At 42.4% G+C, this 279,850-nt stretch overlaps 4 protein-coding genes and 1 pseudogene across 5 annotated transcripts; 1 reads left to right on the plus strand and 4 right to left on the minus strand.

Moving 5' to 3' along the window:
- Positions 1–67,261: 67,261 nt before the first annotated feature.
- On the minus strand, positions 67,262–68,905 carry Cpn2 (carboxypeptidase N subunit 2). Its single transcript, XM_076868839.2, has one exon. It carries the CDS (start codon positions 68,903–68,905, stop codon positions 67,262–67,264), a length of 1,644 nt encoding a protein of 547 aa, XP_076724954.2.
- A 13,746-nt stretch (positions 68,906–82,651) lies between these two features.
- Positions 82,652–84,463, minus strand: Lrrc15 (leucine rich repeat containing 15). Of its 2 annotated transcripts, none has more exons than XM_076868733.1 (2): positions 83,014–84,463; positions 82,652–82,941 (listed from the first exon to the last, which is right to left on the minus strand). In XM_076868733.1, the coding sequence occupies exons 1-2, from the start codon at positions 84,461–84,463 to the stop codon at positions 82,652–82,654; spliced, it is 1,740 nt and encodes a 579-aa protein (XP_076724848.1). The 2 variants fall into 2 exon arrangements, with proteins under 2 accessions (XP_076724848.1, XP_076724847.1); XM_076868732.1 differs by having other exon boundaries at positions 83,005–84,463.
- Positions 84,464–121,764: 37,301 nt separating this feature from the next.
- Positions 121,765–123,465, minus strand: Gp5 (glycoprotein V platelet). The gene has a single exon (XM_076866998.1). The coding sequence runs from the start codon at positions 123,463–123,465 to the stop codon at positions 121,765–121,767; it is 1,701 nt and encodes a 566-aa protein (XP_076723113.1).
- A 3,184-nt stretch (positions 123,466–126,649) lies between these two features.
- On the minus strand, positions 126,650–201,883 carry Atp13a3 (ATPase 13A3). Its single transcript, XM_076867091.1, has 34 exons — positions 201,813–201,883; positions 201,009–201,052; positions 179,854–179,950; positions 178,118–178,291; positions 176,918–177,100; positions 176,606–176,676; positions 174,834–174,914; positions 173,613–173,682; positions 172,001–172,135; positions 171,317–171,389; positions 169,035–169,166; positions 167,621–167,800; positions 167,302–167,459; positions 166,216–166,404; positions 162,867–162,928; positions 160,316–160,466; positions 158,131–158,247; positions 157,545–157,562; positions 157,299–157,452; positions 157,084–157,204; positions 154,240–154,364; positions 152,385–152,560; positions 151,957–152,079; positions 151,799–151,878; positions 150,930–150,972; positions 150,730–150,839; positions 150,349–150,445; positions 149,330–149,402; positions 147,127–147,304; positions 145,203–145,390; positions 140,834–140,922; positions 138,180–138,260; positions 136,662–136,751; positions 126,650–130,068 (listed from the first exon to the last, which is right to left on the minus strand). Exons 3-34 carry the CDS (start codon positions 179,902–179,904, stop codon positions 129,871–129,873), a joined length of 3,771 nt encoding a protein of 1,256 aa, XP_076723206.1. The 5' UTR covers positions 179,905–179,950; positions 201,009–201,052; positions 201,813–201,883; the 3' UTR covers positions 126,650–129,870.
- Positions 201,884–202,410: 527 nt separating this feature from the next.
- LOC143407814 (keratin, type I cytoskeletal 18 pseudogene) lies at positions 202,411–231,647 on the plus strand (annotated as a pseudogene).
- The last annotated feature ends 48,203 nt before the right edge of the window (positions 231,648–279,850 follow it).

Consider the following 279,850-nt stretch of genomic DNA (forward strand, 5'->3'; position numbering starts at 1 on the left):
CCTGAGCTCAGTTTTCTCATCTATGAAATGGACATAATAATTATCTCATCTCATTGAGTTGTTGGAGAATTCATGTAGGTAACCAGCATGGCACAGTGCCCAGCATTTCAATATGTGTTGACTTTTCAAAAAAAGTAATAAATCTAGGATTCACACATGCTTTATGGCGGCTACCAGGGGTGGGAAGACATTTTTGAAGGCTGCTTCTGTTAACACCGTGAGTACATCACAAGTCTTGTGACCCCAGAATAGGATAAAATGCGCTCTTTCTTTCCCGTTTTGGAAGTCTCCTGCAACCTGACCTCTGAGGCATCCCACACGCCCTCAGTCCCCGTGACAGCCCCTGTGGCCACCCCTCAGAGTCGCCGGATGTGCCTCTGAGGTCCAAGGTTTGGAGAGTTTCCGGGACTGGCCGGGTCACCCTGCCACTCAGCAGTGTCTGGCAGCCCCACCCTTCCTGGCAGCCAAGCCGCCTCCTCGGCCCTCTGAAAGGCTGCCAGCGCCGAGGAGGGAGTGCTGGGCAGAGGGAGCAACGAGGTCCTGCTCGGGTGGGGGAGGGCAGGCCGAAGGATGGGGGCAGGAAAGGCCCTTTGCCCCTCCCGCTCCCCAGTGCCACGCGGGCTCTGTCTCTGAAAGTACCGACTGCTCCCCCTAGCGGGGAAAGCATGATGTGCGATGCCCTTAGGTTGTCCTCTCTCTGGGACCTGGACAGATGTGGCGCCTTCCCCAGACCTACAGCACATCGCCTTTTTTCAACTGTTTTTCAGGCCCTTTCGATTCCAATTCCCACAACAATTTGGCGATTTTTAAATGGGACACGTTTTGGTTCCCATTTCACAGATGAGAACATTGAGTCAGCCTCAGGCAATTTGACTACTGCAGAGCTGGGACTGGAAACCAGATCTTTTCCTTCTGTTTCACATAGGCATTATTGAGTGCATCATATTCAAAACTGGTAGAAAAAAAAAAGTGACCACCTTCTCACTCACTGCCCACGCTTTTTCACCCCTGCCCTGCACGCTAACATGTCACCATCTTGGGAGTAAGACTGGTTCTCCTCTCTGCCCTCCACCACCAGAACCTAAATGCCCTGCAGGATAGCCTGATGAAAAGAGTTTGACTGACTGACAGACAGATCAGCCTCCTTTTTCTGACTCCACACCTCTCAGTTCAGCCTTCCCTTCCAACAGCCGGCCTGACCCCACAGTCTCCAGGAGAAGGCTGCCTTCGGCTCACTGTGGTGGGGCCAGGGTTCAGAAGGCCTCCCCCTGGAGCCACCTTCGCCCCACATAGGCCGGAGTGCACACCCACACACACACGCACAGCTGTGTGAGCTGTGTAGGGGCCCAGGGCAGTTCTAACGCTGGGGTGGGGGGCAGAGGGAGGGGCTCCAGTCCTGTCAATGAAAGCCGCAGCAGCCTGCAGGCTGTTCCCTGGAGAGTGGGCCCAGGCCCCTCCTGTCACCCCTGCCCTGGCAGAGACAGATTGGAGAGAGGCCATTTTGAGCTACTCACTCATCAAGGGGGGGAGGTGACCCTTGCCCTGTCTTCTTCCCTGAAAACAAAGTCCTTCCTTTGAGCTCTCCAGAGATAGGCCTCCAGTGCTGAATGCAACCACATGCGCCCCTGGGGGATCCTGGGTGGGGGACATCCCCTGGAGGCCTGGCCTGGGGACCCTGGCTTGGAGGCTTTCCCAGACCTTTGGAGGCCAGAGGAGGAAGCAGGCCTGCCGCCTGCCACCCACAGCCCGGATCCTGTCATGGGACAGAGCTGGGCCTGAGCTCAAGGACAGAACAGGCAGACAGAGAGCTGTGTTTCCTGGGAAGGCAGCCAGTCCTTGTGCCCTCAGGCTTCCGGGCACTGAGGAGAGCGGCAGGACAGGCACCCGCTGTCATCGGCCCCCTCCAGGCCCTGGCTGGGTGGGCACACCCTGTCTCTGCTCTCCGTGACCGAGAACTACAGCAGGAGGGGACCAAAAACACTCAGCTTCTTCCTCTGCCCACTCCCTCCCTGAACCAGACAGTGCTACGTGAGGGGGCACAGGGCATGACCCCAGACCTCAGGGCCATCCACCATGTGCCCAAGAGTACACAGAGTACAAGTCTCAGGCTTTGTATTTGAAGTGTGTCCCATCTCCCCTGCTCGGTGGAGCTGTCTGAGGGCTTGGGACAGGCATATGATTTGGCCTCAAAAACACTGGACTCTAGTTCCTGGGCAGTGTTGCCACCTACCTGTGGGCTCATGGTATGCCATCCCTCCCCCTTAGTCTCAGTGTCTCCAGCAATCCCGTGGACCATAACCCACACTGTGTCCACCTTCCTGGTAGCCCCAGTTCTCAAAGTCTAAGAGGTACACAAGCAGGATACTGCTGTGAGGACTGCTTCTTCTTACTAGAGTCTTAGAGAGTCTTATCGACCTGGTTTAACACTTCTCTTTTCCATTTTAGGGGGAAACAAAGGTGGAAATGAAGATTGGGGATGGGGGGAGCCGCTGGTTGGCAGTGGGCACTCAAAGCACTCACGCAAAGTCTCCCCAGGAGGGCTCATTCCAGCCTCCTGTGGTTGCCAGAGCAGGTATTGCCCACTCTGGGCAGAGGGGTGGTGCCCAAGTATCAGGAAGTAAAGGAGACTTGGGAAAAATGGAGGAAGGGTAGAAACCAGGTCCCAGGAAAAGCAATCAGGGAACACAGGCCGCTCAAACCAGCAGTCACTGAGAGGGGCCTGAGTTGTGTCTGACCCCAGAGGGCATGACAAAGGCCCTAGAGTGACCATCTGTAGATGACAGGTTCAGATTGCTTCAAAAAAGAACTCTCAGCCAGCACCAATGGCACATGACTATAATCCCAGCCCTCAGGAGGCTGAGGCTGGAGGATCGCAAGTTCAAAATCAGCCTCAGCAACTTAGAGAGGCCCTAAGCAAATTAGCAAGCCCCTGTCTCAAAACTGAAAGTATAAAAAGGGCTGGGGATGTGGCTCAGTGGTTAAGCACCCCGGGTTCAATCCCTGGTACCAAAAACAAACAAACAAAAAAAAACCTTTCTAGAAGCTGAGCTTTCCAGCAGAGACTAGACTGCTTTCATGGCTATACAGTCCTGGTCACCAGTCCTGGTCCTGTTTGTCTGGACCCAACTTGCATGGTGGTGGGGAGGTGATTTTATAAAGGGGATAGTGAGTCAAGGGTATTAGAGGATCCTCCCCGTGTCCTGGGACTGCAGGCTTCTCCATTCGCCCCAGGACGTGAGGCCATTCCTGGTATTAATTAGCAAGCGCTGCCTAGACGGTTATTCAGAACATAAGCGCTTGGCCCAGCACACTGCTGCACCGCCCGAAGGCTACACATCTTGTACATATTACCCCTGTGGAGGAGGGGCCGGTTGTCTATCAGGACAGGCAATTTAATGGGTTATAAATGGTTCTGTTCCGACGTAACCTTCTGTTCCGCACAAAAAGTATCTCTCTCCCCTCACTGTGGAAATGGAGGCCACTTAGGTGCCTCACACTTATTGCCACAAAGCATGTGGCCTCCCCAGTGCCAGGAAAAACAAGTCTGCGCATGCAAAGAACCCTCCCTGAAATGTGGCGGGCCAACTCTTCAGGGCTGGGTGGTCCCCTAGTTGCCACACACGAGTTTGGTGCATGGCATTCACCTGCCAAAATCCACACTCGGGTCACCCTGAGTCAGGAGCGGGGGAAGGTGCTGGGTCTTGGCCCATTTCTAAGGAGGCGGCTGGTGAGTCCTGCGGCTGGGACCCCGTGGTTGCTCTTGTGGAGTTTCCTATCAGTTCAACCACCCTATCAGCCTGGAACCAGGCCAGCAGACAGCCAGCTGCAGACCAGCTGTTGGTGTGAGGAAAACCAGCAACCTACAGTCATGACGGCTGAAAAGCAGTTTTCACTTTAAGAGGAGACCCAGTGCAGGCCCTGCATGGAAGCACACTGAGTTCCTTTTGGCAAATGAATATTGAATATTGAGGCACCAGATTCTGTTTTATCTTGTTTTCAGGCGGGCTGCAAGGGTTGGGCATGAAAATGGCAAAACTTTCCAGGTCCGAGGGTGGTCAGGCATCACCCCGCAGGGAAGCAGAAAATCAGAGAGGAACTAGAGTCCCAGAGGGGGACAGCATCTTACAGAGGCCAGTCTCACAGCAAGGCAGTGGTAGACCCAGGTCCACAGCGGCCTCTCCCCTAAGCTGCAGGTCTCTTCCTACTAAACCCTGCTCCAAGGAATTGCAGGTTTAAGGAGGCAGACACAAATAATCTGGCACCTGTTGCCTCTGGGACCCACCTCATGTGGCCTTCGCCCTCCCTTGCTCTCCCAATGACATGGGACTCAGCAAATTTGCTCCTTGGGGCAGGAAAAGGCAAGATTGCACACCTGGTCCTGCCACGTGGCTCTTCCCATCTTTTCAACCAGCTCCAGGGAATCACCCCGGCCCAAGCTCTGAGGCACCTCCTCCAGGAGGCCCTTGCTGCTGGTGAACTCATGACTCAGGTACTGCTTTGGGTCACTTCTCTGCAGAGCATTACGGGATGCGCTACTGTTGGTTTCATATGTGTGTTTCATCTGTCTCCTTCCACTAAGACGTAGGTGGCAGAAAAGCAGACTCTGGTGAGGACTAAAAAATATGACAGAATGACCAAAAATGCCACTTGCATTTTTAATTGCAAACAGCCCAGAGTTGGTGGGCATGATGAATATTTGTGGAGATATCGTTAAACCTGACATTTACATGGGGTTGTCCTTTTCAGATAACTCCTTCTGCTCCTGCTGGCAGAGCTGACGGGGAAAGGAGGACAAAGTACTCTCCAGGTCCCTGGAAGGGTAAATAGGATTTCCTGAGCTTTGTTTTCCTTCTCACTTGCAGAAGGGAAGCTAGGGAGATGGGTGACAGCCTGGATCTCCCCCACCCGCCCCTCCCATAATTGCTTCCTGCCCCTCTTCCTCTCTCACCCTGAGTGTCTGTCATTCTCTGCTTGTGACAAACTGCTTTTCACCTCTGAAAGCTGAGAACGATGGCATCTCAAGACAGCTAGGAAGTTCTTTTTTGCAAACAGGGGGATGTTTAGGGGCAGAAAACTATTGATCACTCTCCACAGAACTAGCTAGCAGCACTGAAATTCAGTGTATTGAGCATTTATGGACAATTTGTGGGCCAGGTCCTGTGCCAGATGTCCTGGCAATGTTGGAGTGGGTCCTATCTTTCAGGGGCTCTTAGGCCAGTAAAGAAAGAGCTCATTTTGACTCAAAAGATATTTGATGAAGCACTTACTAAGTGCTAAGTACTGGGAGACTTATGATGAATGAAGACTAGACCTGACCATAAGCAGTGGTCATGTGGAGAAGGATAAATTACCAACAGTCTCAATCTTCTGTCCTGTGTCCCATGAAAGGAGAAGAGCAGGTGAGAGGGAAGGGTAGCAGGGATGCTAGTGTGCAGATGTGGAGGCTCAGCTTTAAGGGAGAGGGAGGGAGTGGCCCCGGCCACGTGCCTGGTGAGTAGGGGCATAGTCTGATGGAAGGTTCTCCTGGCAGAGGGACAGTGGGTGCACAGGTGGGCATGAGCTGGCTGATCGACAGTCTGCAGGGAGGCTGGCGAGGCAGGAGAGGAAAGGGAAGTCAGGAGAGACGGGGTATAGAAGCAGGCTGGGAAAGCAAGGTGGACAGAAACGAGGCAGAACGTTGGCAGAATGGAGATCAGCCAGTTGCAAGCAAGGACCAGGGAATGTGTAAGGGACAATGACAGATGAGGACAGATAGCCAAAGAGTTCTGACCTGATCCTGCGAGCACTGGAGAATCCAGGGAAACTGGGACTGAAGCTGGGAACGTGGCAGAGATAGATGATCGGCTCTGACAGGACGGCGAGGGAGGCGCAGTTGGAGAAACCAAAATAATAACAACAAGCTCTTTCCACTCCTCCCTCCCTGCCACAGCAAATCCCCTCTCCAGGCCAGGTGTGATGGCGCAAGCCTGCAATCCCAGCGGCTTGGGAGACTGAGATAGGAGGATGACAAGTTCAAAGCCAGCCTCAGCAACCTAGCAAGATCCTGTCTCAAAATAAAAAAATTTAAAAAGGGGTTAGAGATGTGGCTCCGTGGTTAAGTGCCTCTGGATTCAATCCCTGGCACCCCCAACCCTCAAAAAAAAATTCCCTCCCCAACCCATGCCCAGATCCTGTCCTTCAGCCCCTAGCTTCACAGCTCCCCTTGAGATAGATGCTGCCAGAAGAAAAGGCTTCCAGAGAATACCGTGCTCAGCTGAGAGAGGGGAGGGAGGGTGAGGTGCCTCCACCATTGCCTCTGCCTGAGGATGAACCCTCATCCTTTACTCCAAATCCCAGCATCTGATTAACTAGAGTAAAGAGATCTTCCCTGAGAAATGTCCACCTTGACTCACTTCAAAAAGCCAAAGGAGGGAGGGGACCCAAGGACACTGGGAGGCAAGCTGATCATGAAATAATTTTTCCCTTTAAGATAAACGCACCCCTGCCTCCACTTCAGTCAGCTGACTGACACACCTTTCGTCCATGGGTACACTAGAGGGGCCTGGCCTGGCTTGGCAGGGTGACCAGCCTGAGAGAAGGAGCACAGGGTAAAGGAGCCAGGCCAGACTCTGCCTCTGGGTGAATCCTCTCCCTCTCTGGGCCTCAGTTTTCCGTTCTGTAAAATAAGAGGGTCAGTGGCTCACTCTAAGGCACCTATTGTCACTGACCTTTCCCAGCCACCTGCCTTCCACCGCTGCCCTGCAGCCTGACCTCTCCACCAACCCATCTGCCTCTGTCTTCACACCATGGTGAAAGAGAACAGGGTCAGTGCACCCACCAGCCACATGCTCATCGCGCCCCTTCCCTCAGCCTCCCCATCCCAGTGCCTCCCGCTGGCCCAGGTAAGGTTTCGGTGACTGCCAGTAGCTGTCAACGTTGGCTGCCTAGCAAGAGTTTTCGCCAACTCCACCCCCTCCTCCCTTTCTCTCTGGGCCCTGGGCCGCTTTCAGGACTTCCTGACTTGGCTGCATGCCAGCTGCCAAGGTCCCCATACACCCTCTGCAACCTGAAGAAGGCACCAAAGGCCTGTACCAGCAGCTCAGCGCCCCCCGCACCATCCACAGGCAGCCAGGAGCACAGCCTGGGCCTCAGTGGGTCCCTGGAGAGCAGACAGAGGGGCAAGAGGCTGCCTCAAAGGGCTTTGCTTTTGTTTCTGGAGACATCCGGGGACAACCTGGGCTGGGAAACAGGTGAGAAAGGCAGGAAAGGAGGGATGGGAAAGAAGATAGCTGGGCAGAGAAAGATGGAGGACTAAAGCCAGCAAAACACCCACCGCCTCTGCAGTAGGCCGGGAAAGCAAGAGGCGGGTGGCCCCGCCCACCAACCCCCAGGTCCTCCCCAACAGAGCCCCAGCCTCCTCCTGCCCCCCCCCAGCTCTGATGTGGGGGTCACCATGGTCTCTAGCTGAGTCTCAGAATGGAACGCCCAGCTGGGCTTGCTTTCCCTCCTCCTCCTCTCCCCAGAGGGAAGAGCAGGAGAAGCAGCCCCAGCCCCCCGGAAGCCAGGACCTGGGGCTTCCTCGCCCCCTGACCCCACACGGATGGAAGGAGCCTGTCTAACACACAGTGGGGTCTGGAGGGCGCAGGGCGGTTGGCCCCTGGAGGAGGCCTTGGCTCCAGGCCCAGCAGTGCTGGCAGCCACTCTTCTTGGCTCCGACAGACTCCCTTGGAAACAAACCTCTGCTACTCACTTCTTTCCTCCAGTTGGCTGACAAGGAGTCAGAGTGTTGGCTCGAATTCTTTCCCCCCACCCCTTCGTTTTAACCTCTCCCTCTTCATTTTATTTTTTCTGGAAAAAAAAAAAAAGTTTCGGTGAATTATGGTGCAAGGCTCCTTTATTCCTTACAGAGTTTTTAGTCCATGGTGATGGTTGGTGTTGGCACGCACTCAGCTCTAGGTGAAAGGCTGACACACACCCTCACACAGACTCACATTGCGCACAAGGCAGGTGTGATCCCCCCAAAATCCCAGGAGCACTCTGGCTCAGAGAAGGAAAGAACCTGACCTGGGCCACACAGCAAGTCAGATAAGGACCCAAGTACTAGGTTCTTCCAAAGAAGCCAGAAGGCCTCTGGGAGGCCCCAGCAGCACACAGGGCAGGAGGCCCACCTCCTGCAGCCGGGTTTCCCTCTGACCTTTGCAATCTCACAGGCTCACTGTGCAGCTGACGTCATAATCAGAGCTGAGGAAACTGCCATGCCTCCCTCAGTCCCCAGAGGGACCAGAACTTACCCCTGTCCCACAAGAGGGAAAGGTAGTGCCTGGACTCAGGCACTCCACAAGCTGTTTAAAAATGGCAGCAACCTTCCTGGTAGAAGTTACCCCTATCATACAACAGAGCCAGGAAGACTAAGTCATTGCCAAGGCAACACGGAAAGAAACAGAGTCAGGATTCAAACTCAGGTCTCTTTGACTCCAAAGCCCATGCTGCCTCTCCTGCCCTGGCTGTCACCTGCCGAGACAACATCCCCCACCCCGCCCCTGTGCAGACCCTCCCTTGTGGAGGGAGAAGTCACAGTCCCTAGATGCACAGGGCAAACTTCTTCTTCAACTCTCCTCCTCTTTGACAGTCAAGGAGCCCATTCCCTCAATGAGTGGACGCATTAGCTGAGCTCCAGGGTCTTTCAGAGGCTCAGCCACGCTTGGCATCTAATGTTTTTGGAATAAATAGGAATAGCCAATTCTATGCAATCCTAAACATCCCTCCTGAGTCTCTTCTCCATGCTTCACATGGGGCTAGGTGCCAAGGCAAACTTAAACTGTCCATGGTCCTGGCCTCATGGGGCTTCTCACAGGAAGTAGTGGGCATCAGAATGATCTATTCTGGCCTCCTGTAGCTTGAGGTAACCATGGGTCGTGGAAAGATGGAGAGGTTACAGTCACATCAGCGCTCCATAGGCAAGCACAGGGGACCCTGATCTAGAGTCCCTCAGGGGAATCCTCTTTAAAGCACAGTTGACATAGTGGATTTCCTCTAAGCCCCCGTCTGCACTGGGCCATGAGCTTCAACACTGAGGACCATTATGGGGCTGGAATAGGGAACACATAACCTCTTCTTTGAGACCCAGGAGGAGGTGACAGGCTTGAGGAACCCTCGTGCCGAGGCAGAAGGATCCTCTGAGTAACTTCAATTTCTCACTCATTCAGTAAGTGCCTAATATGTGTCATTCACCATGGAAGAGCTGGGACAGGCTGAGTAAGTCAAAGTCCCAGGCTCTGGGGGGCTTCTAGGCCACTGGGGCAGGCAGACTGTCTCTAGTGTAAAATGAAGTTAAGAGGCAAGAAAAAGATAGACTTGTGCTATAGGGGCTGGCGGAGCAGCCACTTCCCCTTAGGGACCCCAGGGAAAGTCACATGGAGGTAACACTGAGAAGTGGCTTGGAGGATGGGAAATTTTTGACCAAGCGAGGCAGCAGGAGAAGGGCAGAGAAGATGTGGTCCAAACCTGCGCCCTGCCACGCTCCAATTGGCAAACTTGCTGAGCTCCTCTGGAGTTATTTCCTCCTCTTTGGAATGGGGAAAATAATTCTCTGGTTCTGAGAAATTCCTTTTTGAACAGTCCTCTCACACCCACCTCCAAGACACGCTTCCTGTCTCCTCAGCCACTCCTCCCCCAGACGCATCCTTTTGAAAACTAAAGAATCACAAAAGGGAAATGAAACAGAACGTAAGTGCTGGGACTGTCAATCAGGGTATCTGACATTTTACCAATAGGGAAACTGAGGCCCAAAGATGCAACTTGACTTGTCCAGAGTCACCCAGCCCATGAATGGCAGAGCCAGGACTAGAAGTTTATTTCCAATCACAGCCTTGCCCTCACATCTGCCATAATCACATCTTAATGTCCTCTTTGGGGGGAGGCGACCTTTGCCCTCCTGCCCCCATCCTGAAACTCCGAGACCAATCAGGCCCTGGATCTCCTCTCTCCTTCATAGCAGCTTCCGGCATCCTCCCTGCTCTGCCGCCGTGTGTCTGAGTCAGGATCTGTGGACCCAGCCCCCCACTGAGGATGTCAGCACCGAGCTGATAGAACAGTGCCAGTCCCTGGACCAAAGGCTCAGAACCTTGTCTTGACCTTGTCTCATTCATGGTCATGATGCTGAGATGAAGCAGAGGAACAAAACTCAGCACCTGTCCCCAAGGTAGCATCCCTCCTTCAGTGCCTGCATGGAGCCTCAGACAGATGAGGCCTGCCAAGAGCAACTGGACTCAGGGCAACTGACCAGCAGGCAAGGACACTGTGCCCATGATGGGAAACACCAGGGGTAGGTCAATGTGAGCTGCAAACAATAATCAATCTCTTCTTGACAGACATCTCAAAAGACCCAAAATGTCAGCTTGGAAGTCGTCACACCTGTGACTGCAGGCAACATCCATGCTGCTCAGGGTGGTATTTCCAGGCTCAGGCTGAGGCTGAGGCTGAGGCTGAGGCTGGCTGTCACATAGGGACAGCTGTGGGGGCTGGGGCTCACGTCTGTGCCTGTGTGTCAAACTTATCACCCACTCTGCAGGCCTTGTTTAGATTCCGATTACATCTCCCACTGTGCATCCGCCCTGGAATCTCTACTGTTGGGCTGTTTCTCCAGGGGGCAAGCAGTTTGGGAAGTGCCTTGGGGAGAATCCAGGCATCCTGGACCTAAAGCAAAGCTACAAAACCAGGAGCTGGCTGCTGCTCAACTACCAGCCCCAGCCGCACTGGGAGGGAGGGCACTCACTAGGGTGTGAAAGTAAACAGGCTCTGCAGACGTTACAGCCCACAGCACTTCCTAAGACCTCTCCAGCCCACCCACCCCCCACCTCTTAAATTGACTGATGTTTCTGTGTGGTTGGATTTCATAGGACTTGGGTCTGGAGCCTTTCTTTGTTCTTTCCTTGCAGAGGAATGGACCAAGCCAGAAACCGTAGGGGTTCAAGCCACTAATGGGAGAGAGGAGGTCAAGTTCAGGGTGGGATCTAGTTGGTACTGAGAGACCCTCCCACACACACATACACTGCAGCAAATATCACAGAACCTTAAAGCTGGAAAGTCCTCCCCAGACCATCCTCTCAGAACCTTCATCCTATAGCTGGGACCACAAAGGCTGGGTTGGGAACATGTCCAGGATCCCAAAAAGGGAGGGACATTGTCAGGCAGGTCAGAAATGATTTCTTCTACTTTGGGAGAAGCAGTGAATCAGAAGCCCTGGGGATTGGCCCCCACAAGTAGAGTGGGAGGATGCAGGAAGAGGAGCTATGGGAAGCCGGACCTCAAAGTCCTCGCGTGGTCAGGATGTAGAACCCCCCACCCCCCGCGTGATCCCTCCCTCTGATACAGCACACAGGAGAACAACTCTTAGAGGTCAATAGTAAATTTCGAGCCCTCATTTTAACCCGTAATTGTTAGTTCCTCCCTCTGTTTCGGACAGGAAGCTGAAAGGACCCACGAAAAAGAGATGCTGGCATTCTCCAACCTCCCTCCCATGGCTACAAGTAACAAGTGACAATGGGAAGAGGAAAAGGCCTAGAGAAGACTGAGGTAGCATAAAGGCCTGGTCCAGCTGAGGGCTTCACTCAGAGAACCCAGGGCTGCTTTTGTCAGTCTCAAAAGCTACTAAAAACCAGGCCAACCAAGAAGTTGCTAGGAGCTCTAAATTATAAATAATGGGAGACAGCAGAGGCATTGTTTCCAAATTTTAGTGAGTACTAGCATTCTCTGGAAAGCTTGTTGAAAATGCAGATTCCCAAGCCCTTCTCAGATTCAGGGCTGGGTGAGAGGGCCTGGTCACTGCATTCTGAGGAGCCCAGCCCACACTGTGGACACGGTGGAAGAGTACTCAATATGACATCCCAGGACAGGCACTGAGGACATAAAGTTGTCATGAACAATGACATAGGAGGGCCCTCACCAGCAGCAAGGCTGTGCAGCCTCCAGGTCTGGGGGCAGCAGAGGCACCGCTTACTGCCTCTGCAGGACGAGGAGCGAGAAGAGGCTGGGGGAACAGCAAGACTCCAGCCCCAGCATGCAGCTGTATTCCAACCAGTGAACCAGGGCTGGGTGGGAGAGGGGCTGGGCAGAGCCAAGGGTCACAGAACTGGGGCAGCTGGGCAAAGGGGTGACTGAGAGAACTGGAGGGAGTCTGGGAGACTGCCAGACACCGTGGGCCCTGAGTTCCCAACTGCACACAGAGGGCCCAGGGCACGGCAGATGCTGGATGAGGGAGGAAGGAACAGGAGGTGGGCTGCACCATCACAGCTGTGCAGAGAACACTAAGGAAGAGAACTGGGAGAGGTGTCAGTAGCTGCGCTTCACCGTCATCAGGTTCCTTTCTTTCCATAAACTTTGCCTAAGTTCATAAAAAAAAAAAAAACCTGCAAACACAGGCAAATTACGCTTACTTCACATAGTCATTTCTGGGTGGTAAGTTCAGTATGAAATTTGAAATTCTTACACATGAGTTGAACTCCTCATGTGAGCCAAAACACAAACCCTGGGAAGCGGGGTGGGTGGGGTGTCCTACTCTCCAGCAGCCCCTATGTGACCACTGTCTCTAGCTGCCCTGGGTCATCGCTGATGTCCCCCCCGCCATGTCCATTCTGCTCTGGACGTAAAGACCTGAGCTTGCAGGCAGGCAGAGGCTGGCCAAATTCAAATGGAAGTGATTGAAAATGTGATGTAGCAGAAAGAACATAGAAAAGCAGTCAAGGTCTCCGAGTAAATTTCAAGAACTGACTTGTTCTTTGTGAAGTGGGGGAAGTGACTTCCCCCAACAGGGCCTCAGTTCTCCCAACTGCACCCTAAGGGGGTGCATTAGTTATCTAATGCTATATAACAAATCACCCCCAAATGCAGCAGCTTAAAACAAAACAAAACAAAACTTTTGCTATCTCATTGTGGTTTTATGGAGTTAGGAATCTGGGAGCAGCTGGGCCCAGTGACTGGGGTCTCTCGTGAGGTTGCTGTCAAGAGTACTGTCAGGATCACTCAGTGGCTGTCGCAATGCAGGCTGGAGGCTGTCAGCAGGCTGGGAAGATCCATTTCCAACCTCACTTGTGTGGTGCCTGGCAGGCCTGTGCTCTCCACGTGGGCCTCTCCACACGGCCTCACAGCAAGGCAGCTGGCTTTCCCCCGATGCAAGAAGGTCAGAGACAGAGAGAGATGGAGAACCCATGGCTGAAACTACTGTCTTTCAATAACCCCATCTTGGAAAAGAGATCCCACCCCTTCGGACATGTTCTATTCTCTGGTAGACAGTCGCTAAGCCCAGTCCACACTCAAAAAGAGGAGTAACTAAGTTCTGCTTCCAGAATCAAAGGCTGTGAGAACACGGCTTCAGAGGCACCACAAGGGAGTCAGAGCCAATCATCAGTAAAGATTCCTCTCTGGGACTGTGGCTCCCCACGCTTTGGAACAATGGGCCTGGTAGATAGGAAATGTCTGCAGAACTTTCTCCGGGTTAGCTGGGTTCCCTCCTTGGCCATGAGGACCTAGAGAATGAGAGATGGAGTTGGGAAGGTGTGTTTTCAGAGGGATGCGCCAATCAGGAGGCTGCCATTCTCTACAAGGAGGCAGGGCCTGAGGTAGCAGGGGAAATAAGTCCCTGGATGTGCACCCTCCTGCTGAAGCAAAGAGCCATGTTCAAACACCTCAATGGTTGTGGGGCCCAGCAGGTGAGTGTCCCTCTCCAGCAGGGACATGATGCCTGCAATGTTCCCAGCTCCCCTCATTCCTCCAAAGGAACAGAGAGGACCATGCAAGGGTGTCAAAGATGAACCCAGAAGGACAGAGACATTCCTCACCTGCTGACCAAGAAAGAAAGGGAACAGAGGACCATTTAGAATAAGCTCCCTGAAGAGGTCTGGTAGTGTGAGGTTAATATCTGAGGCTTGGTGTTCAGTGGCTCTGGGTGTGGATGCTGTGGTCACAGCCAACTATGTCCCTAACTCCTCCGTGCTTGTTCCTTATCAGCAAATTGGGCATAATAAAGGAGTTTATACTGTAGAACTATGAAAATCAAATGACATAATCCACTTGAGGCTCCTAGAACAGCGGCTAGTACAAACCATATTCATAAATAATAATATTATTATTAGGATCACTAAAGATATCTGAGTGCCTCCAGTTTAACAACGAGCCCAGCATGAGAATCCCGCCCCCCAATTTAACATGATAGATGATAGAGAGCTCTGGGACCACCACTCGAGTACTGGGAGGGCTTACGAGTTCACAGCCTGCCCTGGCAGCCTAGGACCTCAGAACCAACCCGCAGATGGACAGCTCACACCAGCGCTGAAGCCCATCACCAGCTTCTCTGTGGCTGCCTCTGTCATCTCTGTTCCTTTGTGTCCCAACAGCAAACAACAATTTTGAATTTCAAATAGCCCCTTACCACAGGAAAAAGGAAATCAAAGTGTACGCTCTTGCTTTAGCTTAGGTAAAGCCTCCGTAGCCATCCCTAAAATATTTCATTTATCCTCATTTGCATCTTGTTTCATTTTAGAGCCAAATCATAACCGAAACATTTGGCCCCAAAAATCTGTGTGCTGTGGAAGTGGTTGAGGACGATGCTGGCCCGAGGGCTGACTAAGAGACTGGGAGGGAGTGGATGGGTGTGCAGAGGGCATGTACTGGGGGGCAAGGAAGGTGGTGTGTGTGTTTATACCTGGAAGGGTGCAGGTGTGTGCGTGTGCACACGTGGTCATTGGGATGGGTTTGTGTGTGTGTGTGTCTGCCTCTATTTTAGGGGATTGTGTGTAAGTATGTGGGTGTGTGGGGATGGTAAGGACCATCTTTCTGGCCAAGCCACAATGGTCCCCAACTATAAAGAAGTCACAAATGTGGAAGCTCACTTCTTCCCATTTCAATGTCCACCCCCTTCCCAGGCAGCTGCATTTGTTGGCCAGGATTTGCAGTTTCTCTTACTCAGCCTCCGGGAGACTCATTCCAATGGTGAACATGAAGCACAAAACTTGAGAAATCACAGCACACATAGCACCTCCGAGGCACGAGGCAGGGGGGTGGTGAAATCTCCCAGGGAAGCCTGGCTGTGCCGGCCACACCTCACAGGAAGAGTGGGTCGGCTCCTCTCCCACCCCCAACTCCCAGCCTGAATTTTTAAATCAGCCCTTATAAGCAAACATCTGCCACTTTCTATCTTCTGAATGAAAGGTGACGCTCGGAATGGGGAATCTTTGTGTTTTCATTAGGTGTTTTAGCAAATGCTCCGTGAGGACATTCGGATTCCATTGGCCTGTTTTGTACACACACGTAAGTCGGTGCTAAGAGGATTACTTTTCCTGGTGCCCCGTCCTTCCTAAAGGCCCTGGTCAAAAGAACCTCTTGTTAAACAGTGTTTTCTCTAATTCCTTTGGCTTTTCTTCCTTGCTCCATGTGCAGACTCTAGCAGGCTCCTAAACCCACCCACCTCACAGGCCTGGGGATAGAGATGGCCCTGGCCCTCCATTCTCCCCCTGCCCCGGGCTTCCTTAATAAAACTGAAGATGAACATTAGCGCTTGGTTCAGCAGCATCCGAAAGGGAGAGGGCGGCCTCTTCGAACCCATAGAAAAAATGTAGCCTTTTTGCCTCTGCGCCAGTGAATGGCTTTTCGAGGGTTTTCTTTAGGGCCCGGGGTCTGCTGGTGCAGAAAGCCTCACAGATGTTGACATTTTTTTTCATCCCTGGGTTAAGATGTCTTCCATAAGCTTTTATTCCTCATTTGTTACTTCTTTATTATCCGGGAGCTTTGGCCGCCTCCCTCTTCTCGCTCCTCTGAAGAGAGCAGCGGTAGCCCAGGCTGTCATTATCTGGGGCCTTTTCTCTGGCCTCCAGAGGCAGCCCAGGCCTCGGGCCCCATTGTGGCGAACAGCAGGTAGCTGAGGCAGGCCGGGTCACTCTGCAGACCCCTTTGTGTAGCAGTCCCCTCCTCCCCACAGCTTGGCTCTTGGCATGTAAAAGGTCAGGGGCAGCCAAGCTTCCATACCTGAGCTTTTGTTTGGGGCTGGAGGCCACCGATTCCAGAAGTAATCTCTGGGAAAGCAGGCTGAGCGACACCCCTCTCCCTTCTGACGGTGCCCCGATGTACTCCTCCCCCACCCCTGGGAGCCAGGGGTGAGGGGCTGGGAAATTAGTTCAGATCATCTGTACCCTAAAATGCCCCGAGGAAAACTTTCCACCCAAAGGATGGCTGAGAGGAATTCAAATGGAAGTCTGGATGAGGGGTTGAGAAAAGTGTTTTGTAGAGAGTATACAGTTTCTCCTTGGTTTTGACCATTCTTTGTCCCCTGACCGCAGCCTCTGTTTCCTCGTCTGTCAAACAGTGATGATACATCCTCTCCTGCCCACTTCACATGGTTTTTCTGGTTATTCTGTAGATCCAATGAGGTGATATAGAAATTCTTTGGTAAACCATAAGATCTAAATTGTGTTTATAAATTTTTCTCACCAATGGCTGTGAACAAAATCCCTTGTACACTGAAAATTAGTTTTTGTGTAAGTTATAGAGCAGAAATACAGATTTAAGGGCTTTGAGACATGTAATTCCAAGCCTTGTCCCTAAGCATGATAAAGATCTCAGAGCAAGACAGACTGATGGTAGCAAATTTTCCAAAACTTGATGGTAGATTCCTTAGAAGGCAGCGCTGGGAGGACAGTCAGGGAAAATTGATGTGTGCACTGAAGTAAGGAAAGATGAAAAGGGCCCAAGTGTGCTCACTGGCCGCTAGCTTAGCGTGGGCCAACTGTAACACGGCTGCCAGAAGAGCCAATGGAAACCTGATGCACCATGGAAAGAACAGGCTTCAGGGCACCTTCCTGAACCTCACATCTTAAGAGAACTGTATAGTTAGAAGATCCTGCTCAGGGAGGAGACCAGCATCATGAGAATACGAGAAATTTCATTACAAAGATTGCCAGGAGGAGTGCAGGCTGCTCCCCTTCAGAGAGTTTAGGGAATTGGGCTCATGATGTGTGTCCCTGGGGCTGAACTGGGAATGAAGAGTCATAGTCACTGATCATAGTCAGTGGAACTTTTTCAAAAGCTCAGAACTATCTACCATGGAATGGGCGGCTTTATGAAGTAGTGAGCTCCCTTCATTGAGGGTAGTCCAGCAAAGGGGGGTGCTGAGGAGAAGATTCGGACCCTGAGCATTAATTTAGGGCTTACTCTGTGTCTGATTCAACAAATCCTAAAATCACTCCATTCTTTGATTTATGAAAAAATGTAAGTTTCATTTTCTAGTGATTAAACTACAGCCAACTTCCCTTTCTAGTAATGGCTGAATCATCTCACATTCGTGAGCAGAAAGAGCAAGAAAATGATAACCATCCATGTTCTGAAGAGTGATTCAGCTTTGAGCTGCAAATATGGAAAATATCACTTTTAGTTGATACAGTTCAGTACAATGAGTGGGGTGGAGGGAGACTAGTGGAGAAAAGAAAAAAAAAATTGAGGGGTCTGGGAACCAAGGAAACCATGTGAGTGGAGAGAAGCTAAATCATCCAAGGAAAGAGCCAGAGATAAGGTCCAAAAATTCTGTTTGTCCACATCTCTGTGCAAACCCTAAGCCACATGTGCACAGAGAAGTCTCAAAGCAGCTAAGATACCAGAGAAAGATCTGAGTTGATAACTGGCCTTTGCCACCTAAGAAATGGAATTTGCAATTTGAATATAACCCAAGATAATGACCTAAAAAAAAAAAGAAAGAAAGAAAGAAAAGAAAAAGGAAAGAAATAAATAGTATTCACTAGAGAAAAATAGCAAAATCTAGAATAATTTAACATGTATAATATCAAGAATACAATTTAAAAAACATTAATATGCATAGAACAAGGAAAATAGAACAATCTTAAAAGAACATCAGCTGAGACAACATAAGATGATCCAAATGTTGTAATTAGGACACAAAGAATTTCTATCATGCATTATAACTATATGCAGTGAAATTTTAAAAAAATGTTCATAATGAATGAATAGGTAGAAAACCTCAGCAAAGAAACCAAAATTATAAAAATGGAAATTCTGGAATTGAAAAACACAATATCAAAAAAAACTTTAAAAGATTACTACACTACATGGGTTTAACTAAAGAACGGAGATGGCAGAGAAAAGAGAAAGTGAATTTAAATATGAAACAAAATTATTAGTGTAAAGAACAAAGGGAAAAGGAGTGAAAATATAAATATAAATTAACAGGGTATTGAAAAACACAAACAATGTGGGGAAAAAGAACAGAGAGAATGAAACAAAAACCTTAGAGAAATAACAGACAAGTTTTTCTCAAATATGATGAAAGATATAAATTTATAGAGTCAGGATGTTTAATAAATAGCAAATAAGAAATTTTCATTTTTAAAAAGTGAACTGAGCAAACTGGCCTCTAATAGACTTGCATTATAGAATATGCTATGGAAATTTTCCAAACTGAAGGGAAAATTTACCAAATTGGAACGTCAATCCTCAGAAAGAAAAGAAATAAAAAAATCTACATATATGTTTTTCCTCTTAACTTATTTATAATATATGGCTGTCTAAAACAAAAACTATGTCACTGTCTTGTGTGGTTTACAACACACATAGATGTAACATGTATTAATCTATATTAATATCAGATGAGCTATATTATTGTCAGAGGTAAGTAGATATGAAGACAAAAATTAAAGAAATAAAAAGGGACATTTTTTAATAATAAAAAGAATCAATTCAACAGGAAGACATAATAGTCATTAAGATATATATATATATATATATATATATATATATATATATACCTATATCTAAAAAGAACAAATAAAAAAATAATAAAAATTCTAAAATTCTGTAAAAAAAAACATATATATATATATATATATATATATATATATATAGCCAATAACATAGCTGAAAGATATGTGTGTTTAAAAAAATTGAGGTAGAAACAAATAATTCCATGCTCACAATTGGAGATTTTAGCATCCCACTCTCATCAGGATGAAACAATTATATAAATATAATCAGAAAAGACAAAAGTTTGGGACGATTCTAACCACTTTGATCTAATTGATATTTGTAAGATAATACTTTTGACTGCAATAATACATGTTTTTTTCCAAGTGTACATCATCTGCTCATCAGGAATCATGACATGAACTAAGTGTGGTGGCACACACCTATAATCCCAGAAACTTGGGAGACTCATGTAGGAGATTTGCTGGTTTGAGGCCGGCCAGGACAATTTAATAAGGCCCTAATTTAAATAATATTAAAAGGGCTGGTAATTAAAACCTCAATGGTAGCTTACCCAGCATGCATGAGACTCTGGGTTCAATTTCTAGAATGACAAAATAAACAAAAAGTAATCCTGACATATTGAGAAATATATAAGTCTTATAAATTAGAAAATGAACAGCAATTAAATCCAAATAAAACATAAGGAGGAAATAATAAAGAGCAGAAATCAATAAAATAAAGATGGACAAAAAAAATAGAGAAAAATCAATGAAACAAAAGCTGTCTGTCTGCCAGGTTCAATGGCACACACCAGTAATCCCAGTAGCTTGGGAGGCTGAGGAACGAGGATCTAGAATTCAAAACCAGCCTCAGCAAAAGCAAGGTGCTAAACAACTCAGTGAGACCCCGTCTCTAAATAAAATACAAAATTGGGCTGGGGATGTGACTTAGTGGCCAAGTGCCCCTGAGTTCAATCCCTGGTACCACCCCTCCAAAAAAGATGATGTCTTTTAAAAGAGATCAGTGAGATTAATAAAATCCAGCCAAGCTGATTAAAAAACTAAGAGATAAGACACAATTATCAATACCAGAAACAAAAGAGAAACATTAGTACAGAGCCTACAGACATGAAAATGTTTATGTTTTATTATTAATAATTATTATCAATGTAATTTACAACTTAGATTAAATGAGTAAATCCATTGTAAAACACAAATTGCCAAAACCAACTCAAGAAGAAATGCAAAAGATTTCTTTTTATTTGTTCTAATTACTTATACATGACAGCAGAATGCATTTCAAGATCTTGTACACAAATGGATCACAAACTCACATTTCTCTGGCTAAACATGATGCAGAGTCACACCATTCATGCAATCACACATATACATAGGGTAATATGTATATTACCTCTCTTCCCCTCACTCCCCTCTGCCCAATCCAAAGTTCCTCCATTCTTTCCTAGCCTGCCCCCCATTATGGACCAGCATCCGCATATCAGAGAAAACATTTGGTTTTTGGTTTTTTGAGGATTGGCTTATTTCACGTAACATGATATCTCCAGCTCCATTCATTTGCCTGCAAATGCCATAATTTCATTCTTCTTTAAAGTTGAGTAATAGTCCATTGTGTGTGTGTGTGTGTGTGTGTGTGTGTGTGTGTATGTATGTGTGTGTGTATATATATATATAAATATATATGTGGGTGTGTATATATATATAATCACATTTTCTTTATCCATTCATCTGTTGAAGGGCACCTATGTTGGTTCCATAATTTAGCTATTGTGAATTGAGCTGCTATAAACATTGATGTGGCTGCTTCCCTGTAGTATGCTGATTTTAAGTCCTTTGGGTATAAACTGAGGAGTGGAATAGCTGGATCAAATGGTGGTTCTATTCCAAGTTTTCTAAGGAATCTCCATACTGCTTTTCAGAGTGGTTGCACCAATTTGCAGTCCCACCAGCAGTGTTTGAGTGTATCTTTTCTTCCACATCCTTAACAACTCTTATTGCTGCTTGCATTCTTGATAATTGCCCTTCTGACTAGAGTGAGATGACATCTTAGAGTAGTTTTGATTTGCATTTCTCTAGTTGCTAGAGATGTTGAACATTTTTTCATATATTTGTTGATCGATTGCATATCTTCTTCTGTGAAGTATCCAGTTCCTTAGCCCATTTATTGATTGGGTTATTTGGTTTTTTGGTGTGAAGATATTTGAGTTTTTTATATATCCTGGAGATTAGTGCTCTATCTGATGTGCATGTAGTAAAGATTTTCTCTCATTCTGTAGGCTCTTTCTTCACATTATTGATTGTTTCCTTTGCTTCAAAGAAGCTTTTATTGATTCTTAATTTTATTTCTTGTGTTTTAGGAGTCGTGTTAAGGAAGAAAGGTCCTAAGACGACATGATGAAGATTTGAGCCTACTTTTTCTTCTAATAGGGGCAGGGACTCTGGTCTAATTCCTAGGTCCTTGATCCACTCTGAGTTGAGTTTTATGCAGGGTGAGAAATAGGGGTTTAATTTCATTTGCTACATTTGAATTTCCAGTTTTCCCAGAACATTTGTTGAAGAGGCTATCTTTTCTACAATGTATTTTTTTGGCAACTTTGTCTAGTATGAGATAATTGTATTTATGTGGGTTTGTCTCTATGTTTTTTATTCTGTACCATTGGTCTACATGTCTGTTTTGGTGCCAATACATGCCTTTTTTGTTACTATAGCTCTGAAGTATAGTTTAAGGTTGGATATTGTGATGCCTCCTGCTTCACTCTTCTTGCTAAGGATTGTTTTGACTATTCTGGGTCTCTTATTTTTCAAAATGAATTTTATGATTGCTTTTTCTATTTCTATGAGGAATAACATTGGGATTTTAATTAAATCTGCATAATGCTTTGAAATGCAAAGGATTTTAATAGCTTCAAATAAGTTAAAGAAAATAAGCTGATAAATAAAAACCTTTCCATTAGAAAATTTTAGACCAGAGTGGCCTTGCTGGTATATTCTACCATGTATTTAAAGAAGACATTATAACCCCACCTAATCTTTTTCAAAAAAATAGAGGGAAAACTTATCAACTCATTTTAGAAAGTCAGTTCTACCCCAACATCAAAACCTGACAGAAATCAAAAGAAACCTGAAGATTAATCTCACTCACACACATCAGAATTTTAGAATAAGATCTAAATAATACATAAAAATGGTAATATATCATGAGTCTGTGGATTTAATCCAAGAATTCAAGATTGTAACCCACTCTATTAATAGAATAAAAAGGAAAAACATGATTATAGCAATAGATGTAGAAAAAGAGTTTGAAAAAATTCGGTATCCATGAATGATTTTATTTTATTTATTTTTATTAATTTATTTATTTTGGTACCATGGATTGAACCCAGGGGTACTTTACCACTGAGCTACATCCCCAGCCCTTTTAAATATTTTACTTAGAGACAGGGCCTCATAGAGTTGCTTAGAGCCTCTCAGTTGCTGAGGCTAGCTTCGAACTTGTAATCCTCCTGCCTCAGTCTCTCAAACTTCTGGGATTACCGGCATGCACTACCACGCCCAGCCCATGCATGACTTTTTTTTTAGTTTTATTGATTTTATATTTTTAAATACATGACAGTGGAATGCATTACAATTCTTATTATACATATATACCCCAATTTTTCATGCATGACTTTAAAAAAGCAAAAATATCCTCTCCAAAAACTAGGATTACAGGTAAACTTCCTTAATTTGATAAATAACATGTGTCTACATATTTTTTAAGCCCTATAGCTAACATTGTACTCAGTTGTGAAAGATTGAATCCCACCCACCAGGACCAAGAGAACTTTAAAGACATCCACTCTTACCACTACTATGCAACATAGCACTGGAAGGTCTAGCCGGAACAAAAAAGGCCAGAAAAGGAAATAAAAGTCACAAGAATTGAACAAGAAGAAAGAAGAAAGAAAACTCTATTAGAAAATTCCAAGTAATCTAACAAATAAAAATCTCTAAAACTTCTAGAAGTAATAAATGAGTCAGCAAGATTGTAAGATATAAAATAAACATAGGTCATATTTCTATATACTAGCAACAAATACATGGAACGCAAAAAATTTAATTAGTACCATCTATAATCATACAAAAACTAAAATACGTAGGTGGAAATCTAACAAAATTTGTCCAAGACATACCTGTTGAAACCTTCAAAATGCTAGTGAAATAAATCAATGAAAATTCTGAGCAAATGGTTTACATACCATACCCTTGGATAAAAAGACTCAACAATAACAATGATGTCAATTTTCCCAAAACTGATATACAGATGTAATATAATTCCTACCAAAATCCTAGCATGGTTTTTCTTTTTTTTATATAAAATATTTTTTTTAAAGAGAAAGAGAGAAAGAATTTTTTAATATTTATTTTTTTAGTTTTCCGCCGACACAACATCTTTGTTTCTTTGTGGTGCTGAGAATCGAACCCCGGGCTGCACGCATGGCAGGCGAGCACGCTACCGTTTGAGCCACATCCCCAGCCCCCTTAGCATGGTTTTTCATAGATGTAGATGAGCTTATTCTAAAATGTATACGGAAAAGTAAAGGAAGTAGGATAACTAAAACAATTTGGGGGAAGTGAGAGAAATCCATCTATCTGACTTAAAGACTTATTATATAGTTGCCGTAGTCAAGTAAGCAAGAGGAATAAATAAATAGAGCAATGGAATAAAGCAGAAAACCCCAGATATATCCCCCACACAAAGTCACTAACTGATTTCTGACAAAGTTGCAAATTCAAGTCTACAGAGAAACTTGAATTTAACCAATGATGCTGAAGCAAATGGATATTCATGGACAAAAGAAGAAAGAAAAGATCTTGGCTTGGTGGTACATGCCTATAACCCCAGCTACTTGAGAGCCTAAGGCAAGAAGATCCCAGTTCAAGGCTAGCCTGGTCAATTTGGCAAAACCCTGTCTCAGAGTAAAATTTTAAAACTAGCTAGGGATGTAGCACAGTGGTACTGTGCTTGCCTAGCACACATGAAGCCCTGGGTTCAAACCCCAACATCAATAAAAATAAAGAAAGGAAAAAGAAAACCCTCAACCTAAAACATATCTTTTACAAAGAATAATTCAAAATGGATCACAGATTTAAATGTAAAATATAAACCGATTAGAAGATAATATAAACCGATTAGAAGATAATATAAAGAAAAATCTTCAGGATTTAGAGCTTGGTGAAGAGTTTTAAGGCCAAAGGAAAAGAAACAGTAAAAGAAAAAGTTAATAAATTGAATTTTGTCAAAATTAAACTTTTTCTCTGAAAAGAATTCTCTTTAGGGGATAAAAAGAAAAATTATAGACTGGGAGAAAATATTCACAAACAACATACCTGACAAAGAATTCATGTCCAGAATATATAAAGAATTCTTAAAACTCAACAGTAAAAAAACTATTCGATTTGGAAAGGGGAAAAACACATAAAGAGATTTTTACTGAAGAGGATACACAATTGGCAAATAAGCATACTAACAGATTTTGAACATCACTAGCCATTAGAAAAATCTAACATAAGATCACAATGAGATATCATTACACATCTATTAAAACAGCTAAAATAAAAAATGGTCACAGTGCCAAATAATGACCAGGATACAGAGAAACTGAATCTCAGAAACTGCTTCCAACCATTTTTTAAGAATATGTTGCTGACAGTTTCTTTAAAAACTAAATAGACACTGTACCTCATAATTATTACGTTCCTTGGTCTTTATACCTTAGAAATGAAAACGTATGCCAACCCAAAAGTCTATACATGATTGTTCTTAGCCACTTTATTTATAATATCCAATGTCTTTCAATAGTTGAGTGGTTAAACAAATGGTTTCATACCACAGGTTTCTGGAGTACTGAGCTCAGCAATACAAAGGCATAGATTATAGATACACACCGCAGTTTGAATTGATCTCAAAGGCATTAAGTTGAGACCGGGGAGGGAAGCCCAAGGGAGCACACTGTATGGTAACTAAAAACAGGACAGTGATTGACAGAGGTTAGGGATAGCTGGAGAGAGAATGAGGAGTGTGACTGTAAGTAAATGGCACAATGACCTTTGTAGTGACAGAATAATTTGGATCTTGAATCGTGGTGATAGCTACAAGAATATACACATATGATAAAATTACAGAACCACATACATACACAGTTTATCAATGTCAAATGCCCAGTTAATATTATACTATGACCATATCAAATATAACCATTGGAGCCAGAAACAGTGGTGCATGCCTGTAATCCCAGTGGCTCAGGAGGCTGAAACAGGAAGATCATGAGTTCAAAGCCAGTCTCAGCAAAAGTAAGGCACTAAGCAATTCAGTGAGACCCTGTCTCTAAATAAAACAAAAAATAAGTCTGGGGATGTGGCTCAGTGGTAGAGTGCCCCTGGGTTCTATCTATCTCTCTCTCTCTCTCTCTATCTATCTATCTATCTATCTATCTATCTATAGTCACTGGGAGAAACCAAGTGAAGGTTTCATGGGTCTTAATAACTACATTTATAACTTCCTGCAAATCTTTAATTGTTTAAAAATAAAAAGCTTAATTAAAATCAGTTGTATTTCTATGTACAATCAAGGACCAAATGGGAAATAAAGGTCTTTAAAACTCACAAATAATATTAAAAATACTGATGAATGAATTTAAAGAAAAATGTGCCAAACTTATATGATGAAAATTATAATTTTAAGATAAATGAAAGAAAACCTAAATAATAATGGAGACATATATTATGTTTGGGGACTTGAAGTGTCAATATTGTTAAAATGTTTATTTCTCCAAGTTGATCTTTAGATTTAATACAATCCTGATCAAAAATATAGAAGGACGGGGCTGGGGTGGCCGCTCAGTGGTAGAGTGCTCGTCTAGGATGCTTGAGGCACTGAGTTCAATCCTTAGCACTACATATATGTAAAATAAAGATATTGTGTCCACTTAAAACTAAAAAAGTAAATATTAAAAAAAATATATATATATATAGAAGGTTATTTTAGAGAAATTTGTAAGTTGATTCTAAAATTATATGGAAAAGCAAAGAATCTAAAATAGCCAAAATTAATATTTAAATATAAACAGATTTGAATGACTTGCATTCAATTGCAGGACTTACTATAAAAATCACAGTAATCAAGGCTCCATGGCTCTGGCAAAATTATAGACATATAGATTAATAGGACAGAATAGAAAGTCCAAGAATAACTTGCGCAAATTTAATCACTTGACTTTTTTTTTTTTTTTAACAAAAGCATGAAGGTAATTCAGTGGGGAATGGCTGGTCTTTTCAATAAATGCAATGGGTATCTATGGGGTAGAAATACTGAATTGTACTAAGCGCTGTGGCACATACCTGTAATCCCAGCAGCTCAGGAGGCTGAGGCAGGATGATGGTGAGCTCAAAGCCAGCTTCAGCAACTAAGCAAGGCCCTAAGCAACTAGATGAGATCCTGTCTCTAAATAAAATATAAAAAGGTCTGGGGATGTGGCTCAGTGGTTAAGCATCACTGAGTTCAATCTCCAGTACCAAAAGAAAAGAAATACTGAATTGCTTTTGTTGTTGGTTGTTTTGTTTTTTGCTGTGCTAGGTATAGAACTCAGGCATTAAGGCATATGCTGTACCCTGAGTTACATCCTCAGTCTTGTTTATATCTATTTTAAGGCTAGGTCTAAGTTGCCCAGGTTGCCCTTGAACTTATGATCCTTCTGCCTTACCGGGCTGCTGGGATAGCAGGTGTGTACCACTGTGCCCAGCTCAAAATATTGAATCTTTTTTTAAAAATATTTTTCTTAGTTACAGATAAATGCACAATACCTTTATTTTATTAATTTTTATGCGGTGCTGTGGATTGAACCCAGTGCCTCACACGTGCTAGGCAAATGCTCTACCACTGAGCCACAGCCACAGCCACAGCCCAAACTATTGAATCTTAAACCTTACATCATGTACAAAAGAATCAATAAATAGGATGGACTCAAACTAAAAAGCTTCTTCTCAGCAAAAGAAACAATCTGTGAGGTATATAGAGAGCCTACATCTTGGGAGCAAAATTTTACCCCTCACACATCAGATAGGGTATATAAAGAACTCAAAAAGCTAAGCACCAAAAAAAAAAAACAAAAACAAAAACAAATAACCCAATCAATAAATGGACCAAGGACCTGAACAGACACTTATCAGACATTTATCAATCAACAAATATATGAGAAAAATTCATCATCACAAGCAATTAGAGAAATGCAAATCAAAACCACTTTAAGATTTCATCTCACTCCAGTCAGAATGGCAGCTAGTATGAAGATAAACAACAATAAGTGTTGGCGAGGATGTGGGGAAAAAGGCACATTCATATATTGCTGGTGGGACTGCAAATTGGTGCAGCCAATATGGAAAGCAGTATGGAAATTTCTTGGATAATTGAGAAAGGAACCACCATTTGACCCAGCTATTCCTCTCCTTGGTCTATATTCAAAGGACTTAAAAACAACACACTATAGGGACACAGCCACATCAATGTTTAGAGCAGCACAATTCATAACAGCTAAACTGTGGAACCAACCTAGATGCCCCTCAATAGATGAATGGATTAAAAAATGCAGCATATATACACAATGAAATATTACACAGCAATGAAAGAGAATAAAATCATGGCATTTGCAGGTAAATGGATGGAGTTAGAAAAGATAATGCTAAGTCAAGTTAGCCGATCCCCAAAAAACAAATGTTGAATGTTTTCTTTGATATAAGGAAGCTGATTCATAGTGGGATAGAGAAAGGGAGAATGGAAGAAAAAGACAAATTCTAGATAATGCAGAGGGGTTGGAGGAAAAGGGAGGGGCCTGGGGTTATAAATGATGGCAGAATGTGATAATCATTATTATCCAAAGTACAGGTATGAAGCACGAATTGGTGTGAATATACTATACATACAACCAGAGATATGAAAAATTGTGCTCTGTATGTGTAATAAGAATTGTAATGCATTCCGCTGTCATATATAAAAAATAAATAAATAAATATTTTTCTTAGTAGTAAATAAACACACAATACCTTTATTTTGATCAAACCCAGTGCCTCACACATGCTAGGCAAATGCTCTATCATTGAGCCACTGCCACAGCCCAAAATATTAAATCTTAAACCTTATATCACGTATAAAATGAACTAAATGAATCATGGATCTCAATGTGAGAGCTAAAACGATAAAATTTCTAAGAAAATAATCTCTAGCCGAAAATCTCTATGAGGTTATTTTGTCAAAATCACCTGAACACCAACAACAGGAATTATGGGCTTGGGCAAGGTAGCACATGCCTGTAATCCCAGCAGTTTGGGAGGCTGAGGCAGGAGGATCACAAGTTCAAAGCCAGCCTCAGCAAAAAGTGAGTACTAAGCAACTCAGTGAGACCCTGCCTCTAAATAAAATACAAAATAGGGCTGGGATGTGGATCAGAGGTCGAGTGCCCCTCAGTTCAAACCTCAGTACCGGAAAAAAAAAAAAAAAGGAATTATGTATGTATGTGTGTGTAATGGACTTCCTCAAAGTTGAAAAGACAAGCCACAAATTAGGAGAAAATATTTGAAAATATATGTCTTAGGAAAGGCTTGACTTCTTTCAATAAGACAAATAAGAAGAAAAACAATGCAATAAAAAAATGGGTAAACAGACACTTGCCAAAGATATAGAAATAGCCAATGTGGACATGACTAGTCATCAGGGAAATATAAATTTAAACCATAATTAGATACCACTATATACCCACTAGGATAATTTAAAAAAGCATTCAACACCAAGTGTTAGCAAGTATGAAGAACAAATGTCTTCTCACACTGCTGGTAGGCGTGTAAAAATGGTGCAGCCATTTTGGAAAAGCATTTGACAGTGTTTAATAAAATTAATCATGAATCCATCATACAGCCCAGCAGTTCCACTCCAAGATACTTTTACCCAAGAGAACAAAAACATATGTCCACCTAAAGACTTTTATGTGAAAGTTTGTCGTGACATTTTTCATACTCACATATTTGTAAGAACCAAAATCTGGAAACAACTCAAATGTCCATCAGCTGGTGAGTGGGCAAATTGTGGTTATCCTATGAAATCCTACTCAAAACGCTGATAAATGCAACAACATGGCCGAGTCTCACAAACAGTATAGGAAGTGAAAGCAGTCAGATACAAAAGTCAGCTTTCAGTTAAACTCTAGAAAAGACAAAACCACCATGACAGCATTAGCAGGTGCCTGAAGCCAGGGGTCTGGGGATCACGTTGACAACAATGAGGCATGAGAACACTTGGGAATGATGGAAATGCTCTATATCATGATTGTGGTGGTGGTCACATAATCGTATATGCTTGCAAAAACATTAAATTGCATCTTTAAAATGTATAAATTTTATTGTGTAAATGTACCTCAATTAAAGAAACTTTGATCTAAAACCTTAAATACAGATATGTCTTGAGTTTATTATTATTATTATTATTATTATTATCCTGAATTATTCAGTACTACCATAGTGAATTGAACCAAAAAGAAAAAGAGAAAAGGAAATGCCTAGAAATTTCACATGTTCGAGGATCCAGTGTCCTTATCTCAGGCTTTCTGAAACATTTAATAAGTTCAAAAAGCTTTATTTATCTATATTTATATTTAGTTCTCTTTTTTTGTTGTTGTTTGTTTGATTGGTTTGGTTATTTGGTTTGGTGAGTTTGAATCCAGGCCTCATGCACATTAGGCAAGATTTCTGCCATTGAGCTAGATCCACAGACGTATTTATTTTTAATTTTGAGACAGGATCTTCCTAAGTTGCTGAGGCTGGCCTCAACCTCCCAAGAAGTTGTGCAGCACCACATTTGGTTTGTTTACCACTTTCTTGAGTGCCTGGGAGTTCAGGGATCTAGACTAAGAATCACAGAAGGAAATGATCTCCCTGACCAATGAGTTCCCTGATCAAATATGAAAAATATGGAATTGGGAAACAGAAACTTTGACACTGGGTCCTTGCCATAAGGTGAAATTTGTACCTTCCTATGGAAGTGAACCAGTGGAGACTGGTGCACGAGTGATATTTGTGAGACTGGGTCCCTGACCAGGGCTGCCTTCCTGTCTGCTTGGCCAGGAACTAATTCTGCAAGGATTTCCTGAAATTTCTTAAAAGACAGCAAAAGAAGACTTTATTGAGGCATGACTAAAATTTGGAAAGGAGTCATAATTACAGTGATGATTAGTTTTGTATGTCAACTTTATTGGGCTGAGGCATGCCCAGACAGCTAGTAAAATATTTCTTGGTGCTCTCTGAGGGTGTTTTGGAAGTGATTAGCATTTGAATCAACAGAATGCGAAAAGGATGTCCTCATCCAATCTTTTGAAGCCCAAAGAGAGTGGGGGAAAAAATAGAAGGGATAAATCTTCTCTTTTCTTGAGCTGAGATGTTCATTATTTTCTCCTGTCCTCATCAGTACTCCTACTTTGGGGTCCTCGAATCAGAACTGATACCATCAACCATCAGACCCCCCACCCCACCTCCAGCTCTCAGGTCTTTGGGCTTGGACTAAATTACATCACTTATTTTCCTGGGTCTCCAGCTTGCACATGGCAGATTGTGGGATTTCTTAGCTTTATAATTGCCTGAACTAATTCCTATAATAAACAAGTAAACATGATTCCATACACACACATGTTCATGCATGCACGCACACCTATTGGTGCTGTTTCTCTACAGACAACTCATACAATCACACTTACATTGAAATTCCCATTTACATGAAAGCGGTTATGCAAATTTTCTTATCAGCTAGGATATGAAAGGCAAAACCAAAAGTGGGTTTGGTTTAAATAAATAAACACGAAAAGATAAGATTTTATCTTCTCTTCCCATCCCACAATCCCTTCACATCACAGGCACATTGAGAGTGGCAAAATTAAATCCAACATCAAACACATAAACTGTAGTCCTCTCTCCAGCAGCTACCCTCAGGCTGGGACGCCAGAAGCACTCACTTTCTGCCCTTAAGAAGTTCCCAGTGTGAGCAGGAGAGAAAGGACCCACAGCAGAAGCTGACACCAACCCCACTGTGATGGGCAAAGGACAGAACAGAGGTTCACAGGGGCCAATAATGAGTGCCTTAGGACTTGAAGACAGCTACCTCGCACAGGAGGGAACACTGCATAGGACCCTGACAACTAGGAAAATTTAATAAGCAGAGAAGACAAGAGGCATGGCCCAGGCAAAATCGCTGGGCAGCGCTTCATGCCATATTCAGGAAAGTAGCGGCTGTTGGTTGGGACAGGGGCTTGGGGCAAACCAATGCAAAATAAAGGAGAGCAATCATTCACTCCATATTTTAGCTGTTTTCTTGTGTGATTATTTCTGTGTTTGGGCATCAATGTCCCTGTCCTGTCCATGCCCTCAGGGCCACCCCCTCAGAAAAGCCTCATACCTCCCATGTCTGTCTATCCAAACCAGTGACCAGGGCATAACTTGGCAAGAAGAATTCTCCTTTGAGCCAGATCACCCGCGACATTGGGCTCATGGTGCCAGGCCTGCAAGACCCACGGTGTTCACTCTTACCCCAGTGAGATGGGTGATATGCTCCTTAGTGAGTATATGTTACCTACCCAGTGCTTACACTTCACAAAGCACTTTCCCCACCATTGACCAGTCCACTCTACCTTGCTCCCATGAGGTAAGGAAGCAGAGAAAGGGAACCCCATTTTACAGCTGGAGAAAGGGCTGGAGCTTACAAGTAGATGAAAGCCCATGGGTACTGCCACGATGTAGTTGAAGAACAGAAACAACTGTCTGAAGGGCAGGAGGGAGTCGGGGGTGGGAGAGGGAGAGATTTCTTAACCAGGTCTCCACCTGGATTTTTATGTAGGCTCTGAGCCTTTCATGGAAATGCCCAAAAGTCCAACTTCCTGGGAACTTCAGAAAAGCTGATTTTGACCGATCGACAAGTCCCACAGAGTGTTAAAAAAGCCTCTGGCTTTTCCTGCTAATGACTATGAAATTCACATTCAGTGATTAACTTATTCTCAGGATGGAATGCTCAAATATTAATGCTAATTAATAACTCTCCTTTCTCTTACCCTTCTTTGTGACGTTGAATCAAAAAGTGTGTGCCTGCTGGAAGGATTTTAGAGGCATCAGGAATGTGGTTTTAAGGCTTTTCAGTTACTGATCAGTCTGCAATTCCCCCGATTCATAACCTGAGAAGAAAGGAACAGCCTGGGTCATTATCCATTTACAAATTAATTAGCGAAGACTCAAAATAGCTAAGCCACTTCCCCAAGTCACAGAGCTAGGTCTACAAGATGTGTCTCATGCCCCTGAACCAATGCTCAATATGACATCAAAATCATCAAATTCCCTCTCTACAGATTAGATAAAAATCACAAGGCACCTGAACTTCATAAAGGAGGAAGCAGCAGCTGAAAGAGGAACAGAGATCTGGTTTTGATGGGAGGCTGGAGACCTCCTTGCCTCTCACCCTCCCTATCGATAGAGACATGCCACCAAGAAGATTGTTTCATGCCAGCCCCAATTTAACTTAAATAACTCCAGGCCAATATCAAAAGGAAGGGGACAATGTCCACCTACCCTAACATGGGTAGCTGGCCGCATTGTGCTGTTCTGGCCACAGCTGAGCCCGTTCCGGGCCATTCTCTTGAAACACATAATAGCATCCCTCAGCCCAGCTTCCCCTGACAAACCAGCTCTGAAGCCAGCAGGCTGCTGCCTGAAGCGGCTCCCAGCAGGAGCTGGATGGGGGCCGACAAGGTTACAGGTGCTTTTCATCCAGCCTCACAGGAGAGCACCAACTTCCTGCTGCTAGAAATTTGTCTGCAAATTTTTCTCTTCATTCAAATCCATGGATAGAGGCCGGGAGACACTGGGGTGATATGATAACTTGATTAAGCCCCAGGACAGATGACACGGTAGCTCAAAGGCTGCATGCTCTCCTCCTTAACCTCTCCAAGGGAGACCGCAGGCTCTGCTGGTAATTGACCCATTGTCCCTTCCACCGTGCTTCCTGCAGAAGTGCCCCCCAATCACCATCTCCCTGGACACCTCTCCAGGGCAGACTTTAAATACTCTCACACCCATCAAGCCCAGTGAACTGTGATAAATACCTGCACAATGTGATTTTTACCAGAGTCGTGTTTTAAGAGACTGACAATGACCCTTGCTAGAGGCAATTACTTAGAGAGATAGTCTTGCGCCCTCCAGCCCAGCGGTAAATTACAACACATTTAGGGATAGAAGGGTGGGACCCCCTTATTTATAGATGGTACAAACTTCAAATGATCCGTTCTCTAGGGGAAATATCCTCTGATGGTTCCTTCTTGAGCTGTTTGGTGTCTCCCATTGGATAGTACATTATGGGGTGTGTTTGGTTAACTACTTCCACGTTCTCTGGGGTACGTTGCCTTGTGAGCCAACAGATGGATGTATATATGTGATTGCTTCTGGAACAGATGTAGGTGGCTTGCCAAAGGAGAGAAAAGCATGAAATAAGAGAAGATAGGATAGGATAGATATTTGCCATGGTGATCATTATTTTTTTCCAATCTATTTAAAAATCTTCTGTCAGCCTTTGTTCAGTAATAGATAAGGAATTTTAGAGCAGAGAGCGAGTTCAGAACGAATCCCCTCAACCTATTTTCTTTGGGGATATATTAAAGGAAAAAAACTCGCGGTTGTTAGTGAGATGGGTCCTTGCTGGGAAACAGGAAGAAATAGCTGTTAATGGCACTTTGAAAGTAAGCAAGGTAGGCCATTAAAAGTTAAAGAAATGCTATTTAAATTTTGCACTTATTATGATTTATTGCCTGAATCTCCCTGTAAGAAAAGAGTCTTCCGTGTGTGCCAACGTCTCGGCCTGGCTTCTGTCATGGGAATGGAATGTCTTTTGAACTGCTAAAGTAGATAATTCCATGCCTCGAAGAAAAACGGAGGGAGGAGGGGAGGGTAGCATGGAAAGAAAAAAGGTCCTCTCATTTCCCAATAATTGCAAACGCCAGGAATGTGCCACCGTGGCTTTCAGGAAAGTGTAGGCAGGTTGTCTGCGACGCTCCTTTCTCTTGTGCCAGGTGGGGGACTGAGAAGTCGCTTCTGCCATCCTTGGTTCAACCAAGGACCCCCGAGGTCCTAGAGCCTTGCCCCTTCACCTCAATGGAGACATTGTTGCTGTTGACGTTGTTCTACTCTTGGTCCTTTGGATCCTAAGGACACTGTGCACTGGCCTGCTGTGCCCCAGCCCTCGGCCCTCATAGTGCCCAGACCCTGCAAGGCTGGGCCGCGGAAAGTCCACTCTGAACAAGGCATTCTTCTCTGCCACTGCCACTCCACCCATTGTCCCCTCCCCTGCACACCTAGCACAGGGGCTGAGGAAAGAGTTTTTTAAATGGTTTCTTGGGAACAAAGGGGGCCCAGGCAGCAGGGCTTCATTATGTGCTCAAGAGGCACGCTAGCAGGCCACCTCTCTAGTGGCCACAGTGTGACCCCAAAGATGTCCTGCCAGCCCCCTAAGGTTGCCGCTTGTCCATACCTCCCCTCACAGCCCCTGCACCCTGAGCCTCAGCCCTGGCCCATGTGCCACCAGGCTCTAAGAAACCACCCAGGCCCCTCAGGACCTGCCTGGGACCTACCTCCAACCCCAGACTCATTCCCTTCCTGGTGGGGAAGCTCTGGCTCATTAGGAGGGTGAGGTAAGGATTGGGACCCAATCCACCATGGAGAGGGGCCATATTTATTAGCTCAGGGGTGCACACCAACTCCTGTCTGATGGTTATCTGACTCTCTTCGTCCCCCATTGGCTGAACAGACCTGGTTGACCATAACCAGGAGTGGGCCACGCAAGGGTCAGGATTAGTTTTAACATAAAATATACACATGTGACCTCAGACGGTCTCTAGGCCTCTTGTTGGACAAAATGGAGCTAGGCAGTTGAAGGGTGAACAGTAATGTATGCACCTTTCCTCTTTCCGGTAGGTGTTGCTTAAATCATAATTACAATGTCATTATAGCATTAGAGTGGGCTTCCAAGGGCAGTAGCTCTGGAAAGGGCCTCTGAGTAGAGTAATGAGGTCTGTGGGGGCAAACCGCAGGCCAGGCAAGTCCTAGTGCATGCCCTTCCAGGAGAGGAAGCCTGATCCTCCAGTACCTGCTGCCCTGCCTCACGAGGTTCTCAGAGCCTGTGCCAAGCCCTGGGGCTGGTGCTCCCCTTGGCAAATCCTGATGCGTAAGACCCACAGACAAGCCAAATGGGCCATGTTGTGGGAAGCCAGAGCAAATCAGAAGAGGCAGATTTTCCTGGGAGGGCAATTCCTGATGGAACCATGTCATGCTGCATTTCTCCTATAGGATCTAGCCAGTGCCCACAGGACAGGAGTGAAAGGACATTCACCAGTGGAATAAGAGCACACCTTCCCGGGGAGCTCCCCAGAGGGTCATAGAACTGGCATTCCAGCTCCTCAATGATACCCTGGGACTAAGGATGGGTGCTCTCCGGGTGCCTCCACAGGTGACTCATGACAGCATCCGGTGCAGCTTGGGTGGAACAGGAGGAGGCAGAGACCCACAGGCAGCTGGAGGCAGCTGTAATCTCCCTCCACCCCAGCAGAGAACAGTTTGTTTGCTCCTTCTTACTTGGGACAGGCAATAAGGAAGGCCACGGATTGCAGAGTGGAGCAGATAGCAGTTCAAGCTGGAGATGGGAAAACTTTTCCCCAGGTCCCAGCCCATAGCCTCATCAAGACTACCCCCTGGGATCACAGAGGGGGCTGGGGGTACAGAGTCAACAGTAGCCCTTCAGAAGGGGTAGTGTGCTCTGGTTGTCTCCAGACAATAGTGACACCTTTTTGGCCACAGTACACCAGCCCCCAAAGGAGAAAAGGAAAGAAGCAGATTTGGCATTTTCAAAGCTCAACCTCTTTTCCTTGCTGATGGAGTCCAGCAAACCTGATTAGTAACTTCTTTGATGTATACATATTTTAAACTTTGGTTTATATATTCTCCAGGGTTTTTTTTTTTTTCCCCTACAGTGACCATGTTAATTGTGAAATTTTTTTTAATATTAAAAAATAAAAGAGACCCATTGGATAATCTGTGAACTCAGATATTCCAGAGAATGAAACTCTGAGCTGAGATTAAAATAGATTTATCAACTGCCAAGAGGTATTAGAGTGTTTGGGTGTTTGTTTGCAAGCATGAGCTGGTCAGGTGAGGAAGCCCTGGGTCCCCAGGTTTACAAAGTGCCTCCACTTTCTGTCCTTGCAGATAAGATTATTTTGTTCCTAAGAGTGACATTTCCTTCTCCCCAAAACTCCTAGACTTGATGGCTGGCATGGATCGCATGAAGAAACACTGTCCTAAAAGCACAAGAAAAATTTCTGCCACACAAGTTTTCCCCATCTGGAACAGTGGTGCGAATGACAGTTGGGCTGTTGGAAGTCTCTGGAAACACTTTAGGTGAGTGAGCCTCAGGCAAGGTGGGCTGGGGTCCAGCACAGATGACGCAATCCTGGCCTCTTCTGGAAGGTTGGCTTGGAAGGGGGAGGGGCAAGGCTTCCATAACAAGAGTCCCAAGGCATCCATAATGAGATTCCCAGCCCTGGTCCCTCAACCAGAGGCAGTGAAATTATCCACAGGCCACAAACCCTGCTCTGGCTGGGGCAGAATCCTATGAGCTGCTCTTGGAAGGAGAGTCTGTTTAATCTGGAGCAACAGGGTCTCCAAATGCGTGGTATTCATGTGTACCTGGGGAAATGCTTTGGGGAGGGGAGAGAATATGTAAATATTTATTGGCAGCGGCTTTAAAAGTCTGGGGAGGAATCTGCTAAATGAAAAATTTAACATATTTAATTCTTAAATGCATCTCACATAAGGAAACAGTCGATTTTAAGTCTAAAGTTTTGTTTTTTTCAACCTATCCTAACTTGACAATCAAATATTAACTGAACTGTTTTTGAACTCGGATTTTGCCCTAGTTAAAAATCTTATTTCAGTATAGTTATTTCTGAAGCCTATAAGATTTCTGTCTAGGGGGGTTTGGCCCACTTGCCCATCAGCACACTGGTATATAATCTGGTCTCCATAGCTCAGGTTTGGCATACATATAAAAACAGTGTTTAGATTCATACCAATAAAAATAAAAAATAATCTTGAGTCTAATTCACAATTTTTTTGGTGGAGATAACATGCTTGATGCTTTAATAAGCACTCTGCATTGATAATATTTGAATAATTATGGATGATATTTGGTCTCTGGAATTTAAAGAGAAAAGGTAAGTGATATATTATCTTCACTGAAAAAAATATATATGGTACATATGTGTATATGTGTGTGTGTATATATATTTACTATATATTTATATTTGCACACATATATGTTTATATGTAATCCTCCAGGGCTAGTCACATCCCTGTCATGATTAGTTCTCCAAAAGCCTAATCACAATAACTATTGTATTTATTTGATATTGGTATAGCTCTACACACAAGATCTCCTTGATTGTGGTGTGGATTCAATAAACCTTTATGGATCTCCTGCAAGGTGCCAGTTCTGCACTAAGGAGCAAGAATTGAAGTGAATCTGTTCTTGGAGTCACATTTAATAGAAGACACAAACACAGAAGTTAATAGAGATGATAATATAAGTTCTAAAGTAAATAAATGAACATGAAGACAAAAGGAAGAATATACAAACTCTGCCCAGGGCAGGGAAGAGAAGGTAGGGAAGGTGACATCGGAATGGCTCCCAGCCCTCGTGGTCCCTCCCGGGGATTGTACCCACAGTGTGCTGAGCTGTCTAGCCCCTACACTAAGAGCAAAGGGTAGGGAAAAGTTCTGACACTGTGCTGGGAGAGGTGCTGACCAGCGGGGCCTGGAGTGCCTCAGCAGGAGTGGGGAATGACCATTTTGATTCAAAGTGACAACCAGCCTTCTGCAAGATGTCAACAGGACCCTCAACCAGCTGGCAATAAAGGACAGCATTCATTTACTAAACAGTAACATTATGAAGGAAAAGCCTATAAGGAATACCACTCAGGACTCCCTGACCCTTGACAAATGGCCTTGACAGTGAAGCTGCCCCAGGCTCTTGTGCCTACTCTTCCCTCTGCCCAGAGTAGCTTTCTCCTTGTTATGAGCAATGCAGACACCAAATCATCCAAGAAACCCTCCTGATACCCTAACAACAGGCTTCCCTGACATCCTCTACTGCATTCAATCATTCATTCATAAAGACTTAACGAGCACCTACCATGTGTCAGATATTGTCACAGTGGTGAATAAAGAGACAAAACACCCCACTCTCTGGTAGCTACATCTTAGTGCAGGGACTTAGCAGAATAAACATGGAAATACAGTGTGGGGACATAGTAGGGGGTTAGAGGCAGCCCACCCTGGCTGGAGGGAACGCTGTACAGCATTGCTAAGGGCGTGGCGCTGTGAGGAGCAGCCTGACCCTGAGTACACGCCCCATCCCCTCAATTCTCTCAGATATTGCATCTCATTATCTGAACCCAGGACAGGTTCCCCCACCCCCACCACCACTGAATTGGTGTGCCTCTAAATTAAAGAGTGGTAAGAACACAGAGGAAATAGAGCAGGGGGAAGGGATGGGGAATGTGGGTGGAAGAGGTTGTGATTTTAAATAGGAAGTCTTTACTAAGGTGATATTTGAGCAAAAATCTTGGAGGAAAAAAGGTCCAAGCTCAGGAGCAGCAGGAAGTGTAAAAGTCCTGAGGTGAAAGAGAGTAGTGGGAAATAATGAGAAAGGCACTGTGGAAGCTGGGTGGAGAAGAAACTGAAGGCAGGGGTGGTGGTGCGGCTACTGCAAGGAACCAGATAAGAAGAGTTCAAGAACACCCACTGGGTGTAGCAAAATGAGGACATTGGCAGCCCTGGCAAGAGCAAAGGGTGACAGTTTGATTGGGGTGAGTTCATGGGTGAACGGGAGGAGAGGCTTTGGAGATGGCAAGTGCAGATAACGGTTTTAAGAGTTTAGCTGTAAAGAGGAAAGAGCTGGAGCCATTTTCCTGGAAGAGAAAATGGGACAAGAGAAGGTACCTCTGGACGGCAGAGGTGATAGCGTGATAGAATGCTGCTAGAAGAGACCCAGCAGAGAGGGGAGGACAGATGGTCCCAGGAGGGAGGAGAGACACTGGGCATGTCCTGGAGCTGCCAGGAGGACATGGGATAGACAATGCAGGTGGAGAGATGGTCTTAGCCAGGGCATAGGATATTTATCCACATGACAGGAGAGGCAGAGACAAACCACAGGCATGCGGTGGGGTAGGCGATGATGTGGGAACAGAAGCTCATGAATAAGCTGGTGTGGTAGTACACGCCTGTAATCCCAGCAGCTCAGGAGGCTGAGGCAGGAAGCTTGCGAGTTCAAAGCCAGCCTCAGCAAAAAGCAAGGCGCTAAGCAACTCAGTGAAAGAAACCCTGTCTTTAAATAAAGTACAAAATAGGGCTGGGGATGTGGCTCAGTGGTTTAGTGCCCCTGAGTTCAAACCCTGGTATCCCCCTGCAAAAAAATAAAAAGAAGAAGAAGAAGGTCATGACAGTCTCCTCTGATGGCTTCTATTTTTCATTGAAGTAGGAAGCCAAGTCATCCCTGGAGAAGAAGGGTAGGCGAGTCAGTGCAAGGCCAGTTGGATTGTAAACTCCGTGAGGGCGTCTCTGACTCATCATTGTCCTAGGTGCTCGTACCATGTGGGCCACGCTGCTGTTCAGGAAACATTTTTTGAATGATGAATGGTGGAACAATTGAATGAGTCCTAAATGGTCTCTCGCCAGGTGCCCCGTGCTATTCTGACTCAGTTATATTCACAACCATCAATGCCCAGGGCCACCCTGGGCCTCCAGCAAGTCTCTTTCCTGCGTTTCCTTTCTAGCTGAGCTTGGAAGAGCGAGGCCAAGGCTTCCTTGAAGAACAATGACCAGTGCTATCTAATTTGAGATCTATGTGGCATGTCACCCCTGGATCCACTCATTGCTCTTTTTCCCAGTCACTCTCATCTTGTCATATTTGTTGCCAACCCCACCAAGGAGGGCACCACAGGATCACTGTCACCACCTTTAGACAGAAAGGAAGGTTTAAAAACCACAACAGAGACACACGTACCTTTATACGTTACCATCTACTGCTCAGTCAAGGCCCAGGGGTTGTCTTTCTGTTAATATCACTAATATTTTATGATTATCACCAATAATCCTCTGACTTCTGTCTGAGCTAGAGTGGTGGGTGGAGGTCAGGATTCAGTGGGGTCCTTCAAGCTGGAGGGTCTGGGTCGGAGAGCCCTCTGTCACATTGCACTCAGCAGGAATTCACCATAGAAGCCCCAGGCTCCACCACACTGGCCACAGGCCCCTCCAATGGTGAACCCCTATGCAGCTCTGTCAGGTAGTCCTCTAACTTCTGGGTGAACTACTGGTTTAAAAGTCAGCTGTCAGCTGGGCATGGTGGTGCATACCATTAATCCAGCACCTTGGAAAACTTGAGGCAGAGGAAACACAAGTTTGAGGCCTGCTTTGGCAACTTAGTGAGACTCTCAGCAACTTAACAAGAACTTGCCTCAAAAAAAAAAAAAAAAAAAAAAAGATTAAAAAGAGCTAAGGATGTACCTCAGTGATCCCTGGGATTCCATTCCCAGTATATATATATAATCAGCTTCCAGAGAATCAGTTGCCTTCAATATCTGCAAAGCCCTGTGCATCTAAGTCACCTCCTCTGTCTTTACCTGGAATGCTGGATTCTAGCCTCAGAGTTGGGGAGGGGTGAGATGGCAGGGGTTGGCCCAGCAATTTTATAAACAGGTAACACACTAGTATGAGGAACTCATTTCATCTGTCATTCTGAGCTGCCCCTTGGTCATATCTAAAGAAGGGTGACAATCATCTCTCAGTTCCCTTCTTGGTCCCTAGGGCATCAGAAGAGCAGCCGACCACCTAGGGACAAGTCCTTTAATTTCTTCCCTGTCAGGTTAAGAGGATGCTGGGTCCCATTGGGGAAAAGGTACAAGAGAAATTTATTTAGTCAACAAATATTTATTGAGAACCTACTATATGCCAGACACTATTCTAGATGCTTGGAATGTCTGAGTAGACAAACCAACAAACTGCCCTATCTGTGGATCTCTGGTAAGGGGCAAGGTCAGAGCTCAGGGGAGACCGTCCCTTACGAAACTGGCTTCCCTTCCTCCAGTGAGGTGCCTGCTGGGCCATCTGCTCAAATTGAGTGGCAGCCCTGGGTCCTTTCAGAACTTCGGTTGATACCAGGGAGGCCCAGAGACTCCCACTCTGATCTGCCACACCGGATCTGCTGAGCACCATCAGCACACCCCATCTCTTAGGGAGCCAAGAGCCACTCAGCAATCAGCAAGATCAGCACAGGCCACAGTTGGTGGTAAACCTGGCTGGCTCTGGGGAGGCCATGAGGTTAGCTCCTTGACACCTGCTTCCTGCCTCAGCAGCCACAAGGGAAACACCACCTTCAGAGGAGGTGGAGCCTGTCACCCAGATAAGCCCTGAGATCAATGCTACCCACTTCAACAGGAAAACACACTTTCTAAGAAGCAGGTCTTCCTCTGGGGTTTGCCTGGCAAGTAGAAGCAGTCGCTGCAGATAGCAGCTAGATCGTGGGTTACAGGATATCTACCAGCAGATAGCAGCTGGATGGTGGGTTACAGGATATCTAGCAGCAGATAGCAGCTGGATGGTGGGTTAAGGAAAACACTCCTTATTTTTACCACCCAACTCCTCAAGTCCAAAGAGCTTCCCAGATAGAACACTGTTGAGAAAAACATACCGGCATCTACCACTGTTTACAAACACTTTAAACAACTTAGGCTATATCTTTTCCCTGTCAAGGGCAATAAAAAGGGACTCCTGACATGCTTCCATTAAGGAACATGTTGGGGAGAAAAAAGAGGAAAAAGAAAGAAAGAAATATATAGATACACATGCTTGTTTGATGACAGCAAAAAAAAAAAAAAACACCACACGTGGGTCTACAAACTCAAGTTCTTGCAGGGGCCACAACGCCCTCCTTCCATAGAGGAATTCTTTGTAAAACAAGATAAGGGAGGTGTCCAGGCCAAACACAAGTCACTCCAATGTTATAAAATCTCCAGAGCTTACCAAAAAACGTTCAAAAAAAATAGACCATTGCATGAGATGTTTCCTCCTATGCAAAATTCAGTTCTGGATTCCTGACTCTCATAGAGAGTAGGGTGGCTTTTTCAAACCATGTGTGTCATCCCACCCCAATTCCAGAGATTCTGGCACACACCCCAGAAGATCCTCCTGTGGCCAAGAATCACTACCATCCTGACTCATTCTTCCTGAGCAGCTCCACACCCAGCAGGCATCAGAAGTCCTTGGCGGGCTTGGTCAAACACAAATCACTGGGCCCCAGCCCAAGCTTCCAAGCCAATACTCTGAGACGCAGTTCTAACAAGTTCCCTGGTGCTGCTGGTCCAGGGACCTCGTTGAGAATCCTCCAGGTTTTTGGGGTAGACAATGGTTAAGAACAACTGGTTTGGGAAAGAAACCGCTTGCTGTTTCATGTGAAGTCACAAGATCAAGCTTCTCTATATAGACCCTCTTCAGGGTGACAGTGTGGCTATGTTCTGTGAAATGCTAAGGAAAGGGCTTTGAGACTAAGGCTCTACCTGCATCCAGGCTCCCTGGTCCCATTTGCCATCTCATGCTGCCCCTGTTTGTCCCAGGTGAAAACAAGACAGGGAAACATCAGCCGCTCTTTTAGCTGGAGGAGGATGAATAGGACAGGGGTTCCCTCCCCACATGAGTCAAGAAGCCCTGTCCCATGGCCACAGTCTGTAGTCTCTCAGGGATTGACACTCAGGCCACCTGGCAAGAAGAGAATGCAGGGGCAGGCACCCCTCACTGCTGTAGCCTCCTGTCCTGGCTCAGCCCACATTTATGGCAGAGGGGAAGGCCCTGTTCTCAGAATTCAGGAGAGTCTTTGCAGTAACTCAGCTTACAGCATTTACACCAAAGCCAGGCCAACTTTGGTCAAAGGGCCCAATGGTCAGCAATGGTGTCAATCATGATATAGAAAGAAAATGGGCCCTAGCTCCCGAGAAGGAAAGCCAGCTGAGAAAGGCAGAATCTGAGAATTTACTTTTATTTCCCAGCATATTCTCATTGCATGTGGGATAACGTCGTCTCATAGTTATATACACATGGGAGAGGGGATGTCACATTCTCCACTTCTTCCAGGGTAGGGGACCTGTTTGTCACCCCTTGCAAGCCAAGTGCCTGGAACACACTAGGTCCTCAGTTAAGGACACAGAAGAAACACTGTTCAGTTTGGCTCCTAAAATCAACATCTCCCAAAGTGAGAAACACCATCAAGGGCAGGACAGGTGGCCCGGGGAATCCAGTTCAGCTCCAGAGAGGGCAGCGCAGTCTAACAGGGAATCTGCAGCAGAGGAGCAAAGACTCCTTCATTCTGTTCCTGAATATTTAGTTGAAGTAATTAAGCCTATTGCCCCCAGGCTGTCAGTACTGAGAATTCAGAGACTATCCTGTTGTTCTTCCAAAGAGTTAACGATCTTCAGACCCTGGAAAGATCCTGTATTTTTGGCTGGTTATCAAAATCAACCACTGGCAGAGGAGCTGATTACAGGCTGCTGAGAGCCCCTTTCTGTGATGGGGTGTGTGTAGGGGGTGGGGGAGGTAGGACAGAGGAGAGGGCTTCTGTTCACAGCCATTCACACATGTGCACACACGTATGGCACAGGACGGGCACTAACACCAAAACTCAGGTATTAGCTGGTTCACTGAGTCTTTGGCTGGGGCTGTGGTACTGGAAACCATGCCTCTGACATGCATTCTGACCTAGACATTTATTCATTCTGTTGCTTGCCTGTCTTAGATCCAATTCAAAGTGCCCTTAAGTATCAAGTGCACTATGGACAGGTCAGAGGACTTGATCAGTCCTCCTGGATTTTCTTCTATTATAATCTAAACTCCTCACCTCCCCCACCAGTCCCTCTACTAGTCCCTATGATGACACTAAATGCTGGTTCACAGTCGTCACAGACAAATCCACTTCTGCATTTTGTATGAAACTATTGTCAACACACTGGTCCGTTGGATACTCTACAGAAATCCTTCGAAATTTCTTCTTTTCCACCCCTGTACTGGGTCCAGGATCTTGAGCATGCTAGGCAAGCGCTCTACCACTGAGCTATAACCCCAACCCCAGAAATTTCTCTTGGAACTCAAAAACAAGATAAATGTTCTCTCTCCTAAGGAGCCTATATATTTCCTTTTCCCCCCTCTTCTTTTTTCTTGGGCACGAACAGTCTCAGAATTAAACTTAAGAATAGTTTTAAGTTTTATACATTTACTTCCCTCCTCCTTTCTATGACTCGGAAAATAGGAAGGTTATTTTAATAATTTTATTCAGTAAATTTCTTGGTTATAAAGAACACAATCTTTTTCTTCCTTCTCTTCCTTCCTTTCTTCTTCCTTCCTTTTCCAAACACAAGGTATCAATAAGCTTAGTGCAAGGGCTGGGATTGTGGCTCAGTGGTAGCTTGCCTGGCACTGGGTTGGATCCTCAGCACCACATAAAAAATAAATAAAAGTAAAACAAAGGTATTGTGTACATCTACAACCAAAAAAAAAAAAAAATTAAATAAGCTTAGTGCAAATCAGGGTTAAATATAGGATCCTACACCCAGAGGGGGAACCAACTACAGAAATAATGATGATTTCCTATAAACAAAAATTCCTAATAAAGATGAAGGGATCATAGTGGGACGCAAGGTGATTATGCAACAATAATCCTTTGCAAGGGTTGCTAACAAACTTCCCTGCAACACTTACTATTTTCAGAATCCGGCCAGGAGGGGAGGAGGCAAAGGAGAAGGACACAGGCCTTTCCCTCAACTAGTTTCATGGTTCACAGTCACCAGTGTCAGTCTGGCCAGAGGGTTGGGAAGAGTGCCCCTCCCATAGAACAGGCTGGTCAGCCAGGGGAGCCGAGCTGTGCATGCAGACTGTAGCCTCCCTGTCTTCTGGGCTTTTAGAAAATTCTCACCTGGCTGGACTGGAGCGAGGGAGGTCAGAGTCAAAGCCTCAGAACCTCTGCTCTGCAGAGCCCAGATGGCAGCAGGACCCAGCCTCAAAGGCACCTCGCAGGTCAGGCTGCATGGCCGAGCTCCCGGAAACCTGGCGTGCAGCACTGGCCCATGGTATGGTTCTAATTCCCCCCTAATCCTCTGCAGCCTCGTTTCTGGAGCTGCTGTGTTGGGTGTTTTGGCACCAGTGGCCGTGTGAGCCGTGTTGGCCCCTTTCCCTGACTTTCTTTAAATATAAAATTTTAAATGTGACTTTGAGATGAAAGCAAGAATGCCAAAAGTAGGCGATGCTTTCTTGTGTTCAATTACAGCCCTGGGGAGCACCCCACACAAGGAACTGCTCAGAGCTACAGCCAAGACCAAATCTGCTTTTCCAATAAGCACTTCAAACAGCAGAGGATGTTTTTGGCTGGGTCCAGCCACTGGGAAGCCAACAGTTAATAGGGCTGGGCACGGAGGCAGCTCCCTGCCACTGGGGGAAGTCTGAAGCTGCTGTTCGTGGCAGCTTTTACTGCAACTAAAGCTACAAGACACTTGTCTGGCTCCCCCAGAAGAAGAGTGAGTGACACGAATCCCACCTTTGAACCTCAGTGAACAGAGCTTCCAAAATTAAAGACTTCAATATCCCAGTAAATGACTCCCCACACAGTTTTTATCCATTATTATTTCAGGTCAAACTGCCTTCCCATAAGTCCTAGGCAAGGTTCCAAATTATTTAATCGGGCTGGAATTGTGTTGATCTCAGTATAGGCCACACCAGAAATACTGATGATAATGAAATGAAGACATTGAAGGTAGGGGTGATGATGGAGGGTGGACAGACCCAAGGATTGGCTGGCGGTAGAGGTGATGGCAGCATCGTGGGGTGCCAAGGGGAAGGTTTAACATCTCCAGTTCCCAACCTTGGAAACTACAACTCCCCAAAGCAAACGACTGGCCCAAGCTCGCAGGAGGTGAGTCTGACTTACAACCCAACTCTTCCAGGCCACGCCCTTCTCATGACACCAACCTGCTGCTTTGGTAACCTGGTTGCACCTTGACCAGACACCATCATCCTGTCCCATGCCAACTAGGAACTTTCCCAACTCAGTCACAGTCATGGGAGGGTTTTGCCTGTTGGAGTTACTGTGTACGAGCTGATTACCATGTCACGAAGGGATTCATCAGCAGGACTCTGGATTCTTCTTGCTAGGATCTCTGAAGCTGCACGTAGGTCTGAGCAAATACTTCCTGACCTGTTAGGCAAAAGTCCTTTGCATAGGCAAGGCACACAGGGTGAGGAGCAGGGATTACCAAACTTTGGTGGGCAATAAATGACTTAGTAAAATCCCTTTCCGGCGCCCAGGAACAAGCAGTAGAAAGAAGCTCAGAAAAATGCAGTGTCAGTAGCAAAGCACTCATTCTTCCAAGTCCTGGTTCAAGTGTCACCTTCACAGTCAGCTCCATTCTGACCACTATATTTAAAATCACAACCCACTCACCTCCTCCTCATGCCCCATCTCTTTATCCCACAAAAACTCGGGTTTTTTTCCCCTCCAAGTACTATCATAGAAGTGATATGATAGAAATTATACCATGCAATCAACTTATGTTTTATACTTCTTAGTCCTCCCAAGGAACGGAAAGTCCACGAGGACAGGACTTGTCTTGTTCACTGCTGAATCCCCTGAGTCTGGAACAGTGCCTGGGTCAACAATTACGTGTTTGAAACAACTATCTGAATGAGGAAGCGGTTGCAAGGCCTGTGGCCTGAGACTCACACTTTCAGAAACCCTGGTCCACGGAGAGCATGAACTTTGGCACTAACAGAATGAGAGTTGGGATCCCAGCTCCACTTCCTTGCTCTGTGACTTCAGACAATTGAGGCTCTGTCAGCATGGTTTATCTCATCTGTGAAATGGAAACAACGCCTCATCTGAGGATTGCCACACAGGATCCAGGAAGATCACCCGGTGCAGAGTGGGACTCTATGGTCTGACTTCTTTCCTCCTGGCTTATCAAGTGGGTGGAATTTTTGCAAGTAATGGCCTTCAGACAGAAAATGAACCTGAAGCCTCCCTGGTGGGAGGGAGGGCAGTCCCTGTTTCTCATCAGGTAGAGAACAGCAGGGAGAAAGAGTTAATGGAGGTCACCAGTCAGGGGAGTGTATAAGTCATCCCTGCCAGCTACCTCTGCAGCTCCCCTCCTTCCCTCCATCCCTCCCACCAGCAGAAATGAACAGGCAGTTTCTCTGAGTAAACAGATGATAAATCACTGGCTAGAAGCAGCACCCCGCACAGCAGCATCATTCAAGATCTCAGGCAGAGACAGCAGGCAAACTCAGGACTGCAATTTGGACTCAAGGCAGCCCTGTCAGGCACGCACACCCTGGGGCAAGCATTCTTCCTTAGGCATCCTGTTGGTTTAGGGTTAAGGGGGCCCTTGGAGTAAGTCCCTCTGAGTCCACCCAGCCCCACCTGGAGCGACTTAAGTTAGAACATGGGGGATTTGTGTGAAGTGGACACAAAAGAATTCCTGACAGTGCTCCTGGAATAGGTGACTAAGGTTATAGAATCATTTTTGCTGGGTTCTAGAAAGCCGTTAGGATTTTAGGTAGAGACAGACCTGGAAATATCTGCACACACAAAGGCATACACACAGTATATACCCCAAAGAGAGGAGAGAGGGAGACCCCTGCAGAACGGGATCAGGACATCTATCCACAGGGGAAGGACAGTGTGGTGGGGACACATGGCTCAGTGTCCAAAGCCTGAATCCAAGCTCCAGCTGTGCTGCTAATTGTCCAGTGACCCTGAGCCAGTCCCTCTCCAGGTCTACTCTTGAGTTCCCTGGAAAACACAAGCACAGATCTCTGGTCTTCCTTGAGCTGTTCTTTCACAAGTCTCTGATTTCCAGTGGGTTTTAGCCAGACACATACTCAAGGCAGTAGGGAAACTGGTGTGGCTGCCTAAATCTCCTTGGCCACTCCCATTTGAGACCCAAATCAAGACCTGGACCTTCATTTCCAGAGTCCATGTTGGAAGAAGCAAGATCTGTTCTGATGTGCCACATCTCCTTCCCAGCCTCTGTCCCCTGTCGGACCCTCTATCCTGACAGGCTAATTCCCCTCTAAACCCTTAGGAGGCAGTTTCCACCCCTAGCCCCTGCCCAGGCTGTGACTTACTGGCACCCAGGGTCAGCCTGAGCTCTGGAATGACATTTGCACCCCAGGAACAGCACATCATTTAGATTCAAGGGGAGACTTGTGCTTTTCTAATTTAACCAGCTCCCTCTGGGCCTGGTGACCACACTCCCAATACTGCAGAAACGTGTCACACCTGGGCCCAGCCGGAGTTTCTGAGGAATTAGCTGGAAAGGGAATCTTCCAGAAAGCAGGTATATGACCTTGAGCAAGTCCCTTCCCCTCTCTCGCCTCAGTTTCCCCTGGGCTAGCCTGGCTTCCTACCAACTGCCCAGTATTAACAGCCTGGCCCACCTGGGCTTCAGGGAATGCCCGCCTGACTATGCTGGCTGGGGATCAGTTTGGGGTTCACATGAGGAAACCAGGAACAGGCCCTGGAGTCAGGGCCAGAGGGAGGGACAGGAAGGAAGGTTGCCTCTGCTCCCGAGAATTGCTGCCTCCTCTCTTCTCAGAATTATGAGCTGTGGAACCGGCAGGGCATCAGGCATCATCCACATCAGGGGAATCGAGCTTCTTTCACTCACATGGCTATTCTCCAAAAGCAGCCTCACACCAGTGACACCGAATATCAAACAGATGAGAGGGGCCGGTTATAAGCAGGAATGAAGTATGAAGTGGAGCTCTATGATAAAGGCAAGGCTGGCGTGCTGCCGGCAGAATCCTGGGGGAGGGGGAGGAGGATGTCTCCAGCCAGCTAGGGAAGTTAGACAGGAGACATTGCTGTACTTGACCGGTTCTTGCTCCAGAAAAAAACTCCCACCCCCACTTAAAGGGAGAATTTTTTTTTTTTTTAATTGAAGTTCTATCAACAACCAGATACCTGCCAACCTGCAAATCATATATACAATGTTCCTTCCAAATGGCACTGTCTTACCTGGCATAGAGAACTAAGGCAAGCCTGGCCTCATCTCTTCCACCCTTATGTATGAAAACATTTTAGCTGGAAATACCTGACCCACACAGCTCAGATCAGAGAGGAAAGGGAAGAGCAAGCAGCGAGAAAAGAAAAGAACCTAGGGAAGGCAGCTGGGGAAAGAGAGGAAACCTGCAAAGCAAGTTGGTTCCTGCAGCTGACTTGGGGTTTCCTGGGATCTCAGGAGTCCTGCTAAAGAAGGGGAGGAGCAAGGGACCCCAAGGAACAGGGAGAAAACTGGTGCCCAGTCATGTGGAAGTGAGGAAAGGATCCTGGCCCATGTGAGCAGCATGAGCCATGGCTCAGAGCCAGAGATGAACGCGGAGTCCCTTCTGGAAGGGAGAGCAGCAGGGCTGGCCGCGGTGGAGCGCCCTGTGCCGAGTGGCTGCAGCGCACGTTTCCCCAGCACCCGGCTCATCGCTGACGTCAAGCGCCGCGAGGCCGCGGCCAGCAGCAACGTTAATTAGGTACAGATGCACCGGCAGGGCAGGCCTCGGCCAGGAGCCGCTCCCGGAGGCGCCGGCCCTGGGCGCAGCGCGCCGCCTCCCAGGCTGGAGTTCCGCCAGTCGCCGGCCACCCGCCGGCCTCCCAGACGGCACGACAGCGCGCCCTAGTGGCCATTGCCCGGCGAGTGCTTTCAGGGGAATCTCCGGCCTACACCCTCATCTTCAGTGTTCTCAAAGCTCATGATCTCGTATTAGAATCCCCTGAGTGTTTTTTTTTCCCCTTTTGCAATACTGGAGTTGAACCCAGGAGCTCTTTACCGCTGAACTACATCCCCAGCCCTTTTTATTTTATTATCTTTTTTTTTTTTTTTTTGGAGAGTCTCAACAAATCGCCAAGCAGCTCTTAGCTTGTAAACCTACTGCCCAGACTCCCAGATCGCAGCGATTACAGGCTACAGGTGTGCGCCAACAGCCTGGTAACTTTGGGATCTTGTAAAAATCCCAATGCCCAGAAGGCACCCCATCCCAGTTAAATTAGAACACCTGGGTACCAGACTCAGCTACCAATATTTCAGAAACTCTAAAAGTTTCCAATCTGCCCCCAAGTTCAGAAGCAGCTCTCATAAATTAGTAGTTCTCCGACTTAAGCTGCACCAGAACCACCTTTGAGCAACTTAAAACACATGTTGCCAGGCAGCACCCCAGAGTTTCTGATCCAAGCCTGTTCCAGTTGGGTGATGCTGATGCTGCAGTCCTAGGACCACACCTTAAACTTCACTCCTCAAATACACCAGAGTGGGCACAGATTTGGCATCACCTGGAGCTTGTTTAAAAAAATGCAGGTTAAGATTCCTCTTCAGACTCACTGATACATGGTATCTAGGTACAAGTGATTCATATGTTATTATAGTTTAGAAACACTACTCTAAATGCTATTTCGTCAAGTTGTGTTCAGGCTAGCAAGATCTCTTCACAGCTTCCCCCAAATCTCTGAATCAGAGAGCTGGATAGAACTTTCCAGGTTATATGATCCAATTTTCTTGAATAACCGATGGGGAAAACTGAGGTCCACAGAAGGAAAGAAACTTACCTAAGGTCCTGGGTTCCAGGGTGACCTATCAGTTTGTGCACCTCGGATCTCTTAAACTGGCAAACATCACTCCAGAAGGTAGCACCTGTGCTCCTGGTCTTCCCCCACCAGCCAGGAAGCAGGCTCTGAAGGCGACATGCAGCCCAGGCTCTGTCCTGGCTGCTTGGGAGGGGCCGAGGCAGCAAGCAGAGACACAGGAAAACCAACAGAGAGAAACTGGTGCCAGACCACCCTGCAGGGTGGCTCAGGAGAGGCGGGTTTGAAAGGAGAAAAAGAGTGTTAGCCATTGACCTAAGTGTTAACTCACACCCATTTCTTGTTCATGATTATTCTGACTTCTCAGAGAAAAAGAAATCCGAGACCTATTTTGTAAGTAGAAATAAACCTACAGACACTGAGCATCCTGTCCCGAAAGTGGCTAGCTCTGGCCATAGCTTACTGTGGATTTCCATCTGTTTTAATCAGTTATTTGGCTCAAGTTCAATGACCCATGAAGTTTTTCACATGCCCTTTGCCAAATGAAGGGCTATGCTGCCTTCATTTGGCAAAGCCAACGGTGAGTGCTTTTGATGGCTCTTATTTGTGAAGGCAGTCTCAGGGACTAGAGACCCATGATAGACCTGTTTTGGTCACAGAGTTTTATAGTCCAAGTGGACAGTCTAGACCAACACATGAATAAATGGGAAATGAAATAGATACAACAAGACTGTGGAGACGGCAATGTCCACAAGGGGCAATGAGATGGCATTTGAGCAGGTAGACCCCTGGGAGAAATGCATGCTAGAGGTTGGGGAAATCAGAGCAGACTTCCTGGAGGTGATGGGTGGCTGTCACAGCCAGGGCATGGTGGAACCCAGGGAGTCCATATTTGGACCTCACACTCCTAACCATATTCTACCCTGCCTTCACAGAGGCAGGAGTGAGCCCTACCTTGTGGCATGCCTGAGATCTATAAACAGGATGTGTCTGGCTGGAAAAGAGGACTCCAACCCAGACAGTCAAGGCTGAAAAAGAAGGGAGAGGCCAAAAAATAGAGGCCTTGAATTTACAGTTGATAAGTGCTGGCTTCATCCAGGATCCCCAAGGAAGCTATCTAGGTTGTGATGTAGGAAAGTGACCCTGACGGAAGTTTCAGGAAAACCAGACCTTTCTAGAGCCGAACCTATAGCTGCTGTGCCAAGTTCTGGCTATAGAGGGCTGGATGAAAGCATCACTGATAATAATCACTTTATCTGATTTATTTCCTTTGGGAGAACTACAGTTAGCATTCCAAATTCATTTCCATCCATCCCAGAAAAGCTCTGGAAAATGATTAATTTTTAATTGTTAAGTAAAAACACGGTGGGTGTTTGTTTTCTTCTTGTGGGTCTTGCTCTTGCATTCCCAGGTAGACTACCCTGTTATCAGCTTTACAGAAAACAAAGACGCTGAAATTAAACATTAACCAGGGTCACTGAGAATGTCACTGAAATGCACAGCCCCCGTGTTAAAGAGGGGGAGGCCTGTAACTCTCCAGTGGATTGTTCAAACAGGAATGGGACCCAGAACCAGGCCCCATCTCCCAGAGTGTGGGGCAGGGGCAGACAGCAGATTCCAAAAGAGCATTTTTCATTCCAGTCCACAAACATTTACCGAATTCCTGGATTGGGCTGGCCATGGTGCTCTGCCATGGGACGCCCAGTACCTGAGACAAGGAGGGCTCAGACAGGGAAATCCCCCTCGCCTGCAAGGACTGCTAAAAACGCAGGAAAGAGGGGCCACGGAAGGCAGAATGGGGAGTGGCATGTTTTACCCCAGAAGAGGCAGCATTTGCTGCAGGACTTAAAGAATCGACAGATTTTTCTCTAGTGAAAAAGAGAAAGCAGCCCTGGAGAGGGAGCCAGGTAGAGCAAGAGATAGAGGGCATTGCATGGAGTGTTTGGAAAATGACTAGTCTGGTGATGGGGTGTAGCTTGGGACCAAATTGGCAAGGCTGACTCCAAAGTGCAGGCTTGATCTGTAAAGCTGTGTGTGTGTAGGGGGCTGATCCAAAGCATGATCTGATTGACATTTTAGAATGGCCCCCAGAACAGTGGTGGGGCGGGTGGCCACTGGGCTGGCTGTGAGCCCCGGAGGGAGTGGAGATGAGAACTTGTCCAAGGCCGAGGCAGGGAGAAGAGACTGGAAGGGTTCCAGAGGCTCAGTCTCCTGACTCACTGGGCAAGGGAGGTAACACTGGCCACTCTTTACACTGTCCTCCAAGTAGGAACAGCATCAACCAGAGGACCAGCAGGCAGCAGGGGCCACACTAGTATTTCTTTTGTTGTTGTTCTTCTTTTTAGGTGTACTTGACAGTAGAGTGTATTTTGACATATCACACATACACGGAGTATAACTTCCCGTTCTTGTGGTTGTACATGGTGTGGAGTTCCAGTGGTCGAGTATTCATATATGAACATAGGAAAGTTATGTCTGATTCATTCTACTGTCGTTTCCACTCCCATTTATCCTCCCCCCACCTCATTCTCCCATGTCCAATCTGGTGAACCTCCACTACCCGCCCCCTCACCTATTGTGAGTCAGCATCCACATATCAGAAAGAACATTTGGCCTTTGGTTTGGGGGGATTGGCTTATTTCACTTAGCATAATAGCCTCCATCCATTTACTAGCAAATGCTATAATTTCATTCTTCTTTATGACTGAGTAATATTCCATTGTGTATATATACCACATTTTCTTTATCCATTCATCTGTTGAAGGGCACCTAGGTAGGTTCCATAGTTTAGCTATTGTGAATTGAGCTGCTATGAAAGTTGATGTGGCTGCATCACTGTAGTATGCTGATTTTAAGTCCTTTGGGTATATGCCAAGGAGTAGGATAATTGGGTCAAATGGTGGTTCCATTACAAGTTTTCTGAGGAATCTCCACACTGCTTTCCAGAGTCGTTTCACCAATTTTGCAGTCCCACCAGCAGTGTATGAGCCACACTAATATTTCAAAAAGAAGAATTGACTTAGGTGCTATAAAGCCCAAGAAGCCAAGCCAGACATTGGGGCACCAGAGATGGGCAATGGAGGAAGCCCCAGACGTCATCTAGAGCTGGAGGGACAGAGAAGGGTGGCCCTGACTGGAAGCCAGGAGCTGCCGGCTGAACTGACCCAGGGCAGGCCTGTGCAGTGGGCACTGGAGCTGGGAGGGGTGGAGAGTAGGAGGAGCAATGCCCTGGCTCCTCCCCTCTGCACACCCTCTGGTCCGCCACCTGCTATCAGCCAAACCTACTTGGAAGCCCAGAGAGCAGGTGACCTGGGGAATGTGTCCCAAGAGAGAAAGCAGCCAGAAGAGAGGGAGTGGACAGAGGGACCGTGGTCAATGCCTAGCCCTGGAACACCAGGAGGCAGCCGAGGTGAGAGGACAGGAGAGGTTAGATTTGATCACAGAACATGGGAGGACCCTCCCAGGAGGGGACATCCAGTTTGCAGCTGACAACTGAGTTGGGGATGGACTGACATGGCAGGCATGAGGCTGCCTCTCTGCCTCAGGTTTTCCAGCCAGGGCAAAGGCTGGCTCATGCCTGAGTCACATGTCCTGGAGCTGAGCCTCCTGAGGGAGCAGGGCAAAGTGGTATCTGGTGCCTTAGTGACATGCCAGACCTCAGGACTAGGAGAGAAAATGGTGCAGTGCAAACAAGACTGGCCCGGAGAAGCTGTCAGACCTGCAGCATCATCCCAGTTCTAGGAGCAAAGCTGTGCGACTTCGAGTAAGTGAACAATACTCTCTGGGCCTTGGTACCTATTCATAACATTTCAAAAAGAAGAATTGACTTAGATGCTAGCTATAAAGCCCAAGTTTCAAAAATCAAAATTGCACTTTGGTTTTATTTATTTATTTTTGATTTTGTGTGTGTGTATGCTTTTTTGTTTGGTTTGGGGTGTGTATATGTGTGTGTGCACGTGCATGTGTGTGGTGTGTTACTGAGGATTAAACCCCATGGCAGGAGCACTCTACCACTGAGCCACAACACCCCCCTGGCCCTTTTTTGTTTTTTATTTTTTATTTTGAGACAGGGTCTTGCTAAATTTCCCAGACTGGTCTCCACCTTGTGATCCTCCTGCCTCAGCCTCCTGGGTAGCTCAGATTACAGGCTTGTGCCACTGCACCCAGCCCAAACCACACTATGTAAATAGTGACACTCTGTCTATACCCAGAGGACAAGGATGACGAATGAATGCCTAGTCTAGCCAGAGTGTGCTCGGCAAGGCATTTGGGACAAGAGCTGGCTTCAGTCCGGCAAATCCCCTGGGGTTCCATAACCTGGAGAGTAGACAGCCTCTGAAGATGGTCATGATCTTCGACAGCCTCTGAGGACTGATGTACTAAAAGGCTAATTTCTGGCGGGTTTCAGCCGCTGGTCCCATCTTCTCTGGTTCCCCTGTGACCAGCCACTCACAGAGCAACAGGTGGAACCCCAGGTAGAGCCACACTGATTTGCCTTTTTGAAGCTTGGACCTATGACCTCATCATAGACAGCAGGGAGACCACTGAGCTGAGGGTAAATCCCTGTGGGGCCACACAAGCCCCTGGGTCTGCGTGCATGCGGAATTGCAAGAGAACTTGAGCAGACACCACCTGGACGGCGCTGTGCACAATCTCCAGGGCTTGATCTTTGGAAAGGAGGTGCTTTATTCTAAGATGATGTCTTTCCTTCCTTTCAGAGTCTCGAAACATCCTTTCTTTCATGAGATAGATAACAAGTGTCCTTGGTAGTCGATTGTCTTTTTTTAAATTTTTTAGTTATCGGCAGACACAACATCTTTGTTTGTATGTGGTGCTGAGGATCGAACCCAGGCCGCGTGCACGCCAGGCGAGCGTGCTACCGCTTGAGCCACATCCCCAGCCCTGTAGTCGATTGTCTTAACAGGCAAAATAAACTCATGCTTTGTATCCTTGCTTTGCTAGTCCATGAATCTAAGCACTGAAACACTGACCTCAAATGTCCACCTGCCATCCTGATGGGGACTGAGCCACACATCCTGCCTCCCATGGCACTTCCTGGAATCCTGCCCAGGAGCTTTGGGTCCCTAGCAGTTTATCCAGGGCAGCATCAAGCACCGTCTCTCCAAGCCATGCCACACACAGCCAGGATGCCTGGAGCTTGGGTGGAGAGAGAGCTCTCAAATGGGCCTTTCTTCACCAGGCCTTGGCCATGGTCACTGCCCCCTCCTGAGCTTCAAACTTCCTTTCCTGATGCAGTGCCGGGGGAGATCCTCCACGCCTCCCTGTGATCTTTGAGATCACCTTGGTGGGGACTTGACCCCAGTCTCGGCAATGGAATACAAAATCTGGGGGTGTCTTTCCTCCAGTTCTCTGAATGGGTTGGCAACTCCGCGGTGATCAGCAACCCCGGGAGGGGGCTGATGAACATCTTCAGGTTAAGCTCCTCCCCCTGCAGCCTGTCCCGGCCACCCCTGCTGTATACGTGCTCTCCAGCATTAGGCGGCTGCCTGTGGCTCTGACTTCCCTAGTGATTTCAACCCTCTGGCCTGTGTGGTGCCGCCCCCACCATGGATGATCTCTCCTTCCCCACCCCCACATCTTCTTTTCTCCAGTCTTGAGGACTTAGGTCAAGCATCGCCTCCTCCAGAAGCTTCCCCTGATTCCCTCCCCTCCTCCCTAGACAGACGTGCCAGGTTGTAGTTTCCAAAGCTCCCTCCAGTATGCTTTCCCATCCTGCATGATGTTCCTGCTTTACGACACTCACCCTGCCCCAGAGGTAGAGTCTGTATCTCCTGGCATCTAGATGGGACTTGTGATTCCCTGGCCCAAGGAGCACAGGGGAGGTGATACTTGTGACTTCCAAGGCTTGGTCACAAAAGGGACAGCACTTCTCTCTCCTTAGCCTGCCCTGGGACCCAGCCTCCTTGCTGTGAGGAGGCCCAGTGCACAGGGAGAGGCTACACCGGACAGCACAGAGGCAGGCTGTCCCCACAATGCCCTCTCTGCATCGTGACCCACAGGAACCCCAAGAGAGCCTCCGTGAGCCCTGTTGTTTTAAGCTTCTATACTTCAGGGCAATTGTAATGCAATGACTGGCAGCAATGCTCCTCTGGAGTCCCATGTCCTGTATAGTGCGCTGTCACAGCAGTTTCTCTGCAGGGGTAACACTGGCTGACAACTCTGCCTCTCCTACTGGACTGTGGGCATGCAGGGGCAGGGGCCATCATGCCATCTGCAGTGCCCTGGGCCTGGCACTCAGGTACCCCAGGAAAAGAGAGAATCTGGTGTGTCAAAGTGAACTCCCAGGTACAGAAACATGAGCTAGAGCCCTGGCCATGCCAGACGACATATTTTAAATGAATGAAGTATTGGTGAATAGGATCCATGTAAACCTTTAAGGTTTGATGAATGGGTCCTGTGAAGCCTGGTCCAGTGGGGCTTCTGGAGGTTTATCTGTGGAGCAAACAGAAGAAGGGAAGTAAAGGGACTTTTTTGGTCACTATGACAAACACTTGAGAAAATTGAGTTGAAGGAGGAAACATTTCTTGGGCTCACGGTTCCAGTCCATGGCTGGCTCCATTGCAGAGACGTCACGGTAGAAGGACATGATGGAGCAAAGCGTCTTACTCATGGCAGACAGGAAGCAGAAAGGGGATAGGGAAGGGGGCTGGGACAGGAAATGCCCTTCCAAGACTGGGGCTAGAGGTCAGTTGGCAGAGTGCTTGCCTGGCATGCACAAGACCCTGAGTCCAATCCCCAGCACCACAAAAGAACAGAAAGTGCTTCCAGAGCACATCCCTGTGGACCTAGAACCTCCAGCTAGGTCCCATCTCCTACTGTTCCCACCACCTCCCAGTATTGCTGTCAGCTGTGAATCCCTCAGTGGACTAATCCACTGGTGATCATGATCCAATCAGCTCCCCGAGTCCCCTCCTCTGAACCCTGCTGCCTTGGGAGCCAAGCCTTCAACATACCAGTCTTCAGGGAACACTTCCTATCCAAACCATAACAGGGCCCAGTGGCAAGCGGACCCTTTGGCCCAGCTGAATTCATGAGACCACCAAGTTACTTAGTCACGTCTCAAACTGGGACTCCCGAGCTTCCTCAAGAGCAGGCATCCTTCATCTGAAGAACATCACTTCCCTGGTCCCCATCTTCCTGGGACTCTGCCAGCTCCCTTTCCTCCCCCCACCCCGGGACTCATCCACCCAAGCACTCCAGATGCACCCTGGCCCCCTCCTGGTCCTACACTGCTGGCCCAAGGGCCCCCAGGCAGGGGCTTCACAGGACCCACCAGCAACACTTTGCTGTTTCCAGAGCACTTTCTCCTCTATCATTTCACTTGATCTCCATGCCCTCCACTGAGGCAGATCACACAGGATAACCAGACCCTTGTCATTGGTAAGGGAATTGGTGACACTGGGACCCCACCCTGGACTTCTGACTCCATATCCCTGGCTCTCACCTAGTCTGGTCAGTGTCAGTGGGGTGGCTACCAACCACCGGGGAGAGTCCTGCAGTGGCAGGGTAGGGGGGTGGGGTGAATCACCCAGCCATTCCATTAACTCTTAGCACCCAGAACATTTCTGGACCCCTTGACCCACAAGCATTAGGCAAGCACAGGAATAAGCTCGGACATTTGACATAGGATTCCGCTGGTACTTCCATTGCTGAGACACACATGTGCACACGTGCACACCCAGAGAAAGACGAACAAAAATCCTGACTCGAGTCCATTTCAAAGAACAGTGTTTGGGCGACCTATTACTGCACCAAAATAAGAATCAAGTTACCTGTGCCATGTCTACTTCACAAATGTCTGCTTTATAAATACTCACGGGCACAAGCATGTGTCCCACAGTCACGCACGCCTCTCTCTGGATGAAGAGGCCTCGGGGTTAGAATGCGTTCTGGAATCTCTCTGTCCACACTTCCCAGGTCTGGTCATTATCTCTGAGGCTGACAGCCCTGAAGCGTTGGGATGGGCAGGCAGGAGGCCACAGGCTGTGGGGCAGCCGGGTCAGCTTACAGTGAGCTGTCCTCCTGCTGACTGATGCCCCAGCTCAGCCATAAATAACAGCAATAAAACTGCAGCAGGCTGCAGGCCTCCCCCAGAGCACACCCGCTGTCCATCCATCTCCTGGGATGACTGCTCACATCCAGCCTTCAGCCTGCCCCAACCCTGGCCCCAGGCACAGAGGGGTCAACCAGGAACACCGTGCGTGGCAAGGCCCCCATGTCCTGCCAACATACTTTATGGATGGCAGACACAGGCAGGAGAGAGCAGGATTGGAGGTGGTGGGAAACACCACCCCTTCAGAGTTGGGCTCCAGAAAGCACCCTGATGCTCTGGTCAGGGTGGGTTCTGCCCTATATGTGGCCCGATGGCCCGGGCCATATTAGAGTTCCCCACTCTGTGGAAAAGCTGTCCTTTGTGTTCCTGGCAATGTGGGTGGGCAAAAGCCAAAGAATGCGACAGCTCAGCTGTTTACACTTCTTTTGTCTCAGCTTCAAGTGGCAGTTACTTTTTATTTCTCCCCTTTGTCTTTAAGCTTCTTTGCTTCAACTATCTCACGCCCTAAAAACTTCCACCTAAAACCACAAACCCCTTACACACTTGCTCTCTTCCTCTCTCTCCCTCTCTCTCACCCTCTCCTGAGCTCTTGGCATTGAATTGACATAGAAGTCACGTGACTCTGCCATCTTAACAAGACAATTTGGCTGTCTCACCAACAGCCCTATAAAAGAATTTCAATCATATATCTCTAGATTTAAAAAAAAAAAGAAAAGAATGACAAAATGACTACTAGCCATAGCACTCAGTACCCCATGGTGACGAGCTTCTGGGCCTTACAGAGGCCAACCTGCACTTACACCTGGAAACAGAGGCCCCCAAAAGTGACTTCCTTAAGTTCAAGGGTCAGGTGGAGACCGGTTCATCTAGGTTGCAGTGCACTTGGGACAGGAACATCCAAAGATGAGTCCTCCCCCAAGGGAGTCGAGGGCACACACGGCGAAGCCTCTGGGTGCTTTTATGTCTAAACTAGGCTCTCACGACTCTCTTTGGGGACCTGTCTCTCGGCTAATGTGGTGGGTGACGGGGTCATTCTTCAGCCAGTGACGACTATCAGGAGCCAGCTCCCTTAACTGAGTTGAAACAGACCCTGAGAAATCATTTGCACTCAGAGCTTTCCCTGTGGCTGCGGGTCCCCTAGTCACCTCCTGTGCACCACTGCCCCCGTCCTCACCCTTTTACCAGTCTCCCCGGGATCACCTCCTTTGAATACATCACCTTGCCTCCGGAGCCTCATCTCAAGGTGGAGGGAGGTGCAGATGAAGAGGTCACAGTCGACCCGGGCAGGGTGGGCAGTAGAAGCTGCACTTCCACGTCCTGCGGGCTGAAGCTGGGAGTCGCGGGGTGTTCGGGTGCCATCTCTTTAAAAGCTCCCGTGAGCTATTGCAGCCGCAGCATGCCAGCACTCAGAGTCATGTGCATGGCTGCCTCGTGGCAGCCTCACAGCTGCCCGGGACCCTTTGCTAACCACAAGCCCTCGAGACAAGCAGTTTGGATGGGCTCATCCCTGGATAACTGAGCGCTGGCCTCTTATCTGACGAAATCCCCCGTGCTCCCTCTTTGGAGTGGGGATCACCCTCAGCTGTGGTTGCTTCAAGCAGGGCACTTGTAGCCTGTGCTGACCGCCCACCCTTTGCCCAGCATCTGCTGAGGTAGCAGGTTCTGCAGAAACCCAGCTTATGCAATGAGCCCAAAATGAGAGCTGGAGAGGGGAGCTGGTGGGTGAATGCTCTACCTCTTGTCCTTTAGGAAGGCAAGACATTCTGGATATTTCTCAGGAAGCCACTGCCACAGCCTCCACAGAGCATCTTCTGAAGTTCCTCCTTCCCTGTCTCATGGAATGCTTCCTAGAATCACCACCCCACTGATCTGTGTCTAAGTCCTTGTCCTAAACTCTGCTTTTAGGGAAATGCAAACTACGCCAGCATTCTTTTTTTTTTTTTTCAATTTTTTAAAGTTGTTGATGAACCTTTATTTTATTTATATGTGGTGCTGAGAATTGAACCCAGTGCCTCACACATGCTAGGCAAGTGCTCTACCACTGAGCCACAGGCCCAGCCCTAACCGGCATTCTTAACCCTAACAGCGCATTGATTTCAGGAACTGCTAGTTTCCTCCACTCAGTGGCCCAGGCTGTTCCTCTTTAGGAGTTTGTGTATGATTTAGCCAATTTTCTATCACTTTCTTGGTTGCTAATAAGTCTTCCTCCAGTAGGACCACCACAACTTGTCATTTCTGTCTTTAATCTGTAGTCTGGATACCCTAAAACCAAACCGGATGGCTTATGTCTATCAAAAGGTGAACAGATTCTGAGGGGAGGGGGGTTTGGAGTAAAAGCATGAGCTTTTATTTAAGGCACTGGAAGCTTATTTTGGCTGTTCAGGAGATATTTTTATTTTTCCCTGGTTTAGAACTCTGTTTTAGAGCGTATAGAAATTAGAAAATGAAATTTTGTATGAATGAGTTCTAACATTTCAAATTAAATATGGGATATGTCTGTGGGTGAATTCACTGGATTTAATAATACTTATCACAAATGCCCTGGGGCTCTTGGCTTGCCGTGTATCAGGATACGCCAATTTCATAGATCTAGTTTTAAAGACTCCAGGCGTCTGCTGGTTTCACAGATGTCAAAACAATATCACACACCACAAACCAGTGGCTTACACACAGACTTCAGAGCAAAAAATAAATAAAATCAGTCCAGGAATTGAATACAGATCCTTCCATTTAGCCTCCAAGTCTAACCCAGAGGTCCCCTCTCATCTCTTGAAAAGTCACATCTCATGGGTAGGAGGAGGTATGTACCACTTGGCCTGGGAGGACCGCAGGTGACTCTCATGTGAGTGGAATTCTGTCCTGGGACTTACCCTGCCTTGCAACCTTCTTAACCTCAGGGGCACATGGGGCAGGCCTCTGCTAGGCACAGTGATCGACTGCACAAAACTGCCCAACTCTGGGTCCAAGAGCAAAAATATAAGCCAGCAGGTGTGGATCATCATTTATACCAAAGTCCCAGGAGTATGGGGGAAAAGAATAGCGGGGTCAGTTTAACTGTCTCCCAAGTGTTTTCTGTGCTGCTTACAGCAGGAGTGGGCAAAAAGCATGTAGCCACTTATCTTCTGGAAAGGTTTATAGGAGAGATGGAGAAGTCTCTCTCACTGTGGAAAGCCGTTCTTCCACTGGGACACTAGGGGGCGTTACATTTGCAGGTTGGGGACTGGAAAAACTTGCAGATGACCTTGTGGAAAAAGAGAGTGGAGAACAGTGAAAGAAGTCATGGTTGGACTTATGCTAGATGCTCTCATTTTTTTTTTAATACCGGGGATTGAACTCAGGGGCACTCGACCAATGAACCACATCCCCAGCCCTATTTTGTATTTTATTTGGAGACAGGATCTCCCTGAGTTGCTTAGCTCCTCACCATTGCTGAGGATGGCTTTGAACTCATGATTCTCCAGTCTCAGCCTCCCGAGCGGCTGGGATTACAGGCATGTGCCACCGCACCCAGCTGCTCTCATCGTTGACAGCACCATCCGTTTTTTCCAATACCGGCTATTAGCAGTGAAATATTTAGTAAATTGCATTTCCAGTCCTCCCAAAGAATATAATTTTGATATGTAAACAGTATTTTTTCACATTCTTACAGAAACAAACCAAGAGGAGCAGGAAAAACGATGGTCACGCAATCGGCCAGTGTGTGCCTAATATCCACCCACACCCACAGTTCTCTATAAATACAGTCTTGCATCACTTCACCTCGGGTACACATTCTGAGAAATGCATGAGTGGACAATTTTATCATGTTTGTCCATGTCATCCTGAGAACATCAAGAGCTGTTCTTATGCAAACCTAAGTGGTACAGGTCAATCACTCCTCCTGGCCTCCTGATGTAACCAAGAGAGTGATATACAGGAGATGTGGGGGCTGCTGTGGGCCTAACAGTAAAGTGGGTTTTTGTTTTTGTCTTTTTATAAGAGCAAGCTTTAAAATAATGATAAAAATGTAGTATAATACATACATAAGCCAGAAACATAGTCATTATCATAATCCAATATGATGTACTGTCCATAATTGTATATGCTATTTCTTTATGTGACTACCAGAGCAGTCGGTTCATTTAACCCTGAATCACCACGAACAGGTAAGTGACGTCCTCTGACGCTAGGACAGCTGCAGTGTCATTAGCAACAGGAATTGTTCAGCTGTTATAATCCCAGGGGACCACCATTGAATATATGTTCTACTGTTGACCAAAATGTCATGCAGCATAGGACTCAAAGAGTAACACTAACACTGCAAGAGATCTTTGGTTGGGAATTTAGCATATGCTGTCATTCCTGGGTACCTCACATGAAGACAGGAGTTTGATCTGAGCCAGGTGCAAACTGTTAGGTGATGAATAATTTGGTGAGGAAACTGAGGCACAGAGAGCTTAGGGGCCTGCCCAGGGTTCCAAGGCTGGCAAGTACCAGGAAAACCCTGGACTACAAACAGTGAAGTGTCCTGGAAGGGATTCCCATGATGCTTCCAGATGACTTAATCTCCCTTACACAGCAAGAAAAGAGGGCAGGGGGCACCCAGCAGTAGTGTCTCCAAAAATGCAAACCACCGAAAACACCGAAGATGATAAGATTAAAAACATCAACAAAAAAGAAAAAGAACACCTATGGACATTTTTATGCATGGCATTTATGGTTTGTTTCATCACACATTCAGGTAGTGTCATACCGGTGGGTGTGACAAGGTCAGCATCCCCTGAGGGACCTGAGGAAGGTGCAAATTGCCACTGTGAGACCCTGACCTGACCAGTGCCTGAGGCAAAACCAAGCCCTGGGTTCTCAGCCCTGGCCATGTTAGAATCACTGGGAGAGTTTGGTTTGGGACTTGAGTGGTTTGGTTTGCTTTGATTTGTTTGTTTTAAGCTGATATCTAGGTTCCCCTCCATATCCCAAGGAAATTAATCAGAATATCAGAAGATGGGGCCCAAGCACCTCGGTTGGGTTTTGCTGGACTTTGTTTTGTTTTGCTTTTTTGAAATAGCGGTCTCCACATATGGCCCAGGCTGGCCTCCAGCTCCTGGGTTCAAGCCTCAGCCTCCCGGGGAGCTTGGTGTGTACCACCACGCTCAGCTAAAGCTTAACTTTTAATTTTTTCTAGCGTTAGGGACTGAAAGTAGGACCTTGTGCTCATTAGACAGGCTCTCCCCCACTGAGCTGCCCTCCAGCTCCTACTGTTACTCTCCCAGATAATTCCAGGGTTCAACCAACCTTGTTATACACATGAAAAAAAGGCCCAGAGAAGAGGCACGATTCACCAAATGCCAAGCATTGAGGCAGTGGGGGGCTGCACTGATTCCAGACCAAAACCCATCAAAAACTCGACTCTTGGACCAGACTGGGGCACCCGGTAAGGAGACAGGACATGAAGACCCTGGGGTACATGGCACACTCAGAACCTCCCACTCATCTAGCTCACCTTGATGGGAGCAGGCTGTTTTCTCAGCATCACATGACAGAGAGAGAAATTATTTTAATTTAATCCAGAGTTACATTTTTTGGGAAAAGTGTAATTGAAAGAAACATCTGCTAGGCATTTATTTGCCCCTCTCACCCTGCCCGGGGACTCTGAACTACTTGGGCCACGTCTATAGCTCAGACAGGCATTCCTCAGACGGAGATTCACGAAGCTCCTCTGTGGTGCAGGGTGATGTCACTTCCCCAGATGGTGGTCAGCACCTGGATGGGAGCCAGCAGCCTAACACAGCCCTGCCTCCTCTGTCTCTCTGAGGCCGAGTTCTCCACCCTTGGAAGATGTGACCAAGAGCACCCTTAAGCCAAATGATTTTGGAAATAGAACCAAGTGTCTATGGGAATCTATGCTTTGGTGAATCTGCTGACCACTGTCCATCACCTTAACGTTAATTGATTTGAGTCTCCAGAAACCTGTTTGTGAGCCAAGGATGTAGCTCAGTGACAGCGCTTGCCTAGCATACACGAGGCCAGGGGTCCATCCCCAGCACTGCAAGGGTAAAAAAGACAAAGAAACTTGTCTGCAAAATGCCATACAGAAGCTGGGAGAGTTGTGTGTCCTTGTCTGATCATCTTGCCCCTCCATTCTCCTGAAACTGCCTGACCCTTGGTTCAGGCCCTGTCCTTGCTATCTTTAGGCACTCAGAAGAAAAATTGGAGACTGCCCACAGGCTTCTTTTCCACATTGCCCAGCCCACCCACTCAGCTCCCTCCCAAGCCCTCTTTAACTCAGAACTGCTGGACTTCCCAGAGGCGGCCTCCACCAGCGGGCCCTGGAGAGCTCACCCCCCCACACCTGGCATGATCCAACTTTCTAGTCTTTGTGGGTCTAATAGATGTCATTTGATATCTTGTTGCTATAATTTGCATCCCTGTGCCTTGCAGTCAGCTGTTTGAATCTTTTTTAGCTTTTGGTTCCATTTCCTTAGCATCCTGGCCCTCGTGGCTTCCATCTCAAGCCAGGCAACAGCCTTCACTCTGTGGCCGCCTCCTGCTCCCCTCAAACTTTGCCGGGCCACCTACCTGAAGCACAGGCAGAAGCATGTCCCTCGTCTGCATAAACTGCCTGCAGCATCCTTACTAAATATGAGGCTCTTCTGTTCTCCCCAGTCTTGCTCCTCCTCCTCCACTTTCCCCCACTGAGTGCCCTGCTCTACAGTCCCACAGCCCTGACCTCTCCACTTGCAGGTCTATAGCCCTCGGCTCCCACTCTCTCTGCACCCCGTCTTGCTCCCCTCAAGGCCCACAATTGGCCAGCCTTCCCTGAAGCTCTTGTCGCCTGAGGTGTGTGCTCTTCTGAACGCCCTAGCGTTTGCCAAGGCTCTCGTCTTTCCTCTTTGTGCTTTGTGTTCTGTTCTCATCACACCTTCTTCTTCTTCTTTTTTTTTTAATCCAGGGCCTCACACCTGCTAGGCAAGCTCTCTAACACTGAGATACATCCCAGCTCTTTTTATTTTGTGACAGGGTCTTGTTAACTCGCCCAGGCTGGTCTTAAACTTGCAAGCCTCCTCCTCAGCCTCCTGAGAAGCTGGGTTACAGGTACACGCCTCCATGCCCTGCTGTCCTCTGCCTTCTTGGCTGATCTCTGCCCCAGTGTAGGCTGCTGGGGGGGACCAGTACCCCCAAGGCTTTGCTCATTGCTCCCCGTACCCCCAAGGCTTTCCATGCTACAGCTGGGAAACTAGGAAGGAAGACAAGGAGACAGAGTCTGGGGATGGGGAAAGAGAAATGGAAGCCAAAGCTGGATCATTCGTTAACTAACTGGCCACAAGGATAAGGAGGGGAAAAGATTGGAGGATGCCTCCAGTTCCTTAGGTTTGCCAGACGGAAACCCAGGAGGAGCTGGGGATAGAGCTGGTTTAGACCAACATGTGGCTGCTAAGCAGGAAGAGGCCAGTGTGCCGCTGAGGTGAGCTGAGCCCAAAGAGGAGTTTTGGGGGTCATCCGTGTGGAGGGGGCCCTCAATTGGGATTATTGGGGAGGTAGAAATATAAGACCCCTAAAGAGGCTGTTGTGTAGGTGGTGGGTGAGAAACAGGAAAGTACGGTGGGGTGGGTCAGCAGCAGTGTCTCCAAACCCCAGGGAGAGCTAGGTGTGGTGGCACATGCCCGTAACCCCAGTGACTCGGGGAGCTGAGGCAGAGAACTTCGAATTCAAGGTCAGCTTTAGAAATTTTGTGAGATCCTGCGTCAGAATGACAGATGAAAAGACCTAGAAATATAGGTCAGTGGTAAAGCACTCCTTGGTTAAATCCCTAGTACAGGAAGGAAGGAAGGAAGGGAGGGAGGGAGGGAGGGAGGGAGGGAGGGAGGGAGGAAGGAAAGGAAAGAAAAAAAAGTAGAAAGAGGGAAAGAACCAAGGGAGAACAATTCCAGGGAATGAGCAGCCCAGACAGTCAGATGCTGTGACAAAACCAGGTGGCCAAAGCGGCCCCGCAGCCCACCCGGCTCACCTGTCCCTGCCCTGTCCTTCCCTCCACTCCGTCCTGCATCTTCACAGAGTGGCCCTCTGTGTGTTCATCCAGCAAAGACACCTTTGCCCTCTGGGACTTCCTGCCGTGAGCGCCACCGGCTGGCCTTGACCTTCCCGGGGCACTCTTTCATCTGAACTTCCCCTTGCCACAGGAGGGCGCTGATGACACATGCCCCAGCACGAAGCCAGGCCCTGCCTCGCTGGCCACCTCCACTTCGGTCATTTCCTTTGTCATCTCTGTATCCATTTAAAACAAAATTCAAGGTGAGACATTGAAACAGACATGTGGGTTTTGAGCTGGATGGGTCCCTGGAGCAATGGTGGCCGCTCCTTGGGGCTGGAGAGAGGGGTGGGGAGAGGGGGTGGGACTGAGTCATAGCAAACCACTGGAGCCGGGGAGGTTTGTTCTCCAGACCCTGGCACAGCTTTCAAGGGTGCTTTGAAAGGAATAAGGATGTCCTTGTCGGGCCACAGGCTCCGAGAAGGGATGATGGGGGAAGGAGAGGAGGAGGACAAACTGGGGGGAACAGGCCTGACTCCACCTCTGCCACCTTGGAGATGCGACCATGTCCCTTACAGCAGAAAAGCCAAAGCTTTGGAGACCCAGCTCCTGTCTACCCTGCCCCTTGCCCGGTCAGGCCCCAGAAGCTACTGTCCAGATGCTTAGATCCATCTGCCCTATAGCTAGGGCCCCACTGCCCGGGCCTCAATAGTCACAGTGACTCTCACAGAGCCGCAGCTGGACCTCAAGTCCCACTCCTGACTGGCATTGTATTTCATCGCCAGGAAGCCTGAGCCCTGCCTAGGAGACAGCTGGATGTTCAACCAGCGACACTGGGCCTTGTCACAGGCCAGCACAACAGTGCCCTCAGGGTTGCTATAGGTGCACCTCCTCCAGACTGCCCTTTCCTCCACTGCCAGATCCCATATGTCCCCTAGCTCCCTGTCATCTATCCCCTGGACCTGGAAACCCAAACGGTCCCGGGTGACAGGACACACCAGCTGTTCTTCCTTCAAAGAGAGTACTGACTGCCCCTTGAGGTAGGCGGGCCCCCCACAGTAGGTGTTGATGTGGAAGAGATGGTCGCTGTACTGGAGCAGCCAGGTAAAGAGGTAGGTCAGGTGGCAGTCACATTGCCAGGGGTTGCTGTGCAGGGCCAGGTTGAACAGGTTGTAGTTGGTGTCAAAGATGCCCCCCGGGAGTGTGGTCAGCTGGTTCCTGGAGAGGCTGAGCAGCTCCAGCCTGGACAGGTTCTGGAAGAGGGCTGGGTGCACGACCGTCAGGTTGTTGCTGCCCAGGTAGAGCTTACCCAACTCCTTGAGGTCCCAGAAGACACCCGCGGGGAGGTGGGTGATAGCATTGTGAGAGAGCGTCAGGGACACAAGGCTAGACAGGTTGGCCAAGGTGCCTTCAGTGATAGTCTCCAGCCGGTTGTGGGACAGGGACAGGCCCACCAGGCCTGGGTTGTGGGCAAAGAGACCCACAGGCAGCATCCGCAGCTCATTGCCCTGCAGGTTCAGAAAGGTCAGATTGCCCAGAGAGGAGAAGACAGAGGGTGGCAGGTGACGGATGGCGTTGTGCTGCAGCCACAGCTTCTGCAGGCAGAAGAGCCCTGAGAAGACGTTTGGGGACAGTTCCCTGATGGCATTGCCATCCAAGAAGAGCTCCTGCAGTCTGCACAGATTGCCAAACACACCCTCAGGGAGCCTCGAGAGCATGTTGTTGCTCAGCTTCAGGGTCTGCAGGTTGCTGAGCCTGCAGAACAGCTCCCCGGGGAGGTGGGCCAGGCGGTTCTGAGCCAGGTCCAGGGTGTTCAGACGTGTCAGAGGCTGGAAGAGCCTCCAAGGCAGAGTCTGAAATCGGTTCCCCTGAAGCTGGAGGGACTCCAGGGCATCCATGTGGTGAAAGAGGCCCTCGGGCAGAGCCTCCAGCATGTTGAAGTTCAGGGTGAACTTGCCCAGCGAAGTCAAGCTGGAGAAGATGTCGGCACTGAGGTTGGAGAAGGCGCTGCCCGTGATCTCCAGGTCCTCCAGCCTGGGCAGCCCCCCAAAAGCATCCGGCCCAAAGTGATGGAGCTGAGTGTTGAGGAAGACCACTTTGGTCAGATTGGGGCTCCTGCTGAAGGCCCTGGTTCCCACTGTAGTGAATGAGGTCTCCACAAAGACGATGTCCGTGGCGTGTGGTGGGATGTCCAGTGGGATGGCGGCCAGCCCTTGATCTGAGCAGAACACCTCCCGGATGAAGCAGTCGCAGCCCACTGGGCAGGGCTGGGTGCGCCCGGCCAGGAGCAGGAGGGAAGCCCAGCACAGCCAGGTTCCAGGGAGCATCTTCCAGATCCGAGGAGGGAGAGAAAACAGAAGGGACACCTTTAGCAAGGGCAGCATGGCACAGTGCCCAGAGCACTGGACAGTGACCCTAGAAACAGGAATGGATTGTGAGGGAGGATTAGCCTCATTGGGAAAGCCTCAGTTGTAGTAACAGGGTTTTCTTATGTGGGTTTGTTTTGTTTCTTGCAGTGCTAAGAATCCAACCCAGGGCATCATGCATGCTGGGCGGTACCCCACCCTAAGCCACACCCAAGCCCCTATTCATAGTTTTAGCACCCAGAGCAGCCTTGCAAGATAGGTGGGGTGGGGTCTCATCTCCTGAAGATGAAGGTCTCAGATGGCCTGACAGGTCACACCAGCAGGTTAGTGCCCACAGCAGAACCAACATCCAAGTTTTGCGAACATTCCATGTTCTCTCCAGATTGGAGAAAGGAAGGAGGAAAGGAGAGAAAAAGACAGAGGAAAGATGCGTAAAAGGAGACCATGGGTAGTGCAGAATCTTTCAAGATACTATGTAAACTATGGGAAGATTCAGCCATAAATAAGAATGAAATTATGGCACTTGCTGGTAAATGGATAGGACTGGAGACTATCATGCTAACACTCGAAGTGAAATAAGCCAATCCCAAAAAACCAAAGGCTGAATGTTCTCTCTGATCAATGGAGGTGGGGACATGACAGGGGAAAATGGGGGGATGGGAATGGGAAAGACAGTGGGATGAACCAGAACTTTACTATGTTCAAATATGAATATACGACGAGTGTAACTCCACATCATGTATAACCACAAGAATGGGAAGTTATACTCCATGTATGTATGATATGTCAAAATACATTCTGCTGTCATGTACAACTAAAAAGAACAAATAAAACAATATATGGGAAGATTGTCGCTGTGTTGGGAATTTCCAAATGTAACTCTTCCAGGCCTGATGGTGAGGATACCCTTCTACCTGCTCTCTGCACCATCCGCAGAGGGTGTGTACAGTGCCACACAGCAGCTCCTCAGCACTGCCATCAACTGCTCTCCTCAACCTCACCATGTCCCTCCCCACCCCACCATGTTGGAGCCCAGGAACTTTCCAGTGTTGTGTGGACAGGAGGGTTCCAGACTTGGGAATTCCACAAACCAGTAGACCAAGGGGTCCAAGCTTCCAGTGTGCTAACTATTAATCAAAAGCAAAACAAAGAAAAACCTGCCAGCACCTACTGACGCATCACAAATAGGTGACGAAGCTTACAAGTGCGTTGTGTTTATTCCTCTGCGGTCATTTTTATTTATTAATCAGTAGCTCACACATGAAAGACTAGGAAATGTCAGATCAAAAGTCCACATTTTAGGATGATCTGGGGGCTCACATTTCTACCTGGAAAGAATAACCGGGGCTCAGTGCCCCAGCCCCATTAGGGACTATGTGTTCTCCAGACCATGACCCTTTTCACGTCACTCATGTAGAGGTTTGTAGTGAGTTCGAATCCCTAGTCATGTGACCTTGGGCATGTTACTTCGCCATCTGTGCTTCAACTTCCTTATATCTAAGAAGTAGGTAATAGTAGTGTGTTAGGATAATTGGGAGGATTAAATGAGTAAGTATAAATAAAGGTTTTAGATGAGGGTCTGACAGAGCAAGAGATTAGTAACTATGTAACTATGTTAACTATTATTAAAGTAAACTAATATTAACTATTATTATTAGAACTATTATTAGTAACTATGTTAACTATTGTTAAAGCTTGCAAGCCACAATCATTACAGAAAAGGCAATGTGAACAAAAAAGTAGAAAAACACAAAATATTCTAGATAGAATACATTTGGCCTTATCAAAATAAATTGTTTTAAAGAAAGAAAAGCCTCTTGCAGCATGACCCTAATTTTTCTCTTTACCTCTCCTCAACTGGAATTTACCCTGGTCCCCTGGAGGCCATCCCCTGGCAAGAGCAGCTGGCTGTCTCTCTGCTGCCCTCTGCTGGCTGCCTCCGCCATCTCAAGCTTCAGCTGTGAAAGGCTGTTCCCAAGGTCTTCCTGCACACAGAGCACTTAGAAAGGCCAGTGTGCTTAGCCTCATCCATTCAGACACCCAGTGACTCTCGGTTTTCCCAGAAATGTTCTTTCTAGCCTGTAGAGAAGGGACAGTGTCTCCCTGAGAAAACGCATTCCTCTCTCAGGCGCCTTTGCTTAAACTCCAGGCGGTGGCATTAGAAGGGACTCCTGCAATGGCAGTTGGAGACACATGAGGGAAAGGAAGGACCTCAGGCCAGTGTGTGTCCCCTGGGCCAGCAGTTACAGAGCTCAGCTTTTGAAGGAGACTGCTCTCAGGAGACCATGTGCATAGAGACCTTAATGCAGCGGACTTTGGCTTCGGCAGAACGGCGTCCTGTGCATGTCACACACCTGGGCCGCCCCTGTGGACAAAATACCCAGGGACTCTGAAAGACCAATCATGGCTGTCCTTTCTGGGTGAAGATGAGTGTGCTCATCATCTCTGTATGCCTGGCACCCAGGGCACAAGTGACTGCCTGTTGGCTCAGTCAGTGTCTGCTGAATGGAACTCTCTAGACAGGGATGAGCAGCTTGGGAGGCACAGGGTCCTTCCCTGGAGTGCTGCCGCACAGACCCATGAAGCACCAGCCAGGACAGGATCACAGCCTGGAATCTGCCCAACAATAAGAAACCAGCAATTCTTACTGTTAATGTGCCATGATGGTATCCAGGGATCAGTCACTCTTCCTGGCTAACCCCTTGGATTTTTGGTTCTCTAAGGCAGTTTCTGGAATAAAATTCCCCAGTATGAAGGGCCATCCAACACTAGGATTCGAGAGCCCTGCAGACTGTCAGGCCAGCCTCCTCTCAGGACAGGGAGGCAGGCCCGGGGTGTCTGCAGCAGGGCCAGGTGGCACAATCCATTTCTCCTGTGTTCCCACTTGCTCCTGCCAGGAACGCTGTAGCCGAAGTGGGAGGACCACCATGAGGAGAACAGAGCCTGCTGCAGCATGTCCCTCCCGACTGAGCCCACCCCAGACTGTGTCCTCTCTCCCTTTGCCTGAGCCTCTTGAATCCTGTCACCTGGAAATAACATGTTTTAGAAGTTCTCAGAAAAGGCAGTTGCTTCAGTTCAGGCCTTGAAGCAAGACCATGACACTGGTGGCACAAAAAGCATCTCCAGCAATGGCGGGAGGTGTCTGCTGACAGGGTAGCCAAGCCAAGGGCTTCTTTCCACCTGCCAGTTCCCAAATCTGCTACATGCATCTCAGAGCAAATCTAGAAGTATCTGGGACAGGGAAATGGAGACTCTCATGCACACACTCAGAAGCAATATAAGGGAAGATTGTCACTGTGTTGGGACAGAAGCAAGGGGCAGAATCAGTTCTGAGGTCTGTGCTCAAAGTAGGGTGTTGCTGTGACCCCACCAGCTTCTGCGCCAAGACAGAGGAATAGCTGGGATGGGCAGGCCTGCTCCTCACATTTGCAGGCCCCAGGGTGAGTGCATATCAGGGAACCCCACCAATGGTCTATGCCCTTCTCTTCCCACCTGAGTCTATGGTACTGAGACCCCACCCACAGCTACTCCAAAGGACCATAGGCCAAGGTGTGCTCTTCTGTGGCAAGTTCACCCTGGAGAACATGGACCTGTTCTGGGTAGTTGAAACATGGTTCAAGATGATGACACAGCCTCCAGTCGGCATGTGCCCCTTGGTCTTGACATCTTCTAAACCCTTGGGGATCTTATAGAAACAGGAAGGCCAGAACAGGGTCTTTTAAGGTTCAAGGCAAACTCCTCTTGCCCTAGCCAACAGGGATAGAGTGGGGATCAGGGAAGGAAACTAGCAATAAGTGTGCAGAACATGAATAATTTCCAAATGATCCACTCCCGGCCCAAGACTCATTCTCAAATTGCTCTGGATTTGCTGAGTTTGTACTCTGAAGTCAGACAATCTGGACTCGAATCCTATATCCATCCTTAATAAACTGTGTGATCTTAGCTGAATTACTTAACCTCTCTGTGTTTCTGTTTCCTCACCTCCGAAACCACCAACACAATACTACCTTCCCTGTGGGGTTGTTGTGAGGATTAAGTGAGAGAATACATAGAAAACTCCATTCCCAGAGCCTGGCTGACTGGGAGCATTTAGCCATGCTAGTGACTCTGATTCTCCTGAGTTCAGCCAGCCTTAGCTCTGTTCTGAAGTAACCATGGAGGTTAGCTCTGGAAAAACCGATGAGATCATCCAACCGCCCCACTCTGGAATGGAGAGATGCTTCTCAACAGCACTTTTTCTAGCCTTGTCCATCCTCTCTGGCCAAGTGAAAGTGCATTTTTGTCCTTGTTTTAGAGGAACAGACCTGAGGGCTCTGGCCATGCTGCCCTGGACTCAGGCCCTTCCCAGCCCACCCTCAAGAGAGCAGGTCACCTCCAGAGAAGGGAAGCACCCCACCAAAGGATGGTGGAGATGGACACAGAGGGCCACCATGGGGAGGCAGCCAGAAGGTTGCTGGTTTTCATCTGGGAATAAGACCAGCACATGTCCTCAAAAATGCTCCACACTCAACAAGCCAAGGAAGTCTGGCCTATTCCATGATTTTACATTTTTAATTTTAATTTTTATTTTTTTGGTTGACTGGGTGCAAATGAACTCCTTCCTCTTCTCAAATTGCCCTTGGGTTGGTACATTTCTGTGTGCGTTGCAAGCCAATCTGTCATCCACCACAGAGCTAAGCCTCACTCCTTCCAGAGGGTGACGAGAGCCCAGAACCCTGGCCCAGGTCCCCTGACTGCGTCAGTACATGCTGGATTCGACACTCAGCCTGCCACACATCTGGAAGCAGGAAGAGGGGCTTCTGAAGCACATGGAAACCTTACCCGTTTCCCCAAGGAAAATCTGCTGCTCCCAGACCTGGTCTCCTTCCCTCTCAACCCAACGAAGTCAGTCAAGGGGCTGAGGCGGCAGACTGGGGCTGGTTCCAGCCTGGGCTCCTGTCCTGCTGGCCACACACACCGGCCCAGGTGTGACCCTTTAAGCCCCTGCTTTCACATTTGTAAATCAAGAGTGACCTTGACAATGCCAATCAGGACACTTAGAGTCCAGCATTATTAGGGCTAGTGAGGCACTGAAATGAGACAGCAGGGACCAGGCTATCAAAAACATAGAAAGAGTTGGGCTTGATGGGGCACACCTGTAATCCCAGTAACTCCGGAAGCTGAGAGAGAAGGATCCAGAGTTCAAGGACAGCCTCAGCAACTTAGTGAGGCCCTAAGCAACTTATAGAGATCCTGTCTCAAAATGAAAACAATAAAAATAAATAAATGAAAGAGTCTGAGAAGCCAGGCACGGTGGTGCAAACCTGTAATCCTAGCCGCTCTGTACCCTGAGGCAGGATGATCGCAAGTTCAAAGCCAGCCTCAGCAACTTAGCAAGGCCCTAAGCAACTCAGTGAGACCCTGTCTCTAATAAAATATAAAAAAGGGCTGGGGATGTGGCTCTGGGGTTAAGCACCCCTGGTTTCAATCCCAAGAACCAAAAATAAATAAATAAAGACACAGCCTAAATGTGCAACCTGAGGGCTTGGTTAGGTAAATTCTGCTACACAGATGTAGTAAGAATCTTCTCTGCTATCTTTAAAATTATAGATATGTATTTAGTAATGTTTGCACATTACTAAATTAGTAATGTAGAATCCCAAAATGCTGCATTACCATTTTAAGGTATATCCATGCACTGAAAACAGATTATACACAAAATATTTGTAGTGGTTATTTCTGGAAAATACAATTGTGGGTGACTTTTTTTCTTTTGGTTAAAAATGTATGCTCTACATTTTGAAATGATAAACATGTATAACTTTGGTGATAACGGGGAAGTTATTCTGTTGTAAAAATGGAGATAGTCGGGTTAAAAAGGAGACAGAACTCCCAGTCCCCTCCAGAAGGCTGAACTGGGTCACACTGGCTCACTGTGCACACACAAATGTGCCACCCCAAGTGCCCGACAGGGGCTTCCTGGAGCTCTGCACCTGTTGGTGTGGCATTGCGAGGCTCAGGGAGTTTGTCTATGTGCCGCGTAGGTGTTCTAGGAGAGGAGGCAGCCAGAATTTTGAAACAAGAGGAGGTCACGAATTGGGTGCCATCACTCTCCCACCCCAGTCCCCAACTCCAGGTCCCACTGACATTGTGGAGCACCTGTGCTTGCCTTTTCTTATTGCCACTTTTTTTTTTTTTTTTTTTTTGGTACTGGGTTGAACCCAGGGGCACTACACAAGTGAGTCACATCCTCAACTCTTTTTTGTATTTTTTATCTAGAGACAGGGCCTTGATGAATTGCTGGGTCTGGCTTTGAACTCTGATCCTCCTGACTCAGTCTCCCAAACCGCTGGGATTACTGGCGTGCACCACCACGCCCAGCTCCTACTGCTGCCTTGCTCCGCCCTACCCACCCTCCTAGGGCAGCCCAAGTCCCACTTCCCCACTTCCTTGACTGCCCCTCCTTTGGATCCCTGGGTCTCTTGTCCTCTGTTGAAGGTTTGGGTCTTTCTGCTCTGCATTCTAGTCAGTTACACCCACTTCATTGAACTCAAGGGCGGGGAGGGGGGCCAGGCTTCAATGCTCTGCACTCATTACCTGGCCTGGGGCTGGCAGAGAGATGGCACTGCTCTCTGGGACCCCCTAACTTCAGGCCATGCTCTGCGTCCTGCTTAGTGGAGTAGGAAAGCACTCTGGCTCTGCCAGGGCAGAGACAGACCTGGGTTCAAAGTCTGTCTCTGCACTAGCTACTAGCTGCGTGGGCTTTGTCTGCTCACTCCATCCCTCCAAGCCTCAATTCCTCATCCATGATTGTAGCCCTGGGGGTCACAGCTGGTACTCAATTAGATGATAAACATGCTCAATTAGACAGTAAGAATAAAGCCCTGGACACTAGAAGACATTCAATAAAAAGTAGCTGTGTGCAGGTTTCAGTCCTAGGTGACAATAAACTTTATCATCTAAACCTGGACACTTATGGGAATGAAGAGGGACCTAGCAATAATTATGCCAGGTGACAGGTCTAGACAAGGGCAGACCCCAGCCATGGATCACCCTGATGATTGCCACTTAGTCAGGGACCAGGTGGTCATCTCCGAACCCCCTGCCCAGGCCTCCTCCTGCCTCCTTCCAGCCCAGGAGAGCCAAGCCCCTCACTGCTGCTCCTCCCACAGGAGGGGAACCCGGGTACTGCAGCCTGCTGGAGCTAGGAAATTCTCCCAAACCGGGAAGAGAGGCAAGCCTCTCTCCTGCCCCCCAGCCAGGACTCCAGGCCAGATGCCCCCACCACCCACAGACCCAGGCATGGCCCCGGGAGCCCTACCATGAAGACTGAGCAGGTGGGACAGGCAGCCCTGGATCTTCCTCAGAGCAGAGGGGGTCTGGCACAGCCTGTGTTTGGCTGAATCCAGCCCCAGCCTTGATCAAAGTTCTAGACAGTGGTTCCTCCCCTCACGTGACCTGTTCTGGGAATGTCATCAGGGTCACAGGGCAGAGAGAGAACCTGGGCAAGGCCTCTGAAGATTACAAAATGACCCTAAGCTGCTCCCACCCACAGGTGCCTGGTGGAGCCAAAATCCTTCTAAAGTGGCAGGCTGGGCACCTTTGGGAGCTAAGGCATCCACCAGCCCTGGAAGGCACCCAGCAGCTGCACTGAGGTGAGGGCTCCACCCAGGGTCCACTTCCCCTGGCCAGGTCCCTCCTCCACTCTGTACATGGCCACTGGAGAACTAAGAGGGCTGTGTGCGTGTTGGTCTGTTTGCTGATTTGTTTGTTTAATGAACTAACTTTCTGAACCCTATCTGAGTTAAAATGGGAGAAAACTATAGGAAGTGAATTTCTGGCCCCGTATAAAGTGGAACACTCCCCCCACTCAGACTCTTGAAGGATGTTAGCCTCAGCTTTGGGAGGGAATGATTTTCCCGTCTCTGGAGGTGTCCAACCAGGGGCCGTGGAGCCGGCTGAAGACAATGTGGAGAGCATGCAAGTGTGAGTCAGAGTGTGTAAGGGAAGGAATGTGTGTGTCTATGCATGCATGATGAAAATGTGCAAGAGTAACTGTTCCTGAGAGTGGTTGGAGGATGTGTTGAGAGTGTATGTGTGCCCAAGAGTGTTCGTATGATTTCAGGGGTGCAACCCGAAGCAAGCAATCGGAGATCATTTGCAACACCAGGAGTCTTCCATTCAAAGTAGTCTGATGGCTTTTTTTAAAACTTGTTGCATGGTATTAATATTCTGCTCATTCTTTTTACCAGGACAAAATAATATTTCTTTTGCACGTGAGCACACTGCCTCAGCCGCGCTACAAAGATCCGACAGATTATACCAAGGAAGCATTTTTTCAATAGAGACAGGTTACAAATCCACACTTGGCAGAGGAACGCAGGTGTTTCTGAGAGGGACAGAGGCAGTGGACAGAGTGGACCCAGCCCCACTCTGGATGGCACCTCGGCTGGCAAGAGCAGGGTGTCAGCTTCCAGGAGGGGATGGGGAGGAACAGGCACCTCTGGGGAGCCTCCCTCTCAGGTGAGGGAATGGACCTTTGTCTGAGCAGGCTCTCAGGGCATCCACACCCCCAGAAACACAGCTAGTCCATTTGTCAACATGTTGTGGTGAACAAGAGAAATTAGGCATTAGAGAGATCAGGGTTTGAATTCTGACTCTTCAACTAACTAGCCATTTGTAAGGGTTTTTTTGTTTTGTTTTTTTTGTATTGGGGATTAAAGCCAGGGGCACTCAACCACTGAGCCACACCCCCAGCCCATTTGTTTTTTTTATTTTGAGACACAATCTCACTAAGTTACTTAGGATTTCACTAAATTGCTGAGTCTGGCTTTGAACTTGTGATTCTCCTACCTCAGCCTCCCAAGCTGCTGGGATTACAGGCATGTGCCACCGCGCCCAGCATAACTAGCCAGTTCCTAGACCATGATTTACTCAAGATTCACCACAAGTCTCTGCATTCTCTTCTGTGGGATGGGTATGGCTGAGGGCTCAGGGAGCTCTGTGTGTGTGTGTGCCTCTGTGTGCGCATCCACGTGTGTGCACATGTAATCAAACTTCAGGTAATGGGTGTGTGGGTCATGCGTGAAGGGAGATTTGCATCAAGAACTCCAGAGATCTTCCATGAGATTAGGGATGAAGACTCTATTAATCTCATATTTCAGAAACTGAGTAGACAGAGGTTCAGTGGTCAGGGGAGCACAGCAAGGCCCTGCCCTTCATCCCTGAAGGGGTCCAGCCACATAATCTGGTGAGCATTATTGACCTCTGTCCTGCCCCAAAGTCCTGGGACAAGCTGACACCTGACAGGAATGTAAGCGAACACATGACAATCCCATGTGAAGGCCCTTCCCTGAGATGACGTGTTAAGGAACAGTGGGCTCATCCCTGTTAGCATTGCTGTTCCTGCACAGCAGCTGTGGCACCCCTGGGACTAGAGGTCTGAGGGAGGCCTGAGGGAGGCCTGGGGACATTTAGATACTCGAAGCGATTGCCTTCATTCCGAGGGCGTATTCTGAGAGCCTGTGACTTGCTGAGCCTGGTGCTGAGTCCTGTCAGGAGCTCAGTCCTGCCCTCCTGCCCGGCACGTGTGAATGTGTTGAGCAACATGCCCTCCGGGTGGCACAGAAGAAACTAGAAGCCCAGGTCCCTTGCTTGCTCTACCCCTAGTTCACCAGGTGACTCTGGGAAATTATTTCCTGTCTTGAGTTCGCGAAGCCTACGGAGATGATTTGTTATTTCCTTTTTGGTCCCCACTCACTTTCCAAAGTCCTGTTCTTGGCCCGGAATCTATTTTCTGTGAGGTGTTACACAGGCCAGGCTTGATCTCTGTGGCAAGAGCAGAATTCACAGGTGTGAGACCCCCCCACCACCACCACCACCAAGAAGTTCAGAGAGGGCACACGTGTCCTGGGTATACCATTTATTGTTGATTCTGTACACCAGATTTGTTACAAGCAGCATCTAGCAAAAGACAGACCCCTAACCCTGCCCACCAGGGTTCACACTCCATAAAACCCTGGGGGCCCAGAAATCGCTACATGCACTGCCAAGCACCTGGGACTATTTGCAGTGATTCTCTTAGCAAGGCAAAGGTGATCTATTTTTGCAGGCAGCATGAAAGCAATGGGTGGTGAGAACGATCTCTCCATAGAAGAAGGAACCCAGGATCGGGAGGAGTTCCACCTGGAAGCAGCCTGCCGCCCACCCTCTCTCAGCCACAGTGGTGGCTTCCTTCTCAAGACCGCCACAGCCTCCCCCAACAAACTGGATTAGGTTCTGGCCACAGGATCAGCCATGGGCCAAATTTGAGTAGCTTATAGCTAAAGGGTGGGATATACCCCACACTGCCCCCACCTCCAGTCATCTAGTGACTTGCTGTCTGCTCTCCATACATTTCCTGAGCTTGGAAGTAGATTCCTGAATCAGCTCTACCCTGACATCTGAAGTATGGGAATCGTGTGGTTGCCCATGAGAAGATCTAGAACCTCTACATTCTCAAGAGAAGGAACACTATCCACACAGACCCACAATTCCCAGGACAGGGGCCAGTTTTTCTTTCATGGCTGGACAAGTTTCCTGTATTTACGAAGTTGGGATAAATACAGTACCAGGTGAGGTCCCAGTGACTTAGAGTATGGGGAGCACCAGGACGGGGACTCCCATTTGCTTTGTTCTCATGGTGAAAACCCTAGACAGAGCATGAGGTCTGGTGTAAAGGCTGAAGAGAGAAATAAACCCCCAGCCTATTGAGAACCTATTTTGGCGGTCTTCTGCCCTATCCCAAGGGGGCACTGGGAGGGTTAAAGGGGAATGTGTCCAGAGCTTTGGAAGACACTTGTGCACAGTAAGCACTTTTTAAAATGGTCCTTTCCTCCAATATTGATTCCTTCTTTCCTTCCATGTCACATGAAGGCTGCTGGTGAAGGGCAAGGTGGCCTAGAAACCAGTGCACAGAGGGGAAGTGAAGGGAATTCTGTACCCTACTCAACATTTCAGGGACCACTCAGCTCACTCCAGTTCCAAGAATTGAGCAAATACATCATTCAATAGTGCTGTATTGAAAAGGGCACTCCATTCAGCTTTTGGGGCCACTCCTTGACCAAACAGCACAGTTCAGAGAGGCCAAAAGTCCTGACAAGGAACAACAGGGCTAATGGCTCCAAAACATTCTGATGGGAGAAAGGAACAGGCAAGCTGGGAAGGGTCATCTAACAGGCCCATCCCCTTCACCTGGGATCCACCTGGGTGGGGCGTCTGAAGACACCTGTTCTCAGACCAGTATTTGGGCCAGAAAGGAAGGTATTCCAATGTCATGGCCAATGTCAGAAACACCCAGGGGTTCTGGGTTAAGGCTGGTAGGGAGCATGGAATGCTGAGGGTTCCTACCTCTCTCTATCCCTAGCCACTTGTTCCTAAGCACATGAAACACTGGAGCTCACGCACAAGAAGCACCTGAGTGTTCTGGGTCTGAGGACTGTGATGCCAAACCAGGCTTCCTGTCTGGAGGAAAGCAGACCCACATTCCCTTTCCAGCCCCTGGGCCCACGCGGCAGGCCACTGTCGATAGGACGAAGGTCATGCCCCAAGCTTGGGGCTCCCTTCCTTTTGGGTCCTGGTGAGCCTTACTTAATACACATGCATTCATTCTGTGACTATTTTGAAAACATTTGTAGACCCAGACTTGCCTCGGGGAAATAATATCTTTTGCCTGGACATCAGATTCTCTGGGACAGTTAAAAGCTACGACATGCACTAGACATTCCTTCTGGGACATTTTGTGAGGCCCCATCCTGTCATCATGATGCTGCTGAGGCTTCTTACTCATCTTGTAAGGTAGAGGGACCTAATAAAAGCCAATCAGGATTGGTGGTAGATCCCTGAGACCTAAATCCCTGAGATCAGCTGAAGTTCTTTCTTGGGCAGATATGGAAACCTGAAAATCTTCAATTTTACTGATTTTATTTCTGAACTGGTGGATCAGATGTGCAGAGAAAGACATGTGTTGCCTTAAACATAATTTCTTTAACATCTGTGAATATGTGTGTAGCAGGAAAGGCATGAAAGCAGGAATTCAACTATAACTCAAGGAAGAGAAAACCCTGGATCAAATGACTTAACTCATAACCAGATGATAAGTAGGAGGAGCTTCAGAGAGCCACTCCACCCACTGGGACCTGTCAGTGTGTCTTGATATCTGCTGTCTGTGAAAATCCTGAAGTCTTGCTGCTAGCTGACTAATGTTGACGAAGAATTTTTCCACAACATTAGAGGGATCCCTGGTTCCCATTACACTTGAATGTTCAATTAAAAGATCTCATCTCTGAGCTATTTCATTTCCCCCAAATGGAAAGTGAATTAAAAACAGATATAGGCATATCATGCCCATAAAAGGGCCCAGACAAGGAACCTCCAATGAGCTGCAGCTTATCAGCAGGGAAGACACTGTGGTTGCATGGGCCACTATAGTTACCTGGCCAGCCTGGGTCCCTCCAGATCTCAGGGTTTATTAAGATTCCTCTCCAGGCCAGTCTCCTGTGCTGTCCATATCACATCTTCGTCATCCTGGCAGCTGGGCCTTTGCAACAGCTGGCCATGGAGGGGGTGGGCAGTGAGGCCCCTGGTAAGAATCCAGGTATGTCCATGTCATCTTCAGATGTCCCAGTCCTTCAGTAAAAGCTTGGGTTTGGGGATACTGGTGATGCTCTGTTCTTGATTTGACACTGATCACATGGATGTGATCAGTTTGTGACAATTCATCAAGCTGTACCTTATCACGCTCCCACTTTTCTGTATGTATATTATATTTCAATTTAAAAAACTCGAAAAGAAAACCCATAGGGGTGACTGAAAGGACCCCCAGACACCAGGTTTCTTACTCCATTCAGTACCAATAAGCTGATTTCAGAAATTAAATGGTTTTAGAAGTCAAAAATTCTTCATGATTTTATTCCACAAAGGACTAAAAATTGCTAAGCAAACTTTGTAGTTTGGAATTATCATCCTCTACAAGGCTGAGTTTGTTGCACGTGTGTCTTTCTTTTCTAGACAAAAATCACGAGAGATCCGATGGTAAATGTATGTCCAGGAGTTGAGCAGTATGGGATTCGCTCTTTCTTTCACAACATCCTCCAAGCCGGGGGGCCCAGCAGGTCTTAAGAAACCAGCTAAATGATTTGAAGCCTTCTTTGAGGAGAGAACTCACCCTGCCTTCAGGAGCAGAAAATTAAGGGGAGAACTTCCATTTGAGGGGACAGGGTTAAGCCATGGCACAAACAAGAGAAGCAAAAGAAGGGAAATCAACTTACACAATACTCTGAGGAGAGGGGCTGTCCTGGTGGAGAACTGTCCCCACAAAGTGAGCAGGTCTTCTCACCACTGAGTCTACAGAGGCCAGGAGGGGGCCTGGGTGCAGGGAAAGTTGTTCTTGAAGGAAAGGTGGTGAGGGTTTGGGGGAAGGCCCCTCTGAGCGAAGCCCAGGCATGTGAATAGGAAATTTGCCAGGGGCTTTTCTACAGCCATGTGATCTCCCTGGTGGTAAGAATGTCCTGTGAGACCTGCTTCTCCACAGAAGAATCAGGCAGGTCAGGACAAGGTGGGGCAACTCTCTCTAGGGCCTGGAAAGAGCCCTGAGAGCCTGGCTCTGTGGACCCAAGGGTGGAGGCAGAATGCTCACATTCCCAGAACTTCCGGTCTCTCCTTTCCCGAGCCCTGCTCCAGCCTGCCTTCCTAACACTCATTGGGTGCCTTCATCTGCATCAGGACTGCTTGGCTTCTCTTCTTGCAGCAGCAGCAGCAGATGCAGGCAGCCAGGGAACAGGCCAGGGCAATAATGCCAATGACAATGGCGGCAATGGCCAACCCACTTTGGGGCTGGGTCATGCCCCACGTGTTGCGGTCATCTGTGGCCCCAATGGTGGTCAGATCCGTGTAGTCATCCACAGAGCTAGTGATCTCAGTCGTAGAGGAGATGGATGTGGTGTCAGGATAGCTGGGTGTGTCAGGATAGCTGGGTGCATCTGGGTACCGCGGCGCATCTGGGTACCGTGGTGTGTCTGGGTAGCGTGGTGTTTCTGGGTAGCTGGGGTAACTGGGAACCTCAGGGATGGCTGGGGCCGGAACACTGGGGCTAGGGACATTGATGATGATGATGGATTGTCCTCGAACATTGGCTGGGCTGGAACACACTGGGAGAGTGTCTGTCCCTAACCTACCCTTGTTGATCAGGAGCCAATTGCGGAGAGGAAGGATGCTTGAGTCGCACCTCCAGGGGTTGTCATACAGCCGAAGCTCACACAGGTTCCCCAAGTGATCAAAGATGCCCATGGGCAGGTTCTCCAGCTGGTTGTTCTGCAACTGAATGGTCATGAGACCATTGACATTGGCGAAGATATTCCCTGGGAGCTGTCGGAGGCGGTTGTTCTGCAGAGAGATGTTCTGCAGGTTGGCCAACATGCGGAAGACATTCCCATCCAGGTCCTGCAGCGCATTGGTGTGGAGGGACAGCTCTCGCAGGTCTGTCAGTCCATTGAAGGCACCCGGGGAGATGAAGCTAATCTGGTTGCGACTAAGGATCAAGACCTGCAACTGGTGGAGGTTGCTGAAGATGTTGTCGGGTAGAGAAGTGATGTGGTTGTCATAGAGCCAGAGCTCCTTCAGGTTGTGCATGGGCCCAAAAATCCCTGGGGAGAGCTCCTTCAGGGAGTTCCCAAAGAGTGTAAGTCGGTTGAGCTGGGGCAGGTGCATGAAGATGCCGGGAGGCAGCTGGGAGATATGGTTATTGGACAGATAGAGCCTCTGCAGGTTCCGGTTGTTGTGGAAGAGGCCAGGCGAGAGCATGCCGATCTGGTTCTGCTGGAGGGCCAGCTCCTGGAGGTTGCTAAGCCCATCAAAAGTGCCCATGGGGATGTCCGAGAGCCTATTCTCATATAGCCGGAGCACCTGGAGGTTGCCCAGGTGCTGGAAGACCCTGGGTGAGAGGTGGGTGAGGCTGTTCTTGCCCAGATTGAGCTTGGTGAGTCCCACCAGGTGGTCGAAGACGCCATCGGGGACGTATTCCAGGTGATTGCCATGCAGCTGCAATTCCTTGAGGTTGCTGCACTGGGAGAAATGGGCGGGCTGGATCTGCACCAGCTGGTTACTAGACAGAAGGAGAGACTCCAGGTTGTCCAGTCCCTGGAAGAGGCCGACGGGCAGAACCTGAAGCTTGTTGTTGGCGAGGCTGAGGTAGCGCAGCGAGCCCAGGTTGCGGAAGGCACCGGGCATGATGTGTGACAGCTCATTCTTCTCGATCCTCAGGGCGATGAGGGCCGAGATGTTGAGGAATGGGGACTCACTGAGTTCGGTGATGTGCGTGTTGAGAATCTGCAGGCTCATGGCGTTCCAGGGCAGAGGCGTGGGCACTGACACGATGCGTGCCCCCGTGCACTCCACCTGAGAGGCCCTGGAGCAGGTGCACTCACTTGGGCAGCCATAGTAGGCCAACCCTACAGTCCAGGCTTGGCAGCCCACCAGCAAGAGGAGGTAATGTTTCAGCAGCATGGCCTCTGCAAGGAGACAGCACGTGTGAGTCAGGGTCACCTCACTGACACTGTGGCTAGTTCTTTTCTTTGGGGGGGGGGTGTAGTGGGGATTGAACCCATGGGCACTTGACCACTGAGCCACATCTCCAGCCCTATTTTGTACTTTATTTGGAGACCGGGTCTCACTGGGTTGCTTCGTGCCTGGCCATTGATGAGGCTGGCTTTGAGATCCTCCTGCCTCAGCCTCCCAAGCTGCTGGGATTACAGTTGTGCACCACCCACCAGGCTTACTATGGCTTGTTTTAAGCCAACACCAACCTTGAGTTCAGTAGTGGCTTGGCCTCAAGTGCTATCTATCATCATGGACCCAGTTCAGTGCTCCCCTCTGCTCTGGTCAGCAAGCCTCTGGGCCTTCCCTCTGCCTTCCCACTTCCAAGCCTTTGCCCAGGCAGTGCCCCCCACTCAGAGTGCTCTTCATCCTCATCAGATCTCCCCCATGCTTCTAGGTCTAGCTCAAATGCCATCACTTCGAGGAAGCTTTCCCAGTACCATAAATCAGTATTCATTTCCCGCCCATGCAGCTGGTCTTGCCAACCTCCCCATGGACATTCCACAGCCGGACATTCACCGTGTTTCCAACTATCTCCTTCCCTCGTTAACATGCTTTTCAAGGAAAAGGGCCACATCTTTCATCCCTACACATTCCTTAAGGTGGGAACTATATCTTATCCAGCTCTGCAGCCCTCATAGCAGCTAAAAGGATGTTGGAACATGGCCTTGTCAGGAGGAACAGAGAAGAAATGGGAACAAATAAATAGGTCCTGAGCCTGGGAAGATGCTCAGCCTACAAACGTGGTGGCCTGCCCGGAGGAGCCGCAGCAGCCAGCAGTGGGAGGACCACACTGTAGGTGTGCAGAAAGGTGGAGGGAGAGCCCAGCTCTTCCCCGCTCTGCCTTGCCCCGCCCAGCCCATCGCCACCCCAGCAACCTGTCCACATGTGTTTCATGGAGGTTTAATTCAAACCACCTTCCAGTGCAGAGCAACTGTCTGCAGCTGGGGAGGCTGCTGGGCCCCAGCCGATGCCTGGGACCTGCCTCCTGGAACTTGAGTCCCAGTTCCCAGGTGGCCTGAAGTGGGTTCCAGAAAACTTAGACACACTCAGAGAGGCCATCAGTGACCTCCGCCCAAGGTTTAAAGGTCCCCGTAACTCCTGAAGGGTCGGGAGTGACTGCTGCTCTTCATTTTATGGGGAAGCAGGGAAACGGAGGCTCGAGTATTAAATCCTAGGTGTGCCCCAACTCCTAGGTGAGTCCTTTGTTTATGCAGTCTCTCTCTCTCTCTCTCTCTCTCTCTCTCTCTCTCTCTCAATGAGCAAAACATCAGCGTCAGAGGAAGGAATTGGAAATGATGGCTTATAAGGCATACACGGGCTGCGTGGAGAAGGCCCTTGTCCGGCTTCTCCCTGTGCCCCTGAACTCATGGGGGCCTGAGCCTGCAGCATAACTCAAAATAATGCAGGCTTCCTGCCCTGGCCTCTGCCCCACACGCTGCTTCCCAACCCTCAACAAGGCGTCTGAGGAAAACCCCAAGCTCATCCCCACCTACACAGGCCTGAACTCTTCACTTATTCCCAGCGTGTCCAAGCCCTGACCTGTTATGACTTCATTAAGGATTTAGCTAAGTATGCATCACAACGGTACAAATAAAGGAAAAAGAATAACTTGGCTGATGGAATCTAGATGTGAAAGAATGGGACCAGATGAAGCTGTGGACAGATCTAAAATCATGAACTTGTATAGAAAAAGCCCAAATCCCGAAATTGAAAGCAGAAAACTAACTGCTTAAGCAGGGACCACAGAAAAAGCAGCTCAACCTCCACCCCGAGAGAAGCACTTTATATATAAACATGCACATAGAAAGAGGCTGCCCACAACAACTACCATGACGAGAGACTGCATCAATAGAAGTATCAAGCGTGGAACAAAGGAGATGATAGATAGTCTCAACTCTACAGTCCCTGATCAGGCCACACCTGTACTGTCATGCTCAGTTCCACTCTGAACTTCAAAAAGGCCAATGACAAACTGGCTTCTTGAAGAACTTCTCTAGTTGATAGTGAGAAGACCCAGAAACCAGAACATCTGTGCATCCATTGAAGGAGGGGCGGAGAAATGGCCAGAAAGAGAGAAGGAGTGGGGAGCCCAGGAGCACTCTCCCCAGTAAATGTAAAGGGCCGCCCTGGGATAAAGAAAGCCCTGGGGGTTGGGGATGTGGCTCAAGCGGTAGCACGCTTGCCTGGCATGTGTGCGGCCCGGGTTCATCCTCAGCACCACATACAAAGATGTTGTGTCAGCCGAAAACTAAAAAATAAATATTAAAAAAAAAAGAAAAAGAAAGCCCTGGGATAAACAGTTAGTGCACAAAAGTTTCAAAGTGCTGGGTTTCGGCTCACCACCAAAGAGAGTTCTGTAAAGCCCATGGCTGCAGCATAGAGGCGGTCAGCTCCCTGCTCCTGGAAGTGCTGAAGCAGAGCTGAGCCACCTCCCGAGGAGGAAGCTGCAGAGAAGCCTCCACACCTAGTGAGGTATTGGGCAGCCAATGTCCTGTCCATCCCTAAGATTTCAGGATTCTAGGGCCGAGTCCCAGAGGGTGATATGAGATCCATTTACAGGATGACTGTGCCTGTGTCAGGGCTCTGTGCAGAGGTGTGGGTGTCTGTCCTTTCCCTGGGTATGTGTGTGTGACAGCCGACCCCCAGATGGACTTACACAAAGTGAGGCTCTGATGGTGCCTGGTGCGGGGCTCCCCAGTGCTCATGAATTGTCACCACACACTCCTATGCCCAGCATGCTCCGAAAACAGTGTCACAGCCTAAATACCCAGGTGAATTAAGAGCCCATCACCTAAAAATAACTGTGTTGCTTCCTCACATGTAAATGAGCACGTAGGTGGAGGCTCCTCTGAGGACCCACCTCTCGATGGCCTTCTCTGAGTCTGCACCCCTTAGCTGGGAGGGGGTGTCAAGTCAGGCCTGTGGAGGGTCCCTCAAGGGCCAGGAGAGGAATGGAGAGATAATTCCCTGTGGGAAGAGGGCCATTCCCTGTTGTCTAAAATGGACCACACTCAGCGTGACAAAGATCACAAGAATTTGCAGACGGTCTTTTTATAAACCCTCCCGTCTACAGAGCCCACCCGGCACCACACGCAGCCAGACGTTTCCTGTTTTCCAGCACTTGTGATTGTCACCGCTCCAACCACCCCCAAAGGGCCCACCTCAGCCCTCAGGGAAAGGAGGGGCGCAGGAGCAGGCCAGGGCTGGGCCCCTGGATCCTCAGCCAGTGTGCAGACGTGTGTGGCCCTTGGCCCTCAGGAGCCCAGCACACAGCAGACTAATAGCCCACGCTGTCCAGTGCCGCTTGGCAGCCGAGGGATGGCAGTTAAAGGCCCACGAAGCGCCCTAATTACACCTTCTTCCCTCAGGCGCCGTGCGCGTCCTCAATCACTGCAGAGACTCGGTCCAGCCTCCGTCCAGCCCCTGGAGAGGGGGTCCACCTGGCGTCTGCCGCTGACCCATGAAGTCAGCGAGCCAGGCAGAGAGACAGAAGGACACCCAGACAGCTCACCTGGACACTGACGCGGCCCCTCCCCAGGAGGAGCAGCGATGGAACCAGGCACGCTGGCGGTGGATCTCCAACAGAAACACCCTGTGACTCATGAGTGAACACATAATTAGCCTTGAAGCCTTGGGCTTGGTTGGTTGGTGAGTTGGGACTTTGGGGGTTTAATACCATCGTTCACATTCCCTAAACACAAAGCTCCCTGGGAGGACACACCTTCTTATTTCAATGCCACAAAGTAAAACATTCGGAAGGAGCTCGGAAGACCCACGTTCTGCTCTGTTCTGAACACTAAGGTACAGTGTGAGCGGAGGTCCATGCTCCAGGTCTGTTTCCCCTTCCTTCTGTGAGGACTCTTAAGACCCGAGCAGCTCTAATACCTTCTGACTGGAGGCAGGAAGGAGATGTGACTGGGACTCACCTTTCTCCTCTCCTTTCTTTCCACAGGTCACACTGAATCACCAGTAGTGCCACCTGGCCTGGCCTCATCTGCATGCTGAGGCTGAAGGATCCTGTACTCATCTTGTCAGACCCTCCTCGTGACAGAAGTTTCCAAGCAAGCCAACCCACTAGCCAATCTCTTCCCATAAACATGATCATTTCATTTCAGGGCCTGAGAGGGATCCTGCACTCTCCCAGGCCACCTGGGGAAACTGAGGCCCGGGAAGAGGCTTCCCTGGGTCTGGGCCCTCTCATTTCAGAGGGCTTCTTAATTGTGGCCTTTTCTACAATGAGATGGTCTCCAAGAAGCCTGAGGTCTCCCAAGGGAGATGCCAGACTTGGAGCTGTGCCCTGCTCCCAGCAGCCACACTTGTCCTCAGGACGACACTCTTGCTCTTGCTCTTTGGTGCTCAGTGCATTGGGTCCAAAGTCACTGAAAGACTCAGCCTGGAGTTCAGGCCTCAGTGTGTGCAGACCTCCCTGTCTCACTGACCTCACCCCAGAGCACCACGCTCAAATGGCCAAGAAAGCTTATTTAAGAACTGAACTCACAGGTTTTCCACTGGAGTCTTAAATGAGTTAATACATGGAAAACACCTAGACTCATTCTTGGCATAAAGTGAGTACACAACAAATGTGAGTGATGACTGTTGGAGAGTAAAATCAGATCTCTGGAAGCTCCACCCACAGAGATCCCGATTTCTGGATCTCTGGATCTCTACCCACAGAGATCCACAATTAACAAACCCCCAAGCAGCTCCAACGCAGGGGTCCACAGACCACACTCAGATACACCTAGTGTGGCCTAGTCCAGCTGGGAACCCACACCCACCGCCTGTACCTCTTACTACCAAGAGCACAGTCAGAGAACCAGGATGGGGAGCCGGAAGGTCATGCCACAGGCTGGTCCAGCTCCCTCTGTCAGCATTTCCTTCAGCGGCCCATTCTGCACCACGTCAGGAATCCATAGTTTGCCTTAAGTTGAGCCCAAACATAGAAATTGTTTCCAGATACAGCATTTAGAGCACAGGGGGTCAGAGATACAAAGGCCTTTTGAGATGATCTGGTCAAACCCTCTGGCTGCTCTGTCGATGAGAAACCTGAGGGGTCCACAGGGTAGGGGACTTGCCTAAGGTCATGCAGTCTGTTGAAGAGTCCTGACACCCTGTCAGGGTCCCCAACCACAGAGCTGGGCAAACCCCTAAACCTTATTACCAGGCATCAGGACCTTGCTTACTACCTGTCTGGTAGGGGAAAAGAGGTGGCTTTACTTCTCCATTTTAAAATCATCTACAGCTGGCGCTGGAGTAGTAGCTCAGTGGTAGAGCACTTGCTTGGCATGTGTGAGGCCCTGGATTTGATTCTTAGCACCACATATAAATAAATAAAATAAAGGTCCATTGACAATTTAAAAATATTTTAAAAAATCATCTAGAGCTCATACACAATTCACTGTCCACCTGTCTGGCATTACCAGCCAAGTTCAAGTGCCTCTTCCTGTTGGGCATGGTGGTGCAGGCCTATAATCCCAGTGGTTTTGGAGGCTGAGGCAGGAGGATCACAAATTCAAAGCTAGCCTTAGCAAAAGCCAGGTGCCAAGTGACTCAGTGAGACCCTTTTTCAAAATAAAATAAAAAGGGCTGGGGATGTAGAGCAGTGAACTCAAGTGCCCCTGAGTTCAATCCCCAGTACCAAGAAAAAAGCACCTCTCCCAACTCCTGGGCTGCGTGGTTCCGGGGCTTTCTTCTTTAAGGCTACTCTGATGTTTCTGTTTGTTCAGTTTCACCTAAGTATACTGGAGCAGGGGAGGGAAGGAACAGAGAGGATCACCGGAAGAAGCTGACCCCAGTAATCTAACACCCATAGCCCCATTCACAGGTCCCTGACTTAGGAATTCTCTGCCCTAAGCATTCTTGAAACTCTAAGGCAAGGCTGACTCATCCTCCAACTGTTCCATTGTTGACCCCCATCTCTCATAGCCCCTCAAAACAAAATAATGTTCATTGTTTTAAAAAAGAAAACTAATAAAACATTTTTTAACAACCCCTTTACAACCCCTCTGTGGGGATCCTCCCAGGGCTGGGGGAGGTTGGCTTCCTATGGAGGCCAGGGCAGGGCTGTAATTAGCTTGGCAAGAGTGGCAGGAACTACTGACAACAGGGAGAACTTCCCAAACAGGACTCTTCCCCAAGAAGCCAGGGTCTATGAGCACGCCCTTTCCCAGGGCAGCACCTAGGGAGCCCAAGCAGCTAGAAATGGATCAGTCCCTGATCCAAACACCTTGGAAGTTGTTTCCAACTGCTGTGTCCCAAAGCCGAGAGAGACAATGAGACAAAGCCCTGAAGCTGCAGTTGCTCTTTCGCGGTCAGGATTTAGGGAAGCAAATTACCATCTCTAATCACAGCCTGCGAGTGTTTCCTGGCAGTACCAAGTCGGGGCAGCTTCTCTCCCATCTCTTATTTCTCCACATCTGGATCTAATTGTACCGGTGCCTCACCACTCCCTCCATTTACTGAACAAAACAAGGTAATATCCCCCAACCCTGGGAGAACCTTCCTGCTCTTTCTAGGGTTCTATTCAGAGTTCTCCTCTGGCCCTGAACCCTCTCACAGGCCTGCCTCACTGTTGACACTGCTGAGCCTGCCCGGCTGACTCAAGACCACAGGCAAATTGGACTGTCTGGCCCTGAATTTACCCCAGATGTTCACTGGATGCAGAACAAAGGTGGCAGCCATCAGGAAATTTCTAAGTTAGGGAGCAAGTGGCTTCAACTCATCTGAGTGCTGCCTGTGATTAGGTGATAATCCCAGATAGCCCTGGAGTAGAAGGTGGAGCCTGACACGTGGGCACCCAGCTCCTTCCACAGCATCCTGTGTGTCATCGCAGCGAGGTGCAGCCTGCCCTGAGGTAACACATTTGATCCTGGAGGTAGAAGGGCTCTCCCAAATTTTGGCACAGGTGGGAAGGTTCCAAAAAAGATCTGGTTTTCTACAGTTGGTTCCTCTACATTGGAGCAGATATGCAGGTAGAGGTCCAGCAGGCCAGTTTTATGTTCACAGTACCCTTCCTGCAGGTCCACCTCCAGCCCCGCCTCCCTGCTCAAAGCCTTGGCTCCCAGGCACTTCTTGACTAGTAACAAGAGGGGGAAGCTGCCAGAATAGGGTCACCTAAACCACACACACACAGTTAGGATCCAAACTATGTGTCTGAGTCCACAGCTGTCTTCCAAATGGGAACTCCCAACCAGGCACCGGCACATCTGTTGAAGTCACATTCGTAGCAATTATCAGTCTGAAAATCAGAGGACACATATCCCCCCTGGGAAACAAGGGGAAGGAAGCCAAACGTCCTGGAGAGACACAAATTCAGGGAAGGCAACAAGTAGCATATGGAAGAAGGACAACGATTCAAATAACCCTGACTTTAAAATAAATAAATAAATAAGCAAGCAAGCAAGGCTTACCCCAATGGATCTAGTATCCAGAAAGTGGTAGACCAGGTGGGAAAGTGACGCCATGCGATAAAGGAGTCAACTCTCAACCCATCGCCAGTCTAAAGCGCCTCTCAGCACCTTCAACAACTCCCGCCCCCCGCCCACATCAAAGGTGCTAAGGACAAGAGGAACAAGAGGCTGGCCAGAATCCCCAGGCGCTGGGGCGGTGGGGGCACAGATTGGCACCCCACCCCGGACCCCGAGCCCCGGCTCCACTTGGCATTGTCTTGAGCGCATTCCCAGGCACCACGCCAGTCCTGCCCTTTCTGAGGTCGCTCCAGGGGGAGGCCAAGCGGGGTCCGCAGAAAAGGGAAGAGGATGGCTGCGGAGGGGTGGGAGGGCGGCTGGCCCACTTACCAGCAGCTCTCGCCCGCCCGCCGCCGAAGTCGACCAGAGGGAGCTCGAGAGGGGGACGCGGGACGGCTCAAGGCTGCAGCATGAGTGCCGCTGGCCGTGCCCTCCCGACTTTTAAACGATCCGGGGCGTGAGTCACTGCAGGGGGCAGTGTCTGCGCCGGGCGGGGGCGGGGCGGGGGTACCGAGGGCCGCGGCACTGCCCCGACGTCCTGGAATGGCACCGGCGGACGCACGACCTGCGTTCAAGTTTAAGGGGTGTCATTGGAGCGCATTTTAAAACCACAGTTTCTTCTTTTCTGCCCCAGGGTTCCTCTTGGGTTCTTTGGCTGCATTGGCGTTGGTTGCTCCGGAGAAGGTAGTTTCCCCCGGCCCCAGCCCCCTGGCCAAGTGACCGCGGACCCTGCTGCCACTCACCGGTCCAAGGAGCCAGCCCTGCTTTGCTCCTAAGAGCTGTCCCCAGTGCCGCTCGCTGTGGCCCTAGAAAATGTGTTCATATTTTTTTTTCTTTTTAAAACTTTTTATATAAAAATAGCTTCAAACTTACAGAAAAATTGCAAGATAATACAAGAACACTGGTATGCTTAACCCAATTCGCCTGGTGAGAGGATTTGGAGAACATTTATTTTAAATTACAAGGAAAGGCAAAAGTACCTAAGTCTCTCCTTAAAACAGCGGTTCGGTTTTCTTCCGATGCCACCCTCTGTGCCCGTTCTGCCTGCTCCCAGAGCTGGGTTAGGAACAGCAATCAACGGGGCATGTCTGAGAATGAAACGTGCATTCTCCTTTGCCGTTTACCTGTGCATTACAGCCCATGACCTGTCTACCCTCTGTCCCTTCCTGGTAGGGGACCAAGACATCACTTCTTTTGGGGGGCGCCAAGGAAATCACAGTTGGAGAGGCAGGAGGCTGGCAGTCCCCAGGTTCTCCTCCAGGACTAATCCTCAACACGCTATTAGCTGCTTTGGGCTGAAGCCACCCTGCCCTTCCTGGCTCAGTTTACCCTCTCTACCAAGCAGGGAGAGTGATATTACACTCAGTGCCTCACAGAATGCCAAGAGCCTTAATTAATGTTTGCACTGTGCTTTGAGACCTGCGATGAAAGGCTGACATAAAAGTGCATAGTGTTATTACTGAAATAGTCATTTGGGTAGCTTGCCATGGTCATGCTCTGCAGCCTGAATCATACTACATTCCTCCTCACCTGGACACCGTGATTCAGAGCCAGAATCAAAAAGTACTCTGACCATTCAATGACAGGAGCACAAGCAGGGTAGACACTGTTAGGAATGAGTCCTACTACCACCTCCATCTACCCCCAGTCTAATCTCTTCAATCCTTAACCTCCCTTGGAAATCACATTCCACATGAAGAACCCATTCTTTCACTGCTGAGGCCGCCACATCCCAAACCAGGGGTAATAACTTCCTGTCCACTGAACCTGCGAGAATAAGAATGACTCCCATTTCCCTTCTTTTCTGAATCCTAAACTGCAGCCATTCTGTGCTAGGCCCGTGCTGGGAGAGTTATGGACCACACAGGCATGAATTGGATACACTCCAGGATGGACATTCAGCAAGCACTGCTGTGAGACAGAAACCGTGAGGGAATTTTTAACATCTATATGTCACTTCATATTTTATGACATTAGGGGCCAGGTGATTGTTGTGAGGAAACTTCCCTGTCATAAGAGCTTAGCAACCCACTAGATACCAGTAACATCCCCTATCCCAAGCTGTGAGAGTCAGAAATGTACTGGACATTTTGCATACACGTGTGCATGCCCACATATACATGCACACACACACACACACTGACTGGAGAATTACTGATCTATTTGAAATTTCTGTGAGCGGAATAACCACTTCCATTTTACAGGTAAGGAAACTGAGACTTGGGCCAGTTAACAAATTTCCCTGGGATCATATGCTGAGAGTCGGAACCAGGATTTAAGACCCAGCTTGCAGATTGTGTGCTAAATTTGCACCACCATTGGATTGAATACCGGGATGCACAACCTACTAGAGATAGAACCATGGTCTGGCTTAAACTGTGCAGAGCTGGGACTGTGAAAGGATGAGGGGAGTGGGGTCATGGCAGAACCTTCCTCATGGTAAGGCTGGGAATGTGCATGCATCTGTGGGGATGGCGCTGGAGTTTCATGTAGAAGGCCACCCTAAAAAATGAACAGGACCCAGACCCTTGGGGAAGTGGAAAAAGCATCATGTCAGAGAAGGAGAGAGAGCACTTGACCAAATATCACATTTGGCTGGAGCCCAGGTTTGTGGGGGTCCTCACGGAGGGTGGGACGCCTCCCTGAAGGGCATGATGACCCTCTGCAGGCAGAAAGGGGCCACCATGGATGTTGCAGGGAAGGACAAGCACACTCAGAGGCATGTGCAGGAAGTGTAGTATGTCTGGGCTTCAAGGTCTCATGGCAGACCCTCAAAGCACTCAGGGCCAACCTCTCTGGCCCTTATGACAAGACATGGGCTTCAGTACAGAAACCAGACCATGCAGAGGGACCATTTCTCCAGAATGGCAATGCCACAGAGGTCCAGCTGCCAGAGCTCTCAGTTTCAGTCCACCGAGACCCCTTCTTCCAAGGGGAGGCCACCCACTTCTCAGAGAAAAACAAAATGGCACCTAGTTGGCCCCCACAGTTGAGATGGATTAGTCTTATTGACATCACCACAGGAGGTATGACCTCAGGGCACACTTTGTGGGAGGGGGCTGAGAGCCAAGGTTGCCTCAGGGCTCCAGAAAACTCTGATCTTTCCCACCCACCCACCTTTGTGTCTCTACTCTGGGGAAGAAAGCCTAGAATCCAGGGGATTACAGGTCACAGACCTGAGCTCCCCTCTGTGGAGGAAATCCTGCACAGGGACTGGACAGGGGCAGTTACCATCCTACTTAGTCCACCTCAGGGTGAGGGGCATTGCCTCACCATGAAGCCCCTGGTAGACTGGCAAAATAAGAAAGGTGGAAAACGTGCAAGGATGTGGGTGGTCTCGCACGGCTGATGCTGATGGGAATATAGATGGGTGGAGCAATAGCTATGAAAATTCAAGGTATGCAAATGCACTCACCAGTGTCAGGTGCACTTAGGAAGACATGGTGGTGCGTGTTCACAAAGCTGTACTTTCCAGGATGTGCAGTGCAGCACTAAATATAAAATGGATCATTTTAAACAACATGTCCGTCCATGAGACTGGCCACATATGTCAAGAAAATCAACAAGAAATAGACAATTTAAAAAGATAAGATACAGCCAGGCGTAATGGTATATGCCTGTAATCCCAGCAGCTTGGGAGGCTGAGACAGGAGGATTGTGAATTCAAAGCCAGCCTCAGCAAAAGCAAGGTGCTAAGCAACTCAGTGAGACCCTGTCTCTAAATAAAATACAAAATAGGGCTGGGGATGTGGCTCAATGGTCGAGTGTCCCTGAGTTCAATCCCCAGTACCAAAAAAAAAAAAGTGAGATACATCTTTATTTGCTGAGAAGAAAAATTTATCAGCAAAAGAAGCAAGTCATACATTATATAACACGGTTGCATATATTGACTTTAGAAAAAAGACATAAATGTACTATTATACCTCCACATACAGGAAACAGTAAGGAAAGCAATCGAACTATCTGTTGATCGTAATCACACAAAAGGTTAAAAGTTGGGGCAGAACCTGTGTCCTCACTGAGTGGCCCCCAGTGCCCACAGAAGCTGCATCAGAGGGCCCTTCAGGGCTCCCATCTCTGCTGGGTCCCTTCCACCTATTTCCTCTCCACAGCCCCTCCATCTACTCCGTTCTGCTGTCCCTGCAGTGGCCCTCTGTGTTGGAGGCAGAGAAGGCCATGGACCCTCAAGGTCCCAGGGAGTGGCCTGTGGCTCCAGGCTAGCTCCTAGGGTCCTGGCTGTTCTCTGAATATTCGATTGTTCCTCAGAGCAGTGAATCCCAGAGACAAACAGGCATCCCCTTTCTCAGTGGATGCCTTTGTAAAAGAACTTTAATGGAGTGTTCTGCCACTTCAGTCTTTGTTGATTTACTCAGTCTAATAAGAACTTTTCAAAACAAATGAGGAGGAACAAGAAAGAACAGTGCAGTGAAGGCAAATGTTATCTACCTATATGGTGTGTATGTGTACACTTATATACACACGTGTGTATAAGTGTGTCTTTATCCACTTCTGTACAACTGGGCCTCTGTGTCCGTGGGTTCTATAGATACAACCAACCAAGGATTAGAAATATAAGTAGGCCCAGGATGGTCGTGTCTGTACAAAACATGTACAGATTTTTCTTCTCATTATTCCCTTAAAAATGCAGTGTATATATGTGGATAAATGCATTCTACTGTCATGTATAACTAATTGAAACAAATTAAAAAAAATTTAAATACAGTGTAACAACTATTTACATAGTATTTATATTGTATTAGGTACTGCAAGTAACCTAGAGATTATTTAAAGTATATAAGAGGCAAGGCACAGTGGCACACCCCTAGAATCCCAGTGACTCAGGAAGCTGAGGCAGGAGGATTGCAAATTTGAGGCTAGCCTGGAAAACTTATAGAGTCCCTGTCTCAAAATAAAAGGAACTGTGGATGTACCTCCATGATAGAGCACCTCTGGGTTCAACCCCCAGGACAACACAGAGGAAGAAATTATGAAATAAAGAAGGAATGAAGGAAGAGAGAGAGAGAGAGAGAGAGAGAGAGAGAGAGAGAGAGAGAGAGAGAGAGAGAGAGAGAGAATAAGGAGAAAATAAGATAAAGGATGGAAGGAAGGGAGAGAGAAAGAGAAAGGAAGAAAGAAAGAGGAAGGAAGGAAGGAAGAGGAGAGGGAAGGAGGGGGAGAGGGAAGGAGGGAGAGAGGGAAAGGAAAGAAAGGAGGAAGGAAAAAGAAAGAGGCTGTGTGTACGGTAATACTACAGCATTTTATCTAAGGACTGGAGCATCCAAGGATTTGGATACCCGTAGGGGATCCTGGAAGCAGTACCCCATGGATACAGAGAGACAACTGTATACAAATGCACAGGAAAAGATGTACAGGGCTAGGTGCAGCACTACTGCCGCAGTGTGGGCAGGGAGCAGTGGTGAATGACATTTTTAACTCTACATAGTTTTTCATTTCATTGAAATAAATGTGCATTATTGAATGGCATCTAGTAGGTAATTTTTATTTATTTATTTTTTTAATTTTTAAACTTTCTTTGCAGACTGACACAATACCCTATTTATTTATTTATTTATGTGGTGCTGAGGACTGAACCCAGTGCCTCTCACATGCCGGGCAAGCGCTCTGCCACTGAGCCACAACCCCAGCCTCTAGGACAACTATTTTTAAATACAAAAATAAAGTCCTATTTCTAAGAATTCTTGCTTTCCTGGAAGCTCCACCAATGGGTTCTGTTCCACTTTGGGGCCCCCTAGTGCCTGCTCTTGCCCATACGCCAGCCCGTGGGACCCATGAGCAGTCTCACCATCCTAAAGCCTTCCCCTCTTCTGTGGGCACACGACACTCAGGCCCCCTCCCTCAACCACCCGACTGGCCCTTGTGGCATTCGCTAAGTGGCCCTGGGTTAGGTGCTGGGGTGCATGAGGGAATTCCTTCTGCTCATCAGCAGTCAAGCCTGTGTGAGGAGGGGCCACGCAGGGAGCTGCTGAGCCTGCCTCAGGAAGGCTTTGCCAGGGAGGTGACAGCTGGGCTTTGGCTGGCAGGAGGAGGAGGAGGCATCTGTGCATTTACACAGAGGATGAAAAGAGCTTTTGCAAAAGCACAAAGGCATGAGGGACCATTGCTTATCAGTGTGTGGGAAACCGCACAGATTCCACAGAGCAGGGTCACGTGCAGAACAAACAGAAACATCATCTTGGAAGAGGACGAGAGCCAACAAATGAAGAGTCCACCCACAGGGATTCATTCTGAAGTTCACAGAAGGCCACAGAAGCATTTCTCAGGGGAGACAGATGATCGCTCAGCGTAAGGCAGTGGTTTTCAACCAAGCTGCTGTTGCCCTCTTCCCAGGGATATGCAGCGGGGTCTGGAGACATTTTTGCTGTCACCACGTGGAGAATGTAACTGGCCTCTAGTAGGAAGAGGTCAGAGATACTACAGTCCCACAGTGCACAGGACAATCCTCACAACAAAGACTCCTCTGGTCCAAGGTAACCCAAGATGCCAAGGTCAAGAAATGCTGAGCTAGAGGATGTGTAGCTTGGGCAGCAGTATGGGGCATGGCTTGCTAGGAAAGGTGGGAGCAGGAATATCTGATGGAAAATGAGAGCATAAGCTCAGATGGGAGATGATGAAGGCTCAAACTAAGACAGGCCCAGGAGGATGGGAAGAGAAGTCGCAATCAGCAAGTTAAACAAGGAGTAAAGCATGGTAAAGCTTGGGGATGGATCCATTATAGTGGCAGGGCAGGGGTGATACAGTGGAGATGGTAGGATATGGGTTAGGACACCAAAACCAGACAAGCCCAAAGCAACAAGAACATGGAACAGTTAAGCTGGAATGGTGGCTTAACTGTACTGGGAACAGAGACACCATCTAATTGCTTTGTCATCCTCAATCCATGGTTACCATCTTATCCAAAATGGCTGCTCCAGATCCTACCTTCTCATTTCATATTCCAGTCAAAGGGGAAAGAGAGGAAGAGGAAGCAAAAAGTTTAGTCCTTCTCTCTAAGGGTATGATATAGAAGCCATACTCATCATTCCTGCCCACCTTCCATTGCCCTGATCTTAGTCACATGGTTGCTCCTATCTGCAAGAGAAATGTTGTCTTGAGCTAAACATCAGAAAAAAATTTAAACTCTTATAACTGTAGAAGTTAGGGTAAGCAGCTTTTGGGAGGCATCAGCGGTCCAAGTCAGAAGTGATAAAAGAGAAAAAATCATGAAGTCCAATTGCCGGTGACTGCGTGGATGGTTGGTACCATATGAGGGCTGGGGAACACCGGAGGAGAGACAGGTGTGGAGCCACGCTGGGTCTGAGGCTCTGAGGGACCCCAACGTGGCCCATCCAGCAAAATCTGAAATTCAGGCCTGAGCTCAGGGGAAGGCCTGGAACAGAGCTCAGAAGCTGCGGAAAGGTAGGAGGTTGCCTCCATAGTCTGGACCCCACCAGCCCCACCCCTTGACACACTCTCAGCTGCAGGACAGAAGGCTGCAGCCTAGGAGTTCCTGGACATGTGCGTGCACTTTTCTGAGGAGGCAGCCCATCTCTCTCAGCAGTTTCTTAAGGGGTCTGGGTGCAGAGTGAGGTAAGAAAAGGGTTAAGAAAGGCAACCGCAGACAGAGGGAGAGGAGCCAACCAAAGGAACCAAGAAGCAGCGTTGAGGGAGGGGTCAGGAGCAGCAGGCAGAGCGGGGATCCTGTGCTCCCAGGTAGCCCCCAAGATCAGGGTACCAGGAACCCTCAGCCAGACATGTCAGTGTGAGGGAAGCAGAGGGACAGGTGCAGGAGACAGGATCTAGCAGGAGGAACTGGACAGAAAGCCAGTCTTGGAGGGGACATGGGGCTATGGGGCTTTTTGTCTTTTTTTTCTCTCTCTCTCTCTTTTTTTTTTTTTTTAATACTGGGATTGAACCCAGTGGCATTTTACCACTGAACTACATCCCAAGCCTTTTTTATTTATTTATTTATTTTTTTTAAATTTTGAGACAGGGCTCATTAAGTTGTTGAGGCTGGCCTCAAACTTGCAATCTCCCTACCTCAGCCTCCCAAGTCTCTGGGTGTTGCAGACATATACCACAGAGCCCAGATTGTCTTTTTTCTTTTTTAAAAGACTTTATTTTATTTTTTGGTACTGGGATTAAACTCAGGAATGCTTAACCACTGAACCCCATCCCCAAGTCATTCATATATATGTTTTTTTTTGTTGTTGTTGTTTTGTTTTATTTTGCTTTGTTTTGTTTTGAGACAGGGTCTTGCTAAGTTGCTTAGGGCCTTGCTAGATCTCTGAGGCTGGCCTCCAACTTGCAATCCTCCTGCTTAGCCTCCTGAGTTGCTGGCATGACAGGCATGCACCACTGCACCTGGCTAGACTTAATTTTTTTAGTTGCATTTTTAGGTTCCCACAAGATTAAGTGAAAGATTCAGAGATTTCCCATATCCCTCTGCCCCCTCACCCTTTGCCACACACAGCCCCTGTTATCAACACCCCCCACTAGAGTGGAAGTCTTGTTAGGACCAATGACTCTGCACTGACACATCGCCTTCACCCAGCGTCCATTGTTTCCACCAGGGTTCACCTGGTGTTGGACATTCTGTGGGTTTGGACAAACATGTAAGGACATGTGTCCACCATTATAGTCTCCCACAGAGCACAGCACACAGGGATTGTTTTTAAATGACAGAGAATTAAGCACATCTGCAGACTGAGTGGAAATGTCTGGTGGAGAGGGAGGGATTGAAAAGAGATGGAGTGAAGGATATTTTCTTCTTGAAACAGGCTGCAAATGCCATTCTAGTGTTCCCTATCACAGAAAGGGCCCAGGCTCCCAGTGGCTTCCAATTGCAACCCTGCCCAGTTCTGACCTGCCTCTTTGGGCCTTCTTGTCCCCACGCGTGAACTCCATTGACAACCTGCCTCATTGACTGATGCAGAGATTAGAAGAAAAGTCACATGTGAAATGGCAAGCTTGTGGCCCCCTCTCAGCAGAGGCTGTGTGGGTGGGAGCGGCCCCTGCCTTCTGCAGCCCTGTCCCATAGGGTCAATGTTACGAGCAACCAGGAACAAAGGAAATGTTCCTTCATCATGGAAAAGGAAATGGCTTTATCATCTCCATTCTCATCCCAAAGGGGCAGAAACAGGTCTCTACAAGGAACAGTCATGCATCTCTTACGACAGGGGTGCCTTCCGAGAGAGGTGGCATCAGGCGATTTCATCATTGTGTGAGCATCACAGAGGCACCTTACACATCCCGGAAGACACTGGGAGATATAATCTTATGGAACCACTGTCACATATGCGGCCAGTTGTGGATCGCAGCATCATTAGTTGGCACATGACTATATTAGGCACCATCCTCATGTGGGAAGAATGAAGCCAGAAACTCTGAAAATATAAAGAATAATAACAACGGACAAACAAGCAGACAGTCACCTTTTTAAAATCCCTAGTGACAACTCCCAGACTCATCTCCATCCCTACCCAGTTATTAGTGGTGTTTCTCCAAAGACGAGTTTCATAAGATTGCCCTGGGTCCCCAGCATCTGTTCCTGGTGATGATGATGACTTTTAGAGTCACGAGTGTTTGGCTGGAGTGTCGCGCCTGGAGCAGTGGGTGGAGGAGAGAGTATCCACATGTGAGAAAGCAATACTCAAACACCTAGAAGAAACAAATGGGCAAAGGATCTAGATAGACCTCTCTCCAAAGAAGATACACCAATGGCCAACAAGCCTATGGAAAGATGCTCAATGTCACTGTCATTAGGGAAGTGCAAGCCAAAGCCACAGAGGGATACCACCTCCTACCCTTAGGATAGCTGCTATCAAAACAAAATGAAACAAAAACAAAACAGAAAATAATGCGTCAGCATGGATGTGGAGAAATGGGAACCCTTGTGCACTGCCAGTAGGGATGTATGACACAGTCACTGTGGAACAGCACAACAATTCCTCAGAAGATTAAAAATAAACCAGGCGTGGTGATGCACACCTGTAATCCCAGCAGCTCAGGAGGCTGAGGCAGGAGGATTGCGAGTTCAAAGCCAGCTTCAGCAAAAGCAAGGCACTAAGCCATTCAGTGAGACCCTGTCTCTAAATAAAATATAAAATAGGACTGGGGATATGGCTCAGTAGTCAGGTACCCCTGAATTCAATACTGGTAGCCCTCCAAAAAATTAAACAAAATCACCATGTGATGCAGGATTCTACCTCTACGCAGAGAAACTGAAAGCAGAACCTGTACACCGTGCTCAAGCAGCAGCAGCCACAGCAGCCAAACCAAGGAAGCAGCCCCAGTCCAGGGTCAGATGATTGAATGAGCAAAATGTGGCGCATGCGGGCAAGGAAATACTGTTCAACTTCAGGAAAGGGATTCCGAAGACATTATGCTAAGTGATATAAGCCAATCTCTAAAGGGCAAATATCAATTTCACTGATATAAAGTACAGAAAGTAGTTGAGTTTATAGAGACAGAAAGTGGAATGGAGGTTGCCAAGGGGCTGGGAAGTGTGGAATGGAGGTCAATGCTTAATGCATACAGAGCTTTCATTTGGGAAGATAAAAGAGTTCTGGAGATGGATGGTGGCCATGTTTCCATGGGCTTGTTGGCCATTGGTGTATCTTCTTTGGAGAGAGGTCTATCTAGATCCTTTGCCCATTTGTTTCATCGAGGTGTTTCATCATCTAGTTGATGCCACCGAACTGTACACTTAAAAATGGTTAAGATATGGGGCTGGGGTTGTAGCTCAGTGGTAGAGCACTTACCTAGCGTGTGTGGGGTACTGGGTTGGATCCTTAGAACCGCATATAAATAAATAAAATAAATAAAAAATAAAGGTCCATTAACTACTAAAAAAAACCTTTTTAAAAAATGGTTAAGGGGCTGGGTTGTGGCTCAGCAGTAGAGTGCTCACCTAGCACATGCAAGGCCCTGGGTTTGATACTCAGCACCTCATAAAAATGAATAACTAAAATAAAGGTATTGTATCCAACTACAACTAAAATATATATATATATATATTTTAAATGGTTAAGATAGGCCGGGGCCTGGTAGCACATACCTGTAATCCCATCAGCATGAGAGGCTGAGTCAGGAGAATTGAAAGTTCCAAGCCAGCCTCAGAAATTTAGGGAGGCCCTAAAAAACTTAGCAAGACCCTGTCTCAAAAAAAAAAAAAAAAAAAAAGGAAAAAATAATGGGGATGTGACTCAATGGTTAAGTGTCCCTGGATTTAATCCCCCATAATGAAAAACAAAACAAAACAAAAAAGGTTAGGATGGTAAATTTGTATGTCTTTTACCACACTAAAATTGGGGAAAATTATGAATGTTATATTATATATATTTTAATACTCACACACAAAGCAAACTTCAGGTGAAATTGTGCTGGATTGAGGATCATTGTTTTACTGGTGAAATGTCATTCTATGAAATTAAAGATTGGTCCCTTCTGAAAATATTATTTAAAAAATAAAGGCCATGGAAACCCACTCTGGACAAGCTGGTGCCCAGTTCCACAGGGACAGCAACTGGTCGCGAACCCACCCCTCTGCCCTGGCCTGAACCTGCTGCCCTCAGCCTACAGGTGTGGCATAGGCCTTTGGGGAAGGCTGGCCTGGCTAGAGGTGACGGGATATGAGCCATCTTTCCTGGCCCTATAATTTTGCCTTTTATATTTTTTTCACATTTTTCTGCCATTGACTGATGGTTTTTTATAATGGAGGAAACATTCCTTGAATTCTCTCTATTTTAAAAACCCCATCCTCCGCGCGTCCCGGGCAATGTTTCTCAAGCGGGCCTGGAAATAGCTCCCGAGTGACTGGTGACATGCTACTTCCGTGGGTGAGTCATGCGGGTAGGCTCGTAAGAACGGGCTAGACTCTGTCTAGATGAACAAAAGTCCTGCACAACTTTGTGGCCATCTGCTGGACCCCAGGCAGGCACAATGCGAGGGGTCGGAAGGGTCCAGCTGAAATGAGCTTGGGGACTGAGATACACACACAAGGAATATGAAGCACCCCAAACTCAAGCCAGTCCTGACCTCGGGTAAGCAAGTTTCCCTGATCTGACGGAGGAGGGAGAGATGTGTCCAGCTTGGAGGAATCCAGGAAGGCACAGAGAAGAGGGAAGGTGGCTGCAGGACTGTGGGGAGGGACGGGACTCTGAAAGGAGAGGCCATGTAGACAAGAAGCAAAGACCCTGTGGTAGGGGGAGTGAGCTTTTAGAGCCACTGCATCGGGAGGCCCTGTGTGCCTGGAGGGAGAAGCAACTTGGACTTTTTCCACAGGTACCTGGGCATCAGCCCCTGACACTCATGACTGTGGTTTTCATTTTTTATGGAGACCTCAGTCCACCTGGACCCACAGACCCGAGGCTGCCTCCTGTCAGCCTCAAGGACCATCTGAGCCCAGCCAGAAAGCTTGCCAGATAGATGGCTTGAAAAACTTTGATTTCCAAAGAACCTTCCCATTCCTTTCCCTCAAAAGGATTCAGACAGTTAGCAGGTGGGGGCGGGAAGGGGGCAGAAAGGGGAAGGGAAGGGACGGGGCTGGTCCCAGGGAGAAGAAGGGAAAAGTTCTCTCTGGCCTAAAGCAATTCAAGTTGCATTTAATGGTCCATTTTAATGTGAGATGTCCAAATTTTATGCCACAATAAAACAGAGCAGCCTTTGAAATGATTAAGTGAACAACTCACAGCCCTCACGGCGGAGCAGTCTCCAGCGTCACCACACCTAATTAAAGGTCAGGGACGGAGCTACAAGGGTGTTTTCCTTCATCGCTGCGTGAATGAACAGGTTCTGCTGAGGGCCCCGCCAGCCCCGCGCCCGCACAGGAGCGGAGCCCCACTCTTCCACTGCGGCTCCCATGGGTGCCTTGCTCTTCTCCTGCCCCTACCACAAATTCCTCCTGGACAGCGGCCCTCAAAGGAACAGAGGGAAATGCCTTTAGCCAGATAAATAGGCTAATGAATGTGTTCAAGAAGACAGGGGGCGGTTAGGAACCCAGACACGGACATCAGCCAGTCACTTCCCTCTTTGGGTCTCAGTCTTCTCATCCGTAAAGTGGGGACACTACACCAGATAACCATATATGTCAGCCTATTTGGCTATGAATAGAATCATCTTTTCACCTTGTCTCATTTGGTAAAGAAGGAGAAGGGGGGCAGGAACAAGGAAGGGAAAGAGGAGGGGAATTTGTTCACAGTCCACATTTGCATCTTTCTTGACTTGCGGTTCCAGACTATTTGGATGCTTGGTGCTGACCACCACATGTGTGTCAACATGGTCTTCAGCATGCCCAGCCCAAGTGCTAGTTAATACATGCAAAGGGACAGGACTGAGCCTAGGTTCCACTGTGACAGCCATCACCTGGGATTTTTTTGTTTGTTTGTTTGTTTTTTGTACCAGGGATGGAAGCCAGGGGCCCTTCACCACTGAGCCACATCCCCTTCTTATTTTTTTATTTTGAGACAGGGTCTTTGCTAAGTTGCTTAAGGCCTCTACGTTCTGAGGCTGGCTTTGAACATGCAATCCTCCTGACTCAGCCTCCCGAACTGCTGGAATTACAGGCATGTGCTACCATACCAAGCCACAGACTTGGGCTACTTCCTTCCTAGAAAACTAAGGGAAAGGACTTCACCTTGCTTCCTGTAGCACAGAGCTCTGAAGACAGGAAAGTCCCGATTGCTTCAGGAACACAGTAACCACGTGGTGGACAGCGAGATGGAGACCCGGTTAAGAAGTGATGCGTGGAGACATTTGGTGTTGGGGCTGACTGTGGATGACCCCTGGGATCTGCCCGGCTCCCCATCACTTCTAGGAGGCCTCAAGGGCAGAGCTGTGGTTCAGGGCTGGGTTGTGGCTGGAGCAGCTTCTGGGTCGTGTCAGAGAACTAGAGACCTCCCCATCTGCAGGTTCACTGCTGTGTCTTCATGGAAGCCCTGGCTCCAGAGAGGATTTAGCAGTTCAAGTAAAATGTACCAGGACAGGACAAGTTAAAGGTAGGGAAACAGAGGTGAAGGGCCGACAGGGAGGGAGGAAAGGGGCTAAATGAACACCTCAAAATTCAACTTGGGATTGTCCATCCAGCCACATGCATGCGATGTACGTGCTTTTCTGTCTGGATGTCAGGCAACTTTTTTAAAATTTATTTTTCAGTGGATAGACTTGGCTGACATTCAGTGTTGTCCTTATCCTTATCCTTTCTCCTGCCTGGGATACAGACACAGGCTGGAGGTGCTGCGGCCATAGACCACAGGTGATGGGCAGGTCCGCGTGGCCCCGGATGTCTCATCAGCAGGCCCAGGAGGACCGCCCTCCCCCACTCGGCAAGGCCAGTGTCTTCCGTGGGTCTGACACATGCAGCCCCAGTGCCATTCGGAAGAGCGCGAATGAAGCCAAGGATGTCACAGAGCAGGGGCTGGGGCGAGAGGAGGGCGTGGCAAATGTCTCCAGGGCTCTCAGCAGGAGAGAGCAGTGAGAAGAGGCTGCACCTGAGGGAACCAAGGGACACCACCAGAGCAGCAGGACGAAGGAGGGAACTTGCCAGAGCCGACATACACTCCCCCCTCAACAATAAGGAAAAGGAAAGCAAACCCATCCATATGTCCTGACAAGAGGAGTGGCCAAAGAGGAGAGTGACTCTGTGACATCAGCCAAAGGAGCATTTCTCCCAAGGGTCTTTACAGTGGACACTTTGTCACTTGATCTGAATGTTCTGGAAAACCTTTCTAACAACTGAGAGCCATGAGCCCCACGGGGTCTTTTCTTATAATGTCCCTCCACAAAAGCAGATGGCATTGCCTCAAAATAGGAGGGCACTCTACTGAGGGCCAGGACCCCTGCTCTCTGCACCTGGGGCTTGTCTAAGGGATGTATTTGTAACCTATCAGGAGGAGCAGCTGAGCCCGCGTCTCTTCCCAGCAGCTCTTGTAAATTTACATCACTGCTCTCATCTGAGCTTTTAAACCTCAGATGACCATGAGGCTGATCCTGCCCTTCTGGCCAAGTGTCAAACAAAGTATAAGGCTTCCCGTGTCCAGACCTGCCGTACTGGAGTTGACCTCTTTTTTGTGGTGGTGGTGTGGGGGGGTTCTAGGGATTGATCTCAGGGGCACTCAACCACTGAGCCACACCCCCAGCCCTATTCTGTGTTTTAGAGACAGGGTCTCCCTGAGTTGCTTAATGCCTTGCTTTGCTGAGGCTGGCTTTGAACTCTCAATCCTCCTGCCTCAGTCTCCTGAGCTGCTGGGATTACAGGCATGCACCACCGCACCCAGCTGGAGTTGACCTCTTTTGATGAAGTCAGTTGTATAAAAAGAAAGGGTCCTTAAGTGCCTGACAAAGGAACCACTAGGTCAATCCAAGCACAGGCAGGAATTCCTCAAGAGGGAAAAGAAATATAGGGGCTGGATCCAGCAGGCACTGAAGTGACACCCATGACCATCTATTAGCCAAGTCCAAAGGCCTGGGCCTTATTTGAGAGGGTGACACTGCATTCCATCAGGAGAATGGAATTGTGTCAGGAAATGTGTCAGACCCACACTCGGGAGGCCATGTGGCCCCTGGTGGGGATGGGTCCCTGGCCACCACCCCATCTGGCAGCAGCCGAGCAGGGCCTCACCGCAGGTGGGTTCCCACAGGCAGTCTCAGCCTCTCAGCCTGCTCTGCTTTCCCTGATTCCTCAGCCTCAGGGGAGACCAAGAGCTGAGTGACCCAGGGTTCTCAGGGAAGCAGAAAAGGCCCTCGGGTCCACAGGGGCACTCCACTGTGGGACCATGTTGATGACTATGGCGGGGAGATGGACCTTCCTACTCTCCAGGCCAGGGATGGAATCCAGAGAAGAAGGCCCTCACTCAGCTCGTGCATTGAGGGGACAGCCCAGTCGGGAGGCCACAGTGCCCTCCACTCCCCTCTCTAGCAAGCACCCGAGCTTCAGGCCTCTGCCCCAGTGCAGTGGCACCTGCTGACCTAAAGTGCCCCCCAAATGCCACTGGGGGTGTCCTTGGACCTTCTGAGTGTGGCCATTCTTCACGCAGAGCTCTCAGGTCACAAAGTTCCTTCCCAGTCATGTCCTCACTAGGACTGTCCCAAGAATGCCTGTCCCAGACATGGCGGAGTCACAGCGGGGCCATGGTACCCCGGGGAACTTTGTGTTGTTGTGGTGTGAGGTTCCTGAGAATGCGCTCTCTTCCCGACAGAGGTGGGACAGGGAACCACCTGGGAGCCACAGACAGAGCTCCAGGTGGCAGCCATCCTTGAGCTTGGCCACAGCACAGCAGGACCAGGGACTCACAGCCAAGAGCCGCCAGGACTACCCTCCCAGCACAATTCTGCTGGGTGTGGGAAGGACCGTGGGGATGCACAGGGGACAGAGACACCAAGGTGGACACTTGTACTGATTTTCCAACTGTTCTGAGAATGTGAGGGGATGTGAGCAGGGCCACCATTCAAGTGCAACATGGGGGTGGGGGAGGGGCAGGTGACAAGGATGCATCAAGGAAGGGAGGGAGGTAGATTTGCAAGGGAAGGGAGGTGAGAAGTGAGGACACTTAGATTCAGGAGCCGGACTCTGGGTTCCAGAGCGTAGAGTGGGAAGACCTGCTGACCCAGAGTCCCACTTTACAGAATGGGGACATTAAAGCCCAGAGAGAAGAAGGGATTCACTCAAAGTCACACAGCCAGTCAGAGTGACCATTTGAATCTCGCTAACATATCTGACAGGACTCGTATCTAGAAACCCCTCACATTTTTCTGTCTTCTCTAATTTCATTATCTGAAGTGTGAAGATTGGTATGATCTGCTGGGTCCCCTCCTCCACTGATGAAGGACCACTGACCCCTCACTGTAGAGAGTCACCACACAGACTCCTCCAGTAGGACACTTAGCAGGGAAGGAAGAAGATACAGGAAAGCCGAGTTGGGATAAAGGGAAGGAGGAAGGACCGATGCTTGGCTGGGATGCACCAGGGCCTGCCGCAGTCTGGCTGGGCACAAGATCACGAGCCACTCAAACAGGAACAAACTTTATTTGAAAAAACCGCCAATACCACGTTTGTGCCCGGGAAGATTCCCGATCCACCCACGCGGCGTTCCGCCGGTCCCTTCCCGGAACCCCAGCGCAAGCGCCTCCCCCGGAATTCCCTCCTACTGCACTTTCCCAACCAATGGGAACTCTCCAGGAGTCCCGCAGCAGGAGTCCGGTATCCATATGAATGTAATTTTTAACATAATCATATCATCTCAATGGCTAGCTGGCATCACCTTTCAATCAAAAATGCCATGCATCATATTAATTGGCTGTGGCTCCCAGCAAGGGTGAAGACACGGGAAGGGGGTAGAAAGCCAGACCCACACCTTGGTGCCTGGCAAGGACTCTGTGGGACGCTACAATTGAGCTTTTTCAAAAGCAGCTGGGAAGATAAAACCAAGCCCCCTCCCCTGGAAAGAGCAAGCTACAAGAAGCCTAGCCTCGGAGCAGCTGACTTTATGTGCTTGTCTGAGGTTGGACTGTCCCCAGGGCATTAAGCGCCCAAGTCAAAACAACCCCTGAAAATTGTTCTTCCACTCAGCACAGGTCAGCTTAATGAGGTCAAGGCCAGTGTCTCAAGTGACCGGTGTCTGGACAGCAGGTTACACCCACATCCACCCTGTTCAGCCCAGGGCAGGGGTGGCTAATCATGCACTGGGTGAGGTAGAAGGGACCTTAAGGAGCAGTTTGCAGCCCCACACCTGTCTCCATCCAATGCCCGCATTCCTTCAGGCCTGTGGTTGCTGGGTCTCAGAGGCCGGCGTCTGGGTGTGCATGTTGGGCCCCTGCAACCTGAGAGGATGCTCAAGTCTCTCCTCAGTTCAGAGAAAACTTTGCCCTTTTTTTTCCCACCCATCCATCTCCAATCTGTTCTTGAAACCACAGGGAACAAGTCCCCTCCCTCTGCCTTGTATCCACCCTTTACTGGTGTAACCAGTGCCCTCAGAATCCTCACTTGCAGGCTGAGTGTCCCGGCTCTGCAGTTCCAGCCCGTCGGCGCCCCTCTCCCTCCCTGACACCCCTCCGATTTTCTTCTAAATTCTCTCCACTTGGCTGTGACCTCTGCATGGACCAGAACAGTTAAGTTACAGGCCAGGATTACGGGTCATGCTCCTTTTAGAGTCCTAAGGAGGTGGCTAACACACAAGCCCCTTGTCCTCCCTGCCATCTCGTGTCCCCACACTCTGATCCAAGACAGGAAAGCCACACTTGCTCAGAGACAAAAACTATGGGCCTCTGGGGCTCATAATCATCCACTGGAAAATCAGTGGCAAAAACTGATTTTCCAAAATCTTAGTAAGAACGATTGACCTCTCTGCAGGTTGTGGGTCCCATGAGGCCTGCCCCTAAGAGCACAGCATGTGTCATCACCGGCCTCTGTCAGGCCCAGGCTGGCTTGTTGCCCATGTGCATCCATTCAGAAGAGCACCCACCGTAAATGCCTACTATGTGCCAAACCCTGCCCCAGCCCCATGGGAAGAAAATTAGTAAGCAGTTTTTTTTTTAATACACTTATTTGTTTATTTATTGATTGATTTTTATGTGGTGCTGAGGATCGAACCCAGGGCCTTGCACGTGCTAGGTGAGGGCTCCACCACTGAGCCACAACCCCAACCTTAGTTAGCAGTTTTTATCACCAGGATCCCAGGGAAGAAAATCGGTCTGCATAGAGTTGTAGTAAGATGTGCCAGTGGCCATGCTTGAGAAAATGGAAAAAGTGGGTCACCTCTGCGATGAACTATCACAAACCCCAAATGGACCTCATGGGGCTAAACTCGGGGTGTCAGCAGGCCTGCGTTCCTGCCAGAGGCCTAGGGGAGAATGTTTTCCTTCCTCTTTCCAGCTTCTAGAGGCTGCCGGCGTTCCTGGATTGGTGGCCTCTTTGTCCTTCAAAGCCAGCAGTGTCACATCTTCAGTTCTCTACTCCAGCCCCAGCCTCCTTCTATCATTGAGGAGGACTCTAGTGATGGCCTTGGGCTCCGGGAAGAATCTCCCATCTGTTTCTGCACCTAATCATGCGTAAGAAGCTTATTTATTTGCCATTTAAAGTAATATCCACAAAATTCCAGGATTAGGAAGAGGACATTTGGGGGACCATCATTCTGCCTCTCATATTTGAGAAATGGCAAACTCTGACGGTGGGAATGATTTCATCTGGGGGGATTCTTTAAGGCTGTGCAGGAGATGTATGCAGCAGTCACTGGCATAAATAGGAAAAGAGATTTACAAGGAAGAAGAATGGCCTTTCATAAAGCATGAAGTCACAAGCCACCATGGCTAGCTTTTGTCCTTTTTCGGATTGGTTGCTTTACTGTTTCAGAAAGGGCCAGCATCTTCCTGATGACCCTCTGGTGTTGAGAGCCTCACTGCCTCACTACCTCCAGAGCCCTCTTCTGTCCAGTCCCATGGACAACTCTGAACAGAGAAGAACCTTCCTTAATTAAGCCCTGATACTTTCATCATCTCTGGAAATAGAAAGGCCTCTTGGTACCTAGGAGTAACTGTAGTGGGACCACAAAGGGGTGCTGTGCAGTGGGAGGGTCATGGTGCAATGAAGCGGGGACCTGGCATATCCAAGAGGTTCTCTGGGTCTCGTCCTTGGATAGGCTATGTGCTCCCTAAATACCTCTGGCCAGGTTTCTAGGCCAGTGATTCAGTAGAGCAATGCCCTTCTCAAAGCTGGGTGCTCAGCAGAGTTTCACTGACACCATCTTCTCTGCTCCTCTACAATCACCTGAAAGGAATTTGAACTAAGGATGAATTTGTACTTGTGCTTGAAGGGACAGAAACAGAAACACTGGTATTTTCCTCCTCTCTTCAGATGCCACTGGGAGCATAAATTGCTAGGGATTTGAGTGAAGAAGGAGACCCAACTCTTTACCTTCTACTGAGAGGAGGCTGGGGTTGTAGAGGCCTCCAGTGGTGGCGGTCTCTGTAGTGGAGGTCAGCAGGAGAGGGTGGCAGGGTTGGACTGGGAGTCTGTGGAGGGAGGACAGGCCATGGGAGAGACTTGTCTAGAAGCTCCCTCCCCCACACCTGTCCCCCCTCTGTAGCTCTGTTGACACCTTGTGCCAGGTCTCCTTTGTGCCAGTGGCACTGTTTAGGGTCACACTAGGGGTGTGGAAGGATGAGCGGATACCACATTCTCCCACCCGCCAGCCACCCCCCTCGTGAGCCAGCAGGGAACCCTCAAGCCCAACAGACCCCCACTTATTGTGCACCTACCTTCCATTACCTTCTTTGACTCAGAACACCCTGGTGAGGGGAAACTCAATCAATGGCAGAGCTGAGACCAACTCTCTGAATTCCTGCCATACAGGATGCCTCCGGTGGACCCTGGGTGGCTCCTGCCTGGGAAGGGCCGAGCTGTCACCACTGTCAGCAGTGTCTGTACCCAGGATCCCGCCTCCTTTCTCTCATTTCTTCTCCTCCCATCCACTCTCCCCACACAGCTTTCCTTCTCGATTCCTCTCCTTCCCTCCTCTTTCTCCTTCTCATCAGTGAAGGTCCCCACAAACAATGCTCAGCTCCCAGGGGGTCCCTGATGGACTTGAAGGACTAGAGCTGCTCGGTCAAGAGGTCTATGACCATGAACACAAGTGTCCCCTGGCACGTACCCGTGGCTTGACAGCTGACCCAGTCCATACCAGGAGATGGGGCTGGGGTGGGGGCCTTAGAATCCCTCTAGGAGCCAAGAGGCTTGAGCTCCTGTAACAGCTCTCTCCGTCATAACCTTTGGTATTTCCCACCTCACGCTGGACCTCAGTTTTTCCATCTGTAAAGTGGGACAGTAACACCCACTTCTCAGGGCAGTTAGAAGGGTTAGGTACCAGATACATATTAGATGTTTTAAAAAGGTTATACTGAATGTGGGCCCTGAAACACAGAACCCTCCCAGAGGCTGGATTTGGAATTATCAGTGTCTGTGCTGGGGTTATAAAATCCAGGAAGCGGCTCCTGGAAGAGAGGTGGAAGGGGTGGGGTTGTTTTCCCCCCTGGGCATCTCATCCTCCCCTTACTCTGGGCTCAGCCCGGGAACTCAATGAGTGTTTGTGTTTTTATGATGTTGATAGGATCATCTTGTAACATTCCAGGTGTCTAATGAGGGGGTGCACAGCTCCTGGCAGTGAGTCCTGGCATCTCCCTGACTTTGGCACACCCTGGGAGTAATGGTGAGTTTTAAAAGCTGGGAAGCCCGGAGTGATTTCTCCCAAAACAGCCTCGGTCAGTTCCAATGTCCGCAGAGGTCCAGAGCCCAACCTGCAGAGGCTCTAGGAAGATAAAAGTCCAGTACAACACATGGGAGGAGGAACCCTGCACTCTGAGAAGTCAAGAAAACTTCCAGAGCTAGAAACTTAGAGAATAGAAAAGCTCAATTTAGTTCAAATATCAATGTGTTGCCTCTCCTTGGGGGGACCCCACTTGGATGGCAGAACAGGAACTGAAAAAGTTATCAATTCACAATGTCACGGGGCGGGGGGGCAGGAGAGAATCATCAATGGATGGAGGTTCAAGCAAGTTTATGAAACAGAACAGTTGAAAGAGTGGAAGGCAAGAAGGAGCATGGCTGGGTGGTGGTGGATCCCTTCCAAGCAGAACTCAAGAGAAATTCATGGCACCAGGTACAACACAGGCCAGGTATGTAGAGGGGGAATAAAGCCAGGAGTTCACATAGGTACAGTGTGTCAAAACACACTCTAGTGTCATGTGTATCTAAAAAGAACAAATTTAAAAAAAAGAAAGAAAGAAGAGAAAGAAAAAACTAAAAAATATGTAAACTATCAAAATAAAAAAATATTTTTTAAAAATGGGGAGTTATTTGAAAGCTAGTACATAACAGTTGCATCTGCTCCCATCCCTAGGAAAACAAACCAACAAAAGCTACAAGAGATTACCAGGTCCTGGAGAAGCAACCCTCCACAAGCACTGTAGTTTGTGGAAATTGCCAAGACAGCCCTCAGCTTGACACACCAGTACCCTAAAGTGAAGCTGGCAGTCACCTGTGCGTACAAAGTCACTTACAGTCACCTGTGTGTACAAAGCTCCCAATGTCAGTCATTTTTGTTGCTTCTTTTCTAACATATGAGACCACAAGCAGGAGGTTGAGAGGAACAAGCAACAAACAACAAGAAATCCTGGAGAAAAAAAGATGTAGTTCAGAAAGAAAAGGAAATGTTGAAACTCAACAATGTACCGGGTGCAGTAGGGCACACCCGTAATCCCAGCGCAGCGACTCGGGAGGCTGAGGCAGGAGGATCACAAGTTCAAAGCCAGCCTCAGCAAGGCGCTAAGCAACCCAATGAGACCCTGTCTCTAAATAAAATACAAAATAGGGCTGAGGATGTGGCTTTTTAGTGGTCGAGTGCCCCTATGTTCAATCCCTGGGACCCCCCCACACACAAAAAAAGCCTCAAAAACACTAACTTCTGTATCCTAAGAAAAATTTAAAAAGAATCTGTGTTTATAAAACAAGAGTGAGAGTCTATTTAAAACAAACAAACACTGTTCTCAATTAAAAAGGTAATTTCAGAAATTAAAATTTCAATTGGGAGACAGAGCTGAGGACTCTTCCAGAAGAGAGAGATTTTAAAAATGAGAGAAAAGTAAGAAGGAAGGAGATTAAAAGAGGAAAAAAAAAAAATCAGAGAATTTCACAAAATGCAAGGACAAAAGTCTCCAGAGGACCCTTGGAAGTTCCCATTGTCATCAGTGAAATGAAAGAGCTGTGCCTCGTGAGATCAGAACACAAAGGACCCGGAGAAGATCACAAACACTTCCACCAAAGAACTGCAAAGAGCCCGGTGCACGCCTGTAATCCCAGTGGCTCTGGAGGCTGAGGCATGCAGATCACAAGTTCAAAGCCAGCCTCAGCAACATAGTGAGGCCCTCAAGCAACTTAGCAAGATCCTGTCTCAAAATAAAAAAGAGATGTGGCTTAGTGGTTAAGCACCCCTGGGCTCAATGGTACAAAAAAAAAAAAAAAAAAAAAAAGTGAAGAAAAAGAGAAAGAATAAAGGATCACCTATCCATAATGACAACAAATTCTTACCAGCAATCTTGGTGCAAGATGATTTGAATGTAGAATTCCCAGTTAAAGTAGCAGTCAAGAATAGAGATGCCCTCTGTCTCCCGCTTCCCAGGAGTAGACAAGGAGGAAGAGGACATGGAATTCAGGAAACTGTGGAAGCAACTAAGGAAGGCTGTAGAGAGAAGCTCCAGGAATCAGCTGGCACAAGGCCCAGAATTTCTAGAAACAGGAAGGAAGTGATAGAACAGACACGGAATGATATTATACTCCTGACACCGCAGTAAACGAGGGTTACACAGAAATAATGGCATTTGCTCCTTTTTATTCATTTTCAAGTTTCTCAAAAATTATCAAAATTGATATAAAAGGGACCCAAATTGCCAGAAGGGGGTGGGGATAGAAATAAAATCCATGCCACGTTTGAGAAGAGAAAAGAGAAATTTAATACTTTCAAGTTTATTGGAAATTTTTATCATTAAGTATGTTTTTTAAAAACATAACCATTAAAAAGAACCTTTAAAAATATGAGAAAAATAAGAATCAAACTTTATGAACCTACCAGAGGACATGAAAGGGGGTGGGGGAAGAACAAAGAAAAAAATGGAAAATAGGAAACACACAGTGACTTTCTAATAATAATACATCAGCAAACAGGTAACTAAATGTAAACAGATCAATTTCAATTGTTGGCAGAAAGATATTATCTAAATAAAGTTTAGAAAAACACAAACGGTGGTGCTTACAAAAGATACCTAAAGTAAAACCAAAGAGGAAAGATGAAAATAAGGAATGAAAAACAAAAGTACTATAAAGATGCCGGCCAAAAGAAAACAGGTGACCTACAAAAAAGGGAAAAATCAGACAAAACAGATTTTAAAAAATATGGGGATAAACACTGATACCATATAACTATAAAAGGTTAAGTTCATTAGAAATTAAGCTTTTATGTGATTTAAATTAAAATCAAACCTCTTATGACATCTCAGAATTAAGACTTTTGGGGACTTACAATAAAATATATACTAAATTTATAGAATTACTACGGAAAATCAATGAATTCACAATCAACTTTTTCTCAAAAATTAGTTAACAAGAAAACCAAAACTTAGTGACTTTACAGAAGTCTTAAGCACAAAATTAACAAGATTTATCTAATGGATATATAATATCTTGAACCCAATGGGGAAGAGATTATGTATTCTTTTCTCAAGCACATAGAGAACAATTTCAAAAACTGACTATGTACTAAGCCTTAAAACAAGTCCTAAGAATTGGAATCATAGAGACCACAACTGATTTTAAAATCAATAAGAGAAAGATTTTTTTAAAAAATGCATTTTATGCTGGGTGTGGTCAATCACACCTGTAATCCTAGCAACTCTGGGGTCTAGGCAGGAGGATCCCAAGTTCAAGGTTAGCCTCAGCAATTTAGCGAGGCCCTAAGCAACTTAGTGAGGTCCTAAGCAACTTAGTGAGACCCTGTCTCAAAATAAAAAATAAAAAGGACTGGAGATGTGGCTCAGTGGCAAAGTGCCCCTGGGTTCATTTCCCAGTTTAAAAAAAAAAAAAAAATAGGAAAGAAAAAAACAAAAATTGACAATGAATGATATAGAAAACAAAACAATGATACAATACAGTGGGTCACCAAAGCTCAAAGTCTTACCTTACTAAAAATCTAATAAAATGAGGGGAAAATGTTGTAAAAGTGAACAAGATAAAAATGGATATAAATAATAATAGGGATTTTAAAAAGGAACAACTGAAGATCTGGTGGAGATTTTTAAAGCTAAATAAAAATGCTAGGACAAAATGGACACTTTCAAAATAATGATTGTAATAAAAGTGAGGGTGTAGAGAATGAATAAATCTGTAACCACTGGGAAAAAAACTCAATCAGTATTTAAGATAAATTGCACACACACGAGTCATGTATACTGTGGCAATCCGACTCCAAAGTGACCGCAGTGATTCTGGCCTCCTGGCGTTCACCTGGTGAGTAAGGCCCTCCACACTGCACAGTCCTGCTTGTGCAAACCAGGAGGCTACTGTGGAAACGACTGTGATCGTCAAAGCTATGCCATAAAACAGCACTGTGGGCTTCTGCCTTGATATCTTGCTCTTAAATCACTTGCTCTGGGGAAGTCAGCTGCCCTCTCATGAAGACATTCAAGCAGCCCCAAAAGAAGTTGCTACAGTTTGGACATGGTTTGTCCCCAAAAGGCTCATGTGCTTGGAAGTGCATCTCTAGTGTGGCTGTGGGATCTTGAAGAGGTGGGTCCTGCTGGGGGACGATCATACCACCCAGGCCCCACCTTTGGAAGGAATGGATGCCTCTCTCCTTCTCTCACAGCAACATTCCTTCTCTGTAGGTCATTTTTTACAATGAATATCTTCTTGATCCTATTTGCTTTCCTTGAATTTACTTTGTAAATTTGATATATATTCACATATAATAAAATTTGTTAAAGTATACAGTTCAATGTTTTTTTTTCAAATTTTATTTTATTTTTTAAATTTTGTTGCCTTTTTAAAAATTTGTTCCTTTTGGTTATACGTGACATCAGATTTTATTTTAAGTTGACCTGATAATAGAATTATGGTTACTGTGGGGGCAAGGGGATGGCAGGAGGGTTGTTGGATACGATCCATGCATATTGTATAGAGCATGGAAATATCTCATCCAATCCCATTAACATGTACTATAAGTATGTGTTAGTTTAAAAAGAACAAAAAGATTTATTGCTTTTCTCATGGGGGTCAATTCTTGCTTTCTTGGGAAGTCCTGTGAGAACAGGTCATCAGATCATGAGGATGCTTCACGGGCTTGGTTTCTTCTGCATGTTGCATTTCCAGCTTCTCTACCATGTTGTGATTCTGACAAAGGAGCTCTCACCAGGACACCAGCACCATGCTCTTGGAACTCCAGTACTGTGAGCTAAATACACTTTTTTTTTTTTTCCAGTACTGGGGACTAAACCCAGGATCTCTCTACCACTGAGCTACATCCCCATATCACCAACCCTTTTTATTTTTTGAGACAGGGTCTTGTTAAGTTGCCCAGGCTGGCCTTGAACATGGGATCCTCCTGCCTTAGCCTCCAGGGTCACTGAGATTACAGGCATGTGCCACCACATCTGGATACATTCATTTTCTTTATAAAGTACCCCAGTCTCCATACCCAGCCTTAGGTATTTTGTCAGAGTAACACAAAACAAACACAAAACAAACTACTACGGGCGTACATGTGGCAAGGGTCTGAGGCCTCCTGCCATGAACCAGCAAGGAACTACCAACTGTGTGAGAGACTCTGGGAGCAGACTGTCCACCCCTGTTCAGATGATAGCCTCAGCACAGATTTCGATGAAAACTCCTTGAGAGACCCTGAGCCAGAACCACCCAATGAAGTTACTGCCAAATTACTGACCTTCAGAAACTGTGAGATAATAAATCGTATTGTTTGAAGTCACTAAGATTTGGAGCATTTGTTCTGTAGCAATAGATATGTCACACATATACACACACAACCAGGCCAAGAAGGGTTTTCCGAGGAGCATTACAACATGATCAAGGAAAAGATGACCCCAGTTTTACAAAGTAGAGTGAGAGAAAAAATCCCAGTTTATAATCTGGACATCAAAACTACTCAAAGATATTATTTTAAAAAATTCATAAGCAAATCTAACAAATAGATATTGAAGTTCAAAACAAAACATTAGCCAACTGAGTCTATTAATTTATTTTTAAGAACGCATGGCCAGGCTGGGTTTATCTCAGGAAGGCGGACATGAATTTGCTTTTCAAAATCTATAAATTTATTTACCATTTCAACACCTTGAAGGAGGAAAAAAACAAAACAAAACAAAACTGAGCATCTTAATACACGAGGTAAAAATAGCTAGGCGCAGTGGGGCGTGCCAGTATCTCAGCAGCTTGGGAGGCTGACACAGGAGGATCCCAAGTTCACAGCCAGCCTCAGCAATTTAGTGAGGCCCTAAGCAACTTAACACACCCTGTCTCAAAATAAATAAATAAAAATAAGGGCTGGGGATGTGGCTAAGGATGCACCAAACCAAAACAAACCACAATTACAACAACAAAATATTCTACCAAAACAAAAGTAGAAATCTAAAAGCATGCACAAGGATGGATGCAAAACACCAAATTTGTTAAGTACGTGATCTCTCAGGAGAGAAGGAAAGGAATGAAATCAGGGAAGAGATATCTACAGGAGCCTTCAACTTTATCTGTTGTATTTTATTCTGTTAAAAAAAAAAATTGTGAAGGGCTGGGGTTGTGGCTCAGTGGTAGAGGGCTTGCCTAGCACGTTCGAGGCCATGGGTTCAATCCTCAGCACCACATATAAATAAATAAATAAAATAAAGGTATTGTGTCCAATTACAACTAAAATTTTTTTTTAATTGTGAAGCAAGCATAGCCAAGTATATACATTTTATAGTAGCCAATGTGCTCAAACTTTTCTGAATATTGGAAGATAATGGCCAAGAGTTCTGGCCATTACAGTGGGAGGGGACAGTAGAATGCAAACCCCATGGAAGTGTGCACATTGTTTTATCCATAGCTCTGTCCTTCCATTTAGAAGGGGTACAAAGTAGGTGCTCAATAAATATCTGCCAAATGAATGAACATTTGCCAAGGCCTTGAGAAATGCCTAGAATACAAGAGTTCCAGAAACAGCTAATCAGAATTGCTAACTTCTTTTGAGCCCCAGGGCACCAGCCACAGACTTTATCTCACTTGGATTTTCTCATTTTGTCCTTACATCAATAATAGGGATTGTTATCATCTTCATTTGCAGGTGAAGAGACAAAGGCTTGAGAGCTAGGGAGCTTGCCTGAGAGTATAGTGGTTAGAAAGCAGTCTGTATTCCATCAAAATAAATAAATAAATAAATAAATGGGTTTTTAGCTGTAAGTAATTTCAAAATTTGAAAATAAGACTACATCCAGCTAAGAAATTTACAGTGCAAGAGTCGCATTAAACAGATACCCTAAATTGAAACCCTGAAGTAAAGGGTGTCCAGGACCTAGTGGGAGGGGTGCCCAGTGCCAGATAGAAAGCACCATGGGAACACATGAGTCTACCATGCAAGCAGACATTTGTACTTGTCCTTGAAAGAGAAGTACATTTACAAATGCCAGAACCCAGGTCTTCCTGCTCCACATCCAGTTGGGAGGATCCACAGCTCTGCTGTGAGCACAGAGCATCACCAACACAGCCCTGAGACCACCCACAGGTGAGGAGGACGGGTTTGAACAGAACTTCCAGTTTGAGAAAGTTTGCTCTTTCTTTTATATCCAAAGAAAAACACAACTCAAAACTCTTCTTTAGAAATCATGATGCAGCAATCATTGCTCACCCTTGAGTTATAATAACTGCCACTCATTGAGCATTTACTGTATGCAGGGCACTGGGTTAAGTCTTTATATGCTTTATCACCTTTAATCCTCACAGCCGATCTGTGAGGCAGGTATTATTTTATCCCCTTTCAGGGATGAGGAAACCAAGGCTTAGACAATGTGTGTAGGTGTCTTGCCCAAGGTGCTATGCAGTAAGTTGAGGAGCCAGGAGGGAACCCACAGCTGTCAATTTAGCAGCCCTGTGTCAACCAATGCCTCTCACAAGCACAGCCATTCAATTAAAGCAACAAGGGCTTAACTGCTTTCAATTGGAAGAATAAATGAGAATGTGATACAAGCATAATAAACCAGGAACCAAACTTATCATTACATTCATGAACACCTGTCATATGTTTGCTGCTCCATAAATGCTTATGAAATGATGTGGTGTTTAGTTCCAGGAAATGAAAACCAAATGACATATTTCACTGATGCAAAGCAAGTGGAAACTCCGGGGAGGTGACTAAGCATGCTGAGCAGTTTCCCAGCCTTCACAGTCACTTGCTGGCTCTCTGAATTCACTTAAGGGACCCTCCTCAGTCCACTGTGACCCAGTAAGCTCCTATATTCTCGGTCATGGCAGGCTCAATGGCTGCTCTCACTGGGCGCTGCACCCCTGAAGGGAAGGTTCAATGTTTTCCTTCTTTCTCAACCTGTCACAGAGGAGGCCTACCCTGAAACTATTTGCTGAATGAATGGAGTCCAGTGCTTTCAGAGATATATGAAGGGAGAAGGAAAAGGCAAGGGAAAGAACTGGAAGCTGGGGGTATAGTTCAGTCTCAGCACCCACCAAAAACACAAAAACAAAAACAAAGAACTGGAAGAGTTCTGCTTTTCAAATACAAGCAGATAAGGAGAACTACCCATCCTTTCTCTCAGGAAAAGCCATCATCACTCAGATCCCAGGTTTTATTTTATTCGTTCGTTTCACAAACATTTACAGGAGGCTTGTCATGTGCGGGAGTCAGGCCCTGGCTGGAAGTGTAGTCTCAAACATTTCAAAACCCTCCCTCTCCCCCAGACACCAAGCAGGGCTAGTGGGACAGTGTGGGCCAATCACAGTCCATGGAGTGTATGAAAGAGGGGAGACAGAGGCCTGCACAGTGATAGTAACTCACAAATGGAAAGGTTAGTTCTGAGGAGAGGGAAAGAGAAGGGCTGAGGAGGAGAGGGGAGAAAAGGGAGAGGGAAAGGTGGCAGAGAGGAGGAAAGGGAGAAAAGCAGCCCCGTCTGGATTCTCCCCAGAGCCACATCTGACAATACCCTGGTCAGGTTTTAATGACGAGGCTTTCCAGTTGACTCACGAGCCCTCTCTCTGATTAATTTTCGAAAGAGCCCGCCTATTTTAATCATAGCAAACACAATGATGCCGGTTATGACGGCCTGAGCAGCTAGCAGCAAAAAATACAGACTCCAGAAGAGGCTGTGATCTTGAAGTTCGCTGGTAGCCACCAGCTGGGTTGGGGCCCCAGGTTCTGCGCTGTTAGGGAGCAAGGAGGGGATGGGGGCTTCCAGGGCGATCCCTGCTAGAGGGCGGGGAGGCGCGCCCCGAGGGCTCGGGCACCAGGGGTCACCCTCCAGGAGGGCCCAGAGCAACATGCCAGCGCGCTCCACAGGGCCGTGGCAGCTCGGGGGCTCTTCTCGACCCACTAGACTCGGGTGCTGCCGCAGCCACTCAAGGAATGGCCACAGGCCACAGTCGCAGAGCCAGGGATTATGCCCCAGCAGGATTTCCGTCAGCTGAGGCAGAGCCCCAAATACATCGCCTGGCAGAGTCTCCAACTCGTTGTGGTCGAGTTGGACCTTCTCCAGGCTGCTGAGGTTGCGGAAGAGCGCACGGGGGAGGGCCTGCAACCGGTTGTGATGCAGCGACACCTGGCGCAGCCTGCCGAGGCCGCGCAGCAAGGCGTCGGGGAGCGAGGCGAGGCCATTGGAGTGCAGGGCCAGCACGCGGAGCTCAGCCAGACCCTGGAAAGTGCCCTGCGGGAGCGCGCTCAGGCGCGGGCTCACTGTCACCCCTAGGGTGTGCAGGCCGCTCAGGTTGCGGAAGGCGGAGGCGGGCAGCGTGCGTAGCTGGGTGGCGTTCAGCCACAGCTCCTGCAGGCCCGCCATCTCCCCGAAGAGCACGTCGGGGAGCTCTTCCAGCGGGTTCTCGAACAGGGTCAACAGAGTCAAGTTGTGAGAATGAAGAAAGAGTGCGGGGGGGAGAAACCCGAGGTGGTTTCTCGAAAGAGTCAAGGTCCTCAGGTTCCGGAGACTGTCGAAGGCACCAGCCGCGATGGCACGGAGGTGATTTTTGTCGAGCTGCAGCTCGATCAGGGCGTCCAGGTTGTCCAGCAGCCCCGAATCCAGAGAGACGAGCTGGTTGGAGTGGAGCAGAAGTGTCTCAAGCTTAGCCTGTGTTCCAAACAGTCCCTTGGGCAGATGGGTCAAATTGTTTCCCGATAAATCCAGCAGTTTCAGGTTCCCCAGATTTGTGAAAAGGTTAGCAGAAAGCAAAGTGAGTTCATTCTGATTCAAAAGGAGCTCCTTCAGGTTAGCCAATTGGTGAAACATGTTTTGGTCAATGTCCCTTAATGCATTGTGGTCCAAGAACAACTGTTCCAGGAGCACCATCTTATCCAGGAGAGCTTCTGGAAGATGGGTGATTTTGTTGCGTGACAGTCTGAGGGTTTTTAGTTTTATCAAGTCATTGAAGGTACCGGGGGCAATATCAGAGATGTGGCTGTCCCATAGAATCAAGCGCTGCAGGACCCTCATGCCACTGAAGCTGTGATTTTGCAAGGCTCCGCGGCCCATTCGGAAGAGCAGAACGTGTGTGAGGTTGGTGGGCAGACCCAGGTCCGTGAGGCGCGCCACGTTGATGTCGGAGCACTGCGCGGCGTCGCGGAAGACACATTTGCAGGCTTGAGGGCAGGGGAAAGGCTGGGCTGGCAGGAGCCAGAGCAATGCGCACAGCAGGATGCTCCTTAGCATATCTGAAAACGCAACAAACATAGCCGGCGTTTTTTGCTCCTGGAGCCTTTTGTAATCCTACGCAGTTTGCATGGGCACAACCCTTTCACCAAGATTCCCATTGCCTTTCAATTTTTGCTTAGATTTAACTAAGTCGGTTCCTTTTCTTAGGAGTGCAGGTGTGCTTGAGTGGTGAAAGACATTCATTCTACACTACCTGGTCTCGCTTTTATTGATTTTCACTGTTTTAAAACATTGAAATGAAAGCGTTTTCAAGCTATAGAATAGCCAATGTTTTAAAATCTTCATATGAAGACAACTAATTAATCATTCTCATATTCAGGTTCACGGATCTAACAAAGCCAAGTCCATTATGAAAATGGCTGTGTCCTTGACTTCATTATTTAACCAAGGCTGGCTGAAATTTCCCCAGGACAGGACTGGCAATGACTACAAGGACAGGAAGTAGGACAGTCTGTGCCCACCCCCATCCAACTTGTTTTCTGTCATTTATTTTCAAAGTACAATTTACTCCACTAAAAAAAAAAAAAAAAGGAACAGGGAATACCGTGTTTACAGCCAACCTAAGAACACAGACTAATACCCATCACTTTATGCCATGCACTTTATGTTCATTTAATCCTTACAATATTTATCATAGGTACTATAATTATCCTCTAGGATTATTAAGACACTGAGGCACCGAAAGGTCAAGTAACTTAACTAGGATAGCACAGTTAAATTTTGTCTACAGTATTTCTGACATAGTCATAAATAAGGGGCTACTATTTCTATGATTTTTAATAAAAATTAACAAAGAATGAGAAGCTACACTCCGTTTATGTATGATGTAACAAAATGCATTCTATTGTCATGTATAATTAATTAGGACGCATAAGAAATTTTTTAAAAATAAAAATTAACAGGGAATTTAATTATCTGAAATACAATACCAATCCGAAAAACAATGTTTCCCAAGCAAAATTTTATATAAATTGTTTCTTGTACCAAATTTTATTTCTTATGCATACATTGAATGAGCCCTGTACTTACTTGCCTATACTAATTAAAAAATATATATATTTGGCCTTACCTGAAATGGATCTGCACCCCAAAGCAACCGAAAGGCTAAGAGCTGTGCATGTCATTCTGCACTTTGCAGAGGAAGAGGGAACATCCTTGCATCCTGAGGATAAAGACTTCCCCAGAATATGGTCAGGAAAGGACCCTATCACAGAGGGCATATTCTGGTTTTTAATGACAAATATCTTCAGAGACCATATGTAACTTGAGTTCTACTGTCTAAATTGAGTGATAGGAGGGAAAGTTTTTCCATAAATGGCACAAGATGACTATGATGTTAGAAAAGCTTCACTGGATCATCGCAGCAGCCACACCCCTAAACGGGTCACACTTCCTTTGCATGCCACATTGGGCAATACTGTGCTCCATTTTTCCCTTCTTTTAGGGATGAAGCTAAGGACATTCTAAAATGCTTCACTTTTTTTTTTGGGGGGGGGGAGGGTAAGAAAAACACTGTCAAACTTGTTCAGTGATGGCATTGCTGGCTTGAAGGGAGTTCACATGTTCATTTTAACTCGTCAAGCTGCTTTCCACTTTAAAGTGGTTATGCTGATGAACAATACAATCTGAAAGGATTCCCCAGCATCACATCTTTGTTCAGTTTAGTTTTTTTAGAAATTTCATCATTTACAATGATCATGGCCTTCATTTTGTACTTTCCTGTTTAATGATGGACTTTTAACTTTGTATAATATTAAGGGCCCCCTTTTGTTTTATCTTCCGAGAAATTTAATTATTTTTGCCCATTTTTCTATATGCAGCTGTACTGTAGGCATTCTCTATATACTCTGGCTGTTAATCCTTTGTCAGTTAATGTTACAAATGTCTCCAACTAGTTCAGGGTTTGTCTTTTGGTTGAAATGATACAAGTAAGGTTATTAATCTTTCCTTTCATGACTTGCGTCCAAAGTCCTCCTCCCAAGTCAGAAAATATTCCCCTGTATTTCCTTACATTTTAGTTTTGGATCTCTAATCCACCCAGGATTGATTCAATTTTTTGTCTAGCTGCTTGCTAACCTAAATATGGAAATCCCTTCTTCCCCCAGTTGCAATGTTAGTAACACTGTCAAAATCAGTATCTCATGTTTCTGGATTCTTCTTTTGTTTTAAATTTTATTTTTTGTAGTACTAAGGTTGGAACCCAGGGCCTCACTCATGCTAGGTAAGTGGCTCAGTGGTTGAGTGTCCCTGAGTTCAATCCCTGGCACCCCCCCCCCACAAAAGGTGGGTGCACAAAAACATTTATTGCAGGTTAAAAAAAAACAAACCTAAAATGACATAGTTGTTGAAATTATGGAATATGCATGCAATGAGAAGCCTTGCAAACTTAAAAAGTTGAGGTGTTAAGTGTAGACTTATCTAAGATTTACTGAATGACAAAACATGTTTACATGGAATCCTATTTATATAATTTTTAAAAACATAAAACATATAAAGAATTTAACACAAAAATAAAGTGAAGGTCAGTGTTTGAACTGATAAAGAATAAACATTCTTCTCTGGAATTACAGAATGGAATGGTCAAGCAGAGGTACTTCCTAACTTACTTCATCCAGGTTAGGGAAGAAGTCTCCCATCCAAGATGTCTGTAGGTGTCACAGAAAAAATACTGGAATTCAGTCACTTTTAGATGTAGCCAAGTGCAGGCAGCCAAGAAAATGCTGACCTGACTGAAATCACCTTCTAAGTCACACAGTTCTAAACCACAGAGGAAAGCCACTACCTTCTCCGTTATTTCTGCAATCATTATTTAGCTCCAGTTTCTCTTGTCTGTCTTTCTCTGAGTGTTCTTTCTGCACCCAATGGATGCCAATACAGGTTTACCATGTCTTACATGGCTAGCTTTTGGCTTGATCTTTCTAACTACCAACGGACTATGGGTCCTTTAGTCTTATATGTTAAGACCCCTGACACTTAACATTTGACTCTACATTGCATCCGACAGATGAGCTTCTCCAGGATGGGCATAGGCCTAATGTGACATGTGGAATATTGTGCTTGTACTTACTGTTTTAAGAAAACCCAAAATTTTCAAATAGGGAAATATTAACCACAAAAATTAATCTAGAGAGAGCTCCAATGTAAACAAATGTATAGTGACACAAAAAGAATTATGAAAATATTATTCATTTAAATTTTTATTTTGAATAGCTTCAATCAAAAAGGATTTCATAAGGTTATTTACAATGCTGAATGTACAATTATGAATGTATGTCTTTTTGACAACAGGGTACCATTCTTGAGCAGCAATACAATTTTAAAAATATAAAGATGCAGTATCATTTCTGATATAAAGTTATTTTAAAAAAACCAAGGTCTTAGGGAATTCACAAATCATAACAGGAAGTAACTATTTTATTAATTTCATGTGCACATAATTACCAAATCTTAATACATTAAAAATGTGTAAATGCCCATAGACTGTACAAAAATTAACATCCCACTTTGTTGAAAGTTCCCAACCACCTCCCACCATAAATATACAAAAACCTATTTCAGATATGTCAAAATTACATGCATGAATTATTAGAATTTTTTCTAAAGCCTGCATTTTGCTCTTCACTGGATGTTGTTATCTATAGCTGCACTTTGGGTACAAACTACATGAACACTGATATATTATGATATTGCCATGCCTTTGAAACTGTGCAGTACTTTCATCAACATGGGAAACAAAATAAATGAGTAAAAGCTGCAACAGTTGTGTTTAAATGCAAGTGCAATTTGGAAAGCTTTCGAATTTAAGGATTATAAAACTACTATAAAAAGTATTTATTTTGTTGTTGGCTTAGCCACTTTTATTCAAGCATTATTTGCAGCATTGCTTTACAGCAGTTGGTGCTAGAAGATAGAAAACATAGTTACCACTATTTATATTTGAGGGAGAAAGAAAAAAATTTCAACAACCCTGAGGGAGACACACATTAAAAATCTTGTTATTTATTTAAAAAGTTAAAAAGTTACATATCATTATTTAACAATTACTTTCCTGGACATTTCTGTCCTTTATGTGCATAAATAAAATTTAAATCAGCAATATTTATCAATCTTAATACATCAAAATAATATATGTACAGATTTTTAAATTTAGTTCTGTATACACTCAAATAATTTAATGTAAAATTCAGAACCAAAATTACAATGTAACGGTGACCTACAGAGAGGGCTCAGTCTACCTATGGCACTGAGGAGGACCCACACCTGGATTCAGACATTCTGCAAATACATTCTGAACTTGAATAACCTACCCTGTTTATGTTCACTCTAACTTACTACAAATGCTTTTCCACCTATCTAAAACCTCATTCCCTGGAAAACAGTATGAACAGATGAGATATAAAACCCTTACTAACTCTAAATGTTAAAAGGGCTGTGCGTGGTAAAAAATAGTTCTTTATGATCATGCTCTTAAAGATGTTAAATACAATCTGATAACTGGATTTTTAATCTGCTACTTAGCAATTACTTTGTTTATATGCTTCAGTATTTAAACCAAAGAATAAAATTTACAATTCTAGAAATCACCAAAGAATAACACTTGAGTATATTTAAAATGAATATGGAAATTATAAAACAATCAAGAGATTTAAGTAACTATAGAAAACAGTGCTAATTCACAGCTCAAGAGGTCTAAGATGCATAGCTTCATAGAATCATTCATGGAACACTTGTTCTTATCATCTAATGTGTATTAATATCTTATTATACATTTTGATGGAAAACTTCAATTATATTTTTTGTAAGATTCATCAGTGGCAACAGCAATAACAGTGATCCTGAGTGTAACTTGCATTTTTCTACAGTTACCAAACACCATTCAGGTCTTTGCAGCATAAAGAATGAGAACCATTTGGTTCTACAGTTCCAGGTAACATTTGGTAAATTGGTAAAAACTTACTGGGAAAACAATGATCAGCTAAAAAATGATCAGTGGAAAGCACAAGTATGTGACTACTTAAGAAAGCACATAGAATATTGTATTGTTTTAATAGAGTAGGGTGTGTTTTACAGTTTCCTGTGTCTGCCATAACTGTGGGCATTGCCAAACTGCTGAATCCTACCTATAGATCCATTTTAAAGTTTACTTTAAATTCCTGAAAATTTTAAACATTAATCAAGCAAAACAGAAAGGTGAAAAGTAATTTCCTACATTTCTTACGGCTCAATGAATGTCTATTCTTTATTTCCTCATTTTTTTTTCCTCCCAGAAATTGCTACACCAGGTATGTTTATTTATAGCAAAGTAAGTATGCTTTGACCTCTGGCGCCACCTAATGGCATATAACAAGCTCTCACCAAGTTTACATCACTTTGAAAAAAACAAATAGCAGTCTCTCAAATCCAATATTCATTGTATTTTAAGCCTTATTACTGATAAGAGATACACCTAATCTTAAAAAAAATCTTTCAAGGTAAAATTCAAACACAAAAACAAAATTCATTATTATCCTATGTCTTTAGATAATTAAAAAATTGGAGAAATTTTTTAAAAAATTAAATAATACAAATCCTGAAGGGTAGAAAAAATGTATGTGGAGATGTTAGACAGATCTACATTTACTTCCAAAAGAAATCATCTTTTTCTAGTAAAAAAGGTTTCACAACATTTAAATGAAGCAAACCAATTAGACCACTGACACCAGACAGAGAACAACATCCACTTAACAGCTTTGAGGGACATCTTAAGAAGGCAGTGAAGCACCTTGCCGATTAGAAAAATAAAACCCAGGCAGTTTGTACAGAAAATATAACACCATACAGAGGAATTACCTGAGTTGTTCTATAAGCAACACCATAAAAACCCACTACTAATTCTAAACTATCAAAGAGAACTGGTGTAGGTTTACACAGAATTCTTTGGGAGAAATATTGGAATAAAATGGAAACAGGCTTTCAACCTGTTTTCACTGGAGGCTAATTAACACCCATTTTATTTTTAATGATCACAAACTTAGGGCCTGTATATAAACATAAACTTTTTCTAATAAGAGGGTTGTGAAAATAAAGAGGCAAACTAGTTCCAAAAGCTAATGTCTAAATATCTACCAAACGCCAAATTTCTCTTGTACCTAATATAAAGAGTATGACTAAGGGTAACAACCAAAATTCTGGAAATGTATATATTTGGTTACAGAATAAAGATATAGATGGACTGACAGTTAATTTCAACAATGAGGCCAATACCCTTTTTGTTTTGTTTTGTTTGAAATAAGGCTCTTGAATCAGATACTTATCAGAAGGGACATAAATTGAAAGAGTGCCACACTAACATACAGGACCAGAAAATCCTAAAACCATTCCTTCAAATACTGCTATTAGCATACCACTGAGACTAAGTTACTGCTATGTTATGGTAATAATCTGACATGATCCATTCTCCTTCACTAAAGCTTTAGCTTCTGTTGTCGTCTGAGGTTTTGGTGGCCATTCTGGATCAACCAATAGCTCCTGTGCCAGATACATGTACTTGGCCTTTGGCATCTTCTTTCTACATCCCTGGGCCCAGGACAAGCAGCATTTTCCCCACCGATCCACTGACTCCTAGGAAAACAAGGGGAGGGGGAAAAAAAGAACACCCTAGTTGATTAAGGGCTTCTTGTTTTGAACAGGCTTGTCAAAGCATACACTGGCACACAAACATAAGAGGACATGACTTCTGGGAATAATAAACAAATTTTAAAAGTCCATGTTAAAAAAAAAGTCAGCTTTCAATTATTTAGGAATAGATTTTTTTAAGAGTAAATTTTCTGGTTATCAATGTCATTTACTTCACTTTATTTAGTTTCATGTATTATTCTTCTACATACTGATCCAATTTTTAAAATAACTTGGAGATGTGGATTCTGTAACAAAATTTCTAATATATTAAGAACAACTTCAAACTATTCAGAAAAAGAAAATGTTTTTAATATTTAATTTGGAAATCCTTGCATGCTATCCCAAACTATCTTTTGGTACCAATACTCTCAACCACTTAGCCATCTCATCATTTTGGGAAGAAAGCAGTAGAAAATACCACTGTTATTGTTAATATCAGTTTTCAAAACATGAAGCACAAAGGAAATATTGCTAGGGCAAAATTAGAACTTGGAGGACATGTTTAACATCAGTCACCATCTTTTAAAACTACATTTCTCACTAATACAAAAATATTCTCATTTTAAAGGTTTCAACTTGAAGAGATACATGGAAAGGTATAAAGCAAGTACTTGTCTTAGTATTATAAAATACTACAGATCAATCCTGGTGTATTAATGAATATGACCTTAGATAAACAATCTTTGCCAATCAACTTATAACCCAGCCAATATATATTAGGCTCTAATCTCCAATTCAAGTAATCCTACACACACAAAAAAGAAGCACAGCATAACTGAGACACATATTCTAATGTGAATATCCAAAACCTTACGACAAAGAAAGGCAAATCTTCTATAATGTAGATGTGGAACACATTTATAAATTGGCCAGGGAGAGCAGAAAAAAATACTCTTAATTGTAAGCTCTTAAAAATGTTTCATACATTCACTTGAGAGGTCTTTCTCATCTTATTGAGTTGACTACCAGGAACTACAACTCTTTCCTTCTTCTCCAGGATACTACTATGAACAAGATAAACAAAAACTCAGTGCTCTCACTTTAAAGGTCTTCTAGCTTAATTTGTCAACAAAGTACCCTAAGCTTCATGTCTACCTGTGGTCACAGGTAAGCTATCTAATATTCCTGGGGAAAAAAGATTTAGGGATATTCACCTAGTAGTCTCTTAATTATCATCGTAATACAAAGTCATTATGCTACCATTCCCCCCCTCCCCCCCCCAAAAAATGGAAGGAAAATATATAGCATTAGGATAGAGAAGTTACTATGTGTAGGATTCTTCAGGTGATCCAAGTAACAGATGACAGCTCCTTTCCAGTGAAGGAACATAAAATAACAAACTTGGTGTTTAATCTGAAATATGTTTCATTACTTGATTTTATTCTTTCCTGAAGTGTTTAAACTCTTCAATCCAAATGCAGAAAAGATCACTGTTCCTAAATCAATGTGAAAGCTGTCATTTTTTATTTTATAGCAAGTAGGTCTGTTAAAGGATCACTGAAGAAGGCTCATATTGACTGCTGACTTAAAAAGAAAAAAAAAACAGATTTTGTCTATCCAGATGAGTTGTTGAAGGGCAATGCACAGATGGCTGAGTTAAAGAAAGCCAAAGCAAAGAGTAATCTAATTTAATATACACCGACAAACACACTAAGTTCATTGTTCCTATCTGTAGAAAGTAAGGCAAGCAATAAAATTAAAACTAATTTAATTGCAAATAAGCATTCTTTTTACATTAAAGTTTTTTTTTTTTAAATCCTTATTAAAAATAATGTCCAGGGGCTGGGGATATAGCTCAGTTGGTAGAGTGCTTGCCTAGCATGCACAAGGCCCTGGTTCAATCCCCAGTACTACCAAAACACAATGCACATTTGTATTTCTTTCTTTCTTTCTTTCTTCTTTTTTTTTTTAAATCAAGTCAAGGAACACTAAGGATTCCCCACCACCACCATAATTAGAAACATTATTTCTGATATTGTCCCCCAAATATCATACACAAAAAACACAATATATACAAGCATAGGTTTGCTAGTCTACAAACACGAACATACCACATACATCCTCAAGCACTGGAAGAGAAAAATAAAAGGTGCTGCAGGCATGCTGGAATATGAAATCAATCAGGGAAGAGAGGCTGGTGTTAAGGAGGAAGGCAAGTGCTGTACAACATAAAGGCAATGAGGTACAGTACTGCAAAAGCTCAGAATCAACACTTAGGTCTCTCCAAAATATCCAAGACCCAAATCCCTGAAGCAGGAGAACACAGTAGCTATACCAGCTAGATCTTTGTTATTTCTGAAAGGAATGTTAAGTGACCAAATTTATCCCCTCACAGAAAAAAGAGGGTTTGGCAGAGAAACCATAAAGAACTTTCCACAGATTTGTAGCTATAATTCTCTTGCTTCTTATACCACCCCAAACTGTTCATTCTAGAACTCAAGTTTACTCTTGCCAGTCTTTTAGGAAATGTTTTTATGAGTAGCACATAAAATATAAAGCCATGCTTGAAGAGGGGAAAATGGTCTCATGGTACTGTGGTTTTCATAAAAATCTTCTTCTATGGCTTCAAGACTATAGTTAGCACTTAAGATTTTTCACCAAAAAAAAAAAAAAAAAAAGAAGTCAGGCACTTGTCCTTAGCCCCAGTGGGATTAAATTACATGACAAGATGGTCCTAATTCTGTATCTACTTTTAAGTAGCCTCAGTTTTATTAGCCAGACATAGGCACAAATGCTTCTAAAGTGAACAGACTGCACAGGAGTAAAACCTTAAGGCATTTCTGATTAATACCCTTACTTGAAAATCACTGATACAGAAACAATCTTTTTCTGGAAGAAAGTAAGTATGAATATCTGGAACTGCTAAATAACATTATAGGAAAAATATGTAGCAACATAATAGTGTTAGATTTAATTATTTGCAAATGACTTAACTTAGTTTTCAATTTGATTCAACAGATAGACAAGTGAGCATCAGTAAAAACCACTACAGGAAACAAATTACTATGTAAAAATCTTACTTCCTATAACTAAATGAGGCTAGCTGCATAAGTAATCAGTGAGCGAGGTGGAAGCCTCTAGTAAAATAACACCTCTAAGTTTATCTGATCTTTAAAGAATAGATGGGGGCTTTGTGGAAAGAAATGTGATGGTCCTGGGTCAAGATTAATCTGAATTTGAATTCCAGTTCTGACACGGTTTCTTCATCTGGGAAAAGTGGAAGACAGGCACTATCCTAAAGATATTCTTGTCTCTTTAAGATTGCTATAACAATTAGTGTTTACAAAATGCTTCACCATAAAGGTACGGTAGTATACCACAGAGAAGGTATACTTAATAATAGTAGCTATTGTTTGTCTCTATTTTGTCATTTGATTCTTAGATTAGTCTGCACCTCTACGGCTCTGTAACTGGTGTATTAGAGGCAGCTTGGCAAAATGTTGAAAAAACACTCCTCTTAAAATCAGAATTCAACCTCTACCGTTCATTGATGCATAACCCTGGCAAGCTGACTGTAGTTTCTTTATGTATGAAATGTAGTTAGATATAAATCTGGGAGGATCTTGGAGGTGTTATATAGGGAGCCTTGCAGATCACCAGGTATTTCAAACTTGGTTACTAGAGATTTCCAGGTGAGTTTCTTTACTTCCCAGTTCAACTACCTGAGGCCTGAAGCCTATTTTGTGGTTTCTGACTTTGCAAACTTTCAACCCACCTCACTGGTCCTCCAACTATATAATAAGAATTGCAGCCTCACAGAAGTCTTTCAGGTGGCTAGTCATGCTCATCTTGACTTCGCTTTTCACCTTATGGTATGGTTTTTCAACCTCAGCTCTACTGACATCTTAGATAGGGTTGTCTTGGGAACTATGCTATTTATTAAGCAGCATCCTGGCTTCTATTCACTGGATATGCCAGTAGCAACCTCCCTCCCTCAACTGTGAACAACCAAAAATGTCCCCAAACACTGCTGAATGTTCCCCAGGGGGGACAAACACCCCTGACTGAGAACCATAAACTAATATAATTAACTAATTAGTTCTTGCTGGACCACAAATGTAAACAGTGAAACCCCATTACCCACAGAACTGTCCAAACATAAAAGTATATCATTCTGTGCTAAGATATTATAAGAATTCTCTTTTCTAAAACTAATTTAAAAAGTAATGTCTTAATCATGACCACAGAACTGAAAGGCCAAATCTTGTTTACTTTTGAGTACCCTAAGCATTTCAGAGGGTTCACATAAGACACAAACTCTTAAAAATAAGGAGGGCAGTTGAGTACTGGTGATACATGCCTATAATCCCCGTGACTCAGGAGGATCACAAGTTTAAAACCAGCCTCAGTAGTTTAGCAAGATCCTGTCTCAAAATAAAATAAATAAAAGCTTAGGGATGTGGTTCAGTGTTGTTAAATGCCCCTAGTTCAATCCCTGGTGTGCAGGAATAAACAAACAAATAAATAAATAAAGGCAAGGAGGGATTTCCAATTCAAATATTTTATAGGGGGTCTTACTTTAACTAAGTATAATTCTTTAGAACATGCATCTCTTGTTTAGATTAATGGTCAAAGATCTCTTTGGAGAAGCTGAAAACAACTGAAATGTTTCTCTAGATCCAAGTTTTGCAAAAACAAATATTTCACATTGGAACTGGTGATATGAGCCAAACTTAAATCTCTGAAATAATACAAAATGAAAACATACAGGCACAGAGATTTAGCCCCTATACTCAAGCCCCTAGTACAGCTCTGGACACATCACTAGGAACAAATGGGTATTATGTTGCTTTGAAGCTAACTACAGACTCATGCCATCACTTAAGAACCATCACTCTTCGTCATATAGCACTAGAAAATGAAAATGGCATTCTATAGGACCTCTTATACAGCAATGCTGTGGTACTCTATCTGGGCATCAGGCTTGCTTAATTGCCAAAATACAGCTTAAGTAAGTTAAGTTGCCACCTAAGTAAAAGGTGGTTAAAAACAAGTGAGTAACCAAAGTTAGAACTGGAAGACTAAAATTCTTGTCCGGGAGACTCCTGAACCCTGAAAGGGAGTTCTCATGAGCTCTGCAAACTTCCCTGTGGCTCAAGGATGAGTGAAGATACAACTCACATTTGTAAAGTACACTACCCAAGATAACAGGGTAAAATTTTATACTTTCAAGTACTCTATACTCAAAAGGTTGGCTCACAAAGCTTTCATTCAATGATAGCAGTTTGAATTACTTTTCAATCAAGAACTATACTTTTAACATTTTGACACTAGGAAATAGGTTTTATTTATCTGGTTCTCTTTACTTGTTGCCACAAAGCTTGTGATACCTTTCAAATAACAAGCCATTTCACTGACCTCAAAAGCCCTAACCATGGCTTGCATAAAAATGAACACGTTTTCTAAATGATGAGGCACATATGTTGGGGAAAGCCAAAAAGTCAGCCAAAATTAAGGCATTAATAAGATTTCAGAAATAATCCCTTAAAAATTTGGCCTTTGGACTCTGATCCAAGTAGAAACCATTACTATTTCAAACCTTTGTAGCCAGATATGGTGGTACGCACCTATAATCCCAGCGGCTTCGGAGGCTGAGATGGGAGACTTGCAAGTTCAAAGCCAGCCTCAGCAAAAGTGAGGCACTAAGCAACTCAGTGAGACCCTGTCTCTAAATAAAATATAAAAATAGGGCTAGGGGTGTGGCTCAGTGGGCGAGTACCCCTGAGTTCAATCCCTGGTACTATACCTGCTCCCGCAAAAAAACTTTGTTTACATGAATCTCTTTTAGCTTCAAATGGGATTCATATAATCATAAAGTATAGACAGAAATGGAAAAATTAACTCATATCTCTGAGGACAAGACCTTTACACACAGAAGATTAGGATTGGAATGGAAGATAATAAAGATATCTCTAAAGCCCTGAAAAGCCTATAACAAATGTTTGCCATTAGTTTTCTGAAATGTCCAACAATTTACAATATCCAAGTCATAAAAATGGCATAGGTGCCTATCAATGACAAATGAATGGACAAAGAAAATGTGATACATACATGTGTGTGCGCACACGCGACACATATATGTATAATATTCCACTGATTACATTTCATATATGTATGTGTATGTGTATGTATATATGTATATATATACACATACATGCACACGCATGCAACGGAGTATCATTCAGCCACAGAGAAGAATGGAATCACATAATTTGCAGGAAAATGGATGCAACTGGAGATCTTAATGTTAAGTGAAACAAGCCAGACGCAGAAAGAAAAGAATCATGTTTTTCCTAAAATGTTGAATTGAGATGATGGGAATATGACCCAAGTGTTATTTGCATGTATGAAAAATGGCACAATGTAACCCATTATTCTATATAAGTAAAATGAGAGAGGAGAAAGAAATAAAATGAAATGCCAGGCAAGGGGAAAAGACTGAAGCAATACACACAGAATACCCTTGAGAACACAGAGTATACACTGGAAGAGCCAAGATATACGTGAAGAATTGATAGTAACTGCTGATTTCCAACCTGTGGTGGCTGTGTGGTGGTGAAGCGATATTCTCCTTGTCTGTCTCGATTGAACACAACTTTCCAAAGGACCATGTCAAGGAAGAAGCTCTGAGAGATATTCCAGTGAGTTAAGAATTAAAAATGACTAAGTCATTCTTTTTTAACATGCACATTTAAAAAACATTCACACAATGCTGCATCATTAGTAAAAACATGATTTGGTTTTCATATAGCAAACTTTAGTTAATACTACAAAAGGATAAAGAATAACAGGACTTCTGTAACATATACAAACCATAAAATTCTTAATAAAATGGAACTTACAAATTTTCCACAAAGACTAGTTTTTATGTAACTCCTCAGTGCTTATCCATATTAAAACAATGCTTATTAATTTGAAGCCTTTTTCTTAACAATGCATTTTTACTGAATATCTACTATTATTGTCTATACCTATACACAAGTATGATTTCACTAGCATCCAACACAAATAATATATTAGATATTAATAATAATAAATGAGTGAAAAAATGAAATTATATACTACAGACAAAGGTACATTTTTGGATACTCTCTCTTAAATGTGCTTTCTAGCATCCTCAGTGGAAAAATGCATTCCACCAGGGAAGCTTAAAAAGATCTACCAGAATATCTATTCTACAAATCATATCTCAAATTCAATACCAACTCATCTTTTGGTGTAATGACTGAAATTGCGCATAATTTCTAAGTCTAGAACTATGATCTCTAAAACACACATTTCCCCACAAATTATCTTAATTTTCATTCAAAAGCCTATTCCTTAAAGATCACAACTTTATTTCCCTCTTCTGTTTCTTATATTGCTATGGTAGGAGTGAATTCTGATCATAGTTCTGAGGGCAGAGCAAAGGTGATTAATAAGCAGCAAGTGAAAACTTGCTAATTCCTTTTAGAGATGCTGACCTAAAGGCAATCATAATAGGAAATAAAATATATACAATGAATCAGAGAGTACTTAAGACTTCTAGAGGTCGCTTAAAAGTAAATATCAAGGAGGAAGTGCCAGTAACCAATGGCAAAATTAGTTAAGTCCACAATGGTCATTATTTTATACTTTCAATAAACTCAGCATAATAGTCACTACATTTCCCAAAGAACCTCCCCAACGACTTAAATCCTTAAATTAGGTATTCTACTTTACATCATAAAACACAAAATACTTTATACCCACTCTGATTCCAAGGCCACTGGACAGTTCAAGAGCTGCCTGGCCACCAAACTTTTCTCCTTTCTACTCAACATTCAGTTTTGCTACCTCACTCTTTATAGTTTCTCATGCGCTATCTGCAAGAGTGCAGCTAAGTCAAATCTCTTAATATTATTATTATCATATTTTTCAAGGAAAATTTCAGGTTAAAAAAAGAAGGCTAAATTAATTTGCCTAAAATGAAACTCACGACTGTGGGCTTCTATAATGTTACCTGTACTCTTTCACCCATTCACCATTTAATCACCCAAGAACAAGATTGTCATTTGACTATCTGAAGTGCTTACCTCCACCATGATAGACACAAGGGCATTGACAAGAACAATGATGAGCATAGTTATACGCCACTGATATGGTACACACACTATCTGTAAGACAAAAAATTTTAAAAGTTGTTTTATCTAGTTGACATTATACCATAATTTCTGCATTTACTGAATTTCTATTATGTAAACACCTACAAACACATTATCCACTTAACCCTCAACAATGGCACAAAGTTTTTATTGTATCTTTTCAGATGATAATATTTTAAGTAATTCAAAGTTAAAAATAATACCAAGTGGATGAACTTGGCATCAAATCCTATTCACTCAGACTAGAAAGCTCAGATGACAAATTTCTAACAAGTCATTATTTTTAAAAATAAAAACCTGTCTTCTAACACTGAGGCAGACACTAATCTAATATTGAAATAATGGTCAAATCTCACATTACTGTAAAGAAAACTCATAAAAGAACGCTACAGATCAATTTAAGAAATACAATAAAGTTCTCACTTTAAAATACAATTCATTTCTATTTCTGGTTTCCTTTTACAGGGGACAGGGTGTGTGTGTTGCTATATTGCTCAGGCTGCTCTTGACTCCTAGGCTGAAGTGATCCTCTTGCCTGAGCCTCCTGAGTAACTGGGAATACAAATGCACGCTATTGCACCAGTCTAAAACCTGATTAATTTCTAAGGTCTAAAAAATAAAAGCAAAAAAAATCCTTCTAATGCATCTACCTTTTAGTCAACAAAATTATATTATTGAATACCAAAGATATTATGCTATATGCTAAGTGGCATGATCCAACTTAGAAAAATATTGCTCCATTAAGAAGGGCCCAAGGTGAGGAGACTAGTAAAATGACCCAGGTAAAAGACGATTAGAGAGACAATTAGAGTTCCAACTAGAGGGTTGGCAAATGGGATTGGAGTAAAGATAGAACTACATTCAGAATAAGGAAGCTGAAACTAATAATTGACTGGCTATGAAAACAAGAAAAGACATGTACAGACAGACAGACACAAACTTACTTCCAACTTGGATAAATGGTGATATCAAGAAATAGGGAAGAAGCACCGTGGAAGGAGAAGAACATAGTAAGCTTAGTTTTAAAAATGCTGAATTTGGGGAACTGTTGGTTGAAGCATGTAAGTAATAATTGATATATAAATGGCTATGTCTAAAGTTCAATAGTGAGGGATAAGCTTGGGGTATAAAGGTAGGAAGTCTTGCCAGGTGTGGTGGAGGACATCTGTAGTCCCAGCAATTCGGGAGGCTGAAGCAGGGGAATCTCAGGCTAAAGGCTAGCTCAGCAACTTAGCAAGACCCTGCCTCAAAATAAAAAAACTGCCTCAGATAAAAAGTAAAAAGGCCTGGAAGATGTGACTCAGTGGCAGCGCACACCTGGGTCTAATCTTAAAAAAAAGGGGGGGGAGTCTACAACATATGGATGGCAACTGTGGGTAAAGCTATGACTATAAGTGAGACAGAGAATTCAGAGTGAAAAGAAGCATAAGATCACACAGGTGAAGACCATTAATGTTTAAGGAATAAATGAAGGGGGTAGAACCAAAATGGAAACTCAGAAAAAGGAGTCAAAGAGGCATGAAAGGAGTAGAAAGCAGTAGAAAAAGTATATATCACTGACACTGTTTGGAATCAACAGTACATGGTAAGATTTAAAAGCAGATGGACTTTTGGTGGGTTTTATTACTGTCTTGAATTCTCTACAGTACTATACCATTCCCTTGTTGCTTGTAGCAGCTCTTTGGTACATCATTACTCACCCTAACACAATAAGAGACATAGTAGTAATATAAGAAAGTGTTAATATAAGAAAAGACTAAAACAAACCAACTATTTGCCTATAAAGAATGGAAAAGTCAATTACATTATCCTACAATGGAATACTATATAGTGAAAATAAAATAAACTTATAAATAGGGACAATCTTAGAAACAGTATTTATGATGAAAAGTCACAAAAATACAAAGAGCAAAATATTTTCATAAAGTTGAAAGCAAGTAAAGTTGTTTTTTTATGACCTCATACATATATAGTAAATACAAAATAAAAAAACAGAATAAGGAGAAAAAAGTAGAATACAGGTTCCCTCACAGTATTTGAAGAAAGATATACAAACACTTTTGATTGGTGATGTTACCTATTTTTAGGCTGAATGTCATCATTCATAATTTTAATTAAAAGAAAGGACTAAATGACCAGCAAGCAAACAAGAGAGAACACATGTAGATCACTCAAGAAATAGTATCAAGGATGAAAAAGTAAGGAAATATTGGAATCAAGGCTTTTTTAAAAGTCTTTAAAGTTCAAGGAACACTTGCTTGACAAAGGAAATAGAACCAGAAACAGACTGAACATGTATAGTCAATAAAAGCTGTCATTTCAGTTATGTTTTGTATTTGTTTCACAGTGTCTTTAGGTTACTCTATTTTAGACAAAAGGAAAAGAAGAGATCTTGGAAAAATGAAATGGACGCAGTTTAGTCTCTTTTTTAGTAACATAAAAAAAGCAAAGGAGGGGGACAGATCTTAAGCCCTTCCATCAAACATCCAAAACTTTCATTTAGTCATTTAGATCCCATGTAATATTTCAGTGTCACTTTCAATTACTATCAATTACTAGTCATAAATGATGTGCTTAAACCTTACCTGAAGAACCTGGTCAATAGAGGCAACTGGATGCAACATGATGAATAATATGAAAACATACAAAATAATCACAGATACAACAAAAAGATCTGGAAAAGAAAGTAAAACAAATTAGGAAGTTCATTTAAATAAAAAGGGATCCAACAGAGGTATACTGTCATTTCTAAATTCATTTGAATACTTCTCCTTTAGCTGATGAAATATATAAAGCATGTGCTGCTTTATTTCCTACAACAGGAGAGATTGTTCTAGGTCCCCAATAAATTCATGTATGTGATGAGATATACATATTTTAAAGCCATTAATTTAAACTTTAATGATATTTCAGAAAATAATCAATACTTTAAGAATAAAATTCAGATTACTGACATTTATGTCTCCCAGAGAGATAGCTAAACAACAATATTCAAAAAAAAAAAAAATAATAATTTACAAATAAGAGACCAGTCAATGTATGGCAAAACAAGATTATCATTTAAAACTAGTATTCAATGACAACTACTGATTTAAAAAATGATGAATGACATTTTCAGTATTAGGTATGCCACAATCCTAAATAAAGGCATTCTAAGTTGAATTTGTGCATATCTCAGGCAAGTGAACCCCACTTTCATTAACTTACTCATGAAAAATTCCTTCAGAAGGTGTTAGCCAAAAAGGTGAGAATGAGTTGATCTACTGTTTTTTAAATGAAGGCTAGTAATACTTGATGTCCATTTCTTAACTCAAAAATAAAACACACATACACACGGTCATTTGGTTCAGCATGTGCATACATATTTGTATGTATGTGTGTGTGTACACACACACACACACACACACACACATACACACACACACACACATCCCCGTGTATAGCCATGAAAGGCTCAGAAATGTCCCAATTGTATTTGCAACCCCAAACATTTTCCCTCCTTTTTCTTTGATCTGCATTTTATTTACAAGTTGCTATTTGAAGTCAACTTCAATGTCAAATTTTAACTAAGGCCACATATTACCAAGACCTTATCACAAAGCATTCAGATAGGGTTAAAGAAGTTAGTGTCCTTCTTAGTGACAGTAAATGAAGGCTCTCAATGCTATTTTTAGATGTAGGAGTAATCTGTGAATAAAAACTTTGTTGATGTCAGTTTAAATCCACAGGCCAATTCTTATTATTCTATAGAAACTGTTGTACAGAAACTACACTCTGTGAGCATGTGTGATATATATTATATTATATATTATATATTATATATCTAACAGCTTTGGCTGAAAGGTATACTGATAGTCTTGCCAAAAAGTGGGAAAGTATTGTGCTATAAGATATTTTAAAAATTGAGGACCTGTGCTAGATAAAAAGCACTTTTTCTAGATTTTTAATTTTTAAAAAATTCTACAAAATTGCAATCAGGACATGTCATGTTCCATTCCAAAAATGCAGAAACTAAAGTAATATGTAAGTTAGTCATTGAAGCTTGTACAGTCGATGAAAGTATTTTGAAAGTGCCGGTTGGAAGTACAAACAAAAAAGGATAAAATGAGAAAAGAACTGAAAGACATAAGAAAACAAATGCCAGAAAAACATGGAGAGAGTTTCAAATAAAGAATGACCCATACCAAATATTTTTCAAATCTACTGCATTTTGAAAACAATAGAAAAACTAGATCTTTCATCTGACTCCTGACACATGAGTGTTAATTGGAAAGATAAAATTACTCAGCCTTAGAAATTCTTTACATCTACCCTAAAGAGTGCTTCTCAAAAATTCCTCTCTACTCCCAGAGCCAGTCCTTGATTCTGCTCCTAAAAATCTGCCAAGCCTTCTATGTGAAGGGGAAAATAAATAATTGAGTCTATTTTTGTTTAGCCTAGAGAAAAGAACAGGCACTGCTCAAAAAAGCTATTATGTAATAGGAGAGGCAGATTGTTGGCGGTTTTATATAAATAAACATATAATATTGAACCCTGATATACACCTTTCTACCTTTTATTCTTTCCCATTCCTTCTTCAACAATAACTTGGCCCTTCTGACCTACAGCCAGACATCAAGTCTTTTTATTGCTATCCTCTCTTCCTTTACTCAGTTACTTGTCTTTGAAAAACCACCTTATTCTATAGAGTATATAAGGTATTTGAACTGTTCCCACCAATTAAGACATTGTCAAATTAACAGGAAAACGATACATAAGCCCTGAGCAGGAGAAAAATTAGCATTTTAGTAAAAACATCTTTACGACAGAGAAAGGGACTGAATTCAACAAGCAGTAAACTACAAAGACCAAGTAAGAAACTAGCTGAGTCCTCAGAAATTACACCTCGTTGGAGTAGAAGAATTAAGTGTATATAACTGTAACTGTTGCAATAAAAGCGTAGGCAAACATACTACAAAATGTAACTGCATAAGCTAAAATTGAAAACAAATTTCAACTACAGGCTGAAATTAAGTTTTATCTAAAATGAAACTGAAACAGAAAAGGATTAAGAGCTTACGAAAGAATGCCTTAAACACCTAAGATGGAGATTAATTTTTTAAAAAAATTTCAAAATAAATGTAATGTATTATAATACCTAGATATAAACAGAACAAGAACCAACATATCCTAGCAAAGAATTGTTACAATGAACTCCAATAACAATGCACTTCAATGACAAAGAGGCTAGAGGTGAAAATTAACAAAAATATACAGTACACTGTACAGTTCCATTTGTAACTTCCAGACACCATTTTTTAATACTAGGATGTAGTTATCCTTATTCATTGTCAGAAGTGCACAGTTTCCTATAGTAAGGACAATGGTTTTGTGATTATGTTTCCTAAAATTGAATTTTTATACTTTTCAATATTAGTCCAGTGGTCAATAATAAAGTATTACCTATGCAATTTGAAATTATACAGGAGTACAAAACTCCTTTGAACTTTTCCAAGCCATATAAAAGACATATTTTAAAAATAGGCAACTTGGGACTGGAGGTATGGCTCTGCAGCTCAGTGGTTGAGTACCCAAGGCCCTGGGTTGCACTGTAAAGGATGGGGAGTGCCACAGGAGTGGGGCCGGGAAGATGGGGAGAGGGAGAGGAAGGGAGGGAGGGGAAAAATGACTAATATTCACCTCTAGCTCTTTTCCCAATAACACATGTTTGGATAGAGTACAATTATTTAGATTCCTACAATTAATATTCCTGATAGACTACTTTGTAAGTAAGGTGGCCCTGAGTATCAGTTTTCTTCATATTAAAGGGAAAAAAGGCATTGTTGTTTTGTAGATGTTTACAGCTTCCTTTGAACATGCTTAATATTTCCTTGAAATTTAAAAATATTTAACTAAAAATAAGATATGTATATCAGCTTTGATATTAAGATCATCTTATAATAACAAATTATCTTTAGTCCTGTTAGAAATAGTGATAAGTCTTTCTTTGATATGGCTTTTATATGGTTCTCAGTAACATAGTTATTAGTAATATACGTAACAAATACAATAATATAATAATATAGTTACTTGTTAAATAAGAAACATCAGTTCCAAAAAGAAAAATCACCCGTAAAAACAAATTTCAATCTTACCCTTCCAAAATAAACTTGCCCTACAAACCACACAGGGTGAAAGTAAAATAAATAAACAAATAAGATAATATATGTGAAAATGCTTTCTGATAGTTATTATTCCCATGACATGCGAAAATCTATGAGCTGGCATTTTGCCAAGCAGAACACTGATGTCTCTCCACAACTATAGCAAAAAATAAATAAATAAAGCATACTACTCACTCCAACATACTGCAAAAGTCTAAATGTTGTTCCATACATTAATAATATGTTCTCAATTTTTAAAGACTTCAATTACATAATTAGTGATTTTGTCCATTAATACTAACTTTGATCATTTAAAATTGTATGGGCTATTGCCACAGGCAGATAAGTCCAAACAGGCACAAACCTTCATTGTAATGACCCCTTCTGCAGCAGCATGTAAAGGTGACAGAAATGAAGAATTCTAGAGGTGAACACTGGCCATACCAGTGTCAGAGAAAACAAAAAGTTAGTTGGTGCTTCACAGACCACCCAGAAGGAAGTATAACACCCACTGTCTCCCTTGAGGACATCTGATCCTCCTTGCAATCCTAACTCCCTCTGTAATGGGTTGCCGAAATAAAAGAGCAAAAGGTAACAGAATATAAATACCAGAAATATTTAATATTGGTGTATTTAATTTTAAATTTAGGGTGGCAACTCTCATGAAAGTAAAACAAGACAGTAAGCATTTAAATCATTAAGTTCTTTCCATCTGTGATCCATTTTAGCTTTGGGGAAGACAATAAAAACTCTTCACCAGTATTTTAAAGGAGAGGCGCAGGGTGGAAATCACAATAAAAATCAAACTTACAATTCTTGTAGCAAGGTTGCCTGAAAGGTTTTCCTTTTGAAAAGGCAATTGCTACTATGAGGTACTGAAAACTGGAGATAAAAAACACCGTGGTATTTTCATAATTTTGTATATTGTGTGAATCAGGTTCAGTTTCATTATACATGTGTGAAGAATTCCAATGTGGGTTTCTTGTTGTATTACAAGCACTAGAATACACACACAAAAAAATCTGTGTTAGTAAACACAACACCCATTTCCTACAAAGAAATAAATTTTACCCTAGATGCCTCAAATCATTACCATAACAAACAGAAATAAGGTTCTGTTAATAGCAAAAGGTGCAACTATATCAATGTAAGATACACAACAGGTAGGTCAATAATGAGGAATTTAATGAGGGTTTTCTCAGTAGCCGAACATTACAATGAGTTAATTTGATATCAAATTTGAAAAAATGTTCAATAAACAACAAGTTCTGCCCCTTTTTTGTGGGGGTGAGGTACCAGGGATTGAACTCAGGGGTACCCAACCACAAAGCCACGTCCCCAGCCCTACTTTGTATTTTATTTAGAGACACAGTCTGAGTTGCTTAGCACCTCACTTTTTGCTGAGGCTGACTTTCAACTCTCGATCCTCCTGCTTCCACATCTAAAGCCACTGGGATTATAGGTGCGCACCACCGTGCCCAGTTGGTTCTGCCATTATTTAGCAATCTGGGAGTCAACAGCCTCACCTGTGGTTACTACCTGTTCTGTGAGAGTTACTATGAGGACTGAACTAAGACGACTTTATAAGTGGCTAACAAAAACTGGGGGCCTTCAATATTCTCTAGTGATAGCTCACTCTCAATTCTATTTCCAGGTGGGCAGCACTATCAGGCATGCACGAAATAACTATCAGAAGTCTCGACCCATGATTAAAACATTACCTAAATGTACACAGGTAAGTGGTAACAAAATATTAATCAAGCTTACAAATTAATTCTGCAGAGAGTCTCAAGATGATTCAACAGTGGACAGTGTTAGTATGGACAAATAAAAAAAATTAAATTTTTAAATTTTTCTGATTTTTTAAATGACAATCTCCCTTATTCAAGGAAACTAAAAAATATTTACATCCAAAAATTTAATCTGATAGTTAATCATTTGCAATGAAAAAAATCATGTTTTCATAATTTGTGAAATGTAGAGTACTCCAAAAATAAATAGAAATACCTAATATCATTTTTTAAGAATGTTCTAAAAATGCCATTTCCTAAACCAAGTTTATAAAAGTTAGAAGCACAAACATTCTGGTTTTAGAAGAAACACTAGAGATCAATTTCAACTTTTTCACTGTACAGATAAGAAACTCAAAAGCTAAGTAGCAAATTAAGCAACATTTTTATCTAAGATCTCAGGATTTTGCCTGAATATACTGTTATGGTTTGAATATGGCTTGTCCCCTCAAAGCTCATGCTGAAATTTAATCCCCATTATGAGATACTAGGAACTTCAAGAAGTGATTAGGACCCTATGAATAGATTAATCCACTATGTGATTAATGAATCAATGGGCTATTCAGAGTGGCCTGTTAGAAAAGTCAGTTTGGCTATGTCTCTCTTGAGCTCTTTGTATTTTATCATATGATGCCCCTCACTGCCTAGGGATACTGCTAGCAAGGACCCATCACCAGATATAGCTCCTCCAACCTGGATCAAAACCATACCCCAAAATCTCTTTTCTTTACAACTTAGTCTGTGGTACTGTGTTATTAGCAACAAAAAGGAGACTAAGACACATCCCTACAGATAGGAGTTACTGTGACAAGAAGGCAAATATAGGCCAAATTACATGTTTGAATCAAGCCACAAGGAAACTTTTATATACATTTCTGGACTCATTTTTATATGCACATATATTGCACATATTACAAAGATTTTTACAGGAAGAAACCAACTTACTCTGAATATGGATGCCATACTTCATACCAAGGCTGATGCTTAACCCAAAAAAACCCCAGAGATTGAAATCCAATGCAGATGATTATCTGAGATAAAACAGAGAAGAGTAGGGCCCCAGATATAAGGCCTGAAGGTGGTCTTTGTGCCACAAGTTCCTTCCAGGCAGAATTTAAACTCACTATAATGAAAAGAAAGAGAAGAGGTTTTTATCTCAATTAGTCACAATAAAAGATATAATAAAAAACATCTAAAAATTTTTATTTTGGTACTGGTAATTGAACCAGAAGTGCTTCACCACTGAGCTACATCCCCAGCCCTTTTTTATTCTTCAGTTTGAGATAGGGTCTCCAAAAGCTGCAGAGGATGGCCTTGAACTTGTGATCCTCCTGCCTCAGCCTCCAGAGTCACTGGGATTGCAGGCATATATCACCATGCATGTTTTCATTTGGAAACCTTTAAATCTGTTTTGGTCTAAATTTCTTTAATAAGAAAAATTTCCAAACACCAAGCCAGATATTATACATATTTAAATAATCTCTTAAAGTAAACAATCTAGGTTTTGCAAAAATGCTTGAGGAGCAGTTTTTATATTTCTACTGAAATTCAGAAAAAAACACTAGTTTCAAAAAAAAACAAACTAAAAGTACAAAAATTATAAAATTAATCACCACCTTTATATAACTAAGAAAGAGTTCATTATTTTCTGAATACTCAATTGCAAAACTACAACTACTCTGGAGAAAAATTAACAAAGATGTGGTGACAAGTGCTTGTAATCCCAGCAACTCTGCAGGCTGAGGGAATAGGATGGCAAAATTCAAGTCTAGTCAGGCAACTTGATACCCTGTCTCAAAATTTCAAAATTAAAGGGCCAAGTATATAGCTCACATAGTCCTCCTGCATTCAAACCCTCGTACTGCCAAACAAAAAAACCCATAAAGGTTTGAAAAAAATATAAACCTAAAAGTAACATTTAAAGAGGCTTTGAAAACCTATTAAGGTGGAGTCCACCTATTTTTCTTTTTTAAATCAATAATTTGTGAAAAGTTATATTGAGACTGTCAAAGTCCTGATCCTCTTTCATTCGCTAGTTTTATCATCTACTAAAGTCTTTAGTCTAAATTGGTAGTTCTCAAAGGTGATTTTTACACCTCCAGTGAAGATCTGGTAATGCCTGGAGATATTCTGGTTGGCATACTTGGAAAGGGTTACTAGCAGGTAGTGGAGAGAGGAATAGAGATTCTATTATACATCCTACAGTGCACAGAAAGCTCCCCATAATGAGCTATCTGCTTAAAATATCAATAAGAACAGGGTCTCACTATGGTCCAAGTCAAACATTTCTTCTATTAGCATTTTCCTTAAACAAGAGCTTTCTCTTATCTCCCAAATATTTATTTGCTTATAGCATAGATGGAACTGTGAATTTTTATTTGATTCAATGGGCCATACTCCATTATCACCATTATTTATTTGGATGTTTGCATCACCCATACTATAACATACTAATACCTTGTGTCTCCTTATGTGATGCATTTAGGACATAGCATCACTTCTTACATTCCCTCCAAAAATTTATAGCTTGCATCTAAAGAGCATAAATCAGACAAACCCATATTCATAAATGTCAAAAAAAAAAAAAAAACTGAGGGACTATTCCGGAATTAAAAAAAAAAAGATGTAATAACTAAATGAAATTTGGGGGCCTGGATTATATCTGGGATCTAATCTAAGTGAGAAAATAAGTATAAAGGAAATTACTGGAACAAGTGACAAAATTAAATGTGGAGTTTGGACTAGGTACTGTTACTATCAATGTTAAATTTCTGATCTTTGTAACTATACCTGCTTTTGGAAAATAATCACTAAATACAACCAGAGATATGAAAAATTGTGCTCTATATGTGTAATAAGAATTGTAAGGAATTCCACAAACAAAAAGGAAAGAATCACTAAACATTCAGTGGCAAAGGGGCATGCATGATGACTCAAAACTTACTCGCAAATATTTTGGGGGGAAAATGGGAGAACAATAGAACAAATGAGACAAGATATAAACAATTAGCAATAAGAGAGCACATTTACAGGGATTCTGGGGAGAGATGAACTATGTTACAGTTGCTGATGTAAATTTACCAAAGATTAATAAATCACATCAGAATTTCATAATACTTTGAAACCAGTAACAAAGCAAGATACTCACTTGTAAATACCACTACCAAAATGATTGCCAGATCAATGAAGAGAAACTGGAAGTCTCCTAGGTTACTTAAGATCTATAGAAGTAATTTTAAAACAGTTACTTTCCAAGAAGTACTTTTACAGCATTGTTCCCAAGTCATAGATTATTTCCCCCATTATGACAACTTCAAAAGGACCTGCTTAAAAATCTCAAATATAATCCACATTAACACATTTATAAAAATTTGATTTAAGATATTACTATAAAAGGCATCTCTTAAAATTATTTCAGTAAAAAAACCTTATAAGTTTTTTGGGGTTTTTTTTTGTGGGTAGAGGGCTGGGGGTGCAAAAAAACAAACTTTAAATTATTCAATATACTTGGAAATTAGTATCTTGAAACTTTCTTAATATGCAACACCATCTTTTATGAGACTTTCTACAAATGGTTTAAAGAGGATAGCTCACACTAATTCCTTGGGATATCAACATTCATTAGGAGAAAAATCTACACTAAAATCACTTCAATTATAAACTCTGATACCTATGGACATCATTGTTTACTCTCTTTCCTGCAAACGCACATATCTACACACTTTTTTTATGTGTGTGTGTTTGTGTGTGGCGGCAGTGGCAGGGGGTGGGGCTGGGGAGGGAGCACTGGGGATTGAACTCAGGGGTACTCAACCACTAAGTCATATCCCCAGTCCTATTTTGTATTTTATTTAGAGACAGGGTCTCACTGAGTTGCTTAGCACCTCACTGCTGCTGAGGCTAGCTTTGAACTCTAGATCTTTCTGTCTCAGTATCCCAACCTGCTGGAGTTACAGGCATGCACCACTGTGCCTGGCCTCTGCAAACTATTGCTAATACATCTTTCCTTACTGTGGCCTTTCCTGTGAACATATAATGAACTGTAAAAATATGCCATGGAATTACATTTTGAAGAGTGAAACAAAGCTGTCCAATCTGCATTAATAGCTAATATCTTAAGGTGTCTTAACATATAGCCCCAACTCTGTGCACACTGTTAGTACTCACAGAATACAGGAGAGTAACACTGAAGTACTGTATGATGCTGTACAATGCCATGAATTTAAACACACAGAAGGAAGTCATTAAAGCAGCACGGCCTTCCCTGTGAAGAGAAAAGTCAGCATGTGAATAAGTGCATTTTAAGCTCCTCCTCCAAAACACAACTGTATCTTGACAGATGAACAACATTTGACAGTTACAACAAAGCACCTGTCTACCAAAAAACCTAATCAAAAGGAGAATTGGAACAAATGAGTAGTAGCAATCTATTAACTAATAAATTACAGATCAAATGTGCTACTATTTTTAAAAAATTGGCATTACTTTTAATCATAATCTGTCCTTTTTTATCAGTAGTACAAAAAAAAAAATTTCGGTTTTTATTACCTTATAAGGTTTGGCACACAGGAAATACTAGGAGTTTTAGAGGTAAACGGAGATGCCACCGAAGCCTCAAGCTCTGATAAGGAAATGCCTCCATGTGCCCTCTTCAAAGCCTAGTGGTTTTAAGAAAACTGGTAAGTTTTATGAATGTAATTTAGGCTACAGCAAGAACTACAAAAGTAAATCAGAAAATCTATACTTACACCACAATCATTTGCACCATCACCACACATCCCAACAAAGTAACTAAGAAAGAAAACAATTTTATGATTTTAATTTCTTAAAATAGAGTGTTTAACTTAATAAGATTTCTCTAATACAGAATTATGAAAAGCTAACAGAAGAAGAGATTTCTGGGATGAAACTAATGAATCTTTTCATTACAGTGAACATGGGCACAATGCTTTGCCAGTAGAATTGGCCTGAAAGTGAAAGGACCTGGGATACAGATTTGTTTGTCATAAAATGGGCTAATACCTCAATTTGCTCATCTTTAGTGCAAAATACTTGTGCCTATATATTCTTTAACAAACTTATTATTAAGGCTACCATTTTTCCTTAAAAAATTAAAACAATTGTTCACTAAAATTAAAAAGATAGAGCACCTGAATGAATGAATGAACTCTACCTAGATATTACCCAGAGAGGAAGGGTGGATACTATACTTTCAGTGAAACAAATGAGCATGAGTCTTTCTTTAAAAGAGGCACTTAAAGTTCTTACCACCTTTATTACAGGTGACATTTATTTATTTGCATGTAAGTACATACACATACAAAGGTTGAATATACCTTATCTGAAATGCTTGGGATAAGAAGTGTTTCAGATTTCAAGGTTTTTCAGATTTTGGCATATCTGCTTAGATTATTTTAACAGTTCAGCATCCCTCATCTGAAAACACAAAACCTGAGATGTTCCAAATTTTACTGAACCCTCAAAAAGCATTTCAGTTTTGAAGTTTTGGATTAAAAATGCTCAACCTGTTATGTAATAAACATTATTGGAAAAAAAAAAAAAACCCACACAAGTACCATTTTAAAAATTCCAAAACATAAAATCCACCAATACTTACTCTACATTTTGCAATGCTTCTACCAATTGTGTCTTCTGATCAGGTGCCATACGTGCAAACACAGTGCCATGCAACATCAACTGGAAAAAATTAAAATTTATTAAAAATATTGTTCACAATATAATTATGAACATGTCCCTAAACTCCTTATCACTTACCTTAGGAACAAGGTCTTGAAAATGCTCCAATATCACTGAAAATGATTTTCCATTCATTGCAAAATGATAACGAGTCAATTGAAGATCTTCTAAGCTATCATGAACCAACTTAATTGGAATAGCCTGTATATGAAACATCCAGAACAATACTTAGACAGCCAAACCAAATAACATAATCTTATGTTAAATGTATTTCCTCCAAAACTAAATTATTCCATATATTTCATATAAGACACTAAGACTTTAACATTTACTCAAAGAAAAGAAAAACGGGATTCCTCAGTCCTAATGAATCTTTGGGGAGTTAGTTGAGGTTTCTGTTTTTATTTAGATTTTGTTTGCTGTTGTTGTTCTGTTTTAATACACCATTTTTCTTTTTCCAGACTAAATTCAAATAAGCAAGTTTCAAAAGAGAATTTTGACATTACCTCAGAGTCAATTGCTGATGAATTACCGCACTGTGTTAGTGAGTCCGCATAATGCCAATTTATCTTGGCAACTTTCCCATCCTTTGGAGGTAATGCTTCAGCAATAATAACTTTATCTTGAGGTAGAATCATTCCACAGTCTCTGGCCACAGAGACAGCAGTCAACATGTTGTCACCTATTTTTCGAAATATTTTCAATGTATTAAGATTAAAATTACAACATGAATGTGTATCAAACAAGTATTGTCTGAGAATCAAATCGAGTCGCTATGACTGGGCTGGGAAGAATGAGGATTACATCCTTGATCCTTGGGAGTCTTTTATTTATTTATTTTTAATTTTGACACAGGTCTGGCTAAATTGCTGAGAGACTCATTAACTTTCTGAGGCTGGCCTTGAATTTGCAATCCTTCTGTTTTAGCCTCTAGAGTCATTGGGATTATAGACATGTACCACTGTGCCCAGCCATCCTTGGAAGTTTTAAAATAAGCAAATCAATAGGCACACTTATTAAGGAAGCCTCAAATGATGCAAAGTACATATATGCTAAAATCTTGCTCACAACTTCTAAATACAAATACAATCTTTTCCAGACACTATTTGTGTCCCATAACAAACAACACAATGCAAAATATACAGCAGATGCACAATAAACACTGAAATATCCTAGGAGGAAGAATACTAGGGTGGTATTACAGAAAAAGATTAGATAGAAAATCAAGATTACACAAAACAAAAAGTTAAGACAGGTAATAGGAATAGATGCAATAAGAAGTAAAAAAGAACTTCTCAGTCATGAGAAGAAAAGAACTGAAGAGAAGCAAGGACAGGAGAAGTAGGCAAAGGTTTGGGGATCCCACTGCTACCAGAACTGAAGAGTTAAATATCTTTCTCCATTTCCTATAGACTACTTCCTAGAGTATCTTCCTGTGGCCCTTGAGAAATAGTCACATTCTGTCATGGCAAAGGATAAGGAGACACAGATGTAAAGTGCCTTGAAGGAGACATTAGAATTAAGAATTTTCAGAACAGCGACAGATTTAGTTATCTTAAGCCATGCAGTAAGAAGTATGCTATTAGATCTTGGGAGTTAAAGACATAAAAATGTACTCTGGTTTTTTCTCAAAAAGTCTTACTGATCACACAAATGCCAAAAAGTAAGGTAATTTAAACCTGATTATTTACTATGAAAAGCGCTGGCACAATTTCACACAGCTAAAGAATAGAAATTATGTAACATTTTCAACAGTATAAAAACACCAAAGAAAATCAAATATTGTGTCAAAAAAGCAAAATGAACCTCAAGTCATTATGAATTCAAGTAAGGATAATATTTTATATATGTGCGCACACACACCTATATATATATAAATCTAATTCTAACAAGTATCTATTAATAATTTTCTATATACCTGGCAGGTCTAAAAATTGTAAAGGAGCTCAAAATGGATAAAACGTGCTCTTAATTTGCAATAATTTTATATTCTAGAGAAAGTAACTAATTAACAAACTAATTTACAAGTAACTAATATACAGCAAGGTATGTTAAGTGCTATACAAACATATGATTTAAAGAAATAATAAAAAGGAAAGATGGAAATTTTATAGTGTTCTTCATTATTTTATCATACTTTTTTAATCATACTTTTTATAAACAGAATTTGCAAGACCTCAAGAAGAGTACTCCAAGATTATCTTAAACCTTGGAAAGATATTCAGAGCTGAAGCAGGACAATGTAGGATGGAGCCACTACATAATATACTTTAATAACTAACTTATCATTTCTCAGTATTACATAACTTGGACTTTATAGCCACATTCAATTTTCTTCTGTGTTCTTTTACAAAGTCTAACCTGTGACCATGACAGTGCGAATGTTGGCTTTATGCAAATCTTCAAGTACTGCAGGGGTTTCTTGCTTTAATTTGTTCTGCATTATAATTAATCCCATAAAATCCATGTTGTTTTCAATGGCATCTCTGCAGGAAAAAAAAGTGTTAACACATAATGGTTTAGTCAAGAGAACAATGTTGTTCTCTTTATGTTGATAAAACATTTTAAAATCTATAAATTATAAAGTAAAACATTTTATATGCTGAATGAATCATGTGTGCATCTAAGTTCAATATTTCAAAAAAATTTAAACCTGGAAAACAATTTCCAAGAACTATACTTTTGAAATATTGAAATAAAATTCCACACTTTAAAACATGAAAAACAAGGAACATTTGGAAATCTATATCTGTGTGAAACAATAATCTATTCTAGCACTAGGAATACTAGTCTAGGAATGTTCATTTTATATCCTATCCAAATATAAGCATAAATATATTCTTTACTGTCCTTCATAAAATATAACCTAATTTAAATGTCAAGAGAAAAAGGGAAAAAAACTGTACCACAAGCACATTTGATATTATTTTCATTATTATGTCTCAATACTATAAAATTTCTAAGAAATAGAATTCTTAATCCTAGAAAATTTAAGAACCATTAGAAGTACAACAATGAGATCTATTCAAGATCGAGAGATGAGCCTTTGAGAATACTGATAATCAATACAGTTATCAAGATGCTAGTCTTCAAATAGCTGAATGCACCAGCACTATGCTAGTCACCACAATGCCAATCACTGGGAGGTGAAAGACAAAAAGGCATAGATGATCACTACTTTTAAGACACTTAGTGAGGGAAATAACATGTAACTAGAGAAATATGCAAAAATAATGTGTACTTCAGCATTATAATGAAGATGAAGTCTGTTCAATGATAGTCACATTCTTAAGAAATTTCATGCTACCAAAATCATACCATAGAAATGTTTTTCAATAGGGAAAGGGGACTTTCCCTATTTATCAAGTTAGCAACTAGAATTTCAGACTTGCAATTAGCTAAGTAATTTGTCTACATAAAAATTCAATAGTAAAGGAGCTGAGTATACACTTATGCAACCTAAATGTCTTTGAAATATATAATCTATATCAATAAATAGTAAAGATATTAAAGAACAGATAGAAAACAAAGTGAAAGACACTCTGTAGTAAAGGAAGGAGAAAAAGCTTCGAAGCCTGATATTGTCTTAAGTATGAAGTTGTACCAATGTGAAACTATTGGGTCAACAGTATCAGGTTTCCTATAAGGTTCTATTTCCTGGCTTCAGTTGGTTTCCTAACTCACCTGTGAATAATACAAGTTAAGGAAATCACGTCCTCTAATAAACTGTAGTGTTCAAGATATAAAAGATTAAGCTATAAGAGAAAGGCTTATTTCTGTAAGGCAGAATGCAAAAACAGAGGTCTTGGTAACTAAAGGATGAAGAATAAAGGAAATAGAAAGAGACAGTTGATAGGGAGGTATAGAACATTCTGGACAAAAGAAACAACCTATTGATAGGCTTAGAAGGCTCTGTGAAACATGAAAGGCTAGAGAACTATAGCTAATTCACCAATTAATCTTTAAGAGGAAAACAGCAAAAGGTGACGTAATAAAGAAAAAAAGAGACAAATGTGTCCTTTGCAGGAATTAGGAGGTATTATACATCTGTGGTTCCTGCCCATGCATGTGCATCAGATCACTAGGTAGAAGTTGTTTTGTTTAAAAACACATGCTTAGAATACCCCCAAATAAATGGAATTACCAGGAAAACCAACATATGCTTAGAATACCCCCCAAATATACAGATTACCAGGACAACCAATGGACATTTCTTTCTGTTTGCAAAATATTAGGCTCACCATAAGGTTCCTAAACAAAAACTCTATCTTCAAAGGGTAGGTCTTAACCAGTTATAATAAAAGTAACAATTCCTTTTTTTTGGTGGTGGTGGGGGGGCTACTGAACATTGAACCCAGGGGTGCTTACCCACTGAGCCACATTCCCAGCCCTTTTTATTTATTGAGACAGAGTCACTAAGTTGCTTAGGGCCTCCCTAAGTTGCTGGGGCTGGCTTTGAACTTGTAATCCTCCTGCCTCAGCCTCCTAACTCACTAGGATTAGAGTCATGTGACACTGCTCATGGGCAAAAAGTAGCAATTCTTGAATGTGAAACCCATATTTATATATAGAAAGAAATGTGATGTTGGTAAAGCCATTTGACCAGAGGCAGAGATAAATGGGGTGGAGGAACAGTATTGGGTACTGTGACTCATGACACTTTTTACCAAATTAGTGTTTAGATCCAAACATTAGGCAAAACAAGACCATCTGGGAAGAAGAAACTTCTGTAGAATTGCTCCATGTTTCAAGAACATGTCTGACACACAGTAAACACTTCATACTTAACAAATTTAAAGTAGTCTCAATCATTTTTAAGGAAAAACATACAATGTTATAATATAGGCAAAAAGCCAATATAAAATAAAAAGGAAATTAGAGGCTGGGATTGTGGCTCAGCAGTAGAGCACCTGGCTAGCATGTATGAGGTACTGGGTTGGATCCTCAGCACCACATAAAAATACAGAAAGAAAAGGAAAAAAAAAAAAAAAGTTTATTAAAAATAAATAAATAAATAATTTAAAAAATAAAAGGAAATTAGATATTGGAAAAAAATGTACTTTTACCTCAGTCATCTAAAACCATATTGCATTATAAATGGACATGTGCATATACTTGCATACATTCAATAAAAATGTGTATTTACTGACATATAAACATATGATGCATTACTGAGAAAACTGTAGGACAGCTGTCCAACCTTACCTACTAATATTCTGTACTTTATGCCATGTCAGTTTTGACTCCAATTTTCGATGTGCAAGAGCAATCACACGGAAGCCTTGTTTAGTATAATCTTCTAAAACTTCCTCAAAATCAATAGGAACTTTTAAAAGAAAAAGTAAAATTCACTGTTAACACTACTAATACAAGCTTACAGAAATACCAGAATTTTATCCAAATCCTAGTTATTTCCTTACCGGTTTCTGGTTTACAAAGACTGGCAATGACTTCAGGGGCTCCTTTCATGTACGCATCCATTTTCTTATCCCCTAGCACCCTTGCAACCACACTCATACGTTGCAAAGCAGAAGAAAATGGGAACTGGCGAACAATTCCTATCTCATAAATAGCCTATATAATTTCAAAAGATGCACAAAGCATTTATTATTCTTTAACAATAAAAACAAATGCATTTAGGTAACAAATAAATGTTCTTCACTTACTGGAAGTTCAAACAGCTCCTAAAACCAAAAGAAAAGAGTACAGATTAAGCCAATCAATGTAGTCAAGTTAGAAAAAACTTTAAGCATCCACAAACATTGGGAGAGTATCAAGGATCCCTCATTATTTGAAAGTCAAGATTTGATATTCCTTCTCTACCATTATGTTCTTGAAAATTTTCAAATATTCTAGTATCCTAGAACTATTAAAACATTAAATGCTACAAGGGAAAATTTTAAAAAATCACTTAAAGATTTTTCTCATTTAGGCATTACTTAAATATTCTTTTCATGAAATTCTAGGTATATAGATGTAATTTTAAAGGATTAATGATCATGTATGTAAGTCATAAGACACTAAAAGCTGCTCACTATACAGGAAAGAAAAGTAATGGCATGATAATTAAATCTCAACATTTTATAAACAATGCACATAGCACACCAAAGGTATAGTTTAATAAACCAACTAAAACATAGATGTCTGCATAGGAGAAAGACATTTGACTCCCTCTTCTAGCAATATTTCAAAATGACAATTAAACGTTAAGGATGCATCAATAGTACTATCCAGCATTAAGCAATTTCGCACCATTTCTTGGTTTCCTGCAGGTGTAGATTCAGGAAGCAGCTGTTTAGGAGGACGAACCACAGTGGGCATAATTCGATTATGAAGTGCTGTTTCTTCTTCCGTTGCTTCTTCCAGAATCTGGAAGGAAAATATTCACTGTATTGCTTCATAAAATTCAGTTCATTGAATCCATTTTTAAATGGAATATAATGGCCATTTTCAGTCAATAAAAAAAAAAAAAAAAAACCCTGCTTTCTCATATAAGTAAAACAAAATACAAAGGGAACTAGTTAGATACCTAGCAACACATGATACAAGGGAGACACGAGGTTTGAAGTTGAGAAAAGAAATGAGACAAACATCTCTCATTTTGCTCCTACAACCTACTGGGTTTAGATAATAGCTCTGTGAAAACAGAGTTCTTGCGGCTCCTAAGGACTCCTTTCCTCCAACAGGAGAAGATTCCACAGTATATGGAGCTCACAGATATAGTTAATAGAACAGGTAGAGAACTGACTAAGGCACCAAATTATGAGTTTAGAGTTTTAGTATGAACATTTCTTGCTAGGCTAGTACTACCTTAATCCCTTGAAATTTACTTTAAAAACATTTTCCTTGGGTTAAAAAAAAAAAAATTCAAATGGGGGTATATAGTTCAATGGTAGAATATGTGCCTACTATGCTCAAGGCCCTGGATTTGATCCCCAACATCAAATAAATAAATTAACTCAAACAAAACCCTATATTAAACTTGTTTTCAAGAGAAACAACACACTAATTTGACTATAACTAAAGTGATTTATCAGTGAAAAAATGAGGAAAATTGTGACCAATTAACCAATCTTATATAATTCTATCTATTTCTCTCTACATGTTAAAGTCTCTGGAATTGGGATGTAACTTTTTATGACATTAATTACAAGGATCATTCGTGCCTGGTTATATGAAACCATCAACTGATATATAAGATCTTATCAAGTCAAGTATCAAAATATCTCAGGGTCTGCAAAAATGCTATTACGCAATGTACTTATTATGTACAATTATTTTAAAAGATCAAACATTGAACACTAAATCTACTGAAAATCCATTTACTGGAGAAAAGCATTAAAGAACAAAAAAGATAAATCAACCCATTTTGCTTCTCTCTCTATAAATAAAGTGAGGCTCCTCTTCAGGAATTAAATTTGAAGAGTACTTACTGTGAACTTTCAATGATGGCAGACAGAATATGTATCATCCACCTCCCTCCCTTTCAAAATGTTAACAAAATACAAAAACAACCACAAAAAGAAAACAAAGAAGGGGCTAGAGCAGATTTCAAATAGTAAACAAAAGGCAAACTCAAATACTGATTAATAAAAACTGACTTAAAAGAGACATATGGGCAAAAATAAAAATCTGACTGCAACTACCAAGAATTATCAAATCAGACCTTCAAACTTGAATAGCAAAGTAACATCCAGTTGAATAATAAAAACCAAAAACAAACAAGGGGGGAACAGGGGAAATATTCCCAGACAAAATGAATAACTCAGAAGCTAGAAAGGATCTTTAAAAAACTAGTATTGCACCTATAAAAGAAGTGGATGCTGTAGCTGAATGCAGTGGTACACGACTATAATCCCAGCAACTTGGAGGCTTCAAAGCCAGCCTCAGCAACTTAGCAAGACCCTTACTTAGCACCTTAGCAAGACTGTGGTTAATTAAACACCCCCTGGGTTCAATCCACAGTCCCGCGCCTCCCCCCCCCCAAAAAAAAACAAGAAGTGAATGCTGTCAAAGTGTAACAACCATAAGTACTTACAAATTAAAATTACCAGTGACAAAACAGAAGGAAACTGAAAAATGCCAAGAAATTGAGGTCTGAAGTCATCCATCCTACTGACTCATTTAAGGTCCTCCTTATTGACTTCTAACATACTTGCACCAGCTACAGATATTTGAATTACTTTATAAACATTAAACACAGCCTAAGTGATCAGCTTCTATTAAAGGTATTTAAATGTGTTAATTCAGCTGAAACAGATACTTTTCATTCAATTAGAAATATTTCTCCATCATTAGAAATTTCATAGTTGATTCTTTTTTATAGTTTTAAGATAGACTGTTATCAAAACTACCAACAGAAATAATCCTACTGTAGAGTAATTTAATTTTAATATAATTTTTTGAAGTTACTTATATTTCAAAATGTTGAACTTACCCATCCAATGGCTTCAAACATTTTTAAATCAAGTGGATCACCAGAAAGCATTCCTTCAATTTTTGTAAGTGAATGACAGGTAGCCATACAAGCAACAAACTGAGATTTTACCAACATCTCATTGCAAACATTTTCTTCTGGTAAAAGAAATCTAAACAGAAAATACACTGAATTAGGTTCATAAATCCCTAGACTCAAGACAATATTCTAACAGGCAATTTCAGTTTTGTATTACTTTCAAGCCAGGTAAGGTGGCACATGCCTATAATCTCAGCTACTTGAGAAGCTCAGGCAGGAGGATCATAAATCTGAGATCAGCCTGGTCAACACAGCAAGACTTCATTTAAAAAAACAAAAACAAAAACCTTTTAAATTCAAGCTGGGCACAGTGGAACACATCTGTAATCCCAGTGACTCAGGAGGCTGAGGCAGGACAACTGCAAGTTCAAAGCCAGCCTAAGCAACTTAGTGAGACCCTGACTCAAAATTTAAAAAAAAAATAAAGGGTTGGGGATACATGAGTTTGAGCCCCAGTGCAGGGGTTGGAGAAAGAGAGACAAACTTTTAAATCCAAATCTGATCTCCTAAGAAAAGGAAGTGTTCCAAGTGCCAGAAAAAGAGGGAAAGGAAAAGTGGAAGATTGTGCATATGAGCTGATGCTGTGGCCCGTGAGGGAAGAAGCCATTTCTATACCCCAAGGACTTGGACTTTAATATAATACAGGAATAGGAAACAAAGTTATAGCCACATACAAAACAAAAGTGTCAGGAGAAATGAAGTAACACCTTCAAAATGATGAGAAAACAGAAATGACAACCTAGATAAATCAAAATCATAAAACACTATTAATAAATATATTTAAGAAAGGAGAGGAATAAGCAGGGTAAAAGTAATCTATAGTTTGGGTTTTCAGAAGGCAGAAATGAAAAAAGAAATTAAGAACCAGCAGTAAAGATAAGGATGCATAAATTCCGAGAAAATGAGAGAGACAGTGAAATAGGAGAAAATAAAAAAATATGCATATAATTTGGGATGAAGGATAGTAGAAATAATTTCAAATATATCTAAATATATTTATATGTAAATCTATAACAATAAGTACATCAAACACAATGACTGAAAAGCAAACAGTTGGAGAAAGATATACTAGGCAAGTGTTAGGCAAAAGAAAGCTGTGTGTAGCTACATAAATATTAAACAAAATAGAATTTAAGGCAATATATGTTACTGAGATAAACAAGCAAAAAGACACAACTCTTAAAATAACATAACCAAATAATACAGTCTCTCAAAATATATAAACCCAAATCTGGAAGATTTCTAAGGGGATTAAAAAATGATATAAGCATAACTATAGTACTAGAACTTCTGAGCTTAAAAAAAAGGTAAATAGATGAGCCTAAGGGAATGTGCAATGCACAATACTAAAAAAATTTAATATAAAACCCAGAAAATACAAATGACTTCTAACAATAAGGAAAATAACCACACAAAAAGTCAAATAGGTAACAGAATGACAAATGACTCTCCTCCCCAAAAATATGAAGATGCTTAACTTTGTAAGTAATGAGAAGAATGTAAATAAAGTAATAATAAATGTCCATTTCATATCTGTTCATTCAGCTAAAATTACAAGTCCAACAAAATTAAATTTAGCAAGGATATGCAGAAACGGGGAGAATGTAATCTTCTTTATTGAGGGAGAGTGTAAATAAGAACTACCATCACCAGGCAGCGAATAGGCAATATCTGATAGCACAGCTGAAGCCAAATCCAGGCTACCACTTACAAGGATCTGGTTTATGCAGACTCAGTCACATGTCACAAGCTGTGTCCAAGAATTTTAATTGTAGCATTATGGTTAAAGTGCAAGGAGAAAAAATGATATTGTCTTAGTAGAACAAACATTATGTTTAATTATATATCAGAATAATTTTATTCAAATTAATAAATTAGATCTACATATCAACATGAATAAATATTAAAAACAATCTGAAAGGCAGAAAAAGCTGCAAAAACACATACAGCATTCCACTCATGTATGATCATTCAGATTATGTAGGTAATAAAAATATAAAATATACAAAAATAAAAATAATTTAAGAATGGTAGTAGCAACAGGGAAAGGGAGAGTGGGACTCTAATTTCTACACAATTTCTGTAATATTTTAATCTTTTAAAAGTAAATATAGCCAGGCACAGTGGTGCATGCCTGTAGTCCCCATTGGCTAAGGAGGCTGAGGCAGGAGGATCACAAGTTCAAAGACAGCCTCAGCAAGTTAGCAAGGCTCTTAGCAACTCAGCTAGACCCTTTCTCTAAATAAAACAGGCTAGGATTATGGCTCACTGATTGAGTACCCCTGGGTTCAATCCCTTATACTCACCCCCCTACAATAAAAGTAAAGATCTAAAGTAAATATGGCAAAATGATAACTGTTCAGTTTGGCAGTAGTTATGCAGTTGTCTCATTTTATTTGTATATAATTGAATGCTGCATGTGCTAAAATATGAAAAGTTAACTAATAAACTATCAAATCCAGCTAATATTTACCGGGCATTTTCTACTCGTTGAATCCCCCAGAGATCTAAACCATCTTCAGTAAGCGTTCCAGTCTAAAATAAAAAGAGCACATATGCACAAAATAAGGATTATACCTCAAGAAATAACAAAATGCACACATATATCATTAAAAACTATGCTACATACACACAATGGAGTACTATAAAGAATCTGAAAGAAAGAAAAGAACAGGAAAGATCACCAAGTACTAACAGAGAATGTCTCTAGGACAAAGGGTTAAAATAGGAAGCAAGGTTCAGAACAGCAGTCAGTATATGGGCCTACCATGTAGGAGCAAAGTGGACGTATCTGAACAATCGTATGTTTATGTGCTTAAATTATAAAAAGAATGCACCAATCAACGTATAATACCTATAATGCTGAGATGGCTTAGGGTATAGGGAGTCCAGAGAAGTAAGTTAAATGGTATTGGGGGAAGAAGTTAAGTCCAGATGTAATGACCTGGTTTCTTCAACAAAATGATTAAGGTTGAAGGAGAAAGAAAGGCAAAGATTAGTTATGTAACCAACGCAATACAAAAATCCCACCTTTAAATATGAGACATTTTTGAGATAGGCAATGAAATCTGAATATGAATGGATATTAGACAAAACTTAAGAACTGTTAAACTTTAAAAGTGTGATAGAGGTGGTGTGGTAATGATTTTTTTAAAAAAAGCATCTTATTTTCCAGAGACATACGTAGGTAATTACTGGTGTAGATGTTATGTTTCAATGTCTGATGCTGCCTCCTTCACAGGGAGAGAATAGGTGAGGTAAGAGACAAAATGCTGACAATTCTTAATAAGTAGATGAGAGCTTATTATACCTGTATCTCTTCTCCACTTTTGCATCTATTAACTAACTTATTTAATACAAAAGATTCCAAGAGCTGGGGTACAGCTCAATGGTAGAGCATGTACTTAAACATGCTTGTGAGGGCCTAGGTTTTAATCCCCAGCACTCTTACACACACACACACACACACACACACACACACAGACACACAGCATAAACAAATCTTTTGAAGAGATAAATAAAAGTGATGGGAGTATACAACCTTTTAATTTTTTCAAAACATACTTTTTTTAATTTTTAAAATTTGCATGTATGCACTTTTATATAACATACGTAAATGGAGCATAATTTCTCATTATTCTGATTGAACATGTTGTAGAATAACATTAGTCATACAGTACATTATTTGTTCTTATTAATTATAGATGACAGTAGAATATATTTGGCTTATCATACACATAAGGAGTTTAACTTCCCATTCTTCTGGTTATACATGATGTGGAATTACATTCACTGGTCATGTATTTATATGAGCACATAGGAAAGTAATGTCTGATTTCTTTCTACTTCCTATTCCCATTCCTTCTTCCTTCCCTTCATTCCCCTTTGTCTAATCCAAAATAGTTCTATTCTTCCCTACCCTCCCCAACCTTAATGTGATTTAGTGTCCACATATCAGAGAAAACATTCAGCCTTTGGTTCTTTGGGACTGATTTATTTCACTTAGCATGATAGTATCCAGTTCCATCTATTTACCAGTAAATGCCATAACTTAATTTTTTTATGGATGAATAGCATTTGATTATGTAAATGTACCACATTTTCTTTACCCATTCATCTGTTGAAGGGCACTTAGGCTGATTCCATAGTTCAGCTATTGTGAACTGAGCTATTATAAACACGATGTGACAGCATCACTGTAGTGTGCTGATTTTAAGTCCTTGGGTATGAAATGAGGATTGGGATAACTGAGTCAAATAGTGGTTTCATTCCAAGTTTTTTGAGGACTGTCCATACTGCTTTCCAGAGTGGTTGCACCAATCTGCAGTCCCACCAACAATGTATGAATGTACCTTTTCCCCCACATCCTTGCCAGCATTTATTGTTAGTTGCATTCTTGATAATTGCCTGACTGGAATAAGATAGAATTCCAATGTAGTTTTAATTTGCATTTCTCTGTTAGAGATGTTAGATATTTTTTCATATATTTGTTGACTAATCACGTTTCTTCTTTCTGTGAAGTGCCTGCTCAGTTCCTTTGCCCATTTATTGATTGGGTTATTTGGTTTTTTTGGTGTTAAGTAAAACATGCATTTCTCATGTTTGAAAATAAAGTGCTCAAAAAATCAAATTCTTTTATCAGTTACCTAGAATATTTTGAAGAAAGTTTTTCTAGTTTAATCTTTCAGCAATACCTAACTTCCCTTCAAGAGTGGAGAAATAGGCCAGGCATGGTGGCACACACCTGTAATCCTAGCAGCTAGATAGGCTGAGGTGGGAGGATTGGGATCGCAAGTTCAAAGCTAGCCTCAGAAACTTACTGAGGCCTGTCTCCAAATATAATATAATAAATGCATATGTATAATAAAATATAATTTATAAGTAAATAAGCACAAGGAATGTGGTTCGGTAGTTAAGTGCCACTAGGTTCAATCCCCGGTACCAAAAAAAAAATAGAGAAACATTAAGAGAAAACATATATCTCACAAAAGTACACAATTTGTTATTTTCACATAAAATTTCTGACCTTCATAATTTTGAAACATGTACTCAAAATTAGAGCAACATTAAACACATATACTTATGAGCAAATAAAAAAAAAAATCACAGCAAATGTGTCTATAGAGCCTATTCTGTTAAATTAAGACTACCTAAAAATACAAAGTTCACATAATTTTTACACTTATTGCTACTATATTTGAACCTTTTTCGTTATTATTTTTGTTTGAGACAGGTTCTTGCTATATTGCCAAAGCTGACCTCAAACCTATGGACTTTAAGAGAGCCCTGTCTCAGATGTTGTCCTAAGCACTGGAACTAAAAGTGCATGCCACTGTGCCCAGCTTACTTATTACCACAGAACAAGGCATAATACTGGATGCACTTAATCAATTGCAGATTTGAGCAAATAAGTAACATCCCAAAGCTTTAAAAATTGAGAAAATAAAAAAATATAAAAAGGATGTATAGGGCTGGAGGTTGTGGCTCAAGCAATAGCGCGCTCGCCTGGCATGCACGAGGTGCTGTGTTCGATCCTCAAAACCATATAAAAAATAAGAAAGAAAGAAAGGAGGAAAGGAGGGAGGGATGGAGGGAGGGATGGAAGAAAGGAAGGAATAAAGAAAGAAAGAAATTGTGTCCACCTAAAACTAAAAAATATTTAAAAAAAAAAAAAGATATATAAGTAAACAAACTGAGAAAGAGGAAAATTAGAGAAACATTAAAAAATGACTGTAAATTAGCTGACAAAGAAAAATGAAAGCAATCTAAATATTTAAAAGCTACCCAGTAACCTTTGAGAACAATTATGAAACTGAACCAACCTTGTCAAAACAAACAAGATTCAGCTGTCCACATATATTTATCCGTTGGGGACTGATACAGAAAATACCAACTTTTTTCAGTCTTCTCTGAGCATACACAATACCAGCAGTCATTGCAGCAGGAAGTGCAGGTGGCACAGTAATTGTAATGATATCAAGAGACTCTATAATTATTACCCCAACTTCTTCCTACAAATAAAACAAAAACTAAATGTCAAACCCCATATTAAATATTTACTAAATTAATGTGGGTATTTATTCAATAAGTCTATAAACATTTTTAATTTGATATATATATATAATGTGTATAGCTACATGTGTATACATGTATACTTATACATACATATACACATCTATTATGATATCTTATTTTTCTTCCTTCAGAGATTCTACAAAATAGAAAACTCAATGAATGGTCAAGAGAACTGTAAAATCCCAGCTACAGGAAACTTCTGACAGTTATATTTTTATACTCCTACATTTTTCACAAGGCACACTTCTAAAACAAGTTCAACAAACTCTGCCAGATATAGTTCATCCGGTAAGCGCCATACTGTCCCAGTCTCTACTGGGGAAAGAAAAGAGATCTTACAAGGTTCTTTCAATTAAATGTTCAAAAAATAAATTTATTCTGTATATTCTATCCCAAAAATAAAAAATAAAGTTTCTGGTTTGTGTGGTTTTTTTCTTTTTTCTTTTTTAAAGTCACAAATAGGCAAGAGGGACTGGGGATATAGTTCATTTGGTAGAGTGCTTGCTTTACATGCACAAAGCCCTGCATTCAATCCCTAGCGCCTCCCCTCCTCAAAAAAAAAAAAAAAAAAAGGCAAGTAAAAGCCCATCTAACCCAGAGTCATCAAAAAAAAAAAAAAAAAAGAAAGAAAGAAAAACAAAAACCCCTGAATGCTATGACAGAAATATCCTATATTTGTTCTTTGTAATACAATAACTATTAGGTTCATATGTCTTCTTTAAATTAGCTTAAAAATTTAGTTCCTCAGTCTTACTAGTCACATTTCAAAATTCTCAACAGTCACATGTGGTAAATAGTTAAGGATCAACCCTAGTAAGAGCCCTCATACATACCTCATTTAAAATGCTATTGATAATCGTGTAGATGAACCCAATGCCAGCCACTGCCACAAGACACAGCAGAAACAAGTAGGCATCTCTGTAGAGTTTAAAATCAGTTGGTTTGGGATACAATATGGAACGAACAAGCTGTCCTTTGGAAGTACTAAATCCTTTCCCCAACAAAAAAAAAAAAGAAAGAAAGAAAGAAAGAAATTAAAATTACTTATATTTTTTTATACAGAAATAACAATTATCTTTTTAAACAGAATATCTTTTTAAACATTCAACAGGTATCAAACATGCTAAAATATGCAAGAGATGTATTTTCTACCTGTTCGAACTACTATGGCTTTGACAAGCTCTCCAGTGTAGAAACGAGTCTGAATAACAGTCGTTCCACAAAACAAAGTGTGTCGTTTATGTGTTTCTGGACTATATATTTCCTCACCCATTCCTTTTACATCCACTGAAGGATTTGGCAAATTAGTCTTTGTCACTGGAACACTTTCTCCTATTTAAAAAAAAATCATAAATTATTAAATTAAATGAAAGCACTCACAGAATTAGTACCAAACATAAAAACCTTAAATTGTGAAATACTATAAATACTAGAGTACTGCTTACAATAGTTAAGAATTACAGCTGAATTAATTAGCCTTTTTTCTCTGAACTGTGTCACCTAGAAATAAAGTTTCGTCTCCCATACAAATTCCAGAAAGAGATCTGTGATTAAAAGGTAGTATTTGTCTATACTTGGAAAGATAGTGCTATCGAGTTTCAAATAATTTTGAAGATGACCAGGGTAATTGCAATACCCAGCACCTGTTCTTATACCCCTAACAATGGAACTAGAAAGCACTGTTACCTCAAATACCTGATAATATGAATACCCACGGCTAGCCAACCCCTACACACACACAAACACACACACACACACACACACACACACGTAAGGAAAAGGCATCTGGGCAAGGGAGATAGAAATAAGGAGTTTGGGGGTTATCCCAAGCAATCACTAACAGCCAAATTCTTTTCAAAATTTAGTTCTCTGTACCATTTATATCATTTGGTTCAAAGGAGGCACTGTATATTAAAGTGTATATGTGATTGTGTATTTTAATACAAAACTCTAGTTTCCTAAGGTTATATAGGAAACATCTTCTTGTCAAATGACTACATTCACATATTTAAAAAGATATAAATATCTACCTCAAGATTATGGTCTGGAGGTAGTCTACTTTTTTAAAAGTCTACTTTTCCCCAGTTTAGCAAAAATATAAATCGTTATGTATTCCCATTTTTTACACAACAAACAGGGAGGCAAATATGTTATGTTTTCTGTAGGTAAAGGACTTTTCTTCTTTCCTTACTATAAACCATTTCCTATGTCAAAAAATAGCAAGAGATGGGGCTGGGATGTGGCTCAGTGGTACAGTGCTTGCCTAGCATGCATGAGGCACTGGGTTTGATCCTCAGCACCATACAAATGTAAAATAAAGTGTGCACCTAAAACTAAAAAATAAATATTTAAAAAAAAATAGCAAGAGACAGGCCAAGACACGTAGCCAATATCAGCATGGTTATTTAGGATCACAGCTAAGTATTTTGCAGAATTTGGTCTACGCACATTTATGAGTAAAAGATATACATGACAGTTAATTTTAAAAGTTTAAACAGTTAACTATTTAATGTTAGTATCAGTTATAAACTGATTGATACAATTTTATTGGTTTAGTTTAACTCACCTGTTAACATGCTTTCATTTACAATGCAAGTACCATTAATAAGTACTGCATCACAAGGCATGACTGTTCCATTTAAAGGAATGACCATCACATCTCCTGGCACAAGGTCTGTAGAAAATATCTCTTCTATTTCTGAATTTTAAGAAAGAAAAATCTGAAAAGAATATCCTTCAACTTGAAATAAAAGCACAGCAAACAAATCAATAATCCATTCAAAGGCCTCATGATCTTAGTGTTAACACAAAAATACTCATAAATCCAATGTTTTGAGAAATAGAATTAAACCAACAAAGCATTTGAGGTGTGTCAGTTTGTCTCCTGACAGGATAAAGTGTGTACAGGTGATGACAAGTGCCTGTGAATACACTTTAACATGCATGACACCTGTGAATGATCAATTTTAGCTATAACCTATCCATCCATCCATCTCAGAAAATAAACACAATGCATCTATACAGAAGAGTCACTGAAACAGGTCCAACTCGAATTTCTATTGACATGAAAACATTAAAAATTCAGCATATTTTAAAGAGTATTTTTATAATATTCTGTGTGTGGTATGTGTGTGAAATATACAGCATTTGAAAATTTGCACATGAAAGACATATCCATAGACTATTTCTGAATACCAGTTCCAGTATTCTTTTTATACTGTTTATAACCCTAATGTCTCACAGCCTTCAATATTCTTTAGTCTTTTTACATAATTTATTTAATAAATTAAGCATTATAACATTTTACCTAGTTTATTATTTCCTTGAAAATCTAAATTAGCTAAACACTTTTTAAAAAGATCTTCCAAAGGACAAGAGGTTTTTCTTGAGTCACCTAATATTTAAGCATTCTCTCTTTCTCTTACTTCTTCATTTCCCAGCCCCCCAGATTTAATAATGTTTGCAGGAGAGTCACATTAGTTGGAATACAAAGATGGGTGAGGAAACACACTATTGTTTTGCAATATTAGTCTATATGACAAATACTTCTCTAAAAGAGGATGTAGTTTAAATTTTGATTAAACAACTTTTAAAGAATGATATTTAATTCATTTTTTATAATAAAAGCCTTATTTTAAAACCATGACTTTTGGCAGGTGTGATGGTGCACGCCTGTAATCCCAGCAGCTCAGGAGGCTGAGGAAGGAAAGATTGCAAGTTGAAAGCCAGCCTCAGCAATTTAGAGGCCCTAAGCAACTCAGGGAGACCCTGTCTCCAAATAAAAAAGCAAATGAATTGTTTGATCCCTGGTACAAAAAAATAAAAACAACACTTTATTTTTCTTAAAGCTTTAGCACTACTTAAAATTCCATTCTTTTCAGTGTACCATAAAACATCAGGACCACACAAAGGAGTCCTTCAATGGTTTGCTGTTGGATTGAGTTCAAATTCCTTAACATGCCTTGCCCATCATCCACTTACTATATGTGCCACACTGATTTTCTTTCAGCTCTTAAAATGACCACACAATTTGCAATTTCTGGCCTTTAGGCACTTAGAATCTTCTTCTCTCCCTCTCTGTCCTTCACTTTACCAATTTCTCATCTTATTTGGCCAATTCAAACAGTCACCACTTAAAACCACTTCCTCAAAGAAGCTATCCCTGATACCTGCAGTAAATGACCTCTAGGTATCATGGCATTTATCACACTATGTGTGTTACTTGTGTGTGTTGCTAGGGATCAAACAAAGGGCCTAACACATGCTAGGCAAGCACTCTACGTCTGATCTATGCCCCCACTCTTTTTTTTTTTAATATTTATTTATTTATTTTTTAGTTTTTGGCGGACACGGACACAACATCTTTGTTTGTATGTGGTGCTAAGGATCGAACCCGGGCCGCACGCATGCCAGACGAGCGCGCTACCACTTGAGCCACATCCCCAGCCCCCACTCTTTTTGTTTTGAAACAAGTTCTCACTAAGTTGCCCAAGCTGTCCTCAAACTTGTAAGTCTCCTGCCTCAGCCCGAGTCCCTGGGATTACAAGTATGCACCATTACACCTGGCACACTTATCACACCTTATTGTTACTGTTTAACATCTGTCTTTCCAAGAAGACTAAATCCCTAGAGCGCATAGTGCCTACACTACACTACCTTTTTGTATTGTAGAAAAAGAAAATTTAAATTTTACATAAATGAAGGAATTAGATACAAACTCAGGAATCCAAATACGTATTTTTACCTCTTTTAAAAAACAAATGTATATGTATAATTTGGATTTACTTTATACTTTAGCACTTAATGGTCATTTTTTAAAAATTCTTAACAGTCACCTGAAATACCTACCTTCATTTACTCTACAAACTGAAACTCTCACAGTGCTGTGAGCTGCCACCATGTCATGCAACATAACATATTGCTGAAAGAGGAAAAGAAATTTAAAACAGCCAATATAAATCAACTTCTAAAGACACTAGAAAGAATGTTAAAATATAAGGTACATTAATGATAAATACGTAGTACTCCGCCTTTATAAAAATGTCAAGAATCAGTGATTGAAGGATCATTCACTGTTTTATCTCAAATTAAAAAAAAGAAGTACTCTGCAATAGTTCTGAAAATAGTGGTGGGACTGGGGTTGTGGCTCAATGGTAGAGCACTTACCTTACTGTGCACATATGAGGCACTGAGTTCAATCCTCAGCACCACATAAAAATAAAATAAAGGTATTGTGCCCATCTACAACTAAAACTATTAAAAAAAAGAAAGAAAGAAAATAGTGGAACCAGCCTTTCAGTATTCCACTCTGTGACAAGCAACTAGATTTCCCATAGTCAAGTGGTAGATAGTCTAACAAATCTAGCTTCCCTAACCTTAAAAAAAAAAAAAAAAACAGCACAAGGGCTTATAAATCCATTAAACTAAAATAATGACTATTGAGTATTCATTTTGTATCAAATACTATTCCATACCTTTATCGGGTTATCACAAAATACAAATATAGTTCTAAAACGATAAATTTTGACTTACCTTTCTAATAGAATATAGGGAGCTGACAATTGATACTATGGACATAATCACAATGGCTAGAGCATAGTAATAGTATTCATCAGTGCTCCACAGTATAACACTGAACAGCTGGAAAATGTAAAATGGATTGAGAACCTAAAAAAAAAATTTTTTTTGAAAGGTAAATTGAATGACATATTTACAACCATGTAGATTCTCGACCTTAACTAGATATGGGATAAACTCTGCAGTAGCCTAGGGCAACATGTATTACTCTAAAGAGTAGGGCAGTATATTAGTATGTTCTTTCTTTCTTTCTGTACTGGGAATTAAACCAACCCAGAGACTCTTTTACCAGAGTTTTTACAGCCCTTTTTGATTTTCAGATAGGACCTTGCTAAGTTGCCCAGGCTGGCTTTGAACTTGCAATTCTCCTGCCTCAGCCTCCTGAGTTGTTGGGATTATAGGTATGGAATACAACCATGCCTGGCTGTATATGCTTGGTTACCTAGAAATTACTAGAATTTGACCGGATTTAAATGATTTGCATAGAAAAAGCTAAAGTATATGAATAGTTGTTCTGCATTCTGCTTCAGTAATAAAATACATTTGTTTTCAATAATTAATATGCTCTGGACTAATAAAATATAAATAAAGTTATTGTGCCCATCTACAAGTAAAAAACTATTTTTTAAAAAATAAAGAAAATAGTGGAACCAGCCTTTCAGTACTTATAAAGATACAAAACTTTTATCAAATGGAACAAATCTACTTATGTCAAAAGGTCAAAGTTCAAAGGGAAAACAAATAGGAGATACTGGTTAAACTATTCTTATTTCTTAAAGGAAATTAAGGATTAAATCCTGAATAAAAATAAAATAAGGTAGCCCTGACAATAAAATTCATTTAACCAAATTTCACGGTATTTTATCAATTTCATTAATAATCTCTCTGATGTCTTAACACTGATTCTATACTTTTCAAAGCACTTTCATATATACAGTTCCACATTATTCAAAACCATGAGATATTTAGAAAGAACTTATTCTAATTTTGTAGATAAAAAAACAGCAGAGAAAATGCTTTCAAAACAAAAAAGCCAGAAAAAAATAGGGCAGGCAAGTCTTCCTCTGCTGGTTAGTCTGTATCCCCTGCCTTGACATGCCCATTATCTTTTATTCATGCTTCTAATGGCAAACAAACCCTCATCACAATAACCACTAACATGGTTCTTCCCAGAATACAGTGCAAGTTCCTCAAGATCAAGAATCATACATGTCATGTACTGATTTTCAAAGTTCTAGTACAATGCTTAGTCTCCAATAATGTACCATGAATACCATGTGAAGAAAACAGACAATTTTTTCTTAAAAAGGAAGAAAGGTATTACATCTGTAACATAGGAAAAGATTTACATGTGCAACTTTTTGAAAATTTTAAAAAACTCAATAAAAACAGAATTAAACAAAATGAAAAATTCATACCCCAAATTCTTCTCTGCCAAGTTTTTTCCATTGTAAAATGGCAAGCAAAGTTGGCAAACAGAAATCAAGAATATTCTATTGCTTAATTGTGACTCTTTCTTAATAGACAAATTCACTGATCACAAATGTTGAGTTCTATATGGTCTTACCTCTTTAATTAGAAGCTTGAAAACAGAAGGCACTTTCACAGTAATTTCATTTACACCATAAAGCAATTTTCTGTAACAGGAAAATAGAATTAATAGTATTACACTGTTTCATGAAATAACAGTATAATTTAGGAAAGATTGCATTAGATAAGATTCAAACCACAGACTGTTCTTAAATTTATGTTTTTAAAAAACATGCTTCTACAATTAAAATTCTCTATGAAAAAAATTATCTACCTACTGTATTTAAATCAAAGATGTCAATCCTGGATAACTATACTGTTTCATTTCATTATTCACATCTTACATGTGAGTTGATAATAATCCCACTAGTCAATAATCAATAAGCAAAAGGATCTCTTCTCCATCCTTGAAGGCAACAGATTTTAACAAAGTTTGAATTACAATGAAGTTTTACAAGAGATTAAATAAATTTAAGGAATCCTATATTATTTCTCTAATAAGAATATTGTACTGAGTATTTATTTCAAAACATTGTACATTTGACTTATAAGGAAAAAATATTTTTAAAATGTTCCTTAAATCCTTCTAGATAATTCCTTATAGTACCTTCTATACAATAATTTTGCATTTTATTAACTCTGAAAAAAAATGCTACACAAATACAATAAAATTTCTATTATAATCTGAAAATGGCATTTATCTAAAATAAGCAATATGCATACTTCACAAATATAAGTATAAAATATACAATATGTATATTTCCTGCTTTAACAGAATAACATGAAAGATTAGGACTCTCATTTTACAAATTTTCCTTGTGTGAATCTGAAAATATATTTCAGAAAATCTAAGATGTTATCCTTTTACAAGATTCACCACTATTTTATATATGATCAAGAAAGGTAAATCTTCTGTCAAGCAAAGGATGACATTCAAACAGCTACATAGAATGGCTCAGTTTTAGAGATATTAAAATGGGAAAAAATGTGCACCTTAGAATTGAGGAAATACTGTGGAACTTTGGGTACATCAACTTCAACATCAGCTTTAACATTTTTATAATTCTTAAAACTGAGACAGTTTTACTCAAATGAAATATAAGTTAAGTTCTCAACAACTAGTCTGTAGTATTTAAACACCTGTTAATATGTACTACAAGGCAAAGGACCGAGTGTGTGTGTATTCACACACACACATATATATTTCTAAGTTTAAAAATTGTGAGAACGAATCTAACTTTAGTTGGATAAAAATTACCTGCAGGCATGCATCTCTTTTGTCAGTCCCACACCATGTTTTTCATAAATTGATGTACAAGAAACACCTTCATCCAGCCCCCTAAATAAATCCAAAGTTTTCACTGTAAACAAAGTTTAAAATATCCAAATTTCTTAATGTCTCATTTTTCTACATAGCTGATTTTAAAAGTGTAACTTCCTTATAATCTTCTTAGAAACGCTTAGCATAAATTTAGAAACGAAAATTAAAAATCTCAAGATCTTAACATAAATAATTATGAATGGTCTAAAACATAACAAATAAGTTAATCAATGCATTTCTCACATAAAATGACTCTAAATTCTTGTTTATGTAACACCATTATCCTTTTAAGGCTGTGCAAAAGCTATAAGAGTCAATAATAAAAGTTAAGATTAAGCATAACTGACTTGAGAATTCCAAACTAAAGATTAAATTATTTTTACTTTCTATTTGTAGTTTCTCCTTTATACCTTTAGCATCAAACTAAGAAATCCTATTCATAGACTACCATCTTCAGAAAGGCATCAATTCAAATCCTTCCCTGAGCTAAATAATGCACAGGTTAGAAGTACAGAATTTATGAGTCATAGATAATGTCTAAAATCTGTAAAAATCTTAAATGGGACGGACCCAATTAACTTTTAATTTTCCCAAAAATGTCTTATTTATGTTTATTTTAACTAAGATATAAGCACAGGACTCCACAGCAAACAGAATCTTACATATACTCAATTTCAATCCATTTCCACTTTCTTAAAAGTTATATGTGCATGTGAGTATGCATACACATATGCTCACTCACATGCTGAGGATGAAACCCAAGGTCTTATACATGCTAGGCAAGTGCTCTATCCTGAACTATACCTATAGTCCCTCCATCAGTCCTCAGGAGGTTAAGACAGGAGGATCATTTGAGCTCAAGAATTTGGGGCCAGCCTGGGCAAAAATAAATTTTAAGGTATTACTCCAATGTATGCTACCCAAAGATAACACATCTGACAACATTTCATTCTTTATCCAAATAGTAAAATTAAATTTCTATTTCTGTATATTAGTATGGTCCTCAAGTACAACTGGATGGGACTGTCAACAAATCAGAAAGTAATAATTCAGATCCTCTAATTAAATCATAGTGGGCTACATATGCTGCTCAGAGGTAGAATGCCTGCTTCGCAGGTACAAGACCCTAGGTTCAATTCCCAGCACCACCTACATGAATAAATCTATTTAAAACAAGCTATTAGACATAATTTTTTTAAAAAATCACTTTGAGGTGAAAATCAAAAGACCTCAGACTTGGGAATACTTTGGTATCATACTGCTTCTAACTTTTATGTAAATTTTACCCAATAGAAGTTACAGGTAGGGATTTAAAAAAAAAAAAATTTTACTGAGTCTTCAAAAACACTGGGGGGAACTGGGAATGGTGGTGTATGCCCATAATCCCAGTGGCTTAGAAGGCTGAGAAAGGAGGATCTCAAGTTCAAAGCCAGCCTCTGCAACCCAAATGAGGCACTGAGTAACTATGTTAGACCCTGTCTCAAAATAAAATATAAAAGGGCTGGGGACGTGGCTAAGTAGTTAAGCACCCTGGGTTCAATCACTGGTTTAAAAAAAAAAACAAATTACAGAAGTTGTTAATGAACAAATGAATAAAAGTTATGCAATAAAAATCCCTTTAATTCTATGTAAAATTACAATAGATTCTTTTCTACTTAGAACATTTTCAGAAAATTCTTAATATAGTCCAAAAAAAGAAAGATACTTACTTTAAGAAATCAAAATTGCGAATGGTATCATTCCAGAAATATCTTACACTATGGTGGGTGAAATAACGAATCTGTAGAACATACATAAATGTTACATCAAAGCATATCATCGTTTGTTGTAACATGTAATTTTTTTTTTAAGGAACACCTAAACTGTTACATTTAGTGATAGGTATTTTATTTTATATGCATATAAATTTATCTCAAGCAATAACAGTAAACCCAAAATATGTATCCTATAAGTTACATATGATAGCACAAAATATTCACAATTCTAGTTTATAAAGAAATTTGAACACTAGATCACAATACCTGTTGTGTCTGAGACTGTGAATATTTACTCATCTCATGCCTATTCTCTTCGGCAGGATTCTCAGTTAAATGAACTGCATGGCCATTTGAAATCTTATCAGTTACAGATTTTGGATTTGAAAATGGATGATTTTCCAAAGAAAGAAAACGAATTTTTGCACAAAACCACATTCTGAATTCATCCTTAGAAGAAAGGGGAAAAGAGTCAATTATGAATATTATATGACTGCCTGTGTTTTTAATTTCCATTTTGTACATACTTACCTCTAATTAAGAAAGCATAATTTCTCCTCCTGCTTCCCCAACCTAAATGGTCCCAACCCCATGCTGGGGATTGAACCAGAGCTGTTTCAACATTGAGCAATATCCCCAGGCTTTTTTTGTATCTGTCTGTCTGTTTCTTTTTTCATTACTTATTATTTATTGGTACTAGGGATTGAACCCAGGGATGTTTTACTGAGCTATATCCCCAGTTCTTTTTATTTGAGATGAGGGTCTTACTAAGTTTCTGAAAGTCTAACTAAATTCCTGAGGCTGCCCTGAAACTTGCAATCCTCCTGCCTCAGCCTCCCAAGTTGCCAGGATTATGTGTATGCACCATGGTACCTGGCAAAAAAACATAATTTCCTGTTCACTAAATGTTAAACTACAAGAAGATGAATAAATTCAAACATGAAGCATATTTCATTGCTCACGAATTTTATGACACATTTCACCAGTACAAACATCAATATACTCCATGAAAGATCACAACTAATTCCTTAATCTACTCACGCATCTGTACATGAGCATTAGAAACTAAAACCTTTTTTAAAATGCTTCAAATTAGGATAAAAACAAACCAACCAACCAAAATAGTCTGAGATAAAGCAGCATCACACAGTAGATAAGCAGCTGGCCTACTAAATGAGAAACAGCCCAGAGAGTCCTAAAGGGCCAGACTAGTTTCTAATCTCTTGGGGCATCAAGAGCTATAAAAGAAGGGGAGAAACCTGACCATTTTAAAGATTCCTTTAAATTCTAATCACTCTAATAATATTCACTTTAAACACAGATACTTTAGAAATACCATACTCAAAATACATTATATTCTGGCACCTCCCCCTAATGTTCCATTCTCGAATGGTTTTGAATAAAGTAAATACAAAACCATTGTTTTATTCCTCAAATAAGCAGCTATCAGTCAATATATGGACTTACAGTAGTCCTCAGCAGCACCACTTCACAGTCTTTAACTGCAGCTCTGATACAAGTTGCTTTCACCCGCCACTCAGGCATCCAGTACAGGAGGAGGAGAAGAAACCCACCAGTACAAATCACTCCTAAAGAAACTATGGCAAGCTTCCAGCGACACAAATTATAACCATAAATCTCCTGTATGGACACAATGATCAGATGATTAATTATCAAATTATACAGCAGACAAATTAATTAAAAAATGCTTTTTCACCCCAAGCACATATTTTGTCACATAAATAGTAAATATTTTCTCAATCAATAATTTATATTTTGTTCTTGACAAGTTTATGAATAAAATTAACTAATTTTAAAGTTAAATTGGCTATTTATAATTTATGGCATGGTATTTGATGTTTAATAAGTTCTTTTCCACTGACACAGTATATTCATAGTAAGTATATTTTATGATAATTTTTACAAGTCTTAATAATTCTTCAAGAATTCACAGTTATGAGGTAGTTTATTTACAGAAAAGTTATAAAAATGAGAGTTCCTGGGTCAACTTCACCCTAATGTTAACATCTTGATACATTTGTCAAAAACAAAAGATTAACACTGCTACATTACTATTAACTAAATTCAATATTAGAATTTCAAATTTTTCCACTAACATCTTATTCCTATTCCAGGACATACTCCAGAATATCATACTGCATCTAGATAAGGTAGGTTTTAATTTTTTCCCAAGTAATTTGATGTCTCAGTAACACTGTAATTGGATAAACTAGACCCCTGACTAAAATTATTTTAAATATTACCATTAAAACAGAAACACAAATGCACACATACATAGAGGTTGCCAGGCATAGCAAATTAAAATACTGAGGACCTATTTACACTTAAAATTTCAAATAAGCAACAAATAACTTTGCTGGTCCCATGCAACATTCTGGGTATATGTAATACTAAAGGTTTATTTCTTGATTATCTGAAATTTACATATAATAGAAAAATGTATATCTTATCTGGCATATTTCCACTTGCACTTCACCAAAGAGTTGAGAAGTTCATTTTTTGTTCTGTTTTGTTTGTGGTGCCAGGATTGAACTTGGGGATAACAGCTCAATTGTAGAGCGCTTGCACATTAAACAAGAGCTCTACAATTGAGCTGTTATCTCCAGCATGAAAAGTTGTTTTGTTTTGGTTTGGGTTTTTGGTTTGTTTGTTTTTGGGTATCAGGGACTGAACCCAAGGGCGCTTAACCACTAAGCCACATTCCCAGACCTTTTCATTTTTTATTTTGAGACAGGGTCTCACTAAGTTGCTCAAGGCCTCACTAACTTGCTGAGGCTAGTTTTGACTCTTGATCCTCCCAAGCCACATGCAGCTAAAGTTGGGTTTTTCTGTTTGTTTTGTTTTTATGAAGTTGATTTTTAAATTTTAAAATCAAAATTACAAATCTTCATTTGGAGTCATATTTAAACATTAGTTAATGTAGCAAATCAAATCACCAAATGTAAAAGCATACTTCTTTTCCCAAGTTTGAGCAGCTCACAGGTTAAAAAAAAAAAAAAAAAAAAGGAATTATACTAAAAACAACAAATATAGATATTACATAATACCAACTGAAGAACATGATGAGGAGAGAAACTCACTGATTTAGATTTGTTTCATAACTGTACTTTTCTACTCCTTAGAATAATAAATGGAAGAGATTACTTCTTCATATTTCACATGTAATTATGAAAGGTGGTTACCATTTCATCTTCTTGACCCTGGTTGATAGTCTTCCTTTCTTCTTTGTCCATATCTACAGTGGTTTAAAAGGTCTTATGCTTCACAACAACTGAAGAACTGATGGAAAGAAAGAAAAGAATGTCAGTGAACTATTTTTAATCTTAGTAGACTTTACTCTATCAAGTTTCTACTATACCACCAAAGCATTCTAAAAAAGCCAGGCACAGTGTGCATGCTTATAATCTGAGTGGCTCAGGCGGCACTGCAAGTTCAAGGCTAGCCGCAGCAATTTATCGAGGCCTTAAGGAAATTAGTGAGACCCTGTCTAAAAATTTTTTAAAAAATTAAAAAGGGCTAGGGATGTGGCTCAGTGATTAAGCACCCCTGGGTTCAATTTCTGGTACACCTCCCCCCCCCCCAAAAAAATACTTTGAAAGAATTTAAATACCTCCAAAGCAATGATGAACACCTGCTGATGGGAGATTTCTTGTAATATATGCATTAAAGTTCAACTGATCTCCTAGTCATTAAAACGCTAGCTGATTCTAATGACAGTTCCAATGGTATTTCAGTTTGTGAACCTGCCTTATTTAACCATCATCAAATTCAGTATGTCATTAGTTAATTTATGCTCACGGTACAGAACTAAAATTCAGAGAGCAATTACACAGAATCTTCTTTGTGCAATCCCCAGAAACAGGACTAGGGATGTAGCTCAGAGGCAGAGTAGTTACCTAGCATGCATTAAACGATGGATTTAACCCCCAGTAGTGCAAGAAATAAATAAGTAAATAAATAAATAAATAAAAGCAAAAGTTCATCCCCTAGATTCAGGAAAGTAGCCTACTTTAACCACCTTGAGCTAAAATACTTCACAGAACTAAATTTTATTTCTTAAACTATTGTCAAGTAATGTACTAATTTTAAAACCTACCCAAAACTTCTCAAAGGTTATTAATCACCTAACAAATATTTGCTGGGCATCTATTACACAAATGGGAATCACTGGCCAAGAGTCAACTGTTAGGGTAGCCATATTCCTACTGGAAAGCACTCAGTTGACTCCCCTCTCAGATTCCAAGTCTACTAAGCAAACTTGTGATTATTTCTGACTATCCATGAAACTTGTCAGGCAAGAAAACTCACTGAGCCTACTGATACATTTTTCTGTTTATCTGCAAATCAAATGTTAGATATACAGCTACACGTTTTCTGTATCCCATGGTTACAAAACCCTCTAGCTATTATTAACATGGCTTACCTATCATTGCTAAAATTACCATTGCTAATTACAACAATAGCATCAAAAATACTTGAGAAAAAAATTGAATCTGTACTGAACATGTACAGACTTTGAATCATTATTCACTAAACAATACAGCATAATAACTATTTATATAACATTTGTACTGCGTTAGTTATTATAAGTGATCTAGACATGATATGAGGTATACAAGAGAATATGCATGGGTAAAATGCAGATATTTTTCCCATTTAATTGATAAAACACTATTTGATATAAGAATTTAAGAATTCTCATATTTTGGTATCTGACAGGAATCCTGGAAGCAAATCCCCAGAGATCAGTTATTTTTAAATATAAGTTTTAACTCATAATATGGTACAAACTGAGAAACAGAAACAAAAGCTCACTCTTTAGCATCCAGGCTCATCTTTACAGAACACAGTGGGACTATTACCCGTCCCCCCATTTCAGATTCTATATTTGACTACTACTCTATTCATTATAAAGCAGGTTTGACACATGTCAGGAACTCAAAAGCACCTGTCTGAATAAATGACCTGAGGAAGACATTTGTACTAAGATAACAAAAGTTATTTGTTTCTTATATGATACAAATTGCCAAATAAAAGCCAAATGCAGAATTTTAAAATAATCCCCTAATACAACTGTTGAAACCTCATTAACCAAATAATAAAAATATGAGACCTGGTGCCACACTAGAAAAGGAGACATTGTAAAGGTCCAACTTCTCCAAAGTAAGTCACATAATTACACAAAACTCTTTTGGCAATTCAGTTAAGAATTTCTTCTCAATCTAGGACACTGTGTGGCCCCTAAAACATACTACTAAAGGTGTTCCACTACGGTAACAGTGACCCATCAAATCAATATGACCTGAAGTGGCAGTTATTCCCAAAGTCTATTCCTGCTGCTGTAGACCATGGAAAGATTAAGTGAGCCCAACTTCTTTTCCCTGTGAAAAAGATCAATAGTCACTATCTAAATGTGTAGGGTATAGTCCAATATCACACGTGTCAACCTTCAAAGGATAAGGCAAAAGCCCTCTCTTCCAACACTGTTCTCACCAAAGGATACTGTACTAGGATGGGGTCCTTCTGGGGTCATTTTTTTTGATAGCCAATTTTGATCCTCATTTCCCACTTCCACCACCTTTATATGTTTCCTGAGGAAAGGAATTGAATTTTTTTACATAGAGAGACTCTGGTTTTCAACCAAGATGGAAGGCAAGGATCAGATTTGCCCAACTGCCTAAAACAGCAACAAGAAAATGGACAAACTATATAATGGTTTTCAATGAACTGGGCACTGGACAATGAAGGGAAATGATAAACAAGGTGAACTCTACGATTGTTCCAGTTTATTAACTGAGAAGAGTTTATCCACAAAAAGGGAGGACAAGGAAACCAAAGAGAGCAGCGAGATAAAGCTGGGAGTCTGGGGAGGCATCAAAGGAACTCAATTTATAGGTTACATCTCTAAAAAAGACAGATCTGTACAAAGAAAGAACTCCAAAGATCGGCAAGATGGTTGATTCCCCCAACTCTAGTCTTCAGCTAAGGACTGTTCAGAGCTTATAAGGAAAACTACCAAAGGCCAGAACAAGAACAACTCAAAGTGACTAAGGGGCGGCGGGGGAGGGGGGGGGCGGAAACCACTGCTCATTCAAGGATGGGAATAGTACCCATTCCCACTAACCAGAAAGGAAAACCTCACTGGTCAAAAAGTAAATGAGGGGGCTGCGGTTGTAGCTCAGTGGTAGAGTGCATGCCTAGCATTTGTGAGGCACTGGGTTCAATTCTCAGCACCACATATAAATAAATAACATTAAAGTTCTATCAACAGCTTAAAAAAAAAAAAAACAAGTAAATGAGGCTAAGTGGTTGTGCATGCCTGTAATCCCAGAGGCTGGGGAGGCTGAGGCAAGAAGATGTCAAGTTCAAAGCCAGCCTCAACGACTTAGTGAGGCCCTAAGAAACTCAGTGAGACCCTGTCTCTAAATAAAATACAAAAAGAACTGGGGATATGCCTCAGTGGTTAAGTGCCCCTGAGTTCCATCCTCAATAAAAAGAAAAAGTAACCGAGGGAAGAGTATTCAAAAGATTTTTGCTACAATACTGGGATAAAATTAGCCCTGAACAAAAACTGCTCTCGTCCTGCCTAATAAAGCTTAACAATAAGACCTGAAATGAAATTTTAAAAGAAAAATAATAAGCATGAAAGAATAAAACTGTTTCCAAGTTAAACTAACAGAACAAAGTTCAGCAATATTTGCATCCATTAAACCATAATGTTTGGCACTGAACTGAAACGTAACTTAAAAGTCATTAGGAAAAAAAAAAGTCAACCAATAATGAGAAATTCAATGACCAAAAAAGGACCCAAAACTGACAAAGTTAGAATCTAAACAAGAATATTAAAACAGCTATTGTCACTGTATTCTATATATTCAGAGAAGCAAGGTAGAACGTGTAAAGTAGACATCAAAGACATAAAATAAGAACCAAGCAGGTGATGCACACCTGTAATTCAGCTACTTGTGAGATTACAAGAGGGATACAAATTTGAGGCCAGCATACACAACTTAGGAAAACCCTGTTTCAAATTTAAAAATGGCTGGCAATGTAGCTCAGTGGTAGAGCATTTGCCTATCATGTGCTGGGTATGATCCCCAGTATTGCCCCCAAAGAATAAAGAAAGAACAAAATTAAACTGCAAATAAAAAAGCACAATGTTCAAGATGGAAAATGCACTAGATGAGATCAAGAGCAGATTAGATTACTGCAGAAGAAAAAAAGAATCAATGAGCTTGAAGACATTATAGTGCAAACTATTCAAAAATAAAAATGAAGAGAAAAAAGATGAGAGGGGAAAATAAACCCCACAGCATTACTAAGCTGTGGGGCAGAAGCATGCTAATATACATGTAAGAAGAGGGGTGGACCCAAAAATGTATAATGTAATGGTCAAATTTTTTCACATTAGATGAAAACTACAAACCAACAGAGCCAAGAAGTTCAACTAATAAAGTTCTAAAAAAAATTAAGAAGGAATGTCAAACTTCTCCCAAAAGATTCATGGGGAAAAAAAATCATCTAATTATAGGAAAATAGACATGTTAGTAACAAGACAAATAAGATGTTATCCTTCTTGTCCAAAACAATGCAAATGAAAATTACCACAACATGACTGTTTTTTTAAATGGTACAATATAGTCCTATATAATGATAGAATCTGTCAAAGCAGTGGCTTCAAAATAGTGAAACCACTAAGAGAATGCTATGCCCAGAAAAAATATCATTCAAAACTGAAGATGAAATAAAGACTTTTTCACACATAAAACTTGGGAGGGGGTGATCATAAGTCACAGAACTACACTAAATAAAGTGTTAAATCCTTCGAGCAGGAAGGGAAAAAAAGGACAACAAATGAAAATACAGACAACAAAGGAATGAAGAGCATCAGAAATAGGTAACTATGTAGGTAAATAGACATTACAACAGCACAAAGAAGAAGGGGAGAAACAACTATACTATTATAAAATGCTCACAGAATATACCAAAAAGTTTATTATCACTTGAAAGTAGATTGTGTTAAATTAAAAATGTATACTATAAACTCTAAGCTGGGCACTAAAATAAAACAAAGACTCATAGCCAAAAACCCAACAAAGATGATCAAATGGAACCATAAAAAGAAACATGCAATTGAAAACCAGGGCTCAGAAAATTATGGAAAGAAGGTGTGGCTGAGGGGGAGGGGGGTGGTACTGAATACCATAAAGATACAGGGAAGATTGGTAGAGAAGAATGAGAATGAGGAAGGAACAAAGAAAAAGGGGAAGAAAAATGAAATGAATTTAACAAAATCATGTTATATTCACATATATTTAAAAATTTAGAAGACAGTAGGAGGATGGGGAAGAGGAAAAGGGAGAAGAATGGGGACTGCAATAAAATTGCTTGCAAGTATGATTTTGTCAAAATAAACCCAAATACTACGTATAATCATAATGTTCTAATAAAAAAAAAAAAACCTCACTTGACCAAACAGCCTTAACCTAACCATATTCTGCCTACAAGAAACCTGTTTTTTTTTTAATAATAAAATCATGGCATTTGCAGGCAAATGGATGGCATTAGAGCAGATTATGCTAAGTGAAGTTAGCCAATCCCTAAAAAACAAATGCCGAATGTCTTCTCTGATATAAGGGGGGGTGTCTCAAAATGGGATAGGGAGGAAGAGCATGAGAAGAAGACTACCACTACATAGGGAAGAGAGGTGGAAGGAAAAAAGAGGGAGAAGGGGAGTTGCACAGAAAATGGAAGGAGAACCTCATTGTTATACAGATTACATATATGATGTTGTAATGAGAAAAAGAAAAAAAAAGTGTGTCACAATAGATTGGATAGAGAGAAAGGATGGGAGAGGAGAAGAGGAGTAGGGAGGATAGGAAGGGCAGCAGAATAGAATAGACAATATGATTGATGTATGTACATTCCATGTATGTATTATATATCAAAATGCATTCTACTGTCATGTATGACTAAAAAAATAAATAAATAAAAATTAAAATAAAATAAACATAGAAGAAAAAAAGAAACCTGTTTTTTTTTGTTGTTGTTGGTGGTGGTGGTGCAGTGTTAAGATTGAACCCAGGGTCTCACACTTATTAGGCAAATGCCACATCCCCAGTCCTAGAAATGCACTTTAAATATAAAGGCACAAGAAGTTAAAAGTAAAAGAAAGTAAGATACAATATGCCAATACATTTAAAAATAAATCTGGTGCTGGGGTTGTAGCTCAGTGGTAGAGCACTCACCTAGCACGTGGTGAGGCACGGAGTTCAATTCTCAGCACCACATAAAATATAAATAAATAAAATAAAAGGTATTCCAGTCATCTACAACTAATTTTTTTTTAAAATCTGGAGTGATTATTGTAGTTTTTTGAAATGAAAAAGGGGTCAATTCATGGAGATAAAATAATGATCCTAAAAATGTATGCACTTAAGACCTTCAAAATATCTGAAGCAAGACCAGATAAAACTGTAAGAAAAAATTCAGAATTATTGTAGATTTTCCTAATACTCCTCTCAATAACTGATAATAACTGATAGTAAATTACAAAAACAGAACATATAAGATTTAAACAACAATCAAGTGGACCTGACATTTACATAAAACTCTACACAACTACAGCACAATACACATTCTTTTAACATACACAAAGCATTTACAGAGAAAGGCCACATTCTAGAACATAAAAAAGATTCAAGTCATACAAAGCATGTACTTAACATGATGTAATTAAATTAGAAACCATAACAGGAAAAGACAATTTGAAAATTCTAAAAACCCACAGGCCAAAGAAATTAAAGTAGAAAATACCAAGTATGTTGAACTGAATTAAAATGAAGGTGTAACATGCCAAAATCTGCAGAATGCCACTAAAATAGTACTTAGAGGAAATTTATAACAACAAATTCCAATGTCTGAAGAAAGGTCATGATCTCGGCCAGCAACTACCACTATAATAAACAGTAGAGGAGAGAGAGTAAGTAAGCATTAAAAGGGAAGGATGGTTCAGAGAAGAAATCAATAAAATAAAAAACAAAAATAGAGAAAAGGTGATGAAGTCCAAAGATGATCTTTTTAGATTCATTAAAATTAATAATTTCTAGAGAGACACATCTAAAAGACAAAGAGCTGGGGAAGATTCAAAGTTACCCAGGAATATGAACAGAGACAAATTCTCTAACAGAATCTGCAGACATGAGAAAGCTAATCAAGGAGCTTTGTGAACAACTTTACATTAATACACCAATTTTTCTGTTGCTTCCAAATAAAAAAAAATTTAAATAAATAAACTCATCTTTAGAGGTTAAAGTTGTCATAAAATGACAACTGCTAAATTTGAGTTAAAAACTGAATAGGTACATGAGAGTTCATTATACCAATCTTTCTACATTTTAGCATGTAGAATTTGCCCATAACAAAAGTGCTTTTTTAAAAAAAATTAAAATAAAATAAGTAAAACAAAAGCTACCTAGCAAAGTTTTCAGGCAGAAAACAAAATTTTTTGAAGACATTTATTCCTGGCATAAGGGGACATAAATCTTGAGAAATCTGCCTATGGAGTCCCAAATCTACTGTTCAATCTGCTACATTCCAGGCATTATCTGTCTTAAATCATTACAATAACCTCCTCACTAGTAGATAAATAAACATGGTTTTCACCATTTTAGAAAATGAAATGCCATTAAAATTCAATGTTTTCATTAAGCTTATGTATTTATATTTTAAAACTTTCTCTAAATATGTTGAATGAGTTCACCTTAGTGCAGCATAATTGTATTCTCATCTTCAATAGTTAAAAAAAAAACCTACCAAGAAATACAATTATTTTAAATGAGCTATCACAATTTACAGCCTTAGCAATCTTATTTTCATACTTTTCTAAATACAATTACTGACCATATTATAATTATCACTCATTTCACGAGTATTATTTCTCCAGAATTCAGTTGCTTTTTAAGACAAAATCTTAAGTCTTACCAAATTTTGCCAAAGTAAAAGTGCTAAAAATAATTTAAATATTAAATTTGTTCTAAGAACCAATTATTCACTTTAAGCAATATTATACATACCTGATAGGAAATTGTCAAGAATTCATGTTTTATATAATCTTTTAGAAAACTTCAATGAGACAACTGTAACACTACTTATTTAAAACATAGGTATATTATAAATGCATATTAAGATTTTAAGAACATGTACATGTACATAAAAATTATCAATGACTCCATAAAAATAAAATATATAAAATATCCTAAAATGGATACACATTAAATACCATTCTATCATATATCTAATTAGATTCTTACATGAAGAATAGCAAACTTTTAAAATATACTAAACAAAGTATAACTATGGTAATTTGCTGGTGAATTTTCTAAACACTTCAATTTTTAAATCACAGAAAATAAAGAAATTTTTCTTACCAATAGCATTATATCATCATTCCTCTCAACTGTTGATATTAATAGGGCTTTCAAAATCTGATTCTTACTGAAAATAAAACTCAGCATAAAAATTCATTCAAATGAGAATTCTACTCCAAATATTTAATTGTTTTAACTGCTTTCAAAATGATTAAGGCTTTAAAATTTAGAATTAATTTAGAATTAATTCACCAATTTTAAATGGATTTCAAAAGATCTGTCACTGGTAGAGATCCTATTATTTGAATAAATACTATCTTGCTAGCTCTCTGAAGTTCCAATTCCACAGTGCATGCCTGAGTCTTGATGTTAATAGCAAGGAGCTTATAGGCTATTGTGCTTAACCAAACCCTTCCTTGAATTTATAATGAACTTGACTTGCTGTGTTTAAAAAAAAAAAAAAAAAAAAGGCAATACAGGACAAAGTGAAACTATCAAAATTAATTCTCACAAAATTTAACATAATGATTGTGTTTGAAAGTTTACTTATCTTTTCACATTATAAAATTTTTATTAAGGACCATTCAAAAGAATGATGTTTAATCTAAATTAAAAGGTGGTCAGATCTCATTTCCTATAACAAGATAAGCTGGCTTCAACAGGTTCCAAACCTCCAACCCACCTTTGCTTCAAACCTGAACTTTTCACAAGCTATAACAATAATACTGTAATAGTTAACTGTGTAGTAGAGTTTGAGTTTTTCTAAAAAAGGATAATCTATGTGTGTGCCTAGAACTAAGAAGCAGGTTATTTCACAAGGTGATTTAGAGAATGATCTGTTACCCAAGTAAAACAATCAAACAAACAATTCTAAAAAATACATTCAATTTTTTGCAATTCAAAAAAAATTAATTGGTTCATTATGATCATTCACAATAGTATGACTCATTGTTACATATTTGTACATGCAAAAACTATATCAATATAATTTGGTCAATTTTGTTTTGAATAATGTTGTCATTGTTATTGTTGTTGTTTTGGTAACAATTTTGTTTTGAATAATGTTGTCATTGTTATTGTTGTTGTTGTTTTGGTAATTTGGTCAATTTTGTTTTGAATACTGTTGTTGTTAATGATGTTTTTTTTTTTTTTTTGAACCAGGGATTGAACCCAGGGGCACTTTACCACTGAACTAATCCCCAGCCCTTATTATATTTTATTTTGAGACAGTTTTGCCAAGTTGCTGAGACTGACCTCAAACTTCTGATCCTCCTGCTTCAGCCTCCCCAGTCCCTGGTATTAAAGGCATGTACCACAGTGCCCAGCTGAATACATTTTCAATTTAATTATTTACTTCATTCTATTTGTCACTTTTAGCAGGATCCAATTAAAAAGCTGAAATTAAAGTATCATTCGGAATTCACAAAAACTAAATAAGAATAGAAGAAATTGAAGCAACTGAACTTTCAATGGTGTTTTCAAACATTTGTAACATATATACCTCTGGAGTTAAAAAAACTACACTAAGTCTTCTGGGACACCTCTACTAGAATGAGAGAAGAAATGGTCCCTTTTGTTTCATAGCTATAGTTTTTTTGTTGATAATTAACCAATACTTACCGATGCTAAATAAAGAGACTGATAAACCCATCTTAAGGGCTATATGAGCAAAGTGTGCTTCAAAGGCTGTGAAACAGGAACAGAAGAGCTAGCTTTCTGAACATTATTTTGTAGCATCCACAACAAAAAGAATGACCTGTGACTCAAAAGCAGTTCTACCTTTTGCAATGGAAATAAAATGTGCCCTAATATACATAAAATCCTGACTCTACACACTGAACCACCTCAATTTAATATCTACATAAATATTTACACAAAAAAAGAATAAAAATATCTAAATCTTTCAACTGCAGTAACCAGAATGTGACAACTCTTTGAATGCAAAACTTAAAACTTCAAGTCAGCTCCTAACAATAAGCATGACATAATATAATTTAATGAATACATGGAAATTTTACAAGGATACCAGCTAAATTTTAACAAAGCTCTACTCAATACCCATTTTATCACTTCCCATCTTAGACTTTCTCTTATAATACATGCTTTTGTTTCTGTGTTTAGGCTTAAGGAAGACCATTGTATCCAATATACACCAAACCAAAACTGTATTTACATTTGTAAAGTGAGGCCTTTGTATAATTACACTTTTTTGTATGTTATAAAACAATGTGATAGCTATAACAAAATAAGTTATAATTAGGAACGATAATAAAATTACCTGTATTTGGATCAATATGAAGAATTAATGTTGCCTGTACTACACCATTCTTGCAGACATCTTTATCACTTTTATTACATATGTGACTTTTAAAAAAGAAATCAACCCTTTTATTCAGAAATACCCTACGTACATGGTAAGATTGTCATCATGAGACAAAATAGTAGCTTTTTGTCTAATTGTATAGTACTTAGCAAAAAATGAATAAAAGATTTGTGAATAAAAGATTTTTCTATTTCAATTAACACTTTCCCTGAGTTGAAGATATATGGACCTTAAAAACATCTCTGCCAGGATCTCACAAGTCATTTTACTTCAGGTAAGAGAAAGTCATTTTAAAGGTTTCTTTAACAAGCCGCTTCTATGAAGCTACAGTTGATCAGATTTATTTATCTCCTCTACATTTTGAAAAAGTACTATCTAATAATACAGCATAAGTATCGGGAAATTCTTACTTTATAAAAATAATTCACTTGTAAGGATTAAGTGAGCATATATGCAATGTTCATTATTATCTTAGGAACAGAAAGATATAACTTTGTCCCCACTCCAAAAGAAACAAACAAAAAGATGAAATGAACACAGAAATCGGGTAACAGCTTTAACTCGTTCATAAATGACAATTCAACATGAACTATTATACAAATTATTATACCTCTCTTGGTCTCAATTCCTCCACTCCCATGAAGCAAGAGGGATACCGTATGACAGATTTCAATCATGAATGTTTTGGCCTACAAGACCACTGCCTTTGTGTATAGCCTGATGATGCACTTTTTAATCCCTAGGTGGCGATACAACATTGGTAAGGAAAAGGGTTTGACAGTTTTAATAAGCCTTAATAAATGGAGTGGCTGCAATTATTCCAAGTAATAAAAGGAGTGATTAAAGATGAAAAAAATTATATATAAGACTTTTTAGTACCACTGGAGATCATAAGGAAAGAATAAGTTGCCTTTTTAAAAGAGCCACTGTATTCATGTGTCTCCACAGAAAAATAAAGTATGCAATAATCACAAAACAAACGATAATGGGAGAGGAAGACAGGTATATTATTACTCCCTTTATATAGATTATTCCCAAATTTACAATTGTCTGAAACTACAATTCAAGCATCTTACAATGTTATGGAGCAAAGGAGGGAAAACCATAACAATTAGAGAACACAGAAATAAGTATAATATGAGCCAAGTGCCATAGCACACACCTATAATACCAACAACTCGAGAAGCTGAGGCAGGAAGATCACAAGTCTGAGGCCAGCCTCATCAACTTAACAACACCCTATCTCAAAACTAAAAATAAAAAGGGCTGGAGATGTAGCTCAGTGGTAGCATGCCTGCCCAGGTTCAATCCCCAGTACTCCAAAAAATAAAAGTAAATAAATAAAGCATAATAGTATGTGGTAAAACATTACCTTTCCATTAAACAGGCAAAGAAAAAGAAAACAGACAAGAGGCGCCCTTATAACACTGCTGTTAAGAATAACAGTCTTTTCAGAAGATCAATTTATAGTATATTTAAATTTAAAATCTATATATACTTTGATCCAACAATTGCAATTTTAAAAATCCATAACACATTACTTATTTATGAGTATGTACGTACAAAATATGTATCTGGCTATCTTTTTTATAATAAAGGAAAACAAAAAAAATCAAAACTAGAACACCTGATTGTCCATTAACAGAATGGATGAATAACTCGTGAAATTAAGGAAAATGAGATTTATGAGTAGAATCCAAGACAGTTCCACACAACATATAAAAATGGGGAAAAATTACAAATATACTATTTTTTTAACAACCAAAAAACTGTAGATTTTTTTAAAGCAGAGAAAGGTATAAAATACACATAGTATTATTAACATTATCTCAAAGGGTATGTGTGTTGTAGGACACAGGTTACCAGTAACAGGTACTTCAAATACCTCTGCACTGTTACACTTATGAAATAGACTTAACAGTTTTGTGCTTTTATTTTTCTTTAGAGGTGAGAGTGGGTACCTGAAGGCAAAATCACCTAGTTGACCAAATGAGAATATTTTTAAATGAGCAAAAGAAATATGGTGATATGGGTAATTAACACAATAAGAATTGACAAATCAAAAGTTCCAGTAACCAAAACAACAACAAAAAAAAGTTCCACTAACAGCTTGTGTAAACAAACCAAATTGATAAGTAAGCCTAATTTCCACAAACTAAAAACTACAAAGTTCAGCAATATCTAAAAGGAGTTTCTTCCATTTTAACACAAATTATTCACTATTTGAAACTGTAATGACCCAGGATATGGTGGAACACGCCTGTAACTCCAGCAACCTAGCAGGTTGAGGTACTGGGATAGAAATTACCAGTCCAGCCTGAGTGATTTAGCAAAAGCCTGTCACAAATTAAATTAAATTAAATGGCTCAGTTTGTGGCTTCTGTGGTAGAGGGCCTGAGATCAATCCTCAGTACCACACACGCATGCACACATACATACACACAAAACCTGTAAGGCAATGCTATTAATACCCTAATAACACTTAACATTTCAATTCACAATTTAAAGATGGTCTTTGAAATTTAAATTCTCAGATGAATATTTTTCAGATGCAACTCATACTAAAACTTACTGTTATGGTCAACAAGTGACTGCTTGTGATGCAAGGGTCATTGCACATACTTGTGCAAAGTTGGTGTCTCCATTCTTCTTATTGCCAATTAAGTAATGTGCATTGTTGGTAGTACAATGTTGAGTTTAAATTGTTAACTAAAATATTTAAAAGATTACTACAACTGCATCCTGAAACAAAAAATAAGTGTGGGGAGAAGGGGGGAGGAGGAGAAGGGAGGAGGAGGAGAAGGGAGGAGGAGGAGAAGGGAGGAGGAGGAGAAGGGAGGAGGAGAAGGGAGGAGGAAGAGGAGGAGGAGGAAGAGGGGGGGGCAGCAGCAGTGGAGGAAGAAGAGGAAGAGAAAGTAACCTGTTCTGAAGCTAGAGGAAAAACTGGGCAGGGTGTGGTGGCATACACCTATAATCCCTACAACTCAGGAGGCTTAGGCAGGAGGATCAGTTCAAAGCCATTCCAGTCACTTAGCAAGGCCCTAAGCAACTCAGTGAGACCCTGTCCCAAAATAAAATATAAAATAAGGGTGGGGATGTGATTCAGTGGTTAAGTGCCCCTGGGTTCAATCTCTGGTACCAAAAAAAAAAAAAAAAACTGGCTGCTGGATTTGATGGACCAAGAGCTTCCAACCAACTGTCAACTAGTAAAAAAAAAAAAAAAAATTTTTTTTTTTTTTTTTGTACCAGAGGGTCTCCCTAAGTTGCTAAGGCTGGCCTCAAACTTGTGATACTCTTGTATCAGCCTCCCAAGTTGCTGGGATTCAAACTTGTGACTTTTTACATGACTTTTTCAAGGGTAATTTTTACTACATAGAATTTTTATCTAAAATGAGAATTTAAGCTCAAAGGCCCCACATAAAAATATGACTTCACTTTATTTAGCCGTTTATCACAAATAATTGGGAGCCAAAGCATTTTCATTTTATATTCAAATAAATTAATTACTAAAGTATTTTTCATCCAATTTCATAAATGGGAAAAAACAAAGCATCAGAGATGCTGTAAAAAAGCCACCTAAGACACATATAGGGGAGCAATTTCATGACTCATTTTAAAACAAACTAAAAATAGTTTAAGAAGTTTGTCAAGCAATCAAACCTTAAAAGTTGGTTCTCAGGCCAGGAACAGTGACACACCTGTAATCCCAACAACTAGGGAGGCTGAGACAAGAGGATTCCAAGTTCAAAGCTAGCCTCAGCAATTTAGAAAGCCTTTAAGCAACTTAGTGAGACCCTGTCTCAAAATAAAATATAAAAAGGGCTGGGGATGTGGCTAAGTGGCTAAATTCCCTGTATTCAGTCCCCAGTACCAAAAAACAAAATAAAATTTAAAAACTTGGTTCTCCCTAAAAAAACATTTTGAGTTTTGAGGTGTGCCATTACTACAGAGTACAAAATAAAGGCAAAGGTGAAAAGAATATCCAACTAAGAGAAAGATAGGAATTCTAACCTCGGATTCCTTACTAACATGGTGGCACCTCTCCAGTTTCCTCTTTTATAAGAAGTGGTTAGTCTAAATTATCAGTATTATTATTTTCTAGTCTTCCCTCTTCATTTCAACGTTCAAGAAAATAAGAAAAACTAAATACAATAGTCAATTAATATAGCTTGCTATTACTTAGGCAGAAATCATCTTTTACCTGACTATCCAACAATATTATATAAGTATTTGTATTTAAAGTTTCTGAGATTCTATAAACATCAGTAAATCTCATAATATGTAATCAAGAAATTCTACTTTATGTAGCTAACTCACTTCTCCTGGAAATTTAGTTTCTTTTCTGACTAGTCTCTGAGTGTCACCTGATCATTTCCAATCAAGATCCACAGAGCTAAGCGTAAGAGACAAAATTCTGATTAACAGATTAATTTGGCAATCTTAAAAGTTTGCTATTTGAGTTAATGTTTTACCATCTTTAATTCTAGCAAAAGTCCCAATATGACCTGTGAGTCTAAGATGTTTACAGATCTAGTGTTGGGGTATTTTTCTTAGAGAACTGCTCTATGATACTCTCCAGCAATCTCAATCCTAATATAACTTCTCTCAGTCTCAGACATTTGATTATTTGGATAGCTCTCTCTTTCCTTCATTCTATTTTTCTCCCTTCTTATTTGGTACCATAAAAATACTTTTTAAACTATTTTAACACTGATAATTTTTTTCCAGATACCATTCATTAATGACATTTTACATTACCTTCCCCCCGCCACTTTGTTTTGTTTTTTTGTTATTGCTGTTGGCACTCTTCCACTGAGCTACAAAATGCTACCTGCCCTTTAAATTTTTATTTCAAGACAGGGTCTTACTATGTTGCCCAGGCTGGCCTTGAACCCCCGGAATCAAATGATCCTCCCTCTTCCAGAGTAGTGAGGATAAAAGATACTCACCACTTTTCCTATGCCACATACAAAAACATTACCTCTATTTTTAATCTTAGTAATGCAAATGATATTAATTCATAACTTACCCTACCACTAGTTATCATTAATTTCAGGACATTCTATCTTACAAAATACCTACTTTTCTCAAAATTAAATAATCTTAGAACCCTTTTTTTCAATAAATCTTAATTGAAATGTGCCCCAATTCTCAACTTCTCTTATTTCTTACTCTCAAAATATGAAAATAAATTCAAGTAAATATCTAAGAATTATTTCCTGGCTTCTTGCACGTTACCTGAACTATCTAGTTAACGCAGGTTAACTAGAATGGTTTTGATGACTACAGATTTGTTCTCTCTATAAACCAGTTAACTTTAACTCATAAAATTCCAAAATCAAAAGGTAAATCCTGTCAGCTACCTCTAGGTTCAGATTTATTCAGATAAGATGGCATAAAGTTGCTCCTTTACAGCAAGAGACACAGTATAACACCCCCAGTGGATATCTGAAGCAGTTGATATTACTAACCATACACACACACACACACACACACACACACTGTGTTTTGCTCTCTAAATATGTGTACACACACACATATACACACACAACTATAATTGTGAGTTATAAATTAGGCACAGTTAAGATTAACAATAAAATATTATAGCAATATATTGTAATAACATTTATGTAAATTTGGTGTCTCCATTTTTCTGTCTCAGAATACCTTATTGTACTTTCACCTTTTCACTTAAAGGAAGCACTTTTTGGCTTCTCTTTTGACATATGTGAATTGCCAACATCACTATTCTAATGCCCTAGGTCCATTACTAAGTAAAATGTGTCACCTGATCATAAGCACTGACATACCATGATAGTCCATCTCAATAGAGATGGCTACTAAGGAACTAATAGGCAGGTAGCATACACAGTGTAGAAATGAAGAATAAAGGCATGATTCACATCCTGGACAAGGATTAGACAGTTCAAGATTTCATCACACTACTCAGAACAGCAGGAAACTTAAAACATGAATTATTTCTGAAAATTTCCATTTAATACTTTCAAACCAATACTCTTCATAAACCATAGTTGACTGAAGAATAATTCAAACTGCAAAAAGTGAAATCACGAACAAGGAAGCAGAGACTACTGTCAGGTTTGTCACCTTCAGAAATGTCAAGACATTAGATTAAATACCCCACTCCACCCCAGTACTTGGGATTGAACTCAGGGGTGCCTTCTACTAAGCTACATTCCCAGCCTCCCCACCCTTTTAAATTTTGAGACAGGGTCCCTCTCAGTTGCTTAAGTTTTGTTAAATTGCTAACGCTGACCTCAAACTTGCAATTCTCCTGCCTCAGCCTTCCAGAGTTGCTGGGATTACAGGCATGTATCCCTAGGCTAGGCTTAGATTATCATCTTTCAGCATACCTCTATAATTAAGAGTTTTAAGAGTGTTCTCTTTAAAATGTCATGGTGGCCCACACCTGTAATCCCAGCAGCTTGGAAGGCTGAGGCAGGAGGATGGAGAGTTCGGAGCCAGCCTCGGCAAACTTAGTGAGGCCCTAAGCAACTCAGTGAGACCTTGTGTCAAAAAAATATATAAAAAAGGGCTGGGGATATGGCTCAGTGGTTGAGCGCCCCTAGGTTCAATCCCTAGTACCAAAAAAAGAAAAAAAAAGAAAAAAAAAAGTGTTCTCTTTAATAATGTTCTCCTTAATAAGTGATAAGCTGCTGCTAACTTCTGTTCCATTTATGGTCCATTTATTTATTTAGTTATTTTAGGTCACCACATATACCAGCAGACAGAACCCATTTTAGATAAATCAAGTTTATCAAGATCATTTTGAAATTCTATTTTTGTCTTCCATGTTTTCAGAAATTACAATCATTTTGTTATCATTCACAAGCATAAAGTTCTTATTTCACCAACACCCAGAGTACTGAGAAAAAATAAATTAAAACAAAGTTCTACAGGGTACTTTCATATCACTGTTCATTTTCACTGTTTGACCGCTGAGTAGGTTATAAGTCTATAGTAACATCATCTAGAATATATCTCATCTAGGATATATCTCCTAGGATTACTATGCATTTTAGGAATAAAGCATGTTCATATTTTAAAGTCTCATATTAACAGTGATCACAAAACCATCATGCCACAGAAGCATATGCTGATTCAATATATGGAATGGAAAGGAGAAAGGAACTACTTACTAAGTGCCAATAATAAATAGTACTCAGAACCTATGTTATGAGCTAATTCTAAAACCTCTCTGAAGTATATTAATATTCTTTGTTAATTAAAAAAGAAAAAAAATCTGAGACATTAAGCAACTAATACACATCTGATGTTTCTTAAGAAATGAAATCTGTGTTAAAAGGTATGAGTATCTGAATTAATATTTTGTTACATTTCTTTCTGTAACATATACAACTGATAACCACTTTAGTTCCATGTGCTTACCATAATCTCACTAGCACTGAATCATTATTTTTGCCTTCATTTTCAGCCATATAAATTTTTCTCAATTGTATTTCTTGATTACATGTATGGCTATATTGAACTTATCATTCATGGGTACTGACTTCTTATAATCATGCTTTTTTATTTTTTATCTAGTTTTTGGTAAGTCATTTTATTTCCTGGCTATTACTCAGGATGTCACTTATTTTCAAATACTTATTGAAAGTCTATCCTATGTCAGGCATTTTGCCAGATGCTAAGGATCATATTGTTGAACAAAAGTTTCAATTCATGCTTTATCAAATTTACATGCCAGTGGAGATAACAGACACTGAACAGATAAGTGGAATGAGAAGAGCAGTTAGCCTTAGTGGTGTATAAAAAGACCCATTAAAATCTAGAAGTTTGGCTAGATTTAATCCCAGCCACTTGGGAGGATGAGGCAGGAGGATCACAAATTAAGAGACCAGTCTCAGCAACTTCGGAAGACTCTGTCTCAAAAAAACATAAACACTCAGGGACTAAGGGTACAATATTGATCAGTGGTACAGCACCCCTAGGATCAATCCCAAGTACTGCATCAAAAAAAGAAAAGAGAAAAATCCAGGTGCCATGATGCACAACTGTAATCCTAATAGCTCAAGAGCCTGAGGTAGGAGGATTGAAAGTTCAAAGTCAGCTTCAGCAATTTAGCAAGGCCCTAAGCAATTCAGTTAGACCTTGTCTTTAAGTAAAAAAAAAAAAAAAAACAAAACTTTTTTTTTTTAAAAAACAAATGTACAGGGGAGCGCACTGAGAATGTGACTCAGTTGTTAAGTGCCTATGGGGTTCAATCCCTCATACATAAAAGTAAAATTTAAAAAAAAAAAAAGAAAAGAAAAAGAAAAAGAAATCTGCAAGTTCAAGAAGGATTTCCCTGAGGAAGAGACTATCATCAAAAAAAGATGAATAAAAATCAGTTAGATAGGAAGAAAGCTGGTAACAACACGTGAAAGAGCATTAAAGAGAAAAATGCCATCTACTGGTTTTAAAAGCTTTTTAGGGTTGTTGTTTTTGCTTTGTTTTGCTGCAGTGTTGGGGATTGAATCCAGGGCCTTACACATGCTAGGTAAATGTTCTACCACTGAGCCACATTCCCAGCCCTATGGTTCATTTTCCTTAATAGATATATTAGAATTCATCTTTAATGTCACTTATTATAAACATCATTTCTCTTTTACATCGTATCTTCACTTGGACTGTCTTCTGCTTTCAAGCAAATTATAATAACTGGCTCTTTTTACGTGAACTTAAAAAAAAAGAAATAAGCAACTTATGGTCTAAGGGATTCAAAGACAGCCAGAATCTAAGTTCTATATTACTGTCTATGTCGTAGAAGTTTTTTTTTCTAGGTTTAATCAAGTTAGCTGTACATAATTGGGTAACAACACTGCTGAGCCTCCGTTTCCTCATCTGGATAATAGGATTTATTAAGTGAGAAAATTCATGTTAAGTGTTTTTTTGTTTTGTTTTTTTTTCAGAACCTATGCACAATAACCTCACTCAATAACTTTAGCACTAGTCAAAGTTAGACTTAAAAAAAATAAGAAATCTAAGTCAGGTCTGATTCATAAGTCCATGCTCTTTCTACTAAAATCTGCTACAGATTATGTGGATAGTTCTTAGCCACATAAGAATCAATACATTAAAAAAAAAATGACAGGAAAGGGACAATATCTAAATCTATTAAGAGCTAACTAAACCAACTTAAGTATTTTAGCTCTAATATCTGAGAAGCAAGATCATATAGCTCATTAGGAAATACTGTTTAGATATTCAGGAATACATAATTTGTTCTAATCACTATTACTATTTTCCTACCCATACAGGAATTTACTCTATTTAAAACCACTTGTAGGGGCTGGGGTTGTGGCTCAGTGGGTAGAGCGCTTGTCTAGCATGGTGAGGCATTGGATTTGATCCTTAGCACCACATATAAATAAATAAAAATAAAAAGCCATCAACAAAAAAAAAAAAAAAAAAAAACTTGTAAATTAAAATTTTAATTACCATAAGTTATCTAAATAAAGCTTACTGGCTGGTCCGGACAAAGAAATCAGTCCTCCTACAACAAAGCACTACATCAACTGAAGTTATTTTCAAAATAAACTATTTAATTTTTTATTATACTACTTAATTGAAGCAATCAAATAGTATCACTTCCTGCCCATTCCCCTGACCAAAAACAGGCAGTACTGTTCTAAGAATGTTTAAAAATCTCACTTAACTATTTAATCCTCTCTCTGCCTGACCTAATGGTATATAATGCCAAAAAAAAAAAAAAAAATTAAAAAGTTACATTCTGACACCTTATCTTTCAACATATTACATGACATATGTGCCACCTCAGGATTACCCCAACAAAACTAGATACAGCCCCTTAACCTTAGAACAGAACCATGAGCCAAAATAAACCTCTTTTCAGAAAAAAAATTATCTTCTACAACAATCATTAATAATAGGTTTACTGTTTCAAAGAACTTCCAGGAACTATGTGCCTTTAAAAAGAGGTTGTTGAAGCTAGGTTTGGTGTCACATGCCTGTAATCCCAGGGACTCTGGAGGCTGAGGCAAAAGAATCACAAGTTCAAGACATACAGAGTGAGACCCTGCTTCAAAATAAGATTTTTAAAAGGGCTAAGGCTGTAGCTTAGTAACAAAGCATTTGAAACATGATGCCCTGGGTTCAGGTGTGGGATTAAACCAATATGGTATACCCACACACATGTATTCTAGCAACTGTAGCCTATTCAGCAAAGCAACATACAAGCCACCAGAACAAAATTAATGCATGTGCCTTAACAAAGAAGCTGAGTTTTAACCAAGGGAGAAAGCACAGCACTTTTAATTATGTACTCCCCCTTCAAAAGAATCACAGAACACCTTAATTTTAGCAAAAAAAAAAACCCTTTTGAAGACAGTGCATTTCTTAAATTTCTTTAAAAAAATTTCTTAATTTTCTTAATTAAAATTTCTTAAATTTCTTAATTCTAACTTCCTGCCTGACAGATCTAAAACAGCCATTACATACTCAAGTATGCTCTACTCATTTAGTTCAGAATCATGTGTAGAGGAACACAGGTTTCCGTTTCTAGGTTTACAACTCCATACCCATTCATTTTGCACTAATATAACCACTAAATATAGCTCTAAGACACTGATGATTAGAAGTGGTTAATTACAAGAATGATTCATACCTCCTATGTCCAGACACCAAGATCCTAGGATGTTTCTGTCAGATCTATGGGAAGAGGAAACAATAAACACCTGTCACCAGAGCTTTCCAAACTGGGAAGCCCCGAACTGAGTAACTGTCAATTCCCAATCCCATTCCCCGACTCTAAAATCACCCCCAGTCCGCCCCCTAAAACCCAGAGGCATGCTTCCACCAGAATCTGACCCTGTGAAGAAAATGGGAAAGAAATGCCACAGAATGGCCAGGAAAGTACTAAAGTAAATGGCTCTGGGTTTTTCTAATCCATACTACCAGAGTAGGAAAAGGAGGCCTTAACAAAGTAGTCGTTTTCCTCTCTGGGCATTAGTTTATACAATGCGGTATAAGGCAAGAGACTCTACTAATCCGCGGGTGAAGACGAACTAGGATTCCTATAGTCAGCACCCGCACAAACCCATCAAGAGCCCTGACAACACTCCATCTTCGACCACGCCATCTCCCGGACTTTCTAGAGGCCCTGGATCACCATCCCGCGCCCCGGCGTCCTCGCACACTTGCCCTCCTCGCAAGCGGCGGGTCCACACCAGGCCATCGCACCCATCACGTGGACCCTTCTTCCTCGCCTCACCTGTCCTAGATTCCGGAGTCTTAGCGCCCCCTCCCCATCACACACACCTTCCCTGACAAGTGATGCCCAATTCCGGCTCGAGGAGGCAGCCCGTAAACTCACCTGGCACCCGCCACCCGGACAATATTATTGGCCTGCTCCAGCCTTCCCCATCGCCACCACCCACCCGGCCCGCTCCCCGCTCGCGGGGACACTCACTCGCCACGCTGCCGCACCGTCTCCTCTGCGGCCTCCCGGCCCGAGCAAACAAGAGGCCGCGGGGGGCCGGGCCGCCGCTGTCGCCGCCGCCACCGCCTCGCCTCAGCCCAGTCCCATCGCTCTCGGCCGGCGCCGGCGGCCGCGGGTCGCTCGGGCTCGAGGCACCGCCGCCGCCGCCGCCGCCGCCGCCGCCGCCGCCGCCGAGCGCTGCGGCTCAGACTGAGGAGAGGGAGGCGCCGCGGCGGAGCCCGGGCCGGGCCGGGCGCAGGGGCGTCCGCGCTGTGCTCCTCGGCGCCCGCGGCGGCGGCGTGCAGGCGGACAGGGCGAGAACAAGGGAGGGCGGCAGGGGAGGCGCGCAGGGGAGGGGGGCGGTCTGCACTCCGAAACGGCCTCCCGCCGCCGGCGACGTAGCGAACCCCCCTCCCCTCGGCCACGGCGCCCCGATCACGCTGCGGGGAGAGCCGGCAGGCAGGCGGGGGAATGCGCGCCGCTAGCTCGGGAATCCCGCGCCGGATGTGAAGTCACGTGATTGCCTCTTCCAGCGCCGTGGGCGGAGGGGCGCGGAGGGGACGTCAGGGGGCGGGGCGGGGGCGGGGCGATGGCTCTACCCCGCCCACCACATCATCTTCGGCCGCAAACCTACCTAGGGGAGTACGGTTTAGAAAAAGGTATTCGCAAAAAGTTGGGTATCGGGTGAGGATGGATAAAGCAGGGCGGCTCCTTCTGGCGGAATGGAGTGGAATTCGCCATCCCGGCCGTGCAGAGGCACCATCACAGGCCAAATCCCCATTTACGAACAGAGAAACTGAGGCCCAGTGACTAGTGCAGACTTGCCCTGAGTCACGGTCCAAGGAGGAAGCTTGAGCTAGAAGTGGTGAAGAGGAAACCAGGTGCTAGCTCTAAATCCAGGTCTCTCATTCCTTTAGGTCTCCTCCTCTCAAATAAACCAACCAAATACTATAATTAGAATTGGATCAGGGCTCTGCGTCCTTGCCTCGGGCAGAACAGGAGGAACACGAGAAATCTCCTGCACCTACCCTCTTCCTCCGCCTCCGAGGGGAAGGAATCTTACGACCACGCTGAATGAAAATTGAATGCTTCCCTCCGCAGAAGATTTCTCTCTTGGTAGGGCCCAGGCCGGATGTTCAAATCGCGGGTTTGGTTTTCGCCGCGGCGAAAGGAGCAGGGAGCGCGCTAAGCCACCTGCTACCTATAGCTCCCGCCATCTTCCTGCCCTGCGTTTATCTAGCCCGCGCCCTTGACGCCTGGTCATCACAGTTCTTATTCCACCTTGTGGCTAACAGAACTCTTAGATGATTGAGCATCTTAGAAGAAGGAACGGCCTGCGTGCAGCCTCTATTTTCCACACTTGGGAACACCTCACCAGGTGCAAGGAGCTTTCAGCCTGAACACTTATTGGGGACTGCCCCCATGGGTCCACAGCTCAGGGTGACATCTCATTTGAGACAATCACTGTGTCCAGTCCATGATGACACCTAATAGAAGGCAAGAAACACAGCTCCCCTTGTCCCCCTCGGTGGGCCTGGAGAATTTTGTGGCACTTTCTCTCAATGGTGGTATAGACTGCCACTGAGCCGAAATGATCCACAGCTGTGTATTACCAACTCCTCAGTTCACAGTTTGTTTCAAACCTCAAGGTGTAGAAATGATTACATGAGATAAGGGGTGTGGAAGTGTTGGGCAAATGGCAAAAAAGAAAGCAGTCTGGGTAGGGTTGGGCCAGAAAAACCTCCTCTGAACCTTCCCCAATTCCTTTAGCTCTAAGTTGTTTCCCCCTCATATCTTTCCCAGTCCTAAAAGCAAAAACTATCACGCCAACCGTCCTTCAGAATACCCTCTCTGATTAAATGCCAAGTGCTTCTCTCCCTTTCATGTGGTCTCCCCTGCTGGCCTCCACTTCCTGGCTTCTCAGCACTTAGCAATCTGACTTCTCCCCTCCCCATTCACATCCTTTTTCATCCTGCTCAAGCAAGAGTAACCCATGGCCTTCAGGTTCTCAAACTTGTCAGGCATTCCTCAGTCCTCTCTGCATCTCTGCTACGTGGGACACCTTGGATGCTCTCACCTTCTGGAATATTTGTACTACCTTCATTTCCCGAAGATTGCATACTCCCAATTGTCACATCTCAATAACGTAAGTCACTGCTTCCTTCAGTGGCATCCTAAGTGCCACCAATTGCAAATCTTAAATGCAGGTCTCTGCTCTAAACCCATAGCTCTTCTCACTCCACTCATTTCTGAGGGCTCAACTCCACCCTCGTGCTTTCAACTACCAAATCAGCAATCTCTAACCCAGACCTCTTCCACAAAATTTAGAATCAAATATCCAACTGCCTGACAAGCAGCTCTATCTAAACTCACAGGGACATCCCAAACATGGTGTGTCCAGAGCAGAACTCATCCTCTTCCTTCATTCCGGCCCCTCCCTCAACTGTTGGCACCAGCATCACACAGTCATCAGACTTAGAAAGTCAGGAATGTGTGAGTCATCCCTGATTAATCATAAAGTCCTATCTATTTCACCTCCTTTATAAGCCTCAAATTCCTTCCTCCCCTTCTCACTGGTAGTCATCATTTCTACGTTGCATGGTTGTAGCAGCTTCCTACGAATTTCTTTCAGGCCAGGGGCAGTGGTGCATGCCTGTAATCTCAGCAACTCCAGAGGCTCAGGCAGGAGGATCACAAGTTGGAGGCTAGCTTCAGCAGCTTAGTGAGGCCCTAAGCAACTTAGTGAAATCCCATCTTAAATAAAAAATAAAAAGGGCCAAGGGTGTAATTCAATATAAAGCAACTCTGGGTTCAATCTCCATACCCCAAATATAAAAAATAAAGAGGACTGGAGATATAATTCAGTGGTAAAGTGCCTTTGGGTTCAATCCCTGGCACACACAAAAAAGAGTCTCCTTTGGAAGAAGTCATCTTCCATCTGGCCTCCAGAGTGAGCTACCTAGGGGTTCCCTGAGTTTCTGAATGCAGTATGTACATCCAACCTGCCCAGCACAAATCTGGCAATGCATTTAGGCTTTTAAAAGACTAGGAAGAGCCAGGAGAGTGGCACATGCCTGTAATCTCAGCTACTCTGGAGGCTTAGAAAGGAATATCTCAAGTTTGAGACAGCCTGGGCAACTCAGCAAGGTCCTGGGTCAAAGTGGGGAGGAGGCAGGGATGTAGCTCAGTGTTAAAGTGCTTACCTAGCATGTGCACAGCCCTGGGTTTAATCCTCAGTACTGCAAATGACAATCAAACAAATAAAACACCATGAAGAGCCCAATTTCAAGGTGTAGCCAAACTTTCCAAAGTGAGGCAATGCATACAAGGACAAGGAAACTAAGAAAAAGAGCAGTTAAGTCTCTGCAGCTTGGCAAGACTCTATCTCAAAAATACAAAATAAGAACCAGGCAACATGGCACACGCCTGTAATCCCAGCAGCTTGGGAGGCTGAGGGAGGAAGATTGAGCGTTCAAAGCCAGCCTCAGCAATGGCAAGGCACTAAGCAATTCAGTGACACCCTGTCTCTAAATAAAACACAAAAAAAAAGGGCTGGGGATGTGGTTTAGTGGTAGAATGCCCCTGAGTTCAAACTCTAGTTCCAAAGGAAAGAAAGAAAGAAAGAAAAGGAAAAGAGCTGTTGAATATTTTAAAGTATCCTGCAGTAGATATTTTGGGTATGGAGTAAAAAGTACCTGGCCACTGACTTTGAAGGAGATACTGAGTCACCAGGAAAGACTTGAGCATATTTATAAGCAAACGAAAAAGGATCAACAAAAAGGGAGTGTGGGGCGGGGGGAGGGGGCGGGGGAGTCCAAAACAGGAAGGGAAGAGGTAGAGAAGTCTTGAAAGTTATGAAAGGTGTACTGATACTCAAACCCATCAGGATTCTGGACCCTGGATGTGAGGGCTATCTGGCTGCGACATCTGTCACCCCATTGATCGCCAGTGTTGATTCCACTGATCTGGCTGGCTAGGCGGGTGTCCTCTTCCTCCCTCACCGCTCCACACCTGCGTCCCTCCGGAAGCTGCTCGCTCAGTGGAAGAGGACGACCTTCCCCGATAGAGGAGGACCGTTCTTCAGTCAAGGGTATACCAGTAGCTGCGCTCCCCTGCGAGAACCTCCAAACAACCTCTCAAGGATTCTGAACCCTGCACCCTGATCATGCTGGGCACAACCCTTCTGTCTTCTGATGCTACTCTTTAAGACCTAGCCCAGGCTGAGTGAGATGGTATGTGCCTATTGTCCCAGCTATTGGAAAGATTGAAACAGGAGGACCCCTTGACCCAGGAGCTGAAGACCAGACTGGACAACATAAAGAGATTCATCTAATAACTACAATCCCGAATAGGTAACAGTCCTACTGGTAAGGATAGAAGTTTTGAGGATGAAGAAATACTTTTTGTGTAAAGTCAGACACAAAAAGTATTTCTCCATCCTCAAAACTTTTATCCTTATTTAGCCCTTCACCCCCATCTCTTTACCTCTTATTTCACTAGGAAAATGCTAACCCTCCCACAAATTTACACATCATTCCACATCAGCATCCAATGTCCTCTCTTCTTGCTCTTGAGGAGCAAAGCTCCCTCCTGCAGAGTTGACCCTCCACAAGTACACTACTTGGCCTCCCAGTGATTACCACCATGGCCAACTCCAGTGGACACTTTGTGGACCTTGGTTTTCTATCCTTCTGGAAAAAAATAAATTTTTTTTTTTTTTTTTTTTTTGGTAGCAGGGATTGAACCCAGGGGCACTTTACCACTGAGCCACATCCCCAGCCCTTTTTTATATTTTATTTAGAGACAGAGTCTCACTGAGATGCTAAATGTCTCACTAATCTGCTGAAGCTGGCTTTGAAGCAACCTTTCTGCCTCAGCCTCCTGAGTTGCTGGGATTACAGGCATGTGCCACCGCACCCAGCTATATTCCCTTCTTGAAACACTTTTTCTTCCATTTGATGATGGACTCTTTTTTGTAATTCTTCCCTCTTCTCTTTCTTTGTCCACCCCTCAACCTGTTGTGGATGCTTCTTCTATCCTGCCTCTAAAAGTTGCTATTGCCCAGAGCTTGATCCAACATCCATTCTTCTCTCTTCAGAAGTTTTTGGTTTTTTTGCTGGAGATGGAACCCTGACTCTGGCACATGCTAAGAATGCATTTTGCCACTGAAATACACCATAACCCTGTTTTTTTTTGGTTTTTTGTTTGTTTGTTTGTTTGTTTGTTTTTGTTTTGTTTTGTTAGCAGGGATTGAATCCAGGGGCCCTTAACCACTGAGCCACATCCTCAGCTCTCTTTATTTTTTTATTTTGAGACAGGATCTTCCTAAGTTGCTTAGGGCGTCACTAAGTTGCTGAGGCTGGCTTCAAACTTGTGATCCTTCTTCCTCAGCCTCCTGAACCACTGGGATTATAGGCAGGTGCCCCTTCACCCAGTCTGCTTTATGTTTTATTTTTTAATTTGACATCTACAGGCTTTTTTTAAGTTGTGGATGGGTAGCAGGGGGTTTATAAATTCCTTAAACTTGAAAGTAAATATTTTAAAAAGGAAGAGTAGGAGCTTTTGCCCCCTTCTCAAAGATATCTGGGAGGGCTGGAGATGTAGTTCAGTGGTAGAGTACTTGCCAGGAATGCATGAGGCCCTGAGTTCTGTCCCTCACACCAGACATACACACACACACACACACACACACACACACACACACACACATGCACACACAGAGTATCAAGGGCCCCCCAAAAAGATAAGATTCATATGTTCTTCCCCAAGTGACATCACAGTTATAGCTATCATCTGCCCGAACATTAGGAACTGAACTAAGTTGCTTCAGGCCCAGGCCATCTTTTCAGATTCCCTGGGTCATACATGCCTACCATTTCCACAGGGGATCTCATAGCATCTCTTAAAGTCACTTATGCCAAAATCACCTCTTCCCTTCTTCCCCAACCAGCTCCTCTTCCAGGCTTCCTGACCTTAGCAAGGATATTTTCAGCCATCCAACTGGTCAGTACTCAAACCCGAAACCTGGGAGGCATTCTTTTTTTTTTTTTTTTAAGATTACTTAAAGGTTACTTTATTTTTTTAATTTTTACATATCGATAGGGTACAGTACAATAATTCAATATATGTATAATGTCTTCTCAGATACCTACCATGTCACTGTGCTGGCAAACTTTGGACTCTTTTGGTTATTTTGAAATATATCATAAATTGTTATAGACTATAGCCAACCTACTGTGCCACAGAACACTAGAACTAATTCCCCAAATAACCTTATTTTGGTACTTCTTATCTAATCCTCTTTCTTCCTTCCCTTCCTAGTTTCTAGTGACCCTATTTTAATTTCCTCTTCTATGAGATTGACTTTTTAGTTTCTATAAATAAGAATATACAGTATTTGTCTTCCTGTGCCTGGCTTATTTCACTTAAAATGATGGCCTTTTGTTCCATTCATGTTGCTACAAATGATAGGATTTCATCCTTTTTATGGTTGAATAATATTCTATTATATACCCCATTATCTTTATCCTTTTCTCCATTGATGGACACATTGACTGATTCCATGTATTGGCTATTGTGAATTGTGCTGCAATAACATGGGAGTGCAGGTGTCTCTTTTACATGATTCTACTTCCTTCAGAAGTCATTCTTCATATCTTCCTCTCCTTCGTCACCCACATCCAATTCAATACCAAGTCCATTTCAAATCCTTACACATCTTTTCATCTCCATTACCTCCAAAATAATGCAAGCCACGTCCATAACATCTGGGACTATACTGCATTTACCCCAAGTGATTCCCCTACCTTTGTCCCTTCCATCCATTCTCACAAAGCAGCCAGAGTATTGCTGTGCATGACTTGCAGCATAGCTCCTGATGGCAGCTTTCAATCACTTCCCACTTCACTGAGAATAAAATGTGAACTTCTTTGGCCTAAAGGCCCAGTGTAGGATGCGGCCTGCCTGCCACTCCCCTTTTCTGGAACTCCTCTACCTCACCATCCTCTCAGGGCAGATCCCCTCCCCACCTTACCTCATCCCAACCACAAGGCTTTCTTTCAGTTCCTCCAACACAGTAAGCTGTCCCCTGCCTCAAAGTTTTTGCACAACCTGTTCTTTCTCTTCCTTCCCTTTTCTCCTGGCCTGGCTAGCTCTTATAAACTCAGCTCTTGACTCCAATACATAAGCATAAGTTCTTGAAAAAGGCCTTGCCTGGCCACTCATTTTCCCTTTATTTTCTTATGACTTCCTTTTTTCTTTATAACCATTATCACAATTTGAGTTATCTATGTGCTTATGTATATACTCTTTTAAAACCTGTGTCTCTCAAGCTGGGCACAGTGTCCTGCACCTGTAATCCTAGAGACTAGGGAGGCTGAGGCAGGAGGATCTCAAGTTCAAAGCCAGCCTCAGCAACTTAGTGAAACCTTAAGCAACTCAGTGAGACTCTGTCTCTAAGTAAAGGGGTGGGGGCAGTCTGGTGATGTGGCTCATTGGTTAAGTGCCCTTTATTTATAGTGTTTGAATAAAAAAACAAAAAAAACAAAAACCTATCTCTCTCATGATACTGGAAACTCTGAAGATGGGAACCAATTGCAGCTCTAGCATTTTTCTAGAAGGGCTTAAGATTGTGTTTTCATGTAGGATTGAAAAAGTATCAGTTGTCCACCAGGCATGGCAATACACACCTGTAATCCCAGCAGCTGGAAGATCACAAGTTTGAGGTCAACTTTGGCAATTTAGTGAGACTCTGTCTCAAAATAAAAATAAATACAGCAAGGGATGTAACTCAGTGGTAGAGTGCTTGCCTAGCATGTATGAAGTTCTGGGTTTAATTCCCAATACCTCAAGGAAAAGAAAAATATATTGGTTTTTGTATATGAGAGAAGGACTTTTGGAATTATGGGAAAGGCACATAAAACTTCCCCCCTTCCCAAATCATTTCTTGGTGATGCTACTAAAAAAGACTAAGTCAGTCAGTGTGGCTTACTGCTGTATGCCCAGCACTAGATAAAGCAATGTTTGTTGTATGATATGAACTAGCACCTAAGTGAGTGAATTTGTAATCTCAAGCATCATCTCCTCCAAATGCCCTCCCTGACTCCTAGGTTAAGATTAAGAAGCACTTCTCTAATATCTTTTTTGTCCCATTTCCAGCCTTGCATAGCTTATTCTTTTTTGTTGTTTGTTTTGTTTCTAAGGCTCTAGATACTTTCACATTTTATCTCATTTAATCTTTATGACAATCCAAAGAAATAGATACTATTATTATCTCTGTTTATGGAAAAAAAAAACTGAAGAAAGCTTAAAATCCCATTTGATAGAATAGGAAGATAGGCTAAATAACCCATTCCAGGTCACAGAGCTAGTGAACAGCATAGCCAGGATTTAAACCCAAGCAACTCATATCTAGAGCCAAACTGTTGACTATCATGACCAAATGAAGTCATAATAATCATCCTCTGGCATCCAAATTCTTTGAATTGTTTAAGTACCCAGACTCTAACTTCCTCCTGAACAAGAACTTTCCTCACCCACCTCTGGACCTCCACCCCTTCAGAAAACTCAGTGCATCACACTCAACACTAAGTCTGCCAAGTTAGTGAGTAACAAATTGTCTTTGAGCTTCACTTCCAACACGGCAGACAAGTGATAGAATGATTCTCATTTAATAAAGAAGAAAATTGAGTTTTACAAGAGGAACTGATTTTTCCCAAGTCCTCTGAGTCTTTTGTATTCCACCTGCTGCTTCCACAAATACTCAGAAGACACACATTTAGATGAGGAAGACTTCACCTTAAGAAGGGAGAAAAACAAGCCAGGCACAGTGCCAGCTACTCCGGAGATTGAGGTAAGAGGACACAAGTTAGATGCCAGCCTTGCAATTTAGTGAGACTCTGCCTCAAAATACAAAAAAAAAAAAAAAAAAAAATGGCTAAGGGATGTAGCTCAGTGGTAGTGCATCCCTGGGTTTAACCCCTAGTACTGCAAAAGAAAACAACCACAGCATTCACTGCTTTTCCTAGAAAAGAAGTGGCCATTAAAATTACTTTGAGGGCTGGGAACGCAACTCAGTGATAGAGCGTTTGCCTAGCATGCACAAAGCTCTGGGTTTGATTCAAACACTATTAAAAAAAAAAAGTACTTTGATTATGATGTTTGTCCAACAAACTCTGTCTCTCTTTTAGTGCCTCCCAAGCCATTCTGTGCCTATTTAGCTTGAACTCCACAGGTCATTATTTGAGCATATCTGTGAGTGTGTTTGTGTGCATGTGCATATGTATGAGTGAGTGTGTGTGTGTGTTGGAACAGGTTACAGGGCTAAAAGTCAGATGTCTAGAACTCGGAATCCACTGGCACATTTCTGTGGCTAAACAAAGCATTTTTTGTTTGTTTGTTTGCCTCCGACATGAAGCAAAACCCATGGGCCTGATCTGCATCTGAGGCCATTATGTCGTAGGGCCTGGTGGGTCACATGCCACTGAATATTATTTATGAACTTGTTATTTTAGGATGTAGTGCCCTGCTGGAGGAGTGCAACACTGTTCACAACTGTATACTGGAAAACTGGCTCTCCAATAGATAAAAAGCCCTGATTCATAGCACCTGCCAATTTCATGATGTAAATAGTCCCACCACAATTTCAAGCCACCAACAGTTTGAATAGTGGTTCATACATTCCCTGAAAATTGAGTGATCAGCTCCAGTGAGCACATACAATCTGCTCCAGCACACTGCTGCTCATAGAAACTCTTCTTCGTGTGCATGGGGACAAGAGAAATACAAGCAGTTCTTTAAATTATGTTTTTTGGATCCAATGCCTGACACTTCAGCTGTTATAGAGAATGTCCTTGTGTTTCAATGTAGTGATTTGACTTCTGATAAGAAAAGAGCAGTTGTGCTAAAAATGGGGAAACTGAGTCCAAGTCTTCTACTTCTTTTTTTCCCAGGTATTTATTTCTTAATTTAGTCAGAATAGTATCATGCAGTTCGTAGGATGTTTAATTACCTATTACAGTATTTAGTATCTGTTAGGCATTCAGTACTTACACAAATGTAACTCATTTTTTATCAACACTGTGGGATGAGTACTATTATCAGTTTACAGGTGAAAAGACTAAAATCACAGAAAAGATAACCAAGTTCACACAGTTAGCAAGTAAATAGAGTCAGGATTTGAACCTGGCTCTAGAGCCCATGTTAAAAACCTCTGTGGCCCCAAGTCAAAGCTAGGTGCATTTTATTGTTTTCTGGTGCTGTGAATCAATTCTGGACCTCACACATGCCTGGTTAGTACTTGGCATACCACTGAGGCACCTCACAAATGCACTAGTTTTCTAAACCGAGTTCTACTGGAACACAGCCTGGCTCGTGCATTTACATATTGCCAATGTTACAATGGCAGAGTTGAGTAGTCACAACAGGACAAATAGCCCAGATAGTCAAAACATTTACTGTCTGGCCCCTTACAGAGAAAGTTCACTCTCCTCTGTTCTATGGCAGCCTAACTTTGTACAGGGGGAGACATTGATTATTATTTGGAGCTTCATAGTCCCCAGGATAAAGCTGGTTTGGAAATTGTGTTGCTGATCAATAAGACAAGTAAAAAATGTTAAGATTGTGACTATGCCCTAACTTTTGTACTATGACAATTCTGTCCGTGACATTCCTGAGCATAAGGTATGGACTTTAGTACAATGATCCATAAAAATGTTTATCAATAGAAACATGTCAGACTTCTCATAGGATCCCAACATCTCCCTGTTAGAGTTAATTCAAAGATTGTTCATCCCAATCTTGACTCTGCTCTTAGAATCACTACACTGAGTTTCATTTCTTTTCTTTGGTACCCCAGGATTAAACCCAGAAGTGTTAACCACTGAGCCATATCTCCAGCCCTTTTTATTTTTTGTTTAGAGAAAGGGTTTCACTAAGTTGCTTAGGACCTCACTCAATTGCTGAGGCTGACTTTGAACTTGCAATCCTCCTGCCTCAGCCTCCTGAGTTGCTAGGATTACAGGCATGCACCATTGCGCCTGGCACTACACTGGGTTTCTAAAGTTAATGCTTCATGATCATCCCTTGAGTCCTACAAGATGATTCCCCTATAGGGAGATGGGCTTCTTGCACAACAGAGCACAGGCAGCTCTTCATGGGGCTGAGACATCAGGCTCATATCTGCACCCCTGTTCTTCTATCTATGAGGCAGATTCTTCAAGGGTCTGTTTCAGATGCCAAGCAGAGAAGCAACTCAAAACCTGTCATTCACTGGCCTCCTGAATAGTCGTTAAAAACTTCCCCTGACCTTTGTAGCTACTTCCTGTGAGCCGCTCAGGGACTGCCAGTCACTCGTGACCTATTTTCAGAGCTGGCAGCTTTGACTTCTAGAGCAAATGCAGAGCAAGCCCAGGCTACAGGTGGTCTACTGAGTTTCTTTGGGCTCCTGGCACACAAACAGAATTGCTCAGTGAAAGGATGGTAGGTCAGACTGGCACCTGATTGCCACACTGAGGTAGGTAGATAGTCTCCCTCACTAGAAACCATGAGTCAGTATCTCAAGAGAGCCAGGAGCTGTTATCTACTGTTTGCTAAAAAGACTGTTGCTTCCTTATGATCATAAAAACAAAGAGCCATTAGCTCTTCTTCAGTTTTTTTTTTTTTTTTTCTGAAAGCAAAGATGCCTTATTAGAATTGGTAAATTAAGGCAACACTGATGGCCAGGTGCAGTGTGGGAGTGCAAAAGTGAATTTCAAAAGTGAGTCAATCCAAAACACGCCTCCACCTGTAACTTAATCCAGTCTAGGAAGCAGAGTCCAAACAGCTCGAGGTTCTGCAAATGGCACAACAGCTGCCGCCACAAAATGAAAGTGAACATGGCTTTAGGGTGGAGAAAACCAAAAACATCTTGCTATTTCCACATGCTCATTGTCACTATGCTCCCTGAATACACTTACATGGCTCCTATTACCAGCAAAGATGATTGAAGTTAAACCTCTTTGGATGTTACTAAAATTCTTTGTATAATTTAGGTAAATGTGATTTCTTTAGGGTACCTTTAAATAAAATTATAACCTTAATTTCAGTTTTCAAATACAGATGTTTCTTGACCTAAGTGATGTCTCCATAAATCCATTGTTAATTGAAAATATCATAAGTTGAAAATGCATTTAATGCACCTAACATGCTGAAACAATAGCTTAGCAATAGTAACCTAGAGCAATGGTTGTTTCCATTGTGATCACCCGGCTGTCTGGGAGCTGTGGTTCACTGCCTCTGCCCAGCTTCATGAAAGAATGTCATACTGCATACTGCTAGCCCAGGAAAATCCATATTCAAAATTCAGAAAATTAAATTTTCTGCTGAATGTATATCATTTTTTTTGCACTGTTTTAAAAATCACATCAAATCATCTTAGGTCAAGGCTGTCTGTATACCTGCATTTTAAAAGGACTCAAGACCCTAAGATTATTCCTTCAAGAGATGCCGAATAGCTTTTTGGGGTTTCCAAAGTACCATACTAGCTGGGCACAGTGGCGAATGCCTGTAATCCCAGCGGCTCTGGAGGCTGGGACAGAAGAATCGCAAGTTCAAAGTCAACCTCAGCAAAAGCGAGGTGTCTCTAAATAAATAGGGCTGGGGATGTGGCTCAGTGGTTGAGTGCCCCTGAGTTCAATCCCTGGTACAAAAAAAAAAAAAAAAAAAAAAAAAGGAAGGAAAAAAAAAAGTACCAGACTATTTGTATATGTGGTCAGTACACATTACTGTTGACATGTAACCTCCATGAAGGCAAAAGCTTTGTTTGGCCACTTCTATACCCCAGCAACTAGGACAGTAACCAGCAGGTAGTGACCACTAAAAAAGATTGAATAGGTTAGCCATATCCTTAATAAATGTCAAAGAAGGAGGTTTTAAAATTTTAACTTTCTAGTTAATGTAGTCCTCCTTTTAAGAGTAAGCAGAATTGGTCTGGGCTAAATTTTAAGAGATTTACTGCAAGGAATTGGTCTGCAAGATTATGGGGGCTGGCTTGGCAACTCTGAAATTTGTAGGACAAGTTCCAACGAAAAGCAGACTGAAATTTCTTCTTCTTCTTCTTCTCCTTCTTTTTTCTTTTTCCCCCCTTTGGTAATGGGGATTGACCCCAAAGGTCCTTAACCAATGAGCTGCATCCCCAGCTCTTTTTTATATTTTATTCAGAGACAGGGTCTTGCTGAATTGTTTAGGGCCCCGCTAAGTTGCTGAGCCTGGCTTTGAACTTGGCGATCCTCCTGCCTCAGCCTCCTGAGCCACTGAGATTACAGGAGTATGCCACTGTACTTAGCTGCAATTTCTTCTTCAAGGAATCCTGGACTCTGCTCCTAAGCCCTTTCAAATGATTCAATCAGGCCCATCCAGGTTATCTAGCATAATCTCCCCTATTTAAAAAAGGATATTATATAATTGAATCACATATACAAAATGCTTTCATAGCAAAACCTAGTTTAGTGTTTGATTGAATAACTAAGGACATAACCTAGTGAAGTTGAGATATAAAAAATAACCAAACCATCAAGTTCCTCAAAAACCTATCCTAGAGCTTCAGAAATAAATACTTCCATATAAAATTTTTCCTTTTCCTTAGACAATGGTTAGTAGAAAATATTGTTTTGTGTGTCAAATGTTCTTAGAATGTTCACATGCTCCACCCCAAGTATCTCAATGATACAAAACAATCCCAATAATAACATAACCTGGGTACATAGGAAAGGATTATCATTTCCCCCATCACAGATAAAGAAACCCAAATATGAAAGCTTGTCCAAGGTCACAGCTGGGTAAAGTGAGGGAGCAGGGTGGCATTCCAAAGCCATTTCTTCTAACTACTACCCAATACAGAAACTGAAACAGAAAATGTTGGTGATTTCAACATCATTTATAAAGGGAAAAAAAGGAAGGGAGGAATCTAAAGTTCCAAAGCTATTCAGCAAAATTAGAATGGGATAGATAATAATATAGCCACATCATGGGATATTGTACAAAGTTTTACTAATATATGTATAAAGGAAGGGAATAATATATAATTATAAAGATTAATACTATAAATAATTATATGACAACAAATTAGATAACTCAATAAAATAAGTACCTTACTAGAAAGACAAACTATAAAAACTGACGAAAATACAGCTGGGCATGGTAGTGCATGCCTGTAATCCCAGCTACTTGGAAGGTTGAGACTGGTAATGGCAAGTTGGAGCTCACCCAGGACAATAAAATGAGATTCTATTTAATAAAAAAAAAAAAAGGAGGAGGAGGAAGAAGAAGAAGGAAAAGAAAATTTTAAACAGATTTATAAAAAGAATCAATTTAGTTATCAAAATTTTCCAAAGAGAAATCCTTGCCAAATGACTTCCCTGATCAATTGTACAAACTTTACGAAGAATTAATACCAATTCTTTACAAATTTTTTCCTCAAAATAGGAGCCTGAATACTTCTCAACTTATTTCCTTGAAGCAGTATTAACCTGATACCAAAATCATACAAAAACACCCCAAGAATATAGAACTAGCTAGTCATTGTGATGCATGCCTGTAATCCTGGAAACTCAGGAAGCTGAGGCAAGAGGGTCACGATTTCAACACTCAGCCATTTAGCAAGAGCCTGTCTCAAAATAAAAAGTGAAAATGGCTGGGGATGTAGGTCAGTGGAAGAGTGCTCCTGAAATCAATCCCCAGTACCACTGTGGTGGGAAAAAAAACAATGAAAGACCAGCATTTTTGAGGCACTGAGTTCAATTTTTAGCATATAAAAATTAATTACTTAATACAGAGAATTTGAATGTATATTTCTCTCAATAAAATATACCAATAGACAAAAAGCACATGAAAAGCCAAGAGTGGTGGTGCACACCTGTGATCCTCCTGCCTCAGCCTCCTGCGCTGCATGCTGGGAAAGCACTCTACCACTGAGCAACATTAGCCCTGTCCATTTCTAAATTGAATAATTTTCTTTTTATTGTCCAAAAAAATAAGGAATTCTTACAGCTCAACAATAAAAAGAGTACTTACATAGAATGTATGAGCCCCTGGGTTTGATACCCAGAATTACAAATGAAAAGGAGGGAGGGAGGGAGGGAGGGAAGGAAGGAAGGAAGGAAGGAAGGAAGGAAGGAAGGAAGGAAGGAAGGAAGGGAGGGAGGGAGGGAAAAAAAGACAGAACAGGTTGACAAGGGTGGGGAAAACTGGAATCCTTGTACTTTACTATTAGAATTATAAATTGTGCAGCCACTTTGGAAAAATCTAGCAATTACAAAAATGCTAGCTGGAATAACCCTACAGCCGAGTAATTCCACTTCAAGGTATTTATATTCAAGGAAATTGAAGCCCGTGTGGTGGTGCATGCCTGTAATCCCTGTAGCTCAGGAGGCTGAGACGGGAGAATTGTGATTTCAAAGTTAGCCTCAGCAATTTAGTGAAACTGTAAGCAACTTAACAAGACCCTTTCTCAAAAGAAAAAATAAAAAGTGCTGGGGATGTGGCTCAGTGGTTAAGCATCCCTAGATTCGATCTTTTGTACCAAAAAAATTAATTAAAACCTAGGTCTACACAAAAATCTGTACATGAATGGTCATTCTGGGCACTATTCATAATAACCAAAAAGTGGGAAAACTTCAAATGTCCATCAACTGAAGACTAAATAAACAAAATATGGAAAATTCACACAATGAAATATTATTTGGTAATAAAAAGAATGAGGTACGGGTACATATTACAACATAGACATATGCTGAAAATATGCTAAGTAAAATAAGTCAGTCACAATAAAGATCATATCTTGTTTGATTCCAAATATATGAAATGTCCAGAATAGATAAATCCAGAGGCAGAAAGTAGATTAATGCTTGCCAGGGACCTGAAGGGGGTTGAGATAGGGATTGCCTGCTAATGGATTCAGGGTTTCTTTTGGGGTGATGAAAATATTCTGAAACTAGATAGTGATTATGGTTTAACTATTCTGAAGATATTATAAATTCACTGACTTTGTATATGCCAAAAGGGGAATTTTATGGTAGGTGAATATTTCAATAATACTGTTATTTGAAAAACAGTATATTTACAGAGGGTTTAAAGTAACAATAATAAAGGCTCCCAGCCATGGGTCTGTTGTGATTTTGCTTAAATCTTATGTCCACCTGGGTAATATCATTCAATTATTTGCTCAAATGAGACTATCTGAAGTCTCTATATGCAATCATGTTAATACAATGCCTCACAGAATCACCTTAACAGAGCTTCATCTTAATATTTTCCCTATAATTTTTATCAAAGTTGCTAAAATAAATAGCCATGAGGAACTTCCTTCTGCATTTTTGCACAAATATTGATGACATCGTCCACACTATCACTCATTGTCTTCATGAAAACTTTGTTACAATTTATCTTAGGAAAAGCAATGCACATTCTGAATCATCTTTTCTAATAATCAAACTATACACTTGATTCTGGTGTTTTTTGAGCCTTGGAGGAAACTGAGTCGAACCATAGCAATTCTGTGGGTTGAAATGATTAACATATTTGTACCTCCATTTTTTTCTTTCTGTCTTTCTACTTCTATTCATATTTTACAATTTTATTGCATGGATTTTGGGTGTAAATCACCTCAAATTTTAATATTTGAGTTTATTTGAGGCACTGGTCTAGAATTCTGGTCTAAGAGTCAATATTTAATTGTTTTTTTATGATCATAAATCTTTGCTTAGTTACATATTATATTCCCTCTTTATTTTGAGATCACAGTAATCTTTACAACAAAATTTGATCTTTTAAACACAATACTAAATGAGCTCAAGTCTAGCCTATTTTGGAGCCATTTTAACATGGAGTAAGGGGAGAAACAGAGTCTTACCTCAGGTAAGGCAGAGCTCTTCCCAAATAACACAATACAACATTACATCCAAAACATGAATCAAACAAAGGCTAAGAGAGCTTTTAACTTCTTTCTGTGGAATAAGTGGCAAAATGCTTTTATGTTTTACTATGTCACATTTAAACAGATCAGGGTCTCCTTATTACCTTCCAAAAATACATTTAAATTTGGGGCCTGGGGTTGTTGCTCAGCGCTCGCCTAGCACATGCAAGGCCCTGGGTTCAATCCTCAGCACTACATAAAGGTAAATAAATAAAATAAAGGTATTGTGTCCAACTACAACTTTAAAAAAATGGATGGAGGTTGTTAACCCCTTCCTCTAAAAAAAAATACATTTAAATTCTAATTCCATTGTGAAGAGTAACACAAAATTGTATATATAACTTATTGACAACAGGATACTTTATCCAGCTATAAAGCATCAAATGATGTGAAAAAAATACCAATCAAATATTTTATTTCTACACAAATCTGAGACTATTGCTATAGGTAATTTTAGTTTGAAGAATATCAGCTTGACAAAGTGCTCTCCTAAGCTTTATATTTAACTAAGTTTAACTTTAAAAGTACAGGTTAGAATCCATAGTGTACAATAACAATAATCACAGGTCTGCATGGGTTAGCAAAAATCAAAGGATAGTCTTAAATCTCTTATACATTTAGGAAACAATGTTAATGATCAGAAATTGACTTAGTTAAAGCAAACAGATATAAGGCATGTCTTTAAATGACAGTGTGGCCTTTCTATGTCAGATCCAATGTATAAAAGACAGCACTTATTGGTTATCTTGCAGGTAAACTTACTTAAACTTTTATAAAGTTTTACATAATACTTAGACAAGGCTTAGACAGATATAGTTCTCAGATGCATCCATATACTTAGTATATTCAAGGTATAACATTTAACTATGTTGTTATACTCTAAATAACAGTGGTTTGTTTAACCAGTTACAAAGTAATCACTTAGGACTTTAAAACAGGTACAAACTTCTAATTCCTTTAAGACTTAATTTCCCCAAATTATAAAACTTAACAAATACAAATACAAGGAAATTATCTTGATAAAAGCAGATCAATGTTTCAGACTTTGCTTCATATCAGTACATTAAAGTTCAAATAACTTTGACTGACAGTCCTAATTATAGCCAATGTAATTCCAAACACAAACTTCTTGAGATTTACCTTCCCCAAATTTTCTGTGATTTAAACATTCATAACTTCTTCACATTACTTTTGTCCTCTTTCATCCTGGACGTTAGCACAAGAATATTAATTTACCAGACAAAATACTTTCTCATCCAGAAACATTTATTTTACTATCTAATGTTCCATACTAAAATATTTCCACATCTATAACTTTATTTTATCTCTTTTAGTTTCAGACCCTTTTTAAAATTCATATTCAGAAACAATCCCTATGAATGCTATCTGTGCATGTGATTTACACAACAAATTCCACCCCAGGAGAGGGTTGGACAACCTGGCATACACAAAAAACTGTGCCTTAATCTTTTCTCTCCCAGGGGGCATTCAAGATGTTGGAGCACAGGATATTTTTGAGCCTGACCTATTTGCCCTATTATTATGATGTCATCAACATTAAGTGAGTTCCCCACTATCAATTGTACCCAAAGGTCCCTTTTGGGCCTTTGTCTTGTATTAGGCATATTGATATTCAATGGAGGAGGCCTCTTCCATCCTTTTCTTTAGATTTCCTTAAAGATCCCTTTGCAGAGGCTGCTTACAAAACACAGGTTGGCCTTAGTTTCTGTCTTTTTCTTTTCTAGGTGCCGTTGTTTACCCTGCCAGTCTCCCCGTGCATTTAGTTTGATGGGATACTATTATAGCAAGAATTGCTTGCTTTGCCCCAGTGATGGATATTTCCTGGCCAAATGGGGTGTCCTGTCAGATCTTAAAAGGGGAAAGTATTCTTGTCTCCAGGTCATAAACTGACAATGTTGGAACCTACCACCACATCCTTTGTGGCCAGCAGCCTCCACCCTCCACGGGTAAAAGGGGCTGGAAGGCAGGACAGAGTCTAAGTTCTCTTTGCCCATTTTTCTATAGCTCAGCCATTTTTCTGGGATTTTTTTCTTCCCCAGTTTAAGTCTGGTGTCCTTGACCCACAGTGAGATTATCTGCGGCTGCCTGGGGCCAGGCTGAGAAACAGTCCTGGGAGTGCCACCACTGGGTTTAACAGATTAAAATCTGTTTTAGCCCTTTCTTCTGATGTCTTGCTATCTTGTATACTGGGGCAGTGCCTTTTGGCACCTTCAAATTAATTAGTTTCTGACTATTCAGACCCCTTATCCTGAAACTGCAAAAATGCTTATGCATATAAGATATAAAATCTCTTTCATATACTGTACCCCTGATAGACTAATTTCAATTTCAAAATTGTATAATAATCCAGGAAAACCAAAGGCCAGATTGTGTTCTAGTAAATTATCTTTCTCTTAGACAGGCTTATACCTATAGGTGGCCCATACAGCCAAGTTCTCTTTACTCAAGAGACTACCATGCAGCATGGCCCATATCTTAAAGGGCCAAAAACAGACAAAACAAAACAAAAAACCAGACAGATAAGAGATGATCACCAAAATGAGAACTGACAGACACAAACCTTTAAAACAGACCCGCACCTACAAATTTCTTCCACTTACTTTACCTTTGACAGCCCAACTCCATCTGCAAGATTACACAATAATCCAGACAGCTATTTAGAAGCCAGATCATTACAGTAAAACATTATCTTAGACATATATAGGTGGCCTTTTCTTCAACTTACTTTATTTCTGACAGACCAACTCCAACTGAAAGCTTGTATAGAAAGGAACACAGGGAGAGACAACCAGAGAAGCCCCAAAACCATGGCCAACAAAGGAGAACCTTTAAATTGACCAGCTAAGATCTTTCCCAAGAGACTACCTATAGGATCACTGCAGTATTGCCCATGTCTTAAAAGGGGGCAGTAACAGATACAAACAAAACAAAAACACAAAGAATCAGAGGGAATTCCCAAAGCCAATGCCAACAAACAGATGAGAACCTAGAACAGACCAAAAGAGAGTAAATATCCCTATGTTCTTGAGTCCTGCTTAACCATAACTCCTACACCAGTGGCAACACAGACGTCCCCATAATGAGGGACCAGATGTTCTCATGAAGAGGAACCAGATGTGCAGACTCAAGGGTTTCAGATGGCCAAGGGTGTCGAGACTTTACTGAGTTCAGTTTCCTTTTTCTCAAAGTGGACCACAATGGAGCAACCTGTACAGATCAGGGAGGAAGGTGGGAGTCCCCTGAAGCAAAAGGAGCTTCAGCAGCTGCAGGGATGGTCCCTCAATCCCTCCCTTTACTCACAGGAATAGCTCCAGGGTTCCACCTGAGTCAAACTCACCCCATCTCCTAACTCTCAAGCAGTTGGCTCTCAATAAGTTCTTCAGCCACCTTGCCTCCTCAGCATGGAAGTGGGGTTCCTTGGAAAAGAAGAAAGCTGGAGTGGGGGCTGCTTTCGGGTCCCACCTGGGGTGCCAAATTTGTTGTTGACAGCTCGGTCCTTGTCCCTGATGCCAATACAATAACAAGGACATGGTTTTGAGAAAAGGGGAAAAGAAGGTTTATGACTTTGCTAGCAAAGGAGAAATACAGGGGACTCCTGTTTCAAACGCTGTGATTCTCTCAATATTTGAGAGAATCGTGCCTTACATGAAATCAAGGTTTCTCTGCCTAGTAACATTTTAAGCTATATAATTCATTGTTGGGTGGGAACCCCTGTCTTGGTGACTGTAGGATGCTTAGCAGGGTCCCTGACTTCTACCCACTCGATGCCAGCGGCATCTCCTCAGTTGTAACAACTGAAAATGTATTCAGACATTGCCAAATATCCCCTGGAGGGCAAAGCTGGGCCGGGCTGAGAACTACTGTAACAAATCATCATTGAAAAACTGACACCTACCATTTCCAGTAACTCTTGAGAAGTATCAGAAATGCATCCCTAAGATCAATAGAATGATTGACAAATTCACACTTTGCTCACTTATGCAGGAAATGGATTGAGACATGTCATCATAGCTGCTTGCATATTAGTTTACATAAAAAACAATTTTGATCTATTATCTCATTTGAACCTAACAAGCCATTAATGAGAAAATTATTACTACTCACAATTTTAGATGAGGAAACTGAGCAAGGTGATAATGATGGATTTCAGAACTAAACTCCAAATGCAGTGCTGTTTCTCTCACGGATAGGTGAAACATGCCCCCTGCCTCCACCCTGGTGTCTCTATATAATCACATGTCTCTTCCTAGTGCTCCTCCCTAGGGATGGAGTCTACATAGCTCAAGATACTCTTCCGAAGAGCTAACAAACTGTCTGTGGTGGTGCATATCTGTAATCCCAGTGACTCTGGGAGGCTGAGACAGGAGGATGGAAAGCTCAAGACCATGCTCAGCAACTTAGTGAGGCCCTAAGCAAGTTAGCAAGATTCTGTGTCAAAATTTGAAAGGGAAAAATACTGAGGAAGTGACTCAGTGGTTAAGTGCCTCTGGTTTCAATCTCCACAGATAAATAAATAATAGATTAAATTTAAAAAATAAAGTGCTAGGATTGGTGTTGTGCTTAAGTGGTAGAGCACTTGCCTTGCATGTGTGAGACACTGGTTTTGATTCTCAGCACTGCATATAAATAAATGAATAAAATAAAGGTCCATCAACATTTTTTAAAAATTAAAAAAAATTAAAAATTTAAAAAGTGTTAACAATTCAAAATTATGTCTAATTCAAAATTATACCTAGAAAATGAATTGCCCCTTCCTGGATTATGTTTACATTAATATCATTAAAATAAAAATTTTATTTAAATCTAATGTCTAGTATACAAGGGAGGCAGAATATAGAGGAATGAGTTGAAGGACATTAATGAGGAAGAATCAGTCAAATTCAGAAGTACAGACATTTCATAAGACAACTAGTCTGAACTCTGGAGGGTGAGTTCAGAATAAAACAGAGCAGCAAAACAACAATCAAATGCAGATGTGAACCTTGATTGGCTCCTGTGGCATGTAAAAGGAATTCTTAGAAATGAAGGGAATTAGAATGTAACTAGATGTAAGATTGTAGAGCCAATTTCAGTTTTCTTAGATGTGATAATGGTTTTGTAGTATAATAGATTGTTCTTATTCTTATATAATAAATATTACTGGAGTTATTTTGTGTCAAAGTGTCATGATATCTATAACTTCCAAAAAGGAGCAACAACAACAAATCAGAGGATAAATAGAGTAAATATAATCATAGAAATTAACATTTTAAAAAATTTAAATGTAAGATGTGAAGGATTTCGTTTTATTAGCCTTTCAATTTCTTTGAATGTAGAAAATATTTTTATTATAGAAAGTTGGGGGCGCAAGTTGGGGGTATAGCTCAGAGGTGGGGGATAGCTCAGTGGTAGAGTGTTCCCTAGAGTGGGCAAGACCCCAGGTTTGATCCTAGACACACACACACACACACACACACACACACACACACACACACTTGGGAGGATTTGGGATTCTGAATTACTCCAAGTGGCCCCTGAATCACCTGGAAAGGGGTCCATGGTTGTGCTTCAAGGACTCCATGACTCCACTGCTTTCTTCCTTACAACTATTAGAGACATTCAGACATTTCTTTTTTTATGATGGGTCTCACTCTATTGCCCAGGTTGGTCTCCAACTCCTGGGCTCAAACCACCCTCCTACCTCAGCCTCCTGAGAAGCTGAGACTACAAGCAAGGCACACACCACTGCATGTGACTCAGGTTTTTTCAAAAAGGACCCATGACTCCAGAAAGGCTGAGGCCTTGGGGCTTTCCTGGACAATGTATGTCTGGTGGCTACAGCTGTCTGAGATATTTGGACTGCAGGACAATATTTCTCCACTGTTCAAATTACATGTTGGAGATAGCTGCTTGAAGTCAGGATCTTAAAACTGAAGGGAGCCTGAGGTATAGGCCTTATCTAAAAGAAAAGATTATGATTAAATTAGTGGCAGAAGGAGGAAAAAAAGTCCAGGTGTTCTGATTCCCAGGTCTCCATTCATTCATTCATTCATTCATTCGTTCAAATAACCAGCAGAAGGGCTGGGAATTTAGCTCAGTGGTAGGGCTCTTGCCTAGCATGCTCAGAGGCCTTGGATTTGTTCTCAACATCACAAAAGCAAAAAACAAATGAAAATCCTCAAAGAACCAGCTTTGTACATCACATTACAGTTTCTATCTGAACTAGAAAAGTCAACAAGCACCCTTCTGCAGAAGGGCTACCTGATCTGTTTCTCCTCCTCTTTTCTTCTCCGACATGCACACAAAAGTCCTTCCCAGACTCACTCAGTTTCCTTAGGAGTCTGACACATACCCTGGGGCTTTAGCTCTGGCCGGTCCCTATCTTCCCTATCTTTCTTTTCAGGATTCTTCCTCCAAATATTTGCTTGGTTAACTTCCCACACCTCCCCCCACAAACCCCACGCTCCCCCCCGCCCCCCCCCCACTGGAGATTGAATCCAGGGGCACGGGGCACTTTACCACTGAGCCACATCCCCATCCCGTTTTAGGGTCTCACTAAATTTCTTAGGGCCTTGCTAAATTGCTAAGGCTGGCCTTGAACTTCTGATCCTCCTGCCTCAGCCTCTCAAGCTACTAGAATTACAGACATGTGCCACTGTGCCTAGTTCCACCCTCCTTTTCAAATCCATTTATTTCACCTTCTCCATAGGAAGCACCCTTACCACCCTGCTTACTACTGCAACTCCTTCTTCCACTTCTCCAACAATGATCCTATAGCTTATTTTTCCCGTTTCACTTGTCCAATTTTAATATCCTATACAATCTTCTTGTTTATTATACTTTATATCCCATTTGAATATAAGTTCCACAGAGATTCATTTTGGTATGCAGTGCTGGGGACTGAACCTAAGACTTTGCACATACTAGGCAAGTGCTCTACCACTGAGCTACAACCCCAGCCAGAGATCCTTGTTTTGTTTATTGATATATCTTAAGTGTTTGGAGCAGTATCTAACATAAAGTAGGTACTGAATCCTGGAAATTTTTGCAGAATGAGTGAATATTTTCTCTGCAAATCAGGACATCATTTCAGCTTAAGTCTTAATGAGGAGACCACATAGAGCCAAAGAAATAGGTAGGAAAGTTTGTGAGGATGTTGCAACAGATGTTTTATAGTTATTTAAAAGTCAGGGCTTAAACTCTTGGATTGATAAAATATATAAATGAACATTTGACCAAGGAGCTCAGCCCTGCTTTGCAGAGTGTCAGCTAGCACTGCTCAGAGAAAACAGATTAGCAGCATCTCTCTCCGCCCGAGGGCTTCCATGTTGCAATTCTCTTGTAATAAGTTCCTAAATATTTAATATTTGAATGACTTCCTAATAGGGTGTTGATTTACTACATCACAAGTATAATTAAGAGGCATCAATTCAGGTCTATTGAGATTAAGTTTAAAACCCGAAAGCTAAGCTTTCAGAGCCAAGCAAATCAGAAAACAGCCAGCACATGATACAGAAGAACACACAAGCTAAAACTTGCAGCTGTATTTCTAAGATTCCCACCTTTGCTGTGGGCTAAGTGAACTTTGTTCTGAGCATGTGAGTGAAGCTAAGGTGAAGCTAGTGTGCTAAGCCTGCTGTTGGTAGGGAGGTCTATGGTTCCACAACTCTGCAGTTTTTAAGGTTGGAAAGGAAAACACAGTGTGGTATTGAGGGAGATGGTCTGTTCTCATCTACAAGTGTGGGAATGGGTATTCACTGTTAAATATCACTAGAATTGAAGCTAGTCCTCAGTGTTAGCCTCTAGCAACTAACATTTATAGATTTTTGTTTTTATTTTGTTTGGGTTTTAATGTTGTTGTTGTTTTGTTATTTGGTTTTGGGTTTGTTTTGTTTTGTTTTGTACTGGGGATTGAACCCAGGGTGACACTTCTCCACTGAGCCACATTCTCAGCCCTTTTTTAATTTTATTTTGAGACAAGGTCTTGCTGAGTTGCTCAAGGCCTTGCTGAGTTGCTAAGGCTGGCTTTGAACTTGGATCCTCCTGCCTCAGCCTCTTTAATTGCTGGGATTACAGGTGTGAGCCACAGTACCCAGCAACACTGGTATATTTTGCTAGTGACTTTTCACTGTAAGCATGTATGTATTGTCTCTCCATGACCTGGAGTCACACATTAACAAGTAGACTGGTAGGAGATTTCAAAAAGCTCTGGCAAATTGTGGCCAAATTTCCGAGCCCAACCTTCAGCCTGTTGCACAAATCACAAAATCCCAGTGGTCCCATCCCATCTGTTTTTTAGTGCAAAGTTACTTGAATTATCATATTGACCTTCATTCATGGTGACAAACCATTGTCTCTTTTCATATGTTGCTGGATTGCCACAGACATAAGGAAAAGAGTTTTAATGAGAGTTTTCTTCTTTCTTCTCTCTCTTTTTGGTATTGAGTATTGAACCCAAGAGCACTTCACCTTCACTGCTGAGCTTCATCCCCAGTCCTTTTGATTTTTTCGTTTGAGACAGACAGTGTCTCACTAAATTGCTGAGGTTCTCATTAAGTTACTGAGGCTGACCTTAAACTTGTTATTCTCCTGCCTCAGCTTCCTGGGTTGCTGGGATTGCAGGTGTGTGTCGCCATGCTTGGCTGTTCATCATTTCTTTAGAAGTCTCACTTCCAAACAGTCATATTCTGGGGCACTTTACTGCTGAGTGCCCGGAGATGTTTTACAAGCACTGAGCCACATCCCCACCCTTTTTTATATTTTATTTAGAGACAGGCCCTTGATGAGTTGCTTACTGTCTCACTAAATTGCTGAGACTGGCTTTGAACTCGTGATCCTCCTGCCTCAGCTTCCCAAGCTGCTGAGATTACAGGCATGTGCCACTGAGCCCAGCAGCCCTTTTATTTTATTTTTAATTTTTGAGATAGGGTCTTGCTAAGTTGCTTAGGCAGGCCTCGAACTTGTGATCCTCTTAACACAGATTCCCAAATTGCTGGGATTACAGGTGGCACCATGATGTCCAGCTCCCCTCGAGACTCCTTATCCCCATCTCCTGATTTGTTTCATGTCGTAGCATTAATTGCCGCCTGCCATGTTATAGATAGCATTTTATTTATTGTCTATCCATTAGAATGTAATGTCTACAAGGCCATTTTGTCCATGGCTCTCTCACTGATATCTAGAAATGTTCATGGCATGTAGAGGATGTTTGTCACTGAATGAATGACTCTTATTCTCCCAGTTCCACCCTTACCTTTCTCACCACTGTTCATGATTGTCCCCATGCTGACTGCTGGGTTCCATGGACTCCCATTTGCTGTATATGCCAGGATCTATGGCTTGAAGCAGAATAGGAACTAACTTCATGAATGTGATGAATGAATGAGAGTCTGAATGATGGTATGCCTCAGGTGCCCTTGCACCTTGCTGAGGCTCTCTGGAAGGCCAGACATCTGACACTTCGGTCTCCTCGCTTGTGCCTTCTCTGAAGACTATCCCTCATTTCAGGGTCTCCATCACTACTAATTGTCAGTAGCCCGCTAATCCAGTCACTCTCACGCCCCTCCTCTTCTAGATTTTGCTACTGTCTTTCCAAACTTGCTGGGAAGATTTCAACTCCTGGCTCACCAGTTCACTCTGAGAGGTACCAGGACATGCTCTTCATATGAAGACAAATGAGGAACTAAACTCTGTGGGTTTAATTTCTCATTGGTCTCTTTCTTGAGCAACATTATCAATTCTTGCATGTCTCTGGATTAGGGTGTGTAGCTCAGTGGTGGAAAACTTGCTGAGCATGTGCCAGGCATGGATTTGATTCCTAGTACTGTAAAACAAAACCAAAAATAAAAACAAAACCAAAACTACTTGCGTATATCATCTCCTTGAATTATCAGAGCCTGATGCTATCATTTAAAATAAGAAAAGATAATTAAGTCTTTTGCTTCTGAGGGCCTCAGTTTCTCTGTCTGAAAAAAGGTGGGTCATATTATTTTTGGAATCTATGAATCCAGCAAGCACATTAACATCTTTGCATGGCACTTTTGAGAAACAAAATCTTATTTAATATAAAAATGTCCAATAAGTGTGTTTGCTGACAAGAATGACAATGACAATTCCATATGAGCTGAAAGAAGTCTCCTTAAGGTCAGAGTTCCCTTTCATCATTAAGTCTGACAGTCAATTAGAATTTTTAAAAGGACTATCAATCACTGTCTGTTAGAATTAATTTTTTAAAATATTTTTCTTTAGTTGTAGATGGACACAATTACTTTATTTATTTATTTTTATGTGGTACTGAGGATCGAACCCAGTGCCTCACACGTGCTAGGTGAACACTCAACCACTGAGCCACACAATCCCAGCCCTAGAATTAATATTTAATTGCTAAATGTTTTCACAACCTGAAGGGTCTAGGCACAGGGGAAAGAGCATTGTCTCTTTGTAGTCCTATTCTGCTCTGTTGTGTAATTGGTACTTTATTTGGAAAAAGAAATTGTCTCCTCAGGTGTTGGTTTCTAGCTAGGCTGACTGGCATGCATTCAACATGTGTGCTATTCAGCCTCAGTTTCATCTTTCTGCTTTATTTAATGTAAAACTCTGTTTCAAAATGTAGCTCTTCTCAGAAGAGTGCCTGCTATTTTACAGGCTGTCCTGAAAGGAGGATCTCTGCAACTGCCTCAGGCTAGTTCCAGGACCCACACCTGGACAGGTGACGTTCCTGGGCACCATCCCATCCCTACCCTTCCCCCCACACACACCAGGTGTATCCTCTGGTAAATACAAGCTCTGCTGGGCTGCAGCCACCACCAAGGTCTCTGGTTTCACTGTTGCTATGACTCTGATGTCAGTGGTAAGGATAGTGAACTTTTCAAAACAGCCTTCCCTTTCTTCTTTAATCTGGTAGAAAAACAAAGCCTGAGTTAGAAACCAATCAAATGGAGAGTGAGGCTAAGCCAAATAATATTGTGCTTGATTTTCTCTGACGCCAATTCTCAGAACCTCTGGAAAGGTGTAAGAATCTATGGCTGGGGTTGCTTGGGAGCACCTGCTGCTAGGGCTATTGCAGGGCCCCAGGTACCACAGTTAAGGGAGGATGAAGAAAGGAAAGGGTTTTCTCCCCTGTATTGCTATCTCCTCCCATCACCTACCCCTGGACTCGAAAAGGGTCTTAAGAAGCCTGGTGGGTGGTACACCTGTAATCCCAGTTACCAAGAGGCTAAGGCAGGATAATTGTTTAAGCCCAGGAATGCCCGGCCAGCCTGGGCAACATAGTAAGATCCTATCTAAAAACAAACAACAACAACAAAACAAGCCAGGATCTATAGCACATGCCTGTAATCCCAGTGGCTCAGGAGGCTGAGGCAGGAGGATTGTGAGTTCAAAGCCAGCTTTAGCAAAAGTGGGTGCTAAGCAACTCAGTAAGACCCTGTCTCTAAATAAAATACAAAATAGGGCTGGGGACATGGCTCAGTGATTGAGCTCCTGAGTTCAATTCCTGGTCCCCCCACCAAAAAAAAAAAAAAAAAAAAAAAAAAAAAAAACAAACAGTGTGGCCCAAACTGAGTCCTCTCTGGACAGCATAAGCTTCACTCTACCACCTTCTCTGTCAATTACTGGTCCCTGGGGCTTGGCAATTCTCCCAGTCATTGGATCCAACCCACCAGCAATGCAGCCAGAATCTATGCAGATGCCAGGGGCTCAGGTTCCTGGACCTTCGGGTACCATTCCACCACTTTTATGGGTGGCTGCGTGTCCCAGGGGATGGCTGGGGGTCTTTGGGAATGGGTGGCATCTAGAGCAAGGAGACCACGCAAGATCTGAACAATCACCTGGCCTTCTACCTGGAAAGAATAAGAAGACTGAAGGGCAAAATCCAGGATCATCTGGAGAAGAAGGTGCCCCAGGTCAGAGACTGGGGGCATTACTTCAAGACAACTGAGGAGCTGCAGGCTCAGATCTTTGTAAATTCTGTGGACAATGCCTGCATCATTCTGGAGGTTGACAGGGCTCATCTTGCTGCTGATGACTTTATGAGACAAAGCTGGTCATGTGCCAGTTTATGAAGAGAGACATCCATGGGCTCTGCAATGTCACTGATGACACCAATATCACTCAGCTGCAGCTGGAGATGGAAATCAAAGCTCTCAATGAGGAGCTGCTGTTCATGAAGAAGAACCATGAGGAGGAGGTCAAAGGCCTTCAAACCCAGATTGCCAGCTCTGGGTTGACCATGGAGGTAGATGCCCCCAAATCTCAGAACCTCAGAAGATCATGGCAGACATCTGGTCCTGTATGATAAGCTGACGCAGAAGATCCAAGAGGAGCTGGAAAAGTACTGGTCCCAGCAGATGGAGAAGAGCACCAGAATGGCCACTTCTTAGTTTGCAGAAATCAGAGCTGCCATGATGACACCCACAGGGCTGAGACACACTGCCCAGTTCTTGGAGATCCACTTGGACTCCATGAGGAATCTGAAGGCCAGCTTTAGAGAAGAGTCTGAGGGACATAGAGGCCCTGCTACATTGTGGCAATGGAGCAGATCAACAGGCTCCTGCTGCATCTGGAATCAGAACTGGCAGAGGAACGGTGCCTGACCCAGGACTAGGAGGCCCTGATGAACATCAAGGTCAAGTTGGAGGCTGAGATCATCGACACTTACTGCTGCCTGCTGGAGGATAAAGGAGGACTTCAAACTCAGTGATGACCCAGACATCAGCAACTCCAGGCAAACCATCCAAAATACCACCACCCACAGGATTGTGAATGGCAAAATGGTGTCTGAGACCAATGACACCAAAGTGCTGAGACAGCAGGAGCAGGGGATCTTTGGGGAGCAGAGGACCAATAAACATTTAGAGGGCACTAGACATTTAAATTAAAAAAAAAAAAATAGGCTGGGCAGGTGTGGTGACACCCACCTATAATTCTATGGTTCTGGAGGCTGAGGGAGGATTATAAGTTCAAGGCCACCTCAGCAATTTAGTGAGACCTTGTCTCTAAATAAAAAATAAAAAGGGCTGGGGATGTGGCTCTATAAAGCATCCCTGGGTTCAATCCCCAGTACACGCCACCCCCCACCCCAAATAAAAAGTACTAAGAACTGGGCTGTCAGTACCATCCTTCTTTTGGAGAACTGTAAGGTATTCCAAGAGACACCGGAGAATATCTGGCTTGGAAGAAAATGTAGAGTTCTCAAGTGTAAAGCTTCTTTGGACTGACAGGAAACTGATGTTCAGAGGAGGAAGGAGGCTTTACCAAGGTGACACAGAAAGCTGTGGGCAGAACTGGCAATGCAACCCAGGGTCCTTTGGACCCCTTTCCCCACCCACACCCACCCCACTTACATTTTCCTAAAGTGTAGTCTTGCCCTCTAAAACTAGCTCCTTACCCTGGTTTTCCTGTTTCCATGAAAAGTTTTTTTCTTCCCAGTAATGAAATTGGAATCCAAGGGTTATGATTAACTCATCTTTACCCCACATTTCCAGTTAATGAATCCTGTTGAATCTTACTTTAAAATAAAGTAAGAGGGCATGACAGTAGAAACCTGTAATTCCAGCTACTCAGAAGGCTGAGGCAAGAGGATCTCAAGATCCATGCCAGCCTCAGCAACTTAGCGAGAACCTGATTCAAAATAAAAAAATAATAAAAAGGGCTGGGGATGTAGCTCAGTGGCAGGCACTCCTGGATTCCATCTCCAGTACTCTGTACACAGAAAGGTGGGGTGAAGTGGGAGTACTTTGAGTTACTGAGGGCGAGTCCTTGAAGAGGATGGTAGGATCCAGGTCCCTTTTGCTTTCTTGCTTCTTAGCCATGGGGTGACCAGGTTTGCTCTGCCATGCACTCCCCATGATGTGTCGCCACAGGTCCAAAGCTCCAGGGCCAATCCATCATAGACTGAAACCTCCAAAACTTCAGACCCAAATAAAAATCTTCTCTCTGTAAGTTGATTTATCTCAGGTGTTTTTACAGTAACAGAAAGCTGACTAACACATCTCATTCACTCCTCATAAAATTACTATAAGCTGGCTAAGTATGGTGGCACATATCTGTCATCCCACCTACTAGCTAGGCTGAGGCAGGAGGATAGCAAGTTTGAGGCAAGCCTGTGTAACTTAGTGAGACCCTGTCCCAAAATAAAATAAAAGGGCTGGGGATGTAGGTTAGAGGTAGAACACTCCTGGGTTCTATCTTCAGTACCATAAAAAGAAGCAAAACTCCCTATAACCTAGATGTCTTTATCATTTGCATTTTATAGATGAAGCACAGAACAGTCAGAGAATATGTCTAAGATCATAAAGCGAGAAAACAGAACTAGCATTTTGAAACACCAGATAGTTCAGTGCCAAAGTCCAGACTTTACTACCTTACTCTATGGCTTTTCTCTGAAGCACCCACGTTTCCATGTCACATCTCCACTCCTGCCCACTCAGTGATTCCCCTCAGCCTGGAGCTAAGCTAATGAACTTCCCAGTGTCTCAATTTCTCTATTAGTTGAGATTGATAATTGTGGTCACTTCATGGGGCTGTCGTGAGGATTAAACTAGATCACCCAGGCAAAGCACTTAGCTCCATCCCCAGCACAGAATGACACTTGATCAGTGTTAGCTATCATGTAGTTACCTTTGGACCCTATTCTGCACTCCTTCCTTATAGGACTCCTTTGACCAGGATGTTACTGCAAATAAATCGTGCTCAGCGCTGAATCAAATGTTGATGCCAGTTTTTTCCTTCCTGGAAATTTTCTCCATGCTTATATGCCTACATGTCCAAATTCTTCCATTCTCCAAATTCCCCTCCTTCGGTCCTCCCCCCTCCCATCTAAACTCTTGAAGCACGTACTCCCACTATACTTTTTTTTTTTTTACACTGCCATTTGTTTAATCATTCATTAAACTTAAACTTGTTAAATCTATCAAGTGCCTTCTCTATAATAACAATAACTGTATTTGACCTTTTACTTTGTACAGAGGGCATCATGCCAAACCATGTATCTGTAAATCCTCTCAAAAGGAAGGGGGCTCCTGTTTCAAGGCTGTTCCAGCTCTGCCAGCTACTCAGTGGCAGTCCTACAGTCCTATAGACCCTGGATGATGCAGGCAGGACTTCCAACATCAGGACATGTATAAAGCAAGATCAATCTCATATGCAAAGCAAGATCTTGATATGCACAGTGGCAAAGTCTGGCAGAGGCGTTAGAAATAGTGCTGTCAGCTTGTCAGTTTGCAGGCACAAGGAAAACTGGATGGGCAGAGCTCCACATCATTGCACAGTGCTGTGGCTGATAGGGCACACCCTTGCTGGAGGCAGACATTTGGAACCTCATGCTGAGAGGGTCATCTCCAGATGTTTGACTTCAACAAAAGCTGAAAGGTCAGCATTGAGAGAAACGGGTACTGTCATCTTTCAGCTAAAGGACATGGCCTTCTTTGCCTTCTTCAATCATACTGCCCAGTTGCTTGGCACCATCTCTTGCAATCTAGTGTCCTGAGGGAGAGAATTGGCTGCAACTTGACAGAATAAACTATTTCTCACTTTTTAGCCTATGAGACTGATTTTGGTTTAACATATCCACTGCTGTCCTTCCATCCAAGCTGGTGAGGGGGCTGTAGCTACAGGCTTAGGGAGAGGAGAGGAAACAGTAGCCCATCTCTCTCTCTCTTTTTTTTTTTTTTTTTGGTACTGGGGATTGAACTCAGGGGCACTCAACCACATCCCTAGCCCTTTTTCATATTTTATTTAGAGGCAGGGTCTCACTGACTTGCTTAGCACCTCATTGCTGCTGAAGCTGACTTTGAACTCCCAATCCTCCTGCCTCAGCCTCCTGAGCTGCTGGGAATACAGGAGTTCGCCCCCTGGCGCTGCAGCCCATCTCATCTTGGTGAGGATTTGGGAGGGGCCTCTCCTGTCTGGAAGGTTGGAAAATGCCCAATTGCGGCAACACGTGAACAAGCCACCTATCCAGATGAGTCACTCCTGCAGAGGTGAAAATCAATCCTTCAGGGAGGTCTTGGTTTCCTTCCTCCACATAGTATGCTATCGATGAGGAAGAAAATATGAACATATATATGAGAAAGGGAGGACTAGGATAGAAATAGTCCTTTCCAATGATATCTTATTTTGTAGATTTATTTTGGAAATTTGTAAATATTTTTAAATGATAAGACAAAATTCAACTTGACAAAATGAAACAAGTGAGTTTGTTAAATTGGTGTCATAACTGTACAGTGAGGAACTACTGCACATGATCCTAAAACTCAGGAATTGGAATCCTTAGGGAAATATCACTTAGTGACCAAACACAAACCAAATCAAACCAAAACACCTTACATTGTTTTTAGTAATGAAGTGTGAAGCCAGGTGCCATGGTGAACACCTATAATCCTGGAGCAGGACGATTTTTGCAGTTGAGACCAGCCTCAGCAACATAATAAGACCTTTTCTTAAAAAAAAAAAAAAAAAAGGGTAATGAAATGTGGCAGTGGTGGTATTGTTGTTCTAAAACTATTTTTGCGTGTATCATGGGATGTTTGATATGGGAGAAAGGAAGTATGGCCGTAAAATCAAATGTTAGATACAAAGTTTTTAGTCCTAAATTTGAAATAGAAATATTATTAAGTACCCAGAGGCAGAGACAGAAGCATGATAAGTTCAAGGCCAGTCAGGGTAACTAGTGAGACCCTATCAAGGAAAGAAGGTCATCAGGAATTTAAATAAGCTGATAGAGCCCACGCCTAATGTCGCCTAATGTCGGGAGCCATTCTCACACGTGACTGGGTGACTCCCGGTTAGGGTCTGAGGCGCTCTGGCTGTGTCGGAGCTTTCCCGGCCCTCTCCTGATGAGAGAACCCGTCCGTGTGGGGGTGTGACTGACCACTGACCCCGGAGGCCCAATCACTGACCCTGACCTTGGAGTGCGGCCCCCCCTTCAACCTTCATTGGATGGAATTCTCCCCTGAATTTCTTGCTCCCCAATAAAAGGCTACTCCCTGGATTGCTGCTCTCTCTCTCCTGCTAGCCCTGAGTAATCCTTGCTGCCCTGCCGGGCGGTTAGAGGAGGGAACCAGAGAGGGGAGCCGTCTGGGACCTGGTCATAGAAAAAGGTAACTGAGTCTGTGTGTTTATTTCGATCTCGCTAGCTAACTTTTATGCCAAGAACCTCATTAATGAAACCATTGCGCTGAGCGCATGGTAGAGCCTAACACTGGGAAGGTCTTGGGTTAAATTCCAAGCCCTGCCTTGCCCATGGGCACAAAAGAAAAAAGAACTCATGGATTGTTGTCCTATTAAAAAAAAAAAAAAGTTTCTAGAAAACAAAGTCAATTCAGGAGCAAGCAGTCCTCACACACAGAATGTGGTCTGTAAATGTCCTTTTGGAACCAGGGTTTCTTAGAAAAATGGCTGATTCCAGATCTGGGCAACTTGTAAGGAAATATACGAGATGGGCCTACAATGTTATATTACACACTAGATAGTAAAAACCCTATCAAGGATAGTGGAGTGATATCAAAAGGACAGAAGAGTCAAAGAGGCTCCTACTAAGCAAAACTGGGATCAAAACAATTATTATTACAATGGATTCAAATTCATCAAATATATCTTAAGCCAAAAATTCATAATATTTTAAAACTCAAGTCCAATGGGCACCTTTCATGGGCTCTAAATAAATTGTAATGAATTCATTCTTTTTAAAATGGATAAATAAAGAGAAAGAAGAAAGGTTTTCCTAACTTTGCAATGGTAAATATATCTTAGGTAAACCACATAGGCAATCAGGAAAGACTCTATTTATGAATAAATTGTAACTATTAAATAAAGAAGAACTAGAAGAATTAAAATGTCACAATTTTGCAATCCCAAATGATTACACCTGAATTTCATTTATTTATTTTTTTTTCTTGGTACTGGGGATTGAAACCCAGGGGCATTTTATTACCGAGCTACATTCCTAGCCCTTTCTATTTTATTTTATTTTTTTATTTTTTTTTTAAGAGAGAGTGAGAGAGGGAGAGAGATATATAGAGAGAATTTTAATATTTATTTTTTAGTATTCGGTGGACACAACATCTCTTTTTGTATGTGGTGCTGAGGATCAAACCCGGGCCGCACGCATGGCAGGCGAGCGCACTACCACTTGAGCTACATCCCCAGCCCCTCTATTTTATTTTTTTTTTAAGACAGGGTCTCACAAAGTTGCAGAGGTTGGCAATTGAAGCTGTGATCCTCCTGCCTTAGCCCCCCAAGTAGCTGGAATTATAGGCATGTACCACTGTACCAGATCTGATCCAGCTTCTTTAACAGATAAATTATAGGGAGGAGGATCCTACCAAGTAAAAGAAACTTGAGAGGCATAACTAAAAATCTTCATAGATGAAAGTGATCTGATGACATGATTTGTTTCAGAATAATCTAGGGAGGGATTAGTGATAAAATGATATTGACGAGAACGCTTATTCTATTATATGGAATGAAGTGTTGCCCAACTGTAGAACTGAAAATAAAGCCAATTAAAATCCTTATTTTTAAAAAATTAGCAATGAGTTATGGAAGCAGGGTGATAAGATCATGGGAGTTCATTAAATTGTTCTCTTTCCCTCCCCCAACTTCTTTCTTTTTTTTTTTTTTTTAAAGAGAGAGTGAGAGAGAATTTTAATATTTATTTTTTAGTTATCGGCAGACACAACATCTCTGCTTTCCATGTGGTGCTGAGGATCGAACCCGGGCCGCACGCATGCCAGGCGAGCGCGCTACCACTTGAGCCACATCCTCAGCCCCAACCTCTTTCTTTCTTTCTTTCTTTCTTTCTTTCTTTCTTTCTTTCTTTCTTTCTTTCTTTCTTTCTTTCTTTCTTTCTTTCTTTCTCTCTCTCTCTCTCTCTCTCTCTCTCTCTCTCTCTCTTCTTTCGGGGATTTCTCTCCCTTCCTCCCTCCCTCCCTCCCTCCCTCCCTTCCTTCTTTCCTTCTTTTCTTCGTTTCCATTTTGAGGGATTGGATCCAGGGCCTTAAATTCTAAGCAAGCACTCCACTTCATCAGCCCCACTCTGTCTTTTTATATTAGAAATTTTCCATAGTCACTGGTCGTGGTGGTGCACACCTGTAACCCCAGCAGCCTGGGAGCCTGAGGAAGGAGGATCATGAGTTCAAAGCCAGCCACAGCAACTTAGAGAGGCCCTAAGCAACTCAGTGAGATCCTGTCTCTAAATATAATACAAAAAAAGGGCTGGGGATGTGGCTCAGTGGTAGAGTGTCCCTGAGTTCAATCCTCAGTACAAAAAAAGAAAAAAATAAAAGACAAATAAAGAATGGAGCCTCAGAAAAGCTGAACAACAGAACAAAACAGACATTTTCAGATGGTAGTGCCCCACTCCTGAATTGCAGCCCCAAGCACAGCCTCCACCACTCAAAAGCTGTATTTTCTCTTGAAGCTCCAGGGTTGCTCCCACACATTTTATCCTGGTTTGGGGTGTCCCTATGCACCTGGAGGCTGACTGACAAAATGAAATATCAAGGCAGATGAGATCATTCTGCAGGGTGCAGAGAATGGACCTTTGGGTAATTGCCCTACTGAGTGTAGTCTTTTGTTCTTTTTCTACCTCTCCATTTATTCACTAGACAAGTATTAAATTTCGGCTCTATGTGTGTCTTTTTGAGTATGCCATGCACTATCACAAGATGTTAAAATCAACCCAAAGCAGTCATATGGAACAAAGGAAAGAAAGTGCATTTTGAAGTGAGGCTGTCTTGGCACAGTTCTGGCTTAGCCACCGTGACCATGGACAGGTTCAGCTCTGTCACCTGCAGTTCTCAGTACAATGGTAAATGGTGATAATAGTTATACTATTTTGTCATTGACAGAATGGAGAGCACAGTTGGGCAAAGCTTGGCAGAGCTCCTCACACACAGTGACCTCTTCTGTGTATTGCTAGGGAGGAGGGGGAGTACTCCTTGGCCTTTCCCTTTTGGAAACAGCTGGCAATAAGCCTGGTGGGAGAGCGTAGGTGGCCCAGGAGTTCTCTCTTCCTGTTGCTGTAAGGAGAAAAGAGAAGACTTCTCCACCTGCCCCCTCTTTCCATGTTTCTGGGCTCTTGCCAAGTTCTGTCTCCAAACAAAATGAGCCCCATGAGTGTGTGTGTGGTGGAGAGGATGAGTACTGCTGCCTTCCTCCAAAGCTTTCCACACACCTGTTTTAGCGCATCACATGACACATTTTACTAGTGTGATTTTTTTTTTTTCTTTTCCTCTCCTACCCCCTCCCCAGGCTATAAACATCACTACAGGGCAAAGGTCTTTCTTTCCACTCAGATGCCCAGAACAGTCCCCCCCCTAAAGTCTCTCACTAGGCTGCCTGGTGCGCATGTTTGATCACTTATTTTTCATTGATTGATCTTGCAATCACCATGGGATTTGACTTCCCAACATTATTGCATTGTGGGCTAAGTTTCCTCAATAAAGTGCTGACCATCTTGGAAATCTGTCCAGCCCTGCCACAGCAGGGCCAAGTGCACGTGCAGACAGAAAGTAAAGGGATAACCTTTCTCCTCCTCCTTCAGCTCTGCACATATGACACATGAATGGACACTGAATCCCTTAAATTTATGTAACATCTTACAGTGTCTATAGACAGAACTGTTTTGGTTATTATTAAACTTCCCTTTCAAAAATCTATTCAATATATTCAATATTCAATATACAACCAGAGATATGAAAAATTGTGCTCCATATGTGTAATATGAATTATAATGCATTCTACTGTCATATAAAAAAATAATAAAAAAAGGAAGAGCAAACAGATGATTTAGTAGGAGAACGGAGATAAGAGTAGAATAAGAAGAGGTTATCAGAAGAGGAAAGGAAAAGTTTAAGTGACAGAGAGAGGAAACAAATCAAATGGCGACAAAATAAGAAAGGAAAGGAGAACAATACAAAAGAACAATGCATTGGGACAATGAGTATGACCAGGAACAAGAAATGATCAGGGAAGAATTTAACATGACAGAGATTTAGAATTTAGAACGGCTAACTTGATCATGACAGTGCCCCGAGCCTCCACTGGGAAGTCTAACATAACAGCCCGAGGAAAGTTCTGGTCTGAAGGATTGTGTCCTAGTCTTGCTTGTCACTGTCTGGTTCATCACTGACAGATCATTTAATGCTTCTGGCCCTTCCTAAGGTAAAGTGAAAACATTATGGCCTCTTGTACTAAGACGCTATGGCTTTAGGTGTTTTTAAAATAGATTTTCACTAAAATGATTAATCAGGAGTCAAAAAAATCTATTCAATTTCCTCATTGAGATTTATTTCATACGTTCTCTTCCTTTCCTCTAGTAATGTAGAGGTGATAGAATTTTGTCTCAGTTCTGCGTGGCCTTCAGACAGCTCTTGTCTACTGGACAGAGGGGCAGGGATTCTCAACCTGGAGGCTACAAATTTCAGCAGTCCATGAACCCCTCAGAACACATACATTCTTGGATAGGGTGATGATCCATGTTTTTAAAACATATAGTCGCTGCTAGGCATGCTGGCTCACCCCTGTAATCCCAGCAACTTGGGAGGCTGAGAAAGTTCAAAGCCAGCCTCAGCAACTGTCTCAAAAAATAAAAAGGACTGGGGATGTAAAGGGTTCCCGGGTTCAATTCTAGTACCAAAAAACACACAAACAAACAAACAAACAACAACAAAAAAAAGAAAAAACAAATCTCTCTCTCTCTCTCTCTCTCTCTCTCTCTCACACACACACACACACACACACACACACACACCACACACACACACACACACAGTCTCATGGGTTCCTGACCTAACAGAGGAGAAGAAATACTACATTTGGTAGAAGAGGTACAAATAAAGAGAAACACTAAGAGTTCCTGAGAACTTCTTTAAAAGATGACACAGGTGTCACTTGCTCCTTATTTTCAGGCAACAAGGGCAATATAAATACCCCTTTACCAAAATCAACAATAAGAGAATAAAAAGAAAAAAGATGAGATATCCCTTTAATTAATGTCCATCTATTTATCTTTGTATCAAGAATGTTTTAATACTGTCATTTCATGGTGATAACATGGTATACATATGGTTATTAAAGTAAGTGAACACATCAAGAGGGGGGAGGGGAGAGGGAGTGTTTTTGGAGAAATTGAATGTACATTGATAAAAGACACCATACCAGGGCTGAGCATAGAGTTCCTCCATTGGTAGAGGGCTTGTGCTGAGAGCCATAGCCAAGTAGGAATGATGCATGGCATTTTTGGTTGAAAGGTGATGCCAGCAAGCCATTGAGATGATATGATTATGTTAAGATCTGCATTCAAATAGATATTAGACCCCTGCTATCCGCCTAGGCCTGCTACTTTGGAGCTCTAGCGGGACTCCCGGAGAGTTCCCATTGGTTGGGGAAGTGTGGTAGGAGGGATTTCCGGAGGAGGGATTTGTCTGTTGGTGTAGTGTGGCCAGGAAGAACGCCGCGTGTATGGGTCGGCATATTCCCGGGAGCATACAGGGCATTGGCGGGAGTTTCAAAAATAAAGTTTGTTCCTGTTTGAGTGGCTCGTGATTTTATGCCCAGCCAGACTGCAGCAGGCTTGCTTTGTATCCACAAGGCCCGGGGTTGAATCCCCAGCACCAGGGAAAAAAAAAAAAACCCACCATACTGTCGCACAGATTCTACCAGCAAAGAAGAAAGCAGCCTTCCTGCCCAGTGGCTTTCATATCAGGCACACTCACCCCCTCTCCAGGCCTCATTTCTTCCTTTTTGCAACCAATCTGGTTTAGAACTTCCACTGATCTCTTGTCTCCCAGACTTGCTTCTCTTTTGTGCAGGATTAATCATCAAACACAATTCCTTAATCAAGTTGTCTCATGCTGAGAAAGGGAGAATGATCCTTTGCCCTCAGGAGATTCAACTCAGACTCTCCAGCACTGTGCATGGGACCTTGAGCAATCTGACCTTACGTACCTGCTATGGTCTGAATGTGTCCCTCCAAACTCATGCTGGAAACTTAATCCCCAAAAGTGATACTGTTGAGAGGTGGGACCTAATGGGAGGGAATGGAGAGGATGGAGGGAATTAATGCTGCTATTAAAAGGGTTCACAGGAGTGGGTTTGCTCTTTTCTGTTGTTTTGCCATGTGAGGATATGACATTTGTCCTCTCTTCCCCCTTACCTTATTCTGTGTGAGGACATTGCCACAGGGAGCCATCCTGGAACCAGAGACCAACCTGCTGACATCTTGATCTTAGACTTCCAATAATCCAGAACTTTGAGCTGGGAATACCTGTGATCCCAGCAGCTCAGGAGACTGAGGCAGGAGGATAGTGAGTTCAAAGGCAGCCTCTGCAAAAGTGAGTTCCAAGCAATTCAGTGAGACCCTGTCCCTAAATAAAATACAAAATAGGGCTGGGAATGTGATTCAGCAGTCAAGTGCCCCTGAGATCCCTAGTACCCCCTCCCCCTGCAAATAAAGAACCCAGAACTTTGAAAGATAAAGTTTTGTGCTTTATAAATTGCCCAGTGTCTTGGTCCATTTTGTGCTGCCATAACAAAATACCTGAGACTGATAATTTGTGTTCATGTGTGGTGCTGGGGTCAAATCCAGAACCTTATACCTGCTAGGCAAGTATCTCTACCACTGAGCTACAGCCCCAGTGCCAAATCATTTCTTTTTCATTTATTGATTTTTGAAATCACCTTGAAGTTTGAATTTTTTTTCTTGTACTGGGGATTGAACCTAGAGGTGCTTTACCACCAAATCACATCCCCAATGCTTTTTAAATTTTTATTTTGAGACAGAGTATCATTAAGTTGCTGAAGCTGGCCTTGAACTTGCAATCTTCCTGCCTCAGCCCACTAAATCTCTGAAATTACAGGCAAGTGCCCCCACTCCCAATCATCTTGTTGACTCTTAACCTTTGGATCTCAAGTCAGGTATCACTGCCTAATGAGGAGTCTTCCCCTGATTGCGGAAGACTGGGCCAGCAAAATTTAGATAGATATTTAGATAGATAGATAGATAGATAGATAGATAGATAGTGTGTTTAGCAAGAGGATATGAGAAACATCCACATTCACCCACTCATGAACTCCCTCCGACTTCTTTCCCTTGACTATGGTCCCCCTGGGTGCCTGCTATCTGAAGTTATAGAACTACTGAATGCACTTTACTTTCTTATAGCTTGGTGCTGTATGTCTACTTTCTACGTTCCTGGGATTCCATCTAATTCACACTCTTTCTTCACCTAGTTAACACCCACTCATTTTTCAGTGCCCAGCCAGGCATCTATATATGAAGACAACTGTAGTAATTTCTGCCAAAGAGAGTTGTGAAAATGAGATGAGTTAATGTGTAGTTAGTTCTTAAATGACCTCTTGGTATATGATTATTATTATCCTCATCAACATCATCTTCTTTCATCATAATTATCAGTATGTATAATATGTCTTGTCGTTTTTTAATGCTTTGTAGTATTGCTTTTGATGTGTGTCTCCTCACCATCCCATAGGCTCCTGGTTAATTGAATGATCATCAAATAACTAGGTCATTCTACAAGCCCTACCAAAGCATTAACAATAAAAGCTTGGAGCTACAGATCCTACAGAGTTGTGATTAAGGAAACATCAACTGGATGAAAATGATGTGGGAAAAGGAATAAGTCAATAATCTTACAAAGAATGCTTTAAAAATAACCACAGGACTCTTATTCACCATTGGGGACAATGCAAGTTGACACAACCTTACTCTGTAGGGCAATTGGTACTCCAGATTAAAATTATAAATGGAAATAGATTGTAAGTGACAAAGCAATATCACTATGAAGACTTCACTTAATATAAATGCTCAAGTGTACAAAGGCATATGAAAAGGTTGACCATTGCAACATTATTTGTAAGAATAAAAAATTGGAAATAGCTCAAAATGTTCACCAAAGGAGCACTAATTAAATCAATTGTGGAATTGCAATATAATCATATAATGAAAGTCTATGCAACTATTAAAAGGAAGGCAAAGCTATATGTCCAAAGCCAGAAATTCAAAATACACACTTAAGTGAAAGTAACAATTGGCAAAATAGTCTAAAAGTATTAGTCTCATTTCATGGTCAAAATGAGACTAATGGTTCTGGGGATCAAACACAGGGCCTCACGCAAGATAGGCAAGCACTTTACCATTGAGTTACACCTACAGCCTCTTAATTGTAATTTAAATGCAATAAAATTTACCTATATTAAGTGCACAATTAGATGAGTTTTAACATATCTATACTGTCATGTAACCCTAACCATAATCAAGTATTGATAGAACATTTCTGTTACCCAAAAAGTGACTTTGAACATTTTGCAATCATTCATATCTCTATCCTTTGGCCTCTGGCATCCACTGATCTGATTTTTAAGGTTTTTGACTTGTTTTAGAATTTCATATAAATGGAATTATAAGATATCTGGACTGGAGCCTGGCTCCTCTCACTTAGCACAGTGCTTTGGTGATTCACTTGTTTTTACACATTGATGGTTCATTCCTTTTCATTGCTGAGTACTACCACATATGTTGAGGATGTCCTTCATTTACCAATTGATGGACATTTGGGTTGTTCCCAGTTTTTGAAGATCAGGAATAAATTCATAAACATTCATGTAAATGTTATTTAAACTTTTAATTTTGAGAAATTATAGATTCATACACAGTTGTAAGAAATAATACAAAAAAAGGGTTCATTTATCCAAATTCCCCCAGTGGTAACAACTTGTAGGAGTACAGAATACTACTGAAATGAAGACTTGTGTGTGTGTGTGTGTGTGTGTGTGTGTGTGTGCATGTGCATGTGTGTGCATGCACGCATACTGGGGATAGAGCCCAGGGCTTTGCACATGCTTTACCACTGTGCCACACTCCAGCTCCAAAACCAGGACAGTGAAATTAGTACAGTCAAGATACAAAATTGCTCCTTCCTCATAGCAACCCCTTGTGTTGTCCTTTATAGCTACATACATTTCTCTTTCCTCCTCCTCAGTCCCTGGCAATCTCTAATTTCACTGCCATTTTTATAATTTTGTCATCTCAAGAATGAAATGTAAGTGTAACCAAATAATATGTAATTTAGGGGGTTGACTTTTTTCACTCAGCATAATTCCCTGGAAATTCATCCAAGTTTTTGCATGCATCAGTAGATTGTTCCTTTTTATTGCTCGGTAGTGTTTCATGGCGTGGGTGTTCCAAAGTCTGCTTGACCATTACCCTGTGGAAAGACATCGAGTTTCACTTCAGTATTTAAATAATATAAACAAAGTTGATATGAATCTTTGTGTTCAGGTTTTCATGTGAACATGCATTTTCTTTTTTCTGAGATAAAGGAGAGCAATTGCTGGAAACTGCCTGGGCTAGGGTTGTAGCTTGGTGGCAGAGGGCTTGTCTAGCATGGGTGAAGCCTTGGGTCCTAACAGAGATTTTTGTCATGTCCTGTAGAATGCTTTTTTGTCCTTTCAGCAGAGTCTTTCACAGAAAAAATTTTAATGAAGTCTGATTCATCAATTTTCCCTTTTATAGATTAGCACAGATTTTTAAAATGTAGACATATGTTTTCATTTATCTGAAATAAAAACCTGGGAGTGAAATTGCTAGGACATATGGTAAACACGTATTTAATGTTATTTTTTTAAAACTACAGAACTGTTTTCCAAACTGTGCCATTTTGCATTCCTATAAGCAATGTATGAGAGTACACTTGCTCCACATCCTTGCCAACACTGGTTATGACTCATATTTTAAAATTCAGCCATTCCTTGTATGCAGCTCGGTGGTATAGTACTTGCCTAGCATGTGTGAGGCCCTAGGTTTGGTGCCCAGAACCACAGGAAGGAGGGGGACTCCCTTTTTTTTATGAAAAGAGGGCCAAATTATTCTTTTACAAGGAACCCACTCCCACAATAAGAAATCCGCTCTCATCATCTCAGCATTAATGTATTCCTGAGGGCTCTCATGGTTTACTCACCTTTTAAAGGTCTCCTATCCCAACATCATCACACTGGAGATCAAGGTTCTAACACCTGAAGTTTGGGAGACAGTTTCGAAATATAGCCATTATCTATTCACACCTTTAGCTTATTATAAAAAATAAGTTTGTTTTCAACTGGTTGCCATAGAATTCCTTACATAGTCTGAATACAAGTCCCTTGACAGGTACGTGTTTTGCCAATAACTTCTACCTTTTCATGTGTGTGCATGTGGTGCTTGGGTTTGAATCCAAGGCCTTGTGCATGCTAGGCAAGTGCTCTACTACTGAGCTACAGCCCTAGCTCACCATTTCATTTTCTTAACAACATCTTTTTTTTTAACATTTATTTTTTTAATTGTGGGTGGACACAATACCTTTATTTTATTTTTACATGGTGCTGAGGATGGAATCCAGTGCCTCACACATGCTAGGCAAGCGTTCTACCTCTGAGCCACAACCCCAGCCCCCTTAATAGCAGCCTTTAAAAAGTGAAGTTTTGAAAAAAAATTTATGCAGTTGAACTCAGCATTTCCCCCTGCTTTTTGTGGTCTGTTTAATATGTTAAGATTACCCAAGTCACAAAGATTTTCTCCAATTTTTTATTCAAGGAATGTTCTACCTCTAGCCCTTACATTTAGGTCTCTGATTCAGTTGAAGTGAACTTTTGCATATAATAGGAGGTGCATTTGTTGACATATGAATATCAATCTTTGCTGCCCTCCTTGTGAGAAAAGAGTGCCCCATTCTCATTAAACTGTCTTTGCATTTGTAAGGAGTTTGTGAAACTGCACAGTCAGAGAGAACAGTCAAGACACCAACTGCAAGTTTGGGAGCTTCTCAAAACTTCTGAATACTTTATTAGAAAGACTCACAGCCCTCAGGAAAGTGCTATTCTTACTCTTACAGTTTAGCAAAAGGATACCGATGAGTACCGGCCAAAGGAATAGATACATAGGCTGAATTCTGGGATGGTTCCAAACACAAAATTTCTACTGTCCTCAGGAATTTTTTTTTTCCTACCTGCATTAACCAGGGACAGTTACCTGAGCTTTGGTGTCCAGAGATTTTATTGAGGTTTCATTACATGATTGATTGAATCACTACGTATGTGGTTGAACTCAATTTCCAGCCCCTTCTTTCTGGAAGTTGGGCTGATATCACATGTACCAAAACACCAATCCTCTAACACGTTTGGTCTTTTTGCCATGACCGGAACCCAACCTGAGGAACTTCATTAGCCTAAAATGTCATGCTTACTTCTAAAGACCCATCATGAATAGCAAAGACAACCTTATCAGTCAGGAAATTCCAAAAGGGCCTTAGAGGTATCCTCCAGAAGTTTTCGAAAAGGCCAGACTCCTTTTTGGAGTCTGGATTCCTTACTATATGGCATTTTTGTCAAAAATATAAATACAATGTGGTTCATATACAAAGATTTCGGCCATATATATGTGAGTCTATTTTTAGAATCTAATCTATTTCATCATCTACTTGATGGAATTTTCTGCTGATTTTTGCAATACTTCATTTGTTTGTTTGCAATGCTCCATTTCTGAATAATGTACATCCAATGCTTTGTGGTAAGGAAAAAATGATAAGGATATATGCAAAGAAAAATTATCACTTAGGAGGAAAAAAATGCTCAACACAGCAATTGAACTATAACACCTGGGATAGTTCCCAGAAAATGAACCAAAAACACAGATAGAAGGTAAGAGATAAAAGTGAGGTGTGAAGGAATTTACCTGAAGTGCTAGTTACCTAAAGGCTGAGGCAGGAGAAACACTGGAGCCTAGGAGTTTGGGACATTGTGGGCAACATACTGAGACCCAAAATATAACAAAGAAAAGAAAATATGAGAGAAAAGATTAAAATATTGGATTAATAGTCCAGGAGGTCTTACATCTGGGTATCAGTGCTTCCAGAAAGAGAAAAAGCAAACAAGAGGAGAAATCAAGCAATGACATAATTTACAAACAGAATGAAATGTCAGATTGAGAGGCCCATTAAAGGCCAGTACTATTTTTTAAGAACCAAAAGAAGATGTTACTACCTTTAGAGAGTGGTTCATATACGGAGTTTGTGAATTAGAATGACTTTGGATTTCTCATCAGTAACACTAGAAGCCAAAATACAATAAAGCAATGCCTTTAAAATGCAAAAAAAAAAAAAAAGATAACTTCCAGTTTATAATCTATACCCAGCCATTTTATCAATTGAGTACAAGAGTAGAAATGCTTATTTTCAAATATGAAAGTTCTTAAAAATTTTACCTATCATGCAACATTTCTCAATAAACTAATGAAGAATATACTCCACCCAAAGATGGAACAAATCAAGAAGGAGGAGCTAAAGAGCAGAGAGGCAAAGAGATTCCCCAAGAAGATTATAAAGGGAAATCCTGTGGTTACAGTTGTGTCTAATATGTAGAGGGCAACATTTCCATTCAAAGTGTAAATCAAGAAATAGATGGTGCTGGAGCCCAGAGCCCAGAGAAAGTGCTTACCTAGTATGTGTAAGACATGGTTGAGTGTCAGCACTGCAAAAACCAAACAAACAAAAAGAAACAAACAAACCATAACAAGAACAAAAATAAATAAAAATAGATACGTTGAGAACTGTCATGATTAAAATCTCCACTGATATTACACCCTTGTTCAAACTTGAGGACAGGTTTACCTACATTTGTCATAGCTTCATCATATAATATGGAAATTCCTGCTCACCTCTCTATGCCCTGCTGCTAGAATTAGCTAAGGATATGCATTTCACAAAAAATATCCCCATTTCTGAAGTGTTCTTCTTTGACATGCTCTTGAGAGTGGGCCACAGGTTGTGGTGAGCTTAGAAGCAGAAACTATAAAATATCCCTCTTGCACTAACCCTATTTCTATAGGGTATTCCGGGCTTGGCCACACTGCAGACCTGCCAGATGCTCAGCCCCAGGTGGGCGCTCATGGCTAGAGACATTACTAATGAAACTTATGTCCCTTCCTCAGTAATGCCCCCTCCCTGTACCCTGTATATAATTTAGCGTATGTCATTTTCATTTATAATCTTCTTAATGGGTCCTCCAAATTGTATGATTTTAGGCTCTGCAAATCCTGGATCTGCTTTGCTTATGACTTTGCCCTTTGCCTTCCCTCAGAATATATTTTAAAAATTTGTGCCTCACACATGCTAAGCAAGCACTCTGCCACTGAGCCACACCCCCATCCCCCCCCCTTTTTTTTTTTTTTTTGAGGCAGGGTCTCACTAAATTGCTTAGGGCCTCACTAAAATGCTGAGGCTGACTTTGAGTTTGCAATCCTCCTGCCTCAGCCTCCTGAGCTATAGGGATTACAGGCATGCGCCACCATGCCCAGCCTAGAAGAGGCTTTTGAAAGCTCAGGTAATTGAATGCTACACTATAACTCAGCCACTCCATTCTGCTTGTTTTCCTGGAAAATCCCATTGAAAACTGGCAATAAATAGTGCTCTTTCCTTTCACAGTTAAGTTTATGCTAACCACTCAGTTATTCAAGTTTAAGTAATGCATTATTTAGGGATATATTGCATAGGGAGTAAACCATAAAGAAAACTGGAATGGTTAATAAAAAAGGCAGCTGAGTGTTTACCTGGGTGTGGGGAAAGTTGAGGGAAGCAAAGACTAGAAAGGTATACACAGGCAGGCTGCCAGGCCTTAAGGTGCTAGTGAGTAGTGTTTGTTCTATTACTTATCTTTGAACTGTGCATATAAACTTCTGTAAATATGATACATGTTACAATTTTAAAAGCTGGAGTCACACATGCTAGTGCATGCCTGTAATCCCAGCAATTTGAGAGGTTAAAGCTGTTGGAGCACAAGTTTGAAACCAGCCTGGGTAACTTAGTGAGACCCTGTATTATGGTTTAGATATTAAGTGTCCCCCACAAAACTCATGTATAAGACAGAGCAAGAAACTTTAGAGGTGAAATGATTGCGTTATGAGAGCCTTAACCTAATTAGTGCATTAATCCTCTAATAGGGATTAAATGGGAGGTTAGGTGTGGTTGGAGAAGGTGGGTCACTGGGGCATGTCTTTGGGGTATATATTTTTCCCCTGGTGAGCAGGGCTCTCTCTCTCTCTTCTTCCTGATTGTCATGTTCTGAGCTGGTGCACCAAATAAACTTTCTTTCTCTAAAATTGTTCTTGTCAGATCTTTTGGTAACAACAACAAAAAAGCTGACTAAAACATCCTGGCTCAAATACAAAATAAAAAGGGCTGGGGGTGTGGCTTTATGGTAAAGTGCCCCTGGGTTCAATCTCTAGTTTTGCTAAAAAAAATAAAATAAAATAATAATAATAATGATAATAATAATTGGGAAGATACACAAAGAACACTGCTTCCTCTCTTGGTTTTCAGCTGCAGATGGTTAGAATATGGGCAGACGCATTGCCAATTGCAAGTTAAATATAAAAGGAAACCGAGATATTCTAACATACTAATAAACCTGTGCCTGGTTAGAGGGGGAAGTGGTTACTGCCATCCAGTCTGCTAATTGGGCAGGGAAGGGAGAAAGTCCAGCTGGCTCTTCAGCTCTTTGGCTCGAAACTTCATGCTGGGTTTAAAGAGTATTAAGAGTCTGGTCTTCAGTTCTGCATGTCCAGTGGTATTAGCCACTTCTGGAACTTCTCAGGCTTGGAAGTAATACCTCTTTATGACTGGCCACCTGTGAACTTCTTGAGGTCAGGGATCCTGTCCTGTGCATCTCTAAATTCCTGGTGCCCAGCACAGCGCCTGCCTACAACACGGTTAACTGGTTTCAGACAGCCTGCATACCCTGATCTAGCCAGAGCACCCTCTTCTGCTCCACAGGGGTAGCACTCTTCCCAGGGCTGGTGGCCTGACCCCGAGGCTTAACCAGAGGCTGGAGCCCCTCAGCTGAAGGCAGAGCCCACCCACCTGCCTGAGGGCCTCCTCCTGCTTTTATGAACCCCAGCCTAAGTTTGCACAATGCTCATAGTAAGGATTCAGGAAGTGGAAGCAGAAAATAGAGAAGTGCAGGCCACAGGCAGACTTTTTCCCAGGCAGGCTACTTTAAGGTCTTTGCTTATCTTCTTGTGTGTAATTCCTTAGGCCAGACTGTAGATAGGGGCAGGTCCGGCTTAGTTAGCAGGTGATAGAGAAAGCTAATGCCACCAAGCTAAACACACTTGCCAGTTTACCCTGCATCAGAGTGCGGAAGAGTTTTAGATACCAGGATGTGCACTGAGGAGCAAGCCCTGTGGGTCACAGGGGAGTCATTTGACCATTTAGAAGCAGCTGCTCTGTGTTCACGTGAATGTGCCCACTGCCTTCAGGACCAGCAGGTGGCTTCTGTGCCCTCAGCACCCAAGAAACTGTGGAAGGCCTTGTCCACAGCCAGAAATGGTTTTGATTCTAAAAGTTCAGTGTTGGAGTTGCAAGAATGCTTCAGTTTATCTACTCCATCAAGAACTAGACCCAGAAGAGAAATTGTTTAGAAAGATAGTGAAAGAAAAAAGCCAAAAATAGAGGGCGCCTAGCAACCCCATGTTTATTGATCTGTCACATTCTCTGCAGCCCTAGATTGAGCTCTACTCAGGTTTCTCATGGGCAAGAGCCTGTTTCCTTTCACAGCAAGGTAACAAAGTCTCCTCTTTGACTCACATCCATGTAGCTGCAGAGACACCTTATTAGCTCAGCTAGCCTGTTGAGGAGATAAATGGTGATTACTCCTCTTTCCAATGTGACAAGCTTTAGTGGTAGGAATTCTAATTTGCAATTTATTTGCATTCATGTACATAGTGAGCTCTGATGCCCTTAGGAAACACCGTGATTTAATTAGCAGCATCCATAATGGCTAACCTCAGTTATGTGGAGCATTTGGACACTCACAATAAACAGGACTTATATATGGTTTGTTTGTTTGTTTGTTTGTTTGTTTGTTTTGTTTTTTAAAGCAACTGATAGATACTGAGGCTAGAAATCCTTCCCAGAATAAGGTAGGGTGTCTATAAATGAACATGTTATCTATGTCCCAATTTAGGGAAGGCAATTTTCTAAGAATCTAAGTTTGCTGCCCCAAGTCTTAAGGTGTGAGAAACAGAAATTCATTTTCAAAATCTAGTATTTGACCTTAATTGGATCCAACTGTAGCATTTCCCTTTTGCCCTCCCTAATTCTAAAATTAGCCAATCGCGTAGACTGTAACCCGGAACTCCGCCAATCAGAGTGAAGGGCAGCGCAGCGTTAGGTTCCAGATCTCAGCAAGGCGTGCCAGCCCAGGTGAGTTTGCTAGCACGGTTCCCCTAGCACGCTCTTCTACCTGAAGTCAAGGTTGGCCATGCCCACCCACTTTCGACACGTGTTTGATTTCTTACAGATACTGGTCATTTGTAACCAAGGGGACGAGGTGTCCGTTCTGCCTTACCCCTGACGTGTTCAAAAATAGGAGCGATAGGTGCAAGAAAGGAAGTGCATAAAGGGAGGCAGAAGGAAGAGTGAAACGGAAGGCTAGCCGGGTCATTCTAATCATCATTTATTGGAAAATATTGCTAGAGTCCCTTCTGTGTGTAAGGCTTTGTGTGAGGGGGTGATGGAACGTGGAATAGGAAGACTCCGTGCTTTGAAAGGAGGATGCTGAGCTGCACGCCCGCCGTGGAGACCACGGCTGGCTGAGGGAAGTGTCTTCAACTGGAGACCGCCCCTCCAGGTCTCTAGTCAAAGCATTTCTACTAATTTGCTGCATTGACTTTGGGCAAATTGCTTTCCCTCTCTAGACCTGCATATCCTTCACTGCAAAATCATAGGTGAGGCAGAAGACATGTGGAATGTGTGAAGACAGTCATCCCTCTATATTTTTGTCTATGGTCAACCTGCTCTCCCTGGAGAACTTTTCTAATCTCCACTCTGTTGAGATCCCAAATCAACCCCATTCTCCTCACACTTAGCAAGTTATCTGGCTCCCAATTTCACAAAGAAAAATGACATCACTGATGTGTGTTGACCTAATCTCATACCAGTTCATCTGTGCCCATGCTCCGCCCTCCCTCCAATACGTGGAGGAAGCATTTTTCTTATTAGTGTTTCAATTTAATATGTCAGGTTGGGGATCTGTTTCAGGGGAACAGCACTTGCCTAGCACAGATGAAACCCTGTGTTTCACCCCCCCCCCAGAACCACAACAAATAAATAAAATTTAAAATAAAATAAACAAATAAAAACCTTCCTTGGAGCTAGGTGTGGTGGCACAGGCCTGTAATCCCAGCTGCTCAGGAAGTTGGATCTCAAGTGGCCAACTTCAGCAACTCAGCCAGACCCTATCTCAAAATGGAAAAATAAATAAATAAATAAATAAATAAATAAAGGACTGGAGTTGTAGCTCAGTGGTAGGGTGCTTGCTTAGCATGAGAGAGGCCCTGGGTTCGCTCTCCAGCAGCACGGGCGTGCAGGCGTGCACACACACACACACAAGCACATAAGTGCACATACACAGTGTGATAAATACTATGGTAGAGAGGTCATTTTCTTCAGGTATCAGGGATAGCTTCTTTGATTAAGCAATTTTAAGTGATGGCTTTTTTAATTAGGCAGATAAAAGGTAGATGAGAGATTAGTAGGGTGAGGGTTAGAGAGGAAGAGAAGAGGGTTCGAAGTGCCCAAAGGCCAGAAATTAGGATCCTGTGGTCATTATAAGAACTGAAAGAAATTGTGTTCATACCTCCTCTTCTCCTTTTTTTTTTTTTGGTACTGGGGATTAACTCAGAGGTACTCAACCATTGAGCTATATCCCCAGTCCTATTTTGTATTTTATTTAGAGACAGGGTTTCACTGAGTTGCTTAGCGCCTTGCACGCAGTTGCTGAGGCTGGCTTTGAACTTTGGATCCTCCTGTTTCAGCCTCCCAAGCTGCTGGAATTACAGGCGTGTGCCCCTGTGCCTTCCATGACTCCTCTTTCTTTGGCCGCTCAACAGAGCACCAGGCACCGCTGACTGCTTCCTCCTTTTCTTTCTTGACTTGGAGACACTGTACTCTCCTGTTTCTTCTCTGGCCACTTTTCTGTTTTTTTTGTCTGCCTCCGCCCCCATTTCTCTATCTCTATCTGATTATTACATTTAGAGGACCATAAGACTCAGTCCTGGGCTCTTCTCTTCTCATACAACACTTTATCCCTGACCTATCTCATTCATCCTGGGTTTTAAACTGGGATGGAGCCACTGCCCACCAGCTGACAAGGATTCATCGAACACTTTCAATGTGCCAGAGTCTGTGACCTTGAGTAGGAAACACCTGGACTTTCTTTTCCAGCCAGATAAGGAATCTGCTTTCATTTGTATTAAAAAATTGTCTTCTCCTTTATGTGTATGTGCTGTTGTTCACTGAATTTTAGTTAAAATGTGTTAGCTGCTGTGCTAGGAGCTATTCTAAAAGCTCTACAAGAATAAAGTCATTTTATGGTCATTGCTACCCGATGAGGTAGATACTTTAAAAAAATGCAATGGTGTTTTCGTTATTGTTGTTGTTTGTCTGTTATAGCAATTTTAGCTTCACAGCAAAATGTAGTGAAAAGCACTGAGAAGTCACGTGTCCCCCATTTCCCCATACATAACCTCCCCCATTATCAACATCCCACAACACAGTGGTACAGTTATCATAATTAATGAACCCACACTGACACATCATCATCACCCAAAGCCCATAGGTTTTATTCCAGCTGGTTCTTGGTTTTGGACATTCTATAGTTGACATTCAAAATAGGCACAACCACTTGTATCCACCATGATGGTATCATACAGAAGAGTCTCACTGCCTATAAATACTCTGTGCTCCACCTACTCCTTCCTCCCTCCCTCCTCACTGATCCCTGGAAAACACTAATCTTTTTATTGTCTCCACAGTTTTGCTTTTTCCAGAATGTCATAAAGTCAGATTATATAATGCCTAACCTTTTCAACTCGGCTTCTTTCACTTAGTAACATGCATTTAGGGTTCCTTTATGCTTTTTCATGGCTTGATAGCTCATTTCCTTTTGGCACAATAATATTCCATTTCTGGATGTACTACAGCTTATTTATCCACTCACCTACTGAAGGGCACCTTGTTTTCTTCAATGTTTTGGCAGTTATGAATAAAACATCCATATACAGATGTGTTTTCCTACATTGGGGGGATGGAACCCACTGGTACTTTACCCCTGAACTACATCTCCAACCCTTTTTATTTTTAATTTTGAGACAGTTGTTTTATTAAGCTGCTGAGGCTGCAAACTTGGGGGTCTTCTGCTTCAGCCTTCCGTGTGGCTGGGATTACAGGTTTGTGCCACGGTGCTGGCGTCCACATGTAGATTTTTGTGTAGATGTGAGTTTTCAATTCATTTGGATAAACACCAAGGGACACAATTGCCAGATTAAATGGTGTTATGGACTAAATGTTTGTGTCTTTCCCAGATTCATATGTTGATTCTATAACCCTGGAATGGTTTTATTTGGAGCTGGACCCTGTAAGGAAGTAAAGGAAAACTAATTCTCTACTCACAACACGTCTGATAACCAAACATGTATGTTTTCTCCACACCAACCACCAATTCTCCAGACTCTAACTAAATGTCAGTTTAATTCTGACACAAACCACTTGAAGTTAGCATCAGATACCAAATTAAAGAGCTCAATACCAAGAGACTTCTACTTTAAATCCTAGTCACAACTAAATGAGTCTACACATGGCGATAAAGTACCCTTCAGCTTTGGTGATTTGCTAGAATGACATAAAAACTCAGGGAAGCAATTTATTAATATTTGCCGATTGATTGTAGGATAGGATAACAAATGGGATAATGACAACCCATTTGGGTTGCCATAACAAAATATCATTGATTTAGGGTTTATCAACATAAGACATGTATTTCCCACAATCTGGAGGCTGGAAGTCCAAAATCAAGGTTCCTGCAGATCTGGTGTCTGGTGAGGACCTTTTTCCTCATGAATAGCCAACTTATCACTGTGTGCTCACATGGTGACACAGAAATGAACAAGCTTTCGGGGTCTCTCTCTTTATATATTTTCATATATATATAGTTGTGGATGAACCTTTATATTTATTTATTTATTTTTATGTGGTGCTAAGAATTGAACCCAGTGCCTTACACATGCCAGGCAAGTGTACTACCACTGAGCCACAACCCCAGCCTTGGGATCTCTTTTATAAAGGTTATTAATCCCATTCATGGGGGTCTATCCAGTGATCTAATCACTTCCTAAAGTCCCTATGTCTTAAAACCTTCACCTGGGGAGTAAGGATTTAAACATACAAGTTCTGAGAGAACACAGACCATAGCATATATAGATACACAGCTAGATGAAAAGGTACACAGGATAAGGTCCAGAAGGGTCTTAAACACAGGGGCTTCTGTCCCCATGGAGTCGGGATGTACCATGTGAATGCATTTATCAACTCTAAAGCTCTTTCAGCCTCACAGTTTAAGGATTTTTTTGTTGTGGAACCTTCATTTTATAGGCATGGTTTATTACTAATAGTTCCCAGTCCTCCTCCACTTCCCAGAAGATAGGGGATAAGACTGAAAGCTTCCAGTCATGGCTTGGTCTTTCTAGTGACCAGCCCTGAATTCTGAAGCTATCTAAGAGCTCACCAGGAGTTACCTCATTAGGACAACAGATGTGCCTACCACCCAGGAAATTCCAAAGGATTTAGGAGTTCTGTGTCAGGAACTAAGGGCAGAAACCAAACATGCATTTCATATTATGTCACAGGAAGTAGTCAAGGTTAAATGAGGTCATAGGGTGGGGCCTGATCTTGTAGGATTATTATCCTTACAGGAAGAGACACCAGAGAGCATCCCCCATCCCCACTCTCCCTACCATCTCTCCCTCACCCACTCTCTCTCTGTCACCTCAATGCCCATTCTCTAGAAGTGGGAAAAAATAATATCTGGGGTTTAAGTCACTTTGTATATGGTATTTTATTGTGGCAACCTGAGTTAATATATTTGGTAAGAATATGTTTAGTTTCTGTAAGAAACTGACAAACTATCTTTCAAAATGGCCATTTCTTCTTGCCCTCCCTTCTGCAGTGAACAAGAGTTTCTCTTGTCCACATTCTTGCCAGCATTTGATGTTGTGTTTTGGATTTGAGCCATTCTAATAGATAGGTAGTGTTAAAACCTTACTTTATTTTGCAATTCCCTGATGATATATAATGTTAAACATCCTTTTATATGCTTATTTGCCAACCCTACATCTTCTAAGTGAAGTATCTGTTCAGTATTTTGCACATTTTTTAATTGAGTTGTTTCCTCCCTCCCTCTCTCCCTCCCTCCCTTCCTTCCTTCTTCTATCAGGGATTGATTCCAGGGGTGCTTTACCACTGAGCCACATCCCAGCCCTTTTTTTTTTGTATTTTATTTAGAGTTGCTTAGAGCCTTGCTAAATTGCTCTGACTGACTTAGAACTCGCCATCCTCCTACCTTAGTCTCCCAGGCCACTGGGATTATAGGCATATACCAGTGCACTGGAGAGTTGTTTGTTTTCTTACTCTTGAGTTTCAATTGTTCTTTGATTGTTTGGGATAACGGTCCTTTATCAAATGGGTCTTTGGCAAATATTTTCTGTGGCTTGTCTTTTCATTCTCTTGGCCTTGTTTTTCATAGAGTAGTTTTTGATCTTAATGAAGTCCAGATTATCAATTTTTTTTTTCTTTCATGGATGGTTGCTTTTAGTGGTGTATCTAAAGTCATTACCATGCCCAAAGGTCATCTAAGTTTTTGCCTATGTTATCTTTCCAGGAATTTCATAGTTTGGGCCTCTGATTCATTAAGTTAATTTTTATGCAGGGTCTGTGTCTAGATTAATTTTTTAAATATAGATTTCTAGTTGTTTCAGCACCGTGTTAAAACAAACATCTTTTCCTCATTGCATTGCTTTAGATACTATGTTTATGTACCTTTTATAGAAAAAGAAAAATTAAAAGAGACTTTCTCCAGAATCACCCAATAAGTAATTGGTGGATGAAATCCAACTCAGTGGTCTGCCAATGAACTTACATTTTTACTCATGTCTGTCTGCTGACTCTCTAGTTCTTGTCCTTCCATATATTAATGATGAAGCAAAAATAATAAAAAAAAGTAACTGTGAGTCATAATTCCACTACCTAGAGACACCCACTGTTAACTTTTGGACAAACACCTTTCCAATCTTTATCCTTTGTATTTGTGTGTGGGTGTGTGTATGTATGGTAGGGTTTTTGTTTTTTTTAAGTGGATGGTCAGCTGGGGATATAGATCAGTTGGTAGAGTGCTTACCTCAATGCCAAGACCCTGGGTTCAATCACCAGCACCACAAAAAAAAATAAAAATAAAAAAAAAAAAATAATAATATGTTCTGTTTTGTAACTAAAATTTTCCCTCAATAATAAATCACACCCATGTTTCCCTATCAGTAAATATACCTTTAGAATATAATTTTTATGGGATGTGTGGTACATCCTTACATAAATATACCTCAAGTTTTCAGTCTGTCCTTTGTGATGGGCATGTAATATGTTTCTTTTCTTCCTTTATGGTCAAGTCTTTACCGGCATATTTAACAATAGCTTATGACAAATTCCTAGAAGGGGAATTGTTGGATCAAAGAGGGGAAGGGTGCCCCTTTCCAAGCCTGTGCTCAGGTAGCTGTGTTGGTCAAGTATCAGGCCACCATGTTCTGGGAACACAGTTAGAGGGTATTTCACGTGCCCAAGTCTTAGGTCCCATGACAGTTTTCCTTTGTTTTTGAAGATGTGAATTTTCCACCTTTCCAGAGCCTTCATAAGGAAATTTAGAGGAATTGCGGTGAGAACTGCTAGGCTGGCATTATTTTGAACTAGAAACATCTTAAATTGGATTCTCTGAGGGTGCCCAATCCCCTGTAGCTGGGCCATCACAGAGCCAGTTTGCCCTCAGAGAACTCAGCCTCCTATGTGCATGGGCATTGGGGGTGGGGATGGCAGGAGTGTACACAATTATCCAGAGTGCCATGCAGACAGTGGAGAGTCCTATTATAAAGTATTCTGACAGCCCAGAGGACAGGGTAATTTAGGGTTTGGGTAGGTGGATTTGAGAACCACGAGACATGGAAAAGACTTGGACAAAGGCCCAGAAATGTGGGAAGACTTTGGGGGTAACAATCTTGTGGTTATAGTGAATGGAAGGGATTGTGTATGGTGTGTGTGTGTGTGCGCACGCGCGCGTGCGTGCACGCTCGTGCATATGGATCTATAAAAGGATATGGTTTACTGTTGTGTAAAATCTAAATGATGTGATGCTTTGAATGAGAGGCCACCAAAGTTAATTCCTGTACTACTGGCAGCAGGAAATTAGAGAAGGACTTTTAAAATTAACTCACTGCCCAAGCAGCACAAGGAGGAATCCAAAACAGAGCACTATTAGGCTGTAGACTGGTCCCATGTCATTTTCCTCCTTTCCCTCTTTCTGACTGGAGATTAGAGAGCAGAGCTGGGGAAATGAAGAGTACGTGCCCCAGAGGTCTTGAGAATGGTCAACATCTCCTTTTCATTTTTTGTTTTTCTTTATTTGGGACCCTGGATTGTACCTAGGGGTGCTTAACTACTGAGCCACATCCCCAACCCTTTTTATGTTTTATTTTGAGACAGGGTCTCACTAAGTTGCTTAAGGCCTTGGTTGCTGAGGCTGGTTTTGAACTCGCTAACCTTCTGCCTAGCCACAGAGATTATAGGCATGTGCCACACTCGGCTTTATTTACTTCTCATTCAGACAATACCCAAACCTACGCCGAGCCATGCTTCTAAAATCTGTTCAACAGGTCCCAGAAGCTAGTTGCTGTCATTTCTCAATGTAGTCCCCAAGGACAAGGTGGTGAAGAGAGGGAGGTTGAAAGTCCAGGGTTCCTGGAATGCCCAATGTCCTGACGTTTGTGCCCACAGAATTCACAATAGAATGAGTGACTCTGTTGCTAGGGAGAGGAAGGAGGACCGACTCGCGGGAGAGAATGGTGGTAGGGCCGTTTAGGAAGTTTTCCTGGGGTTCCAAAATTGCTGGTTCCTTTTGTGGCTGCTCCTAATATAGAAGCCTAGTGCTGTCCCCTCTAATCTCACTGTGGCCATTACCACCTTCGACCAGTCTGTTGCTACATCGCAACAGTGGCCTTGACTGCAGTGGAAATCCAGCATCAGCTGAAAGGCTCACCCTGTAATTCCACACATTTCACTAACCATTGCTGTTTAGAATCCTTTCTCAAAGGGACAAGCTTTAATAAGCCAAGGCTTACAATCAACACTTATTGGAGAGATATTCCCAAAGCCCGAGAAAAGCCGGGCATGGTGGCGCATACCTGTAATCCCAGGGGCTTGGGAGGCTGAGGCAAGAGGATCTCAAGTTTAAAGCTAGCCTCAGCAATTTAAGGAGACCCTGTCTCTAAATAAAATATAAAACGTGCTGGGGATGTGGTTCTGTGGTTAAGCATCCCTGGGTTCCATTTCTGGATATATATATATATATATATATATATATATATATATATATATATATATATCCCCTGAGAAAGCACTGGAAAGGCATTAAAACAAGGTCATCTCTTTTGCCTTCACTGAAAGGAAAAAGTTCTGGGAGAGCCTGTGCTCCTGAGACAGCACTAGAATTATACTTTGACACGCAGATGACAATGAGGACAGCAGAGTTGGAAAACACAATCTGAAGTCTCCCTGTAGGCTTGAGAGGTGCTGGGGAAACCCAGGAGATCAATCTCCTCCAGCCTGAATAGGCTGCTTAAAGCAAATAAATTTCCCCAAATTTATCATAACATCAACAAAAGAAGAAACACTGAGTCAGTCGATACACAATTGCCATTTAACTTATCAACTATCTGCCACCTAGCTGCGTGTAAAACACTACTATGGTCATTAGCAACAATTGGTAAGCCATGTTAATCCTTTCAAAATATAAACCGTATTTTCTGGATTTTCCTCTTCTTGTTTAGCAACTTCTTCTGAAGAGTCACAGTCAAATAATGTTTTCCAGTTCCTTCTCATTTGGGGGGCCTCAGGATCAGTTCTAGGGCCCCTTCCGATCTCTGTCTACCCGAGGCTGGGTCACCTGGTCCAACCCGTGGCTTTCAGTACCATCACAAACTGACTAAGGCAAAGCCTCTCTGGATTCAGATTTCCAAGTGCCATCAACACAAACCCCTGGATGGTAGATGCTGCAGCCTCAGCCTGTTCTTGGACGGCCTGGACAGTGTAGCTGAATTTTTACCCTGTCCTACTCCTGCTTGTCGTTGAGGACTGGATGCCTGAAGGCCAGTTCTCCTGAGGTGGACGACAGAAACCAGTTGGATCGAAGATGGCTGCCAGAGTGACCCAGACAGCCTCTGACGTCATCATAATAAAGTGCGTGACTCTTCCTTCCCCTTATTAGCCAAGGATAAAAGTCACCATCATTGCTCAATTGGTCTTGTCATGGGTTTCTCAATTCCCAGATGGAAACAGAGCCCAGGCTTTGGACTAAAAATCTGTAAAAATCAAGGCCCTGGGTTCAATTAGCAGCACTGAAAAAAATTTAAAAAATAAAAATAAAACAAGTCAGTAACAAATAAGCATCTCTGACTTCACATTTCACTTACACATAGACCCCCAAAGCCTCTCCTCCCATACAGTCTTCATTTTCTCTATAAATTGGAGCCTCTATTTCCAGCTGGGAAGGCCTCAAACCTTGAGGTCACTCTACATTCCTCTCACTTCGTATATGTCATCAGCAAATTCTACTTGCTCCAACTTCAAAATGTACTGAGAATCTCTCTCACCTCCTCTCTTTTTACCATTTTCTGTTGCTATAACAGAACAACTGAGATTGGGTAGTTATAAAGATAAGAAGTTTATTCAGCACATTGCTCCGAAGGCCGGAAGACCAAGATCAGGTGGCTGCCTCTGGCTTGGGCCTCCTGCTGCATCATACCACACTGGAACAGCAGAGGGGAAGCAGCGCACGTGGAGGAGGGAGGAAGCAAGAGGGCCTGGGCTGGCTTTATTACACCCTGTTCCACTTGGGTGAGAACAACCCAGTTCTTACTCACCTCCCAATGACACCAAATGGCAATCAAATTTCAATTTGAGGCGACAAACCATATCCAAGCCCCATCCTAGAGTGAGATGTCATTATCTCACTTTGGCTGTATCCTAGGAGCCTCCTAAGGGGGCTCCCTTCAGTCCACAGGGGTCTTCTCCGAAGCTCTTCAGATCAAACCACTTTACTACTCAAAACTCCTACCTGGTTCTTTTTCACAGTCTTTGTCCCCTTCTTGCCGCAGTCACCCTCTACGGCAGCCACTCTGGCCCTTCCCTACAGCACCACCCCTTTTTCCAAGCCTCTGTTGAGACATTACTCACCAGAGAGACCTTCCCTGGCCGCTCTGTGAAATGGCCTCTCCCCTTCGGTGCACACCAGCCCCCTCGGCCTGCTTTCTTCATTGCACATATCACCACTCAGTACGTTGTCTGTTCATTTACTTGTCTGTCAATCCCCCTACTAAAATAAAACCTCAGGGAGAAAAAGGTCTTCATTTTGTTTGCTGCCATGTCCCCAGTGTTCAATATCTAGTAAGTAGGTGCTCATTAAATACGTGTTAAATGGGGTGACTGAAACTTCTTAGGGTTCATTTGCTGCAAATGTGTCACTTTATACGTGATCTGGAGGCCAGAGAGGACAACTGTCTGAAGAGGCCACTTAGAAGACTAATAGCTGTGCTGGGACAAGAGCCAAGTGCCCTGACACCCAGCCAGCTCTACTACACTGAGGCCCACAGTGTAGGTCCACACCAAGTGAGTGTGTGTGTGTGTGTGTGTGTGTGTGTGTTGAATACAATACTAAACTTTCTATGTGCAACATAATCTGATGTTTAATTCAACTCTATTTTATTTTTTGAAAAAATACTGACCACACACTATTAAATTCATGAGCTATTAATGAATTGTGACCTACAGTTTGAAAATAATACATTACACAACAGAGTAAAAAAGAAAATCTTTCTGCATCTTTTATTTTCCTTTCTTAATAGTGCTAAAAAAGCATGCCTGATGCACAAACACATTTCTTTAAAGACTTTTTAGAGTATCAGAGTAAAGCCAGGTGTGGTGGTGTGTGCCTGTTATCCTGAGTTGCTACTCAGGAGACTGAGGCAGGAGGATTGTAAGTTGGAGGCCAGCCTCAGCAACTTAGTAAAATCCTGTGCCAAAATAAAAAAAAAAGGGCTAGGGGTATAGCTCAGTAATAAAGTGTTTGAGAGCATGTGCAAGGCCCTGTATTCAATTCCAGAACTGGGCTGGGCGGGGAGCAAAAATGTGGGGGAAAAAAGATAAAGAAAATAAAAAGTGTCAGAGTAAAATAATCTATTGGCAGTAATTCTATAGTGAATGCAAGCATGCAAAAAAAGAAAGGAACTAGCTAAGGTCTGGTTTCTTGGTTCTTGCATCTCAGGTGTATTAATCTTGAATGTTATCTTATTTCTGATTGCAGCCCTATCTCCCTGTTTACAGTTCTGGATTTCATGCTATGCCATGTCATATTCATTTTCTTGGTTTCGCGTCTTATTTTCTGCACCAACTCATGCTTGTAAATTGCTGCTTTGTTCTTGCAGTCAGAACAGTGCATTCCAAGAGGAGGCAGGAGGCATGGTGGGGGCTCTCACATAGCCGATTTTGTTTTGACAGTGATGGTATCTGGCAGAGTGGGAACTGATTATAGCCCAACACCCAGTCCCATTGTGTACACCGACTATTCATAGCTGGTGGGGGCGGGGAGACACACATGAGTGTGGGGGTGAGAGACTGAGAAGCTGGTCAAACTGAGGACAGGAAAAATGCAGTTATGCAAGGCATGGAGGTCAAGGTCATATTAAAAATCAAGTATTTAAAATATTGGCTCCTGCACAACAACTCTGGTCTAAATTTATCCCACTCTTTCAACTCTCACAGGACTGAGAGCAGCTAGTGTTACCATTCAGGAAAAAGGCAAGACAGGATCCAAATCTGTATCTAAAAGAAGTCTCAAGGGCAAGATGCAAAGAATGTGACCCGGCTCCTTCAGATGCTTGGGAAAGATGCTCCAGGTAACCAGATATTGTTGTGGTTGTATCAATCTAAGATGATGATACCATCTTCCTTGTCACTGCTGTCATCAACCTGGTTGGGAATTTCACTGGGAGTGTTCCACCGGGTTCAGGCCATTCAAACTTCTCCCATGGAGAAAGGGGAAAAGACGGAATGGGACCCCAGGCTCCTGTGCTGGTTATTCTCCAGGAAACTGCTCCCCTGTTGACTGCCTCTCCTGCTCTGGGCCCTCTGTCTTTCCACAACTGTATCACATCACCAGGCTCCCAGTTCTTCTGGCTTCCCATTGGCTTCAGCCACTGGCAAGAGATTGGAGGTCCACACGTTTAGTCTTCACTCTCCCACCCCATGTGCACTGGGGTTTACTGCCTTTACCTTCTTCTATGACTCTGGCTTCTGTGGGGAGGCCCCTCTCCCATGACCACAGCTCTCCCAGACGCCCATCATACCATTTCTTCCCTCACTTCTTTAGGCCTGCTCCCATTCCCGAGGACCTCACTCTTCATGGTTGGTTTCTTAACTCTGGCCACATCTTTATAAATGGTCCCTTCCTCTAGCTTTTATGCACCTTTATCAAACACTTTTGGGCATAGAACTGCTGCCTGCTGGGACCCCTGACTGGTATAACTTGGTCTCCCATCTATGGATGCTCAGGCCTTGCTCACACTGGATCTTGCAGAGGACCAGACAGACAAAACATTTTGCTGCTGTGAATCTGACCCCTGTGCCTGAAACAGGTCCTTGGCTCTCTCCCTCTGCCCGTTCAGAATCTTTTTCTGGACAGTTGCCAGCCAGAGAATGCTTGCTGCTGGCCAGCTAAAGTAATCTTTTGGGTTGTTGATGCCATTTGGGGTAGGATCAGAGGAGGCCAAAGCTCACAGCAGTGGTCCCAAGTTTTCCAGGCCTCTCCCAAGATCTTAGGAGAGGTGGAAATGGGGTGGTTCCCGCTTGTCTCTAAGGGGAAACAGACTCTCAGTCCTGGAGAGAGCGGTAAAGGTCATCCAGGCTAACCCACTCAGCTCCTTTTGCACCTAGCAAAATTGCAGCCCAGGGAGAAGGCTCCTGGAGGTCAGAGGTAAGGTAATGGCAGAGAATAGGGGAATCCAAAGCTCCTGGATGTTCCTCAACAAGTCTCCGTGTCAGAAAGAGCCTTAAAGGACAAACAGCAGGATGCCAGTGAACAATGAAAGAATGTGGAGTACAGGGCTTTGCACAACCAGAGGCACAGTGGTCTTGGTGTCCTCCAAACCCTTACTGTAACCTGGGGCTGTCCAGACAAGACAGTTCAGCTCAGTATAACTCAGAATGAGTCAGCATCCAGGGAAACTCCTTTCCACTCAGTCACCAAGAGCTCCCCACTCCTACATGGCACGCTTCCTGGTGACAGGTCACCTGAGCAGCTGCACAAAGCCTTGGCAGTATCTGATTAAATCCAGTGGCAGAGACTTGGCTGTGTCCAGAGTCCTACTTGGTTCTTGGGCAGGCAGCTGGATGGGTGGGGTGACCAATCCTCACAAAAGCCAGCAGGAGCTATGGGTCACTCTGGTTTCTGGTGCTAAAGAAACAGCTTTGCCTTCTTGTTTGTCCATCTAGCCAGAAACAAAGGATTCCAGGAGTGCCACCCCACAGCGGCAGATATTGGAAGGAGTGAGCAATCAACAAGTCTTTGTGAAGTGAGGGAGTGTGGGTGGCTGCTCATGCTAACAACCATGGTTTCTAGGTGAGACACAGTTCCCACCCATCACTCATGTTTGAAGGCAGAGACATCTTCAAGCCCTCTCTCTTGCTCACCTTTCCCAGCCAGCTGCCCTGCCATAGAGTCTAGCTCCAAGGTGTCTCCCATCGACCCTCTCCTTTCTGCCCATCACTTCCCTCTTTACATCTGTCACCCAAACTGCTCAAATGGCCTCCAGAGAGAGGCATTCTCCCCCTGAAAGATCCCTTACCACCCTGCCAGAATCGAGCCTTTAAAGAGTCCTCTGATCCTTTTCAGTTCTCAACAGCACACCTGGCCCTGGCCCTACAATGACCTGGATCCCACCAGACATCGCTGGGACACTTTTCTCAGCAAAGCTGCTGGTGAACATCAACATTCTTCGTGGGTTTGCAAATGCACAAAGAAGTCTGTTATCACCTATATTGTTTTAAAGGGACAATAATTTAAGAGCACTATTTACATGTTTTTGATAACAACAACAATAATAGCAATGACAGAGATGATAACCCAGCCTTTTTTCTATTGTAGGAAACTTCCAGCCATTCACCCTATCAATCCCTGAAAACAGTCTTTCCTCTCTTGACTCTTCCCTTCTGGGGCACGACCTAGGTTTCTATGTCTAATCTCCAAGATCCTGGGGTGGTACACCGCACACAGATTTTTTTTTTTTAAACTTCTTTAGGCCATAGGGGATTTTTCTGCCAAGACAATGACATTTGTGTTCTTTCCCACCCTCCTGGAGGAAGAAATATTTCAGGGGGCACCACACCTAAACATCCTGGAAGTGTCCAGCAAATCTCAGTCAGTGAGGAGATGCAGGGGGAAGAATATTGAAGTTGAGGCCTCTGTTACTAAAGGTTTTGAGTTATATTAGCCTATATTGACTCCTCTTGGCTCCTTTTTTGAACCCAGGGGCTTGTGCTTGCTAGACAAACACTTTGCCAGGTAGCTATACCCCCCAGCAATATTGCTCTTAAAAGTTCTTAAAGGGTAAAAAGTTTCGGTGATATGATTATATGGCATTGGGGGATGGTGCCTTAGTGACCAGTGAGTGAGAGAATGTGAAGTAGGAGTTTAAGGACATCAAGATAGCATTAGCAAGATAGAAGAAAAATGCCCACTGGAGTTCAAGACAGGGTGATGAGTTGTCATGTCCCAGTTTAACATACATCCCATTACCATGACAACTCCCACCACTGAGGGCTTATCACCATGGCAACTCCCACCACAGGTTCTGTATTCTAATCAGGTGAAAATCAAGTAATGAATGGAAATTGTTTTTATTTCATTTATTTATTTATTTATTTGGTATCTGGGATTGAACACAGGGGTGCTTAACCACTGAGCCACATCTCCAGCCCTTTTCATTTTTTATTTTGAGACAGGGTCTTGCTAAGTTGCTTAGAACTTCACTAAGTGGCTGAAACTGGTTTCAACCAACCTTGTGATCCTCCTGCCTCAGCCTTGGAAACTGTATTCTAATTAGGTAAAAATAAAGTAACCAATGGAAACAAAGTTACTTACTCCATGGGATAAGGTCATCAATCAGGTGGGTGCAGGGAGGGGACCAAGACACAGCTCATACAGTATGTCAGACAAGACTCACCCACACACGGGGCATTGAGTCACCTCTCTCCAGCTGCCCACTCTTGCTCTACTTTATGGAGTTACTTTCAATAAATCTATGCTCTGTTACCTCTGTGTGTCTTGCTCAGTTCTTTGGGATGCCAAGAACCTGGACCCCATCTGGACACCCACCAGTATCAAATGAGTTATTAACCAATTGACTGAATAAATATAAATGGCAATTTATTGGCTTTATCACCATGTGAGGTAATGTGGTACAATGGAAAGTGGGCCCACCTGAGTTAGGAGAAGTGGGCCCACCTGAGTTAGGAGACCAGGGCTCCAGATTTAGTCCTGTTATGAACTTAACATGTGATCATAGCAAGACCCTGTCTCAAAATAAAAAAAAAAAATTAAAAGAAGCTGGAGATGTGACTCAGTGGCAAATTACCTCTGGGTTAAATCCCTGGTACACACACACAAACACACACACACACACACACACACACACACACACATACACGTTACAGGTGTCTTTATCTGGTTTCGTTGCTATAAGAAACTACTTGAAACTAGGAAATTTACAAAGAATAGAGATTTATTTAGCTTAAGGTTCTGAAGACTTGGAAATCTAAGACCGTAGTGCCAGCTCTGATGAGGGCCTTCTTGCTGTATCATAACATGGTGGAGGGCATCCCACCTAGTTTGAATCTCTCTGCCTCTTCTTAAAAAGCCTCTAATGCCATCATGGGGCCCCCACTTTCATGACTTCCTCTAATCCTAATTACCTCCCACAGGTCCCATTTCCAAATACCATTAATATGAATTTGTGGATTAAGTTTCCAATATGTGAACCTTTGGGGGACACATTTAAATCAGCAAAGGGGTTGGGCTTGGGCCAGTGCTTTTCATACTTTCTTATGGACATAAGTCATCTAGGGGTACCGTTCAATGCATTGGTTCAGGAGGTCTGGGGTGGAGTCTGAGAGTCTTCAGGTGTAACAAGCTACGCATAATGACAATTCTCTGGTCCATGGGCCACACTCTGATTAGTAGGAGTCTCAATGATCTCCAAGTTTCTTTTCCTAGTGTTTAATGGCTCAGTACCCTAGGACAATCAGTTTACTTACCACTTAGCAGTAGATCCTGTATAAAAAGCAAAGTTCAATCCTTTGGTGGCTTCCCAAAGGATTGGGAATAAAATCCAATTTTGACAAGGTAGTCTTGCAAAGCTCCACCTGATCTGATTTTCCCACCTTATCATTTCTCTGACCCCATCTCCTACTACTTCTTCCCCTTGCTTATCTTTAGCCACCTTGACCTTTTGCTGTCCCAGGTTATGCACAACCCTCACTGTCTTTGCCTTTGCTTTTCTCTCTACCTGGCATACTCCCTAGCCCCATATCTACACAGTTTGATCTTTGTTAAAATGTCACCTTATCAAAAGACCTTCTCTGGTCACCATATAAAAGTTGTTCCCTACTTCCATTTTATCACTGTTTAACTCCTTCCCCTCTTTAATTTTTTTAAGACAGAGTAGCACTATGTTGCCTATGTTGGCCTTGAATTCTTGGGCTCAAGCAATCTTCCTGCCTCAACCTCCCCACTAGCTAGGTCTATATCCCTACACCATTTACGCTGCTCCACACTCAAGCGCATAAGAACTCAGGGCTTCACACATGCTAGGCAAGCACTCCACTACTGAACCGCACCTCCAGTCCTTTTTATTTTTTACTGCAGTACAGGGCCTTGTTAAGTTCAAGGCTGGCCTTGAACTTGGAATCCTCTTACCTCAGCCAAGTTGCTGGGGTTACAGGTGTACACCACTATGTCTGGCCTCCTCCTAAATTTTTTATAGCAAATATCATCATCTGAAATCTTTCATGTAGATTTTTTATACTTAGCAATTGTCCTATTTAATTGATAGTGTACTCATGTGAAAGTAAATGGAAAATTACATGGAAAACATAATTGAAAGAACCTTTCCAAATGGAACCAGGAGGCCACTAGGAACAGTTTGTGTACAGTTCCAGTTGCTGCTTGGATAGGAACTTTGATTAGCTCCACTGTGACTGCAGGCACCTGGACTGATCTAAATGATCCAAAGAACCAGACGGTCACATTGTGCCCAGGGACTCAAGATGCATATCAAGAGGTTATCTGACTCTGGTTTTATGAGCATTTAGTTCTGTTTATACATTCTTTTCTTTATCTTCTATTAGTCACCCAGCCCTGCTCCTTCTCAACAGTAAACTCCCATTTTTTCTGCCTTCCTCAGAACACTGATTCAAAGCCATCTGAACCCTGGTCTTCAGCATGCAATTCTGAAGACCCCAAACAAAACCCTTTTCACTTTTGTAGTTTCTGAGTTTGGATCAATCAACACTTGTTTCAATTATTGAGTATTGATTTGAGTATATGCCCATTGTCTTTCTCTCTCCATTAGAAATGTGAAGTCCATGATAGCAAACAATTTCTCTGTTTTACTCACTGCCATCTCCCCAGAACCTCAACAGTGTTCTGCCATATTTGTTGGAAGAGTGAATAAATGAATGGATCAATAGAAGAAGTAAGATGTGGACAGACATTTAAAAAGCAACAAGAGGGCTTTATGGTGGGATTTGACCTATTTGCACCCTCTCCATCTGCAAGAAAAGCTGTGTGTCCCTAATTGCCCAGAGACTGCCAGATAGAAGAAGGGCTCTGCCAGAGAATGGCTAGGGATTCGTCTTAGCCACAGAGGAGGTTCTGTATTCACCATTTACCTGGCTTTCCTTTGCAGCGACTGTCACCTGAGAGGTGCATATCACCTGATAAGAAGATGAATGTATTCGGATCACCAAACTAACTCCCCTTCTTGACTCCCAGTGCTGCCTTCTGAATGTGATTTGGCTCCCTGTGCTCATTTCCTATAGCAAGAGAGAACAAGCTGACCCAAGTGCCTGCTTCACCTGGCATTCATGAATCTCACCATAAAGTTATCATTAGGGGCTCTGTCTCATCCCCTGTGGGCTCTCTGTGTGAGCCCAGAAGCTGTACTCATGTGAAGGTTTTCAGAGTCCTGATAACTTTGGGGCAAGGATGGGTTTCTATGTCTGAGTTTTCAAGTCTGGATCCTGAACACAGGCTACTTCTGTACTAGCTTGCTGTCCTGCAGAGGCTCTCAGCAGCTGCTCAGCTGGTACTTTCCAGATACCACTCAGCATTACAAGATTTAATATTTTCATGCTGACAGCAATGCCACTTAAAGGACTTTATATGAGCACCTTAATATCCGAGGCTGTCCCCAGAGTTTGGGTAGGTGCCAGAGCTTCTCAGTCTCCAACCCATATAATACCCATTGGAATTTGCTGCTGATGGTGTCTCTCACTATAATGGTCAAGGGAAGGGTTGGTGACAGAATGGCAGTGGTTTGGTAATCTGCCAAAGCCCAGAAGTGGGTGAATCTGGGGCCTCATTTATTGACTACGCTGTTAGGTAGCCACATCTCTTGTTGGAGTCATAAAAACTACAACCGGTTTGGGTGAGCTGAATCCTGGACCAAGGGCTGGGCTTGTCCTCAGGTCTGTTTCTCACCTGAGGCAGGTTGACAGGGCATGTTTGTAAGATGACCTGGATGTCTGCTAGGGTCAGGAGGGGCTCCAGGCTCTGATATATCCTTAAGGTCTTCCCCTGGAGTATAGCCCCAGAGGCCCCAGGGAGACAAGAGAACTTCCCACCACCTGCTCTCCTCAGCCCCATAGTTACCCTGAACTGCACTGGAGAAACAAGCTACTTACAGTGTTCCAGGATGATTAACCCACCAAGAGGACCAAGGGACTGCTCTCCTTAAAGCAGGAAATAACCCCCCAAATTAGTGAAAAAGGAGGAACAACCTAATCTCCATCAATCCAATGTTTTTAATTAAAGTTTATTTATACAATGGACTACTATGCACTGTTCAAAATGAAAATGTAGATCTTTACAAATCATTGAGTGAAAAGAAGACTATGACAAAACTGCATTTATACTCTTTCCCGAATTTTGCAAAACTGTGGATATGTGAGTATAAATAAATGTGCGTGGAAACATAATTCAATGATAATCATTAAAATGTTAGCAACAATTATCTCTAGATGGTGAGATTTTCTGGTCTTTTATTAGTATTATTTTTCATACCAGGGATTAAACCCAGGAGTGCTTAACCACTGAGCCACATCCCCAGCACCTTTTTAAAATTTTATTTAGAGACAGGGTCTTGCTGAGTTGCTTAGGGCACTGCTAAATTCCTGAGGCTGGCTTTGAACTCATGACCCTCCTGCCTCAGCCTCCTGAGACCCTGGGATTACAGGTGTGAGCCATTGCTCCCAGCGAGGATCTGTTTTTCAAGTATCTGATGATGAGCTTCAGTACCAGAGTGGTTAAGGAAAAAAATACACCAATAGCATGAATTCTGCTCCTTGAAATTGAGGATCAACCCAACCCTTATCTCACCTTTGTTATTGAAGGTTAAGCCTGGTGCTTATTGCAAAAGAGTCCAATTGGGCATTCATTGGTGGGAGCCCCACCGGACTCGGAAGAAACCCCCTTTCCACTTGCTCATTCTCTTGGATTCTCCTTATTGCTGACCTCCTTTTCCTCCTCCCCTGGACCATTAACTCCAGCTTTCACTCAGTATTTACTTAAAGTCGTCTCTCCTCCACTTACTCTTCCATTCCTCTGGCAAGTCATTTTCAAACTTCCTCTGTATTATTTGAAGTTTTACAATGACCATGTTTATTGTTTCATCAGGAAAAAATGATTTTTATTTTTGTTTTTTATTTTCCATCAAATTTAGTATACTTTAATGTGCAAAAATGCTGCAGTAGCCTCCAGGATGAAGTTCCCAGGAAACAGATTCGAGAGTGGCATTGACTCTGCCTGATAGTAGCTGGGTGAGTGCGCTCTGGATCGCATGGCTTATGTGGTAGGTCTGCCTATTTCCAGAGTCTATGATTTTTAAGACGCCAAACAGTATCTCCAGATCAAACTATTTATAAGAATCATTTCCTTCATGATGAGTTGGAACTTCCACTAACTACTTGTATGTTTAGATGACATCATCCCTGAGATTTATGTGAAATGACTCCTTTTCCTTGATGTTATCGAAGAGTTTCAGCAGTTGAGTTCCTTATAGTTCTTTGTGTTTAGATCACATCTGATGAAGCTGTCATTTGTCAAGGTTTAATTGTTTCCATTTTCCCCTCCTGGGACAGTTCCAGAAATTGTTAACCAGACTTGCTAAAGAGAGCTGCAAAGAAGATAGAGCATGCCTACAGGTTGCAGATTTGACCTGAAACTTTCCATGTATTAAGCTGCATCTCTTTGATTTAGTCAGTCATTTTTTTCTGGGCCTTAATTTTCTCATTTATATAAAACTGGGGCAGAGGGAAGAAGAAGGTCAACAAGACCTTCCCCCCATAAACACATGGGTCAATTATTTTTAATAAATCCTGTGTGTGTGTGTGTGTGTGTGTGTGTGCGCGCACGCGCGCGCACACGCAAGCACGATGGGGGTATTAAAGAGAAAGAATGGACAAGTGTTAGACTCTGATCAAATGTAGATTAGGAGGTCAGGGGGAAGAGATAAGAATGGTTCTAAGGGGATTTGCTGAGAGGACTGTAGACTTAAATGAGGTGAGGAAGTCAGGAGGAGGAATAGGTTTGAGGGAAAAGAAAGGGAGTTTGAGGGCTGGGGATGTGGCTCAAGCGGTAGCGCGCTCACCTGGCATGCGTGTTCGATCCCAGGTTCGATCCTCAGCACCTCTCTCTTTTAAAAAAAGAAAGGAAGTTTGAGAGGGATGAGACCCATCTGGGGACAGGTGCACAAAATTCATATGTTGACATCTGACCTGTAGGGTAATGACATTAGGAAGGTAGGAACTTTGGGAGTGATTATGTCTGAGGGCTTAGTGCCCTTATAGAGAGGCCCTGAGAGCTAGCTAGCTCTCTTCTGCCATGTGATAATACAGCAAGAAGGCAATGAACCAGGAAATGGGCCCTCACCAGACCCTGAGTCTGCTGGTATCTTGGGCAGTCTGATCTTGAGCTTGCCAGCCTTCAGAACTGTGAGCAATAAGTCTGATGTTAATAAGCCACCAATTTTTGGTGTTTTGTTATAGCAGGCTGAAAGGAACAGACATGGCAGTGACTCGAGACTGGTTCCTGGAAAACAGGTCCAGTCAGGAGAAAATGATGGGAATCATCTCTACAGGTGGAGTTAAAATTTTAAGAGTAGACAAGACCACATAGCTGATTTCAAAGATCCTTTCCATCTTTGACTCTCTTATGATGCATTTCAATTCTGGGATTATGATTGACCTATTCCATAGTCAATATAACTGGTCTTAAATACTCTTAAAGTTATCTTGGGATGTAAATCTTTCAATAATTACAGAATTATATTTTTGAATAGCACTTCAGAGGCCACTGAGTCCTTCTCATTCTGCCCTTCTAGGTGGCCACTTTGTTTTGCCTAAGCAGCAGGGACAGGAAGCTTACTGCCTTCCAAGGTAGTTCATTTCCCTTCAGTCACAAAGAGAAAATGGCTGACTTTTGCGGGAAGTCTAGGATGGAAAGAATTGGAAGGGGCTTTGCCAGTAAAATAGAGGAAGTAGCAGAGGAACAAAGGAGATTGGTATTAGGGAAGTCAAAGAAAAGGCAAACCAAGTGGGTCCAGGAGAGTTTAAAGTCAGGTTCCTGTAGTTAGAGATGAGGATTAAAGAGAAGATATTTTCAAAAGTGTGGTAAAGACCAAAGTCAGATTCCAGGGGCTAAGAATTGTTTGGTGGGAAAAACTGAAAAGTACTGACTGCTTTATTTGTTCAAGAAGGGCCTCTTTAATTGACTCCATGGCTTCTTCCAACAGCAAAGTGCATTTGAGTCTTCCTTGGAATTTGCAGTCAGAAGACCTCTCTTAGGAATTCTCAAGAAAAAAATGAATGAGTTTAAAATGCAGGTCTAGAAGAATCCATCTTTGAATGATTATTTTAGAAACGGGGGGTGGGTGGCTCATATCCATATGTAACTAGGCTGAGTCATCTACTGCTGCCCCACAACTTGGGGACATAAAACAATGGTTTATTATCCCATTATTTATATGGGTTGGGAACTCAGATGGAGCATAGTAGGAAAATTTGTCTCTCTTCCATGATATCTGAGATCTCAGCCAAGTCGCAAAAGCTGAAGGACTGGAACATCTGAAGGCTTAACTGTGGCTGGAGGACTCACTTCCGGACATGGCTCCCTCATCTGCCTCGCAAGTTCAAGCTGGTAAATTGGTTCCTCTCTATATCATTGTCTCTCCATATTGTTGCTTGAGTTTCCTTACAACATGGCAGCTGGTTTCCCCTAAAGGGAACAATTCAAAGGCTCAAGATGGAAGCTGCAATTTAAAAAAAAAAAAAAAAATCCCATCTAGGAAGTCACAATATCAGGTCTGCAATATCCTATTAGTCACATGGATTAGTGCTCCCCATGAGGCAAGGAAACCAAGATGTATGGATTATTAGGACTCATCTTGGAGACTGGTTGCCACTCTTGGCATGACAGCAGTTAGTTAAAGCCAGGTCAGAGCAGTACTGACAAAATGTTAAAGGACTGACAGCTGGCAAAGGCCCAGGCCTTACTGAGGTGGTTCATTGTACTGACTGTTCCAGACAACAGACCTATAAATGATGTTCCTGCACTATCAGATTTCCCATCAGCCCAAATAACCTTCCACATGGTGGAGAGTTTATAGTTTTCCAAGAGGAAAGCACCAGCTGCACCTTCAAAAAATAATCACACAAAGACTCATCACTGGGCAGAGTGTACTTTGTGCTGGCTGCATAGCCATTAGATGCCCAGTTTCTGGACCTACATTGTCTGTGGCCACTCATGGATTTAGAGCAGACCGGGAAGGGGAAGTGAAACCATGAAAGCTTCAGAAATGATTCTGCACTGGGCAAAGCTCAAAGCAAATGTACATGACAGAAAATTTAGATGTCAATAGTCTTCTTCTCCTTTGTAATCAGAAGGTCCTGAGTGTGAGTGGGTGGTGATACACCTGCTCTGCACGAGCCCACTGGGGTTTTCTTTTTGGCACATCATGGCTAAACACTGGAGCACCTCTGCAGCTGTTCCACTGACCCACAGGACAACTGGAAGCCAAATATTTTTCCTTCTCATCACCTCTTCCACCCCCTGGGTGGGAGCTTTCCTGCCATTTTGGCTTTCCGGATAGAATGGTGCAGCCAGGGACGCCCAAGATAGCTTGAGCCAGGACACAAAGGCAGGGAACAACATGTGAAAAGGCTTAGTAAACACAAGAGAGGTACGAGTTGCTGAAATCAGATGCACAGCTGCCTGTTAGACAGGAAGTATTCTAGAATGCATTCTCTCTTCTTCCTGGCATGGTAGGAGGGCAGAAGTCACCTCAGACAGGTATGACCCTGTGATGAATGGAGCTCACTGTAGCTGAGACCAGCTGCTGCAGAACAGCTAAGTCAGGGTGAAAAGGAAAGGATTTTCCTCTAGGAAAACAAGGGCCCCGTTTCCATTACACAGCCTCTGCTGTTATCACAATGTGACCTGGAGTCTCAACTTTCCACCTGTAGTTTTACATCTGTAGGTAATAATGCTACCTCTCTAGGGAATGGACATGTAGTGATTAAATTGGAGAAGGAATGAGGTAGTATCTCCAAACTCCAAAGCACTATTAGATGAGAAGCTTATGGGAACTCGGGACCAAAGTGAACTATTCCACTCCCCTGTAACTCCCCTGACAGCCTCCAGTGCCCAGGGCATCATGGCAAGCACGCTGGCTTGAGTGCAGGGATGCTGGACACCCCTTGCTCTGCCTTAGAACATATTGCTTCCCTGGAGGCCTGCCGCTATAAAATAAGGGACTTGACCAGTGAATACTGCAGTTCTGTTTGCTCTAATCTTTCCCCAGCCTTGAGTCTAGAGGCTGGGAAAAAAGAGCAAGATGGTGTATGAGAAAATAAATAATAAGTTAAAACCTGGAAAGACCACATGGTGGGCTGTGAAAAGCAGGCCAGCTGAAAATCTAGGTTCTGGATTTTCCATCTCCTTAGAAGAGTTCAGAGATTGTCCTACCCTGCCAGTTTTCCACCCTGACTGTACTATAGATCACCTGGGCGAGTTTGTAAAAACTTCCCTGCCTCACCCAGAACTACTGAAGAAGAAACTGAGGGTGGGGCTCTTCTCTGAGTATATATAAAGTGTATGTATGTATATATGTATGTGTATACACACACACACACACACACACACACACACACACACACTCTTCTCTGAGTTTTTATAAAGCTCCCCAGGTGATTCAAACGTGCATTCAGAACTGAGAATCTTTTAACCTTTCAGGATATACAGCTGTTGTCAGAGAGAGGCTGAGGTATAGGTCCTGAACCAAAGTCACTGTTATTTGGAAGCAGGGCAGGGACTATGACCCCCATCCTTGAAAGGTACCTAAGAGTGATTTTGAGAAATCACTATCTCTTCCAGGTTTTCTCAATAAAATCCATCCTCAATCCTAAAAGTAGCAATGGAGGGCCATCTCCACACTGGAAGAGAGAGCTGGATCATATGCTGACTCCGATTTCCTGAGAATCCCCTTCTCTTTCACAATCCCAATAACACAGAGGCTATCAACAGTGAGACCCTCAGCACCTTAGTGAAATCCTGTCTCAAAATAACGAATAAAAAGGACTGGGGGGTGTGGCTCAGTAATAACACACAGGCTAATACCAAACAAAGGGTCCCTAACTCCCAACTAAATACAGCTCCACAAAATATTGAGGGACAACTGATGGAAAATGGCTACAGAAAGGTACACCTACCAAGAAAACCGACTCCTACTTTGGCTCACTTGTCTTCCAAGAAGGATACCTGTGTCTGCCTCAGTGCCTGAGTTCATGTGGCAGAGAGCATTTTCTTTCCCCAGTCAACTAGAAAACTTCATTAGGCCTGACTGCAGACTTTGGAGTTCAGAGCAAGGGACAAAACTGGAAGATAGTCTAAGGACCATCTTAAAGACACAAGAGCCACCCTCCCTTCTACCTGTGCCTTCCACGGCTGTAGGACCTCACCTCATCCCTACTTTTCCTTTCAAAAACCCACCAAGAACAAGCATAGGGTTTGGGGGTCTTTCTTCTTCTTTTTTGTGCTCTTTTTCTAGCTGTGATTCAAGATCCTGTAACAGCAGAAAGGTTTCATAGATCAGTAGTAAGTATGTCTGTATTCTGGTTTTAAGTGTCTGACCTTAGATAAATCCCTTAATTCCTATGATCCCATTAACTCGAGAGGCTGAGGCAAGAGGATTGCAAATTCAAGGCCAGCCTGGGCAACTTAGGGAGGCCCTATATCAAAATAATTTAAAAAAAGGTCTGGGGATATGGCTCAGTAGTAAAGCACCCCTGATCCAATTCTCAATACCAAACAACAATAAAAAAAAAAGATGTGGGGGGGAGCGGGGATCTGGAGCCCTGTCGACCTGTCAGGGTTATGATGATGCTGATTCTTATTAATTTGTGTGAAAGATCTTCATAAGCTGTACAGACTGCCTGAGTGAGGGTATTTATTTATTTATTTATTTTGCAGGTTTGAACCCAGGGCCTTGCTTGTGCTAGGTAAGTGTTCTACCACTGAGCTAAATCACCAGTCCTTTTATTTTTATGTACTTGGGATTAAAAGCATGCTCCAGTCATTGTGCCTAGTGAGAGAGGGTCTTTATTATTATTTGGATGGGAACACAAATAGTCACATGGATTAATTTTCAGGCAACTGAAATATTCTGCCCAAAGCATCCAGGAGTTGAGAAACAGAGCCAGGGATTCTTTGCCTAAGTCAACAACTGCTGTGGAGCTTTGGAGAAAGTCAGAATCTCCCTTATCATTTCAGAGTGATGCCTCTTGGTATTTGTGGGCTCTCTGAAGGCATAGAATGGCATGTAGAGGAAGGTTATGGCATGAATTTGTCCCCTCCTGGGTGGCAGAAACTATCTTGGAGCCAAGGAAGGCCACTTGCACCTGTGTTGTTGCAAAACAAATGGATGATCTTCACGGTTCTCATCTATTGTATCCAGTACCTGCATGATGCCCACAAACATTTATTGAGTTAATTGATTCATATATAAAGTAGTGCCCATGATGAACTACTTATTCTCTTGAGATCTGCAACCTGTCTAATAGACAATAGAAGTAATAGAAGTAATAGACAATTACAGAAGTAATAGACAATACTGAAGATTAAATTAATTTAGGAAAAAAGAAATTACCAAACTAATCTCTTCAATTATAGGTTGATACACATTCATAGTCTATGCTACTATAACAAAATACCTGAGACTGTATAATTTATAAACAATAGGACTTTATTTCTTACAGTTCTGGAGGCTGGGATGTCCAAAATGGAGATGCTGACAGGTTTGGTTTCCATTAAAGGCTCTTCCTCATAGATGGTGCTAGGTGTCCACATGTGATAGAAGGGATGGAAGGGCAAAAGGGATGGATACCACCTTCTCCTGTGGCAGAGGAAATGGAAGGGCAGAATGAGGACTTAGCTAGTTCCCTCCAATCCTTTTTTAAGGACACTGATCCCATTCATGTGGACAACGCCCTCAAAGCCTAATCACCCCCTAAATGCCCACCTCTTCCTTCCTTCCTTCCTTCCTTCCTTCCTTCCTTCCTTCCTTCCTTCCTTCCTTCCTTCCTTCCTTCCTTCCTTCCTCTGAGTATCTAACCCAGGACTTGGTGCATGCTAGGCAAATGCTCTACCACTGAACTACATTCCTACCCCATAATTACTGATCATTTAGGCTTTTAAAGTTCTTATTTATTTTTTATAATGCTTGGGATCAAATCCAGGGCCTCAGGTGTGCTAGGTGGACGCTCTGTCATTGAGTTACACCCATAGCCCAGATTAACACTGTTGCTGCTAAATTTCAACATAAATTTTAGAGAAGACACAAATATACCAACATATATATTCACTGTAGCTAAGGCATAGTTGTTATAGGTATGTTATATACACACACAACAAAAAGAAATAGAAGTCATTCAGTTTCTTTAACTTTACTAGCGAATATTATTAATATGTGCTCCAAAGTATGGGCATTGTTGCAGTCGGAGAATATAAATGAATCACCCACAGTATTACAATTAAGGTGAAAGAATAAATGGTGATGAGGGGTCCAGGGAGGGTTTGAGGCATCAGAGAAAGGGTCCTGGGAGAAGAGTCTAACCAGGGAATTGTAAGCAAATGGAAATTCTAGGGCATGTCATGGTTAAGTCACATTCCTGTTCGTTGAACTTTACTATGTGAAAGCTAAATGCTTTACATCCACTATTTCATTTGGTCCTCCTAGTAGGTATTCTTATTCCCATTTTACATCTAAAGAAAATGGAGTTCAGATGGTCACAAAGTTAGTAAACAGCAGAAGCAGGATTCAGACACTGATTTGACTCCCAAGTCCTGATGCTTATGTGGTCTGGCATGGATGGGATTCATTGCTCAGGAGTGATACAATGGAGAACAAGCTCAAGGAAGACCTTGATATCCCTTTGGTGGCAATAAGGAGGTGCCTTGAGGTCCCTCTGGTGGCAATAAGGAGGGTGGACTTACTGTATAGGATAGTATAGGATCAGGGTGAGCAGATCTGGTTGCCTTCAAGCCTTGCTAC

This window comes from Callospermophilus lateralis, chromosome 10 (assembly GCF_048772815.1).
Source record: "Callospermophilus lateralis isolate mCalLat2 chromosome 10, mCalLat2.hap1, whole genome shotgun sequence".
NCBI classification, from domain to species: Eukaryota; Metazoa; Chordata; class Mammalia; order Rodentia; family Sciuridae; genus Callospermophilus; species Callospermophilus lateralis.

Coding starts and splice junctions, on each gene's coding strand:
- Cpn2 (XM_076868839.2), bottom strand. CDS start 68,905: ATGCTCCCTGGAACCTGGCTGTGCTGGGCTTCCCTCCTGCTCCTGGCC.
- Lrrc15 (XM_076868732.1), bottom strand. CDS start 84,463: ATGCTGCTGAAACATTACCTCCTCTTGCTGGTGGGCTGCCAAGCCTGG. Junction 82,942..83,004: donor TGAGGTTCCCAGTTACCCCA/GCTACCCAGAAA, acceptor CGCGGTACCCAG/ATGCACCCAGCTATCCTGAC.
- Gp5 (XM_076866998.1), bottom strand. CDS start 123,465: ATGCTAAGGAGCATCCTGCTGTGCGCATTGCTCTGGCTCCTGCCAGCC.
- Atp13a3 (XM_076867091.1), bottom strand. CDS start 179,904: ATGGACAAAGAAGAAAGGAAGACTATCAACCAGGGTCAAGAAGATGAA. Junction 173,683..174,833: donor AAAGAGATGCATGCCTGCAG/GTAATTTTTATC, acceptor TTCCTGTTACAG/AAAATTGCTTTATGGTGTAA. Junction 158,248..160,315: donor TGTTTGAAGCCATTGGATGG/GTAAGTTCAACA, acceptor TTTTCCTTCCAG/ATTCTGGAAGAAGCAACGGA.